Source organism: Phocoena sinus, chromosome 4 (genome assembly GCF_008692025.1).
Source record: "Phocoena sinus isolate mPhoSin1 chromosome 4, mPhoSin1.pri, whole genome shotgun sequence".
Lineage (NCBI taxonomy): Eukaryota > Metazoa > Chordata > Mammalia > Artiodactyla > Phocoenidae > Phocoena > Phocoena sinus.
Genome location: NC_045766.1, coordinates 77,099,219 through 77,387,576, shown reverse-complemented (window position 1 = coordinate 77,387,576; position 288,358 = coordinate 77,099,219). Strand labels below are relative to the sequence as shown.

Sequence of the window (288,358 nt, the reverse complement as noted above, 5' to 3'; positions counted from 1 at the left end):
GGGAGAGTTACAGAACTTAACAAAGATCCAAGGGAATTACCCAGAATACAACACAGGGAGATGAAGAGAGGGAGATAGACAAGAGAAATTAAGAGACATCAAGAACACAACTTATTAAAAATTTTGGATGCAGTGAAAGCAGTGTATAAGGAAAAGCAATGCATATATTAGAAAAGAAAAAAGACCTAAAATCAACAATTTAAGTGTCCACCTTAGGAAACTGGAAAAAGAAGAACAAATTAAATACAAAGTAAGCAGAAAAACTAAATAAGAATTGGAGCAAAAAAATCAATGGAGTTAAAAACAAGAAGCCTATAGAGAAAATCAAGGAAACCTAAAGCTGGTTCTTTGAAAAGATCAATAAAATAGATAAGCCTCTAGTCAGGCTAACAAAGAAAAAAAGAGAGAACATAAATTACTATAATATCAGAAATGAAAGAGGCTACATTACAACAGATTCCAAGGAAATTAAAAGGTAATAAAATAATACTATGAACAACTTTATGCCCATAAATTTGATGACCAAGATGAAATGGACCAGTTCCTTGAAAAGACACAACTGCCAAAACTTACACAAAAAGAAACAGATGACCTGAAAGGCCTATATCTACTAAAGAATTTGAATCAATAATTAATAATCTTCCGAAACAGGAAGCACCAGGCCCACATGGGTTCACTGGTGAATTCCACCAAATATTTAAGGAAGAAATTATACCAGTCCTCTGCACACTCTTTCAGATGATAAAAGCACAGGGAATACTTCACAACTGTTCTATAAGGTCAGCATTACTCTAATACCCAGACCAGACAAAGACATTACAATAAAAGAAAACTAGAGACCAGTATTTCTCATGAACACAGATTCAAAAATCCTCAACAACATGTTAACAAATCTAATCCAACAATGTATAAAAATAATTATCTACCATGACCAAGTGGGATTCATCCTAAGTACGCAATGCTGGTTCAACATTTGAAAATAAATTAGCATAATCCATCACATCAACAAGAAAAAAAGAAAAATCACATGATCATATCAATAGATGCAGAAAAAGCATTTGACAAAATCCAACACAATTCACAATAAAAATTCTCAGTAAACTAGAAATAGAGGGGAAATTTCTCAACTTGATAAAGACTACCCACAAAAACTCTACAGCTAGTATCATACTTAATGGTGATAAACTTAAAGCCTTCCCACTAAGATCAGGTACAAGGCAACTATGGCCTGTTTCATCACTCCTTTTCAACATTGTGCTTGAAGTCTTTGCTAATGCAATAATGCAAGAAAAGAAGTATGTAGACTAGAAAAGAAGATACACAACTGTCCTTGTTCACAGATGACATGACTGTCTATGTAGAAAATCCAAAAGAATTGACAAACTCTTGAAACTAATAAGCAATTATGGCAAGGTTGCAGGATACAAGGTTAATATACAACAGTCAATTGCTTTCCTATATACAAGCAACAAATAAGTGGATTTTGAAATTAAAAATACAATATCATTTACATTACTACCCCAACAAAGAAATGCTTAGGTATAAACTTAAAATATGTATAAGATCTATATGAGGAAAACTATGAAATTCTGATGAACAAAATCAAAGAAAACTAAGTAAATGGAGAGATATTCCATGTTCATAGATAGGAAGTCTCAATGTTGTCAAGATGTCAGTTCTTCCCAACTTGGTCCATAGACTCAGTGCAACCCCAATCAAAACCCTAGCAAGTTATTTTTTGGATCAACAGTTTCTAAAGTTTATATGAAGAAGCAAAATACCCAGAATAGCCAACACAATATTGAAGGAGAACAAAGTTAGAAGACTGACACTACCAGACTTTAAGACTTACTATGAAGCTAAAGTAATGAAGACAGTGTGGTAGAGGTGAAACACTAGATAAATAAATCAGTGGAACAGAACAGAGAGCCCAGAAATAGACCTCCATAATTATAGTTAACTGATGCTTGCCAAAGGAGCAAAGGTAACACGATGAAGAGAAGATAGTCTTTTCAACAAATGGTGCTGGAACAAGTGGACATCCACAGATTAAAAAAACAATGAATCTAGACACATGCATTACAAAAATTCTCTTTTCACAAAAATTCAATCAAAATGGATCATAGACCTAAATGTAAAATGCAAAACTATAAAACTCCTAGAAGATAATATAGGAGAAAACCTATATGACCTTAGGTATGGTGATGCCTTTTTAGATACAACACCAAAGACACAACACATGACAGAAATAATTGATAAGCTGGATTTCACTAAAATTTTAAAAACTTTTGCTCTGTGAAAGACAATGTTAAGCAAATGAGAAGACAAGCCTTACACTGGGAGAAAATCTTTGCAAAAGACACGTGTCATAAAGGACTGTTACCCTAAATATACAAAGAATTCTTAAAACTCAACAATAACAAAACAAGCAACCCAACTTTTTAAATAGGTCAAATATATTAATAGATGCCTTGCCAAAGAAGATATACAGATAGCAAATAAGCATATGAAAAGATGCTCTACATCATATATCATCAGGGAAATGCAAATTAAAACAATAATATAACACTACACACCAATTAGAATGGCCAAAATCCAGACTACTCACAACACCAAATGCTGGTGAGGATGTGGAGCAACAGGAACTGTCATACATTGTTGGTGGGAATGCAAAATGGTGCAGCCACTTTGAGTGACAGTTCGGCAGTTTCTTACAAAACTTAACATACTCTTACCATAGGATCCAGCAATTGCACTCCTTAGTGTTTACCCAAAGGAGCTGAAAATGTAGGTCCACACAAAAACCTGCACACAGATGTTTATAGCAGCTTTATTCATAATCGCCCAAACTTGGAAACAACCACTATGTTCTTCAGTAGGTGAGCGGATAAATAAACTGGGGTACATCAAGACAAAGGAATAATATTCAGCAAAAAAAAAAAAATGAGTTACCAAGCTATGAAAAGACATGGAGGAAACTTAAATGCATATTACTAAATGAAAGAAGCCAATCTGGAAAGGCTACATGGTATATGATTCCAACCACATAATATTCTGTAAAAGGCAAAACTAGAGACAAAAAATAATCAGTGGTTGCTGAGGGATGAGGGAGATGAATAGGCAGAGCAAGGAGGACTTTTAGGACACGGAAAATACCTTGTATGACAGTATAATGATGGATATATGTCAGTATACTTTTGTCCAAACCCATAGAAAGCACAACACCAAGAGCGGACCCTAAAGTAAACTATGGACTTTGGCTGACTTTGATGTGTTAGTATAGAATCATCCTTGGTAAGAAAAAAGAAAGAAAGGAAAAAAATATATACACACACACACACACCATTCTGGTCAGTGATGTTGATAATGGGGGAGGCTATGCATGTATGGGTGCAGGACTGTAACTTCCTCTCAATTTTGTCCTAAATCTAAAAAGTTCTGAAAACATAAAGTCTTTTTTAAAAGAGAGAGAGAGATGGAGAATTAAAAGTTCTAATATACATCTGAGTTCCAGAAGAAAGAATAAAAGAGAAGAGAGGAGAGACACTATCTAAAGAGAAAATGCCCAAGAACTTTTCATATTGAAAGTTAATTCTCAGGTTGAAGAGGAGCAATAAGTCTCATGTAGAATAATAAAAATAGATCAACACCTAGATATAGCCTGATGATATTTCAGGACATCAGAAACAAAAAGAAAAATTTTCATGAGACAAAACAAAAAGAGAGACAAGACATGTTATGTACAAAGGAATGATGATTAGACTAACCCAAGAGAAATGCCACAGATGATGGAATAGTATCTTCAACACGATGAAGGGAAAATAACAATGAAGAATGGAGCAAAATAAATTTTTTTTTCAGACAAAGCCTGGGAGTTCTCTCATAGACTCTCACGGAAAGAATTATCAAAGGATATACTCTAGCAAGAAGGAATAGAAGAAGTAAGGAGGAAACAATGAAATATTATAAACAATGATGAGCTAGTAAACTGGTAAATATGTTGGTCAATTTAAATAAGCCTTCACCTAGTGATAATAATGATTAATTTTTGTGGGGTTTAAAAACAAACACATGTAATCGATATACTAAACAACTGTTCAGTTGGTACAAAGACTGTAGAATGTAGAAGAAATGTAATTAAATTATTCTTCATTTCCTGTGTTACTCAGGAAGAAATAGTGATTAATTTAAAACTTAAGCCGCAGATGCACATTAAAACTTAGGAATAACTTCTTAAAATAAAGGAGTATAATATCCTATTTTTGATCCATTAGATCAAAATATGGGACTAAAGAAAACTTGACCAAGCTCATAGAAAGCAATATAGGAGAAAAAAAGAAGCAAGTACATGCTTGGATTTAAAAATAAAATAAAATAGCAGGGAACGGGGCCATGGAACTAAAGGGAGTCGATGATGGCTGTTGGAAGTTGAAGTCTGGGCAGTCAGGTTGCTAAGGCTGAAATGCAGGGTGCTTGCCTTTCTGAGATGTGTGTTTTTCCACTTCTCCTTTGTAATCAAAGCCAACAGCTGACTACAGAGAAAAGGAGAGAGAATTGATTAGAGTCAGAGATGAACATTTTCTCCCGCTCTCACTTACCCTTACACCTATAGCTCAGCCCAGGGGTTAGTTATAGGGGCTCAGAGCTGAGTATGGGGGTTCAATGTAGAAACAGACAGTACCCTGACAGGCTGGTGTAAAGGCAGTGTGCTACAAACCAATGACCATGGGCCCTGGACACAGATAGCTCTAGATCCAAACCCCAACCCCGCCTTTCCTATTTGTAGTTGTGTAACTTTAGGTATGTCCTTTAATATTACTAAGTCTCAGCCTCTTTTTTTAGTTTTGTTTTTCTTTTGGCCATACGGAGGCATGTGGGATCTTAGTTTCCTGACCAGGGATGGAACCCGTGCTCCCCTGCAGTGGAAGTGTAGAGTCTTAACCACTGGACTGCCAGGGAAGTCCCCCTTGGGCCCTTTAAATATGAAATGAAAATAGGTATACCTGCCTTATTAACCTCAACTGTAAAATGATTCCAACTTATTTGGGATATTGTGAGGACTAAATGGGGCAAGATACATAAAGTGTGGGCACTCAGCAAATTAGTGTTTTTCTTCCTAAGTCTCATGAAACTAAAATGAGATAATAGCTAGAAAACTGCCTTTTAAACTATAAAGCAGCACTGTGCACATGTAAGAGATATCATCCTATACTGACTGATTATACTGTGCCTATTCTCTTTCCTTACACAACAGTGGAAACCCAGAGATGTAGATTTTGGTGGGATGAGAGGCAACCAGGAGAATCTGGATCCTAGCTGCTTTGGAACTGGATATATTGGTAAATATCTAACCTAGCTATGTCCCCATATGGCTCAGTAATAGGTCCCTAAGCAAGTCTAGATTTTGCATTTTAAAAGTTATTAGTATGGGACTTCCCTGGTGGTGCAGTGGTTAAGAATCCGCCTGCCAACGCGGGGGACACAGGTTTGAGCCCTGGTCCGGGAAGATCCCACATGCTGCAGAGCAACTAAGCCCATGGGACACAACTACTGAGCCTGTGCTCTAGGGCCCAAGAACCACAACTACTGAGCCCTCGTGCCACAGCTACTGAAGCCCATGCGCCTAGAGCCCATGCTCTGCAACAAGAGAAGCCACTGCACGAGAAGGCCACGCACCACAACAAAGAGTAGGCCCCACTCACCACAACTAGAGAAAGCCTGTGGGCAGCAATGAAGACCCAATGCAGCCAAAAATAAATAAGTAAAATAAATAAATTTATTTTAAAAAAAGTTATTAGTATGTATTGTTTCTTGATTTACAAGACACACTGATTGTTAAGGTGATTCGGTTTGTGGCTGGTGAGGCAGGAATTGAAAGAAAGAACAGTGAAAGATTAGGCAAAGGCAGTAGGGGAGCCAAGAAGGAAGAGAAACTGCACCCTGATTAGAGACCATTACGTGCTCCATATTCCATTACTGCTTTTAAAAATTATCCTCTGTGCTTTTACTTTACCTTACAGTATGCCTTGAACTTTTCTGGGTTTTTTTACCCCTACAATTCAAATAACACTCTAACACTTAGCTTTAAGGATTCAGGCCTACTTATTAACAGCTGCAGGTTAAACAAACGAACAAACAAACAAAATCTCAGCTAGCTGTGAAGGAAATGTCCCCTCTGTGTGCTGCTGCAGGGCAGAGACACTACTCAGCCCCATAAAGAATGAGCTCAAAGAATCTGATCTACTAAGGTGTGAAAATGAGAACATGAATGAGTTATCAATCGTACTCTCTGGACCACTCTATCGTCTGTAATCATGCTGTCCTTTTTCTCTTTCTCTCTTTAAAACTATCACTACTTTTTTGTACAAAGGAGTCTTTAAAACACCTGGACTTCAAGGAGTTAGTACTAAGTCCTGTGAAAAGTAACCTTCACCTTCTAAAAACATTGTAACCTTAATTAGTTGTTTTACTTGATTATTTGCTACCATTGTAATAATATTTCAGCTGATACGTCTGTTTTCCTGAAAGGCATAAATATTTATAAGGCTTTCATATTAGACCAAAGGAGGAGCTTTGGAATTTCCTCTTCTCCCTTCATGCATACAGGTATGATAAAACAATGGCTTAACATAGCACAGGGAGATCAGCTCGGTGCTTTGTGACCACCTAGAGGGGTGGGATAGGGAGGGTGGGAGGGAGACGCAAGAGGGAGGGGATATGGGGATATATGGTATAGCTGATTCACTTTGTTATACAGCAGAAACTAACACACCACTGTAAAGCAATTATACCCCAATAAAGATGTTTAAAAAATAAACAAATAAATAAAATAAAATGCAGGGAGGAAAACAATAAAACAATGGCTTAGGGATTCCTTATTCAGAGTTTGGGAGTCTTTGTCTCTTTTAAATTAACACCTTCCAGGTCAGCATGTGGCCTCCAACAGCGGCACCAAAGAACTTGCTGAGGGAGGTGTGGGAGCCATCCTCATGATGGACCTTCCGTGAGGCCACTGCCCCATCTTTCCACAGGAGAAGCACAGACCTACATTCAAGGTGATTGTTGGTAAGTCCCACATGATCTGAGTTGGGTGGCACAGGGAGAGAGTTGTCACTTACCTTGTCTGCCCTGTCCTTCTCCACTCCGTATTTGCCCCCAAAGCCTCTGGCAGCATCAGTCTGGGAAGAGTGCTTCTCCACCTCAGCAACATACTCATGGCCCACAGCACTCTGAGAAAAATCAAGATCAGACTGAGTGAGAAGATAAAAATGACCATGAAAAAATAAAATGATCAGAGATAGGATGGGATGTAAGAATACAAGAAATTCCACTCTAGGTCACACTGATAATCTCTGACGGAGTGCCAAGGAACGTGTGATGGGAGAGCAAGATGACTTTTTCTGGAATCTTGCACATCCTGACTCTTCTTTAATACCACTAGGAACCCATCATTTAGGAAACTCCCATAGGATGGGTTGGGAACCAGAAAGATAGAGACTACATAGACAGGGAGGTGTTTAAAGCACTGCTTAAAGAGAGGGTGAAACACGGGCTTTGTGCATCAAAATAGAAATGAGGGTAGTTACTGGGGAGACACCTAAGGGGACTGACTAGATGCCATAGCCCGGACTGAATATTTAACACAGCCAGGTGCTTTTGTTCTGGATCTTTGTTCCTACACAACCATCAAAGTTCAGAAGTGCAGCCTGGGCCCTAATATTAACAGTGATTGACTCTTTATACCAAAGCGGGCTGGTAGACAACACCGTGAGTAGTCCAAGATGGCATATAATTTAACTGTTTTTTATTCCCCTCCACTTTTTTCTCCATCTACCATTTTCTACTTGGTTTTGAAAGGTATGTCTCTTTTAATATTTGGATATGGATGCTTTAATAATCTTGGAATTGAATAATACTTCAAACCAAATAGTGATACCTTGCAGAGTCTCAACTAAGAAGAAATTAGAAAGTTTCTTCTTCCTCCTGAATTTCCGATTCCATGCTGGGATAAATATTAATACAGAGATGGATGTGAAACACTGCCCTATATGAGCTCCTGGGAGCTCATTTTGCAGTGTTTTTGGGTCTGTGTAGGTCAACTTTGTTTGCTGAATTCAGGAATGAATGACTGCTTATCTATTTTACTCTTTCCTAGGAATTCTGTGGGAGAATACAATGCCTACTTTGCACTTTACACAATGACAGAAGGGTGAACTAACAGCTTTCATTAAATCGCTTTTTCTCCTTGGAGATTAACTCTTTTTTCTTATAGGAATATATCTCTATCTTTTTTTAAAATAAATTTATTTATTTTTTATTTATTTATTTTTGGCTGCATTGGGTCTTCGTTGCTGCATTCGGGCTTTCTCTAGTTGCGTCAAACGGGGGCTACTCTTTGTTGTGGTGTGCCGGCTTCTCATTGCAGTGGCTTCTCTTGTTGCAGAGCATGGGCTCTAGGTGCGCGGGCTTCAGTAGTTGTGGCACGTGAGCTCAGTAGTTGTGGCTCTTGGGCTCAAGAGCGCAGGCTCAGTAGTTGTGGCCCATGGGCTTAGTTGCTCCGCAGCATGTGGGATCTTCCCCGACCAGGATCGAACCCGTGTCCCCTGCATTGGCAGGCGGATTCTTAACCACTGCACCACTAGGGAAGTCCTATATCTTTATCTTTGAGGTTAGGAAAGTCAATGGAAAAATACAATTCAACATACAGGCTTTCTTTTTATCATACTTTCATAGTATCTAATGGATAAAGGAAAAATAATAATATATTTGAGGACATCTAATAGATAAATTCACATAAATATTTTTCACATCTATGTGCAAATCATATTAAGTGATGTATAAAATATGTACAAAAAGAACACTAAATATACAGTAAAGAAACCAGTAAGAGACACATCCATTTAAAAGCAGTAAGTGATTTTAAAACATATTTTCCCCTTCTCTATGTGTGTCTCCTTAGTCAAGGAGTTACAGTGTGGCTGGGTCTACATACACTAGGCCAGCCCTTCTAAATTCTTGGCTCCCATTTTCCGTCATCTATATTGTATGTGTTGAAATCAGGGGAAAAATAACACAAATAATATGTGGACATTCTCTTTTAAAACCCAAATGAATATTTTACTTTTGAATAAGTTTTAAACCATAAAACCAACAAATGAATCAATTCACTTATTTATTTATTTTTTTTTTTTTTTTCACTTATTTATTTTTTTAAAGCAAATATCCCCCTTTCAACTCACCTTGTCCATTCGGTCTCTTTCCACCCCAAACCGACCTCCGTAGCCGTGGGATGCTTTCGGCCCTGATTCCATCTCCTTCTTCTTGAGAACATCATGCTCCTCTGACACTTTGTTCCTCAGCTGGTGAATGCTGGAAGTAACCACATCACAGAGACTCGTCTAGCACAGAGATGTCAACGAACCCTCCTTCACAGAAAAACTGAAATCTTGCAGTGTGTTCTGTTCATTTTTAGCAATAGCCCCCAAAGTGTACCTGTGCTGGGTCTGGGAGTAGGAGGTTAGTGTGGTCTGCATATACAGCCTGATATAAACTCTCCATAAGCCAATAGTATTTCCTCTAGTCTGTTATTTTGCTCACTAAATAACCTTCTGATATTTAGTCTCAGGTTCCTAAATATTAGAGGACAGTGTTACTTATATTCTAGCAACTGAAAAGTTATTTTCCTCTCTGAATGGATTTGTTGTTTAACAGTTTGGTACTCTACCTCAAGAAGCACAAAGATATTCATGTACCCTTTACCCACACATTCTAGTCCTAGAAGTCTACCCCAAGGAAATAGTTTTAAATATGGCAAAGCTTAATGTCTAATGATATTCACTGAAACACTGTATTTAATAGCAAGAACCAAGAAACAATTTATATGGAAAAAATGGGGAATAGTTAAGTAAATTGCAATATTACTTTTCAATGGCACATGAGGAAGTCATTAAAAACGATGATTACGAAAAATGCAGCATTGGGAAATTTATCTATACATTAAGTATTCTGTGACTCTTCTTGTCAAAAATGAATGCCCTTCACACTGCCCATATATCTGCTAATTCCTGAGAGAACTAAAAACTAAAAAAGGCTCACTAATAAAATTCACTCTCATCACTAATTGTTGCAAAACTTTAAGGCTCAAATAACCTTGATTTGGAACACTTCTGTCCTTAAGAGAACATAACACCAAAAGGAGGCATTCTCTTTCTTACTTCACTTTCATCTCTACCATGTGGGTAGAGAATACCTCTCTGTATTTGTTTGGGCTGAGGATAAGAAGTGACAGCTCAGCACCAGCACCAATAAGTGACAATCAGAACTGATACTTGAACACATATAAGGACCACTGGGGATTCTTAGAAATATTTGGGCAAGAGAAGCCTAAATAAAAAATTTGACTTCCTGCAGCAAGAAATGGAGGTTTAAGGAACTGAGATATAGTGATGTTCCTGGGACTTCGCTAGCTCAGAAAAACCAGATATATTGCTTACAGGTAGAATGGCCATCTCACATCAGAAAGTCTCCTCTTTCGTGGAAGAATAGATCCATCTTGTGGCCTTGTAGTATAAGCCCAATAGAGGTCTTTTTTAAAAGCCTTCTCAGCTTTAGTCAAAGTTAATTTTAGAAAACTGGCTTTGAGCCAGATGAAATTAAGCTAACAGCTGGAAGAACCCTCTGTTCCTGTGCCTGCTCTAAACCCTCTGGCAGCAGTGAAGGCAGAGATCCTGTGTTGCTATTTCGACAGCATCAACACTTTAGAACTGTCAGTGTCAGAAAAGTTATTGGTTCCAAGAACAGGTAAATGACCAATATTTCCCAACCAAAGTGTTCAGATGAAGAATGAAGAAAATGGGACTAAACATTACTTTCAAATGGGAAAAATTAGCAAAGTTTTAATAAATCCAATTACTGTTACATGGATCATAACTGTATTATAGTTGAAACAAGTTTTTAAAAGGGATTAGAAAATGAGATTCAGGAATATCCACCTAATAGATGACAATGAGGTTAGTCAGAGAATCATGACAATAGATAATATAATTTGAATGAAAATGTTGGGGCCAACAAAGACCAACTTCTTACCAAATTCATCAGAATATAGCTAAGGCACTATAAATGTGTTAGTTATATTATTCCTTTATTAAATAAATATTAAACTTTTTTGAGTGTGAGGCACCATTAGGCTCTGATAATACAAAGATAATTAATGTATGAAAATAGTGATCAGGTGGAAATACAGAAAGGAAAAAAAAATTGTAATTCAATGTCCTAATTGGCATACCTAAGAAACTTTTAACACATTAACTCTCAGATCTCTATTTTAAGGCTTAAAATACCTTGGAATTGATGAAGCAATACAGTTTATAGAAACCAAGTGACACCCAGGACCTCAAAGATGAGCTAGGAGAAGGAACAGCTTTTTTTGTTTTTATTACAAAAGTAAAAACACAAAAGTGAGTGACAGACTGTAAGATTTTATTCACAAACAGTATGATCATAGTTGTAGAAAATCCTAAAGAATCTATATAAATGTGCTACTAGAACTATTAGGTACATTTAGAAAGGTCCCAGGAGACAAGATCACTATTAAAAGCAATTTTATTTCTATATACTAGTCACAGACATTTCTGAAAAAATTAAAGAAGACCTAAATAAATGGAGACATATCCCATGTTCATGGGTTGGAAAACTCAAGACTATTAAGATGTGAGTTCTCTCTAAAATGACCTATAGATTCAGTGCAATCCCATTAAAAACACCAACAGGCATTTTTGCAGGAATTGACTAGCTAATTCTAAAATGTATGTCATACAGAGTGAAGTAAGTCAGAAAGAGAAAGACAAATACCGTATGCTAACACATATATATGGAATTTAAGGAAAAAAATGTTATGAAGAACCTAGGGGTAAGACAGGAATAAAGACACAGACCTACTAGAGAATGGACTTGAAGATATGGGGAGGGGGAAGGGTAAGCTGTAACAAAGCGAGAGAGAAGCATGGACATAGATACACTACCAAACCGTAAGGTAGATAGCTAGTGGGAAGCAGCCGCATAGCACAGGGAGATCAGCTCGGTGCTTTGTGATTGCCTGGAGGGGTGGGATAGGGAGGGTGGGAGGGAGGGAGCCGCAAGAGGGAAGAGATATGGGAACATATGTATATGTATAACTGATTCACTTTGTTATAAAACAGAAACTAACACACCATTGTAAAGCAATTATACTCCAATAAAGATGTTAAAAATAAAATAAAATAAAATGTATGTGGAAATGTAAAGTCCTAGGATGGTAAAAAGTGGTTTTTTTTTCAAAGGAGAGCAAAGGAGAAGGACTACCTGATTTCATGACTGCAATAAAAAGTGCAGTACAATAAAGCTACAACAACCAGTGCAGTATAGTGTGGGTCAGAGAAGACATATAAATCAATAAAATAGTCTAGAAATAGACCCTCATGTATATGGTCAAAGATGCCAGGTAAGTCAGTGGGGAAAGATTAGTCTTTTAACGATGTTGGAATAATGAGATATCCTTATGGAAATAAAACGAACCTCAATCTTTGCCTCACACTGTACGCAAAAGCAAATTTGAAATAGATCATAGACTTAAATGTAAAAGCTAAAACTATAAATCTTTTAGAACAAAACATAGGAAAAATCTTCACAGTTTGAGGTAGACAAAAATTTCTTAGACACATAAAGCACTAACCATAAAAAATTTTGATAAATTAGACTTCATCAGAATTAATATTTTCTGGTCTTCAATAGAAGCCATTAATAAAATGAAAAGGCAAGTTACAGTCTGGAAGAAAATATTTGTAAAACACATATGTCACAAAAGACTTTTATCCAGAATATATAAAGAACTCTTAAAACTCAATACGAATACAAAGACCCCACTTTAAAAGTGAGGAAGAGATTTGAATAGACACTTCAAAATGAAGATAAATGAAGATATATTAATGGCACAAGAAAAGATGCTCAATAAAATTAGCAGAAAAATACAAATTGAAATCCCCACACACTTACAAAAATAGTTAAAATTAAAAATATTAACAATAACAAGTATAGACAAAGATGTGGAGCAACTGAAACCCATACATTATTTGTAGGAGTGAAAAAACGTTTCTTTCAGAAAACAGTTTACTGGTCTCTTAAAAAGTTAAAACACACTTTTTATATGATTCAGGAATTCTACAACTTTTAGGTGTTTCCCAAGAGAAGTAAAAATATATGTTAACAAAAAGACTTGGATCAAAATGTTCATGACAGCTTTATTTGTAATAGTCCCAAATTGTCAACAACCCAAATGTCCATCAACAGGCTAATAAACCAGACTCTGGTATATCTGTACAATGCAAAATTACTTGACATTAAAAAGACTGATATACACAAGACCATGAATAGATCTCAAAAATATTATGCTTAGTGAAAGAAGACAGACACAAAAGAATACCTTCTATATTATTCCACGTACATTAAATTCTAGGATAGGCAAAACTAATCTGTAGTGACAAGAAGCAGATCAGTGTTTACATCCAGCCAGGGGTGGGAAGGGGTATATTGACAGTAAAGAGGCACATGGGGGCTTTCCTGGTGGTGTAGGGGACATGGTTTCGTGCCCCGGTCCGGGAAGATCCCACATACTGCGGAGCGGCTAGGCCCGTGAGCCATGGCCACTGAGCCTGCGCATCTGGAGCCTGTGCTCCGCAACGGGAGAGGCCACAACAGTGAGAGGCCCGCTTACCCCAAAAAAAAAAAAAAAAAAAAAAAACAAGAGGCATATGGGCACAAGTGAGCAAAAGTGGGGAGAAGAAGATGGAGTAAATGCAAGAGCCCTTGAAAACCTGGCAGCTCCTGGAAACACTAGGCTGCTTGGAGCTGCCTGGCCCAGGACTTCTCTACACAATAGATGAAGGATGGATAGGATCATTTGAACTATTCACTAAATTACCAAACCATTCCCCAAACTAAATATATTTTAGGCAGACTTAAAAAAGAAAGATCATGGTGTAGGGGATGGTAGTGAGATTAATGAGAACCACAATCACTTCCTTTTCCTGCTTTGAGTCATCTGAGCTCTGCAGCTACTGTTCTCCTGTTCAACTTCCCCTCCTTTCCAAGGACTTTAGTGATTCCCATCTGACCTTAAAGGTTGTCCTAGCCCACACTAGCCAGAAAGAATCCCAGAGTATTGGAGGCTTACTATTGGAAGGTCCTCTAGAGGTCTTTTTGATCCCAATGGCAAGACTGGGAATCAGAGAGGGAAGTGACCTGTCCAGGATCACCTGGTTAGTTACTAGCAGAGACTGAACTTTTATACCTCAGTAGCCTGGGTAAACGGGAGGGGAGTGGGTTTTTGTGTAAATGTCTCCACCGCTTATTCTATCAGATATAGATTCAGTTAGGCTAATAAGGAAACACCCAGGGTCACCACATTTTACAACTCTAGGGGTCACCAGTCAGAGTAATATATATACTGGACTGTGTAACACAACAGTTCAGGTAAACGCCACTTAGGAAGAATGAAGATCGCCATCTGTTTACATGTTTATTTTTAGGTTTTTAGGAAGAAAATCTGATTCAACTAATCTATATTAACAGGAAAGAGAAATAACATTATTGAGCTGCTAAGTGGTGCTAAGTACTGCACTAGATTTTGCTATATGCTAGTTCATTGAATTCTAACCATACACCTGCCAGGTAGCTATTATTATCCTCATTTGATAAATAAATAAGCTGAGTTTCAGAGAGGCTATATGTCTAACTCACATTGCTATTAATGGTAAAGCTGTGAATTGAATCTGAATCTATCTGATATCCAAACTCCAGCTCTTTCCATAAGATCATGGCAGGGATTTAGGAGTCTTCTTTAAAATGTTCTACTCCTACTCTGCATAAGACAGGCACTGGGAGGGGAAAGGTACAAGGAGAGTTTGTATGCTTATCTTAACAGTTCTCAGGATACTAGGACTGAGCGGCCTTTTCTCAGAAAAGGAAAGACGTCTTACTTTGGGTAGGATTGATGAGCCTACAGAGGAGCATCAAAGAAGCTTCCTGCATGACCCAATTCCATGTTTTTGCTTTCCAACTGCTTCCAGAATTGCCTACCTTCTTTAAATATGATATTCATTACAGTTACTTGAACTAAATCATTTATGTCTGATTAAACAACACTGTGGAGTACTGAATATTATCAAACTGTATAAACACGTGCCAGGTTTTCATAGTGTGTTTCTTGTGCAATGTGATAATCCACTGACACTTTTTAAAATCTAGAAGAAAATGAGGTAAAAACACTGCTGTTTGTGGGGGAGGGGAGTTAAAATGGAGCTTAAAAAAGATTAATTTTGCCTATTTATTTAAATTTTGCTCCTGTTATACTGTTTATTGCGTCTATTGGACATTCTGACACTATCCAAAGCAAACAGCCCTGGTTAGATGATCCCGAATAATCCATGGATTATTAAAGAAGAGAGAATCTCTCAATCCTAATACACAACATATCCCACAGAAACCCCTGGATTTGTCTGTGAGTAACTTCTTTCTCTGTTATGGTATCAGAGTTTATTGTTTGTTTTGCTTTTTTTTTCTGGTAAAATATTGGGTTATAATCTTTAAGATCCCTATACATCAACAGGTTTTCCAAGTGTCATATTTCTTCATATTACCATTCATGGCTTCCTACTTCTATTAAGTAGCCAAACACAAATTTTTATTTTAAAAGGTAATTAGACCAGGTATGGGACCTGATATTGTCCTTGTTTTACAGCATATATTCTGAGTTCTTTACCTTGACATTTTACTGAATCCCCCTTGGCCCATCAGAAGTCACCCTACAATCCAGACACACATTTACATTTATGTGAATAGATAGATAGTAAATGATACAAGCTCAGCACTTCCCTCTCTGAATTCCTCATGCCTTACTGACGGAAGAGAAACAGTTATAATAATAGGCACAGTTGGGGAAATATCAGAGTGGTTAGAAATAAAAGACAGATAATAGGGTTGGGGGGATAAGAAGAGAGACATGAAACAAATACACAATGACACCCAAAGGGACACATGGGGACAGACTGAAAGAAAAGCAAAGACACACAGACAGGAATTTCCCTTTCCTTCCCCCCTCGCCTTCTCCTGAGTCTCCAAGATTTCCTTGGGTTCTTTCCATACCTCTTTCCCTCCTCCTAGGCCTTTTGGTACCTACTTGATGTGCTCTGTGCGTCCAGACCCCTCAATGGTCTTGGCTCCCCACCGTTGTTCCTTCTCAGAGATGTCATTCTACAAAAGACAACACTCAGCAATAAGTGATGGCAAGAAATGTGCCAGGCTGAGAGACGCCACACAGCTGACACACATAACCCCCACGTCCCCTGCATCAGCTGCTTCCGGCACTCAGGGACTTTACTCAGACTCCTCTCTGTGCTTATCCCACCCAGGCCCCCATGTTAAAATTAAGCTGGTGAGCTCTGAAACCTCCCTTTCTACTCTGCATCCCTCAAACTTTCTTCTTTAGGTCTCCTACAACTTCCGAATTCCCCCAAATTATACATGTTCAGCTCAAATCCTGGCTCACAGGCCAAAGGACACCCAGTTTACCTGTTCCCTCAGCATAGCCTGCCATAGCCTGTCAATCACAATGTCAAACTCCTCCGCACCTGTCTCCTTCCATCCTCAGCACAGGCTATCATGCAGGCCCCACTCATGACAGCAAACTGTCCTGCCAGGCAGTCCCACCATGAGGGCTATCCTAGTCTCAGACTTTTTCTAAGCCCCCTCAAGGGTTACAGAGTAGCCCACACGCCTGCCCACTGCCCTTCATTGTCCAAGGAAAGCTATTTCCACACTCACCACAAAGTCAGGGTCTGTGTCCCAATCATCACCCTGGGTCTCCACGGAAACAGATACATCATGACCTACTACAGACTTCCACATCTGAGGGTGACAGAAAATGGGAATGATTAGGTGAAAAAATCAAGAAGAGGGAAAACAAGAACGCTGAAGTCAATGATATAGCAGCCAAAGTTTCATGCTATTTTTTTCTTAGAAGAAAATAGAATCTGAGGCAAAGCAGATGGAAGTTTTAGGAAAGCACTTTTTCTCAGTTAGAGGAAGGGGGATGTGGATTTATTTAAGACAAACTAACGTGGCCTGGGCTCATTAGTCTGGACAGAAGTCATCATGAATGTAGGTAATACTAAATAACCTGGGTGTCAAAATGGCTGAGATCCTTCACTTGTGTCAAGAGGCCAGCCAGCTAGTGGCTTGAAGAGGTAATCAATGAGGATTGCTAGAACATCCCTGGAATTACAGCAACATTTCACTCAGGTATCTACATATAGCTTCTTTCATAGTTCTTGAGATATATATTTGTCCAGCTCTTGATAATGTGAACATCTACACTCCTCTCTACAACCTGCTAAACGCTGTTGAGAATTTTTCCAACCTCCACTCTAATACTGGCCACTGCACAGCTGTGTGTCAGTAGGGGCACTCAGCTGAAATTCCTCAACTGAACAATGCATGGGGAAGCATTATTTGCTGAGAATAATTCATTTATTGTTCAATTTTTAAAAACAGTTTAATTATACTTTGAAAGTAGATAACTGGTTCAAAAAAGAGCATGTAATAAGCCCCTTGTTTTGAACATTAAGAATTATTTGACTTTTATTAACTAAATAAATGTTAAAGAAATATTTAGAGAACACCGCTTTGAGGGGGTGCCAAATTGTTATTCCACTAGGGCATCCCCAGTGTTTCTGCTGGCCCTGCCAGTCCTGCATGAGGAGCTGCACAGGTGCTCTGCATCTGTGGGATCCTGGATCTTGGTGTGGAGAGGAAACAACAGACAATGCCCATCTGTTCTGGTGCTGAGAATTCTTGACCCTGGTACCACTTGCTGGCTGGCAACTCCCTGCCCACCCTTCCCTGCTCAGACTCCTTCCCCTCACTGTTTACTGTCTTTTAAACAAGCCCATCTTAAAACCACTCCTAAGACCCTCCAGTCTCTCCAGAGGTGCTCAGACTCTCCAATTCTCCTTTCCACTTGAAAACTCCATCCTTCTCCAGCTCTTTGAAAAACCCCTTGGAAACCAGTCCAAGGGAAATCTGGGGGTAGATTGGTTAACAAGATGCAAAGAGGACACTGGGGAAGTATGGACTGAGTCAGCTGGACTGTGGGATGAGTCACTGCCAAGAGCAGCTCTGCCTTCCCCTGTGGGGCAACAGTAATGCATGGTGGGGGGCACGTTGACAAGACCTATGGTCCTGGCTCCTGGGCTGCTCTGCAACAAAAGGAGTTCACACAGAAAACTGGAAAAGAAGTTTCTGAAATATTCATGAGCAATAAGGAAGCAATGAGGACCGACAGTCCTGTCCTCTTTCTTGCTGTTCCTCCCAGGTCTCAGCTTGACTCTCCCATAAGCCTGCCATCCTCATGTATTTTTGAAACAGAGGGAAGGGTTTCTGACACAGAGACAATTTAGTATGCTTGAGCTACTGGCCGGACATAGGGAAGCCAAGAGGTACTATCTAGAGGTGGGAGACCAGAGAATAAGTCGGTGAGGCCTGGTGGCCAGGATATCAGGCACAATCGAGGGCCTCTTCTTGAGGCTGCCTGAGTAAAGTACACGGACAGAGAGTCAGATCATCCAGCTCTGTGGGAATATGGGTTAGGGAGTCAAAGTAGAGAGGGTATGTACTTATTTGCCATGTACCAGGTTAGGCAATTTACAAATATTAACTTAAATAATTTGGTAAATCACTGAACTTCTCTGATACTGTTTTTCCCAAGGGAAAATAAATGGAGAGGTTAACCTCGCTAATTCATCAAGTCCCCTCCATTTCTGACATTCTGGGATCCTGTGACCCTACAATCAGAAAAACTAGCCCTAATCGAACCGCCACACCTTCATCTGGCACTTGGTTCTCAGCATGGGTGTACATTAGCTACCACTACTTCCTGATCTGTTGCAATGTCTCCTGTGGGTTTTGTCTCTCTGCTAGACCATAAACTCTCCAGGGGCAGAGACTGTCTCATCTCCAGTGGTCCTCCTCCCAACTCAGTGCCTAGGACCATCGGGCCTTAGAGAGGATTGTAGATTGTCGGCAGAAACCAGGGGTCCTGGATGGCTGCTGGATCGCGTTCCCTGGGCTCCAGCGTCTCCCTTCTGCTTCCATCCCCAGATGCTTGTTATCGACAAGACCTCACACCCAGGCCGGTCTTCTGGCCATGAAAGGTTAGCAGCTTACTAGCAGGGACTTCACGGCTCAGCAGGGACAAAAAGCCAGGCAGAGTCCTCTCACTTCAACTCTTGTCCTATGCTCCCCAACTTTCCCACTGCCCGGAGTACCCACCTTTAACCGCGCAAGCGTTTGCTCTAGGCTCTCGGCTCCTCAAGTAGACACTCGGCTCCTCTCTAGCTGCTGCCACTTCAGAGCAAGAAACTCTGAGCTGCTGCTTCAGTTCCGTATTCAGGTTTTCTGTCATTTCCTGCTACCCTGTCTTCACAGCTACTTCCTGAAGTTTGAGTCAGTTCCTTCTGCTGAGGCATTGAAATAAATAAGGATTAAATGCTCTGTGCTTACTCTTTTGCAAGGCTTTGAGGGTTCCAGAGGTCATAAAAAAGTTCTGCTCTTACTCTCAGAGTCCATAATCTGGTCAGGGGAGCAAAACATTCAACTAGAAAGCACATAGAAGAATGCTGTACAACACTATTTGTGTCCCAAATAGGTGGGCAATTGTATCTGTTTATATTGAAGAAATTTAGAGAATTTGGTATGGGCTGAAGGAATCAAGAAAGGTTTAATGGAAAAAATGATTTTTATGTGGTTTTGAAAGATAAGATTTAAAAAGAAAGTCACTTCCACATTAGGCACAGTACTAAAAACTGGGGTTTGCATACAGTAGATGTTCAAATAAACATTGATCAATCAAATGATGGAAGGGCATAACTCATAGAGGAAAGGCAAGACATGGAGGGAGGAAAGTTCAGAGATTGTTTAGGGGGCAGTGAGGAGCGTGAGCTAATTCAGAAAGATTTGGTCCCAGGTAGTAGGAAGAAGTCTGAAAAAACTAAGTGGTACCAGATGATGGAAGGTCTTTGTGGTATTCTGTATTACTGTTCTGTAAGATTTGCTGCCCCTCCCTTCCCTCTCGAAGTCAGACTTGCTCAGGTGACTTTGTTTTGACCAGTGAAATGTAAGAAGTGAAACATCAAATGAGACTTGAAGTGAGACTTCAAGACGAGCTCAAGCTTTGCTATGCTCCTGTGTCCACTGCTTACCAAGTGTGAATGAAAAAAATGTTGCCTATCATTATCAGTAAATAAAGGATGCTGCAGCTATCAAGCCACGGGTGATGCCTGAGGGGACTCAGGATGGGAAAGAACAGGACACTGGCCCTAGATAGCTAAGGTGCATATCAATGAGCCCAGACTCTTACCTCCTCCCATACACAGAAAATTAACTTGAGATATCTGTTTTTCTTTCATTAACAGTAATCTTTTGAAGTTCCGATATCTGGTCTTTGCAAAAACTCCTATATATCCTGGCTCCTCCCTTACCTCTTCAGAGCAGTTCCTCAGAGCATCTGAGAGGCTGCATCCTGGGTTTAAGTCCTCAGTTTTGTCTGCCAAATAAAACATAATTCTCAACTTTTAGGTTGTGCATTTTTTCGCAGTAGACACAAGGCAACCTGCAACTCTCCAGAGTGGCTCCTCTGGCAGCCTAGGTCCCTGAGTGGGAGGGTCCCCAACTAAGAATGACAGTACAAGTAGAGCTCCATCCATTGTGTGAGGGACTTGGAGTCTTTGACTAAAAAATAATCCTAAAAACTAATTACTGTTTTAGCTACTGAGAATTTGGGGGTGTTTGTTACTGTATCTGACCAAGCCTCTCCTAATCTTGATTGACATGGAGTCCTGACCTGATTTGCTCAGTTGTGGGCTCCCCAAATGGATTCAAACAGATAATGGATGAAATTTGTCCAAGATACAGAGGAGGGGATTTCTGCATTAGGAACGTAAGACTTTAGTCACTTCCAAATCTAAGGATTCTACGCCTAGCATGGAGATCAACTGATTATTTCTCCTACTTCATAACCTATTTATTATGGCAGCACCAAAATTATTTTAAGGAAGAGTAAATTTGTAGAAGGAAAAATAAATCTTTTAGAACATTTTGAGCCCTAATTTTGGGTCAAAAATAGAAATGATCAGACCAGATATTGTGACACACCATCCAGATACAGATGTTTAGAGAAATCATAGAATTTAATCATAGATGACAAGAAAGCCCATCTTGGATAACAAGACGTGGTACATACATACAATCGAATACTACTCAGCCATAAAAAAGAATGAAGTAATGCCATTTGCAGCAACATGGATGGACATAGAGATTATCATACTAAGTGAAGTAAGTGAGAAAGAGAAAGGCAAATACCATATGATATCACTTATATGTGGAATCTAAAATATGACACAAATGAACTTATCTACGAAATAGAGACAGACTCACAGACATAAAGGTCAGACTTGTGGCTGCCAAGGGGGTGGGGGGGGAGAGGGGAGTTTGGGATTAGAAGATACAAACTATTATATAAAGAATGGATAAACAAAAAGTTCCTACTGTATAGCAGAGAACTATATTCAATATCCCGTGATAAACCACAATGGAAAAGAATATGAAAAATATGTATAACTGAATCACTTAGCTGTACAGTAGAAATTAACACAACATTGTAAACCAACTACACTTCAATAAAATAAAATTAAAAAACAATCAAGGGCTTCCCTGGTGGCGCAGTGGTTGAGAGTCCACCTGCCAATGCAGGGGACACAAGTTCATGATCCGGTCCGGGAAGATCCCACATGCCGTGGAGCGGCTGGGTCCGTGAGCCATGGCCGCTGAGCCTGTGCATCTGGAGCCTGTGCTCCACAACGGGAGGGGCCACAACAGTGAGAGGCCCGTGTACCGCAAAAACAAACAAACAAACAATCAAGTGCACCTCTCCTTAGCAAATGTCCCAAGTTCACTCTTTTGTGGTTTTTTTTGGCCGCACCGTGTGGCATGTGGGATCGTAGTTCCCTGACCAGGGATCGAACCCGTGCCCCCTGCATTGGGTGCACAAGTCTTAACAGCTGGACTGCCAGGGAAGTCCCCCAAGTTCACTCTTGATGATAGGCAGTGAGACAATAGCAAGCATGGGCCTTAAAGCCAGATAGACGTGGTTCAATTTACTTATTGTACCTTGAGAAAGTGAGCTAGCATTTCTCAAGCAGTGACTTGATATAAACACATCATAATGCCCATCCTGCTTTTCCCCTATGAGACTTCCCTTCCCGCACTCCTACCCAGAGGGATCCCTAGGGACAAAATGTTTTCAATATGCACCAGACAGTTCTCCCAGGCCCAGGCAAAAACCTGCATGAATCTCATGCCCTAAGGCCCAGCTTGTTTGGTTCAGTATTAGGATGGAATTTCCTCACTCTGCTTCACCACCCTGGGGTCTAGCAGCTAAGGCTAGAAGGACGCAAGCAGCCAGACGCTGGCCAGTGAGAATGAAGCCTGGATATGCAGAGCTTTCTACTCCCATGGTAATTCCTGGCTACTCCATCCCTACTTCCTCTATGTACCTTCCTCTCCTCAGCATGCACACACATATATGTAAGCACCTGTGTATACATGCATTTACACGCCACCACAGTATTTCATTCTGAAAATAATTTTATTATTTTACAGTTGTTCAGGAAAGTTCCTGGGTTGCTGTGACCATGATTTGGCCACCACAGAACAAAGGATTAGAGCGGATCAGTCCGTCCACCAGTTTTCTCTCCTCTCTGGGTGGTGAGAGCAGGCAGGGAACATGTGCAAAATGAGAAAATAACCAACGGGTAAGGGCTGGAGAAAGGAGAGCTGGGGAATAGGCACAAATGGAATTCAAACCCGGCTGTCATTCTCAGGCTTGGATTTAAATATTTTGTCTTCTCTATAATCTCCCTCCATTTTCCTCAGCTCTCTGTTACCGCAGAAGGCAGGTGACGACACAATGAGAAACTGGAATAACTGTCACCAACAGCAAAGCAGCTTCGTACTTCAAGCGGCTAGGAGTGGTTGTCACAGCAGTTAGACCTCCCTGGCTGGGAGTCAGTGCCTCACCTAGGACTGGTTCCTAGTGTACTGTCTTAGGGTCCACATTCGAGGCTTATTCAGATAACACACAAATGACAAGAATTGAATCCCACTGTCCACAGCCAGTTCCTCTTGCCTTTCAGTGAAAGGAAAGGCACAGGCCACTTAATACCTTAGTACACATGTGATGAAGGGATAAGCAGTGGGATCCTCACCTTATAGTCCAGGACCATGACTCTCACTCCAATTATGCCTGAACAGCCAGGGAAAGTAACGCCATCCTCCCCTGTGATCCAACAGCTAAAACCCCTGGGGAGTTCTTCTATTCTGGCTCTCTTTTGCCAGAGACCTAATTAGATATCCTATGAGATAATGTTCCCCAGAACATTCCCCCTGCCATTGTTTATGGCAGGTTCACCTTCCCTCTGAAGCAGGAGAAAATATAAGGTACATGAGACAAAGAAAGTATCAATCAAAATGATATTGGACTTCTGATTATTAGGTTTATTGGAACTGTCCTCCTGGCTGAAAGACATTCCTCAGCATCTTTCATAGGACCATAAAAGATCAGGGCCCTGCAAAATCTGAACAAATATTGGGCTCAATAACCAACTGTGGGGCCTCCTCAGATTTTGCAGAAGTGTCAGGTCCTGGACAGTAGAAGAAAGCAGACTCATTGGTCCCTGCAGCTCTAACCTGTGCTCATATCCACCTCTTTTTGCAGGCACTTTCTGTGGAGAGTTGGAGAGAGGACCTGTAAGTGGGAAGATCATTCCATTGGAATTGATGGTTTTGATGCTAGAGGTGAGGGAATTCCAAGTTCTGAGGGGAGTGATCCAAAAGGTGAGAACTAGGTTTATAGATAGCCTGTGAAACATAGAACAAGTAGGACATGAACCATCAGAAAGTAGATGGCTGCCAGCAGTGGCACCCGTGTCCGGGAATGACAGAGCGAACGCAGGACCCGCTTCCATCCAGCACCACTCCGGGTCTGAAAAGAAAATTTGAAAGTCAGAGAGTTTTGCCCTATAGAGATCTGTCCCTTTCCCTTCTCCAACCACTGTAGAAAAGAGGTAACCTGAGAGAAAGCCCCTCGGGGCCAACGACTTGGCAGCTTCCACTAGTTTCTTCCAACCTTCCATACCCTTCCAGTCTCAGGCCCACATTCCTCCTCCTTGACCCTTTGCACTCAACACAGCCAGCCCTGTCTGAGAGTACAGTACCCTCTCTTTATCCTTCCCCCTTCTTACCCTTCGACAACTGTTGCTTGTAAGATCTATTAACAGTGCCTGCTCCTGGGAGCCACAGGAGCCAATGATAGGAGACCGGGCAGAGTCCCATTCGACATGCTCCAACCTGTGTTGAGAAAAAAAAGAGGCATTGGTCCACGGCATGAGAGGCTGATGGCCTTCTTGTCATGTGATGCAGGGTAAGGGACTTGCAGCAAGGACTGCTCCCACGGCCCCACCCCCATGCAAGGAGTGTAAGGGCAGACAGATTTCTTTCAGCAGCAGTAGAGATGGTAATAATTACCAGGAATTGACTGCCTACTGTGGATCAGATGCTGGATCGCGTGCTTTACATACATCTAATCCTCAGGTTTGAGGTTGGTGCTATTATCTTCAAAGTAAGGCTTAAGGAGGTAAAAGTACTTTTCCACGGTGGCACAGCTAGTGAGATGTAGAACTAGAACTCAAAACCCAGGTGTGTCTCTAAATCTCTGCTACACCACACCTGACTCAGAGAAGCTCATTAACTTTTTTTCCATTTATTAAAAGCTAATAGGCAAAAGCATCCAAGAAAGATTTTTGTGGGGTTCTTACAATTAAACTGAACTGGCAGCCTCTACTGCTTTCTGCTTCATTTTTTGCTGATTTGCTTATTTATTTAATACTGGAACTTCTCCATTTAGTGAAGAAGTTGCCTTTATCCACTCAATGGTTTCTCACAAAAATGAGAAATGTATCAAGGGGCTGTGAGTAAACATAGCGCACACTTGATCAAGCATTTGCCTAGAGAGATGCACTTTTTAATCGTGGTGGGGAGGATGGAACTCTACTCCTGATGTTTCCTCCATGTGAAGGTATGTCCATTAGCCTAAAACTCCTGGACTTTCTTGCCAGGGCCCACACTTTTCTCCAGGAGAGAAGGAACACTTTAATCTGATTTGTGAGCCTGGAAAGAGAAACTGAACATGCCCAGCCTAGCTCCATCCTGCCTGTTCTCCTCAGCAGAGCCAGGTGGGCTGCACAGGACCCTTTCTGTGTCTGTTCCTCCATAAGATAAGCTTTTCAGGGGCAGCCTTGATGCGGACAGAATGGTCTGGTACCGTGTAGGTCAGTCTGTCACCTTCTGCAGGCTAGGCTGAGGAAGGAGGAGATGTTTATAAGTATTGGTGAGCTGCTTTTAAATGGCAAGTCTGCCGAGTTCCACAAGCACTGCAGAGTGCGTATGAGATGCTAACATGACAACGGCAGCGCCAGGCCTGGGAGGCAGCGCTTGATTAGCTGCCTCAATTTCCATTCTGCATCAGGGCCAAAGAGGGAATTGCGGAGGGGCTGAGCTTGGATTAACGTGGCTTGCCTTGATCCTACCCTCACTACAGCACCCACCTCAGGATGAGAATTAGATCCTAATTATTCCCAAGTCTGGCCACTGAAATGCACATGAGTATGATCAGAAAGGGTCAGAAGTGAACAGAGGCTGTGTCCCTCAGCCCTTTACCGCCTGATCTGCTCCTCGGCCATGGAGAGGGCAGCCTCAGCAGCCACTTTTTGGTCTCGTTCTTCTTCCAGCAGCTTCCTCAATTCATTCACCTCCTGTTTAGTGTTGCACAGCTGCTGCTGGGCTTCAGAAAAGCTTCAGGACAAAAGGAGAACAACAGCATCACTAGATGCAGGACATAGTTGCTGACACAAGGGATCCGAAGTCTTCATAAGGTTATAAAGCATGAAAATTTATAGAAAACTGTACAAACACAAAGAATATTTTAAAAGCATACCTGTCAAGAGATGTAGGAAAATCTCTTAAAGCTGTAGGAAATGCTTTAAGAGATTTTAGGGACTGACTGAATAGCTTTCATTTGAACACCATAACATTAGTGAGGTGTGTGTGGGGCAGGGGGGGTTGCTGTATAAACTATTCACACACAATTTGTTATTAGAATTGTCACTTTTAATCCTCACATTAATTCTGTGAGGCCAGTAAGATAAGAAGGCATAGTAAATCCATACAATGGACTCCTGTTCTAACTCGATGACCACCCAATTTCTGCAGACATAACACACGCTCCGGGGTTGAGAACTCCTCCCCAACCTTAGCTGTGGCTCCCTCAGTTCTTCAGGATCACCCTTCCTGTGAGCTCCATTCTTTTCCTGGGGAGCTCCTGGAGCAACATCTATATTCAGTGGTCCCTAGAAGAAGAATAAGTTTAGTAATTCAGTGATGAAAGCAGTTAAGAAACTGTGCTTAGGCAAACTGAGAACTCACTTAGGCACTGGAGAGAAAGAGAAATGTGGAGAGGAATACCTCCGTTATCACTCTCTTTAAGTACAGGTTTAGAAGTGAGAATCTTTTGTTCTAATAGATTAATCTCCTACATAAAACTCTTTATTAGATTTTCCTTCAGATTCTCATTCTTGAATCTCTCCTCTTAAAAGTTTAAAGGCTTATCACTGAAATCTGCTTTCTTCTAGTGGAGGTTCATGTACATTCCAGAAGCTACTCTGCTCCTTCCCTTATTCAACAACTCCTCCCCAACCCTTCCTCTTCCTTCCATGTCCTATTCACCTCCACCCTAACTCTCAGTCTCCTCCAACTTCAACAACCTCTCCTCTCTACTGCTGTCAACAGCTCTGCTTATTTTGTTTCTCAGGTCCAAATCTTCCTACAGCTGTCTTATTACTTAAAGCAAAAAGCCTTCCAAAAGCCTCAGTCATCACTGTTTCCCACTCACTTTTTGATTTCTCTCTCACCACCTCTCTCATCTTTTTCCTTCTAATCCATTCACTCTTTTTAAAAACTAATTAATTAATTTATTTATTTATTTATTTTTGGCTGCGTTGGGTCTTTGTTGCTGCACGCGGGCTTTCTCCAGTTGTGGCGAGCAGGGGCTACTCTTCCTTGCAGTGCACGGGCTTCTCATTGTGGTGGCTGCCCTTGTTGCGGAGCACGGGGTCTAGGCGCGCAGGCTTCAGTGGTTGGGGCTTGCACGCTCCAGAGCACAGGCTCAGTAGCTGTGGTGCATGGGCTTAGGTGTTCCGCGGTATGTGGGATCTTCCCGGACCAGGGCTTGAACCCGTGTCCTCTGCATTGGTAGGTGCATTCTTAACCACTGCGCCACCAGGGAAGCCCCTACCGTTCACTCTTTAGTTTTTCCTGGACCTTATTCCTCCTCTCCTCTCCTCTCACTGTCTCCATCACACCTAATGAATCCTCAGCCTGAAGACATCAACCTCTTCGATGCTGTGCTTTACACTTTATCATCTGCACTCAATTTCCCAACACTCTTCCTGGCCTCTCACCTTCTCACTCACCGCTTGCAGCTCTTGAACCTGCTTCTCCAGAACCGCACAATGATTGAAAAGGTCGCTGTAGTGCTGCTGGTTCTCACGGAGACTCTGACTGGTGTCACAGAGCTGAATGGAAAGAGTATTTTTCTCTTCCAGCAGTTGAGAGAACTGAAATAGGAGAGAGGATGAGCACCAGCCCATAGGACTGTTTCACTAGTTTCACTACGAGCAGTGTGTAGGCAAACTGTCCTGAGTCTTAAGGATCAAATTTTTTTATGCAAGACCTTTCTTTCAATAATAGCAAAAATAGCACTGTGTTCCTCCAACATGAGAAAACTCAGAATTTTTCAACTGAGAAAGGAAAACAATTCTGGAAGAGTGGTAAAAACTTTATTTATGGTGCCTAGTACATTAACTGAATAACTAGGAGGCAGAAACCCAAAAGCAGTCTAACAGGATAGGCTAACCAAGGCCTGTAAAAGGAGAAAGGCAATAGCTTGGGTCCAAGTTGAGATTACTAATAAATGACTATAATCCTCAGAGCTCAATATGGCTGGAGACAGAGCTATCACCTAAAAATTCATACAATAATATTCCTGAGCAGATTCTTCAATGCTGTAGAGAGTTACAAGCTACCGAGAAAGTAAAAATGATGACAGGTGGTAAGAGGGAGAAACAGAATAAATCCTACTATGCCTATGTATGTAAGAAACTATATTGGGAGCATCAACTCTCACAGGGGGAAGCATTTCAGTCACTCAAGTCAGGGCTCTCCTCTACTGCATGAGTAACAGGTAGTAATTCTGTCTTCCCTTGAATGTGTCCAGCAGCCCAAGCCATTTTTTACATCAAAAACAGGTATTTTTCTTTTTCATATTGAATAAAAAATTTACCCATTGTAGCTTCCACCCAATGACTTGAATTCGGTTTTCCTGGAACTATAATTTTAATTCCTCACTTGCAGGCTGTCAAATTTTAAGCTTTAGTTATGATTAACATCCAGATACATTAACAACCACAGAGATGTCTCTCTGAAGTACCTTTTTGTTGGATAACGTACATTATGTGAAAGGAAATTGGTGTACCTGGCTGCACATTCAATCTTTTCTCAAGTATTCTCTTTTGTAAGTATTCTGGGTTAATGTTTGTGTAAAAAAGTTGAATCAACATTTACAGGAGAAAGGATAAACAGTTTTTTAGAGATACTCTGACTGGGAAGGACATTTAATGCATATGGAAAATTAGAACAAGAAATCCATGTGGTATAACAAAAATATTTGCATAGCCAGAATGAAAAACACAACAAATAACCTTACCTCTAAAGAGCAATTTTCAGTTTACAAAGCACTTTCAAAAGTATTATCTTATTTGAGAGAGTTAGAGGAAGAACTACTATCTTCACTTACAAATGACAAAAAAGAGATGAGTGGTGACTTGTCCAATGTTATGTGGCTAAAAGATGGCAGGCCAGGACTCAAGTATGGTTCTTGATTCCAAGTCTGGAGCTCTATCTGCTTTTTGATGGTGTCCCATCTGAGAATTCAGCAAGGGAACTTAAGTAGGTTGTAGGGTTTTTCAGGGGTGGGAACAGTTAATAAAGGAAAGAATATAAATGTTTAAGAAACAATACTAATTGGAAAACAAAGGTGGCTGGGTACAATGACAACTACTGGGTTCTGAGACAGGGAGTAATATGGTCCTCTCCTAATATAGAAGAAAGTCAACTTTCCTGGCCACAGTAAGCAGCCCAAACCATACCAAGGAAAACCAAACAAATAAATGAAAAAACAACCCCCCCCCTCCAAATCACTCAGTGTTGAAAAAATCCAACACATTTTTCTTGGAAGATCTAGAGGAGAAAGGGTAGACCAGTAAAACTCACTGGAAGCAAAAATTCCCATAACTTAAGAAGTCTAACTGCTTTTAAGCCACCCTCATACAAACCACCTTTTGTAATGTCTGCACTGTTCTGTCTAGGATAGACGTAGATCCCTGTAGTTTAGGAGTTGGCAAACTATGAGCCAGGGCCTACTGCTTTTTTTTTTTTTGGCTGTGTTGGGTCTTCATTGCTGCGCATGGGCTTTCACTAGTTATGACGAGTAGGAGCTACTCTTCGTTTCACTGCAAGGGCTTCTCATTGTGGTGGCTTCTCTTGTTGAGGAGCATGGGCTCTAGTGCACAGGCTTCCATAGTTGTGGAGCGTGGGCTTAGTAGTTGCGGCGTGAGGGCTCAGTAGGGTATGCAGGCTTCAGTAGTTGTGGCATTTGGGCTCAGTAGTTGTGGCTCGCAGGCTCTAGAGCACAGGCTCAGTAGTTGTGGTGCATGGGCTTAGTTGCGCTGCGGCATGTGGGATCTTCCCAGACCAGGGATCGAGCCCGTGTCCCCTGCACTGGCAGGCGGATTCTTAACCACTGCACCACCAGGGAAGTCCCTGCCTTTTCTTTGTAAATAAGGTTTTATTGGAACATAACCACCCCATTTGTTTACGTGTCATCTGTGGTTGCTTCTGTGCTACAACTGCAGAGCTGAGTAGTTGTAACAGAAATGGTATGGCCTACAAACCCAAAATATTTACCGAGTCTTTAAGAAAAAGTTTGCTGACCTCTGCTCTAACTCATAAGCTACTGTATTTCATCATATCTATACTTGTAAAAACAGAATAGGAGGGAATAGAGACTACAGGATACCAATAATCATTCCCCTCATGTTTTTAAGTTTGCATTACATACAAATATCCAACAATGCTGGCAGAGATACATATAAAATCTGAGCATCCATGGAAAGAATTAGGGCAGTGGCTTGGAGAGGAGACATTCTATGCTGACAGCCCATCTACTACCATCCCATGCTAGGACCTAAGAAGCAGTTCTCCTAGCTAGCTGGGACCCATTTAGAGTAAGGCTTTAATATCACCAATTAGCTCCATGAGGGGTCACTGTGTATCCTCAATATCTAATGTATGGCCAGGCTCATAGAAGGCAGATAACAGTTATTTGTTTTTGATGAATGATGAATAAGTGAACGACCAACCCTAGGGATGGAGTTGCCTCCTTACAGCTGATTTCTAAAGGAAGAACTCTTTCTCACCCAGAATGAAACTGATCTAATGCAGTGTTTCTCATACTTTAAGTGGTATGTAAAGTATATCTCAATAAAGCTGTTAAAGAAAACATAAGTTTGATAATGACCCAGAACACAGTATTTAAATATAAGTAACTGAAACTAAAGTTTCTCAAAACAAATTATATTCTTTATTATATATTACATAATATAGTTTCAATCTCTTTTACTTGTTTTATAAAAAAAAAACTATATGCACTATTTGTAATAGCTCAAAACTGAAAACCCCAAAAGTTCTTTAACAGCAGAATAGAGAAATTGTTATATGCCTACAATGTAATAAATACTACACAGCATGAGAACAGAAAAATCACAGTACACATAACAACATGGATGAATCTCACAAAATAAATGAAGCAAACAAAAGAGAAGATATGATCCATTTATACATAGTTCTAAGGTGGTGGTAGTGAATAGAAGACACAAGGGACTCCTGGGGTTCTGGTATGTTCTGATTTTTGATCTGGGTGCTGCTTATACAGGTGTCTTCACTTTCAGAAAATATACCATGATGCACTTGTGATTTGTGTGCTTTTCGGTGTTTTACTTCAGTAAAACATTTACATGAAAAATGTTTCAGTTGCTGTCCACGAAAATGACCTCATCATCTACTAATAGCCCTGAATTGCAGTTTAAAGTACTGTCCGGAAAAGACAAATGCCCAGAGTGATTCACAGTCTGATGTTCAGGAGGGCAAATATAACAAAGGTTGAGATGGGGTCTATTGAATAGTTTCTAGAAAGAGGAGGTGTTACAGAGCTATGAAGGGCAGAACTTTCTGGAAACAACTGACTAGGCTAGAAGAGGAACTGGGTAGGATCTGCTCTGGAGTCTCCCCACTGCCCCCCCTAAAAACTCCCAGACAACCTCCCCAAAAAGGGTCTGCAATTTTACCAATTCATTTTGATCAACAAACCTACTTAAAAAAATGCAAATTTCTCTGCCAAAATTAATAGTGTTATCAGTCTCTGATACTTCAGTGTCAATTAGTTGAATTTAACAACATTTAGTAAGTACCTTCTACATAAACCAGGCACTGTGCTTTTCCATGTACATTATCATATTTACCTCAGACTGACCTCCTCCTAACACATCAGGCAAATTACTTAATACCTCTGGGCCTTAGTTTCCTCATCTGATCTTTACTGATCTTTACCATTTTTGGATCACAGATCCCTTGGTGAATGCCTGAGTTCTTGTGATGAGAAATTTACACACACACACACACACACACACACACACACACACCATTTTGCATATATTTTTTGGATATTTATAGCCCTCCTCAAAGCTAATTTTTGGATTCCAGAGTCTCAATGATTACTTAAATCCCTTCCAGTGCTAACAGACACTACCTAGCTGGCTTCCTCTGAAGAAGGCAGAACTAGAGGAGGTGCCACTAGAGAATACTTTGACTAGTCAGAGAGCAACAGGAGTATAATAATTCATAAGAGGGTGGTGGAAGGGAAGCAGATGAAGGAAGAAGCGAAGCCAGAGAATGGATGAGGGGAGAAGACAGAGATGTGAAGGCACCAAGAATAATCTTTTTTTATCTTACCTTGGCTTTTGCTCTAGGAACCATATGGCAAAGCAGCTCTTCCCTATAGAAAGAGGTCCTCTACTTCAGCATGCTTCCCTAGACTGTCTAGAGTGGCAAGGCTGGGGTTTGGGAAAAAGCAAGCTGGCTTCTTTAATTCCAGAACATTAAATACACAATGAGGAAGCTTACAAATGGAGTGAAATGAAGAGCAGATCTCTCACCTCTGTCCCTGTTATCTAATCACACATGAAAATCCTCTTTCCTGAGACTTCCCTGTTACACACTATTGGGAAATACAGAGAAACTTGCTGGAGGATTTGTGGGGAGTTAACTCAATATTACTAACAAGTGATACAGATGGGGAGATGATGTTGGGGAGGAAGGCTCCCTTAAGGAGTTGGCTTTTTTATTCTTACTTAATGGGTTTCTCCAAATCGCTCCCAAGGACTCTCCAAGGGTGAGGAAAAGGAAATGGCCCTGTGTGCAGTGCTTTGGGGTAAGCAACCCAGGCTCTGAGAAAGGTAAAGCTTCTGTCCCCTAATATAGCTAGAGCCAGGCTTAACCAGATTCTACTTACCTTCTTGATTCTAGTCATGGAAACAAGAAATTGAACTCCAGCCTAGCAGGAAACACCTACCTTGCTGTTCAGTTGCTGAATTTTTAACTCCTTTTGATGAATTTCCTTTAAGCTGTCATTGAGCTGAGTCCTAAGACGTTCTGTCTCATAAACTAGGTTTTGTGATCCATCTAGGGAAGCTGGTGTCTCTGGGGATGCCTGCCAGGATACAAACACTGATGAAATTCTCTCTTAACATTGTTCATGCTTAAATCCTTCCTTCCAGAAACCCTGCCCACCTCATAGGAAGTCATCAGATGGTTTGCCTAATAGTGGCAGATGGGCACTTAGCTTGCAGGAAGCTGATGTTTCCTGGGTAGTGGTTACCTCTGAGTAGCAATCAGCACGGAAATCACTCACCTGTCTTTGATACTGCACTTTGTGGGTCTCAGTCGGGGAGGAAGAAGATCTCAGTTCCCTCATAAGATTCTGCAGATGGCTGAGCTGCTGATCTTTATCTGCAATAGCCATAAGGTACTGCTCCTTCATCCTCCTCTCATGAATTTCCCAGGAACTCTTCTCCATCCTAGAAAACACATGAAATAGTCACAGGCAAAAATATACTTGTGAGACAAAGATGAATAATTGCATAGTTAGAACAGTATTATGGGCTGTAGAGACGTAGTAAAGAAAATACATAACCAGAGAGAAATTTATGTTATAAACAGAACTATGCAGCAAGATGATGGAGCAGAACTTAAAAAAGAATTGCAACTGGCAGGATTGGGGAAGAAAAGCAGGCATTTGGTCTGAATCCTGAACAATGAGTCAGGCAGGTTTCCATAATGGGAAAAGCATTCCAGGTTCAGGGAGTAAACAGAACAAAAGGCACAAGAATGAATATATATAGTGAGTTTTGGAATTGTTGTAGTAGTGTGTAGAGTGGATAGGGCAGGAAATGAGGGTGGAGAGGAAAGAAGTCAGACCCTGTGGGGCATTGAACACCATGCTAAATAAAACTTACTCTAAGCAATGGGAAACCACTGTAATTCTTCAGAAAGGCGATGCCATAATGCAGTATACTATCAGGGTTATGAGAATGCAACTGTAGAGTCTGAAGGATCTGGGTTCAAATGCTGGCTCTATCATACACTAGGCATGAGACTCTGGGTAAAAGTAACAATCTCTCTGAGCCTCACTGGTAAAATGGAAATAAATGATCTATTCCTTAGGATTATTGTGAGGATTAAATGAGATACTTTATGTCATGTACCAAACACAGAGCCTGGCATATCACAATCACTCAACAAATATAAACTGCTGATATTTATTTATCCCCTGAATTTGACCAAGAGGGAAGCTTCTATTTGACCCCAGCTAATTTTCCATAGTTCTATCAAAAACTGCCTCTCTGCCATATTCTTTAGTTCTACTTCTTTCTACACTATGATTGAAAAAAACCATTAGGATTGTAATCAAATTTCTGCAGCATCTGTTTACTTTGAATAGTACCCATGTCTCTAATTTTTCCTAATAATATAAGATTTTATTTGAATTGCATCTGACTTTTTTCTCTCTAGAAGTAAGGTAAAATGGTCCTTTCTTTTCTAAAGGACATACACCAATTATGAAATAATCCTGCTATGTCAAGAGGTGACTTGGATTACAGTCAGATTTTTTTAAAAAGGCAGAGCTAAAACTTAGAAACTAAAATAAATTTTTATTACAAGGCCACTATATGGAAAAGGCACAGAAATTTTCTAAAACACTTTCTCTGATATTTGTCTGTGAAAAATGAGAGGGAATAAGAAAGGAGGAGTGTAAGACTGAGAATGTACAAGAAAGATCACAATTCTTCCATAAAGCTTTAAGCCGCCATTTTGTTTAGAAAGATGGACAAGTAGTTATGGTGTGGAGAGACCCTCGATGGAGAAGAGGCACTAAGGAACAAACCTGATTACTTAAGAGAACACAGCCATAAACGGGCTATACCTCACTTACCCCTTAAGTAAGAGAGCACAGGAACCAGAGCAGAATAAGCAAATCAGTAGCTACAAGTGGAAGAGAAATGTTACTGTATAAATCCAGGCTCTTCTCATAAGCCAAACCCAGTGCCATAGAAGCCTGAATGAGATGTTCCAGCTTTTTCATGTTTGAAAACCTCATTTCTCCCAAGTATTTCAAGAGCAAAAAACAGGGAGTCTTAAAGATATTTGGCTAAAGAAACTGGTCCTAGAGTCAGTGAATCAAATCTGTGTCCTCATTTTCTTCTTCTAAAAGTGATGTTAAATGTCTTCCTTTCCTTCTCATAATTTACTCACATCCACTTGATATACAATTTTTCTTTTCTTCAAAACTTCTCAAATGTGGAAGGTAAAGAGAGAAAGGCTAAGAGAAAGGTGGAAAGGGAGAAAATGAGGGAGGAAAAAAATCAATAGGCCAGAAATCATTTTCTTTCTCCCTCTTTTTCTCTTCCCTTAAGGGTCAACTTTATAAGGAAAGTATCCTTTCAGAATGCCCTGTGAGGAAGTTTAAAGAGGAACAAGTGGCTGCAGAAAATAACCCTTTAGAGCCTTGCAGCCCTTCTTCCATTTACACTAGCAACTGGACACAATATTTTTTTTAGTTCCAGGTGATCTGGAGATAATATGGGAGATGTCAAGGGGATGTTCCCATGTGCTCCCAATCACCTTTGGGGGGCCCTAAATTCAGTGGTCAACATTAATGTGCATCTGAGGGAAGATGATCTCTTGATGGTGAATTGAGATTCTAACAGAATAAGCTAGGGCAGCTATTCCCTGGCGGAAAAAAGGATGAAGTTAAAATGGAGCATCTTTCTTCTAGGGTTCAATTCCAGAAAGAAGAAACAGAAGCAATTTGTATTCCCAGAGAGCAAAAATTCAGTTTTTCTACCTTCTCTGCAATCATCCTTTGATTAAAAAAATGTGTTCTTGTATTATCTGGGGAAGTTGCCAACTCCATGGAATAAGTTTAATATATTTTCACTTATAAAAAAAGTCAGTAAAGATGTTGAATATGAAAATCTTTTGGATGTAATTTCACTCCATAAAATTTAAATGACCAAATTCTAAAAAGAATTTTGCTCTATAAACCTTGCTTAAGGTTTATTTTGAAATATCACGTTAGTAAACTGCATGGCGTCTAGGATCTGTGAAGGAACAAATCTCTTCTATCTACACATTAAGAGCTCTCTTAGGGATGTTACAATAATAATTTTACTATATTGATATCTGTCATCATGGTAGATAATGTAACCTGGATGGGACTCTAGATTCCACCTCATATTCTCTGTATTCACTTGCCTATGTTTGTCCTGTAGCAGCAGGTGAGACAAAGCAGGTGCTGCTTGATCAGCAGCACTTTCCAACATGGAGATTCCCCTTTTAGTATCAAACTCTGAAAGCTTTGGGTTTGATTTTACTAAGGTGGCATGTACCACCATCTTACACTAAACAGTAATAAAGTCCCAACAATGAGGCTGCAACAACAGGACCTGTTTTTATACACTGTTAAGCACTTATTCTTTACCTTTACTTTTCAGATCAAATCTGAAACAATGAATTAAAAAACCATCCAAAATTTGAGTTCCTATCATAATTTTTTTCCCTCTAGTAGAACATATAGCACTGTTAGTCATCTTTAAAGGAAAAGGGCTTGGATTTCTAGATCCAGACAAGATGGAGTAGATGCATTTTTCCTTATTCCACCCACTAAGTATAGACAAAAAAACCTTGGAAATTATATATAAAACCAAACATAAGACGACTGGAAAAGATGGAGAAGAAGGTAGAGAAGCTCAGGACTCTAGGACTTAAGGAATGACATGGTGGTGACTTCACTGGTTTTCCTTTTTGAATTCTACATATCCCAAACTGGGTGAGGGAGGATCCAACAACTTAGAACACGAATGAGTGCCAAGAAAAGTTTGCTGTCTTTTGCCAAAGGCCCAGGAAGGGGAGGACTAGCAAGACAGAAACATTAATGACAATAGCCACCCAACTGCAGCAGAACACCATGGAAAGACTACAGTATCTCCCTACCGCCATTAACAAACTCCTAGTGAACAGATTAGTGTCATTCTTGCCTGGAGGTAACTAGGTGCACCTCACCCTCCATGCTAGGTGGTGTCAGAAGAGGCCAAGTGGGGACTTCCCTGGTGGGCCAGTGGTTAAGACTCTGCGCTCCCAATGCAGGGGGCCTGGGTTCGATCCCTGGTCAGGGAACTAGATCCCACATGCTGCAACTAAGAGCTCGCATGCTACAACTAAAAGATCCCGCATGCTGCAACTAAGTATCCTGCATGCTGCAACTAAAGATTCCACGTGCGGCAATAAAGATCCCTCATGCTGCAACTAAGAGCCAGTGCAGCCAAATAAATAAATATTAAAAAAAAAAAGAAGAGGCCAAGTGTGTACACTGGGCTGTCCACCACTCTGGTAAAGAGGTGCCTCTCTCTAACCACCCTCACTCTCACCCTCGCTATGGTGTCATTGGAGACAACATGTGGAGCCTGGACATCCACCTCCACCCATAACAGACTAAAATGTTCCCCCCTGTTCCTCCAGAGGTAGTAACAGAAGAGGCCAGAGGGAAGTTTGAACTGTGGGCACTAACCAGTGGTAACAGGTGCCCCTCCTCAATCACCCTCCTGCAGTGTCAGTGGAGATTAAGTGGGGAGCCTGGACTTTCACCACTGCCCAGTGACAATGAAGTGCTGCCCTCCACACCCCTGAGTGGTATCAATGGAAGCCATGTGTGGAGCTTAGACTTCTACTCTCACCTAACAGTAATGAGGCAGGGAGTAATGCTCCCTGCTAACTGCAGTCTCAGTGGAGTACTAAGTGGGGAGCCTGGACTTCCTCTGGCAGTATCAGGGCACTGCCTCCCACTAGGGGTTATCAATGAAGGTTGAGTAAGGAGCCCACTGGACTTCACCCCCCTCTAGCAATAAAGTGGCAGTGTTCCCCTTCCCCTGCTGGCATGGTGTCAGTGGAAGCCTACCAAAGATTTAAGTAAGATTGGGTCTTAAAACTTATAGGACTCCAAAACGTCCAGGTTACAACTGAAAATCACTCATCATACTAAAAACCAGGGAAATCACAACTTGATTGAGAAAAGAAAATCAATAGACTACAACACCCGAGATGACAGAGATGTTGGAACTATATATATGGAATTATAGAAGTATTATAAAGTGGCCATCATAGAAATGCTTCAACAAGCAACTACTAACACACTGGAAATAAATGAAAACAGAGAAAGCCTCAGCAAGATATAAAGAAGACCTGAATGGAAATTTTAGAATGGAAAAATACAATAGCCAAAATAAAAAGCTAACTCAATGGACTCAATAGCAGATTGGAAGTGATGAAGGAAAAAGAAAAATTATCAGTGAACTTGAAGACAGACAATAAAAATTACTGAATTTGAATAAAGAGAAAAGTAATCAATAAATTGATTTCATCAAAATTAAAAAGACCTTCTCAATGGAAGGATGAAAAAAATAAACTGCAGACTGGAAGAAAATATTTGCAAGCCATGTATCTGACAAAAAAACCTGTGTCTGGGGACTTCTCTGGTGGTCCAGCAGTAACGAATCCACCTCCCAAAGCAGGAGGTGCGGGTTCGATCCCTGGTCAGGGAACTAAGATCCCACATGCCGTGGGGCAACTAAGCCTGCCCACCACAACCACTGAGCTTGCGCACCTCAACTAGAGAGCCTGTGTGCCTCAAACTACAGAGCCCACATGCCCTGGAGCCTGCACGCCACAACTAGAGAGAGAAAAAAAGCAAATGAAAAAAACAAAAACCCGTATCTGGAATACATAAAGAACTCTCAAAACTCAACAGTAAAAATTAACAACCCACTTAGAAAATAGACAAAACACATGATCAAATATTTCATCAAAAAGGACCTATAGATAAGTATGTAAAAAAATGTTCAACATTAGTAGCCATTATGCAAATTAAAACCACAGTGGAACAGCATTACATACCTGTAAAAAACTAAAATTTAGTTACAATATCAAATGCTGATAAGGATGTAGCATTTGATATTGAAACTGGACCACTCGTATATTGCTGGTAGGAGTATAAAATGATACAGTCATTCTGGAATACAGTTTTGCAGTTTCTTAAAAAACTAAACGCCACTTATTATATGACCTAGCATTTGCACTCCTGGGCAATTATCTCAGAGAAATTAAAACTTATTGTCCACATAAAAGCCAATACACAAATGTTTATAGCAGTTTTATTTATAATAGCTAAAAATTAGAAAAAACACATGTCCTTCAATGAGTGAATGGTTAAAGCAGTACATTCATACCATGAAATACTACTCATCAATAAAAAGAATGAAGTATTGATACACACAATGATGTTAATGGATGCCAAGGGCATTATGCATGAGTAAAGCTAATTTCAAAAGGTTGCATACTTTAAAAAATTCTCAGAATGAGACAAAATTATAGAAATGGAGAACAGATTAGTGGTTGCCAAAAGTTAGGGATATGGGGATGGGAGGGAGGGGAAAAGTGTGACTATAAACTAGTAGCACAAAGGACATATTTGTGATGATAGGGCAGCTGTATACTTTGTTGTAGTGGTAGTTACATGAGTCCACACATATTATAAAGTTGCATAGAACTATATACATACTTGAGTGAATGTCAAATTGGTGTGAAATCTGCATAAGATCTCTGAATTGTACCAATATCAATTTCCCAGTTTTGAAATTGTACTATAGTGATGGCAAACTGGATGAAGGGTACATGAAAGCTCTTTGTACTATTTTTGCAATTTCCCATAAATCTATAATTATTTCATTTAAAAAAAACTAAAAGAAAAGGGTTAAATAGTAGGGATTACCATACCTGAGCTGATGCAGCTCATGCTGCCAGGAGAGGTTTTCCTGCCTGAGCTCTTCTTGCATAATCTGAAATGTTTTTGTCTTATCTTGATACTCCTGAAGTTGAGCCTTCAGTGGACGTAACTCAGTGATTTCTTGGTTAATCTGTAAGTATTGCTGCTGCAGATTCTTCAATTCCTTCAGCTTTAACCAAAAGGAAAGTAAAAGGGTGATTCATCACATTTCACTCATTCAGCTGTAAGTCAGCAGCACCTCCCTGCTAAGTCAGTCAACATCACAACTGACTACCAGCACCTAACAGTCCACTGACATAATGGCAGCATGAATCCCTAAAATGGTGAAATACAAGCAGCCAGGCTGGTGGGAATCTCCTGATGGAGTGGCCATCAAGGCTGTAGGGCCTGACCACTACTGCAACTTCAACCCCAGCCCACTGGCCCTGAGGTTCTAAGTTGACACTAGATCTACAACTCAGAGATAGGACAGACTTAAAGGACTTAACAGTTTCTTGGTGGGTGGTAACTCCCTAGAACAAGAAGTGTAAAGATAGATTGGCTTTCTATTTAGCCATATGCCCTGGCTAGGCTTCTAAACTTTCTTACATGAATATCAATCTTAGTTCTAGCTTAGCTGATGTTGATTATAAAGAAGGCATTGATGCCCAGGCCAAGTGTTAAGAGCAGTTAGAATTTGGAGTCAGCTATCCTGCCCACATAGTGTGTGATGCTATGCATGTTCCACACACCTTCTAAGCCTTAATTTCCTTCACCTATAAAATGAATGTAATTATAGTACTCCTCATAAAGATTATGAGAATTCAACGAGAAAATTAATGCCCTCCACACATAAAAGTTAGTGGTGGTGATGATGATGATGAACTTGCCTTTAATTAGCAAAACTGCCTATCTACATTCCAGATATATCTTCTAACTCCTTATCCCCAATATTCTTTAAAAGCTTGGTAGTAAGAAATAATGTCAGGACATCTGGGCAAAGAGAGAGGCCTTGAACACACATCTCTTTCACCCTCTCTGGAAACATCACTAAAGCTACAATAAAGGCATCATTTTATAAGCATAAAAAACAAGAAGAACAAGAGAGGAGTCAGCAGCAACAAATTAATTTTAGAAGCTGAAAAGGAGATGCATAAATGGTAACTGGCTTAACAGATCTGGGAAAGGCAAGTCTTAAGCTGGCAGTAGGAAAAGCCAAGAACCAATAGAATTTACTCTGCAGACTCTTCAAAAGGCTCAGGAATTAACAGCACCAAGTACCTCTGGAAAAGATGGTGATGGGGGTAGGGAGGAGGAGGTGATAGCTGAAATAAGGAGGATTCGATGAAAACTGCTTGAGAACAACTATATCCCTAAATACTGTCCCAGTTCCACACTTTTTGTTACTCTGACAGACAACTAGAATTTTATTCTCTAGAAAAAGTTAAAAGAGTGTCTCTGGACTATGCAACACTAGGTACAGTAGAAGGTAAGGGTACTGCTCCAAAACAAGGGTGATCAAGTGAATGTATGCTTTCTGAATGCTTGAAGCCTTTCCCCTTCTTAGCTTGAAGAGTGCTGGCACACAGGCCTTTACCGTCCATAAGGGAAATTGAGAAGTCTTCTCTAGAAAATCTGACCAACCCAAGAGGAACTTAAAATATCAACATGGGGACTACCCTCAAAAATCTCAGCAAGATCACCATGGACTGAAACTCACAGCTGGTTAAGTCCCACCCACAAACATTTTAGACTCTGCCCACAAACATGAAGAATAAACCAAGGATTAACCTTCACCTGAAGAACAGCTAACATTAAGCAGGGATAAAAAGAAACTAGAAGAAAAGTAATTCAGAAGACATCAGCAGAAGAAAGAATGTCATGTACTCAAAGACTTAAGAGAATATTGGAAATTAGAAACATTATAGTAGAAATTTTTAAATTATAAAGAAAAACTTATTATGAAAAAATTTCAAAGAATAAAACTACCCCCAATCTTCTTGGAGAGATAAATTAAGAATATATATCCATGAGACAAAAAAAAAAAAATCTTTAGAAATCAGGAACATGATAGCAAAAATGAAAACTTCAATATAGGATTCATATGATGAACGTGAGAAAATCTTCCCAAAGTAAAGCAAAAAAAATAAAAAAGGTAAGAAAATTATACAGCCAATCCAGAAGGCCCTACACCTAAACAACAGGATTTCCAGGGAAAAATAGGCAATAGAGAAAAAAGATGGGGGAAAATGGTAAAATAGAATTCAAAAGAATTGCCCAAAATTGATGAGCATGACTTCTTAGATTCAAAGGACTAGACAGAATGATAAAAATAGACCCACACCAAAATACATTATCATGAAATGTCAGAACACACAAGACTAAAAGATTCTATTCACAGTTGACCCTTGAACAAGGAAGGAGTGGGGGTACCCACCCACCGTGAAGTCAAAAATCCATGTATACTATTGTTGGCCCTTCATATATGCAGTTCTTCTACTGAATATATCCGCTGTTCTGCATCCAGAGCCAACCACCCACTGATCCTGTAGTACTGTAGTATTTACTACTGAAAAAAAATCTACGTATAAGTGAACCCATGCATTTTAAAGCCATGTTGTTCAAGGTCCAGCTGTATTTCCAGAGAGAGAGAAAGAGATAAGAGATGAGGGAGAGAGGGAGAGAGACAGAGACAGAATTATCTCACATACAAAGGATCAAGGATCAGAATATCTTTAGACTCCTGAACCACAATGTAAGCTAAAAGGGAACAGACCAATGTCTTCACAATTTTGAAGGGAAATTATTTTCAGCCTAGAATTCTATACTCAGCCAAACTATCAATCAGGTGTAAGAGATAAGACATTTTCAATAAATTTACCTCCTCTGTATCTTTACTTAGAGAGCTGCTGAATGATTTATTCCAACAAAATCATGGCACAAAACCAAGATGAGGAAAACACGGAATACAAGAAACAGGAACTCTAACACAGGAGAGAAATGGAGGGAGATATTCTAAGCTGAAAATTGTGTCCTAGGAGTACAGGGCAACTGATTCATTTAAGAGCAAAAAAGAGATTCCAAGAGAATTTTCTTCCTGAAGACTAAATAGATAGGAATAAACATCTTGAAAAATGTGGATTAAATGGCAGTAAGTCTGGCGTTAATTACATTGATAAGAACAAAGAAAACTAAGTAAGCAACAACAACAAAAACACAGTTATTCACTCCAGGAGAAACAAAGGTTTTGAGGAAACTAACAGTAACACATGTCTCAGGTCTAATAGCATTTGTAGTCATAAAAATGTAGACATTGAATATTGATTTAATCAAAACTAAAATTAAATTACATCAGGACAATGGGGAAGGGGTTGTATATTGAAAATGTATGTCTATACTGTGAAAACAGAGGGAGTGGGTTTGCCTGGTGCGCAGTGGTTAAGAGTCTGCCTGCCGATGCAGGAGACACGGGTTCGTGCCCCGGTCCAGGAAGATCCCACATGCCGCGGAGCGGTTAGGCCCGTGAGCCAAGGCCGCTGAGCCTGCGCGTCCGGAGCATGTGCTCCGCAACAAGAGAGGCCGCGATAGTGAAGAGGCCTACGCACTGCGATGAAGAGTGGCCCCTGCTCGCCGCAACTAGAGAAAGCCCTCGCACAGAAACGAAGAGCCAACACAGCCAAAAAAATAAATAAATAAATAAATAAATAAATGATTACTATAAAAAAAAAAAAAAAAAAAAAAGAAAAGCCAAGATGCACTATAAACATGATATTTAGCTACTGAGGAAACACCAAAATAACAAATTAAAAGGGTTGAAAGCAGATTGCCTCAGAAGGAGAAACAGGGTTGGGAATGCTACTGTTTGTTTTTCTTATCAAACATTGTAGAATTTAGTGACTCATCAAATATATGTGTATAGCTTTATCTTTTAACCCAAAACTAAAATAAAAACATATTTTTGTTTTGTTTTAAAGCAAACATATATTCTTTATGCAATCCACTCACTCCTCTAGTCCAGATACTCTAAATGTTACCTTTGGAATAGAGCAGATCATCAGAAAGCTGTGTGTCTGGAACTGCATTTTAGCCACTTGCAGAGGTAACTTCAGTGAATTACTCAAAATTCTTTTGCTATGCACTTACATCAAGGGCCAGCTAAATAAAAACCCTATAAAACAATTATTATATTTACTGTAGAGAAGTAAAGAATGTTTCATAACTTCATAGTGACCTCCCTATGGAAACACAGAAGAAATTTCTTGCAGGCCTCAATACTTAAAGAATAACTATTCTTATCTGTTCCAAGTAGTTTTACTTTCTTCCTTTTCCCTAAAATATGGACACTGCAATTCATACACAAGGTTTTAAAATTCCGTACTTCTGATGGCTGCCAGACCTCAGAGCAAAATTAGTGGTCCATCTTTCTAATAGGATATTGTGATATCCCTTTGGGATAAGTTTACTCCTAAACTAAACTTACTTCTGGTTTAATCTTTTTCTCTCGGACCCTAATTTTCTTTTCCTTCCCAGTTCCTCACCTTATATTACCTTGAAAAACTGTTCATATCTTTATATGCTACCTCAAATCATTTTCAGACTGAAATAAGTATAGACAAACAAAAAGGGACCTCTAGAGATTTGCTCTACAGCTTTTAGGTAGGGAAAATCCTAAGGAAGTTTGAACACATATGAAAACTCCAGAATGTTTTCAGACTTGTTTGTCATGCCCTAGTAGGATCGTAGAATCCCCTGGGTTAACTCCTTGCCACTGAGACCCTCGGACTTTATTTGCGAAACTTCCCTTTGACTAATTACATAAAGAAAACCAAAGTCACCTAAGCTCCGTTCAGACCTAGCTCATCTCTTGGGTGGTCCTGAGGGAAAGGAAGCATAGTGTAGGCAGAGGTGACAAACCGCTGGCCTAGGCTAAATGTTTAAACTGATAGTGATTGAAATAAGTTATTGTACATGCAGCCAGTGGCTAAGAGACTAGAAACTTCAATGCTCATGAGACAGACTGAGAACAAGATATGTGGAAAAGAAGATTTGATGGACAATTAACAATACATTCAGTAAGTATGCAGAAGGGCCTCAGCGGCTATAGCAGAGCCTGTATGCAATATCATTGAGTCAGACTGTCAGGCCTTCATGTGATTTATAACCCTGCCTAGGCTTTATGACTTGTTCATGGCAGATATAAAAGCCTCAGTCTCAAAAGTTCCTATAAATTCCCTACACGACAGTTTCACAAAATAGAGAAAAGTGTTTTCAGTAACAACACATATAGAGAATATACATCAATTTTTGATTATCTACCATATGATTAAATACCCTTCTGCTAAAAACCATGGGAAATATGAACAAGTATAAGACATGACACATTTACCAAGAGTTTACAATTTAATTGGGGAAATAAAAAATAAGGGTATAGAAATTAAACACACACACACACATACACACACACCCATATATATCAAGGCAATATGGGACAAAGGAAAAGAAAGCACTAGGGAAGTACAGACAGAAGGTAACAGACAATCAAGCAATCTGGAAATGTACCCAGAGGATTTGAGCTCTGGGGCAACCTTTAAAGAGTAGGAAATATGTGCCCAAAAAAGGAAAATGGAGAGGACATTTTGGTTCAGAGGATAGTAACGTGGGTAAGTAGATCAGTTTGTGGGTGAGTAAATCAGTTTGGCTGAAATGAAGAGGATGAGTAGAGAAGCAGTAAAAGAGGATGCTGGAAAGAGAGGCAAAAACAAACTACAGGGTATTAAATCCAGGCTAAGAGGTTTGAATCGTCCTAGAATGCCCAGGTAATATGAATAAATTTTTTATCATTTTCTATAAAAATGAAAATCAATTTAAAGAAAGTTTCAAAAACTCTCAAAAGAAGATTGGAAAGAGAAACCTAGATACTCACTAGTCGGTCTCGATCATTTTGAAGTGATGACATAGCTTTTTTTAAACTCTGTACTTCATCTGGGCTGGTTGAAGGTGGGGCTGCAGACCTCTGCTTCCCTTCCTCTGACTTGCGGAATTTCTCCAGTTCACTCAACAGGCGATCTCTCTCATTCTGTAGACTGGCCATAGCCTTGGAAAAGGACTGCACTTGGTTGTAAGAGTCTTCTAGTTGTGAGGACAAGTGAAGCAGTTGGTCATCTTTGGATAGAATCTGTTGGTTAAGTTTCTCAAGGTGGGGCAAGCTGTTATCCTCAGTGGAGTTAACTGGAAATGCAGCTTTAGAAACAAGAACATCTCTCTCTTTGCTTAAGAGGCCCTGCTCTTCTCTCAGCTGTGCCAACTCCTTCAGACTGGCCTCATATTTCTTTTTCAGTTCCTCAACTTCCTCATTGGCATGATCTCTACTATCTTGTAGGGAACTCATTGACCTTCCAAAAGACTGGATTTGTGCTGTGAGACCTTTATTTTCTTTGGTGACCATGAGTAACTTCTGTTCCATCTCTACCAGATCTCTTGCTAGCTCCGCCACCCTCTCTTCTGCTGTTTCAGTTTCATTTCGCATTATCCCTGCATCATGATGAAGATGCTTTAATTCTTTCTTCAGTTTATCTTCAATTTCACCTACCTTTTTGGCAGCTTCCTTCTGAACACGAACCAATTCCTCTTCCAGTTCTGTAATTCTCTTCTGAGACAAAGAAAGGGTAGTATTTAACTTCTCTACCTCTCCTTCTTTTGCTTTTAATTGGGCCTGGAATATTCCTAAAGTACCTTCTTCTTGCAAGGCTGTCAATTGTTTATTTAGTTGGGATAGAGATACTTTTAAGTTCTCAATCTCTTTAGATAAACCTCGTTTCTCCTCCTGTAGGGCAAAAGAGAACCTCTGCAGCTCCTCCTTTGCTTCCTCAGACTCCTTGAGCTTTTCTTCTAATTTAGCACACTCACTTTTCACCTCCTTAGTCTGCTGAAGTTGAGCTTCAAGGAGCTGCTTTTGCTGACAGTCCTTCCTTGATATCACTTGGTTCAGGTCTTCTCTATATTGGATCAGTTCTGCATTGAGCTTGGCATTCTCAGAATTGAGATCATCCATATGACTTCTCAAGCATCGAATTTCTTCCTTCAGCTTATTATTCTCAGTAGCAGCATCCTGGATGAGTTGGTCTTTTTCCAAGATCACAGAGAGATGTCGCTCTTCCAGCTGTTGGTAGTCACCTACTATACGGTCTCGGTCATCCTGGAGAGAAGACATGGATTTAACAAAGGAATTCAACTGAGCCTTCTGTTGCATGTTCTCCTTTTTCATGTTTTTCAGTGTTTCCATAAGCTGATTGGTTTTGTCAACAGCTTTTTTGTTCTCTTCTTCTAAAACAGTATTCTCCTCTTCCTCCTGGGACAGCAGATTTTCCAATTCTTTAATTTCTTTGTCATGCTGCTGATGCAGTTCAGCAACTACTTGGACTGCCTGTTCCTTGGCAGAAAGCAGGCTTATAATCTTCTGCTCTTTCATGTTTATTTCTTCATGCAGCCTACTGGTCAGTTGTCTGGAGGCCTGAAGATCTGTCTCTAGCTGTTCATAACTGAACTTACAATTTTGGATATCAGCCTCTTGCTGCTTTATGATCCCTTCCAAATTTTCTTTATTTTCCTTATATTTTTCTAAAGAGTTATATAAATCAGTTGACTGGTCTCTGAGAATCTTCATTTCTGATTCCAACTTAGCTAATTCATCCTGAGAACTACGGTATAGATGTTGAGTCTCTTCTAGCTGGGAAAAAAGTTCTTTGTTTTCTCCCTGTAGAGTATCACAGATCTTCTGCTGAAGCTGGACTTCTGTCTGAGTTTTGGACTCCCAAATCTGCTTGTCATGTTCAAGCCTAGAAAAAGAGAGAAGGTCATTAATTACAGATTTCAAGGGAAAAGTACTTGATGCCTAAGGAACACATACTAAAACATGTACTCAGATCTACAAGTGAATAAATATTCATAATTGAAGGTGTTCATCTTTTTAATAAAGAGGTATTAGCTCTACTGAATGTTCTGTATTAAAGGTATATTACACCTAAGAATTCGTATAAAAATAAACTCCAAAGTATGTTGCTAATTTAGTGACATGACCTTGGACACTCTAAAAAGTGCCCCCAATTTTGTTCTTTGCTCTAGACAAGCTGTTGTCTGGCCCCTTAACGGAATAATCTTGGTATGAGAGGCAATGAGGAGACCTGTCTCAGAGCAGAAGGATCCTACTAAAAATGAGAGTACAAAGTGTGGGGGACACTGTTACTTCCTGAGCTTGAAAAGTGATATAAAATTGGAGTTTGAAGAAGGTAACTCTAGCAGGCATATGCAATATGAATTTATATGGAATATGAGGAAGAGAAAAGAGGAGATCGTTTCAGAGGCTAAGGCAGTAATTTGAGAGTACAATAATATGTACTATGGTAAAAATTCAGACAAGGATAATGGAAATGAGAAGAAAGGAAGAAATCTAAGAGCTCTCTCAATAGAAAGATGGGTAGAGAAGCAGACGTAAATTTTTCATGTTAATACAAATTGTGGCAGAAAGTCATTTGTAAGTCATTTGCAAGAGAGCGAGAGAGACAGAAGTGAGAGGGAATACATCTTCAGGGAGAATTTAAACCAAAATCAGTCCCATAATATTAAAGGGAATAGAAATAGTTTAAATAGAGACTTCCTTTGCCTTCAATTACCTTTGGAAGAGCAAAAAAAGTCATCATTCATTTACCTGGAAATGTTGATCTTCAATTCCTCCATGTGGATGGACATCTGCCTAAGCTGATCCTTTAGAACACTGAAATTCTCTTCTTTAAGTCTAATTTCTTCTTCTTTGGTTTGAATAGCAACACTGAACTTCCTCTCCCATTTCTTGGCTTCATCTATCACCCTGTCCCGATCATCCTGGAGGGAAGACATGCTCTTAGTGAAAGCTGCAAGCTGGGCCACAGTACTATCCAAGTTTTCCTGAAGTTGCTTAACTTCCTTGTCTTTCTTGTTCAAAGTAACCTGAATCTCTCCAAATGTCTCTTCTAAGTGGACTTTTTCTCTATGCAAAGCATCCAGTTTCTCTTGCATATTCTTCTTCTCTTTCAGGTGTTTCTCCTCTACCTGCTCCAGTCTTCGCTCAAGATCTTCATCCTTTTGTTTCATTTGGCTTTTAACTGATTCTTTATTTGACTGAAGCTCCTTTTTCAACTTGAAATTGTCTGCTAGGACCCTTGCTGCTTCACTTTGAGTGTCATCTAGCAGTACTTTGAAGCTGGCTAATTCTGTTTCTGCCTTCTTGCGATGTTCATTGGCTTGAGCCAGATTTTCTTTGGTTATTTCCAAATCTTTTTGGGACTCCGTCTGAACAAATTCTAAGGCCTTAACAGTTCTCTCCAGAGCACTGATTTTCTCTTGGTACCTAATGCAATCCTTCTGCAGCTGCTTTACTTCTTGCTGTTTTTCTTTTAACAGCTCCTGAAGTTCCTTTGCATGACTTTTATTGCCAGGCCCTTTCTGAGCACCTTGTATTTTCTCCATATATTCCTTTCGTATTTCTGATTCCACCTTAGTTTTCTCCTTGACTAACTGCTGCTTTTCTTCTTCCAATTCACTCACACACTTTTTAAGGTTCTGCATTTCAGATTCTAGTAGTTCATTTTTGATTTGGGCATCTGTTACATCCTGATAATAATTCCCAATGCTTCCATTAAGTTCTGCTAATTGATTCATAAGCCTCTCTTCCAAATCATCTTTCTCTTCTTCTGCTGTCTCCTTTAGCTTGGTAACTTTGGCAAGTTCTTCTTGGATTTGCTGATTTAATGAGTTTATTTTGGTTACTTCTTCCTGAAGCATTCTTAGTTCAGCATCCTTAGCTGATATTTGACTCAATAAAGCAGCTCTCTCATTTTCTAAAGTCTGGCTAAATTCCTTGTCTTTCTGCTTGTCCTCCTCTAATTCAGTGATTCTTTCTTTGAGCTGATCCATCTGCTGTAGGTAATTATTAATTTCATCATGTAAGCTGACATTCTCACTTATATCAGGCTTGGCACTGTTCTCTGAATGAATGGATTCTGAATTTTCAGACCTTGGGTTCATACTTGGCGAGCTTTGCTCATGGGCCTCACCTGGAGCAGACTGGGTTGCCTCTTCAGTGACAACCATCCGGTTATCATGTTTCTCAGTGGCCTCCAGGCTAGCTTGTTTGGATACATTACCTTCTATCTGATGCTTTAAATCCTGAACCTCTTCACTTAAGGAGTCCTTCTCCATCATTAAAGCCTCAAACTCCTTAGAAAGGGTTTTATACTCTGTTTGGACCCTTTCTAGTTCCTCCTTCATGTCGGAATTAGAAGAAAGAAGTGCTTCCATACTATCTTTAGATGTACCTCCTGCAGGGTGTACCTCTGCTCTAAGCCTCTCATTCTCTTCTTCCAACTCTAGGATTTTCTGCTGTTTAGATTTAGCAAACTTTCTCATCTTTTCTTTCATCTCCTCCATTTCCTGTTTAGCTTCCTGCAACTGCTTTTCTGTTTCTTTATTGTTTCCTTCTGTGCTTCTTAACTTGCCGTATAGTTCTTGCTTCTCTTGCCTCACAGTTTCTACCACATGCTGAATCCTTTCTGCCTCATTACTAACATTCTCATAGGACTGCAGAAGAATTTCATATTCCTTTTGTAACTCTTTGTGTTTCTCTTGCCACTCTGTGCTTTCTGCAATCTTAGAACATTTCAAAGATTCAATTTCTTTCACTAAGTTTTCCTTGTCTTCAGTAAGACCCTCCAGAGCTAATTTCAGACTTTCACAAGAACCATTGAGACTTTTATTTTCCATTAAAGATATGTCCATTTCTGCAATGAGTTTGTCTCTTTCTTCCTGAAAAAGAGCTAACTTGCCTAAGAATATATCTTTCTCTTTATTTTGAGCAGAAACTTGGTTTTCCACATCTGCCAGAGACTGGGTGAGATGTTCAATGTTATCTCTGGCCAAAGACAACTCCTCTTGGAGACGTTTGTTTTCTTTTAGTACTTCTTTTCGGGAAATAAGGGCAGCTTGCAGTTTCCTCTGTATTTGTTGCTTTGCTTTACTTTCTTCTCCAATCTCTTCTGGTTTCTGCTTCATTTCACAAAGCTCCACCTGTAACTGCTTTATCTTCTCATCATGTTCTTTGGCTTGCATTTCCAGTTCCGTATGCAGAGCCTTCACTAAATCCTCTTGTTCTGTTATCTCTGTCTGTACTTTAGTAAGGGCTGTTTCCTTCTCACTAAGCTGTCCAGAAAGGTATCTAACTTCTTCTTCTTTTTTGCTTATGAGTTTTTGCAGTTCATCTAGTTCAGGCTGTAATTCTCTTAAATGTTCTAATCCAGTGATTTCTAGTTGACTGCTTTCCAGTTGTTGCCTCAGGCTTTCTGTGTGGGCTTCAGCTTCATGGGACGCTGCTTTCAGACTTTGGATTTCTAAATTCTGTTTATTTATCTGCTCTTGTAACTGAAATACCTCTTCTGATTTTTTAGTCAGCTCACTTATTGTAGAGCTAACCTTCAACTCTAACTCTTCTTTCTCAGTCTCTATTTCTTTCAGCTGTGTCTTAATCTGGGCAATAGCAGTATTGCCCTGCAGACCATTTGTATCTCCAGGATGAGAAGGCCAGTCTGGGCACAAGTCAGACTCTGAAGCAGGTTGAGCAGGTTGCTGCTCTGTGGCTTTGAATAAAGGTTCTTCTAAACCTTGAGTGGGAGAACCTGGAACCTGCTGGCTACTGCCTGGGAGTTTTCTGTCCAAAGATTTCTTTACTTGAATCTGTAGTTGCCTTAGTTGGTCCCCAATGTTCTCATTTTCCTTGCTTTGCTCATCAAACTGTTCTTGCAAGCGATTATAGTCATCTTTCTGTTGCTTGAGCTCCTCCCGAAGATGTCTTTCTTTCTCCTGTGCCTTTTTTAGAATCACCTTGCGAGAGGTTAACACTTCCTGTAGCTTCTTTTGAAGTTGCTCCTTTTCTTTTTCAAGGTCCACTATTTTTTCTTCCAGTTCTGGTTTCCAGTGTTCTCCACTACCTGCACCAAGTGGACTGATGGCTGCTGCTACTTTTACAGGTGCTGCTGACTCTCCATCACCTGCATCCTTGTTACCTGTGGTTAACTTTTGGATAACTGTTTGGTTTTCAATGATTTCTGCTTGGAGCAGATCTATTTGGTTTGTCTTCTCTTGCAAATTCTGATTCATCTGTTTGACCACAGCCTGTAACTGTTCTTCAGCTGCTGCCTTTTCTTCCAAATCCTTCCTTATGTGCTCTAGTTCCACTTCCTTCTCAGATATTACCTGTTTTAAAGATATTACCATTTCTATTTCTTGGCACTTAGAAGTCATACATTTTTCTGAGTCTTTTTTGCTTTCTTTATCTTCCTCCATTTCCCTCCTCTCACTCTCACTGAGTGGGGTGTCTTTCCTGGGTTCATCTTTCACTTTGGCCAATTCCTCTTCTAATCTACTGACTCTCTGTAGAAGTTCCTTTCTGTTAATGAGAGCAGCCTGGAGCTTTCTTTTTCTCTGCTCACTTTCTTTCTTTACAAGGTCTAATTCATACTGAAGTTCTTCTTTACTTATTAGCCCTACTGGGTTCAGCTCATCATAATTCTGTTTAATGCCAGAAACAGTTTCTTTATCTTCTTCCACCTGCTCTTTTTTGGCCTCTTCAGCTCTGGATAATAAATTCAGCTGTTCTTTAAGAGTCTTAATTTCAACCCCAAGAGAAAACTTCTCTTCATTAAGCTGAACCATTTTCTCCATCATACTAAAGCTGATTTCTGTCACTTGCTGATCCTTCTCCTTGATGGTTTGTTGGAGGATTTCCACATCTTTCTTTTTCTCTAGTAAGAGTTGGTCCATTTTTGCTATTTCAAGTTCCTTCTGTGAAAGAGCCTGTAAAAGTTCTTCCACCTTATTTGAGATATCCCTCTCACGGTCTGCCCCCTCGAGCACTTCACTTTCCTTCTTCTGCAGCTGGCTCTGCAGGCTTTTGATCACTGTACTCTGCTCGGAAAACTGAACCTGCACATCATCAAGTTCGTTCTGTAAAACTTCAATCTTTACATCTTTAGTTTTGGCTTCTATGCTGACACTGTGGATCTGTTCAGTGAGCAAGTTGTGATGAGCAGTCTGGCTTTCATAGTCAAGTCTTTTTTGCCTTTCTGCTTCTGCAAGGTTCACTTCCAGTTGCTGTACCTGAGCCCTCAGTTCCGTTACCACACTAAGTTCCTTCACCTGAGAAAGAAGCTGGTCTCTTTCTTCAGACAAAGCAGTGAATGCACTATTGGTGTTTTCAGCATTTTTCTTAAACTCTTCAATCAGCTGGGTTAGGCTGCCTATTTCCTTAGCTTTCTCATCTAAATTTTTCTCATAGATCTCTTCTGCTTTATGAAGGTTTAGCTCAAGCTCCAAAATTTGACCTTTTAGCCTTTCCAATTCATCCTGGTGATACTGACAAATACCTGATACCACAGAAGGGGATTTATCATCATCATCCTGCTTTGCTGATTTTAATTCCATTCCAGTGTCACTTAAAGATATTTCCTCAGATGTTCTGTGTTGGTATTTAGCGCTCATCTGTTCTTCTTTCTCAGTTGTTGGAAGACCGCTCTCTTCATTTGGCATGGGGGGAAAATGTTGCCCTGTATCTTCAAGCAATACTGTCATTTTAACTGGAGGTATTCCTTCACTCTCTGTCTGTTTCATTTTTTTTTGGTCAGGGACCTCAGGGTCACTGTCTGCCCTTTTGCCTTGAAGCTGCAACTTAAGGAATGCAATCTCCTCTTGGGCTTCTTTCATTTCCAACAATAAAGTGGATAGTTCTTTATGCTTCTGAGAAAATGTGTTCTCCAGGACATCTTGTCCACTTTCCTCAGCAGAAAAGCTGCTCTTGTTGAGCCTGGCAATATCAACCATGCTCATCTGTTTTTAAAAAAAGAAAGAAAAAGCCTCAATCAAATGTTTTATAGAAAAGAGCCTAAGTAGGGACTTCCCTGGTGGTCCAGTGGTTAAGACTCCGCACTCCCAATGCAGGGGGCCCAGGTTCAATCCCTGGTCAGGGAACTAAGATCCCACATACCGCAACTAAGCCCTCACGCCACAACTACTGAGCCTGTGCACTCTAGAGCCTGTGCACTGCAACTAGAGAAGCCTGCGTGCTGCAACGAAGACCCAGTGCAGCCAAAATAAATAAATCTCCAATATAAATAAATAATAAATAAATTTATTAGAAAGAAAGAAAGGGAGGGAGGGAGGGAGGGAGGGAGGGAGAAAGGAGCCTAAGTAAAAACTGGTATTTTGTGCATTTTCCAAAACCTAAAACTTTTCTGTCCAAACCTTCCTAACATAACACTGCTAAATACTTTTAAAATCAGTTTTCCCAACTTGGACCTCTGAGGGCATCCTGTCAATGCTGCACTGAGGCCATGTCATATTCATAAGACTTAAGGAAACCTGAGACTCATTTTCTAAATATTCCTCACTTGGGAAACTTTTCCTTCAGATTAAAACTACTTATTTCTCCTAAGAACTGCTTAAAAATAAAAAGGGAAGCAGGAAATGAATTAAATTTTTGTTTCATCCCATGCCAAGGAGGAAGTTAGGGATTCCTTTTCCTAAACTATCTATTGAAATGGGAAGTATTAGATAAGACAGCCATTAACAGACAAATATCAAACAAGTTGATTGAGATAAATTGCCAGGATAAAATAATCAAAAAGGAGTTGGGGATTGGGAAGACATTATAGACCTGTTTTACAAAATATTAACCAAGTTACTATTACAAGGATTACTGTGTTAGACTGCTCAATCCACATAAATTATTCTATAATTGTTTTCTTGGGAAACAAAACCAGTGAATCTCATGGCAAATTTAGTATTTTATTAAATGAGTTTGGGGACATGGGTCCAATCCCTGGTCTGGGAAGATCCCATATGCCACAGAAAAACTAAGCCCGTGAGCCACAACTACTGAGCCTGCGCTCCAGAGCCCGCGAGCCTCAACTACTCAGCCCACGTGCTGCAACTACTGAAGCTTGTGCACCTAGAACCCATGCTCCACAATAAGCCACCGCAATGAGAAGCCCATGTACCGCAACGAAGAGTAGCCCCCACTCGCCACAACTAGAGAAAGCCCACGTGCAGCAACGAAGATGCAACACAGCCAAAAATAAATAAATAAATATTTTTTTTTAAAAAAAAGGAAGTTACATTATTCCCCAAAGCCATTTATGAGTCTATCACTGACTTGTTGATTGGAAGGACAATTAAACACAGTACAGCTAACAGTAATCTTAAATCAGCAGAATATTGAGCAACCATACATTTCTTATAGTAATTTTTAGGTTATAAAAAGCACCATTCCCTGACGATACCCTTTTTAATATAATCTTAAGTGAAACTGTGCCAACTGGGGAAGGGGATTTGGGGAGAGACTAGAGACTTTATCTAATCTCTTCACTGAGAAACTTATCTGAGATGGGCAAAGAAGCTGAAATAAATGATAACCTAGCATGAAAAATGGGTTATCAAATCCCAAGCAAGTGCTACTGTACCTGCGTTGGTTCTGAACAAACAAAAAAATTCCAAATATTTAGAAACAAGTGAGAGTAAAGATAAATAATAACCATTACAACTCTTAAACCTCACTTTCCAGGTAATGTAATCTCTATCAACATTAGAAACTGCAGAAAAGCTTAGGTTTGAAATTACCTCCCTTTGATTGAGCTCATATTCTGATTATTTTAAGAATGCATCGGTCTTCCCTGGTGGCGCAGTGGTTAAGAGTCCGCCTGCCAATGCAGGAGACATGGGTTCGAGCCCTGGTCTGGGAAGATTCCACATGTCACGAAGCAACTAAGCCGGTGCACTACAGCTACTGAGCCTGCGCCCTAGAGCCCACGAGCCACAACTACTGAGCCTGCACCCTAGAGCCCGCGAGCCACAACTACTATGCCTGGGCACCTAGAGCCTGTGCTCCACAACAAGACAAGCCACCCCAATGAGAAGCCCGCACACCACAACAAAGAGTAGCCCCCACTCACCGCAACTAGAGAAAGTCCACACACAGCTACGAAGACACAACACAGCCAAAATAAATAAAATAAATCATTAAAAAAAAAAGAATGCATCACTTACCTCACTGACTTCTCTATCTGCCTCTCCAGTTCTCTTCTGAGCCTCTAGGAGAGTAATCTGAGAGGACAGTTTTTCTGAAAGTCACAAAATAAATATCCTTAGAAGATAAATGTAGAGTGTTTGAAAAAAACAGAGATATGACTGTGTATGTGGCTATTTGAGATGCATGAAATAACCAAGAGGAAAGAACAGATACAATAGTTTGGGGGAGATAAAACGTTTATTTTATTAAAGAAGTTGCAAAAGAAGATGAGAAGATGAGATATAAGATAGAATGGTACTAGGTATTAATTATTAACCTGAGTGAAGTATAATAAATAGTGGAAGGCTTTAAAGGGAATAAAAATGCCAGAGCATATGACAAAAAGCAGCTATTTCTGTGGCATAATTTGGGACTTCTAGGGCAATAAATTTAACTTAATTTATCTATAACCCTCTGTATCCATATTATAATGTATTAATATAGCACTTATAATGTCTTCAACATTCTTTCACATATTTTCATAAGGACGTCAAATTTTAGCACTAGAAGGGAGCTATCCAATCTCCTCAATGACCATATGAGGAAACAAAGAAATGCCATGACCTACAGCTAGTTCATAGAGCTGGGATCAGAATTCAGTCTTCTGAGTTCCACCCCATGTTTACAAAGTGTGTATTTAAAAACAGTAGTAGTACCTTGGAGGATAAAAATATTGAGTATTAATAAGCCCCCAAGAAGTTTATACTCTTTCTGAGAAGTTAAGACAAATATACTAAAGAAACAAACAAAAGAAGCATATTTTTTACACTACATCCAAATGTCTTAACGTGACCTACGTGATTTGACCCCACTTATTCTACAAACTCCTCTGCTTGTACTACCCCTTTTTTGCTCCCTCTAATCCCAAGAACACTGTCTGCAAACATATCAAATTTATTCATACCTCAGGGTGTTTGCACTGCTCTTCTCTGCTTGGGATTCGATTTGCTCAGCCTCTTTTTGCATGGCTGTCCCCTTTTCATCATTCAGGTATCAAGTGCTCAGAGAGGCCCACCCTAACCACTCTGAGGCTACTTTCTTCTTCCCCCAGGCACATGTGCAGTAGCCTGTTCTATTTTTATCCTAATACTTATCACTCCCTGAAATTTTCTTATGTATATACATGTTTATAGCCTGTCTGGTCCTCTAATATGTTCACAGCAATATGCTTAGCAACTAAATTAGTGCCTGGTACATAGGAAAGGCACCATAGATATTTGCTGAATGAATGAATGAACATTTATGAAACAAATGAATTCAAGACTGTATATAATATGTTCAGACATTTCACAAGATTATTTGAGGAAGGAGCACAGTGGCAGAAATGGAAGCACAAAAGGTGAGTTTAATAGAACATGACTCATAAAGCAAAGGTAACCTATGAGACCAGACCCAAAAACTAATACAGAAAACAAGTCCAGTGACCCCTGCAGGAAAGAACAAAGAGAATGGAACTCACATAACCTCTAAACCACAGTGAGCTACATGAAAGTGACAGGGACTGCTTGCAAAACTACAAAATAAGCATCACGGATAAGATCTCAAAGAAGTATTTTCAGTGGGTTGAATAATGAACTGAATTTGTGGCATTCTTTCTTTATCAGCAAAGGTGGGACTAGTCTAATAAAGGTATATGATCCCTAGTTTATAGCTAAGTGGAACTGTAAGATGGTTAAGTTGGAAATATTGGCTATAGACCTTAGGAAATGGTACAAACTTTATTTGGTATTCATTCTCACTCTTAAAGATAAAGCATGGTAGTCAGTTACTCCAGGATAAAATAGATAAGTAAAACGTTATTGACTACAAGTTATTAAAACCATAAGGTCCTTATGAAGCAGGTGACAAATGGAAGGAGGTATTATCTTCATTCTTACTAACTCTTCACACACAGTCCAATAGAATAAAGTGCTAAATTTAGTTCAATCAAACAAAACTTTATTCAGCAGCCACTCATTTGCCAGGTACTATTCTAGTTCCTGGTAAAGCAAAAGACAAAAAAAAAAAAAAAAGGGCCCCTGCCTTTGAAGAGCTTATACTTTATCTCTAAAGAGCTTATAATATAAGACATAAAATTATAAATAGATGATCTTAATGCAATGTTAAAAGAATGCAATTTGGAAGCACAAAAATGCATTTAACCCAACTTTGGGAAATTAGGATCGACTTCCTGAAAAAGATAATGGCCTAGTTGAGGCCTGAAACATGAATAAGAATTAGCCAAGCTAAAGAAAAGGGATAAGGTTCTAAGCAGTATATACTATGAGCAAAAGCCAAAATGGTTTCTACCTCTGAACCTTTATTTATACTGATCTCTATTATCTCACCCCACAAATTTATTACTGGGAAAGTCTTTTCTCTCTTTATTTTGGCTATTTAAAAATTCATTGTCTTATTAAGGTCCTATTCAAGCCATACTTCTGAGAAGATTCCTTGGCCACTCCAAAATGAATATAGTACAGATCTCCTGCAGCATCTATAGCCCATACTGCAAAATGTTATACTTATGTAAACACTGGTATTGTGCTTAAATTGTTTCATGTGTATTAATCCTAACTTCAATAATTACCAGCCATGCTGTCTAAGATCTTTATTATCATAGAATCAGAGAATCTACATGTTATACATATATAGTGATAAAAGTAGAGGCACTTGTGGGTTAAGAAGTCAGAGAATTATGGTTTTCATTTATACGTACCATTCTCAGCTTTCAGCTCCTCCAGCTCTACAGAATTAAAGAGCAAGGCTCCCTTTTCATTCTCTAGTTCTACCACTCTCTTCTGCAAAAAGGCAATACTCTCCTCAGTGACTGCCTAAATTGTAGAAAGACAACAAATTAATGATTCTCCAGTACAAAACTCTCATACTAATGTCCAGACAGCCTCTGGCATTTTTGTCTTCTAAAAGTTCTCCAGCCATGAAAATACTTTTAAAATAGCATCTACTTATCTGCCTAGGTAACCTTTAAAGTAATACTTTTCATCTGAAGATAGAAAGAGAAAATCTTTCACACAAATTTGCAATTCATTGGCTTTTGAATTTAAGACTGAAGTCTGGATTACAAAGAGAGAAATTCCAAGTCTACTGCACACGAAAGAAAATTTTCAGAATCCAAAAAACTAAAAGTGCATTATGAGTTCTGGAAAAACTTCAAGTAATCTAATATATGTGTAATTGGAATCTCCAAAGGAAGGGAGAGGGTCAAAAAAAATATTTGACTAATTAACGGCAGAAATTTTTCCAAACTGATGAAAACTATAAACATAGAGATTCAAAGTCCAAGCAAAAGAAACATGAAGAAAACTATGCAAAGGCACATCATAACCCAAGTGCTCAAAACCAGTGATAAAATCCTAAAAGCAACCAGGAAAAAAAAAAAAAAGACAAGGATGACAGACTTCTTGTCAAAAACAAAATGCAAGAAAAAAGATAGTAGAGTAATAGCCTTAAAGTACTGAAAGAGAAAAAAAAAACCTATTGATGTAGGTTCTCTAGTCAGCTTTTAACAATATCTTTCAAAAACAATGGAGAGATAAAAATGTCTTCGAACATACAAGAGCTATAAGAACCCATCACCAGCAGACTTGTGTGCTCATGACAGTACACCCACATTAAAAGAAGTCCTTTAGGCAGAAGGAAAACAAAACCAGATGGAAATATGAAACTACACCAGAGTTTGGCAAAATTTGGAGCCTCCCACCTGTTTTTGTAAATAAAGTTTTATTTATGGCCTAAAAGCCTAAAATATTTACCATTTGACCCTTTATGGAAAAAGACAGCCAACTCTTGATCTATCCTAAAGAAAAGTACCAGAAATGGTAACTGCAATGGTAGTTAAGATTTATTTTCTTATTATTTGAATCTTCTAAAAGATAAATGACTAAACAAAAATAAAAATTTTTGTTTATAACATGTTATATTTTTGTACTTTTTGTTTATAATATATGCATAAGTAAAATAATAATAATATAAATCCCAAGAGTGAAGAAATAGAAGTATATAATTGTAAGGCTTTTATTCTATACTTGAAGAAGCACAATATTATATGTAGGTAACTGTGATAAAAATGCAGACTATAATCTCTAATGCAGTCACTATCATAAAATAAAGAATTATAGCTAATATGCTGAAAAGGGAGAAAAACAGAGTCATAAAAAATACTCAACCAATTTTTTAAAAGGAAGGAAAAGTAGAAGACAACAGTTGGAAAAATGGAAAACAAACAACAAGGTGAGAAACTTAAAACTATATCAACGACAACATTAATGGAAATGGTCTGAACACTCCAAGTAAAAGGCAGAGATTGACATATTGGATAAGAAGTAGGCTCAAACTCTATGCTGCATATAAGCTTTAAATATAAAGACAAAAATAAGTTAAAGAGTGAAAAAAGATACACCATGCTAACACTACTCAAAAGAAAAGTGGAATAGCTATATTAATATCAGAAAGAAGTACATCTCACAGCAAAGAATGTCACCAGGGATAAGGAAGGTCATTTCATAATATCAATGGGTCACTTAATCAAGAAGACATAAACATCCTAAATGTCTAAGCCCCCAATAACACAGCTTGAAAATACATGGTGCAAAAACTGATAGAACTGTAAATAAATCCACAACTATAATATGGGATTTCAATAATTGAGAGGCAGAAAAGCAGCAAGGACATAGTACACTTGAATAAGACTATCAATCAACTTTACATGATTGGCATTTATAGAACATTCCAGCAAACAACAGCAGACTACATATTATTTTCAAGTACATACAGAACATTTACCAAAACAGACAACATTCTGGGCCATAAAACAAGTCTCAATCAATTCTTAAAGAGCCAAGTCATATAAAGTATGTGCTCTGACCACAATGGAATTAAAATAAAAATCAATAACAGAAAGACCTCTAGACATATGACTCCCAAATATCTGGAAACTAAGTAACCCGGGGGCAAAGAAGAAATTAAAAGGGAAATTAGTATTGTGAACTGAATGAAAATGAAAATACAACAGAACTTGTGAGATACTGCTAAAGTAGATTTTTTGGGGAGAATTTATAATGCAAAATGTCTATATTAGAAATAAGAAAGTTCTCAAACTAATGGCCTCAGCTTTCACCTTAAGAAGCTAAGAAATGAGGATATCAAATCCAAAGTAAACAGAAGAAAGGAAATAATAAAGATCAAAGTAGAAATCAATAAAATAGAAAACAGAAAACAAGGCAAAATCAATGAACTCAAAGCTGGTTTTTAGATCAGTAAAGTTAATAAACCTCTGGACAGTCTAACCTGTGTAAGAAAGAAAACACAAATTACCAATATCAGAAATGGGAGAGGTAACATCACTACAGATTCTATACATATTAAAACAATAATTATAGACTATTATGAATAACTTTATAATTTGCCTATAAATTTGACACTTTATATGGACAAATCCCCTAAAAGATATAAAACACCAAAGCTCACTCAAGAAGAAATAGATAACCTAAACAGCCAAATAGTTATGAAACAAATAGAATTTTTAGCAAGTGAATTCAATAAAGTATAAGGATAATATATCACTACCAAGTGAGGTTTACCCCTGGAACTCTCATACACTTCTGCTGGGAATAGAAAATGGTAACACCACTTTGGAAAACTGCCAAGGTCTTAAAACCTCTCATATGATCCAGACACTTCACTTCTAGGTATTTACTGAGAGTAAAGAAAGCACAGGTCCAAACAAAGATTTGTAAAAGAATATTCATAGAAGCTTTATTTGTAATAGCCAAAAATTGTCAACAATCCAAGTTTGTCCATCAACAAGTAAATGGATAAACAAATTGTGGTAGGTACAATATCCTCAACAATACAAAGGAATGAATTCTTGCTGCATACAATAGGATGAATATCAAAATAAGTATGCTGAGTGAGAGAACCAGGAAAGAAAAAGAGCACATATAATTTATTAAAAATACAAACTAATCTATAATGACAGAAAGAAGACAAGTGGTTGCCTGGGTAGTGGGAGATGTGAGAGAAAAATTAAAAGGGGGCATAAGAAACTTTGGGGGGGTGATGAATATGTTCATTTTCTTGATAATGGTGATGGCTTCGTGCATGTCAAAACTTATCAAGTTGTACACTTTATAAGTATGCAGGGGGCTTCCCTGGTGGCGCAGTGGTTGAGAGTCCGCCTGCCGATGCAGAGGACACGTGTTCGTGCCCCAGTCCGGGAAGATCCCACATGCCATGGAGCGGCTAGGCCCGTGAGCCATGGCCGCTGAGCCTGTGTGTCCAGAGCCTGTGCTCCACAACGGGAGAGGCCACAATAGTGAGAGGCCCGCGTACTGCAAAAAAAAAAAAAAAAACAAGTATGCAGGATTTCCCTGGTGGTGCAGTGGTTGAGTCCGCCTGCCAATGCAGGGGACACGGGTTCGATCCCTGATCCGAGAAGATTCCACATGCCATGGAGCAACTAAGCCTGTGCGCCACAACTACTGAGACTGTGCTCTTGAGCCCGTGTGCCACAACTATTGAAGCTTGCATGCCTAGAGCCTGTACTCTGCAACAAGAGAAGCCACTGCAATGAGAAGCCTGGGCACCACAACAAAGTGTAGTCCCCACTTGCCACAACTAGAGAAAGCCTGAGCGGAGCAACGAAAACCCAACGCAGGCAAAAACAAATAAATAAATAAACAAATAAATAAACTCTTTAAAAAAAATCAGTCTAGTTTCAAGAGTTGGAAGGCAACCTGATGACTAAGATGAGATGTTAGGCTTCTGGTTTTAAAGATGGAAGAACAACCAGGAACCAAGGGTGTAAGTAATACAGCTCTAGTCACTGGAAAAAATGAGGAAATGAATTCTTCCCTAAAGCCTCCTTCCCTGCAGCTCAGCTGACATCACGACTTTTGGCCAGTGAAACCAATTTTGATTTCTGATCTCTAGAATTCGAGGAATCTCATAACTTTCTGTTTAGAAGAACAACTAAATCATCCCAATGAAGAAATAGCAATCAAAACACCAGCCAAGCCACAAGAGAAGGGCATGTGATTATGTCAGCAAACTCAAGTCATCCTTCTCCTGGCGCCAGAATTGAGTTGAAAAAGCCTCCAGATAATTCCAACTCTCAGCTTTCAAGTCAACTCCAGTCTTTGATTCTCCTACAGAAGGCTCCAGACTTCAGGGAGAAAAGAGCCATCCTCATCATTCATTCCTCTCCAAATCTCTGGAACACAGAATTGAAAAGAAAAGAAATCCAGAATTTTATGCCTCCCTCTTTGTTCTTTCTCAGGACTGCTTGGCTATTCCAGATCTTGCAAGGACTTCCATTATTATGTTGAATAGGAGTGATGAGAGTGGGCACCTTTGTCTAGTTCCTGATCTTAGAGGAAAAGCTTTCAGCCTTTCACCACTGAGTACGTTGTTAGCTGTGGGCTTGTTGTATATGGTCTTTATTACATTAAGCTACATTTGTCTATGTCTAATTTGTTAAGAACTTATTATTATGAATAGATATTAAATTTTGTCAAATGCTAAAAAAAATCAGTCAAGTTTCAACAACTAGACAAAAATCAGTCAAATATAATTTGAATAATACTATGATTTAAGTGATATTTATAAAATGTTACAGCCAGTAACTACAGAATATACATTTTTTACAAGTGCACAAGCTACATTCACCAAGACACCCCATATGCTATGTCATAAAACAAGTTTCTATAAATTTCAAAGCACTGAAATCATATAGAACATATTACCTGATCATAATGAAATTAATTAGAAATCAATAATAATATCTAGAAATAAAACCAAATATCTGGATATTAAATAACACACTTCTAAATAGTCCATGATCAAAGAAGAAATCATAAGGAGAATTAGAAAACTCTTCAAAAACTGAATGATAACAACACAACATACCAAACCATGTGCTTAAGAGGGAACTGTGTAACTTTAAATGTTTAAATGAGAAAAGAAGACCTGAAGTGTTTGATATAAAGTTACACCTTAAGAAGTTAGAAACAGAAGAGCAAAGTAAACCCAAATAAATAGAAAGAAATACCAAAGAACAAAAATCAATAAAAGTGAAAACAGGGCTTCCCTGGTTGGCGCAGCGGTTGAGAGTCCGCCTGCCGATGTAGGGGACTTGGGTTCGTGCCCCGGTCCGGGAAGATCCCACATGCCGTGGAGCGGCTGGGCCCCTGAGCCATGGCCGCTGAGCCTGCGCATCAGTCCAGAGCCTGCGCTCCGCAGCGGGAGAGGCCACAACAGTGAGAGGCCCGCGTACCGCAAAAAAAAAAAAAAGTGAAAACAGACCAGCATTAGAGAAAATTGACAAGGCCAAAAGTTGGTTCTTTGAAAAGATTTTTTTTAAAAGTCAAATAATTTCTAGTTTAAAGTCTCATCAAGAAAATGAAGCACAAAGTGGGGAGATGTCGGCCAAATAGTAGAAACTTGCAGATCGAAGATGAAAAAGTTCTGAAGATCTAACACCCAACATTGTGATTATAGTTAACAATAATGTATTATATAGTTCAAAGTTGCTAAGAGACTAGATCTTAAATGTTCTCACCACAAAATGAAATTATAATTATGTGTCATGATGGAGGTGTTAGCTAATGTTATGGTGGTAACCCTATTGCAATATATACATGTATCAAATCAACAAGTTGTACACCTTAAACTTACACAATGTTATATGTCAATTATATCTTAATTAAAAAAAACAATAGGGATTGGGGGAGGGATGGGTATCACTACAGAGCGTACAAGCATTAAAAGGATAAAAAAGGGAACACTATAACCAACGTTATAACAAAAATTTGACATCTTCAATGAAACGGACAGAACAAAACAAAACTAAAATCCAACTGGCACAAGATGAAAAAGAAAATCTTATTAGTCTTATATCTGTAAAAGAAATTTAATTCATTGTCAACTCCAGACCCAGATAGTTTCACTGGTGAATTCTTTCAAATTCTTGAGAAATAATACCAATTTTACACAAACTCTTAAATAAAAGGGAACACTCCCCAACTCATTTTTTTAATGCCATAATAACCCTAATACCAAAATCTGACAAAGTACTACAAAACAAAGGAAAATCTTCATGACCAAAACAAAGACCAATATCCTTCATAAGTACAGATATAAAAATGCTTCCCAAAATAGTAGTAAATCAAATTCAGTAATATATATAAAGGATAATACTTTATGACTAAGTTGGGTTTATCCTAACAAAACAAGGTTGGTTTAATAGTCAAAAATTAAAGTAATGTACCATATGAACAGAAGAAAACCCATATGATCATTTCAATAAATGCAGATAAGGCATTTGGCAAAATTTAATACGAATTCTTACCAAATTAAGAATAGAAGGTAAAGTCCTCAATCTGATAAAAAAGATTAATGAAAACTTGAAACTAGTAACACAGCTAATGGTAAAATATGAAATACTCTCCCCTAAGATCAGGCAAAATGCAAGAAGGCCCAGTCTTACCACTTCTATTAAAGTGTTATGAAGGTCCTAGCCATTGCATGAAAAAGAAATAAAGGCATAAAGATTAGCAAGGAGTAAGTAAAACTTGCCTTTATTTGCAGATGACATGATTGTTTATGTAGAAAATCCTAAAGAATCTACAGAATGAGACTAGAATTAATAAAATAAATATCAAGTTCACATAAGCAAAATTCAATTATATACTTACATAAAAGTGCAAACAGTTGGAAAGGTGAAATTAGAATAAATTCCACCTACAACAGCATTAAAAAATATGAACTATTTCAGAATAAATTTTAAAATGTGCACAACTCCTCCAACCAAAACTACAAACCATTGCTGAAAGAAATTAAAGAGCTTAATAAGTGAAGAGAGATACTATACTCATGGATTGAAAAGTTCAGTAGTATTAAGATGTCAATTCTCCCTAAAGTGATCTATAGATTCAACACAATGCCAATTCAAAATCCCATCCAGCTTCTTCTTTTCTTCAAATAGAATTTGAGATCGTTGATTGTATAATTTCTATGGAAATGCAAAGAACCTAGAATAATCAAGGCAATCTTGAAAAGAACAACAAAGTCAGAGGACTTATACTACCTGACTTCAAGACTAACTACAAACTACAGTAATGAAAACAATGTGATACAGGCAGGAGCAGCAAACAAAGGAACTTATCACTTGTTCTCACTCCGCCCTGCTGTAGCAGGGGCCCCAATAAAGCCTTGCCTGAATTTCTTGTCTGGCCTCTAATCAATTTCTATTGATTGGGGAAGGCCAAGAACCCTGGTCAGTATCAGATTTACAGTGCTCAATGTGGGGCAGTTGTCCTCTTCCAGGGAGAGGATCTGGGCACCTCTAGGACCACTGAATGCAGCTTCCCTGGGGTGACAAGTAGCCACCTGAACCTCTTGTTTCAGTGTCACCACGTTTGGGGGCTCCCTCTCCTGAGATGGCCATGCTGGACGACTGAGCGGGCCTGGGGATTCTGGTGGCTCCCCGCAATGAGACATCTATCTCCATCAAGGAGGCCCGGGTGGTCCTTGACATAGCAGGTAAGAAAATCAATTTTTTAAGTGATAATGGAGCCACTTACTCTGTCCTGATCTCTCACACTGGGCCTCCTTCCTCCAAAAGCTGTACTGTGACTGGTGTTGATGGAAAGCCTCACACCCGTTACTTCACTGGGCCTCTCACTTGCCTATTTGAACAGTGTTTGATCTCATGTGCCTTTTAAGTTGGGCCTGAGTGTCCTATCCCATTACTGGGGAGAGACGTTCTGGGCTCCCTTGGAGCCATATTACAGTTAGGAGGCCCGAAGCAGCCCCTTATCTTGATTCTAAGACAAATCAACTGGAAGAACAAGGGCCTATTCCCAGCCATATTCTACACACAGTAAACCCTGCAGTTTGGGACAAAGGAATCCCTGGGAAGGCTATAAATGTTCAACCTGTAAAAATTAGCCTTAAGCCAGAAGTCGCTTATTCTAACAAGAGACAGTACCCCATAAAGTTGGAAGCAAAAAAAGGTTTGCAACCCCTCATCCATAAATTTTTAAGACGTGGCCTCTTAGTGCTCTGTCAGTCTCCATACAGTACCCCTATTCTGCCAGTTGTTAAGCCAAATAGGGAATATCGAATAGTACAAGACCTTAGAGGAGTAAATGATGCAGTGGTCCCTATACATCCCTTTGTGGCCAATCCTTATATTAGTCCAGATTCCTGGAGTGCTTGACCTCAGGGATGCCTTCTTTTGCATCCCAGTTCATTTCTCATCTCAGTATCTGTTTGCCTTTTAGTAGACTAACCCCCACTCAGGTCAAATGCAATAATATACCTGGACAGTATTGCTTCAGGGGTTTCAGGACAGCCCACACTTGTTCACCCAGGCCCTAAGAAAAGAACTAAGGGAGGGACCTTCCTGGTGGCACAGTGGTTAAGAATCTGCCTGTCAATGCACAGGACACGGGTTCAAGGCCTGGTCAGGGAAGACGCCACATGCCATGGAGCAACTAAGCCTGTGCGCCACAACTACTAAGCCTGTACTCTAGGGCCCACAAGCCACAACTACTGAGCCCATGTGCCACAACTACTGAAGCCTGTGCACCCCGTGCTCCACAACAAGAGAAGCCACCACAGTAAGAAGCCCGCGCACTGCAACAAAGAGTCACTCCAGCTCGCCACAACTAGAGAAAGCATGCGCACAGCAACGAAGACCCAACGCAGCCAAAAATATAAATAAATAAATTTATTTAAAAAAAAAAAAAACTAAGGAAAATACATCTAAAAGAAGGGGCCAGTCTACAGTATGTAGATGACATATTAATATGTAGTTCCCACCACGGAGGCCTCAGATCAGAATACCATTTAAGTCCTTAATTTCCTTGAGACCCAGGGTTACAGGATCTTTCAGAAAAAAGCACAAATCTCAAAGTAACAAGTTAAATATCTGAGATATATTATAAACCCTGGAAGCAGACAGCTATCTCTAGATAGAAAAGAAGCTATATTAGAACTAAGCGCCCCAAAGACCAAAAAAAAAATCCTCGTACTTTCTTAGGCATGACAGGATTTTGCGGAATTTGGATTCCAGGATTCAGACTAATGGCTAAGCCTCTATATGAAGCCACTAAAGGCCCAGATACAGAGCTACTACTTTGGACTGGGGAACAAGAAAGGGCTCTTAATAAGATCAAACAGACCCTCACCAAAGCTTTTGCTCTGGGTCTCCCCAATTTTAAAAAGCCATTTATCTTGTACATAGCTGATAAACAGGGGACAGCTATGGGAGTCCTTGTACAAAAGCTAGAAGCTCCTCAACCTATAGGCTATTTTTCCAAAGAACTAGATTCCATGGCCCAAGGTTGACATGGCTGCTTCTGGGCGGTAGCTGCCACTGCTTTATTAGTGGAAGAAGTTAACAAGCTTACCTTTGGACAGCCGCTGGAAGTCCAGACCCCTCACCAAGTACAAAAGATTCTGGAAATTAAAGGCCACCATTAGCTAACTGGAGGCTGCCTTACTAAGTAGCAGGCTTTACTCCTTGACTCCCCAGAACTAACCCTCAAAACTTGCCACACCTTCAATCTGGCTACTCTAATCCTGGCTGAAGGCCCAGAACTAACACATTTCTGCCTTGAAACCCCTGACTAGGTTTATGCCTGTAGGCCTGATCTAACAGACCAGGCCATAGAAAACCCTGAGGAAGAATGGTTTACTGATGGCAGTAGTTTCATTAAAGATGGAGTCAGGAGGGCAGGGTATGCTACTGTGAGCACTTATAGTGTTATATAAGCAAAACCTTTGCCACCTAACACTTCAGCCCAGAGGGCTGAGCTAATAGCCCTAACCTGAGTCTTAACATTGGGGGAAGGAAAATTATAAATATATATACAGACTCAAAATATGCCTTCCGGGCTTCCCTGGTGGCACAGTGGTTAAGAATCCGCCTGCCAACGAATGGATAAAGAAGATGTGGCACATATACACAATGGAATATTACTCAGCCTTAAAAAGAAATGAAATTGAGTTATTTGTAATGAGATGGATAGACCTAGAGTCTGTCATACAGAGTGAAGTAAGTCAGAAAGAAAAAGACAAATACCGTATGCTAACACATATATATGGAATTTAAGGAAAAAAATGTCATGAAGAACCTAGGGATAAGACAGGAATAGAGGCACAGACCTACTGGAGAACGGACTTGAGGATATGGGGAGGGGGAAGGGTGAGTTTTGACAGGGCGAGAGAGAGTCATGGACATATACACACTAACAAACGTAGTAAGGTAGATAGCTAGGGGGAAGCAGCCGCAAGGCACAGGGATATTAGCTCGGGGCTTTGGGACAGCCTGGAGGGGTGGGATGGGGAGAGTGGGAGGGAGGGAGACGCAAGAGGGAAGACACATGGGAGCATATGTATATATATAGCTGATTCACTTTGTTATAAAGCAGAAACTAACACACAGCAATTATACCCCAATAAAGATGTTAAAAAAAAAAAAAAAAAAGAATCCGCCTGCCAGTGCAGGGGACATGGGTTCAAGCCCTGGTCCAGGAAGATCCCACATGCCGCGAAGCAACTAAGCCCGTGCACCACAACTACTGAACTTGTGCTCTAGATCCCGCGAGCCACAACTACTGAGCCCACACGCCACAACTACTGAAGCCCGCGCGCCTAGAGCCCGTGCTCCGCAACAAGAGAAGCCACCACAATGAGAAGCCCGCGCACTGTAACGAAGAGTAGTTCCCGCTCACCGCAACTAGAGAAAGCCTGTGAGCAGCAATGAAGACCCAATGCAGCCAAAAATAAATAAATAAAATGAATAAATTTTAAATATATATATATATATATATATATATATATATATATATATGCCTTCCTTGTTTTACATGCCCATGCAGCTAATCTGGAAAGAAAGAGGACTTTTAAATGCAAAAAATTCCACTGTAACATATGGGGCTGAGATATTACAACTCATAGAAGTGCTCAAAAATCAACACTAGTCGAAGTTATTGACTGCTGTGGGCACCAAAAGGAAAATTCTCAAATTACCTAAGGGAACAGGGCACATCGGGAGGCAAAGAAAACAGCCCTGATGCCCGTACCGGGTAGAAACCAACATTGAGAATATCTGACAACAAACCACCTGGTTTCAGCAGACAATTAACCACCAATCCTCACTATTCAATATGGGCAGGGAAACTGAAAACTGGTTCTCCAGTTTGTTCTCCTGGATACCACAAGGTATAAAAAGCTTTCTGGGGCTTCCCTGGTGGCGCAGTGGTTGAGAGTCTGCCTGCCAATGCAGGGGACACGGGTTCGTGCCCTGGTCTGGGAAGATCCACATGCTGCGGAGCGGCTGGGCCCATGAGCCATGGCCTCTGAGCCTGCGCGTCCGGAGCCTGTGCTCCGCCACGGGAGAGGCCACAACAGTGAGAGGCCCGCGTACCGCAAAAAAAATAAAAAGCTTTCTGGCAGGAGGTTTTTGTTTTCTCATAACCCTTTTCTTTTCAGTCATACTGATTTAGACTATATTTTGTCTAGTACTCTGTTGTCTTCCCTATTGTTGTAAACCTGTGACTAAGACTTTTCGGTCCAAAAAGGAGAGCTGGGACCAACGCAGACCTTCCATTCTAAAAGTAGAGAAACGTTGAACTTTAACCCCGAGATTAACAAAAATATATACCCAAACAGAATGGCTTCTTGGCAGGGGTGACATTGCCTCTCCTGTCAGGTCAACAGTTAAGGAAGCCCTCCCAAAGTAACCTGGTTCCTTCCCTTCCTAGGCCCTTTAATGGCTATTGTTGTTTTTCTCCTTTACAGCCCTTGTTTGTTTAAGCTTTTGACTGAGTTTGTGTCTTCTGGGCTCTGACAATTTGAAGTAAGGCTCATGATGGCTCAAGGAATTCAGCCCATTCCAGCAGAAAGTGGCCCAGGTCCTTGGGACAGTCAGCAAGAAACTTCTACACCTCTAGGGGCTAGGGTCTGTGGCCCCTGTCCCCTTATACAGGAAGAAGTTTCAGAAGAAGAGACCTTCGTTCCCTTACCCCTTAAGAATAAGGGTGTAGAGTCTCTCAGCAGGGGATGAGATAGGCTGGGACCTAGGACCCTTTGCTGCAGTGCTTGCACCTCGACAAACATCTCCTCCAGCAACAAAATACAAAGAAACTATATGGGACTAAAAATAACTGCGTGCATGTGCAGTTGGAGCAAATTCTGGACCCAAAAGATACAAAGAGACCAAAAACACCCAACTGCCACTTTTGAAGAGCTTGGAGCAAAAACAGGGTATTGGGAGCAAAAGCAGGGTACTGAGCATATGCTACAACACCACCTTAGGGGTGGGCAAACCACCTAAGCCACCCCTCCAGCAAGACCCCTGGACACACCCCTACCCTCACCCCATATAAGGAACAAGCTTGCCTCCCCTCAGGGAGCCAGCCAGCAAGGGACTCTGTTACTTGTTCTCACTTCCCCCTGTTGCCCCAATAAAGCCTTGCCCGAAAAAAAATATGATACAGGCCTAAGAATTGGCTACACTAGACTGGAAAGCTCATAGACTAGAAAGCTCATAAATAGACCTATTAATCATTTGTTTTCAACAAAGGTACCAAAGCAATCCAATGAGGAAAGTAAAGTCTTTTCAAGAAATGGTGCAGAGACAATTGGATATCCATATAGGGAAAAAAATAAAACTTGACCCTTATCTTACACCACACACAAAAATTTATTGAGGTTCAGAGACTTAACTGTGAAAGCTAAAACTATATAGCTTGTGGAAGAAAACATAAGAGAATATCTTCATGACTTGGGGTTAAGCAAAGGTTTCACACACAGGACAAAGAAAATTATAACCAGAAAAAAGATGATAAATATGATAAATAATAGACTTTATCAAAATTTTAAATGTCTGCTAATTAAAGAACATCATGAAGAAAATGGATAAGAAGCAAGCCACTGGGACTTCCCTTGTGCTGCAGTGGATAAGACTCCACGCTCCCAATGCAGGGGGTCCAGGTTCGATCCCTGGTCAGGGAACTAGATCCCAAATGAATGCTGCAAATAAGAGTTCGCATGCCACAACTAGGGAGCCGGTGAGCTGCAACTAAGGAGCCCACCTGCTGCAACTAAGACCCGGTGGAACCAAATAAATATTAAAAAAGAAATTCTACTTTTAATAAAAAAAATTCAATATGTGATTTTCAATTTAAAAAAATTAAAAAAGAAAAAGAAGCAAGACACAGCATGGGAGAAAATATTTACCAAACATGCCTGATAATAAATTGGCATTCAGGATATATAAAGAATTACTACAACTTGATAAATAGGCAAAAAACTCAATTTTTAAAATGAGGAAATGACATGAACAGATACTTCACCAAAAGAAGATATACAAATGTCCAAGAATCTCAAGTAAACATGTTCAACGTCATTTGTCATTGGGGAGATGCAAATTGAAACCACACTGACTTACCACTACACACCCATTAAAATGGCTAAAATTTTAAAAATTGATAATACCAAATCTTAGAGAAGATGCAGAGCAACTAGAACTCTCATATATTTTAGGTGAGAGTATAAACAATATAATCACTTTGGAAGAAGATCCAGCATTTCCCTATAAAGCTAAATATATTCTTACTCTATGGCCCAGAAATTCCTCAACTAGCATTTAATGAAGACAAATGAAAACATATGTCCACACAAATACTTGTACAAGAATGTCCATAGCAGCTTAATTCATAATACCCAAAGCATAAAAAGACCAGTTATCCATCAAAAGGAAATTATAGCACAGTCATGCAAAAGGAAAATACAGTATATTCATAAAATGGAATACTTCTCAGCAATATAAAAGAATAAATTATGATACATACGATAATATAAATGAATCTCAAAATATGCTGAGTGAAAGAAGTTTTCTACAAAATAACACAAATGTACGATTACATTTATAGGATATAAAACATGCAAAATTAATCTACGGTAAAAATATAGAACACTGGTTCATCTCTGGAGGGGAGTAATGCGGTTGACTGAAAAAGGGTACTTTGTAGGGTGATATATCTTGATAGGGATTTGGGTAACGCATTTGACAACACTCAATGAATGGTACACTTAATACCTGAACATTTCATGTTTTGTAAATCTCACTTCAAAAGAAAAAGAATTATAAACAAATATTAAAATCTAGTCAATGATATGCATGCTGAAATATTTAGAGAAAAATTACTGATGTCTACAACTTACTGTGAAATGTACAAAAAATTAAGATGAATTGGTAGATGGATAAATGGATAGATATATGATAAAGCAAATATAGTAAATATTAATAGAATCTAAATGGTGAGTATGCAGGTGTTCACCATGAAATTCTTTGAATTTTTGTTTTTATTTTTATTTATTTTTTGTTTTTTTTGACATCTTTATTGGAGTATAATTGCTTTACAATAGTGTGTTAGTTTCTGCTTTTTAACAAAGTGAATCAACTATACATATACATATATGCCCATATCTCCTCCCTCTTGCGTCTCCCCCCAACCCTCCCCATCCCACCCTTCTAGGTGGTCACAAAGCACCGAGATGATCTCCCTGTGCTATGAGGCTGCTTCCCACTAGCTATCTATTTTACATTTGGTAGTGTATATATGTCCATGCCACTCTCTCACTTCTTCCCAGCTTACCCTTCTCCCTTCCCATGTCCTCAAGTCTATTCTCTTCTTGTCCTGCCCTTACATTCTTCAGAACCACTTTTTTTTTTAGGAGCTGGAGGAGTCAGGCTCCCGGACTTCAGACTATACTACAAAGCTACAGTAATCAAGACAGTATGGTCCTGGCACAAAAACAGAAAGATAGATCAATGGAACAGGATAGAAAGCCTAGAGATAAACCCACGCACATATGGTCACCTAATTTTTGATAAAGGAGGCAAGAATATACAATGGAGAAAAGACAGCCTCTTCAATAAGTGGTGCTGGTAAAACTGGACAGCTGCATGTAAAAGAATGAAATTAGAACACTCCCTAACACCATACACATAAATAAACTCAAAATGGATTAAACACATAAATGTAAGGCCAGACACTATAAAACTCTTAGAGGAAAACATAGGTCCAACACCCCATGACATAAATCACAGCAAGATCTTTTTTGACCCACCTCCTAGAGAAATGGAAATAAAAATAAACAAATGGGACCTAATGAAACTTAAAAGCACAGCAAAGGAAACCATAAAGATGGAAAGCCAACCCTCAGAATGGGAGAAAATATTTGCAAATGAAGCAACTGACAAAGGATTAATCTCCAAATTTTACAAGCAGCTCATGCAGCTCAATATCAAAAAAACAAACAACCCAATCCAAAAATGGGCAGAAGACCTAAATAGACATTTCTCCAAAGAAGATATACAGATTGCCAACAAACACATGAAAGGATGCTCAACATCACTGATCATCAGAGAAATGCAAATCAAAACTACAATGAGGTATCACCTCACACTGGTCAGAATGGCCATCATCAAAAAAATCTACAAACAATAAATGTTGGAGAGGGTGTGGAGAAAAGGGAACCCTCTTGCACTGCTGGTGGGAATGTAAATTGATACAGCCACTATGGAGAACAGTATGGAGGTTCCTTAAAAAACTAAAAATAGAACTACCATACGACCCAGCAATCTCACTACTGGGCATATACCCTGAGAAAACCATAATTCAAAAAGAGTCATGTACCACAATGTTCATTGCAGCTCTACTTACAATAGCCAGGACATGGAAGCAACCTAAGTGCCCACCGACAGATGAATGGATAAAGAAGATGTGGCACATATATACAATGGAATATTATTCAGCCATAAAAAGAAACAAAATTGAATTATTTGTAGTGAGGTGGATGGACCTAGAGTCTGTCATACAGAATGAAGTAAGTCAGAAAGAGAAAAATTCTGTATGCTAAAACATATATATGGAATCTGAATTTTTTAGAGTTGCTGAAAAATGTCTTAACAAAACACGGGAGGAAAAAGTTGAGAATGGGAGAATAGAAGAGATTGGAAAGCCTAGATGCCAAAAACCAGGAAGGAAAAATTTTTGTCAGTGCACAGTACTGCCCAAGAACTATGGGACTCTGCTGACCCCTATATCTGTCAGTTTGGAAGGGTATAATCTTATAATGGAGATGAATTAATCCAGTTATCCCAGCTTGACACTAGTTAATTAAGATCATCAAACTAACTCTCCTTGTTCTGATATTCAAGCTCAATAAGCAGCTTTCTGGTGATTAAAATCTAGCTCCCCGGAGACTTTTATAGAAGGCAGAGAGAATATACTGGCCAATCAACAGGAAATTAAACTTTTTACTGTTAACTGATTAATGTGGGCATTATGATTTCTACAATAGACTTTTAAGTTTGGTTAGACTGAATTGTATACTTTAAACCTGATCAAATCTCAGTCTACCAAAACCAAAATTGATTTCTCAACTGGGAAAGCTGATTATAAGATTAAAATTAATGACTCATCTCCAATACAGAAAGGTTGTAGAGGTTAGAAAGGCTCTTGAGGTTATGCTGCTCATTGTCTACTTTTTTCTCATTATTCATTGTTGGGACACTACTGCCTTTCATGTTTCCTTTCAAATAGAATTGGCTCCAAAAAAGCATTGTATAGGCTTATACTGCTTTCTGGAATAAATTCTATTAGAACACCCAAGTATAGATACAGCAAAGACAAATAGATCATATTCATAAGAAGTACACATTTAATTACCTGTGTGCCCTCGTTAGAAACATCTGGTAAAGAAGTCTGAGATGCTATTTCATGTTTTAGCAACGTTGCTTTATTTAGAAATTGGTTGATTTCTTCGGATTTTTCCTGGAGTTGATCTAAGGAAAAGAAAATAAAATTGAAATGATCTTTGCCTCAAGCCTGAAACTTAGTGAGTTATCTTCTAGGGATACACCATATGCTGTTTATTCTAGTTCCGTTATCTTAATTAAAATTACGATGCCAATATCATCATTTTTATAAATTGTTTAAATGCTCTCAAGGACCAAAGGACATCTCAGTAAACCTCCTTTAAAGGTAAAATAAAACAGGTCTAGGTATTTTTTTTTAAAGTCATTTTTCCTTTCCCCCTTGAAAATGCCCTTAGCGTTTTTTATTTTATTTTCTTCACTCTCCACGTAAGCATTATAAATCCTACTGAGATGTTTTAAACATGAACATGGTTCAATTAAGAGAACAGCATGCTCATGTAACACACTGTTCCCATGTAATGTCCCTTAAGGCTTTCTGATTAATGTTCAGCTCTCTTCAATACAGATGTTCAATTTAATGCTTTCTAAAATCTTTCCTGTATGCCAATCTTTTAGAATTAAACTAAATCAGAGGCATGTATTACTTTAATAATAACACATTTTTTAAAAAGTTTTCTTTAAAAAGAAATTTTCACCTATAAGAAAAGCATTCAGATCCATCTTTAGAAGTAAAGATGACTCCACGCAATTCAGTCTCCCTACCTTTGCAGCTAGATCTGGCCTGAGCTTTCCGCAAATTAATTCAAATCCTACTCATTTCAGTCAGTGAACCCTTCAGACCACAGTTATGTTTCACATAGGGTTCTTTTTAGTGTCTGACACATTACTATCAATAGTTTTTAGTACTATAATAATAATTTTATTAAGCCAGATTATAACTTCAGTCAGAGATGGGAGAAATGCAACAAAGAGTTCAGAAGAGACACCTTTCTTAATCATTCCATTCATTCAATTGGTTTAAGCAAATGATGCCACTAAGAGATCCCTGAAATTTTAAAGGGATGCTAGACAAATGGGCTAGACAAATGGGCTTCAAACGCAATCAATTACTGACCTTCCAGCTGCTGAATGACCTGAGCTGAATGAGCTGCCTGTTCACTCTTATCTTGGAGAAGCTTTGAATTTTGATCCTTTAGGGCATCACAGGCAGAGTGCAGCTCTTGTTCAGTCTTTTGAAGACTCAAAATGTGAGAGGTCTTCTCTGCCATTTCTGTTTTGTGCTTCTGCTCCAAAGCACTGTACCGGGACTGCAGTTCAGCCTGGGCTTGACCTGCCTGTTCAAGCTGTTCTAGAAGATGATGCATTTCTTCCTGCAGGTTATGGAAAGATAGCTTTCTCTCTGCCACTTCAAGTTCCATCTTTTCCATCATAATCTTGGACTCCTGTCTTTCTGTTTCTATAGTGTTCCTTAAAGTACTCTGCTCAGCTTCTATCTGCTGTAACTGCTGGGAGAAAATCTAAGAAAAAAAGACAAAGCCTCATGAACCATAAATTCATTCTTTCATTTCAATAAGCATAGTGAAGAGCCTCTTCTAGGTGAAGCCCAGGCCTAGACACTCAGGACCAAACCTACAATTCCATAAGACCCTCTGTTTTTGCTTCTTGATACTTTTGACAGTTTCTATTCATATATATATTTATTTGTGTCATTAGCTTTTCACTTATGTGTCTCCCAATACAAAATTAGTTCAATAAGGAAAGGGACTGTGTCTGTTTTATCATCACTGTTCTCCAGCATCTAGCATAATATATGGCATACTGAGTATGTGGTACTCAATAAATGCTGAATAAATGGATCCAGTCCCTGCCCTCAAGGAACTCAGAGTTTAGTGAGAGAGTCACACTTAAACAGATCATTATAATACAAAATATTAGAGGCCATGAGAGAGAGACTTATAAGGTACTAAAAGGAGCAGAGAATGGAAACTTACCATAAAGTCACACATATGTAAATATCTCCACAGTACCTATCTAGTAAGTAGCACAACTGGGATTTGAATCTGACTATCCAATGACAGCCAGAAAGGGGACTCAGGGTCAGGGTATGGGTTCTGTTAGAACTGGAGATATGGGACCATGTTTCTATGCAAGAAAGACAGTCGTTCTCAAGGAGAGTTGAAAATTAAGAAGAAAGGATATGACTTTCTCCAGCAGCATGCGGGACCCAGATGAACAAGCAGAGAATGTGGACCATAGCACCGATTCCACATTAGGATTTGGCTCCCTGGATGCGAAGGGGCAGGGACACAGGGAATCCAAGGGCTGGTAAAGGAGTAGTCCAAATCGCAGTCGCAGATCTATACCAGATAAGGAAAGGAGCGAGGCCAAGAAAGAACCAACGTACCAGAGCAACACATGAAAGGATCATGGAATCTTAATGAGAATGAAAGTCAGGACAGCCTAAGAAAGGGAATGACAGGATGGGCTACAGTCAGGGAATAGGATACCTGAGTTTAAGATTTTAGAACATCAGCATCCTTAATCACCTTTAAATTTAAGGGAATATTGCATGGTGGGATTATTTCAAACCAACATAAAGTTAAACAACAAAACAAACAAAGAAGGGACAGTACATAAAGCACAAGAACCATTGAAGACAGAGAAGGGGTAAACTGACAGAAAAGAAACTCCTTAGATGAAAATATGACATTCTAAAGAAACTAGGACCCTAGACCTAAAATCACAAAGGAAAAGAGCAACAATAAAAGATGTGAAATGTAAGCCTCATGAGGGAAGGAACTGTATATATTTTGCTCATCATAGTATCACCACCACTTAAGCACAGGGAATTTGTTGAAAGAATGAATAAATGGCATCAATTCTCTGAAGGCTTCTAACAGGATTTTATACCTGCTGCCTGGCAAACTAAAGTGGAAATGAATACTCCCAAGGCAGGTAGTAGAGAAGGCAGTACCTGGTTTCTCTGTTCAGCAGCAGTCAGCTCCTGTTGCAGCAGGTCCACAACCTGAGCACGGCCCAACAAGGCTTCTTCATGCTCCTCAAGCTTCCTCTGCAGCACCCTCAATTTCTGAGAAGAAAACGTTTAGACATAATGTGCTAACACATGAGCATCATTATCTGCTTACCTTTCAAAATGTCAGGTAGACTTGTGTACTTAAGGTTTTTAGATGTTGAGGATGACAGATTAAAGGGTCGGACACCAGCATGCCATGCTTCCTATCCAGCGGCAACAAAGAATCTCCAAAAATGTCTTCTTCAGAGCATGAACAACAACCAACTGACACAAGGAAGTCCCTGAATTAGGGAACCTTTTTAATAATTAGATATTTATTACACATATCCACTTTTAAAATTATATAGTCATGTCCTGTACCTAAATAACATAGGTACACGTATATCCCACTCACCAAAGAGAATATTCTCTATAGGCAAGAACCATTTCTCTTCCAGTTTCATGCATGGGACAGTCACTTGGTAAACATTTGTTGAATGAATAAGTCAACAATACATGTATATATTAATATACTACTTTAAAAAGTGCTATATAAATTAACTTTATTTAGTGGTATATTCTGAAGGATTGCCTAGAATTTGGAAGAAGCTCAAAAACAGTTAAATGAATCAGCTATGAAATATCACTGGAGGGCCTTTGGGTACCACACTGCACTACATACTAAACAGAAACAGATACTTTTGAGTTAGTCGATGATAAACTTAAAAACAATGAAGCCAATTTTCAAAAATTACTCAATGAATTAAAAATAATGAATGAGTTAATAAAAGACCTTATGGCTTCAAAATCACTGCTTTTTATCTTTAAATTTTCTAAAGTGTAAAACTGACTTCATTGTTTTTGAAGCTTTGGATCAGGTTTTCAATGCACAAAGGTAGCTACAATCAGCAAACTGAAGAGAAACCAATTTCTGCCTACCACATACATTTGCCAATTAAACTCAGCTTTTGAGTAGTGACAACCTGATTAGAGGGGTAAGAGGCAAGGTAAGGGAAAATAAATAAGCAATATGCAACAGAAGAGAAGAACACCGAAAAGAAGGCAATTAATGAGCAAACCCAGACCAAGTGAAGAGCAGTGGGTAAGGGTGGAAAAGTGGCTGTGATAACTTAATTAAATGTTAACCAAAACTACAATCATTCTACTAGGTTTTAGCAACACACCTGTTGCATCTCTGTTTCCACATCTGCCTGGGTTACTAACTGAAGAAGCTCATCTTCATGAAGACGAACTTGTGTCTCAAAGCGGGCATCTTTCTCTCGGACCACCTGCTGCATGGAACTCAACTGAAGACACACACCAGAGAAACTATACAAGTTACACTCCCAGAATATCGCACAAACAAAACTCACAGACTATTCTCCAAACACAGACACTGAGAATTGATAGACAATAAGGTTTTCAGATTAAATTTTGAATGCCAAGGATGAGAATTTTGGAAGAGAGATAGGCTTTGATGCTAATTTCGGAATGAGAGAGAAAGCCTACCATCAAATTCAGAAGTCAGCCTAAACATACATTTTGAATAAAAACTGTATTTGCATGGTTAATAGAAGTGTTTAAATATACAAGAGGTATATTTTTAAAAGATCTAAGGAGATTAGAATATTAAAGATACAAAGCTAGATTCCTGTTAAGCCCTAGACAATTCTTTGAATATCACACTCACGCTCAAAAACTCTCAGTTTATAAATATAAGCTTCAAACTAATGTATCTTTTACTCAAGATTCTCTGCAACTGGAAATACAAATCTTTCTTTCAGATCTCATTTTCAAAGAATTGCTTCTACCAAAGAACTCGGTATATTTCCATCCAAATCCACACCACCTCCCCAGACAGCTATTTTCAACTGTCACTACTTTCAGGCTTCTAGATCACCCTCATTTGTAACTGGCTCTTAACAAAATGAAATGGAAATAAATTGACTGGTTGTGAGTTGCTTGGTAGCAGTGTTTTTGTTTTGTTCATAGGTTTTGTGTGTGTGTGTGTGTGTGTGTGTGTGTGTATGTGCGCGTGCACACCTGCTTATTCATTTCCTTAAGATCTGTGGTTAAGCATGCCAAACAGCTCTTCACGTGTCCATTTTGCACAGGTCCTTCAACTATTGTTGATTTTTCAATTTGTGACACCTTGAACCAACCTTGGCTCTCCTTCTAGGTAGGAGAAAAAAAAATCTTCATAATATCTTTGATTATCTGAATTCTGAAATCACTATGAATTTGAAATCCTATGTTTCAAATGTATACGCATTGGAGTCCTTCATGAGCCAAACACATCTACACATCCTTTCCCATAAATGTACCATATTCTTTTTCCTGAGACTTTGCTTACAGCATTCCCTACAATTGGAATACCTTTCCCCACCTTGTTGAAACAATATTATCTATCCATCATAGTTTTACCTAAATCCTGAGTTTTCCATGTAACCTTCCTTGGTTGTCACATGCAAGTAACCCCTTTCACCTCTCAAAATACTTTCAGTTTGTATTGTTGCTTGCGATGCACATTCTGAATGGCTTGTATTCTGATGGATTTGTTAATTCACATAAATGTATTAACGGATCCATCATAGTGTGTGTGTGTGTGGGTGTGTGTGTGCATGTGTGTGTGTATGTGTATCTTGGCTTGCCATGTTTTAAGCCACTCGGTAAAAATATTTTGTATTTCTCCATCCTACATTGTATAAAGTGTACAAAAAAGGACACAATAAAAGCTAATAGGTAAAACTAAGGATTTTAGGATATCCAGTTTTAAATGTATACACAGCAGTAGGTTATCCATAGACAGAGAGCACCACTAATACTACAAGTTATCAATAAAGTAAACACCAAACACCCAATGGATAAGATTAGCTATTATACAAAGGCACTTGAGGGAAAAAAGAAAAAAAATGTTTCTTAAGTCAAAAGCATTCCCAAAGGAAAGATATGAGTGGGTGGTCAAACTGGAAATTTAGAAAAATAGAGAGAAAAAGTTGAGGATGCCAGTCCAAACGGTCTGGTCCTGGTAAGCAGAAATAACTATGAAGAAGAAAGGCACATACTGGTGCCTTTTAACATTGAATCAGATAACCTATACCACTTTCTCATTACATAATCACTAAGTAATCTTCTGACTATAACTTATCATTAAGATTTTACTATAAAGAAATAACGGACCTAATCACTTGTATTTCTTTTGGTTTATCTAACAGTCTCTTTTGAACTTAGCATAAGCTCATTCCTTCCTAAAAGACAGAATCTCTGTGTGCTATTAAAACCAAGTTTCTGGGCCTGTAGAACTAAGAAACAGCCATAAATTAAGCTATGGTGTATTCATCAAGGTAAATAACACTTCTAATTTCTTCTACTATCACACCCTTCTAATTTCTATTGTAATATTCTAGCTACTATACTTTCATCTACTAACGTTTTAAAAATAGACTGTCTGAAGTGACTTGTCATGTAATAATCTTAAACTTTCATGATTCTTTATTCTAATGATTCTGAGGTACCTTCCACCCTACCTGAGCAGCTTGCTCTGCCTGTGTCTGGCTGAGCTGGGTTTGCAAAGTGCTAATGAGTTCCTCCTTCTCTTGGAGCTGTTTCTTCATCATTAAAAATTCTTCCATCTCTGTTGAACTCTTAGCAAACTGAAGACATAGAAGAAAAAAATATTTAAGCAAAAGAATTGGCACTCTTAATTCTTGGACCTCCCTTTCTCATTTGCCCTAAATACCTACCAATATCCTTCTAATTTCTGCTTAACACTGAAGGGAATTGATGTACTGTGTTTTTTTTTTTTTTAATTATCAAAATTATTTGTCAGAGGAAAACAGGAACAATAGCAGCAGTTGTTCAATTTCTCTGAATCCTCACATAGAACCAGACAGTACAACTAGATAAAAAAATCAAAAACCCATGGACGGGCTTCCCTGGTGGCGCAGTGGTTGAGAGTCCGCCTGCCAATGCAGGGGACACAGGTCCGTGCCCCGGTCCAGGAAGATCCCACGTGCCCCGGAGCGGCTGGGCCCGTGAGCCATGGCCGCTGAGCCTGCGTGTCCGTAGCCTGTGCTCCGCAACGGGAGAGGCCACAACAGTGAGAGACCTGCGTATCGCCACAAAAAAAAAAAAAAAAAAAAAAACCCATGGACAATATTTACAATAAATTAGGAAGGTAGTACTACCAACCCCAAAATACAAGTAGGCAGAGATAAGCCACCAAAAGACTCTGGCATTAGAGTCTATACAACAGGAAGAAGGCAGCGACAGAGCAACATCTGATGGCCTTGAGAACAGGAAAACCTCCAAATAGCCAGTAAATTCTTATTGAAAAGCACAGTTGGCCAATCTTAGAACAACAGCTTAAATTGGCAGGGCTTTCCCATTCTCCAATACTGGCTGAATGCAAGGGGTCCACAGAAAAAAGGACAAAAGTGCTAGAACAATCTGGCCCAGCTGAAGTCTCAAAACTAACTCATCAGGGCTGCCTTCCAAGACACCGACTGCACCAAGAAAAGACTTCTAGGTGTGAAATAGAAATTAAACAGAATAGGGATAACAGAAATAGAAGACAAAGGGCTATACACGTGCTATAATATTCATTATCAACTATGATATATTCATATATCAATTCATGTGGCTATCAAGGGCTTGAAATATGCTTAATGTAAATGAGAAATTTATTAATATTAGTTAATTTTAATTAACTTAAGTATAAATTATTTTTCCATTAAATACAATTGTGTTTTGGTATGATTATATTTCACTTTACTTGTTGCATCACATAATATACTGCTGAATTGTTGTGCAAGTAATAGGTGTGCATGTTGCTCCTAGTGTTAACAGTAAACATACCAGCTATCTAGCCAGTGGCAATGGATTGATTCCATTTAAATAATTTTTTTCCTACACACCTATGTGATGTGTTTATTAGAATACTTTATGCAGAGAGCATGAATAACAGTTGATACCTATGTAAATCATAATTGGTAATTAAAATATAAATACTTATTTTTATTGAATTATTTTTCTAGTTCAAAAATAAGTATAGACACACTTAAGTTTAAAATAAAGGTGTACTACCGATGCATAGTTCATTCCTTTTTATTTCTAAGTAGTATTCCATTGTGTGTTTAAATATTCTCCTGTTGATAGACATGTTGTTTCTAGTTTTTGGTTTCACAAGTAAAGCTGCTATGAACATGCATATACAAGTCTTTATGTGGACATGTGCTTTCATTTCTCACAGATGTAGCTTTAAAGCTAATATGTTTTTCAAAGTCAAATTAACGATTCTAAATAATTAACCAGTTTCTAAACGTGGATGCAAATATTAAAGGAAAATGATGTTTCAGCACTCAGTTCAGTTATTAGAAAGTTTCTATATATGTATGGAACAACTTGAGTATATGAATCTATTTTCTCAACTGGAAATTTTATGAAATCTAAACACAGATGAAGTATTTCCAATGAAAATTTAGCATCCAAATTGATATATAATATAAAATACACACCAAATTTCAGACTTAGTGCAGAAAAAAGATTATAAATTTACACAAAAATAATTTTATATTAATGTTAAAAGTATATTTTTAATAAATTGAACTAAATGAAATATATTGTTAAAATTAAGTTTACCTGTTTCTTCTTTACCTTTTGTAATGTAGCTGCTAAAAAATTTAAAATTATACACATGACCCATATTATATTACTACTGAGCCAATTTGGTATAGACCAGAATGAAGGACAGGAAGAAGAAAGCCAGGAAATCTCAGAAATCCACCTGCCTTATCTTTGAACACAACACAAAAACAACAAAAGAAAAAAGTCTGTTAAATAAAAAAAGTTTTCCTGAATGAAGCCTCCTTCTAAAAGTTTAGGAAAATTAATTTCACACAAAAATAAGAAACATAAAATGATCAAGGTCAAATCCCATCCAAAGTTATTATTATAAAAAAGAAAACTAAGGAGCAGGTGAGAAAAGCATACGATAGGCATGCTCAAAAAACAAATCGAGTATGGATACCAAAGGGGGAAGTGGGGATGGGATGGATTGTGAGATTGGGATTGACATATATACACTACTATGTATAAAATAGCTAACTAATGAGAACCGACTGTATAGCGTAGGGAACTCTACTCAGTGCTCTGTGGTGACCCAAATGGGAAGGAAATCCAAAAAAGAGGGGATGTAAGTATACATATAGCTTATTCACTTTGCTGTAGAAACTAACACTACATTGTAAAGCAACTATACTCCAATAAAAGTAATTAATTTTTAAAAAATCAAAATTGCAATTTATTTCAACAGGTGTTAAAAAAATTAAGAAAATTATACAAGACATGAAGGAATAAAATTAAAAAATGAGAATCAGAAAAACTCAGAAATGAGGTGACAGAATTCAGGAAAACTTTGATTCTTCTGAATCAAAATGAATTCTGAAAATTCATTTCAGAAAAGAACACAAAACAAGAAGGAACACAAAAGTAAATAAACATAGAATGCCTTAAATAAGAAAAAAAAAGAAGAAACTTTTGAAAATGAAGAGGTAAAAAGGAACCAAAAGTGACAAAATGGAAGATAATCAAAGATAGAACATATGGATAATAGAAGTCCCCAAAGAAGAAAACAGACTAGATACTACAGCTATATAATTCAAGAAAACTCTTGTGAAATAAAAATGTGCAAAACCAAATATTGAAAAAGCATACTGGGTATCTACAAATACCAACCATGGATGACAAACACCAATGCACAGTCTAGACTTAGTGGGGAAGGAAGGAAGGGAGGGAAGAGAAGGAAAAGGAAGAAGGAAGGAAGGAAATTGATAGATTCATAGACAAATATTATAGAACTAATGTTATTAGTCATATAACAATCCATTGGGCTTTAGTGATTTGTTAACTTAATGATTATGAGGTGACTTATACCCCTACCTGAGTAGTTTGCTCTGCCTGTGCCTGGCTAAGCTGGGCTTGCAAACTGCTAATTAGTTCCTCCTTCTCCTGGAGTTCATGTTTTATCTTTTCTACTTCCATCCCTTCTTCTGTAGAACTCTTGTCATGCTGAAAACACAGGAGATAAAGTCATTTAAATAAAAGAATCTAATTTGCCCTATACAGCCATTTGATTATAGTGTTATCCAACTGATGGGAGCAAAAAATAACACCTGACCTAACAACAAGGAAGGAATCTTAGAGTTTTCCAGTTTCAGTATGGCCAAGTAGTTCCTATTAAAACCACCCTCCCTCAGATAACCACTATAAACTGGACAATATAGAAAAACAGCTATCTGAAAATGCTGGAGAGCAACCAAAAGCAGGAAGATACCAGAGGGGAGTCAATACTTGGAAGAAATGGCACCATGTTTCCCATTTTTATAGTTTTTAGTCTGAGGACAAAACCAGTCAGTGACATACAGGACTAAAACATAACAGAAAACTCAGTCTCACTGCCTTGAAGAACAAGAGGACAGAATTCAGGAAAACACAGCTGCTAAGTGAGGGGCAAAGCATCATAAGAGAGACAGTGGCAGGAAGGGGGGAGGAATTCAAATATTTCAATAATCTATTTTTTCCCAAAATCTCTTCCTTCGACTGAACCAGATTCTACCTCCCATCTGAAGTCACCACCAGCCCCTAGCCCCCAAAATGAACCTAGCCTGCTTATTGGAACCACACAGAATAATTTTACACTTTCTTCCACATAATAGTCAAGTATCTGAGGATTGCCATCATTTCTTCAACTATGCTTTCCAGAGACTATCAAGCTCTGTCATGGGTATACAATAGTTAAAGAGCTGCTGTGACTGATTGCTGGAACTTAGAAATCATTTAATCCAACCCTTTTATTTAAAACAGAGGAAGGAAATGAAGCTACAAGATGATAATTTGTTTAAGGTCTCAGAGCTTTAAAAAAAAAAAAAAAAGAAGGCAGAGTATAAAATGGATGATTTAAAAATCTAACAACATAGCAGAGGGAAAAGTTAAAAGAAACAAAGCCACATGGGGAGAGACAGGTTGGTGCTACCACAGCCAGGGGCAAGAAAGAATAATGAGAGGAAAAAAACAAAAAGTAAGAAAAGAAGAATCAAAATGAATACATTAGTTGAGAAGAGTAAGAGAAGCTTCTAAAATAAGCTTTGAGAAGTTAAATAAGGCTATCAATTAAGGAAAAGTAATATCTTCTGAGCATTACACCCAGGAAGGAAAGACGAACCATAGTACTAGTGAGCTAACTAGTGACCCCAAAGGTTGTGCCTAGAGAATTGATTAAAATCTCATTTCCCAAGAACTAAAATCATTGTGAATAAGAATACTAGTGGGTCAAAAACGAAAACAGGATGAAATCTAAGAAAAAATTAAAAGGTTTCTTATGTAGAGTTACATCTAAGCCAATTGGTAATGTGTACTGTGATGTGCTGGCCTCTCTGTATTCTATACCAAACTCTCCAAACAACTGAAGTTTCTTGTTCTCTAACTAGCTGGCTGAATGTGAATATTTGGGGTTTAACCATAGAGGAAAGGTAATAATAACGAGTATTAGGACAACGCTCTATTACTCAAAAGGCATAGGCACTTTCCTCACTCCTCTCTCCATCCCCAACCTTGAACGTTTTTGTTGGTGGCAGGCATAAACCTACAAAGCATCACTTAGAGGAGCCCAAAGTAATCTAGCTGATTAAGCCCACAATGCATGAAACTTTAATATACTATTATGTGGCCATAAAGACAAAGAATATTCTGTATCAAGTCACTGAACTAAAGAATTTCAGAGGTGGGAGAAACCTTAGAGTTCACCTAGTTTAATCTTCTAACTAAAGATAAAACTCCTCCAAAAGCTATGTGCCTCTCCTACTTAAATGCCTCAATTTAATTTTTTTTTCTTCCTGTTAGCCTTTTTAACTCCCTGAAAGTCTAGGTCACAACTAATATTTAATTTCCATATGTTCTGTTGGCCTTTTATTCTGTGTTTGGCCCACAGCCCAGCTAGACTGCAAGCTCAAAAAGAAAGGACAGTATTGGGGACTTCCCTGGTGGTCCAGTGGCTAAGACACTGAGCTCACAATGGAGGGGGCCTGGGTTCGATCCCTGGTCAGGGAAATAGATCCCACATGTCACAACTAAGAGTTTGCATGCCACAACTAAAGATCCTGCATGCCACAAATAAAAGATCCCACATGCCACAACGAAGATCCCATGTGCTGCAACTAAGACCCAGCACAGCCAAATAAATAAATAAATAATTTTTTTTTAAAAAAGGACTGCACTGGGCTTCCCTGGTGGCGCAGTGGTTGAGAGTCCGCCTGCCGATGCAGGGGACACAGGTTCGTGCCCTGGTCTGGGAAGATCCCACATGCCGTGGAGCGGCTAGGCCCGTGAGCCATGGCTGCTGAGTCTGCGCATCTGGAGCCTGTGCTCCGCAATGGGAGAGGCCACAACAGTGAGAGGCCCGCGTACCGCAAGAAAAAAAAAAAAAAGGACTGCATTTAGTGCTGTATTACTTTAGCTTCATAAATTTTTGTGATTAGTGAAGATCTGCTATAATGAGAGCCTTTTTCTACTCAGAAAATGTGTATTATACCCAGTCACCATACCTTGGAGAGTTGCTCCTCTGACTGAGGTTCTGGGGACAGAACAGTCCCTCCTTGTGCCTTCATCTCTTCTATGTGTTTATTCAAAGAAGTTAATTTGGCCTTAGCATGAAGTTTTAGTTTTTTAATTTTGTTATCAGCAGCTTTTCTTTCTTCCTGTCAGAGAACAATGATGGTAAATACACAAATGCTTATTCATCACTTATCCAGCATATAACAAGTTATTCTCAGTAGGCATCATCTTGGACTAGTAGGGAAATCAGATTCTCTAATAATCTAAGTGAAGAAAAAAATCAAAGTGACTGTTATGTCTTTTATCAAGTGCTTGGCAAGAAAGGACAATGGTACCTGTAGAATTTCATCCTTCTGCTGTAGTTGAGCATCCTTCTGTCCAATGATTTCTTTTAGTTCCTGCACCAACTGCTCTGCATAAGCCAGGCGCTCCAGAACATCCTCTTGTGTTCTATCATTAAATTCCATGTCAGATTCTTGGGGTAATTCCTGGTATTTAGACAAAAAGTTGCCAATTTACAAGGGAAAAGGTATCAGCTTCCAAACAGGAGGTCCTTCATTCTAACTTTATCTTATGTCTTGTCCAACTCATATCCTTACTTAAGAAATCTTTCCGAGGAGATGAGAACCCAGGGGCAGGGTATGGGTTGGAGCAAAGGAGGAGCCTTAGTTGTCAAGAATGGGTCTTGGCTTATGTAAATCTTGTAGCCTAGTGGTAAAATTCCCGGGGACTGAATGCCTTGGGCTGTGGAAGTCCTCCAGAGATGTTGGTTGGATATTATTATAAGAGTTGTTTGGAGGGGCTGAGAGTTGTGGAAAAGGAGGGCGTGTGGAGGATGGTGGAGGGTGGAGGAGGGGGAATGGGTAGGGAGGGGGAGCAAAGTGAGCATGTGTGTACACTGTAAGGCGTCTAAGGCTGTGCAGGGATGAACAAGGACACGCTCATACTTACCTGGCAGAGGAAATAAAAATTAAAAAATTTTTAAATTTTAAAAAGAAATCTTTCCAATAATAACTATCCAATATTAGTTACTACCCAATATTATTATTAACCAATAATTATTATCATAGCCATTGCAATATATATTAAGTATTTTGTAAATGTTAACTATTTTACAAACATTATCTCATTTACAGTCTTATCATACTAATTTTACCGAAGAGAAAAATAAAGGGAAGCAAAGATCACAAAACATTTAGTGGAAGAGCTCAAAATTTAAAATTAAGAGAGTAGTTGAATAAAATTCTCTTAAATCACCAGGGAATACTGCTTGTCTTTCAAGAAAGTGAAAGGACTTTTTTTGAGTCCTATGTGACCTTCAAAAAATACAATACAGACTATAAGAGAAGTGATAGATGAATTTACAATAGCAAACAGATGGTCTGAAACCCAAAAGGTGCTCCAGTTCCACCATTTGTTGTTTCAAACCTTTCCTATGAAATAGGAATACATATCCGAGGAGTTAAAATAATCTAGCACTAAGTAAGCCCCAGGGGGACAAATGAGGACAATCTTTCTAATCTCATCCAGGAATTGATTCCCATCACTGTGTCTCACAGGCTACAAACTTACAGGAAAAGGATAATTTACAAAGTCTCAATATTTTTCTTAATCTTCTCTTCCACCTAGCACAATGAAGGCTGCTCACACCCTTCTACCTTAAATTCTTGTCCTCAGAAGAACACAGAACATATTTCTCATTAGTTTAATTCAGAACAGAGCTACTCACAGGTTCTAAGGAAGCCCTCATATTCTCATCAGTTTCATCTCCTGATAATTCATGCAAAACAACATTTGCTAATCCTGACAATCGGCTCAGCATTTCTGCAAAAAAAGAAAACATAAGAATCAGTCAGATACATGCTTCTCCTATGATGGTAACTATCATTTATAAGTTAAATAAGAAAACTGTGCATGTGATATATATTAGACACAGACTACATCAGGATGATGTCTTTAAAAAGGCATTTCAGTATGTACACTGTAGTCAAACATTGTTCTTTTCAGTGACAACTACACAGAGATTTTAATCACCATCACTAATGTTTTAAAAATGAAATACAAATACATAATTGTTTAGTGGAAAATAATACACCTTACAGGTTATCTTTAATGCCTTTTCTTTCATCATAATTTCATTGGCAAACATGGAGTTCTAACTATTCCTTCCCCTGCCAGACTATTATTCACTTCTAATCTGTCATATACACCCCATAGTTCAACAAAATTTTTCTTTTTTTTTTTTTTGCGGTACGCGGGCCTCTCACTGTTGTGGCCTCTCTCGTTGCGGAGCACAGGCTCCGGACACGCAGCCTCAGCGGCCATGGCTCATGGACCCAGCCGCAGGGCATGCGGGATCTTCCCAGGCCGGGGCACGAACCCATGTCCCCTGCATCGGCAGGTGGACTCTCAACCACTGCGCCACCAGGGAAGCCCAAAAGTTTTCTTTTTTATGTGCCTCATGAACCTGTTCTTTCAGGAAGCTTTCTCAGTAAACCATGTGGTTTCACTAAAATTTAAATATAACCCTTGTTCAAAACATATAGCATTAAATGCATACATTAGAAAAAAAGGAAGAATGACTAAAATCAGTAACCTATGCTTCTTCTGTAGGAAATTTGAAAAAGAAGAGCAAATTAAAACAAATTTAAGCAGAAAAAAGAAAATTAATATCAGAGCAGAAATTAATAAAATTGAAAATAGAAAAATAAAGAAAATCAGCAAAACTAAAAGTTGATTCTTTGAGAACATGAATAAAATACATAAAGCTCGGTCAGACTGACAAACAAAAAGAGAGAAGACACAAATTGTCAATATCAGATATGAAACAGGAGAGAGACATCACTACTGACCTACCATACATTAAAAAGTAATAAAGGAACACTACAAATAACTCTATACCCATAAATTCATCAACACAGATGAAATAGGCCAATTCCTTGAAAGATAACAAGCCACCAAAACTCACTCAACTCACCTGAATACACACACACACACACACACACACACACACACACACTCACACACATGCAAGCGCACATACCATTTCTCTCTCTCTTCCTTTTTCCTTATTTAATCATTCATTCAGATCAGTGTCACTTGCTAGTCCATAAACTCCTTAAAAGTGAGAAAATTAATGTTTTGATAGGAAAAATCAAAATAAACTGGACTATCATAGCATTATTATAAGCAATTATGCTGAGTGACAAAATATTATTCGGCTTTTAAAATCCTCAGCAGGAAGAAATGTAAAAGCTATTGCACAAAATAAGCACTTGAATAAAACTAGTTTCTGCTATAGTTTTCTTCCACTCAGTAACAGTGTTTAGGGCAGCCATGGTCATTGATTAAGAAATGGCAAGACCTTTGTTTCTATAACAGGTTACTTAGATAAGCAGCATATAGCATTTGGAAAAGACATGTGAAACAGGAAAGGAAGAGAGAACCACTAGGAGGGCAACATAGGACCATATATAATTACATATATAATTACTGAAAGGGAAACACAAAGTCATATATAAGTGCATAGCGACATAATAATCAGTCACTCATCAGGTTATGAGACTCACAACTACAGTCAGCTAAAAAACAAACAAAACTCACCAGGACACAGACTCTAAACTTTCTTTTTAGCTCTAGACATTCAATTTTCTATAGTAATCATTAAAGAAGGAAATGAACACTATAACTAAAGAGTCTTTTTTAGGCACAGAAATGTGTACTAATCAAATAGTCATAATAGAACCTAACATATCCAGCAGAAGCACTTTATCTTCAAAATTTTCAGACCCTGTTGGGAATAAGCAAAAGGAAAGAAAAAAAAAAAAAACAACTGATAGGACTCTGAGAAGATGGTAATAGCAGATAGCATAGCTTTTGGATCTTCCTAAATTCCCACATAAAAACAGACAAAGCAATTAGATAACAAAATTAAAAACCCATGGACAGCCTTTACCAAAACGAACAAGCAAACAAATAAAATGAGGCAAAGTTTCCCACAAACTCCAAAATAAACATGGATATAGAAAAAACACCAAAAGCCACAAGATCTGTGTATCACTGTTGTCCATGCAGGAGGAATAAAGGGAAGCAAAGGGTAGCAGAATGTGCCACTCACTCCAAAATATGTCACTTGGCAGAAGGACTATTTTGGGCTAAAGCACGTGAAAAACAGCAGGTACAAGTAGCGTGTGCTGATCTCCCATTTTTCTCCCTGAAAGGAAGAGATAAAACACCCATATGGAAGATGTTGTCTATCTACCAGGAAGAGAAGTAATATTGTTGTCTCCAGGGATGGGAGCTGAAGCCAAAAGAAATCTGTAAAAACAAACCTTGTAAACTAACACTTACCTCCCAAGTCACTGCTCTATGATTAATGACCTCTTTCTGTTGTCTCATTTTCACAATTTACTACTGTTTGACCAACTCATTGTACAGATGTTAGATTCTAACTGCTTCTTTGGGTCTTCATTTCCTTATAAGGGCTCCCATGCCACATAAAGCTGATATTAAATAAATTTGTATGCTTTTCTCCTGTTAATCTTTCCTATATCAATTTAATTCTCAGACCTAGCCAAAAACCCTTAGAGGACAGAGGAAAATTTTTATCTCCCCTATAGAAACTGTAAGAGCACAACAGACCTAATACCAAGAGAACCACAAAAAATCCAGTGGGTATTCACTGGAAAATGTGTCCAGCCAATTCAAGAACAGTAACTGGAAAAGGGAAATGCATCCCCACTCCAACAACAGGTAAGTACAAGAAACCTTCAAGGTCTGAAGTGGCTAAGGCAGCGCAGGCCACATTAATTCTCCAACCGATGAGCCAGGGATCTTTTTCAGAATAGGGCCTCCACTGAGGAGAATTTTCTGAGAAAAATTTGAAAATTAAGTCCTTACCTTTCAATAATTACTTTAAAAGTAAATGGATTAAATTTTCCAATCAAAAGACATCGTGGCTGAATGGATTAAAAAAAACAAGATCCAACTATATGCTGTTCACAAGAGACTCACTTGATCTCTAAGGATAACACACAGGCTGAAAGTGAAGGGATAGAAAAAGATATGCCATGAAAATAGTAACCAAAAGAAAGCAGGGGTAGCTGTACTTACAACAGACAAAAAAGACTTCAAGTAAAAAACTGACCAAGAGACAGAGAAGGTGTTTATATAATGACAGGGGAGATCAATTATTACATAACAGGATATGAACTTGTAAGTCTATAACAGGATATAACACTTGTGAATATATATGCACCCAAAATTAAAGCACCTAATTATATTTAGCAAATTTTAACAGAATTGAAGGGAGAAACAGGTAGCAATACAATAACAGTAGGAGACTTCAATATCCCACTTTCAACAATGAATAGATCATCCAGACACAAAAGCAATAAGGAAACACTGGACTTGAACAACACGTTATACAGAAAAGACCTAACAAACATATATAGAGCATTCCATCCAACAGCAGTAGAACATGCACTTTTTTTGAGTGCATATGTAACATTCTTTAGGATAGATCATATGTTGGACCACAAAACAAGTCTTAACAATCTTAAGAAGACTGAAATCACATTGAGTATCATTTCTTAACACAATGGCATGAAACTAGAAATCAATAACAAGAGGAAAAATGGAAAATTCACAAACGTGAAAATTAACACACTCCGAAAAAACAACAGGTCAAAGAAGAAATCAAAAAGGAAATCAAAAACTATCTTGAGACAGATGAAAATGAAAACATGACATATCAAAACTTATGGGATGTAGGTCTAAGAGGGAAGTTTTTTTGTTTTTTTATTATTATTATTATTTTAACATCTTTACTGGAGTATAATTGCTTTACAATGGTGTCATATTTTCTGCTTTAAAACAAAGTGAATCAGCTATACATATACATATAACACCATATCTCTTCCCTCTTGCGTCTCCCTCCCATCCTCCCCATCCCACCGCTCTAGGTGGTCACAAAGCCCCAAGCTGATCTCCCTGTGCTATGTGGCTGCTTTCCACTAGCTATCTATTTTACGTTTGGTAGTGTATGTATGTCCATGCCACTCTCTCACTTCATCCCAGCTTACCCTACCCCCTCCCCGTGTCCTCAACTCCGTTTTCTATGGCTGCGTCTTTATTCCTGTCCTGCCCCTAGGTTCTTCAGAACCCTTTTTTTTTTTTTTTTTTAGATTCCATATATATGTGTTAGCATACAGAATTTGTTTTTCTCTTTCTGACTTACTTCATTCTGTATGACAGACTCTAGGTCCATCCATCTCACTACAAATAACTCAATTTCATTTCTTTTTATGGCTGAGTATTATCCCATTGTATATATGTGCCACATCTTCTTTATCCATTCATCTGTCAATGGACACTTAGGTTGCTTCCATGTCTTGGCTCTTGTAAACAGAGCTGCAATGAACATTTTGGTACATGACTCCTTTTGAATTTTGGTTTTCTCAGGGTATATGCCCAGGAGTGGGATTGCTGGGTCATATGGTAGTTCTATTTGTAGTTTTTTAAGGAACCTCCATACTGTTCTCCATAGTGGCTGTACCAATTCACATTCCCACCAGCAGTGCAAGAGTGTTCCCTTTTATCCACACCCTCTCCAGCATTTATTGTTTCTAGATTTTTTGATGATGGCCATTCTGACTGGTGTGAGATGATATCTCATTGTAGTTTTGATTTGCATTTCTCTAATGATTAATGATGTTGAGCATTCTTTCATGTGTTTGTTGGCAGTCTGTATATCTTCTTTGGAGAAATGTCTATTTAGGTCTTCTGCCCATTTTTGGATTGGGTTGTTTGTTTTTTTGTTATTGAGCTGCATGAGCTGCTTGTAAATTTTGGAGATTAATCCTTTGTCAGTTGCTTCATTTGCAAATATTTTCTCCCATTCTGAGGGTTGTCTTTTGGTCTTGTTTATGGTTTCCTTTGCTGTGCAAAAGCTTTGAAGTTTCATTAGGTCCCATTTGTTTATTTTTGTTTTTATTTCCATTTCTCTAGGAGGTGGGTCAGAAAGGATCTTGCTGTGATTTATGTCATAGAGTGTTCTGCCTATGTTTTCCTCTAAGAGTTTGATAGTTTCTGGCCTTACATTTAGGTCTTTAATCCATTTTGAGCCTATTTTTGTGTATGGTGTTAGGGAGTGATCTAATCTCATATTTTTACATGTACCTGTCCAGTTTTCCCCGCACCACTTATTGAAGGAACCTGTCCTTTGTCCACTGGACATTCCTGCCACCTTTATCAAAGATAAGGTGTCCATATGTGCATGAGTTTATCTCTGGGCTTTCTATCCTGTTCCATTGATCTATCTTTCTGTTTTTGTGTCAGTGCCATACTGTCTTGATTACTGTAGCTTTGTAGTATAGTCTGAAGTCAGGGAGCCTGATTCCTCCAGCTCTGTTTTTCGTTTTGATTGCTTTGGCTATTCAGGGTCTTTTGTGTTTCCATTCAAATTGTGAAATTTTTTGTTCTAGTTCTGTGAAAAATGCCAGTGGTAGTTTGAAAGGGATTGCATTGAATCTATAGATTGCTTTGGGTAGTAGAGTCATTTTCACAATGTTGATTCTTCCAATCCAAGAACATGGTATATCTCTCCATCTATTTGTATCATCTTTAATTTCTTTCATCAGTGTCCTATAATTTTCTGCATACAGGTCTTTTGTCTCCTTAGGTAGGTTTATTCCTAGATATTTTATTCTTTTCATTGCAATGGTAAATGGGAGTGTTTTCTTGATTTCACTTTCAGATTTTTCACCATTAGTATATAGGAATGCCAGAGATTTCTGTGCATTAATTTTGTATCCTGCTACTTTACCAAATTCATTGATTAGCTCTAGTAGTTTTCTGGTAGCATCTTTAGGATTCTCTATGTATAGTATCATGTCATCTGCAAACAATGACAGCTTTACTTCTTTTCCAATTTGGATTCCTTTTATCTCTTTTTCTTCTCTGATTGCTGTGGCTAAAACTTCCAAAATTATGTTGAATAATAGTCGTGAGAGTGGACAACCTTGTCTTGTTTCTGATCTTAGAGGAAATGGCTTCAGTTTTTCACCACTGAGAATGATGTTGGCTGTGGGTTTGTCATATATGGCATTTATTATGTTTAGGTAAGTTCCCTAAGAGGGAATTTTATAGCAACAAATGCCAACCTTTAAAAAAAGAAATATCTCGAATAAACAACGTAACTTTACACCTTAAGGAACTAGAAAAAGAAGAACAAACTAAGCTGAAAGTTAGCAGAAGGAAGGAAATAACCAAGATCAGAGCAGAAATAAATGAACTGAAGGGTATAAAAATAATAGAAAAGATTGATGAAACTAAGTGATTTTCTATAAAGATAAAATTGACAAAATGTTAGGTATATCAACTAAGAAAGAAAGGAGAAAATTCAAATAAAAGTATATGTGAAAGAAAAGACAGGGGCTCTCCTGGTGGCACAGTGGTTAAGAATCCACCTGCCAATGCAGGAAGAACCCACATGCCGTGAAGCAACTAAGCCCATGTGCCACAACTACTGAAGCCTGAGCACCTAGAGCCCATGCTCCACAACAAGAGAAACCACCACAATGAGAAGCCCGTGCACCACAATGAAGAGTAGCCCCCACTTGCCGCAACTAGAGAAAGTCCGCACACAGCAACAAAGACCCAACACAGCCAAAAATAAATAAAAGAAAAGACAGTAAGATGGATATCACAGAAATACAAAGGATCATAAGAGACTACAATATACAATTATATGCCAAAAAATTGGATAACCTTGAAGAAATGGATAAATTTCTAGAAACACACAACCTACCAAGACTCATTCATGAAGAAACAGAAAATCTGAAGAGACCAATAACAGTAAGAAACGGTAATCAAAAACCTCTTAACTAAGAAATGTCCAGGACCTGGTGGCTTCACTGGTGAATTCTACCAAATGTTTAAAGAAGAATTAATGCCAATCCTTTTCAAACTCTTCCCAAAAATCAAAGAGGAGGGAACACTTTCAAATTCATCTTACAAGACTAGCGTTACCTGATAATGAATCCATACAAGGACACTACAGGAAGAGAAAATTACAGCCCTATGTCCCTGATGAACATAGATGCAAAAATTCTCAACAAAATACTAACAGATCAAATTCAGCTTCACACTAGCAGGACCATACACCGTGATCACGTAGAATTTATTCCTTGGATACAAGGATGGTTCAACATCCACAAATCAATTAATGTGATACACCACATCAACAAAATGATGGATAAATATCATAAAATCATCTGAATAGATGCAGGAAAAGCATTTGACAAAATCCAACACTCTTTCATGATAAAAACTGAACAAATTAGATACAGATGGGATGTACCTCAACATAATAAGTTTATATACGACAAGACCACAGCTAACATCATACTCAATGGTGAAAAGCTGAAAGCTTTTCCTCTAAGATCAGAAACAAGACAAGGATGCCTATTCTCACCACTTCTACTCTGTACAGTACTGGAATTCCTAGGGAGAGTAATTAGGCAATAAAAATAAATAAAAGCCATCCAAATCAGAATGAAAGAAGTAAAATTGTCTCTGCAGAAGACATGATCTTACAAAGAGAAAACTCTAAAGAATCCACGAAAAGGCTGTTAAAACTAATAAATGAACTCAGTAAAGTCAAAGGATACAAAATCAGTATACAAAAGTTATTGTTTTTATACACTAACAATGAGCTAGCCAAAAAAATAATAAATTAAGAAAACAACCCCATGTTTAATAGCACCAAAAATAATAATAAAGTACTTAGGAATAAATTTAACGAAGGAGGTGAAAGATCTGTGCACTGAAAACTATAAAACATTGGTGAAAGAGATTAAAGCCACAAATAAATGCAAAGATATACTGTGTTCATGGATGAGAAGAGTTAATATTGTTAAAATGTACCTACCACTCAAAGCAATGTACAGAGTCAGCACAATCCTTATCAAAACTCCACTGGCTTTTTTCACAGAAATAGAAAAAAAAATCCTAAAATCATATAGAACCACAAAAGACCCTGAAAGGCCAAAGCAAGGAAGATCAATTCATCATCAAAGAAGGTGCCAAGTATAGACAATGAGTAAAGGACAGTCTATTCAATAAATGGTATTGGGAAAACTGGATATCCACATGCAGAAGAATAAAATTGGACCCTTATCTGACACCACATACAAAAATTAACTCCAACTTGGTTAAAAACTTGAACATAAGACCTGAACTGTAAAACTAGTAGAAGAAACACAGAAAAAAGGCTTCTCGACATTCGTGTGGGCAATTATTTCTTGGCTATGCTCCCAAAAGTGCAGACAACAAAAGCAAAAATAGAAAAATGAGATTCCATCAAACTAAAAAGCTTCTGCATAGCAAAGGAAACAATGAAGAGAATGAAGAGACAAACTATGGAATGGAAGAAAATATTTGGAAACCACACACCTGATAAAGGATTAATATCCAAAATATATAAGTAACTCTAACAACTTAATAGCAAGAAAACAAATAACCCAATTTTTTAAATGGGCAAAGGATTTAGATAGACACTTCTCAAAAGAAGACATACAAATGGTCAACAGGTATATGATAAATGCTCAACATCACTAATCATCAAGAGAATGCAAATCAAAATCACAACATCACCTCACACCTGTTAGAAAGGCTATTATCAAAAAGACGAAAGATAAGAAGTGTTGGCCAGAATGTGGAGAAAAAGGCATGCTTGAACTCTGTTGGTGGGAAGGTAAATTGGCATGGCCATTATGAAAAACATATGGAGGTTCTACAAAAAACTAAAAATAGAACTACCATCTGATCCAGCAATTCCACTTCTGGGTATATACCTAAAGGAAATGAAATTAGTATCTTGAGGAGATATCTGCACTCCCATGTTCACTGCAGCATTATTCACAACAGCTAAATTACAGAATCAACCTAAGTGTCCACTGACAGATGAACGGATAAAGAAAATGTATACAGTATATACACACAATGGAATATTATTCAGTCCTAAAAAAATAAGGAAATCCTGCCATTTGTGAAAACATAGATGAACCTAGAGGACATTACGCGGAGTGAAATAAGCCAGGTACAGAAAGACAAGTACTGCATGATCTCATCTATATATGGAATCTAAAAAAGTCAAACTCAAGGAAGCAGAGAGTAGAATAGTGATTGCCAGGTAGTAGAGGGTAGGGGAAATGGGGAGATATTTGTTAAAGGGTACAAAATTTCAATTATGCCAGATGAATAATGTCTGGGAATCTAATGTACAGCATGGTGACTACAGGCAGTTTGCTAAGAGAGTAGATTTTAAATATTCTCACCTCCAAAAAAAAATAAAAAGGTAACTACATAAGATGATAAATATATTAATTAGCTTGACTGTGGTAATCATTTAACAATGTATACATATATCAATACATCACTAACACCTTAAATGTATACATTTTTGTCAATTACACCTCAAAGAAGCTTAAAAAAATGACTAATATCTACTTCCAATATTGACACCTACTTAACAAAAATTAACGGGTAAGTATTAATTGCTAAATGAATGTAGAGCACCTAACAGTACAGCAGAGCACCAACAGTAGGTATATGACAGAAATGTGTATCATATTTACTTTTACAAAAGAAAAATTAAACTTTGATATTCTTACCATTTTCTATGATGCAAACTTTGGTGAACACACACACACAGGTATATATGTGATTTCTTCATATGAATTAAAACAAATAAATTTATCAATTATCCCCCAACAAAAATAGAAAAACCCAGAAATGAAGCAGAAACACAAGAAATAATTTAAAATTAAAAAAATATTTTGGAAATAAAGATGAAACTAAAGGGAATAAGTATATGAATAATCACAACAAAGTTGCCTTAAAAAAAAAGAAAGTTGAAATGAAGGATAATTTTAAAAATCAAAAAGAAATTCGCCATAAATTAAACATGTAACTACTTTGTGACCCAGTAATTTTACTCCTAGGCATTTATCTCAGAGCAATGAAAACTTAAATTCACCCATAAACCTATACATGAATGTTTTTAGCAGCTTTAGTTTTAAGCACCCCAAACTGGAATCAGCAAGGATGTCCTTCAACAAGTAAACGGTTAAATAAACTATGGTACAGGCATAGCTCGTTTTATTGAGCTTTGCTTTATTGTACTTTGCAGATATTGATTGCATTTTTTACAAATTGAAGGTTTGTGGCAACTCTGTGTTGAGCCAGTCTACTGGTACCATTTTTCCTATAGCACTTGCTCACTTCATATCTCTCTGTGTCACATTTTGTTAACTCTCGCACTATTTCAAGCCTTTTCACTATTCTTATATTTATGGTGGTCTGTGATCTTTGATGTTACTATTGTAATTGTTGTGGGGCACCATGAACCACACCCTTATCAGGTGGTGAACTTAATCAATAAATGCTCTATGTGTCCTAACTGCTCCACCCACCAGCCGTTCCTGCCTCTCCCTCTCCTTGGGCTTCCCTATTCCCCGAGACACAACAGTATGGAAATTAGGCCAATTAATAATCCTACAATGGCCTCTAAGTGTTCAAGTGAAAGGAGGAGTCACACGTCTCTCACTTTCAATCAAAAGCTAGGAGTGATTAAGCTTAGTGAGGAAGGGAGGTCAAAAGCCGAGAGAGGACGAAAGGCCTCTTGCACTAAACAGCCATGTTGTCATTGCAAAGGAAAATTTCTTGAAGGAAATTAAAAGTGCTACTCCAGCGAACTCACAATGATAATAAAGCAAAAGAGCCTTATTGCTGATGTGGAGAAAGTTTCAGTGGTCTAGATAGAAGATCAAATCAGCTACAACATTCCCTTAAGCCAAACCCTAACCCAGAGCAAGGCCCTAACTCCCTTCAATTCTGTGAAGGCTGAGAGAGGTGAGGAATCTGCAGAAGAAAAGTTTGAAGTTAGCAGAGGTTGGTTCATGAGGTTGAAACAAGGTGAAACAGCAAGTGCTGATGTAGAAGCTGTAGCAAGTTATCTAGAAGATCTAGCTAAGATAATTAGTGAAGGTGGCTACACTAAACAACAGATTCTCAGCGTAGACAAAACAGCCTCCTATTGGAAGAAGATGCCATCTAGGATTTTCATAGCTAGCGAGAAGTTAAGGCCTGGCTTCAAAGCTCAAAGGACAGTCTGACTCTCTTGTTAGGGGTTAATGCAGCTGGAGACTAAGTTGAAGCCAATACTCATTTACCATCCCCAAAATCCTAGGGCTCTTAAGAATGATGTTAAATCTACTCTGCCTGTGCTCTATAAATGGAAAAACAAAGCCTGGATAACAGCACGTCTGTTTACAACATGGTTTACTGAATATTTAAGCCCACTGTTGAGACCTACTGCTCAGAAAAAAAGATTCCTTTCAAATTATTGCTGCTCATTAACAATGCACCTGGTTATCCAAGAGCTCTCATGGAAATGTATAATGAGATTAATGTTGTTTTCATGCCTGCTAACAAAACATCCATTCTGCAACCCAAATTCTTTTTGAAATTACCCAGGAGTAATTTCAACTCTCAAGTCTTATTATTTAAGAAATACATTCCCTAAGGCTATAGCTGTCATAGATTCCTCTGATGGATTTGGGCAAAGTAAACTGAAAACCTTCTGGAAAGGACTGACCATTCTAGATTCTGCTAAGAACATTCATGCTTCACTAAAAAAAAGGTAAAAATATTAACATTAACAGGAGTTTGGGAGAAGTCAAGCCCAACCCTCACTGATTACCTCTGAGAAGTTCAAGACTTTGGTGGAAGAAGTAACTGCAGATGTGGTGGAAACAGCAAGAGAACTAGAATTAAAAGTAGAGGCTGAAGATGTGACTGAATTGCTGCAATCTAAGGATAAATCTTTAAAGGATGAGGAGTTACTCCTTCTAGATGAACAAAGAAAGTGGTTTCTTGAAATGGAATCTACTCCTGGTGAAGATGCTACAAAGACTGTTGAAATGACAGCAAAGCATTTAGAATATTACATAAACTTACTTAACAGAGTAGCAGCAGGTTTGAGAGGATCAACTCCAATTTTCAAAGAAATTCTACTGTGGTAAAATGCTATCAAACAGCACTGCATGTTACAGAGAATTTGTTCATGAAAGGAAGAGTTAATCGATGCAGCAAACTTCAATGTTGTCTTATTTTTAAAAACTGCCACAACCATTCCAACTTTCAGCAACTACCACCCTGATCAGTCAGCAGCCATGAACATCAAGGCAAGATCCTGTATCTACCAGCAAAAAGATTACAACTTGCTGAAGGCTCAGATGGTAGCATTTTTCATGATAAAGCACTTTTTAATTAAGGTATGTATATTTTTTAGACATAATGCTATTTCACACTTAAAAGACTACAATATAGTGTAAATGTAATTTTTATATGCACTGGGAAACCAAAAAATTTGTGTGACTCACTTTATTGTGATATTAGCTTTATTGCAGTGGTCTGGAACTGAACCCACAATATCTCCAAGGTATGCCTGTACATACATACCATGGCATACTACACAGCAATAAACAAGAACAAGCTACTGATATACCTAACAATTTAGATGAATGAATCTCCAGGAAATTATGCTGAATGAAAAAGAAAAAGCCAGTTCCAAAAGGTTACATGCTATATAATTCCACATTTACAGAATATTTTGAAATGACAAAATTTTAGAAATGGAAGACAGATGAATGGTTACCAGTGCTTAGGGAGAAGCTGAAGGTGAGAGGGTAGGAGGTGGTTATAATTATAAAACGGCAACACAAGGTATCCTTGTGGTGTTAGAACTGTTCATTATCTTAATTATGGTGGTGGATACAGGAACCTACACATAGGTGATAAAATTTTATAGAACTTAACATACATGTATACAAATAAAATTGGGGAATGTATTATCAGCATCCTGGTTGTGACATTATACAATAGTTTTCTAAAATGTTACCACTGAAGGAAACTGAACAACGCATACAAGGTTTCTCTCTGTATTATTTATTAGAATTGCATGTGAATCCACAGTTATCTCAATTTAAAAAATAAAAAGATTAAACTAAATGTGATATCTTATGATAATACCGTGGAACAGAAAAAGGACATCAATGGAGAAATGAGTAAAATCCAAAGTATGGAGTTTAGTTAACAGTAATGCATCAGTGTTGATTTCTTAGTTTTGACAAATGCACTTTTCTACTGTAACATGCTAACATTAGAGAATACTGGGTGAGAGATATACTGAATTCTGAACTATCTTTGCATATTTTCTATAGTAAATTTAATATTGTTCCTAATGCTTTGTTTCTCTTAAAAAATTCAAAGAAATAAATAGTAAAGAAGGAATCAAGAGAAAGTGATAAATATTGCAGATAAGCAATGAGGATAATAGGATCCCCGAAAAAGAAAACCAAAGCAAAGGTACAGAACAAACGCAAAAAACAAAAGCCAAGAGCACTTATCTGAAATTTTAAAAGATCTGAAGTTACATATTGAAAGAGGCCACCAGATACCTGAGAATATCAACCCAGAATGACCAACAAGACATTCTAGTAAAATTAATGGACTTAAAAGAATTCTTTGAGGTTTAGGCTGAAATGTGACTTACAAGCAAAAAAAAAAAGACTATGGTCAGACTTTTCAACAGCAATGTTTTTGCCAGAAAAAAAAATGGAGTTACAGACTTGAGATATTTAAGGAAAGAAAATGTGAGCTAAGGATTTTATTTTCAGAAAATATGACCTTCAGATATAAAGAGCACAGACAGAATGTTACAAACTTGCAAGAAAATTAATGAAAAATTTTCCCAGGAGCCTTTCCTAAGGCATCTATTAGAGAAAAAGCTTGAGATAACCAAAATGAGTAAAGAAACATCATCATAAGGACTGGTGTGAGCACTAAATATGTTACTCATAGTAAGACTGGGATGGGGAGACAGCATAGAATTTAATCATTATATGCTCTGACAACATATAGGGCTCCAATTTTTAAAAAATGGGGAAAATGTAAATAGCATATACAAAAAAAAACTTATAAAAATTTTAACAACCAAAATTGGCAGTGTTCATTATCAGTATTATTATTCCTTGACTATTGTATGTGCCCTGTGGAATTAAATGAGTAATTAAGGGCATAGTAATTCTATCATACAGTCATTATGAAAAAAGGAGATAGACATATAACACAAAAGAAATTAAGAACCCCAAAATAAAAACTAATCTTGAATTTGAATCAAAAGTACCAGTATGAACCTATAAGGTATTTTACCTTAGTATATATATTTTCCTAGCTCTGTGCATTGAAAAAAACTATGACAAACTGAGAAGCAATAAGTATTTCTAGTCTTGAAATACTATTCCCCGTTAAAAAAAATTTTTTTTTAATAGGAGGGCTTCTTAGAGAAATGGCTGATTTCAATTCTGAAGCAGGAAATGGTACAAAATGAGCCTGAAACATTTTTTCATACAAAATAGCAAGGAAGCTATCAAAGACTAACATAGAGTCGTGTCAAAAGAATCCAGGAGACAAACTGAAGAAGTTCCCACAGGCCAAAGGAACAACTGAATTTCTAATAAGATTATGAATTAAATTGCAACAGATATTTAAATCCACCAAAAATGTTTAAATTCACAAGTTCATAATAATAAACTGGTCATCATCTGAACTAAGTATCATGAAAACTAGGTAAGTACAAGGATTTATGTTGTCTTTTCTATTTGGACTTTGCCTTATGACTCCATGACGCAAGAGTGATTTCTATAGCTGTTGACATTAAAGGAATAACATGGAAGTGTAAAAGGATGGGCACCTCAGGCACAGTTAGGGTCTTTAGGTAGCTCAGAGGTTGGGAACCTGAGGGCAAGAGAGCCACTAAGTAGCCATGCTTAAGCTAAACGAAGAAAGATGGATCTCTGCCTCTGAAAGGCTCACTGTAGGATAGAAATGGGCAAATGCACATATAAAAATTAGTAAAGGGGAAAACATATAGTAATAAATTAATGTAAGGAATATCTGTGACTACTGGACAAGCAATGCTCTTGCTGTTGTTTTATAAAGCACCAGAATCATGAATAGCAATTTGGGAAAAGAATAAAATAAAGAGCTTCATGCCAAGGCCAGGGTTCAATAAAACATTCAGGCAAATAAAACAATCCCTCAGAGTCAATGCTGGCCACACCTTCTATAAATTCTGCCACAGGATCTCAACACGTCTGTGTTGAGGTGGCATTTAGAATTCCATGAGTCTTATTTTCTCAGTATTCACTGCTAATTATTTTCAAAATATCTACTTGGTGTGGAGCATTATGCTAAGAACCACAAAAATATAAAAAGAAATATAAGGCATGCCCCAACCACAGGGAACCTAGTACAAAATGCATGGGAAAATAAAGTAACTGAAGACAGTGAGCACATGCCTATGACTACATGCATACGCACCACTTGCTTTGGAATTTAAATCACATTTTCCCACAGAAACAACAACACAGAAAATGGTTGTATTTCCATATCAGTCTTCAAACTCACTCAATGCATGTTTAGCTGAGCCTCAGTAGTTTTCCTTAATTCTAAGTGATCCTCAACCAGTTTGAGAAGCTGATAGGAAATGGTGCTATATAGCTGGGAAAAGCATATGCAATACTATGATATAATTTTACAATTAGAAAATGGAAAACTAGTTTTCATAACACAAAAAAACTTGTTTTTATTAAACAAATTTAGCAGTAAACGGTAGCTATAACTTATATACACAGTACTATGTACTAAATACTACTCCAATTGCTTTACATATAATAACTTATTTATCCTCATCATTTTACTCATTTTATTTTTAAAACAACTCCAAGGAGGAGTTCTATCAATATCCCTAGTATTAAAGTGTGTAAGGCATAGGGAAGTTAAGTAATCTTCCCAGTCACAGAGCTCGACAAAGCTTCTTTACTGGTAGAGATTCAGAAGATAACCTATTTTCTGAGCAACCTCATCACCCAACATTCTTCACTGGGGCTGAAAATAGTGCTGGAGGCATGAGGGCACTCGTATACTTGTATATACTTACAGTTATATAACCACTAGACTAAAATGAAATGACTCACAGTAGTAGGGCTCAGAATTTCGTATTGTTTATACCATACATAGGCTCATTCAAGGGAACAAAGGATATTTGCACATGGATATTCACTACAGCAGTGGTTTTTGTTTGTTTGTTTTTAAGAGAGTTTATTTTTACTTTAAAAAATTTTTGGCCTTGCAGTATGCAGGATCTTAGCTCCTGGACCAGGGATCAAACCCGTGCCCCCTGCAGTCGAAGCACAGAGTCTTAACCACTGGACTGCCGGGGAAGTCCCTACAACAGTGTTTGTGATGACTAATGACTGAAAACAATATCAATGTCCATCAGTAGGGGACAGGCTAAATACATTTTGATATTTCTACAGGGGAATGCTGTACAGCCTTTTAAAAGAATGGGATAGTTTATACTTATGGATATGGAAAAAATACTTTAAGTATAAAGTGGAAAAAAAAAGGTGTAGAATAGCAGGTATATTATGATTCAACTTGTGTGAGAGAGAAAAGGAAAGGGATATATATTATACATGTGCTTGAATATGGTCAGAAATTTTCTTAAGAATAAACAAATTATTTACAGTGCTTACTTCTGGGAAATAGGGAATGGGGAAAAGGATCAGTACATAGAGGAGAAAGAGATTTTTGTTTTTATATTATATCCTTTTGTATTGAATTTACTTTTACCAAAAGCACATACTGCTGATTTTAAATTAGCTTAATTAAAAATGGAGTATTGTAGAGCTTAACATCCTTTCATATAGGGGTTCCTAACAATATACTAGTAGGTAATGATCAGTGATGAGATGTGTCCCAAATAATTTATTTCTAATAGCAGTTAAGCTAGAGAAGTTTATGAATGATTTTTTATAAACAAGAATAAAATCAACATTCTTTTAATTAATCCACTAATGTAACGGGGAAAAAAAGAGAGACTTTAATATTCAAGCAGAGGGAAAAGAGAGTTATATCCTAAAGATGATTATTTTTAGAAGAGGCTGCATCTCAGAGGAATGGAGGTCCTCAATAATAATAATAATAATAAATTAAAATAAAAAGGATTCCCCCAATCTGGAAGTCCTCAGAGATGCAAACACCTTTCTTAAAAAATAAAGAAACATCTTTATGTGATCTCCAGACTGGGGTGGGAGTGTCCCAGAAAACGGGCAAGAATTTGTTTTCATCCTTTTAAATATGTATGTTTTTGTATATTTTATAAGTAATATATTTACAGTGTTATTCATAATTTATAATTAAATATACAGTATTTAGAGGATGGTTGCTCAAAAAAAAGTTTTATTGATAGGGCAAGCAATTAAAACTGTTTGGAAACTACTGATGAAGTCCAACAAATTTAATGCAGTGAAAAGGAAAGCATTAAATGGCCATTCCATGGTCAAAGGATGAAAAGTAAAAGCTGTGAAACAGTCAGTGTACAACGTCTGCAATTTTTTGACCATTCACAATTATTCTGACCATCCAAATTTAATTACTTCATTCTTCTGAAAAGGCCTCCAGCCTTTCTGCGGAGAGTTCTCCACTGCCATCTTGCACAGAACTGTGAGAGTCTTTAAAAGCTCAGAAAGCTTCCAACTACTTCCAAAAGTGAAAGTACTTATCCAGTGATTTTTAAATATCTCTGCCCCACTCTTAAACTGTCCTCTCCGCACCGACCAACTTGAACTCTTTGAGTAAGTCAGACAAATATATTCCTCATTTGTCGAGGGGCTCATCCTCTGCTTCACACTCCTACGCACCACTCCTGTTACGCAGAATAAACATCCTCCACACCACCAAATCAAGTTCTTTTTCCTCCAGAACTCTATTAAGGGTTCCCTTTCCTCTAACTGCCTGACCACCTCTGATTCCTGGGACTTTAGTGTTGATGGGATCGCAAGGATCTTCCCTCTCTCCGAATCTCTCCAGCAACTCATTAGCAGGATCATTCGTCAGGCCCTCGTTTGAGTTACTGTCGCCAATGTTTCTGCGATCTCTGCCCTCAAGACTTTTGGTTTGTCTGGGTCCCGCCTCCCCTTCCCGACACTAAGTTTGTTTAGGGTCTGAGCGCAGGGGCCTGGCAGGTTCTCTCCGACGTCAGCTGTTGCGTACACAGGTTAGCCTGAGCAGGCCGCTCAGGGAACAAGGCCGTCCTGACAGGACCGACCGGAGCGCCTTTCTCCGTCGCTCCCGGAGGAGAAACGTCCTGGGGATGGGGTAAAGAGTGCATATGTGCCTAGAGGCCGCACAGGGCGACCCCGAAGCCATCCGGCGGGGCCAGCTGGCGGGTGGACGATTAGAACTAGGCCTGGTAGGTGAAGGGAGGCGGACTGAACAGCCGGATCCGGGACTGAATCAGGACGGGGAGGGAATCCGAGTGTGGCTGCTTTGGCAGCCCCGCGGGTCCTGTGGCGGGGGTGACCGTTACAAGGCTCAAGGAGGCGAAGAGTTGGGGAGCGTCCCCCACTCACCTGGAAGAGGCTGTCGCCGGAGGCTCCAACTGCCCCCCTCCCAAATTTAAGCCACGTCAGCTCGGGAATCCCGTACGCGACACCTACCGCTGCAGCGCCCCGCCAAGGGACTCTACCACTGGCAGTTGGGACAGAAAAGGGGATTAGGCTATGGACCAATCAGGACTTAGCAGCCGGGCGTTACCAGGGAGACCAGGCACGCCTTGTTTGTAACTAACCCATCAACAATGACAGAGACCAATCAACGTCGGGATGTGCTCCGCTTCCTCAAAGAAACAGCCAATGGACTCTGAAGAGTGGGGGAGGGGCGGAGTCAGACGGGAGCAAGGGTTCCGGAAGAAAATCTAGGGAAGAGCCGGAAATGCCGGGAGGGCGGGCGTTCTGGTAAGGTCAGGTGTTGATGGAACGGCCGATTTCTTCTAATTCTTCCGCGGGACTGGCGGTGCCTGACCCAGCTTAGGGCTTGGGCTTTTTGCTGAGACACTGCACCCCGGGAAACCAGCTGCCGTTAGGATTGTTGAATGAGCTGTGAAGGGAGTGGGGATGTGGGTTTTGCTCGTAGAGACATAAAATATTAGAGCCAGAAGGTAGGTGGTCTAATATGACTTTTTCATTTTACTGATGAAAAATGAGAACCAGTTTAAAGTGACTTGCCCAAAGACAAACAGCAACTTACTGATGGAACTCGGACAAGAACGTGGCGTTTGTATGAAAGGATCAGAGATGTTTCTAAGGACGTGAATGAGAGAGAGAATAGTGAACACTAGGAAATGCGTTTTAGGAAGTGGAGCTTGAACTGGCCCTTAAACAGAGGTTGAGGGTTGAGGGCTTGGGTCCTGGAATGGGAGTCAGTGACTAAGGAAAGGGGGGAAAGTAGCTTACTGTGTACCAGGCACTCAGCCCACTATATGCATCCTCACCCTAGTGCTTACATAACCCATTGAGGTTCGAACATCAGTAAGGCCTTTGCTGGCTACCCATCTAAAACTGTAGTCCCCTGTAATCACCGTGTACTGTTCTTAGACCTGGAGATATAGCTGAGACCAAGAAACAAAAGTTCCTGCCCTTTTGAAAATAATAATTTAGTGAGGAGAGAGAAAATAAACACTTGGCCCTTGAACCACACAAGTGTGAATTGCACGGGTCCACTTATACACTGATTTTTTTTTCAGTAATAAATACTACACTATCTGGCCTGGTTGAACCCGTGAACAGAACCACCTGTAAGGAAGAAACAGGTATAGGGAGAACCAACTCCCTAATTTATTCTGGGGTTTACGACTACAGAGGGTCAGTGCTCCTAATTCCCATGTTGTTCAAGGGTCAACTGTAATATAGTAGATGGCAAAACGCTTAGGAAAGATGCAAGCAGAGATGGAGTATAGTGGGTGCAGGGGACTGCAATTTTAGAAAAACTGAGACCAGGCATGCTGGCTTTTGCTTCATTCTCTTGTACTTCTTAAAACTTGGAATGTAAAGGGCAGCCCTTCCAGGGCCCAACATGAGCCAGGGCTTGCAGGGCTTATTCTGCAGGCTCTCCAAGAGATTTTATTTGCGGTCAGTGAGCAAGGGACTGTTGCTGTATATCAACTGCAGCTGTTTAGGGTTGAGGCACCCAGCTGACTGCATCAACAGCTGAAATTGCTCCCTGATGATGTGCAGACCTTTCATGTAGCTGGTCTCTGTGAGTTATATTTAAATACAGTCATTAAATAAAATCCTCACTAATCAGGATTCCCTAGTGGTAAAGAAGTCTAAATTATGAGATCTGGATTTTGTATGAAAGTATCTGTGTGTACTTGTCCACAGAGGTCTGGGTCTTTATCTATATTCCCCTAGGTCAGCAAAAATCCCAGAAGGATCCAGAGTGTACCAAATATCCAATACTCAAAGCCTAAGAAAAGACTGTTCTGAAATCCCTAGCCCTCATAAGTAGTAAGTCATGGGTCTCTCCTCTGGAAGTGCAGAGATGCCTGTGCATACTTTGGTGCCCATTTCTTGACTAGGGCCTGCCTACAGAATGCAGCCACAGTAGACGGGACTGGTGTCCCACCTACATTGAGGACAGAGGGACTGCCGCTGTGTGAATTGTTTGGGCTTTGTTCTGGTGTCCCAAGGAGGCCAATATGACATGGGGTAGATTTCAGGCCATTTGTCTCCATGTCTCAGTTGGTAGTCATCCTTCATACCAATTAACTCCTAGAAACAGATGCCAGAGGAAGCTCTCTACAGGAATTGGGACTTTTGTTCTCCTGACTTTCCTCCTGGGAATGTCAGCACTCCTGATTAAGCACTAGACCCATGGAGAGACTGAGCTGACTTTAGGAAAACTGAGACCAGGCCTGATGACTTCCAGCTTCCTGCACTCCTTAAAACTTGAAATGTACAGCAGCCCTTGATGTGTTTTTTTCCAGCCCAGCTCCAGTTTTTGCTCTCCATGGGTCCCTGTAGATAGTCTATCTTTGACGATGGAAGAGATTAGGATTTGGGGGCTCTTCTGTCTGTGGAGCTGCAGGTGTCTCCTCGCCTCCTGCTGGATGAACTTTGGGATGGGGACCAAGGATGGCAGGTTGTTTCTTGAGAAGGCTATAAGTGTGGAATGAGTAGATGTCCTGATTCAGCTTCTCAGAGGCATCAGAGATGCCTGAGGGATACAGAAACTTGCTGATTTATGCTCTTATCTTGATATTAAGGCCCTGGTACCTGTCTTTCAGCTCTTGCTGGGCATCCTCAAGCAGCAGCGGTTTTGCCCAAAGGTGGGCAGGGCTAAGCAGGAACCCTGGCACATGGGAGAACAGGAGAGCTGAAGAGGCCAGGCATTCTTGCCTGGAAGATGGCAAGAGTTGTCTCCCAGCTCTTGCTAGGATCTACTCCTCTGACAGCTGAAGAAGAAACCACTGTTAAAACTCCCCCTGTGTCTTCAGGGGCTAGAGATGCTATAACTGTTTGACTCAAAGGCCTGGCATAATCCAGGCTCCAGGAGAATTGATTGAGCCCTCTTCTAACTTCAAGAGTCTTCCCCCACAGAATCAGCAGGCTCTAGATACTTCATGGAACATGTGGAGCCAGGCAGAAAATCTTGGCAGCCCTGGTGGGCAAAGGGTGGGAATGGCTGAAACAAGTGGGATTATTCTCTATAGGGGATGAAGCCACAGTAGTTTGTAGAGGAGAAGCAACATTTATGCCACAAGAACTCAGTTACTATTTCTATATGAATTGTTACTGAGCATTTACAATATATGAGGAAGTCATATGGGGAGCAGTGGTGACTTTCTCATCCTGAGGCACCTAGAGCCAAGGGCATGAGGAACCTGAAATCAAAGAGAAGAAAATTCCTAGGAGATGTAGCCATACAGCTCTTATTCAGCATTGATTCAACAAATACTTACTAAGCACAGACCATGTGTCAGGCACTTAATTTGGCTTATTTTTTATCTGGGATCTAAGAATAAATCTCGGGCCTTTTAAGCAGGCTTTGTGATGGAGACTTGTCTAGCCCATCAATTTGAAGAATGTTCTTATCATGTATCTTAGGGGATGTGGTAGGCCCCTTTTTTGGAGAACTCCCAAGTACTATAAAAGTCCCTCAGGATACAACTATATTTAATGATTAATATATTAGCACAAAGAGGTCACTAGGACTCAAGTTACATATCAAATTGGCATCTCTGATATGCTTCATAGGTACTTTCAAGGACTGTATCACTAAAGCCTACCCTCATCAATATTCCTAGTTTAGAATACCAAAAAGATTAACAAAGTTACCCCACTACTGCTGGTATAACTAATAAATTTGCATGTAGAGCAGATATTGTGAGAAAGTCTGTAGACCTCCTAAACATCTCTAAATTGTCCTAGGTGTGTCCTGCTCAATGAACTCGCCTTGATCTTTATTAGAAGATTTCTTTAACAATTAAGAGATTTTCTGCATTTATTACTTTAGAGTTCTGCACATGCTGTTTAGGAAGGTGTATTCAACCTAAAGTCAAAACTAAGATATTAATAGGTTTTGTATAACCAGCAGTTAACAGTCTCTCTTCTGATCTCTGAAGGAAGTGCAGCCCTAGCCTTTTTCTCCTGCTTCATTCCTCTCAGCCCTCAAGATTACCAACCTTCTAATTTCCTTGGCTTACACACATTTTAATTAGGCTGACAGGCACAAGAAATACAGGCTGATTAATATGAGTGAAAGATTTGGCTGCATAATATATAGACCCAGTAATAAGACACCTTTTAGGACTCCTGTAGGGACACAGGTGTTGAGTCTCTGCTCCCTTGGAGACTCTTTTCCATTAAGATACATGACTTCTTTATGCCTGTGTAGTGCTGAGGGTTGCACATTCTAGAGACAGCCATCTAGGACCTTGCCTCAACTCGCTCTCTCTTTTTTCTGTAATATTTATTTATTTGGCTACGCCAGGTCTTAGTTGCAGCACACAGGATCTTCGCTGTGGTGTGCGAGATCTTTAGTTGCAGCATGCAGGATCTTTTACTTGTGGCATGAGGGATCTAGTTCCCTGACCAGGAATTGAGCCCGGGCCCCCTGCAATGGAAGGATGGTGTCTTAACCACTGGATCACCAAGAAAGTCCCTCAACTCTCTTGTCTTCTCTATGTCATATGGGCATCCTATGAAGCCAATTTATTCATTCCATATTTATTACTTTAACTTGATCTATTTTTTAATCTTTCTATTCTGCCTATTAGATATTTTTTGAGTGTATTACATGAGAATTCAAAGCACTTAAAATTGCTTGGGTCTCTTAATGGGAAGGCAAGACTGCTTTTCCATGTGTGCTAGCCAAATATTCACGCAACAAATAGTTACCAAGTGCCTTCTTCATAATACATTGGTTGAATAGATATGCTGTTTTTTCATTCCCTCTTCATGGAACACTCCCCTTCTACTCCTTGAGCTGCCCAATTCATTCTTTTTTTAAATCATAAAATTCTATCCACTTTATGTTTTATTTCCTATATTTAAAATTTTTTTAATTTTATATTGGAGTATAGCCAATTAACAATATTGTGATAGTTTCAGGTACACAGTGAAGCAACTCAGCCATACATATACATGTATACATTCTCCCCCAAACTCCCCTCCCATCCAGGCTGCCACATAACATTGAGCAGAGTTCCCTGTGCTATACAGTAGGTCCTTGTTGGTTATCCATTTTAAATATAGCAGTGTGTACATGTCGATCCCAAACTCCCTAACTATCCCTTCCCCCCACCCTTCCCCCCAGTAACTGTAAGTTGTTCTATAGGTCGGTGAGTCTGTGTCTATTTTCCAAATAAGTTCACTTGTATCATACCTTTTTAGGTTCCACATATAAGGGATATCATATGATATTTCTCTTTCTCTATCTGACTTACTTCACACAGTATGACAGTCTCTAGTTCCATCCATGTTGCTGCAGATGGCATTATTTCATTCTTTTTAATGGCTGATAATATTCCATTGTATATATGTACCACATCCTCTTTATCCATTCCTCTGTCAGTGGACATTTAGGTTGCTTCCATGTCTTGGCTATTGTAAACAGTGCTGCAATGAACATTGGGGTGCATGTATCCTTTTGGACCATGTTTTTCTCTGGATATGTGCCCAGGAGTGGGATTGCAGGGTCATATGGTAGCTCTGTTTCTAGTTTTTTTTTTTTTTTTTTTTTTTTTTTTTTTTTTTTTTTTCGGTATGCGGGCCTCTCACTGTTGTGGCCTCTCCCGTCGTGGAGCACAGGCTCCGCGGCCATGGCCAACGGGCCCAACCGCTCCGCGGCATGTGGGATCTTTCCGGACCGGGGCACGAACCCACGTCCCCTGCATCGGCAGGCGGACTCTCAACCACTGCGCCACCAGGGAAGCCCTGTTTCTAGTTTTTTAATGAACTGTTCATACTGTTCTCCAAAGCGGCTGTACCAAGTTACATTCCCACCAGCAGTGTAGGAGGCGTCCCTTCTCTCCAAACCCTCTCCAGCATTTACTGTTTGTGGATTTTTTGATGATAGCCATTTTGACTGGTGTGAGGTGATATTTCATAGTTATTGCATTTCTCTAATAATTAGTGATGTTGAACATCTTTTCATGTGCCTCTTGGCAATCTGTATGTCTTCTTTGGAGAAATGTCTATTTAGGTCTTCTGTCCATTTTTTGATTGGGTTGTTTGTTTTGAGGATATTAAGCCTCATGAACTCTTTGTAAATTTTGGAGTCTAATCCCTTGGCAGTCACATCATTTGCAAGTATTTTCTCCCACTCTGTGGGTTGTCTTGTCGTTTTGTTTATGGTTTCCTTTGCTGTGCAAAAGCTTTTGAGTTTAATTATGTCCCATTTATTTATTTTTGTTTTTATTTCCATTATTCTGGGGGACAAATTGAAGAAAATATTGCTGCGATTTATGTCAGAGAGTGTTCTGCCTATGTTTTCCTCTAGGAGTTTTATAGTGTCTGGTCTCAAATTTAGGTCTTTAATCCATTTTGAGATTATTTTTGTGCATAGTGTTAAAGAATTATCTAATTTCATTTTTTTAGTGTAGCTGTCCAGTTTTCCCAGCTCCATTTGTTGAAGAGACTGTCTTTCCACCATTGTGTAGTCTTGCCTCCATTGTCATAGATTAATTGACCATAGATGTGTGGGTTTATTTCTGGGCTTTCTATCCTGTTCCATTGATCTATGTTTCTATTTTTGTGCCAGTACCATACTGTTTTGACGACTATAGCTTTGTAGTATAGTCTGAGGCCAGGGAGTCTGGTTCCTCCAGCTCTGTTTTTCTCTCTCAAGGTTGCTTTGGCTATTCAGGGTCTTTTGTGTCTCCATACAAATTTTATGATTTTTTGTTCTACTTCTGTGAAAAATGCCATTGGTAATTTGATAGGAATTGCATTGAATCTGTAGATTGCCTTGGGTAGTATACTCATTTTGATAATATTGATTCTTCCAATCCAAGAACGTGGTATATTTTTCCATCTGTTTGTGTCTTCTTTGATTTCTTTCATCAGTGTCTTATAGTTTTCAGAGTACAGGTCTTTTGTCTCTGTAGGTAGGTTTATTCCTACGTATTTTACTCTTTTCAATGCGATGCTAAATGGGATTGTTTCTTGAATTTCTCTTTCTGATCTTTCATTGTTAGTGTATAGAAATGCAACAGATTTCTGTTTATTAATTTTGTAACCTGCAATGTTACCAAATTCATTGATGAGCTCTAGTAGTTTTCTGGTAGCATCTTTAGGATTTTCTATGTATAGTATCATGTCATCTGCAAACAGTGACAGTTTAACATCCTTTTCCAGTTTGGATTCCTTTTATTTATTTTTCTTCTCTGATTGCCATAGCTAGGACTTCCAAAACTATGTTGAATAAAAGTGGCAATTGGGCTTCCCTGGTGGCGCAGTGGTTGAGAGTCCACCTGCCAATGCAGGGGACACGGATTGGTGCCCTGGTCCGGGAAGATCCCACATGCCACGGAGTAGCTGGGCCCGTGAGCCATGGCCGCTGGGCCTGTGTGTCCGGAGCCTGTGCTCCGCAATGGGAGAGGCCACAACAGTGAGAGGCCTGCATACCACACACAAAAAAAAAAAAAGTGGCAAGAATGGGCATTCTTGTCTTCTTCCTGATCTTAGAGGAAATGCTTTCAGCTTTTCACCATTGAGTATGATGTTAGCTGTAGGTTTGTTGTATATGACCTTTATTATGTTTAGGTATATTCCCCTCTATGTCCACTTACTGGAGAGTTTTTATCATAAATTGGTGCTGGATTTTGTCAAAAGCTTTTCTGCATCTGTTGAGATGATCATATGGTTTTTATTCTTCAATTTGTTGATGTGGGGTATCACACTGATTGATTTGTGGATATTGAAAAATCCTTTGATCCCTGGGATAAATCCCACTTGATCATAGTGTATGATTCTTATAATGTATTGTTGGATTCGGTTTGCTAGTATTTTGTTGAGAATTTTTGTGTCTGTGTTCATCAGTGGTATTGGCCTGTAATTTTCTTTTTTTGTGGTATCTTTGTCTGGTTTTGGTTTCAGGGTGATGGTGGCCTCATAGAATGAGTTTGGGAGTGTTTCTCCCTCTGCTATATTTTGGAGGAGTGTGAGAAGGATAGGTGTTAGCTCTTCTCTAAATGTTTGATAGAATTTGCCTCTGAAGCCATCAGGTCCTGGACTTTTGTTTGTTGGGGGTATTTTAATCACAGTTTCAATTTCAGTGCTTGTGATTAGTCTGTTCATATTTTCTATTTTTTCCAGCTTCAGTCTTGGGAGACTGTACATTTCTAAGAATTTGTCCATTTCTTCCAGGTTGTCATTTTATTGGCATATAGTTGCTTGTAGTAGTCTTTTATGATCCTTTGTATTTCTGTGGTGTCAGTTGTAACTTCTCCTTTTTCATTTCTAATTTTATTGATTTGAGTCCTTGCCCTTTTTTCTTGATGATTCTGGCTAAATGTTTATCAATTTTGTTTTTCTTTTCAAAGAACCAGCTTTTAGTTTCATTGATCTTTGCTATTGTTTTCTTTGTCTCTATTTCATTTATTTCTGCTCTGATCTTTATGATTTCTTTCCTTCTACTAACTTTGGAGTTTGTTCTTCTTTCCCTAGTTTCTTTAGGTGTAAGCTTAGGTTGTTTATTTGAGATTTTTCTTGTTTCCTGAGGTAAGATTTTATTGCTATAAACGTCCATCTTAGAACTGCTTTTGCTGCATCCCATAAGTTTTGGATCATTGTGCTTTCATTTTCATTTGTCTCTAGGTATTTTTTAATTTCTTCAGTGATCCATTGGTTGTTTAGTAGCATATTGTTTAGCCTCCATGTGTTTGTGTTTTTTATGGGTTTTTTTCTTGTAGTTTATTTGTAATCTCATAGTGTTGTGATCGGAAGAAATGCTTGATATGATTTCAGCCTTCTTAAATTTAAGGTTTGTCTTGTGGCCCGGCATATGGTCAATCCTGGAGAATGTTCCATGTGCACTTAAGAAGAATATGTATTCTGCTGCTTTGGGATGGAATGTTCTATCAATTAAGTCCGTCTGGTCTAATGTGTCACCTAAGGCCTGTGTTTCCTTATTGATTTTCTGTCTGGATGATCTTTCCATTGATAAAAATGGCTTCTTAAAGTGCCCCACTATTATTGTGTTACTGTCAATTTCTCCCTTTATGGCTGTTAGTATCTGCCTTATGTATTGAGGTGCTCCTATGTTGGGTGCATATATATTTATAATTGTTATGTCTTCTTCTTGGATTGATCACTTGATCATTATGTAGTGTCCTTCTTTGTTTTTTATAACAGTCTTTATTTTAAAGTCTATTTTGTCTTATATGAGTATTGCTACTCCAGCTTTCTTTTGATTTCCATTTGTGTGGAATACCTTCTTCCATCCCCTCACTTTCAGCCTGTATGTGTTCCTAGATCTGAGGTGGGTCTGTGTTAGACAGCATATACACGGGTCTTGCTTTCGTATCCACTCAGCCAGTCTGTGTCTTTTGGTTGGTGCATTTAATCCATTTACATTTAAGGTAATTATCGATATATGTATTCCTATGGCCATTTTCTTAATTGTTTTGTGTTTGTTTTTGTAGGTCTTTTTTCTTCCCTTCCTCTTTTGTTCTCTTCTCTTGTAGTCTGATGAACATATGTAGTGTTGTGTTTGGGTTGCCTTGTCTTTTTCATGTGTGTATCTGTTGTAGTTTTTGGGCTTACTGTTCCCATGAGGTTTTGCTATAACAGTGTATATATGTACAAGGTGTTTTTTTAGTTGCTAGTCTCTTTCCCACCTAGAGGAGTTCCTTTAGCATTTGTTGCAAAGCTGGTCTGGTGGTGCTGAATTCTCTTAGCTTTTGCTTGTCTGTAAAGCTTTTGATTTCTCCATCATATCTGAATGAGAGACTTGCTGGGTAGAGTATTCTTGGTTGTAGGTTCTTCTGTTTCATCACTTTAAATATTTCCTTGCCACTCCCTTCTGGCTTGCAGAGTTTCTGCTGAGAAATCAGCTGATAATCTTATGGGGATTCCCTTGTATGTTATTTGTCATATTTCCCTTGTTGCTTTTAATATTTTTTTGTCTTCAATTTTTGTCAATTTTTTTACTATGTGTCTCAGTGTGTTCCTCCTTGGGTTTATCCTGCCTGGGACTCTCTGCCCTTCCTGAACTTGGTTGACTGTTTCCTTTCCCATGCTAGGGAAGTTTTCAGCTATTATCTCTTCAAATATTTTCTCAAGTCCTTTCTCTCTCTCTTCTCCTTCTGGGACCCCTATAATGTGAATGTTGGTTTATTTAATGTTGTCCCAGAGGTCTCTTAGGCTGTCTTCATTTCTTTTCATTCTTTTTTCTTTATTCTATTCCACGGCAGTGATTTCCACTATTCTGTCTTCCAGGTCACATATCCATTTTTCTGCCTTATTTATTCTGCTGTTGATTCCTTATAGTGTATTTTTCATTTCAGTGATTGTATTGTTAATCTCTTTTGTTCGTTAGTTCTTCTAGATCTTTGTTAAACATTTCTTGCATCTTCTCAGTCTTTGCCTCCATTCTTTTTCTGAGACCCTGGATCATCTTCACTATCATTATTCTGAACTCTTTTTCTGGACGGTTGCCTATCTCCACTTCATTTAGTTGTTTTTCTGGGGTTTTATCTTGTTCCTTCATCTGGGACATAATCCTCTGCCATTTCATTTCATCTAACTTTCTGTAATTCACTCAGTTCATTCTTTTTTTTTTTTTTTTTTTTTTTTTAAATGTACTGGATTATATTCTTTTTTTTTTTTTTTTTTTTTTTTTTTTTAATATCTTTATTGGGGTATAATTGCTTTACAATGGTGTGTTAGTTTCTGCTTTACAACAAAGTGAATCAGCTATACATATACATATGTTCCCATATGTCTTCCCTCTTGCGTCTCCCTCCCTCCCACTCTCCCCATCCCACCCTTCCAGGCTGTCACAAAGCACCGAGCTAATATCCCTGTGCCTTGCGGCTGCTTCCCCCCAGCTATCTACCTTACTACGTTTGTTAGTGTGTATATGTCCATGACTCTCTCTCGCCCTGTCAAAACTCACCCTTCCCCCTCCCCATATCCTTAAGTCCGTTCTCCAGTAGGTCTGCGTCTTTATTCCTATCTTACCCCAAGGTTTTTCATGACATTTTTTTCCCTTAAATTCCATATATATGTGTTAGCATACGGTATTTGTCTTTTTCTTTCTGACTTACTTCACTCTGTATGACAGATTCTAGGTCTATCCATCTCATTACAAATAGCTCAATTTCATTTCTTTTTAAGGCTGAGTAATATTCCATTGTGTATATGTGCCACATCTTCTTTATCCATTCATCCGATGATGGGCGCTTAGGTTGTTTCCATGTCCTGGCTATTGTAAATAGAGCTGCAATGAACATTTTGGTACATGACTCTCTTTGAATTTTGGTTTTCTCAGGGTATATGCCAAGTAGTGGGATTGCTGGGTCATATGGTAATTCTATTTGTAGTTTTTTAAGGAACCTCCATACTGTTCTCCACAGTGGCTGAACCAATTCACATTCCCACCAGCAGTGCAAGAGTGTCCCCTTTTCTCCACACCCTCTCCAGCATTTATTGTTTCTAGATTTTTTGATGATGGCCATTCTGACTGGTGTGAGATGATATCTCATTGTAGTTTTGATTTGCATTTCTCTAATGATTAATGATGTTGAGCATTCTTTCATGTGTTTGTTGGCATTCTGTATATCTCCTTTGGAGAAATGTCTATTTAGGTCTTCTGCCCATTTTTGGATGGGGTTGTTTGTTTTTTTGTTATTGAGCTGCATGAGCTGCTTGTAAATTTTGGAGATTAATCCTTTGTCAGTTGCTTCATTTGCAAATGTTTTCTCCCATTCTGAGGGTTGTCTTTTGGTCTTGGTTATGGTTTCCTTTGCTGTGCAAAAGCTTTGAAGTTTCATTAGGTCCCATTTGTTTATTTTTGTTTTTATTTCCATTACTCTAGGAGGTGGGTCAGAAAGGATCTTGCTGTGATTTATGTCATAGAGTGTTCTTCCTATGTTTTCTTCTAAGAGTTTGATAGTTTCTGGCCTTACATTTAGGTCTTTAATCCATTTTGAGCTTATTTTTGTGTATGGTGTTAGGGAGTGATCTAATCTCATACTTTTACATGTACCTGTCCAGTTTTCCCAGCACCATTTATTGAAGAGGCTGTCCTTTCTCCACTGTACATTCCTGCCTCCTTTATCAAAGATAAGGTGTCCATATGTGCGTGGGTTTATCTCTGGGCTTTCTATCCTGTTCCACTGATCTATCTTTCTGTTTTTGTGCCAGTACCATACTGTCTTGATTACTGTTGCTTTGTAATATAGTCTGAAGTCAGGGAGCCTTATTCCTCCAGCTCCTTTTTTCGTTCTCAAGATTGCTTTGGCTATTCGGGGTCTTTTGTGTTTCCATACAAATTGCGAAATTTTTTGTTCTAGTTCTGTGAAAAATGCCAGTGGTAGTTTGATAGGGATTGCATTGAATCTGTAGATTGCTTTGGGGAGTAGAGTCATTTTCACAATGTTGATTCTTCCCATCCAAGAACATGGTATATCTCTCCATCTATTTGTATCATCTTTAATTTCTTTCATCAGTGTCTTATAATTTTCTGCATACAGGTCTTTCGTATCCTTAGGTAGGTTTATTCCTAGATATTTTATTCTTTTTGTTGCAATGGTAAATGGGAGTGTTTTCTTGATTTCACTTTCAGATTTTTCATCATTAGTATATAGGAATGCCAGAGATTTCTGTGCATTAATTTTGTATCCTGCTACTTTACCAAATTCATTGATTAGCTCTAGTAGTTTTCTGGTAGCATCTTTAGGATTCTCTATGTATAGTATCATGTCATCTGCAAACAGTGACAGCTTTACTTCTTCTTTTCCGATTTGGATTCCTTTTATTTCCTTTTCTTCTCTGATTGCTGTGGCTAAAACTTCCAAAACTATGTTGAATAAGAGTGGTGAGAGTGGGCAACCTTGTCTTGTTCCTGATCTTAGTGGAAATGCTTTCAGTTTTTCACCATTGAGGATGATGTTTGCTGTGGGCTTGTCATATATGGCTTTTATTATGTTTAGGAAAGTTCCCTCTATGCCTACTTTCTGGAGGGTTTTTATCATAAATGGGTGTTGAATTTTGTCGAAAGCTTTCTCTGCATCTATTGAGATGATCATATGGTTTTTCTCCTTCAATTTGTTAATATAGTTTATCACATTGATAGATTTGCGTATATTGAAGAATCCTTGCATTCCTGGAATAAACCCCACTTGATCATGGTGTATGATCCTTTTAATGTGCTGTTGGATTCTGTTTGCTAGTATTTTGTTGAGGATTTTTGCATCTATGTTCATCAGTGATATTGGCCTGTAGTTTTCTTTCTTTGTGATATCCTTGTCTGGTTTTGGTATCAAGGTGATGGTGGCTTCGTAGAAGGAATTTGGGAGTGTTCCTCCCTCTGCTATATTTTGGAAGAGTTTGAGAAGGATAGGTGTTAGCTCTTCTCTAAACGTTTGATAGAATTCACCTGTGAAGCCATCTGGTCCTGGGCTTTTGTTTGTTGGAAGGTTTTTAATCACAGTTTCAATTTCAGTGCTTGTGATTGGTCTGTTCATATTTTCTATTTCTTCCTGATTCAGTCTTGGCAGGTTGTGCATTTCTAAGAATTTGTCCATTTCTTCCAGATTGTCCATTTTATTGGCATAGAGTTGCTTGTAGTAATCGCTCATGATTTTTTTTATTTCTGCAGTGTCAGTTGTTACTTCTCCTTTTTCATTTCTAATTCTATTGATTTGAGTCTTCTCCCTTTTTTTCTTGATGAGTCTGGCTAGTGGTTTATCTATTTTGTTTATCTTCTCAAAGAACCAGCTCTTAGTTTTATTGATCTTTGCTATTGTTTCCTTCATTTCTTTTTCATTTATTTCTGATCTGAGTTTTATGATTTCTTTCCTTCTGCTAGCTTTGGGGTTTTTTTGTTCTTCTTTCTCTAATTGCTTGAGGTGCAAGGTTAGGTTGTTTATTCGAGATGTTTCCTGCTTCTTAAGGTGGGCTTGTATTGCTATAAACTTCCCCCTTAGAACTGCTTTTGCTGCATCCCATAGGTTTTGGGTCGTTGTGTCTCCATTGTCATTTGTTTCTAGGTATTTTTTTATTTCCTCTTTGATTTCTTCAGTGATCACTTCATTATTAAGTAGTGTATTGTTTAGCCTCCATGTGTTTGTATTTTTTACAGATCTTTTCCTGTAATTGATATCTAGTCTCATGGCGTTGTGGTCGGAAAAGATACTTGATACAATTTCAGTTTTCTTAAATTTACCAAGGCTTGATTTGTGACCCAAGATATGATCTATCCTGGAGAATGTTCCATGAGCACTTGAGAAAAATGTGTATTCTGTTGTTTTTGGATGGAGTGTCCTATAAATATCAATTAAGTCCATCTTGTTTAATGTATCATTTAAAGCTTGTGTTTCCTTATTTATTTTCATTTTGGATGATCTGTCCATGGGTGAAAGTGGGGTGTTAAAGTCCCCTACTATGAATGTGTTACTGTTGATCTCCCCTTTTATGGTTGTTAGTATTTGCCTTATGTATTGAGGTGCTCCTATGTTGGGTGCATAAATATTTACAATTGTTATATCTTCTTCTTGGATCGATCCCTTGATCATTATGTAGTGTCCTTCTTTGTCCCTTTTAATAGTCCTTATTTTAAAGTCTATTTTGTCTGATATGAGAATTGCTACTCCAGCTTTCTTTTGGTTTCCATTTGCATGGAATATCTTTTTCCATCCCCTTACTTTCAGTCTGTATGTGTCTCTAGTTCTGAAGTGGGTCTCTTGTAGACAGCATATATAAGGGTCTTGTTTTTGTATCCATTCAGCCAATCTGTGTCTTTTGGTGGGAGCATTTAGTCCATTTACATTTAAGGTAATTATTGATATGTATGTTCCTATTTCCATTTTATATATTGCTTTGGGTTCGCTACTATAGGTCGTTTCCTTCTCTTGTGTTTCGTGTCTAGAGAAGTTCCTTTAGCATTTGTTGTAAAGCTGGTTTGGTGGTGCTGAACTCTCTCAGCTTTTGCTTGTCTGTAAAGGTTTTAATTTCTCCATCAAATGTGAATGAGATCCTTGCTGGGTAGAGTAGTCTTGGTTTCAGGCTATTCTCCTTCATCACTTTCAGTATGTCCTGCCACTCCCTTCTGGCTTGTAGGGTTTCTGCTGAGAGATCAGCTGTTAACCTTATGGGGATTCCCTTGTGTGTTATTTGTTGTTTTTCCCTTGCTGCTTTTAATATGCTTTCTTTGTATTTAATTTTTGACAGTTTGATTAATATGTGTCTTGGCGTGTTTCTCCTTGTATTTATCCTGTATGGGACCCTCTGTGCTTCCTGGACTTGATTAACTATTTCCTTTCCCATATTAGGGAAGTTTTCAACTATAATCTCTTCAAATATTTTCTCAGTCCCTTTCTTTCTTTCTTCTTCTTCTGGAACCCCTATAATTCGAATGTTGGTGCGTTTCATGTTGTCCCAGAGGTCTCTGAGACTGTCCTCAGTTCTTTTCATTCTTTTTCTTTATTCTGCTCTGCAGTAGTTATTTCCACTACTTTATCTTCCAGGTCACTTATCCGTTCTTCTGCCTCAGTTATTCTGCTATTGATCCTATCTAGAGTGATTTTAATTTCATTTATTGCATTGTTCATCGTTGCTTGTTTCATCTTTAGTTCTTGTAGGTCCTTGTTAACTGTTTCTTGCATTTTGTCCATTCTACTTCCAAGATTTCGGATCATCCTTACTATCATTATTCTGAATTCTTTTTCAGGTAGATTGCCTATTTCCTCTTCATTTGTTAGGTCTGGTGGGTTTTTATCTTGCTCCTTCATCTGCTGTGTGTTTTTCTGTCTTCTCATTTTGCTTATCTTACTGTGTTTGGGGTCTCCTTTTTGCAGGCTGCAGGTTCGTAGTTCCCTTTGTTTTTGATGTCTGTCTCCAGTGGCTAAGGTTGTTTCAGTGGGTTGTGTAGGCTTCCTGGTGGAGGGGACTAGTGCCTGTGTTGTGCTGGATGAGGCTGGATCTTGTCTCTCTAGTGGGCAGGTTCACGTCTGGTGGTGTGTTTTGGGGTGTCTGTGGCCTTATTATGATTTTAGGCAGCCTCTCTGCTAATGGGTGGGGTTGTGTTCCTGTTTTGCTAGTTGTTTGGCATAGGTTGTCCAGCACTGTGGCTTGCTGGTCGTTGAGTGAAGCTGGGTGCTGGTGTTAAGATGGAGGTCTCTGGGAGATTTCCGCTGTTTAATATTATGTGGAGCTGGGAGGTCTCTTGTTGACCAGTGACCTGAAGTTGGCTCTCCTACCTCAGAGGCAGAGCCCTGACTCCTGGCTGGAGCACCAAGAGCCTTTCATCCACACGGCTCAGAATAAAAGGGAGAAAAAGTAGAGAGAATTAGTAGAAGTATGAGGAAAGAAAGAAGGAAAGGAGGAAAGGAAGGAAGGAAGAAAGAAGCAAAGAAGGAAAGAAAGGAGGGAGGGAGGGAGGGAGGGAGGAAGGAAGGAAGGAGTGAAAGAAGGAAAAAAAGACAGAAAGAAAGATGATACAGTAAAAATATAATAAAGTATAATATAGTTATTGAATTAAAAAATATTTAGAAAAAAAAAAAAAAGGGACGGATAGAACCTTAGGACAAATGTTGGAAGCAAAGCTATACAGAGAAAATCTTACACAGAAGCATACACATACACCTTCACAAAAAGAGGTAAAGGGGGAAAAATCATAAATCCTGCTCCCTGAGACCACCTCCTCAATTTGGGGTGATTCGTTGTCTAAAGGAGGGAGGGAAGGAAGGAAAGAAAGAAAGAACGAAGGTAAAGTATAATAAAGTTATTACAATTAAACTTAATTATTAAGAAAAAGAATTTTTAAAAAAAGTCATGGACGGATAGAGCCATAGGACAAATGGTGGAAGCTAGAGTATACAGACTAGATGTCACACAGGAGCATACACGTACACCTTCACAAAAAGAGGAAAAGGGAAAAAAATCATAGATTTCGCTCCTAAATTCCACCTCTTCAATTTGGGGTCATTCCTTGTCTATTCAGGTATTCCACAGATGCAGGGTATATCAAGTTGATTGTGGAGCTTTTTTTTTTTTTTTTTTTTGTGGTACGCGGGCCTCTCACTGTTGTGGCCTCTCCCGTTGCGGAGCACAGGCTCCGGACGCGCAGGCTCAGCAGCCATGGCTCACGGGCCCAGCCGCTCCGCGGCATGTGGGATCTTCCCGGACCGGGGCACGAACCCGTGTCCCCTGCATTGGCAGGCGGACTCTCAACCACTGCGCCACCAGGGAAGCCCGATTGTGGAGCTTTAATCCGCTGCTTCTGTGGCTGCTGGGAGAGATTTCCCTTTCTCTTCTTTGTTCTCACAGCTCACAGGAGCTCAGCTTTGGATTTGGCCCTGCCTCTGCGTGTAGGTCGCTGGAGGGCGTCTGTTTTTTCGCTCAGACAGGACGGGGTTAAAGGAGCCGCTGATTCGGGGCCTCCGGCTCACTCAGGCCGGGGGTTGGGGGATGGGGGTAGGAGGGGCACTGCTTGCGGGGCGGGCCTGCGGCGGCAGAGGCAGCGTGACGTTGCGGCAGAGGCCGGCGTGACGTTGCACCAGCCTGAGGCCCGCCGTGCGCTGTCCCGGGGAAGTTGTCCCTGGATCCCGGGAACCTGGCAGTGGCGGGCTGCACAGGCTCCGCGGAAGAGGGGTGTGGGGAGTGACCTGTGCTCGCACACAGGCCCCCCGGTGGCGGCAGCAGCAGCCCTAGCGTCTCCCGCCCGTCTCTGGGGTCCGCGGTTTTAGCCGCGGCTCGCGCCCGTCTCTGGGGTTTGCGCTTTCAGCCGCGGCTCGCGCCCGTCTCGGGGGCTCGCGCCCTCAGCCGCGGCTCGCGCCCGTCTCTGGGGTTTGCGCTTTCAGCCGCGGCTCGCGCCCGTCCCGGGGGCTCGCGCCCTCAGCCGCGGCTCGCGCCTGTCTCTGGGGTTCGCGCTTTTAGCCGCGGCTCGCGCCCGTCTCTGGAGTTCCTTTAAGCAGCGCTCTTAAACCCCTCTCCTCGCGCACCAGGAGACAAAGAGGGAAGAAAAAGTCTCTTGCCTCTTCGGCCGGTGCAGGCTTTTCCCCGAACTCCCTCCCGGCTAGTCGTGGTGCACTAACCCCTTCAGGCTATGTTCAAGCCGCCAACCCCAGTCCTCTCCCTGAGCTCCGTCCAAAACCAAAACCCGAGCCTCAGCTCGCAGCCCCGCCCGCCCCGGTGGGTGAGCAGCAAGCCTCTCGGGTTGGTGAGTGCCGGTCGGCACCGATCGTCTGTGCAGGAATCTCCCCGCTTTGCCCTCCGCATCCGTCGCTGTGCACTACTCCGCGGTCCCGAAACTCCCCCCTCTGCCTCCCGCAGTCTCCGCCCGCGGAGGGGCTTCCTAGTGTGTGGAAACTTTTCCTCCTTCACAGCTCCCTCCCACTGGTGCAGGTGCCGTCCTTATTCTTTTGTCTCTGTTTTTTCTTTTGCCCTACCCAGTTACGTGGGGAGTTTCTTGCCTTTTGGGAGGTCTGAGGTCTTCTGCCAGCCTTCAGTAGGAGTTCTGTAGGAGTTGTTCCACGTGTGGATGTATTTCTGGTGTATCCGTGGGGAGGAAGGCGATCTCCGCGTCTTACTCTTCCGCCATCTTCAAGGTCCCCTCTCCAGTTCATTCTTTAGTTCATTTCTTTGAGGGGCTTCTTCTGGTCATCTCCCAGACTAAGTTAATGACTCTCATATACACATCATTTCCTGCAAAATAATAGTCATCACAGTTTAAATCATTTACTTGTTTAATGTTTATCTCTTCTATTGGAACATAAGCTTCATTAGCAGAGACTGTATGTGCCTTCTGCATCTAGCACAGCATCTTTTACATCATAGATGCTTATAGGTATTCATTGAATGAATAGTATCTTAGAGTTTAAAATCTCTGATGTAATAGACACTTTGTCAAACACTGAGAACTCAGTCTTCAACAATTATTATTTGAGCACCTCAAAGTGCATAAATAATAGTTGAGGGACTAAAAAAAATTATAGGGCACCATCCCAGCCCTCAAGAGATGTTCCATAAAGCAGATGGGCCGTTTTCACGCAACGAATTAAATACCTACATAAATCTCAAGTACAAAAAGAGTGAGTGAATGAATAGATGATTAATTGAAATGAATAAGTAGTTCATTTTAGAGTTGTATAGACCTGGATTTAAACTTGGGCAAGTTAGTCAATGTCTCACAGCTTCAGTTTTCACATCTATAGAATGAAAATTATAAATGTTCCTATCTTGTAGGGTTCTTGTAAGAAATAAATGAAATAATGATCATAAAATACTTAGTAGAGTCAGGCACTTATCACACAATAAATGTCAGCTATTTATTGCAATAGTTGCAGTTAAACGCAACAGCAGCAGTTGTAGGAGAAAGAGTAGGAGTAGGATTAGGAGTAGGAGTAGTATAGTTAGGTTCCTGAAAAGAGGCAAGGTGGGATGATTTGATGAAGGGTCTATGAATAGCATATCCTTACATTCTCAGATAGACTAGGTAAGGAACAAACTGTTAAAGACTAACGCTGCAAGATTATCTTAGATCAGGAGTTCTTAAACTTTTGGGTTTCAGGACCACCTAATATACTTAAATTAATGATGACTCTGTATTAGCATTCTCTGGAAAAAACAGAACGAATACATCTTTTTATAGATATATAGTTATATATAAGAAGAGATTTAGTATAGAAATTGGCTCACTGGTTAAGGCAGATAAGTCCCACAATCTGCCTTCTGCAAACTGGAGAACCAGGAAAGCCAGTGGTATAATTTAGTCCCAGTCCAAAGGCCTGAATACTAGGGGAGTCAGTGGTGTAACTCCCAGTCTCAGGCCAAAGGCTTGAGAACGGGGGGACTGCTGGTATAAGTCCCAGAGTCTGAAGGGCCTGAAAACCAGAAGCTACTATATCTGACATCCTAGCTCAGAAAGAGACAATAAGAATTCACTCTTCTTTCACCATTTTTGTTCTATTTGGGCCCTCAACAGATTGGATGATGCATGCCCCCATTGGTGAGGGCAGATTTTCTTTACTCAGTCTATTGATTCAAATGCTAATCTCTTCCAGAAACACAGACACACCCAGAAATAATGTTTTACCATCTGTCTTGGCATCCCTTAGCCTAGTCAAGTTGACACATAAAATTAACCATCACAGATCCCACTGAACTTTTGTTTAGGTAGATTATATCCAGTGATGTGCTGGTAAATGTTTAACAACTGGGGTAAATGTTTCTTCAAGGGCAAAATTTTAGACATGTACCATTTACTGATTTCTGTGGTATAGGCACACCCACCATGTCTGACTTCAAACTACTAATATATCATCACTGAATGTGCAGAAATGTTGAGAAACACACACACACACACACACGGTATTTCCCATATAGGGATACAGTAGATATAATACTTTCAAATATGATTTATTGAACTGTCAGTTTATGTAATTTTATTATTTTATTTTTTTGTAATTTTATTTTTAATAATACCTTTTAACTAAGTAATATTGGTATGTATTCAAATGTGAGTTCATATTAATATATAAAGTTGAAGTTTAATAAAATTAATTTTTACTCCTTTATCAAGAACATTCTTAAGTGAAGGTCATCTTTTGTTTTCAATACTGTGAATGCCTGGCTATGAAGAATGCAATGGTTACTGCTAACAGTCGGGTGCCTCTGCCTTGATTTGTGCCAGCAGTTTCACCACCATTGCTTTTGTACTATCATTGCAAATATTGACACAGTGTAAAAGGCAAATAACATCTTAGTATTCTGATGAAAATAGTTTTGACTCGTCAGTAAGTGAAGGGGTCTCAGGACAACCCCCTACAGGGATCCATAAGCACACATTGAAAATCATTGTTTTATACTGTAGACTCCTTAAGGGAAAAGGTTGACTTTAATTTTTAAAAAATTATATTGCTTATGTTATATAATTTGAAACTCATTAACCCAACTACAACATGCAGATGTACAACTCTCCAAACATGTTTTAGTCTTACAGACATTAGGTATTTATCAGTTAACGTTTGCCTACAGAACACAAGCTCTTCAGTTCCTCTATTTGCTGACCAAGAAACTGTAGAACCTCTCTTCAAAAAACCCATTGAAGAAGTAAAGTAGAATGTTTAAAATTTTATTGAGAAATAGGGAATATGTTTTTTTGGAAGTATAACTTTTAAGCCCTTTAATTCATATGAGTGTGTTAGAGTGGCTATGTAGATATAGTTTTGTTACCATGAATGTTCTCGACACTTTGGCAAAGAAGAAGTAGGCCTTTGAGAACATCATATTTTCCTCATTTCTTTGAGACATGGACAAACTCAAGTAAATACATTCAAAGTCAGAAATAGACATTTAAAAACAAACTGGCCTAATATTTCCATATGGTTGCTTTTATTTTAAATGTAGATGTGACCTATGAGAGTGAGTCCTATAAATGCTTTTTTTCCCCCAGATCTTATTTTAAATGTAGAGCTTTTCTGTCATCCTTTGAGACTTTACATATCCCCATTACTTATATGAATTATTTCACAACAGTCCTAAATAGGAAATGATTAAGAGTCTATGGAAAAACCACAGCCATGAATCCATGGTATGTTCACTGAATCATCCAAATGGTAGGGTTTCTATTTTCTCAGATGCTGTTGTCTTCAATCAGATGCCTGCCATCACCCAGATTCCTTAATCGAGATATTTATTTCTTCATACCAGCTTTGACTGTCTAATAACCTTTCATTGCACCCTGCAGGACTCTTAAAACATTTCTTGCCAGGCAGGTGTAGTGATAATCAACTTCCTCAGCTTTTGTTAATCCGTGAATGTCTTAATTTCTCTCACACTCTTGAAGCACAGGCTCCGGACGCGCAGGCTCAGCAGCCATGGCTCACGTGCCCAGCCACTCCGCGGCATGTGGGATCTTCCTGGACCGGGACACGAACCCATGTCCCCTGCATCGGCAGGCGGACTCTCAACCACTGCGCCACCAGGGAACCCTGGGATTCTTGTTTGACAGGTTTTTTCTCTTAGCACATTGAATATATTGGCCCACTGCTTTCTGGCCTCCAACGTTTCTGATAACAAATCTGATATTTTATTGAGGATCCCTTGTATGTGACAAGTCACTTCTCTTTTGCTGCTTTTGAGATTCTCTTTGACAGTAAATTAACTTCTAAATTGATTAAAAATAAGAAAAAATCTTTTATATTTACTTAGTTTTTACAATTTCCCTCACTTCTTTTCTTTGTGTAGATCTAATTTCTATCTTGTATCCTGTTCCTTCTTTTAAAAAATCTTAGTTTTTCCTTTATGATCAGCTTTGTCTTAATCTTTATTTTGCCTTACTTTTATGAAAGATATTATTGCTGTATATGGAATTCTGGGTTGATAGTTTTTTCTATTAGCATTCTAAAGATGTCATTTCCATTGTCTTCAGGCTTGTATAGTTTCTGATGAGAAGTCTATTGAAACTCATATTTGGTCCTTGGTATAAAATTTTCCTTTTTCTCTGCTCTCATGATTTTCTATTTATCTTTGATTTGAAGCAATGTGACTATGATGTATTTAGGTGTGTTTTTACATTTGTAACATAATTTTTTTAATCCTGCTTGAGGTTCTCTGGGATTCTTGAATCTGTTTCATTAATTTTTCAAAAATCCTTGGCCATTTTTACTTCATCTATTTCTACCTCATTTCTCTTTCTTCTACTTCTGGGACTTCAATTACTTGCATGTCATATTGTTTGATATTGTGTCCTAGCTCTTGGAGGCTCTATTCTCCTTACTTCCCCTCCCCTCATCTTTTTCTTTTCTCTTGGTGTTTCTGTTTGGAAAATTTCTATTGATGTATTGGCAAAGTTACCTATTCTTTATTCAATTCTAGTCTGCTAATGAGCCTGTCAAAGAACTGCTAATAAACTTAACCTCTGATATTGTGCTTTTGCTAGCATTTCCACTAATCTATTTTAAAAGCTTCCACCTCTGTGAAATTCCCCATTTGTTTTTGCACGTTGTTTACTTTTACATTTTGTCTTTTATTAATCACAGTTATTAAGGTATTTTTTTGTGAGTTCCAATATCTGAGTCATCTCTGAATCTGGGTTTATCTCTTGACAAAAGTTTTTTTTTCCCAGCTTTTTAGTGTGTCTCAATTTTTGACTAAATGTCATACATGTATAGAACAGAAAAGACTAAGGTAGATACTGCTTATGCCCAGATATGGGTACATCTCTCTTTATATCAGACAGTTAATGTGGGGTTGTTGTACAGTAAGAATTTGTTCTTTGCCTCGAGTTCCTGGGATGGGGCTTCTAAACCCTTGGAATTTCCTGAGTGATAGGAGTGTCTTTAATCTTTGTGGTGGGCTCAAAGGGATTAGAGTTTTGAGGCTTTGAGCCACATGATATCAGCCTGACCTTCTGACCACTGGAGAGGTGTCAGGGGCTGGAGATTGCTTTCTGTCACATGGCCAGTGGTACAATTAATCATACCTATGTAATGAAACTCCAGTAAAAACTCTGAACGTTAAGGGTCATTTGAACTTCCTGGTTGGTGAGCACATCAGTGTGCCAAGACGGTGATGCATCCTGATTCCATGGGGAGAAGGCATGGAAGCTCCATGTTTGGGATCCTCCAAGACCTTGCCCTAAGTGTTCTTTACTTGGCTAAACCTTATTTGTATCATTACAGCAAAACTAGTCATAAGTATAATGTTTCCTGAGTTCTCTGGTTTATCCTAGAGAATTATCAAACCTGATAGGTTTGCGGGAACCCCCAAATTTGTGGTAAGTTGGTCAGAAGTGTGGGCAGTCTGGGTATATCTAAATTTATGAGGGAATTTTGTTGGGGACTATGACCTCAACTTTGGAGTTTGCATTAACTCCAGTGGATAATATTATATCACACACAGCCAAAAAGTACATGAAAAGGTACTCAGCATCACTAATCATCGGGGAAATGCAAATCAAAACCACTATGAGATATCACCTCACACCTGTTAAGATGTCTTTTATTAAAAAAAAAAACAAGATATAACAAGTGTTGGCAAGAATTGGAGAAAAGGAAACCCTTGTACACTCTTGGTTGGAGTGTAAATTGGTACAGCCATGATGGAAGAGTATAGAGGTTCCTAAAAAAAAAAAAAAAAAAAAACCAAAAATAGAACTACCATGTAATCCAGCAAGCCCCCTTCAGGGTAATGCAGGAAATGAAATCAGTATCTCAGAGACATCATTGCAGCATTATTCACAATCTCCAACATATGAAAACAATCTAAGTGTTAATGGATGAATAGATACAGAAGATGTCAGAAAATGTAAACATATAATACGATTTGGTCATGAGAAGAAAGGAAATCCTGCATTTGTGACAAGGATGAGCCTGGAGGATATTGTGCTAAGTGAAATAAGCCAGACAGAGAAAAACTATATGACATCACTTGTTATGTGGAATCTTAAAAAAAAAAAAAAAAAAAAAGTCAAACTCAGAAACATAAGGTAGAATGGTAGTTCCCAGGGGCTAGGTGGGGGAAATGGGGAGATGCTGGTTAAAGGGTACAAACTTTGTTATAAGATGAATAAAGTCTTCAATATTTAATCATTAAAGTTCAGTAGCAATCATTAGCATTAGCAGACATCTGCTTTGTATTGGTGTAGGATTTCGGGGCCCAAAATCATTTCCTGCCTCCCTCCCAGGAGAGAGGGTTTTTATTTCTATCCTGCCCTCAGCAACACTGGATCTCTACTTGTATCTGGGGCTAGACTGTTCGCTACCCCACACGCCCCCCCCCCGCCCCCACACAGACAGCTAGGTTTTGTTTCTGTTCCTTCCTTAAGCGCAATGGAATTTTCTCTGAGCCTTGGAGGTAAGAGGGCTTGCTGCCCCTGCTCTAGCAGCTTAAGACTTTTAAGAGAAGGGTTTGGGAAAGCAGGTGAGTCTTTGGGCATGTCACCCAATAGCCGCCTATCACTTCATGTTTGCCTGTGCCACTAAAGGCATCTCTGCAGGTCTCCTGCCCTGCTCCCAAACTTTCTTGTTTGTGTTTGGTAAAGGTCTAACTTCTCCTTTGGAAGTCCCTAGATATTCTAAACTGACATGCTACCCACACTTGGCCTTTAAGAATGTTTTTTTGTTTTGCTTTTAAAACATGTATTTATTTGGTTGCACCAGGTCTTAGTTGCGGCAGGCGGGCTCCTTAGTTCTGGCTAGCCAGCTCCTTAGTTGCAGCACGTGGGCTCCTTAGTTGTGGCATGCAAGCTCTTAGTTGCGGCATGCACGTGGGATAAAGTTCCCTGACCAGGGATCGAACCCAGGCCCCCTGCACTGGAATTGCAGCCTTATCCACTGCACCACCTAGGACTCCTAAGAATTTGTTAACATTTTAGTTGATTTCTTCCTATCCAGCCATCTTTGACTCTTGTGCTCTACTAAAGATGAAATGGGGGACTTCCCTGGTGGTGCAGTGGTTAACAATCCGCCTGCCAATGAAAGGGACATGGGTTCGAGCCCTGGTACTGGAAGATCCCACATACGGTGGAGCAACAAAGCCCCTGTGCCACAACTGCTGAGCCCGCATGCCACAACTACTGAAGCCTGCGTGCCTAGAGCCCATGCTCGGCAACAAGAGAAGCCACTGAAATAAGAAGCCCATGCACCGCAACTAACAGTAGCCCCCGCTCGCCGCAACTAGAGAAAGCCCACGTGGAGCAATGAAGACCCAATGCAGTCAAAAAAAAAAAAAAAAAAAAAAGATGAAATGGTTTATTTCACAGATACTGAGTCCCATCAATTTACTTGGTTATCTTGAGGCCTCAACTATCTGATAGGCTCAAGAAAAATGATTTTTATAGATTACCTGGCATTTTTTTTGTTAAGATGGAAGAAACATTCTCATGGAGATTTTTACATTCTAAGTGAAATCAGAACTCTCATCTCCTTATTCTTACAAATGAATTTTATTCATTTTCAATTATGAATAACAATTACATTAGAATCTTGACTAGAATTTTACTAAACTAACTTTGGTGGGATGAACAACATTATAGTATTTGGTCTTCTTATCCAGAAATACTGGTTTTTCTACTCATTTATAGAAAAAGCACACTCCAGGTTCCTTATGATATAGAGTCAATGATTTAATTGATTTTAACTTAAATTCCATATTAGCACAAACATAGAGGTGGCTTCTGTTATTAAAACACAGTTAAAGATAAACAGGAAAATCAGAAATTATTAGATTGGAACCAAATAATCATGTAGGTATTGAGAATCGTAACAGAAAGTAAGCATTGTTTTAGCTCTGAGATTCCTAAGAGACAAATCAAAATGCAAATAGTGTGTTATATAGTTCTCTTAGTTTAATACAAAGAATGCAATTTTATCAGGAGAAATTTTTCTTGCACTGAATCCTAGGAGGACTTTTTAATGCAGTTCCTTTTAGAAATAACAAGATACAAATTGAGTTCAAACACTGTTTGGTCGAAAATAGTCAAATGTCTTTCAAATGACCACTTCTTTTCCTCACCATAATAAATGCCAAGAGCACATTTCCTATATTAATAGAAAAATCAATAAGTGTGAAAAGCTGAAGTAACCCTGACAAGTTTTTCAGAACAGTTGTTGAAAATATTTAGAAAACACCTTTAGTTGGAAAACAGCAGAAACAAAAATAGAAATATCACATTTCATATATGCAATAGAATACAATGCTGAGTTTAGTTCCATAATAAAAGTCATACCAATTTTTATGTGTGGCCAAGGATGGAAGTATGGATAAAGAAAAAGAACTGAAATCAAGGTAAAGATAACTCTGCTTACTGCCTTCAAGTCTTGTTTGGAGAGGAACCTCTGGAAAACCATGAGTTAGGATAATGCTAGTCTACTAGCATGTCAGAGGCAGAACCCTTATAATCTCTAGAAATATAATTTGTCATTCCTCCAGGTAACTCCCTTAAGGGGGTTTGGTTCCACCAATGAATAAAGTTCCTAATTCTATACTAAGTTCATCCTTTGGGACATCAATCTCATCTCTTGCCTCTTCCCCAAGCTTCTTCCACCAGGGTGCTTGTATATGCTTCAGGGTGGTAAGATGGGCCTGCTTGGCCTTGGCTGCCACAGGCCTGGATCTGCTTAGGAAGAGCTCAGGTTCTTTTCCTTCTGCCTCCTTCAGACTTGGTGCTTCTGTAGTAAACAGAAAATAAAAAGGTGAGTGGGAGAGTTCTGTACCAAACAAACAGGAACTTGGAAACTACAGTGTTGGAACTCTGCAATAGCAGGCAAAAACAAGGTTCCAACTCTGAGTCTATTATTATTGTCAGCTGTAGATGGCATGTGACTATTCACAAGTTGTAGCCCATGCTTCTGTGTTTAAAGGGAAAGAATAAAAGAAAGAGGTAGATTTTTTTAGATGGTTTATTTAAAAGAGCAGGAACTTTTAATATAATAGCAGAATCCTTACTGTAGGGATTCTGTACAGAGGCTCAGTTCCAGCCACCTATCCATTCAAAAACACAAAATTTGCAAGTAATGGCACTAAAGAGAGGACCCTGGCCCTTTTTGCTCCACAAATACTAAAAGTGTTTCAGAGGCCATTTGAGACACTGGCTTCATGGATGGGATCTTTCATTAAATGCACCAGTGGTTGTGAGAAGCAGATGAATTAATTTTTGTGAAAACACTTCATTAAAGTGCCACCATAACCACTCTCATCATCTACTTTTAAAATATGTTCAAAAAGCTTTTCATACTATATAACAGAATCTGGCTAGTAGGGCTCAGCATCTTTATAATTAATAACTTTTCTGAGTTGACACATATCAATGATCACAAGGCTGAGGGAAGCAGTCAAGAAGGTTATGGGGTCTGCATCATTTGAAATCATTGTGTGGTGATATGATCTAGAAGGAGAAATTTCTGAGGATAGGAGATGGGTTAATAGACCACTAAATGGTGTTTTCCTTCTGAAGATCTAGATGTCACAAAATCTTACATAGGCTGTTCCTTTTAGGAAGCAAAAATGGAATGAGCACATACTCATCAACTGTTCGATGTTGGTGCTGATCCGAGCCATCAGTGCCTCCCTGTGCTGTTGGGCTCTCTCTTCTAGAGCCCTGCCCATGAAGTAGTGTTGCAGTCGTTCTTGTGCTTGGGAATGGAGCTCCCTGCTGATCACATCTGATACCTCAGAGCCCTGGGAACAAAGGACAAAAAAAGTGTCACATGAAGGACACATATATCAAAGTATGTTTCACTTAACCACTTAGTAGAGGTTCTAGAATGCTTAGCTGTCTCTCATCAATTGAATGTTATGGTTGATATCTACCTTGTACTCTTGAACAAGCATTAAATAGCCTCTTAAAAGCAGCTTTAAATGAAAATGCAGGTGGGCCAGATTCTTTTTGGTATGCTCCTATACCTCACTTCCTCACATAGTATGGTATTCTGGGAGAAGAGATAAGATTGAGAAATCATAGTGAAAATTACAAATGGTTTGGTAAAGATACTGGCCTGGAAGAGGAGTAACAAGACCAATCCTTTTGTTCTAGCCCCACCTGGTAAGACTACCTAACTTCTTGTCCTATCCCCACTCCCAAACTTATCTAAGCCATAATGTTATAATGGCTTCTAATTTCACAGAACAAGGGACAAAATCATTCAAAGGACCATATTCTTTTGGCTAGTCAGCTACTTTAAAAGGAACTTACCTAATTAGTTTGGACAAGGATGAAATAATCTCAACATTGAAGCTGACAGAGCTTCTGACACCCCAGCTTTCTCAAATATTCCAGTTCATGGATCTTGGATACAGCCCTGTTCCAGCTAACACCTTACTTTTCAGCCACAGAGTATCAGGTGTACTAGAGTATGGCTAAAGCAGCACTTCTTTTTTTAACAGGAGAATGCATCACAATCACACACAGTGCATTAAAAAAAAATAGAGATCAAAGACCTAAACATAAGGACTAAAACTATAAAACCCTTAGAAGAAAAGACAGAGGAAAAGCTTCATGATATTAGATTTGGCAATGATTTCTTAAATATGACACTGAAGGCACAGACAACAAAAAACCAGACAAACTGTACTTCATCAAAATGAAAAAGTTTTGTGTATCAAAGGACACTATCAACAGTAAAAAGGCAGCCCACAGAATGGAAAAAAATGTTTGTAAATCATACATCTGATAAGGGATTAATATCCAGAATATACAGAGAACTTCTAAAACTCAACAACACAAAAACAAACGACCTGATTAAAAAATGAGCAAAGGACTTGAATTGAAATTTCTCCAAAAGAGATATACAAATAGCCAATAAACATATGAAAAGATGTTCAAAATCACTAATTATTAGAGAATGCAAATCCAAATCACAATACCATTTCACATTCATTAGGATGTGAAAATAATAAATGTTGGTGAGGATGTGAAGAAGTCTTGCTGATGCAGTACGGAAAACCACTAATTTGAAGTGAAGTCTCCTTTACTATTGACTTTACTTATATGGTCCACGTAATTATAAGAAGACGCCAAATCCATTGACTACGGTAAAGCAACTGCATTACCTTATGCCAAAAATAAATGTACATATACAGCTGAGACACTTATTTGTTGGTGAATATCACCCACTGCAATAATGTAACACTAGTACCATGGCACAAAAGCCTACATACTGGATGTCTTCTGATATAGTCATCCACTTGTTGCTTCAGTTCAACTCTGCGTGCATCAGTGAGTTCTCTGAGTTCTTGCCAAGGAGCAAATAGTTTCTTTTTCTTACGGCACTTTGCTAGGAATTTAAGAGTCTGGGACGAAAAAAAAAGATTTGTGATTTTTTTTCTTCCCTAACAGAATTATTTCCTTCCTACAAAAACATATGATAGTGACAACAGCTGTTAACCCTCTTATGTATGGGGAGAAAGATAGGATTGTGACTGGGGTGACAGAGGACAATAACTTTATCGTTATATTCTTCTGTAGTGTTTTAATATTTTACAAGGATATATTCATGTATTATTTGTACAGAAGGCAATAAAGAAAAAAAAAGGGAAATCAGCTTTGGGTTCTAGTCTTAATTCTAGTCCCTTATAAAACTGTTTGATTTGGGGCAAGTCATTCAATCTCTATAGGATAGGTTCTATGTCTACAGAAAACAGGGATCCCAATTGTACTTAGCCAAAGGATTGTAAAGATCAAGGAGAAGGTATACAAGAAAAAGCTTGGTAAATGAATGTGCTTTCTCCTGTCCTTCAGAATGAATTCCTGGTAAGAAATCTTTTAACAGGCAAGATGTGGAGACACATCTGAAATTATTCTGCCCAATTTTTTTTCACTCTTCTCCCTTCTTTGTAGTTTTTATTTTCATCAAAGTTATATGTTCACATTGCTTAAGGCAATGGTTGGCAAATTATGGCCCACAGGTCAATCCAGCCTGCTGCCTGTTTTTGAACAGCTGAAAAATGGTTTTTTACATTTTATATGATTACAAAGTTCAAAAGGAAAAGAATTAATTCATGACATGTGAAAATTATGTGAAATTCAAAATTCAGTGTCTACAAATGTTTATTGAAACAAGAGTCATGCTCATTTGTTTACATACTATCCACAGCTTCCTTTGGGCTACAACTGTAGAGTCGAATAGTTCCAAGAAACTGTATGACCTGCAAAACCTAAAATATTTTACTGTTTGATGCTTTCCAAAAAGTTTGTTGATATAACTATTGTTTAAAGTGTCAGTTTTAGAAGAATTGTTAAAAACCTCTCCCCCAAAGACAGCAACTTTAGTTCTTTCAGGTTTTTCTTCTGATGTTTATCTCCATCTACATTTTTGTGATTTTTTTCAGTGATAGGTATTATCTATTGACTTTCTTGTATGAAAGATAAGGACTTAGCTCTCTTTCACACATACTTTCTATATCTCCAAATATCCAATATTATTAAATCATAATTTTAGTTAATGTTCAGTGTTACATTATTATGACTACATAAAGGCTATTCATTTTTCAACCATGTAGTGATGATTACTTTTTCTTCCTTGCATATTTTTATTTTCACTGGAATTAATAACTATTATTTTCCTGTGCTTATTTTTCTATATATTTATCACTGATTATCACAATTTCTGCCCTAACTGTTCATACATTAAAACACATCAGGCAATCTATCAAATTAATTTCCTTAGATACACATATTCTGGAGCTTTCTGACTTGTTCCAATCTGGATAGATTATTCCCTATGCTTGGTGCATAGCTGCCATCCCGAGATCTCCCATTCCCCATCATCTTGGTGACTCTTTTCATCTTTCCTTTGTGTTTCCTGGATTCCATGTTGTCCTTTCTTGGGTTATTCCTTTGTTTCAGAGACTTTGTGATGCATAAAAATGTCTTTAGTTATCTTTACCTTTAACTGGTGGTTTAGTTGGATGTAGAATTCTAATTGGAAATCATTTTCCCTCAAACATTTGACAGCCTTACTCCAATATCTTTTAGCTTCCAATAATGCTGTTGAGGAGTACTTTTCACCCCCATGTATTTCACAATAATGTGAAATAGATGTGAGTGTATTTTTGTCATTGTATTGGACATTCAGTCTTTTTAATCTAAACCACATGATATTCAATTCTGAGAAATCTTAAATTATTTGATTTCTTCTCCTCCAGTCTTTTTTTTTTCTTTGTTTCAAATGTTTGACCTCCTAGACTGGTTCTGGTTTCTTTTTGCCCTGCTCTCTAGATTTCCCAAACCTTTTTTTCTAGCCCTTTTATTATGTCTTTTTTTTTTTTTCTATCAAATTTTATTCCATTTGTTCCCTGTTATCCAGCATCTTGGTTTTTGTTTCATGTATTATTTTCTTTTAGCTCTCGGAGAAAATAATACATTTTAAAAGTTTTCTTATCCCTGCAATATCTCTATTTCCACCAAGTAGTTTTATTCTATTTGTTTTGGCCTTAGCTTCCCGCAGACGTCCAGTGATACTTTCAGCTGATATTTAAGAGTGGGCACTAAAAAGCTGTTTAGAAATGCTGAGCAGATGGGTAGGGTTTATCTATTCTGTACTTCTTTATAGGGCTACTGAACTGGGCTGTTTCATTGGAGTACCTCATTGTGAGTACATGTATAACTATTCCCTTGGGCTGTTCAGATTTCCTAAAGAAAATGTTTTCAACCTACTGTTTACAGGATACAAGCCTGGCTGACAGCACTGAGACCTGAGAAGAAAAAAGGGCTTGGAGGTTTTCACATTCAGTATAAAGATTTCCTTAATACCCTTGTTTTTACTATAGTACTTAAGCCTTCAACTGCGCTTACATTCTCCTATTGAGAGATTTTCTCCTTTTCTTCTATTCTTCCCTTTTCTTGATTTTTCTTCCTTGCTTCTCCTTCTATCTTTCCTCTACTTCCTGCTTTTAGTATGAAGCCAGGCTTATGATGCTACTCTGGAAACTCAGAGTAAAGTTTCCAGAACAGAGGAATTTTTGCCCTTAGATCAGAAAAGTCCACCTTGACATCTCTGTCTCTTTTCCTCATTCTTTGTCATTTTAGAACTCTCTGAAATTGTATTTATCTCCCAATGTTTATTTTTTCAACTGGTTTGTTTCAGTAAGTGCTTTTGTTGTTGGTCTTTAATAGATATGTATATTTGATACTGTTTTGCTATAATCAAGTAGCAAGAATTAGCTATCATCCTGGCTCTAGAGAGCAGATGCCAGCAAACATCACCTTCTTTCTGAGCTGCTGCTGCTGCTTTTTTTTTTTTTTTTAAGAAGGAACAATTAGGTTTATTTGCTTGTGCCAGGAAATATCTCACATACATTGCTATAAAAACCATGTTTATCACTTTAGTGTGGAATTCTTTAGAAGCATTGGCAAAGTCAGCTTTGGAAACTGGATGCACTGAACTGGTGGATGCCACAAATGGAAAATTCTAGAAGGCAGCCAGACCTGCCCTTGTGCTTGTCACTAGTTTCCAGTCTTTGATTTCCAGGTTTTGGCTCTTTCAAAGCCATTTTTCACATTTCTGAAATCAAGAATGGCCTGAGAAATCTCTTCATTTGTGTGCATCAAAAATGAACCTAGAGTAAAAAGAGACATTCAGAAAGTTCTGGGTGACGAGAATATTTTCTTCTACCACTAAAATGGTGCATATTTCTGTAGTTCTTAATTTGAAACAAACTCAGGCATATCTGAATAGCAAACGGTTATTCTCCCAGCATCAGATCCTCGAGGATGGTAAAACAGGTTTTTAGGATTGTGTATGATTATAAAGACCAAACTTCAGATAAGCATATGCAATTAGACCTCACTCATCCATTGCAGGCTGTCATCAGCAATGGCAATCTCTTTATTAAAAACATTCTTAGGTTTGGTTCTATCGTGACCATTTTTGTAGTTTTAGTTCTTTTTACCTTCTTTATTTTTTTTAATTGAGGTATAATTGACATACAATATTATATTAGTTTCAGGTGTCCAACATAATGATTCGATATTTGTATATATTGGGAAATGATTGTCACAAAAAGTCTAGTTAACATCTGTTACCATACGTAGTTAGAGAATTTTTTTTTTTCTTGTGATGAGAACTTTAAGGATTTACTGGGGCTTCCCTGGTGGCGCAGTGGTTGAGAGTCTGCCTGCTGATGCAGGGGACACAGGTTCATGCCCCGGTCTGGGAGGATCCCAAATGCCGTGGAGCGGCTGGGACCTTGAGCCATGGCCGCTGAGCCTGCGCGTCCCACAACGGGAGAGGCCACAACAGTGAGAGGCCCATGTACCGCCAAAAAAAAAAAAAAAAAAAAAAAAAAAAGATTTACTGTAGTTGTCAGTTAAATAGCATTGGCTGATGTCAAGAACTGAACTGATCTGATAAAAAAAAATTGGCAAATCTTGTCATAGTTTTGGTGTCTCTGCAGTATATGAGGCTGTGTCCTTACATGAGGGGTCTAAGTCATTTTTGAAAACTAGTAGCACCTCATTGACAATAACAAAAGATTACAAAAATTTCAAGTCAAGAAAGAATCACATTTTGGATTCTTTAGGGGTCAGCACACTTCTCCATGTTGAACTGTTTCTCTCTCTCTTTTAAAATTTATTTATTTAATTAATTTATTTTTGGTTGCGCTGGGTCTTCTTCATTGCTGTGCATGGGCTTTCTCTAGTTGTGCACAGGCTTCTCATTGCAGTGGCTTCTCTTGTTGCAAAGCACGGGCTCTAGACACGTGGGCTTCAGGAGTTGTGGCTCACAGGCTCTACAGCACAGGCTCAGTAGCTGTGGCACAAGGGCTTTGTTGCTGCACGGCATGTGGGATCTTCCCGGACCAGGGATCGAACCCATGTCCCCTGCCTTGGCAGGTGGATTCTTAACCACTCGCTACCAGGGGAGTCCCAACAACTGGTTCTCTTTCTTTCTTTTTCATTTTTTTTTTTTTTTGCGGAACGCAGGCCTCTCACTGTTGTGGCCTCTCCCCTTGCAGAGCAACAGGCTCCAGACGCGCAGGCTCAGCGGCCATGGCTCATGGGTGCAGCCGCTCCACGGCATGTGGGATCTTCCCAGACCAGGGCACGAACCCATGTCCCCTCCATCGGCAGGCAGACTCTCAACCACTGCACCACCAGGGAAGCCCAGCAACTGGTTCTCTTAATGGCTTAATTCCCAGGAATTAGGACAAAGTGGCTTCTCTCAGGATCCTTGTTCTCCACATGGACACTGTCACCTTCCCCCAGCACAGCTGTGTGATGAGGTTCTATCTTTTGTTGAGTGTTAGGTCCAATATGCACGTTTCCAGATATGGTATAAATGAAGCTTGATCACCCTTTAGGAATAGGCTGGGAATGCTTTGCTCCTTGGTCCAATCTTAAGTCCAAATATAAAGTTGGTGTGTAAGTGTAAATCTTGGACTTGATTCCCAGGGCTTCTCCAGAAATGACAGCAACAGTAACACCATCCTTACGGGTTTAGGGATTTTGCTGCTTTTTACTTCCTGGTACCAAGGCTCCACCATCTTCTGTGAGCTCCTCAAATTAACCCACAGCTGTAGGCCATGGACTGACTCCTCCGAGCAAGGCATCTCTGCACAATGCCCCAGCCCATGGTCATCCACTGCAGGTCTCCTGTGTTCAACTGACCAGCATGTCCACAGAAGTCTTCGCTGGCCATGATAACCCCCTTCCAGGAGGTAATACACTGTTTCAAAACCTCAGTGTGGGTGATCAGGAAATCCACCCGGTCTACCGCCTTTAAATTCATCAAACAGTAAAAATGGATCCAGATTTTTAAACTAAGGTCAGCCAATGCTTCTGCGGACCCATGCTCCAACCCCTTCTGACTGCTCCCAGCTAAGCACTGAGGGTAACCTTGCAGGATGCCATATAAAGGCTAAAATGCGAGCACGCTGAGGCTTAGCAGATTGCAGTGCTCTGCAGAAAGAAAAGTCATTTGCCACTTGCACCAAACTGCAGAGGACCATTTAAGCATCCCTGGCCATCTCCCTTGGAGACTCCCCTGGGAGTCTAAAGCTGGCCGGGGAGGGTGGGGTCCTGCTAACTGATTGAAGGCACCGGCCCCGCCTGGCCCCATGGGTACCCGGTACTCCAGTGTGCTTGGGGGCCCCTTCTGAGCTTAAGAGATGAAAAAGCAAGAAAAGAAAATCCTGGAACATTAAAAAGGAAAAGACAGCTAATTCTTCAAATTTAATTCTAATACTATACCACTACATAGAACTCCAACTTGTTTACGTAAGGATGTGTAATTTGAAATTAGCAGGTGTACATAAGGTTTTCTTGATTTTTATCTATCTGAAAAACAATGCCTCTCTTTTACGCAAAGTGAGGGACAGAAGGTAAACAACAGTTCTGGCCTTTGTCTGCCAAGGACACTAATAACCAGTTCCTCCTGAGGGATAAGTTCAATGAAATGATATTCCAACTTCCTTCTGTGAAATTGATAATTATTTCCTTTTCTTTGTTATCAAGGTCATCTGCAGTGCTAATAGAAATATAAAGTGAGTCAAATATGTAATTTTTAATTTTCTGGGAGGCAGAATAAAAAGGTAAAAACAGGTGAAATTAATATTTTGCATGTACTGAGTTACATAAGCATAACTCAATATATGTAAAATATTAGCATTTCCAAATGTAATTAAGACTCCGTGCTTCCACTGCACCACTGCAGGGGACACAGATTCCATTCCTGGTGGGGGAACTAAGATCCTGCATGCTGCCATGGAGCCCAGCCAAAAAAAAAAAAGTCGGTAGCCACGAGGTAAAGGTATTAGAAAGGACCCAAGGCACTGATATCCATGGGTCCATGGGTTAATCCTTAGATGGCACTGCTTAGCAGAGGGTAAACAGCAGATGTGGGTGTGATTCAGAGATGGTGCAGGACTGTTTGTTGCACACATGGCCTAAAATCCCCAAAAGAGCCTGAGAAAGATGGAGGCAGCAGACATCTCTTCCTATTTCCCTAGTATTTACTCTGTTTTTTAAGTGGTTTAAAAAAATCTTTGTAAAAGCTTAATCAGAAAAATCAATAAGGAGACTGTTCAAAATCTATCACTGTGAAAAACTGAAATTGACCTAAAGTTTAACAATAAGGGATTTAACAATAGGGATTAACAAACAAACAAAGTTTAACAAAAAGGGATTTAGGTCAATAAATTGACCTAAAGTTTAACAATAACAATAAACAATAAATAAGTTTAACAATAACAATAACAATAAAACTAAATGCTACATGATCTGAAATCCTAATATGAACGTTAACTATGTATAATAACTAGATATTAGGAAAACTGGTCATTAAGTGAAATAGACAGCCTTGTACTATGCTTTTCCAAGGCAATAAAATATTACTATGCTCCAGATAAATCCCAGGAAGATCATCATTTAAGAACACCATTCTATAATTCAAGAATTATAATGATCTAATTATACCTAATGTATTATCTGTGCATTAAAAAACATCTAATATGATAAGCTGCTCCTACGCAGGACTTTACAATTGACAAAATACTTTCCCATAAATTAGGTCATCTGATCCACATAACAACTGAGTGAAAAAGATAGGGTAGACATTCATTCATATGTCAAGCACATGCAGGAAGCTGACAATAAATAAGACTTCGTTCCTTACCCTTGAGATTCTCATTGCTCAAGTAAGAAAGAAAAAAATTAACAAATAACACTGCATTTTGGTAAATGATGTACAAGGGTCTATGGAAATACTAAGGACTGAATGTCTAAATCATTTTGGCCAGTGATAAGGATGTTCTCATCTTAAGAAACTAAGGCTCAGAAAAGCTAAGTGACTTGACCAAGACTTTACAGCAGATAAACAGGAAAGTCAGATTTGAACCCATGTCTTTGCCTCCTAATCCAGTACTCTTTTTACTAACTCAGACTCACTGCTCTTTGAAGTGTGACAGCTGCTTTATACTCCACAAGAGATGGCCTCTGTTGGCGAAAATTCTTCCTTTCCCTGTACCCTCTCCAATGTTTCTGGATAATCAATGCTGATTTCTCTTCTATTTCCCGATTATGTTTTTCCACCTGACCTAAAAAGATAACAAACACTATTACAACATACTCACTTCTATGCTTTCTCAAGTTTTAGAATCAGGACAATGAAAGTACCAACAATCTTGCAGTCCTTTTATTTTTTTCAATATTGATTTTCCCAATTCTATTATTTTACAATGGTTATAAGATTTTAGAAACAAAGCGCTCCAAAAGCTTTCTCAGATTATGCATCTTCTTTGGAAAAGACTCATCGTTTTTTTTGTCTCAGAGGAATGAGAAAAGGGCTAAAAATCCAAGATAGCAAGAACATTTAGAATAAAATCCAAGATAGCAAGAACATTTAGAAAAAAGAATCACAAGTAAATAGTTAGAAAGTCATTCAGTACTACCAAAAGGGAAAAGCACATTGTGTATATATGTTACCTACTCTGCGTGGTTCTAAATTTCTCTTTAGTCACTCAGTTCTACAGATGACTTTCTTTTTACTTTCTGGGAGTTAGGCAGCATACAGTCTAGGGTTCACAGTAGCTAAGTGACAGAATAAGGTGGAAGGTAAAAATAAAAAGCGATATATTTGAGAGACAGTACCAAAAATTTATAGGATTTAGTGGTGAATTAGATGTGGAGGGGGGAAAAAATTCTAGGATGTCTCATAGATGGGACACTGAGTAGACTGTTGGTGCAATTACCTGAGAGATGAGGAATACAGGAAGAGGAAATCAGTGAGGGAAGATAATGACTAGTTTTGAGGATGCTTGTGGATATCTAAGTAAAGCTAACCAATAGGCAGCTGGCTACAGGGCCAATGTAGTAGGCACTAGCCACAACTGGTTACATAAATTTAAAGAAAGTAAAATAAAATTTTAGATCCTCAAGTGCACTAGCCACATTTCAAGTCAACAGCTACCTCTAGCCATTGGTACTGTGAAGATATAGAACACTTCATTTTGTAGAAAGTTCTACTGGGCAGGGCTGGTCTAGAGCTTAGGAGAGAGGGTGAGGATGCAGACAAGATTCCAGAGTGCTAAGCACTCAGTTGGTAGTTGAAGCTGCAGTTATGGATGGGATACCTCAGGAAGAGCAACATGAAAATAATGGGGTAAGGATGGAACCCTGGGAAACATCTGTATTTAAGGGAAAGAAAGAGAAATATGAGGCTAGTGAAGGATACTGGGAATGAGTAGTAGAAGGGGGAAGGAGTAGAACTAAAAAGGAATCTTGAAATGACTCAGATCTCCCAGAGTACACTTTAATATTAATTTCAGCTTAGTGTGTCGAAAGTGGCAAGAGGTGTCACAAGGTTTGTACTGAGTTCTGAGGGCAGAATGTAGCAATATTCTAACACCTTACTTAAGTTCAAGGGGGTTCTTTCTTTATGTCAAGGACAGATATCTTTAAGCATAAAATTTTGTTTCACTAATTTATCTGAAAGAAAAGAAAAATTACTGGAGAGATTGCTCATCATAAACTAATAGGCCTTAATCAAAAAAAAATAGTCACTTTTTTTGACTCAAGAGATTTAATAAGATTTATCTGAAAAAGGAGAAACAGGGAAAAGGTCCACATTAAAAAAAATAAATCATCAGGTAGCTGGGAAATTTGGTTTATTAAAAGATATCCTAATCAGTCTTAATTACACTTATAAAATTGATACTGCCACACACCTGGATGAACTATTTCAAGCATACTCAGCCGTAATTCTCGGGAAAGTCTCATGGCTCTCTGCCTTTGAAGTTGCAGTTGTAATCTGCAGTCCTCTTCTTCCTTCTGTCTACTTAGCTTCAGTAACATCTTTGTTCGCTTAGATCTGTGATGGAAACATTAAGTACACACAATTTTCATAATTATATGTCCACCCAAGAAGTATTTATGAAAAACGGCTTAACCTCACTAGTAATCATATAAATACAGACAGCAAAAAAAATTTCAAAGATAATTCCTAGTGTAGTTAGAGTATGATGAAATAAGTTTTCATGTGCTGCTCTACAACCTTTCTGAAGAAATATTTTGGATACATGCATCAAAATATTTCTGAAGAAATACTTAAAATATGTATCAAAAGCCTTAAAAATGTTAACCAATTAATTCCATTTCTAATTATTTTCATAAGGAAAAATCCAATACGTATGTAAAGACTTATGTTAAAGGATGTTCTCCATAGCATTACAACAGTAACAAGTTGAAAACAAACCATATGTCCTACAATAGTGAGTTATATAAATAAATATTGGTTCATTCACTGGACAGAATTCTATAAACTATGAAAAAATAAAAATTTCAAAGAAGCAATCACTGTCCCTAAGGCAGACAAAGAAGAGACAGAGTTATGCCCTTAAGCTCGGTTTCAAGGGGGAAGTTGAAGGGTAGTGGAATATGCCACTCTGGCATAAAGATCGTTTTGAGGTGGAGGCAAATGAGAATCAGGAAACACAGAAAGAAGCCTTCCCAGAGGATCTCTTAACTGACTAAAAGCAGAAACAGCTGAGAAATGAGGACTGCCATAAATTTCCCCTCCCAAGGAAGTTTTATGGCCATAGAGATGGAACTGCACAAATAACCCATATCTTCCATAAGTTCCCCAATATATTTACCTTCCCCAATATACTTACCTTCCCACAGTTTGTTGCCCTCAGAAGCCTAAAATTCTTTTCTTTTCACCTGTCACTTCTCTATAAATTATTCTTTGTTAACATCTATATAGGCCCCAATTTTTTTTAAGGTAAGAAGTGGATTTATTTAGAGAAATACATGTTCCATAGACAAAATGTGGTCTGGCTCAAAAGGCGAGAACGGCCCTGGGAGAAACCCACTCCACAGAGTGTGGGCCATCTCAGAGGGCGAGAGCTATATAAGACCAAATTCTAACTACCCCTTTGAGTTATGCATCATGTCAGGTTTCTTCCATGTGACGTGTGCTACACATGTTAAGAAACTGTTTTTCTCTTGTTAATCTGTTTTTGTTTTTGTCAGTATAATTTTCAGGGCCCCAACCAACGAACCTAAAATGTGTAGAGGTAAAAACTGTTTTCTTCCCCTACAAAGTCAAACAAATAAAATTAAAATACCTAAGTATCAGCACCATGATAGAGGAAGGTAAATTGTGAGCTTTCCTGCTTGTGAGGCAGCTGTTAGCTGCTTCAGTAAACCTTGCTGAGGAAAAGGGTACTTAACAGAAAACAAAGTTTCTGACCATGAAAAGTGATTAAATAAAGAAGAAACCCCCAAGAAAGTGCTTTAGCAAGGGTGTGACTATAAAAGAGTACCTCTTGTTGAATCCGAAGCTCTGATGAATCTAGGTCCATAACTGTGAGTGGTGGGCAGTCCCTCCCCCCAAAAAACATGGGAGGGAAACTACTCTGAGATAATAACCTGACCACAAAGAGACAGAAATAACCTTGGCAGAAAGCCCAGCTACAAAGGAAGTAAAAGAAATTTGTATAAACTGTTGCTGCAACTAATAGAAGAGGAAAGGTGCTGAAGCCTGGAGCAAACTGGAGATTAAAAAACTAAAAACTCATTATAATGTGAGATTTAAATAATTTTGGCTTCATGGCTGATGTCTTATAATGGATATATTTATAACTGGTCTGGTGTTGTTACATAAAGCAATGGAATTTCTATTTTACAATAGTGGAATCTTAATTAGATTCCACAGATACCCCTCTAAGTGGACAAAATCTTTAATCCTAGGATGCTTTTAAGTAAAGATTTTAATATTGCAAAGAAAAGTAAACTGGCAAATTTGGCAACTACTGTAAGACTAAACATTAAAGGTCTGAATCCATGGCATAGGGGCACCTTTAAATGTAAGATACATAGCTGAGAATGGTAGCAGGAAGATCCGTAAGGGATAACTACTCTGAGTTCACTACAAAGGTAAGGCTATACCAAGAACATCTCAGACTCTTGAATAGAAGAATATACAGTGTGACTCTCAAAATATTCATCATTTCCCAAACTTATTTAACCAAAGAAATAACTTTTTAAATATTTTTAAAGAAATAGCTAGTAGGATAGACAAACTCTGAGCAATGCTGGAATGGATTATACTTGCTTCTCATGAGTACTATTTACTTAACAGATCTGCCTGTCTAACTAGATTTATAAATTTTCAAGGGCAAAAAGTGTGCCATGTGCATTTTCCTCTAAGTGCCCAGTAACATGCTAAAAAAACCTTTCTATTATTTTAACCTTGTGAGGTACACAGACAATTATCCCCATCTTATAGATGGGAAATTTGAGGCGAGAGAGGTGGGGCAACTTGTCCAAGATCATTCAGCCCATAAGTTGCTGAGGAGGGATACAAACTCAAGTCTGTTTAACTCTCCCAATACCTAGCACAGCCTCTGGCATATATTAGGCACTTGAAGCACGCTTAAAAAATTAACGATTTTTTGGTTACCAACAAAACTCATGCCCAATGATATTCATAACTTATCTTTTAAGTCTTCTCTGAAGGAAACTTTTATCAATGAAAAGTATGTCCACTAAGGGACACAGCCAGAGTGGCTTCAATACCTTCCACTAACCCATCCAGATTCTTAGAGGCAATGGAAAGAAAACACACAGACACAAATGACTTAGCTCCTAAGGTCATTTATGATAAAGTGGAGCCATCTCGGAGGTGATTTCTCATGCAGCCTAACTTAAAGCTAAATTTTAGTTCACTATTTTAAAACACATTTGTAACTGAGAAACACAGCTGCAGTTATTAAAAGAATAGTTTCAGTTTTCTTTAAAAAAACATTGACTTCTGGAATATGCAAGTTACACTTTAGTGAACTAAAATTTAGCTTTAAATTAGGTTACATGAAATCACCTTTGAGATGGCTCTGATTTATCAACAATGACCTAAGAGCTAACTCATTTGTGTGTGGTGTGTGTGTGCTCTTTTCGTCACCTCTAAGAATCTGGATGGATTAGTCATGTAAAAACTGGGCCGTCTTCAGTATTTCATTTTTAGTTTACTTGAAATAGCAACAAATGACAAACTATGTCATATCTCAATGACCATATGTATCCATGCCATATTTACTGAGGAAAATCAGGTTAACATACTTAAACCTTTTTGTACTCATACACATTTTTACCATAATTACATATGAACAATTATGGCAACTTTTAGTTTTAAGGGTTTAATGAGATAATTGACCATTACTGGCTCCCTCTGTAGGCCTGGCCCACAAGAAAGTCTCATTAAGTGAACAGGATTGTGTATTTGTTACATCACATTCCTGTCTTACATTATGTCTTTTGCTTTTGAAAGTACATCTGGTTAATGAAGTGCTGGTACTCAGAAATGTATGAAGCAAGAATGAAAGAAACGGATTAGAATATTGAAAAAGAAAAAAAAACAACACCCCAAACTCTAAGTTTTCATTCAGCTATACTCTAATAAGATATATCTAGCCCTCTCAGATCATAATTCCTTTCACCCAAATTTTTTACCTGAAACTCCTCTGCAAAGTAATCACAGCAGATGGAAGCTTCTTTAATCTCTTTCTAGTCTGGAAACCCTTCCAATAAGCTTGAATCAAGCAAGCTGCTTGATGTAGTTTCTGAAATTAAAGGCCAGAATTAATTTAGAGACATCTCTAGGAAAGTCTTTTTTAGAAGTTTACTTCTTAAAATATCAGGCCTGGGCAAGTATTAATCTCCATTTTTAATAAGCTGAGCAGGAGGCAACATCTGCATAGGCCCAGGACAGGGAAGGCCTAAGAATATTAAACCTGATCTCCCAAAGGAAGCTCAGTTAGGCATTATCTAGAATGTATTCAAGATACAGTCTAGTTAGCTTCAAATTCTCCCTGATTAATCTCACTTCCATTCCCATTACAAGGATTTCATAGTTTTGCTTATTTAATGTTTTAACTTCTTTGCTTCACTTCCTATGCCTGGCTTCATTTATTCAAAGATTCAAGGGTATGAGGGACTCTTTGTATAGGTTTAAAAAAAAAAAGGCTCTGGTGTTAAAAATTTAGACCATAAACAACTCCTTCTCCCATCAAACTATGGCTGCTCTGGATGTTAGGGGAAAATAAGTAAAGGAAGGGGGAGAGAGAGCAAATAAAAGATTCAAGAGACTACCACTATCCAATATTTTGAAACTAAAATGTTTACTGAAATGTTAGTAAATATCATGCAAATTATTTTTATAATTTAATACCTGCTCTTCTACTTCCTGATAGACCTTAGGGCTTAAAAGACCAATAAGCTGTCTAAGTTCTTGACTAAACTCTGTCCCAGGCTCTTGTTTATTTAGTAGACTTCTGAGTCCTGAAATGCAATAACAAAGGCACAACTATTAATAATAAAATATGATTTTGTTATCTAATCAGAATTAATTTGAGGTTAAAAAGTCTAGTTTAGAAACAAATGAAAACAATAACAAGATTAATCACATGATTTTTCTTTTTCCTTTTCTCAAAAACTTCTAGATTGAGGTCTTTAGGATTTTCCACTGTCCTGGAGTTCTTATGTGCTTACTCGTGAGATCTGATGCAAAATCTGTCTAGTCAACCTCTTTAATTAAAAAAAAAAGGGAGAATGGAATCACTGCGATAAGTCAAAGGGTAGAGACATATAGTTGTGTTTTTGTTTTGAACATAAATACCTTAAACAAAAACATTTAAAAAAAGATAATGAATACAGACTGAGTAAATGCCTATCCTGTGGAAGCACTTAAGCAGGTTATTAGTTACTACTAATTAAATGGAGTTATTATTACATAAAAATATACAGTAATGTATGTAATTTGGGGTAAATCAATAGGTTCCTGAGCATTTATTATAGGAGAAGTGCTATAATATTAAAATACTGCACTTTCATCCCAAATTAAAACTGAGTAGTAATATAAGTTACAAAGTAAGTACTATTTCCAGCGTAAGGAGGAATGATGTATTATAATGTATGTACACAAGATACATCAGCAAGGGAAAATGGCCTTGCAGTGTACAAGTGGGGAAGCCACTAGATAGGTCTTTCCATGTCATACTTTCTTCAAGACTCAAGTTCTCAGCAGTATTAATAATTGTAAAATATCTTGAGGAAACTGAATAAGTTCTATTGTTGAGAAAAGAAAGGGAGACAGCTTAAGATAAAATTCCTTTAGAATGAACTGTTGGACATTCACATTTCTATAGAAGAAATCTAATTACAGAAATAAAAAATGTGTATCTGGCACAATATCATCTAGACAGTTTTATTACTGACACTTCTCTCCCTATTTCTATAATACATAAAATAATTACAATGTTCACAGTAATGACTCATGCAAGATAAGTCACTAAAGTGCCTTCCAAATCATCAAGAATGATTAAAGGCCATTGTAATAGTTTTGGTATTAAATGCATCACATTATATTCTAATTCTTGAAATTTTATATATAATATAACCCTGTATTAGTAAGTACATTTAATCAATTAGAAACCTACTTCTTGACCATACCAAATAAGAAAATATATTGTAATGGATTCATGGCTCTGGCTAGCAAAGAAATAAAACAAAGCTAACATATAACTTTGATTAACAGTTGAAAAAAAAAAAAAAACTACCTGAGTAATTCTGGGTAAACACCTACATTTTTTCCATGCCTCTGTTTACACTGCTATATAATGAGGATAAGAGTAAACATCTCACAGGATTGTTATGAAGATTAAATATTTTAATACACATAAAGTATGAGGAATAGTCATCTGACACATAGTAAATGCTCAATTAAATGAAAGATTATTCCATGGTAATGGTAAAACACTGAGTCCTTTCCTTCTCAAGTTTTCTGACATTTTATTCACATATATGTTTGATTTTGGAGGTGAGGGAAATTTTTTGTTTGTCTTTGAGGAAAGGCAGTATAGGAGTTGAAGAGTGATTATTAATTGATGTAAAGATCAAAAGGGCTGTCAATCTCTGAAGCACAGCTCTATTTTCTCAGTAAAGTTAGGTAAGATCACTGATCTTTTTTTGGTCATTATTTTACTACACTATATGGTATAATCAATACACAGCCTTTTTGTCAGAGAGGGAGCAAATATTCATTGTAACCTTGTCAATAAGGTATCATATGCCACCTGTTGAGACATGAAGATGGCTGGATTACATAAAGGTTTTTTCCCTGAACTGTTATCTGCTGTGACAGAGTTTATCTGCACATTTCCATTACTGACTTTTTAAAAACACAGGTATTTTGTTTTCCATAAACCATCAATAAAAATGTTCTTTTTGAGACTTTCAAGAACAGAAAGAATATATGTACTACCTTTGTAGCAGGCACTTAGTCTCAGTAAAATCAAAATTTCCTGATGGGATTTAGCCATCAACAGTAGGAGCCTTGTAGCAGTACTTCTTATGACTGGACTAGGAGTTGATAAAAGTTTGAAAACAACTTCATCTAAAATTGAATGCAGGGTTTTCACTTCTATTCTGAGTAAATCACCACTAATAGAACAAAATAAAAAAAAAAAAGTACTGTTACTAAACGACATATAAGTATCACAAAAAATTAAACATTACAGGTGCAGCAAGTTAATGCCTATGGCCTGATCCATGAAGATAACCAATAGTTTAAACAGATAGCTTAGTTCCAAAAATACATCACATTAAATCAATTAATTGAATTCTTACTGTAAGGCACCATGCTAGGTAAAGTAAGGAATACAAAGTTGACAAAGAAACTTGCAATCAAATACTGGAGGAAAGATAAATGTGCAAAATAGTAAATAGATGGTTCAAAAGCTTCAAGGCAATAATAAGAGGAAGATCACAGGACATTAAGTACATGGTTCACTGCTTAATGATGTACGAAGACAAACATGTTATAGGAATTCAATTATCATGTACTTAATATAGAAGGAACTTTTTCTTTTAGTATTCCTTTATTACACTAACAACCTCATGTTGCATTACTGATGTCATGAAAAATTACCTGAAACATCAAAATAGTCAAAAGGGATTACTGGGTGTTCTTTTACTCACCCCACCAAGGAGTATGTGATTTTCTAGGGGTGTGTACCTTTGATTATCCATTTACTACTGATTAGGATATTTTGCAATTCTGTAAAAGTAGATGTTGGCTTGTAGAAAGCAAATAATGGCAATGATTATTATCTGAGAACAATGCAAAGAGATTCTTACTCAACAACAATATAAATGACTTTTATCCAGTAGAAAAAGTAACCGTAAAGGTTATGCCTGATATTCTCTACCATTCAGCTTCTGTGATAAAATGTTCTTCTGATCCTCTTCCATCCTCTACTTACAGATTTTTGACCATTCTTTCTCAGTCTTCTTTGTGGGCTCCCCTTCCCCTATATACCCCTTAAAGGTTACTCCCCAGGATTCCATTTTCAGCCCATTTCTTTTCTCAGTCTATTCATATTTTCCACTGAGCTCATCTTCTCTCATGTTTTTAACTATCATTTTTAGGCTAACTCATAAGTCCACAGTTCTAGTCCAGATCTCTTCCAGAAGTCACATTCACTTGTCAGTGGACATTTAAATTGTCTTGTCTTTGGGTGTTACAGATAAAGCTGCTATAAACATTGGTGTACAAGTCTTTGCATGGACTCTTATTTTTCTGTCTGCTGAAAATATCTACCTATGTTGGACATAACCAATATTGAATTTGTTTTGGCTATACCACTGTCTATTATCCATTATAGAAAACTTGGTGTCACACCTGAATGCATCCTTTATTTTACTCCGTAACAAAATGCTCATGAAGACCTGATGATTTTTTATTTTGACCAGCTTCATTAAAGTATAATTGATATACAACAAACTGCACACATTTAAATGTACAATTTGGTAAGTTCTGACATTTCCTCATCACAATCAAGATAATGAACATACCCATCACCCATCAAAGCTTCCTTTTGTTTCACTGTAATCCCTCCCTTCTTACCTTCCCTGGCACCTTATACCCAGGCAACCACTGATCTGCTTTCTGTCACTATAAATTAATTTACATTTCCTAGAATTTTATACATAGTTATGATTGTAGATCCTATCTGAACATCATCAGTTTGCAGAAATTATTACTTTGTATTACTAAAGGAAGAAGGGAAAAAAAAAGCAAAGCAGAGATTCTATCATGGCACAAGTTTGATTTTCTCATCCTTTTAAAGTCAAATCAAAGTATGACCATTTCTGCTAAACTTCCTGCCTTTGTATTACTTTACAAATAAAGAAAATTTTAAGATGTAGGCAGTTTCAATAACCAGATGTGGTTAAGTTGCTTGGAAACAATTTGATCCTTTCAGATCTTGCTTTCATTTTGTTTGGATGATCCAGAATGGTGCTCAGTCTAGTGCTATTATCCCTCACTACTAGGATGAAACCATCCTGAGTACTCTCAGTGCTCCATTTTTCACGTAGTTTTCCAGTTTGGCTGCCGGAATCAGTCAGTATTCTTGGCTCCGCGTTTCTGGTACTGCTCCTTTTAATCCTTCTGGATTACTGTTTTCCACGACATTGGATAGTTTCCTCAAACGCATATGCTGATCAGTACTCTACTGAAAACTTGTAGGGAACTCTGCAGATCTCTGGGGTTCTCTCTTTGTGTAGCTCTCTATGGTATCCTGTCTTATAAACTCTAGCCTACTTTTCACCCTCTGCATGTTGTTTCTTACCTGTGTGCACTTGCTTATATTGTTACCTCTGCCTAGAAATACTGTTTTCTCTTCTTCCTCCCTGGTTAATTTCTTATCCGTAAAGTTTCATCTCAGGTGTTAACCTTCTCCAGGAAGTAGCCCCCCCTCAGTTTGGTTTAGGAGCTCCTCTAATACTTGTGTACCCTTAAACATGGTAACTTATTACACTGTAATATAATTGTCCTTATGTGTTAGTCTCTTCCACTATACTGTAAGCTATTTGAAGACAAGGTTCATATCTTAATCAATTTTGTAAATCCAATGACAGACAAATACTTGGCATGTATAGTAGATGCTTAACAAATCCATATTGAACTGAAAGAATCAATGATTTCAACAGTGTTTACTCTGCCTTTCTATTTTAACCTGGGAAAATTGCCTATTACTTCTTTTATGCCCTTCTATAGCACCTGGCAAATACTACGCTTGCAGTTTGCTAAATAAATATATGATTAAATATTTTTTATTGTGATCCCAATATTTTCCTTCAGATATCACAGTAATTTTTCTTCTCTAAGCCTGCGATTTGGATTAAAATCTTCTTAAGCTCTAAGATAAGATACAAATTTGATAACAAATTTCCAGTCTTTTACAGTATTTTACATCCATTTTTTTCTGAAATACAATAGTAATAATAGAGCTTTTTAAATGCCATGTACAAGTCATATGCAATCGAAGATTTTAGGAAAATTGGAATAAAATTGGTAATGCTTCTGATCACAAATAAAAAAATTCTACATATTTTGTAAGGCCAAGTTACCTGTTGATCTGTAGTATGTTCTGTAGCATGGTCATGACCGTAGATCCTACCTGAACATTGTCAGTTTGTAGTAAGTGCAAGAAATGATCACTTCGCAGTACTAAAGGAAGAGAAAATAAGATTAAGATTCTATGATGATACAATTAGTATTTACTTGCCCTTTCAAAACCAAGCCAAAGCATAATCATTTGTTAAACTTCCTGCCTTTATATACTTTGCAGTAAAGATTTTCTAGAATAGTTTCAATAACTATAATAGATAGCTATCCCATTTTTATGGACAGTTACAAATAAAGAAATACTAAGCTAAGATGGGACTTCCCTGGTGGCGCAGTGGTTAAGAATGTGCCTGCCAATGTAAGGGACATAGGTTCCATCACTGGTCTGGGAAGATCCCACATGCCACAGAGCAACTAAGCCCATGAGCCACAACTACTGAGCCTGCACTCTAGAGCCCACGAGCCACAACTACTGAGCTCGCGTGCCACAAATACTGAAGCCTATGCACCTAGAGCCCGTGCTCCGCAACAAGAAAGCCACCGCAATGAGAAGCCCATGCACTGCAACGAAGAGTAGTAGCCCCCGCTAGCTGCAATTAGAGAAAGCATGAAGACCCAATGCAGCCAAAAATAAATTAAAAGAAAAATAAAGAAATACTAAGCTAAGAATCTACTGTTATCTCCCCTTAAATTAAAAGTAAAATATAAAATCCTAAAACTGAATCTCCTTTTCTAGCAGTGAGTTCAGTGAAGAAAACCAAATTTTCTGTGAAAAAAAGAGAATGTGAAGGAATAGCAATGGCACAGATGACCGTAATCAGTGGCTCATGTCCTTAAAAATTTAATTGTTATATAATGTATCATGTTTGCTAATATCTTACCTTAAATAATAATAAATCATTAATTACCCAGAAGAGTATTTGTTTGTATTGGTTTATAATTTTTAGGTTCTGAGCAGCCAGTTATGAAGACTTGGCACTGGATGCTTACGCAAGTCGCTTAACCTCTCAGAACATCTATTTCTGCCTCTATAAAGCTAAAAATAACAGCTCTTTCACAGACTACTGTAAAATGTCCTAGAACAGTGTAGGTTCCAAGTAAATGTCAGTTTATAGTCCTTTCTTCACTGATCAGAATTTTTTAAAAAAATAAATTTATTTATTTTTGGCTGTGTTGGGTCTTTGTTGCTGTGCACGGGCTTTCTCTAGTTGCGGTGAGCGGGGGCTACTCTTCATTGCGGTGTTCAGGCTTCTCATTGCAGTGGCTTCTCTTGTTGTGGAGCATGGGCTCTAGGTGTGCAGGCTTCAGTAGTTGTGGCGCACGGGCTGTAGAGCGCAGGCTCAGTAGTTGTGGCACACAGGTTTAGTTGCTCCGTGGCACGTGGGATATTCTCGGAACAGGGATTGAACCCGTGTCCCCTGCATTGGCAGGCGGATTCTTAACCACTGCGCCACCAGGGAAGCCCCTCAGAATTTTAATTAAAGTGGGATCAGGTATGTTGGCAAGGCAGCTCTGTGAACACTACCCTAGCTTCTACAAAACAACTTTCCTCTTTTCCTCTTTCAGTTTCCTGAGGGAACATATTTGATTTCTTTCACATACTAACTACTGTTCTTCATTTCTATTTATATAATCCAGTATTTCACCAGATACCATTCTTTTTTAATGTTTAACAACTTCAAAACACAATACCACTACTATTAAATATTTTTATGGCTTCTAATTTTCTATTCTTTAATAGCAAAATAATTCTCCTCTGTAGCTGAGATAAGTGTATTTTTCCATTTTTGTCTACTTAAAGATGTTTCATTAACAACTCTTTAATTAACTTTGAATTCACTGAAATCATATGGTATCTAGTGTGTATATACCTTTTTTCTATATTGGAAAAATTATGATAATTTATTAAAGTTATTCTACTTTATTTTTTATACTATTTGTCTTATATTATTATATAACTTATTTTTGGAGCCTCTATTATGTTTTTCAAGTGCAGTCAGATAACTATTTGGTCCCCCAAACTAAAACTGATACTTCTGCCCATTTCTTTCTTTAATTAACTTTTTACAATTAAAGTTTCAAACATATGTAAGAGTAGAGAGAACAGTATAATGACCCTGCATGTACCAGTCACTCAACTTTAACAGTGATCAACTCACCAACAATCTTGTTTCACCTATCCCATCTACTTCCTGCCTCCCATTTTATTTGAAAGCAAATCTAAGACATCAAATCATTTTATCCACAAGTATTTCAACACATATTCCCCAAACATATGAATTATTAAAAAATAAAACATAGCCATTATCTAACCTAAATAATCACGATTCCCTGATTTTATCAAATATCCAGTCAGTCCTCCCATTTCCACTTTTTGTGTGAATTTTTTTTTTTTTTGCCGTATGCGGGCCTCTCACTGTTGTGGCCTCTCCTGTTGCGGAGCACAGGCTCCGGACACGCAGGCTCAGTGGCCATGGTTCACAGGCCCAGCCGCTCCGTGGTATGTGGGATCTTCCCAGACCGGGGCACGAACCCATGTCCCCTGCATCGGCAGGCGGACTCTCAACCACTGCGCCACCAGGGAAGCCCTTTGTGTGAATTTTTAAAAGTTTATTTGAATCAAGATCCAATTAAGAGTCACACATTGGAACTGGTTATCTTTCAAATTTCTTTTAACCTATGGGTTTCTACTTTACCTTTTTTCCCCCTTGCAATTTATTTATTGACGAAACTATGTCAATTGTCCTATGAGTTTCCCACAGTCTAGCTTTGCTAACTGCATTCCTGGGGTATAATTTAATGTTTCTCTGACCTTCTACAAATTGGTAGTTGGAGCTCCAGGATCAAAATGATTCATGTTTGAATTTCTGGCATATCCATGTCATATGTGAGGTTATGATGAGGCACTTATTATCTGGTTGTCTCTCCTTTTGAGGTGTTGACAGTGATGGATAATTCACTAAAGGTTGCAAAATGGCACTATTCTATCATACCCTTTTCACTTATTAGTTGGGATATGTTTATAAAGAAAAGTTTCTCCTCATCAATATGTAAGAAAAGGCAGTATAAATGCCGGACTCTCCATTTACCAGTTTTCAAAATGAACTGGTCCCCTAGCAGACTTTAATGGTAACTTTTATTAATAATGGTATGGGAATATATAAAAGAAAGATTAGCAAAATGTTGATAATTGTTGAGGCTCAGTGATGAGTACATAGGGGTTCATTATACTATTCTACTTTCCATAATAAAAGGTTAAAGTTAATAATCTCACTATATTTGACGAGTTTTAATCCACTGTAGTTATTACCATTATTACTGTTCAAATTTCCCATTTTTAGCTAGTAGAAGCCTCCTTATGTTGGCTCCTGAGTCCTTTTCACAGAATCCTAACAGACTTTGATTGCCTCCTTCTTATCTAGTTATTCAAGATACTTCTGGCTTATCTTGCATATTTTCTAACTCATACCTATATATAGTCAGCCATTTCTCCAAGGAGGTGGTTCTTTTGAGAGAAAAGGTTACTGGACATCCTAATTTTGTATCCAATTGTTTAACTTAGTTTTAATACCTACTTTATTGGTGTTTTAAATCTACAGATTGATCTGAGGAGTACTGTCACTTTTGTTATAATTTTTGAAAAGGAATATGGCATATTTAAAAATTTTTCAAGTATTCTCTCTCTCACTGTCTCTCATTAACTAGGTCTTTAATATCTCACTATAGTGTGGCTAAGTACTTTATATTTTTGATAAAATAGTTCTTTAAGTTGGGAAGTTTATACTAATATTTGTTCTATAATGGGAAATGAATAGATAATGCTTATTTTTAAAAGAAGTATTCAAGCATGTTACTTAGCTCTACGTGGATATAACTACCAAAAGTATTAGTTATACTAATCAAAAGTAGTTGCCTTTAGAAAATGGGAACTGGAGTGAGGTGTGAGGGCCAGGGATTGTGTGTATTTTTTAAACAATTCTTACGGAACCATCCGACTCTTTAAATTATGCACATACATAATTCTGAGAGTAAAAAATAAAATATTAATATTCAGTTCAACTTTAATGTTCTTACATTATTCCTATATAATTACATTTTTCTTAGATTCAATCTTTCAAGAAGGTAAGAATGTTGTCATGATTATTATTAGTTTACTTTCTTAGTCTTAAGGAAACATAATATAAAACTAACATGTATTTGTATTGCTCAATATAAGTACAGAAATCCTATATAGTAACTTTCAAGTTTAGTAAAATATCACTATATAAAAGCTTACTCTTACATTAATAGTTAGGCTGTGAGTTAAATTATATCTATACTCTGTACATAGGGATGTCTATCATACTAAGTCTAAAATATAACTGTAATCTTTGGGGGAAAAAAAAAGATTTTCCCTAGACTAAACTGTTAAGATCATTAATCCTTATCTTAGATTTGCTAAATAGAAAAAACTAAGGAGAAAGTTATATTTTAGCAATTTTCCACTTAATGTAATATCCACATTGTTGATGTTGTCTATTTAAAGCTGGAACATCCAAATGTGCTTTTACTTTTTGTGTGTGGGGTTATTTCAGTGTGGTTTCATTTAACTGTGGTTATCTGTAGTTAATGAGGTATTTATTTTTAGAAAAAAAACAATCAGACTGTTAGCAGGTGACTCTACAATGACTATCAATTAAAAAATCTTTTTTCTTACCATTCTGGATGAGTTGAACATGTCCTCCCAATAGCCAGAAGAGAGAATCAGTCACAATTTCAAAAAAGTGTAGTAATGCATCTTTTTCTTCACCCTTAACACACACACAAAAAACCAATTGACTTTTCTGTAATTGTTTTAATTAATAAAAGAATAGACTTCTCTCTGAAGAGTCACAGGACCTGGTTTCTGCATCTATCTCAGCTATTTATGAGGTACATGATCTTGTAGCTTTTAGTTTCTTAATTTATAAAACTGTGGTAACAGGCTAGTAATACCTACTCTACTTAACAGAAATGGTTGCTATCCAGAGGTCAAATGGGACAATATACGTAGTATAAGAACTACAAGTTGATACACTAGGATTTTTCCATACCAGCTATACATAAGAATCATCTGTGGAGTTTTAAAAAATATCCCTGTGCACAGGCTTTAGTCCAAACATACTGAAATCTGAATCTCCAAAGTTAAAGGCTGGACCTCTGACTCTTTACAAGGTTAGGTGTGTGATTTGTTTATATAGCCAGGGTTGAAAATCACTGCAATATGCAAATGTAGGTGTCAACATAAAAAGCATTATTATTAGTGCATTTCAGTTGCAGCTTCTACTCTATGACTCCATGAAGGCAGAGACCATGTTATTTAGCTCTCCACTATACACCCAGTGTCTAAAACAGTTCTGACACACAGTGAATGTTCAATCAATATTTATCCAATAAATAAATGACAATTTTTTCTGCTTCTTTCCTTCTGGAAAGTACGGTGAGAAATTATTCTACATTAGAGTATGTGTCACAATGGGAAATAAGAAACAGATTACATTCACAATTCTGTCTTACTGGCCACATAATTTTAGTGGAAAGTTGTATAAAGGCCATTTATCTTATCCATGTCATGAATGTACTGTGGCCTAAAAGTAATGACAACAGCAAAAACATGGCTGCTACGGTTACTCTTCATAAAAATGAAAGTATTTTCTTCCTCAGGGTTAGATAGGTGCTTAAATAGATGTATACTAACAAATATACCAACAATCAAAAAAGAAAGAAGTGTCACATTAGATCAAGAATCCCTTTAGTCCAATAAACTGCCTTAGCCAGTTTCACTGAAATAAAGGGCACAGTAATCTTCATTGCTGCCAAACTCGAGGTATAGTGCTGGGCTCCTATACTTACTACTTTCCTTTAAAAACCCATTAGATAATGTCACCCACAAATTCATGGCCTCTGAGACTGGTTAACAAAATTTACCCTTAAGTCACTACAAAATTCTGGCAGTTATTTTCCTATTCTTACATATAAAATACATATATTGGGTTGGCCAAAAAGTTCATTCGGGTTTTTCTGTAACATGTTATGAAAAACCCAAATGAACTTTCTGGCCAACCTAATATATATGCGTGTGTGTGTGTGTTTGTGTGTGTGTGTGTATGATGCACGTATATATGTATATGTGTATGCATATTTTAACGAGTTTGCAGTTTAGGCCATAATACCCTGTGTATGTCCCACCATGTGCTCTACTACCTACCTGCTAACTAATTAAAAAATATATATATAATTGGGAAACAACTAGGTAGATAGAACTAATAGATAAATGGACATATATACACTACCAAATGTAAAACAGATAGCTAGTGGGAAACAGCTGCATAGCACAGGGAGATCAGCTAGGTGGTTTGTGACCACCTAGAGCAGTGGGATAGGGAGGGTGGGAGGGAGGGAGACACAAGAGGGAAGAGATATGGGAACATATGTATATGTGTAACTGATTCACTTTGTTATAAAGCAGAAACTAACACACCATTGTAAAGCAATTATACTCCAATAAAGATGTTAAAAATAATAATAATTCTGAAAAAAAATTCAGTTTTCTTTTTCTTTTTTTAACAGTAGAAACAGAATTTTAATTAATTTTAAACCAAAGTCCAAATTGTTCCATTTTAGTCTGTGCTGATAATTAACTTTTTCTGTGCTTCCCACTGCCATGATAACCCATCAACAAACAAGTGCAGGGACCTTCAAGATAGTGGAGGAGTAAGACGGGGAGATCACCTTCCTCCCCACAAATACATCAAAAATACATCTACATGTGGAACAATGACTACAGAACACCTACTGAACGCTGGCAGAAGACCTCAGACCTCCCAAAAGGCAAGAAAATCCCCACGTACCTGGGTAGGGCAAAAGAAAAAAGAAAAAACAGAGACAAAAGAATAGGGACAGGACCTGCACCTCTGGGAGGGAGATGTGAAGGAGGAAAAGTTTCCACACACTAGGAAGCCCCTTCACTGTCAGGGACAGGGGGTGACCAGGGGGGAAGCTTCAGAGCCACGAAGGAGAGTGCAGCGACAGGGGTGCGGAGGGCAAAGCGGAGAGATTCCTGCACAGAGGATCGGTGCCAACCAGCACTTACCAGCCTGAGAGGCTTGTCTGCTCACCCGCCAAGGCGGGTGGGGGCTGCAAGGTAAGGCTCAGGCTTCGGAGGTCAGATGCCAGGGAGAGGACTGGGGTTGGCTGCGTGAAGTCAGCCTGAAGGGGGCTAGTGCCCCATAGCTAGCCAGGAGGGAGTCTGGGAAAGAGTCTGAACCTGCCTAAGAGGCAAGAGACCATTGTTTCGGGGTGCGCAAGGAGAGGGGATTCCTGCTCCGTGTGCCCAGAGACAGCAGAGCACTGCCTAAGCGAGCTCCAGAGATGGGCATGAGCCACGACTGTCAGCTTGGACCCCAGAGATGGGCATGTACCGCTAACACTGCCGCTGCTGTCACCAAGAATCCTACGTGCAAGGGCAGGTCACTACTCACACCCTCCCTGGGAGGCTGTGTAGCATGCCACTGCCAGGGTCCCATGATCCAGGGAAAACTTCCCTGGGAGAACACACAGCACACCTGAGGCTGTTGCAATGTCACACTGGCCTCTCCCGCATTCCAATTATGACTACTGTACCCCTCCCTCTCCCTGGCCTGAGTGAGCAAGAAAGCCCTAATCAGCTGCTGCTTTAACCCCCTCCTGTCTGGGCGGGGAACAGATGCTTGAGAGGCACTTACACACAGAGGTGGGGCCAAAACCAAAGCTGAACCCCAGGAGCTGTACAAACAAAGAAGAGAAAGGGAAATTTCTCTGTGCAGCCTCAGAAGCAGTGGATTAAATCCCCACAATCAACATGATAAACCTGCATGTTTGGAATACAGGAATAGACAATGAATGTTCCCAAAATTGAGGCGGTGGACTTCGGAGCAACTGTAGACATGGGGTTTGCTTTCTGCGTCTGATTTGTTTTTGGGTTTAGGTTTATCTTAGTTTTTAGTGCTTGTTATCATTGGTGGATTTGTTTATTAGTTTGGTTACTCTCTTCCTTTTTATTTTATTTTTATTTAAAAAAATTTTTTTTCCTTTTTTCTCTTTTTGTGAGTGTGTGTATATATGTTACTTTCTGTGATTATTGTCAGTTTAGGTTTGCTTTTACCATTTGTCCAAGGGTTCTGTCTGTTCGTTTTTGTTGTTGTTTGTTTTTGTTTGTTTTCTTTTTATCAGTGTGTGTGTGTGTTTCTTTTTGTGATTTTGTCTGTATAGTTTTGCTTTTACCATTTGATTTGGGGTTCTATCTGTTCATTTTTTTCTGTTGTTTTTTATCCTTCCTTTTCTTCTGAGCCATGCGGCTGGCAGGGTCTTGGTGCTCTGGCCAGGTGTTAGGCCTGAGCCTCCGAGGTGGGAGAGCCAAGTCCAGGACACTGGACCACCAGAGACGTCCAGGCTCCACATGACACCAATCAGTAAGAGCTCTCAGAGATCTCCATCTCAACACTAAGACCCAGCTCCATACAACAGCCAGCAAGCTCCAGTGCTGGATGCCCCATGCCAAACAACTAGCAAGACAGGAACACAACCCCACTCATTAGCAGAGAGGCTGTCTAAAGTCATAATAAGTTCACAGACACCCCAAAAACACCACTAGACATGGCCCTGCCCACCAGAAGGACAAGATCCAGCCTCACCCAGCAGAACAGGCACCAGTCCCCTCCACCAGGGAGCCTACACAGCCACTGAACCAACCTCACCCACTGGGGGCAGACACCATAAATAACGGGAACTACGAACCTGCAGCCTGTGAAAAGGAGACCACAAACACCATAAGTTAAACAAAATGAGAAGACAGAGAAATATGTAGCAGATGAAGGAGCAAGGTAAAACCCCACCAGACCAAACAAATTAAGAGGAAATAGGCAGTCTACCTGATAAAGAATTCAGAGTAATGACAGTAAAGATGATCCAAAATCTCAGAAATAGAATGGAGAAAACAGAAGAAACGTTCAATAAGGACATAGAAGAACTAAAGAGCAAACAAACAAGGATGAACAACACAATAAATGAAATTAAAAATACTCTAGAAGGAATCAATAACAGAATAACTGAGGCAGAAGAACAGATAAGTGACCTGGAAGATAGAATAGTGGAAATAACTGCCGCAGAGCAGAATAAAGAAAAAAGAATGAAAAGAACTCAGGAGAGTCTCAGAGAACTCTGGGACAACATTAAACACACCAACATTTGAATTATAGGGGTCCCAGAAGAAGAAGAGAAAAAGAAAGGGTCTGAGAAAATATTTGAAGAGATTATAGTTGAAAACTTCCATAACATGGAAAAGGAAATAGTCAATCAAGTCCAGGAAGCACAGAGTCCCATACAGGATAAATCAAAGGAAAAACATGCCAAGACACATATTAATCAAACTACCAAAAATTAAATACAAAGAAAAAATATTAAAAGCAGCAAGGGAAAAGCAACAAAAAACATACAAGGGAATCCCCATAAGGTTAACAGCTGATCTTTCAGCAGAAACTCTGCAAGCCAGAAGGGAAAGACAAGACATATTTAAAGTGATGATAAGGAAAAACATACAACCAAGATTACTCTACCCAGCAAGGATCTCATTCAGATTTGATGAAGAAGTTAAAAACTTTGCAGACAAGCAAAAGTTAAGAGAATTCAGCACCACCAAACCAGCTTTACAACAAATGCTAAAGGAATTTCTCTAGGCAGGAAACACAAGAGAAGGAAAAGACTTACAAAAAACACATGCAAAACAATTAAGAAAATGGTAATAGGAACATACATGTCGATAATTACCTTAAAAGTAAATGGATTAAATGCTCCAACCAAAAGACACAGACTGGCTCAATGGATACAAAAACAAAACCCGTATATATTCTGCCTACAAGAGACTCACTTCAGACCTAGGGACACATACAGACTGAAAGTTAGGGGATGGAAAAAGATGTTCCATGCAAATGGAAATCAAAAGAAAGCTGGAATAGCAATACTCATATCAGACAAAACAGACTTTAAAATAAAGACTATTACAAGAGACAAAGAAGGACACTACATAATGATCAAGGAAACAATCCAGGAAAAAGATATAACAATTGTAAATATTTATGCACCCAACATAGGAGCACCTCAACACATAAGGCAAATGCTAACAGCCATAAAAGGGGAAATCAACAGTAAAACAATAATAGTAGGGGACTTTAACACCCCACTTTCACCAATGGACAGATCATCCAAAATGAAATAAATAAGGAAACACAAGCTTTAAATGACATATTAGACCAGATGGACTTAATTGATATTTATAGGACATTCCATCCAGAAACAACAGAATACACTTTCTTCTCAAGTGCACATGGAACATTCTCCAGGACAGATCATACCTCAGGTCGCAAATCAAGACTCAGTAAATTTAAGAAAATTGAAATCATATCAAGTATCTTTTCCGACCACAATGCTATGAGACTAGATATCAATTACAGTAAAAAAAAATTGTAAAAAATACAAACACATGGAGGCTAAACAATATGCTACTAAATAACCAAGAGATCACTGAAGAAATCAAAGAGGAAATCAAAAAAATACCTAGAAACAAATGACAATGAAAAGACGATGACCCAAAACCTATGGGACGCAGCAAAAGCAGTTCTAAGAAAGAAGTTTATAGCAACACAATCATACCTCAAGAAACAAGAAAAATCTCAAACAACCTAACCTTTCTGCATCTCAATAGATGCAGAAAAAGCTTTCGAAAAAATTCAACACCGATTTATGATAAAAACTCTCCAGAAAGTGGGCATAGAGGGAACCTACCTCAACGTAATAAAGGCCATATATGACAAATCCACAGCCAACATCATTCTCAATGGTGAAAAACTGAAACCATTTCCTCTAAGATCAGGAAAAAGACAAGGTTGCCCACTCTCACTACTATTATTCAACATAGTTTCAGAAGTTTTAGCCACAGCAATCAAAGAAAAAGAAATAAAGGAATCCAAATAGTAAAAGAAGAAGTAAAGCTGTCACTGTTTGCAGATGACATGATACTACACATAGAGAATCCTAAAGATGCTACCAGAAAACTACTAGAGCTAATCAATGAATTTGGTAAAGTAGCAGGATACAAAATTAATGCACAGAAATCTCTTGCATTCCTATACACTAATGATGAAAAATCTGAAAGAGAAATTATGGAAACACTCCCATTTACAACTGCAACAAAAAAAATAAAATATCTAGGAATAAACCTACCTAAGGAGACAAAAGAACTGTATGCAGAAAACTATAAGACATTGATGAAAGCAATCAAAGATGACACAATCAGATGGAGAGATAGACCATGTTCTTGAATTGGAAGAATCAATATTGTGAAAATGACTATACTACCAAAGCAATCTACAGACTCAATGCAGTCCCTATCAAACTACCAATGTCATTTTTCACAGAACTAGAACAAAAAATTTTACAATTGTGTGGAAACACAAAAGACCCTGAATAGCCAAAGCAATCTTGAGAAAGGAAAAAGGAGCTGGAGGAATCAGGTTCCCTGACTTCAGGCTATAGCACAAAGCTACAGTAATCAAGACAGTATGGTATTGGCACAAAAACAGAAATATAGATCAATGGAACAGGAATAGAAAGCCCAGAGATAAGCCCACACATATATGGCCAATTTATCTTTGAAAAAGGAGGCAAGAATATACAATGGAGAAAAGACAGCCTCTTCAATAAGTGGTGCTGGGAAAACTGAACAGCTACATGTAAAAGAATGAAACTAGAACACTTCCTGACACCATACACAGAAATAAACTCTAAATGGATTAAAAACTTCAATGTAAGGCCAAACTCTTTGAGGAAAATATAGGCAGAACACTCTATGACATAAATCACAGCAAGATCCTTTCTGACCCACCTCCTAGAGTAATGGAAATAAAAACAAAAATAAACAAATGGGACCTAATGAAACTTAAAAGTTTTTGCACAGCAAAGGAATCCATAAACAAGTCAAAAGACAACCCTCAGAATGGGAGAAAATATTTGCAAATGAAGCAACTGACAAAGGATTAATCTCCAAATTTTACAAGCAGCTCATGCAGCTCAATATCAAAAAAAGAAACAACCCAATCCAAAAATGAGTAGAAGACCTAAATAGGCATTTCTCCAAAGAAGATATACAGATTGCCAACAAACATATGAAAGGATGCTCAACATCACTAATCATTAGAGAAATGCAAATCAAAACCACAATGAGGTATCACCTCATATCGGTCAGAATGGCCATCATCAAAAAATCTACAAACAGTAAATGCTGGAGAGGGTGTGGAGAAGAGGGAGCCCTCTTGCTTGTTGGTGGGACTGTAAACTGATACAGCCACTGTGAAGAACAGTATGGAGGTTCCTTAAAAAACTAAAAATAGAATAACCATATGATCCAGCAATCCCACTACTGGGCATATACCCTGAGAAAACCATAATTCAAAAAGAGACATGTATCACAATGTTCATTGCAGCACTATTTACAATACCCAGGACGTGGAAGCAACCTAAGTGTCATCGACAGATGAATGGATAAAGAAGATGTGGCACATATATACAATGGAATGTTACTCAGCCATAAAAAGAAATGAAACTGAGTTATTTGTACTGAAGTGGATGGACCTAGAGTCTGTCATACAGAGTGAAGTCAGAAAGAAAAATAAATACCGTATGCTAACACATATATGGAATGTAAAAAAAATGGTTTTGATGAACCTAGGGATACGACAGGAGTAAAGGCACAGATGTAGAGAATGGACTTGAGGACACAGGGAGGGGAAGGGTAAGCTGGGACGAAGTGAGAGAGTAGCACTGACATATATACACAACCAAATGTAAAATAGATAGCTAGTGGGAAGCAGCTGCATGGCACAGGGAGATCAGCTTGGTACTTTGTGACCACCTAGAGAGGTGGGATAGGGAGGGTGGGAGGGAGATGCAAGAGGGAGGGGATATGGGGATATATGTATACATATAGCTGATTCAGTTTTTTATACAGCAGAAACTAACACAGCATTGTAAAGCAATTATACTCCAATAAAGATGTTAAAAAAAACTAGTGTGACAGGAAGAACTGGATGGGCTCAGTGGCAGAGGCTGGGCTTTCAGACCAAGGAGAGCTGGTCCTCCTGCCCTACCAGCCTGTCTACCATACCAGTACCTGCTCCACTGGAACCTGAGTCATGGACTCAGACAGCAACTTCCTGCCTGGATTCTGGACACTTCTGTGTCCTCCTGGCCCTGTGCACTGAATCCTGTCTCTCGTCATTTTCTTTTTATTCACCATTTTAATTTGTTCTGTGGTCAAGTGGCCCTCTTTTTTTTGTAGCTGATTTACTCCCTTTGATGTATATACTAATTGTTTTTTATCTCTATACAAATACCATGACTAAGAATAAGAAAGTATTATGAAAAGTATTGAAGGACTGTATAAATGAAAAGAATATAATTATTATTGCTTTTAAGTGGGGAATATTAAATAAAAGTGCTTTGAAGAAAACATAAAGCTTTCATAATGGTCTGAGCTATTCATGAGATGGAAATTCATTTTACAAAGGAGGAAGTTGAGGTGGAGTGAAATCAAGTGATTTGTCCAAGAACCGAGAGTTAGTTTGTGGCACAGCCAGAAAAGAAATCAAGTTCAACACAATTTCTATAGTTCATGTTCCTTTAACTGAACTGAATTATATCTAGCAAATATGCAAAGATTTATTTACTGCTAGCATCCCTCAAAATGTCAATGGAGATGGTAGAAGTGGCATCTGTGCCCCATATACTCTACCACTAAGTTAAATTCTCTGCCAACAATACTTCTCATACTCAAACCACTTTTTTGTCCACTGTTGTATATCTTGCTCAATTTCACTCTTAAACTTTTTAAACTTATTTTTTTGAAATAAAAATATACCTGTCTTATGTTTTCTATAAGAAATACCTAGAGGTTTTATCTACTTTATTAGCCTGAGAGTTGTTTAAAGGCAAAACTATGTGTATTCCTTATATACCCAAAGCATCTCAAATCGAACTTAACATCCTATAGTGACTTACATTATTTCCCTTCATAATTCACAAAAGTTTTGAATCTGCTCTATCTCTGATGTGGCAGTAGGCCCAAATGTACATATAGCCAAGAACTCTTCCAACGTGGAATTTCAGCCTTGTGGACTTATCACTCCTTATATATTCTATATCCAAACTGATCTAATTGACATTTACAGAACATTACACACTACAACTGAGGAGTTCACATTCAGGTATACAGGGAGTCTTTGCTTTTGCATGGTACCATGTTAAATGAAATCTGTATATATCAAAAGCTTTACATGTCCCTGATATCCATGAATTTCAGTTAAGACAGCACTGTGCAAAGCAAGGACAGCTTGTGATGGAACATTCACCACTATAAAACATATGGAGTGCCACAAAACAAGTCTGAAAATACTTCAAAGGACTGAAATGACACAGAGTATGTTATCTGACATGACAGAATTAAATTAGAAACTGATAACAATAAAACAGCAAGAAAACCCTCAAATATTTCGAAACTAAGCAACAAACTTCTAAATGATCCATAGGTTAAAAAAAAAAAAAAAAAAGTACATATAGCATCCAGCATAATTCACCCAAGAAATACTTGTTGGATTGAAATGAACCCAAATGTTGAGGTTGAAACATTTTGACTAGAGAGGATCTGAAGGAGCATATAGAAAGTGCACCTTTATTCTTCTTCACCATTGGAGCTACTGAGAAAAGCCTTGGGCCTAAAGAACAATACTTTCTTCCACTACTGATTAAAGTAGAAAGTATGTTTTAGGAAAATGTTATGGAAATAAATGTCTATGGGTGATGCTCAAAACTGAGTAGTAAAACAGATCCTTCAAAAAGCATATTGCCATACAATATGCTTCAGTCGGCACTTTAAAATTTTCAAATGTAGAGATTTTCTTTTTTTTGGTCGTAGCTTTCAAAATGTTTGAATCCATTACTCTAATTGTACTTTCAGCCAAATATTGCACACTTGAAAAAACAATGTGGAACATCGTCTCAAGAATTAACTTGTTTTGGCTACAAAACAAAAAAACCTAAATAAATACATATACCTTAGCTGCGTTGATGAAACATGTTTGCAATTGCCTCCCCAAAACCAGAAAATTTTCTACAGCTGATGGAAGTAATTCATTGTAAAATTCCTCTGCATCTTCTCCTGGTTCCAAGCCCACACAGCAATGGCTGAAATAAGAGCACAAGTTTGTGATTCAGTTTGTGCTAATTATAAATTTTAGATGAATGCTAAAGCTTCTATAGACACCATGCCTTAATGAGAATTTTTAGTATCTTTCTTTTGTTGCCAAGCCAATAAAGAACTTTTACAGGAAAATTGGTGTAACAACTTTCTTAACAAGTAACAAGTAAACAGTGGTGTGGATTTTGCCTGTACTTAGAGCTAGGCCTTACCTGTCCTAAAAACTTACTTGTCAATCCTTCAGGAAACAAAATACACTTGGCTCACAATAAAGAGAAAGAGGCAAGTTTTCAGTGAAGGGGCTACACACACTCTAAAAGCAATAGAATACCATTCAAGAGTAACATATGTGTTAACTGATACATTTTACACATCAGATAGCTGAAAAACAGCTAGGGTAGCATTAGTCTACAAGGGACAGATTATCAATTTTTTCCAACAGATCTACTTTCCTAAAATCTGAAAAATATCTGACTGCACATTCCCTACATCAGAAGAGGAGACAGCAAAAAGTCTAGTAGGAACAGTTTACAATATACATTGAAAGAGAGAAGGTTATTTAGAGAAATGGGTCCTCTTGAAACCACACATAAAGTCACCCCCTGGATACGAAACGAGTATATTCAAAAGCCTCAACGGTAAGAATTATTTGTGCAGACTAATACCAAAAAAAGTCCCCAATCCAAGAATGGTCTCTTTGTGTGTACTCTAATATGTAAGTATCGATGTTAGAGGCTTGTGCAGACACTGATAAGCAACAGTGACTACATACTGAGTACACTAAAAACTGACTAATGCTCAGTGTCTTTTTTTTTTTTTTGCATATCAGTTCCTAAGGTCAATAGACTTACACTCACATGTACCAGTTTCTCTTTTCCCTTTGGTTTCTAAAGTTAATTAAGAGTACTATTTTCACTGAAAATGTTAATAAATGAAATACATTTTTTGTACGTTCACAAACATGGGGATTTCTTAAGACTTGGAGTCCACTTCTGAGAGCCTAGCTCCATCAATATTTCCATGAGCTAACATATCTAACAACACAAAGACATAAGGCTTTATTTACTTAAGGAAATAATTAATCTTGAAAATTAAGGTATTAAAAAAATATTACATGTGTTAACTGTTTTTCCTAACTGTATACCTTGAATCTGGCCTTTATCTATCTATGTTTAATTATAGGCAGTTTCAAAAGCTAAGATCCAACTAGTACTGCACATTTTCAGTTACTTAATTAGGAAGTGGCTTAGACACTGAGAACACCTGATTTATTTTATTGCCTCCTATATGAAAAAAGATTTTGATCTTTTCTCATAATTTCTAGCATGGCTGACCTAGCATCTACTGATCAGTAAATGCTGCTTCTAAATTTATTGACATGATTTGGGTTACTTAATGAAATATACAGTTGAGACAGCTATACCAATACACTGTGAAATGAAGTTTCTGTATCTTTTCTTCTGCAGTCTTTTGCTTATGCCTTTCATTTCAGCACCTATTTCATTCTGCCTTGTATGATAAATCCACATGACTGTCATCCCATGTCTACTGTAAGTTTTTCCAGTATAAAGCCAGTGCCTTAATCTCTTTATTTCTTCAATATTCTTTAGTCTTTAGTCTATTAGGCCCTTGGGATTCAGTGGTGAGCACAAGATCACCATCTTCGTAGAGCTTATGGAGTGAAATTGACAGTGAAATATTCACAAATACAGTTAGGAATAATAATATATAGTATGAAGGAAAAGTACATCCATAACATACCATGGGAGGTTGCCAATGCTTGTTAGCCAGATGAAGAAAAGAAAGCAAATGTTGAAATTAAGAATCTACTTGGGCTTCCCTGGTGGCGCAGTGGTTGAGAGTCTGTCTGCCGAAGCAGGCGACACGGGTTCATGCCCCGGTCCGGGAAGATCCCACATGCCACGGAGCAGCTGGGCCCGTGAGCCATGGCCGCTAAGCCTGCGCGTCCAGAGCCTGTGCTCCGCAATGGGAGAGGCCACAACAGTGAGAGGCCCGCGTACCGCAAAAAAAAAAAAAAAAAAAAGAATCTACTACTATATCCCTCAACAAGAAGCTGATTTATTGTTCATTTTACCTTAATATCTGTGTAAGCTGGGAAATTGTAGTCCAACCACCCTGGATTCGAGAACAATCTTGACTGAGGACCAAGAGGCAATACTGAATGAGATCATAACAATATATATCTTGTTTGACTTTCTTCAACTCTGAGCTTCCAAAAGGTGTGTTGTTTATTATTTCTAAGGCAAAAGGAAATAAGATATACTTATTTTTGCTCAATAAATCCAAGAGTTATCCATATTTTTATAGGTTGAATAATGACTAAAAATACATTAAAAAGGAAAAAGAAATCACTGCTTTATCACAGTGTTAAGATTTCACTGAACAAATTAAAAACAAATGCTAAAATTGTACCCATGATGGAATTTGTTTTGTTAAAGTGTCAGCCGATCACAAAAAGATTTTCTTACCTTTTAACTTCAACAGTATAACAGGGACATTCTGCTCAGGACTTACTGCAACTTCAGCAGCTAGAGATAAGATCCTTGGGTCTCTACCCATTGGCTTCATTTCTCATACCACCTATATTTGACAGAATCAGAAAAATAAAGGTCAACAGCCTAAAACATTCACCCCCTAAATAATGTTTGAAATATAAATGACAACAGCTTTGCTTGGTTCAAGAAGTGAAGGGTAGATTTTTCTCATTTCTTCCTTATAGGGAGAAATTGGTTTTTCCAACTAGTGTACCTCTAAAAGAGCTAAAGACCCTTATAACATACTATAACAGCTACACTAGGTACTGTTTATTGTGTACTCTCTGAGAGTCAGAAACTGTGCTGGGTGCTTCACATTCACTCTCCCTAATCTGCACAACAACCCTAGGTTAGGAGTTAATTTTCTTTCATCATAAAAGAGAAACTGAGTGTGCAGAAATGAGCTAATACAGGCCTAAGACTGATATCTTTTTTAAAGGTCTCCTTACAAGGTTGGCCCTTGCCTGATGTCTAGGAACTTGGATTTCAGGAGGGTTTCCACCAATTTCCTAGTACGACTGGCTCACTGGGCCTAAACTGTTTGTAAAAACAATGTGGTTTATGTTGAACACCTGCTTTCCTTCCTGAAGTCTGGAATTCTGATATGTGGTAGCAGAGGATGCCTACATGACCATCTCCAATAAAGACTCTTGTCACTGAGTCTCTAGTGAGCATCCCTGGTAAACAACACTTCAACATGTTACTATAACTCACTGAAGGAGGAATTGAGCATGTCCTATGTGACTCCGATGGGAGAGGACTCTTGGAAGTTTGCACCTGTTCTCCTCTGAATTTCACCTCATCTGCCTTCTCCCTTTGACGATTTTCCTTTGTATCCTTTTAGTGTAATAAATCATAGCTATGATTATGATTATATCCTGAGAACTATGAGCCCTCCTAGCAAATTACTAAACCTGGAGTTGGTCCTGGGGATTCCCAACACACAATTCAGAAATGTTATTATAAGATAACCAAAGCTTGTTTATAAATAGCGTAGTGAATAAATCAATTATCTTAAAAAAAAATCCACATCCCAATTCAATTTGTTGCTAAAACTTTTCTTTAAAAAATTTAAAGAAAATTAAATTCTTTTAATTAAGGCATTCAAAGCTCAAAGATACCATTTTAAAAAAAGTATAATCTTAACTTATTTATAATAAATACTAACATATATTAAGTGCTTACTATGAATTAAGCACTGTGCTAAGTGCTTTCATATGCATTATCTCATTTAATCCTCACAACAGGACTATGAGGTAGAGCCTTTAATCACCTACATTTTACAGATTAAAAAAAAGTAAAGTTTGAAGAAGTTAAGAAACTTGTCATGGTTCCACAAGCATGTGGTGGAGTCAGTATTCAAATCCAGATCAGTATGAATCCAATTTCCATTACAATGTTCATTATATTCCTTCCCACATAAAAGAGTAAAGAAACACAAAACATATTCCCAAATAACCTACTTCTCACTTTTTAAGTTATTATTCTTCATAACTGGCACCACAGTTCACCCTTTAAAGAGTTGGGGACTTCCCTGGTGGTCCAGTGGTAAAGAATCCACCTTCCAATGCAGGGCATGCAGGTTCGATCCCTGGTTGGGGAACTAAGATCCCACAAGCCGTGGGGCAACTAAGCCCACACACCACAACTACTGAGCCCACACGCCTCAACTAGACAGCCCGCGTGCCGCAAACTACAGAGGCCACATGCTCTGCAGCCCACGCCACAACGAGAGAGAAAATGTGCAGGCCATGACTAGAGAGAAGCCCGCATGCCGGCACGAAGAGCTTCCGTACCGCAACGAAAGATCCCACATGTTGCAACTAAGACTCGATGCAGCCAAAAATAAGGTAAATAAAATATTAAAAAAGAGTTGGCCATAATACAGGATCCAAAAATCATTCCTTTTTAGGTAAAATACAGATCATTAAAAAACAAGTTTTCTGGAAACATTTTTAAAGAAAGCCCAGCACAACTCTTGGCACATAAACTTTCTAGGAGAGTGGATATAGTTATCTCATTCTTTCCAATGGCTACAATATGCTATGTTTCCTTTGTAAGAGAGTATCAAAATATATTTAAACATCTCCTCTACTGGAAGTCATTCAGAGTGTATGCTAGTACAAGCAATGCTGCAATGAATATCGAAGTATATGTCTTAGGTACTCATGATAGTACTCTGTGGGATGAATTTTTCCCTTGCAGTCAGATGGCTGGGTGGCAGGACACATATTTTAAAATTTTTGATTAGATACCAAATTTTTCTCCAAAATGGGTGTTCCAATTTATACTTCCACCAACAATGTATGAGGGTGCTCACTTTACTATGCCTTCAATAGTACCTAATGTTATATTTTACATTTTTGTCAATCCGCTAGGTGAAAAATGGTATCATCTTGTTCTGGTTTTTTTGTTTTTTATTTTGCGGTACGCAGGCCTCTCACTGTCATGGCCTCTCTCGTTGCGGAGCACAGGCTCCGGACGCGCGGGCTCAGCGGCCATGGCTCACAGGCCCAGCCGCTCCGCGGCATGTGGGATCTTCCTGGACTGGGGCACAAACCCGCGTCCCCTGCACCAGCAGGCGGACCCTCAACCACTGCGCCACCAGGGAAGCCCAATCATCTTGTTTTAATTTCTATTTCTTTGATTATTAGGGAGGTTCAGCACATTGCATGTTCACTGGCCATTTATTCTTTTATATATTTTCTCTTCACATCCCTCAACAATTTTTCTATTGGCTTATCTTATTCTTTTGTAGAAGCTTTAAGTTTTTCATACATGGATATACACCCTTTATCTTTTATATTGGCTATAAACACTTTATCCTCACCTGTTGTTTATTTATTAAAGCTTGATTATGGTTTTACCGTAGTTTTACAATTTTTATGTAGTCAAGTATAACAATCTTCCCTCTATGACTTTGCCTTTGGTGTCATGCTTAGAAAGGTCCTCCCTACCCTAAGAGCTAAAATATAATCTCCTAATTTTTTCTACTGTTTTTATTATTTTGTTTTACTTATATCTTCATAAACATACTTTATTTATATCTTCAATACAAATGTAAGTTATTTTTGTGAGTGGTTTAAGATAGGAAGCTATAACGTCAGATGAGGTTACAGATTGGTGTAAAAAGAACAAATGCACACAGCTATCATAAATTTCGGAGATAATTTATCATGAATGGATACAAGAGAAGCAATCTGAAATGTCACTTGGGTATATTTTTAGATTTTATTTAGTCCATTAGTCTATTTGTTTCTTCCTGGGCTAGTACAACATATTTCATTTAGATGTATGTTTAGAGAAAATTCACATTAGAAGGTAAGCTTCACAAGAGCAAAACTCATACCATTCTTGGTGGCTGCCTTCTTACCTCTTTGGTTCACTGTTATATTCCCAGAGGCTAAACTAGCACTTGGCACGTGGTAGGTACTTAGTATTTATATATGTTGAAACAATGAATAAATGCACAAACTTTGGGTATTCCAAAACCTCAATTTCTTGATGCTCTGCTTTTCTCCTGGTTATAAATGGAAACCTCAGACTTCCGGTTGAAATACTTTTTAAAGTAAAATAGATTCACAACACTGTTCTTCCCCTCTGGCTAATATAATAAAACATCACTAAAACATCATCACCACCACCAAACATGCGTAGGGCTCTATGATAGACCCAAGGTTCACAAAGATTTTATATAGGACAGATTTCCTGCTCACCTTCTGGTTAGGAAAGAAAAGTATACACACAGACCTATATACACACATATGTAAAATAAAATAATTATGTAAAATACATTACAGGCCAAATAGGTGACACAGATGATAAGAATAAAGACCACAGAGTCAGAGGACAGGGTATACATGAACAAGCTTTCTTACCTGTAAACAAAATAATAATTCCTACCTCCTAGAGTAATTCAAGGTTTAGAAAAGAAGGCAACCACCAAAGATGGCCCTAAAATGTTGCATGACAGTAAAGTCTCAAAAATAATAACCATTCAGAGAGCTTTTACTTTATCCCATGAATTGTTTTCAATGCTTTCTTGTACTAATTTAATCCTCTCAACAACTGTAAGGTATAATAAGTACTATTATTTTTTCCTCCCATTTTAATGATCAGCATCCTTAACTTTGGTTTGCACAAAGTCATACTGTACAGAGTATGAAGCTGGGGTTCAAACCCAAAGATTCTGGCTTTAGAACCCGAGCGCTTAACTACCACAGGGACCAGTCTTAGTCCGCCTTAAAAGAGTAGAATTTGGACAAGCAGATAGGCTGCAAGAGACACATTCATCTACCTGCCTGGAACAATAAATTACAAACCTGGCGAAGGTAGCAGTTAAGTAAGAAAGTTTTCGGATTACGTAATTACACTGAAAAACCACCACTGTTATGGCAACCATTTGTGAACCTTCTCTTGGATGCTTCTCTTCTAATACAGCACTTCTCTCATCTTTACCCTTAAACTCACGAACTTCTGACAGAAAAAATGAAAAGAAAGACAATGATTTTTCAATTATTAATGCTATTACCCTGCTGCCAGAGCACAAGGTCTGGCCTTGATCTTTTGGGAATTCGGTCTTCAGGGCCGTGCCGTTACCGCCGCCACAGATCACTGTGAAGAAGATAAAGAAGGTAACCCAATGGATTCCAGCTGCAAGTAATCCTAAATGTCTGCAGTTCCAAACTCTGAAACTTTTTTACCCGCCCCACTTCACCCTCCTCCCTCTATCCCAGTCCTTATACCACCAGGAACTTCCTCTGGAACATAAGGTCAAAAAACGATTGCTGAGGCAACGGTGTCGCCTTCAGTCAGGTCCACCGACCGCGTCTCTGAGGCCACGGGCGTCTCTACTCCGGATTCTAGAGCCGGCTTTCGTGCTATCTGGCCTTGGACAAGACATCAGGCCTAGTGCCCAGGCTCCGCCCCTCCCCCGCCTCAGTTTCCACACCAGATCTCCACAGAAAAGGCGTGGAGCAGGCCGATTCTCCCTTTAAGAGCTCCTACAAGACGGGTCGCTTGGTCCAGAAGCCTGCGGTCCGGGCCTCCCGGTATGCCGGGGCGCCCTCCTTCCCCAGCCGCCCAGTCAGGTCGGCTACCTCAGTCCTGCTTCGCGCTGCTCCGCCGAATAACCCCGCCCCCACCGCGGGGTTTGCGTGCGTCGCAACGTGGGAAATGGAGCCTGGCTGCAGGACCAGGAGCCTCGGGGCCAAGGGGCGGGGCGCCAATCTCCAGGAGGCCAATCAGCACGCGAGAGGCCCGGTGGGACCGCGCTTGTCGGCCGCGGGGCGGAGGCTATAGTGGCTACGCCCGCGGCGGCCGAGCGCCTGTTCTTCAGGCTGAGTTGGCAGAGGGTAGCGAGCGTCGGTGGCCGAGGCAGAGTTGGAGCCGGAGGAGAATGATGAATGGAATCGCGGGAACTTCGCATATTGACAGTCGCGAGCGGGTTCTCAAGTTAGGGGAGAGTTTTGAGAAGCAGCCGCGCTGCGCCTTCCACACTGTGCGCTGTGAGTGAGGACGACCCCCGGGGAAACCGGGGGGAGCTCTGGGTATGGGGGTGCGGAAGCACAACTCTCTCCAAGTCGTGTTCGAACAGAGGCCCCCACCCCTTATTCTATGGGAGAATGCGGTGCCCAGCGCGACCCGCTGCCCTGTCCGGAGTGCTAGGGGGCCGATGGAAGCAGCCTGGTCGAGCAGGTGTGGGTAATTCTGAGCAGAGAGATTTAGGTAAGACCAGCAGGTAGAAAGGGACGCTTTGTGGAGGAGGTCTACAGGGGTGACTATGGGTGGAGGCAGACGTGACTGGCGGATCATGCAGAGGTGGTAAGGAAAGTATACAGTTGACCCTTGAACAACGCAGGGGTTAGGGACGTCGACCCCGCACAGTGGAAAATCCACGGACTGCTATCTCTGCCTCAAAAACGAAGGAATCGATACATGACTCACCCAAGATCCCGAAGCTGAAGCCGTTTGGGTAGAATCAGGACTCAAACTCTGTAGTTTTTTTCATTACACGTATTGTGCTCTCTAATGGAACACAGACTTTTCCCCACACTTCGTTAATTTAAAGATCTGTAAGATGAAAATACAGTTACTCTATTTATTGGAAAAAATCTTCATGTAAGTGGACCCGTGCGGTGCAGACCCGTGCGTGTTATTCAAGGAACAGCTGTAATAAGGTGACAAATGGAAGGGGGCAAAGGGAAATGGGAAGGGAAAATGCCTTTAGGTTGGTAGGGAAACATTCTCTCCCTTTTTAACTTTTGGTGTCTGGCTGATGAAAATGCCTTTAGGCTGGTAGGAAAACATTCTCTCCTTTCTTCACTTTTGGTGTCTGACTGATGAGGGTTCTTATTTACTGTGTTCCTGGAGAAATATTCTGGACGATTCTAATAATCTGTATCTCTTTTGAACCCCTGATTTCATTCAGTCACTTATCAAATACTGATTATCACTGTACTGAAGAGTGTGTTATGAATTTATTAGAAAGATATTTACCCCCTGTGATTTCTCCTTTTGGTTTCCCTTTGTTCTCTGGAACTAGTTTTGATACATTTTTCTCTTTTATGTTATTGAGGCTACCTCAGTCCTGCTTCAATAGTTGGATGCTTTAATAGTTGGATGGTGTAGATTCCAGGAAGGAAAATATAGTATATTATGATTTAGTATGTAAAACATTCATTTTTTGCATAATAGCCCTCATAGAATTATAGAGTGGGAAGGAAACTTTGAGATCATTGAATCATAACCTCTTATTTTTCTGTGGCCAAATTGTAAAGTAGGTATTTTTTCACTTCCTCTTTCTAGCCCTGCCCTTCCTTAGTGTCTCATCATTCCACCCTTCTCAGTCATTCTGTCCTTAGACTGACTGTTCAGAGATCTTTATGGTTTTTACTCTGAAGTGTTCCACGTTTCAATTAAAACTCACATTCTCCAAAAGTTTACTTAAGTTGTACACAATCTAATTACAGTAACTCAGAGTAAAGGTATGAAGAACCAATAAGTTTAACTCTCCAAGGATATATTTACATTTTATGAAAGGATTTTATTAAGCAAAATTAATATCCGGTTGATAGAATAAATGGGGGCGATATTTGCAAACAGATCTTCAACACTGTCCCTTCTTTACCATACTTTGTGGTCCAAGACCTTGAAACAGCTAGTGCTGGCTGTGCAGTTTCTCTCCTTCTTCAGCCCCATTTTCCAGAAGTATGATATAGTTCTTACCTGGTTTCTCCATGCCTTTCTCTCAAGTAATAACTTCCCTCTCCTTTCCTCTTCTTTCTCAGGTATGCAGTAATCTTAGTATCAGTTTTTTTAATGATAAGGTTTGAGATTACACAAATTTGCTCAAGAATCTATTTTCGTGTAATTTGGGTATATAGTCTCTTTTTAAGGTCATAAGCCTCAAATTAAGTGAATAAGAAGTAGCCTTCGAAAAGCACTTTGCAGGTGCTTCAAAGCCTTTTATTTATAAAAGTTCTCAAAATGCTGGAATCATGTCTTCAGAATCAGAGTATTGGGTGGTCCTGTTACAAGAATGAAAATAAACAAAACAACAATAATAATAACCACAAAAAACCCAAATGTTTGAATACACCTTTAGTCCTGTAGAAGACATCAGAAAGGTTTTCAGCCCTTAGTTTTATTCTTGTTGAAGCAGACAGAACCTTTCTAGATTTATTAAAAGAAAACCAATCATTATCCTTGAGGATAGGTTCATTTCCCATATGATTCTCATCCTTAAGGACTCAGAGTGAGGGATGGAAACTATAGACTTTCATACAGGCAGGTGGATATGATTTATTTATTTTTTTAAAAAATTGCACATTTTTCTTTCTGAAAACCAAAAATGTTTAGTATTTTTAATTATCACTACTACATGTAAAGATATGTTTTTTCCTCGGGGAACTGAAGAAGAACTTTGTTTCTATTTTCAGAAAAATATACTCATGTTTAAGCTCTGTAATAAAGTAGAACAGAAATACACACAGATAATACATTAATTTCAACTTTTTATTAACTATGTAAAATAGACAATTCACTTTAAGTTGCTGAGCTCATCTTATCTATAGAATGAAGCAATAAATTCAGCCATTCTATCATTTTTTATTAAAATTATGAACTGCCCTTAAATTGATAGATATGTGAAAAATACAATATTTTCAATATGTTTTACATAATGCTTGAAGCTTTCGTTCATTCACTAAATGTAAATATCTTTCTAAATCTAAGTTTTTTTTAACAGGTAAGGCTGTAAAGATATATATTGAAAGTATCATGATAATTTGTAAGGATGGTTCAAATGTATTTTAGCATGACATTTATTTATTAAAAATTTTTTTTATTGAAACATAGTTGGCATACAATATTATGTGAGTTTCAGGTTTCCTACATAATGATTTGACATTTGCATACATTATGAAATGATCACCAAGATAAGTCTAGTAACCATCTGTCCCCATACAAAGTTATTACAATATTATTGACCATGTTCCTTATGCTGTATATTATATCCCCATGACTTGTTTCTTATGTAACTGGAGGCTTGTACTTCTTAATCCCCTTCAGGGTGGACCTAATTTATAACAAATCAATGTTACCTGGGAGAAAGTAGTATTCTATCTTTATGTACTTGGGTAATGATGCCTGTTCAATACACTGAGGTTTTGGAAAAACCTGGATGTGAATTCTGACCTCCACCACCTATATATGTAATTTAACTTTGGTAATATTCTCGAAGCTTTCAGTCACAGTTTTCTTAAATGTAAAATGGAAATTGTAATATCTACATTTCAGAGTTTCAGGATTAAGTAAGATAGTATAAACAACTTAGCACAGTTTTTGGTGCATGGTAGAGAATAAATAGTAGTCACCATTATTATTGAAAGGTTATATTCATGTGTGTATGCAGAGTGCCAATAAATGTACTTTACCTAGACTTTCAAAAAGTATTTATCGGGCTTCCCTGGTGGTGCAGTGGTTGAGAGTCCGCCTGCCGATGCAGGGGACGCGGGTTCGTGCCCCGGTCTGGGAAGATCCCACATGCCGCGGAGCGGCTGGGCCCGTGCGTCCGGAGCGTGTGCTCCGCAACAGGAGAGGCCACAACAGTGAGAGGCCCGCGTACTGCAAAAAAAAAAAAAAAAGAAAAAGAAAAAAAAAAAAGCATTTATCAGGGCTTGGCAGTAAAACCTATCAAAAACAGTCTGGCATGTGGTAGGGAAGACATGGGATGTTCTGTAAATGATAAACTTAATGCTTAACAGCAGATGCTTCACTGGGTAGAAGAGTTTGAGCAATAGGACCCATTAGAATAAATTTTGGATTTGAGCTAGTACTAGTTTTACAATTTATAACCAGATAAGGGAATAAAGATTGAAATTCCTAAGTTTGTAAATGACACCATTTTTTCCTGTCATGAAATGATGAGCTCATGGACAGTGACTACAGGAATATTGTCTGAGGCACCAAGTAGAGCCACTCCCAAAAAACTGCTTGTTAAGCTTTGGTATGGGCACACATTAGAAAGTACACTAATGAAAAATAGGATTGAAATTACATTTACAATTAATGTTCTCTGATTAGTGTGGTATACTGGAAAGGGTATGGGTTTTGGAGTTAGCTGAATTAGTTCAGATCCCAGGAAATAAATTTATGTTACTAATTGTGGACTCTTTTGTGAAGATATTGACATTGTGTGATGCTACAGCCAAAATAGTCAGAGAAGTGATCAACAATGATAGGAAAAGTGTTGAGAATAAGGCAGGAAATATTTTTCCACTCTTTATGTAATATAACTAATTGTATTGTAAATCTGAAGAAAATAACATAAATGAAGGAAATCCAGAGAAAATAAACGATAAAATTAGTGGTGAGGCTTCCAAACCAAGAAGAACCAAAAGAAATAAACTATTTAGTCTGGAATCATTCCAACTTAGAAGAGAATACATTTGACATTAGAAAACATATGGAAAGCATGAACATCAGATTATTCAACAAATTCTGTAGTTCTAGAGCTATATTTAACCCCTTGAATCTCAAAATTTGTATACTTAAAAAGAAATTTCTTGTGTGAAGGTAAATAAAAGACAACATTACTTAATATAACAAGTAATAAAATGTGGAATTTATTCTAACAATAATAATTAGAAATATAAATAGGTTCAGAATAGTTTTGATGGACTTACTGGTTATAAATTCCAGCTCATTAAGCAAACCTACAGATATTTTGAGTACATTTCTGTCTGTTATTGGTATCACATATACTATAGGCATTTATGCATAGGCTTCAAGGGCTTGTGAATCCTTTGAAATTATATAGTATTTGATATGTATGTTCATATATGCATATTTTAAGCATGTATTACTTTTTAAAAAGTTAATTAATTTTTTTATTTTTGGCTGCATTGGGTCTTTGTTGCTGCATGCGGGCTTTTCTCTAGTTGCATCGAGTGGGGGCTACTCTTCATTGCAGTGCGCGGGCTTCTCATTGCGGTGGCTTCACTTCCCTTGTTGTGGAGTATGGGCTCTAGGTGCACGGGCTTCAGTAGTTGTGCACACGGGCTCAATAGTTGTGGCTCGTGGGCTGTAGAGTGCAGGCTCAGTAGTTGTGGCGCATGGGCTTAGTTGCTCTGCGGCATGTGGAATCTTCCTGGACCAGGGCTCGAACCCGTGTCCCCTGCATTAGGCAGGCGGATTCTTAACCACTGTGCCACCAGGGAAGTCCCCATATATGCATTTTTATGCAGAGAGGATCTGTAGCTGGTCTATAATTTTCATCAGATTCCGATAGGGACTTATGACTATCCCTCATCTCCTAACACCACCCCTCCAGACACATGCATATACACAGAAGTTTGGAACTGTGGATCTAAGGCAAAGAGGCTATATAATATGGGCTGGGTAGAGTGTGTGGCTTGAGTTGCTCGCTTATCTTTTACTGGCTTCATTACTTTAGAGGAGTTCACCATCAGTAAAATATGGGTGAGAATATTCAAGTCAGAGAGTTGTGAAGATCAAAAGTAATGATATAAAGAAAAAAATCTGTTTTTAAACACTAAAACAGAGGTTATAGATTTATAGCCTATCAGCTGATTTTGACTTTAGAGATGCTTTTTTTGACCCACACAGTTGTTGTTTTAACCTGATTTGGTTGTAAATACCTAAAAATCAAGATCTTTTATACAAAAATCTGGATTACCAGCCTCTATTTAAAAGAAACCAGAAGATAACCTGGCAACAGCAAAGAAACCAGAAGATAACCTGGCAACAGCAAAGGAATTCTGTATCAGAATTATTTTCAGTCATTGATGTATATATATATATATATTTTGAATTTTATTTTATTTATTTATTTATTTATTTATTTTTTATTTTTTAAAACATCTTTATTGGGGTATAATTGCTTTACAATGGTGTGTTAGTTTCTGATTTATAACAAAGTGAATCAGCTATACATATACATGTGCTCCCATGTGTCTTCCCTCTTGCGTCTCCCTCCCTCCCACTCTCCCCCTCCCACCCCTCCAGGCTGTCCCAAAGCCCCGAGCTAATATCCCTGTGCCTTGCGGCTGCTTCCCCCTAGCTATCTACCTTACTACGTTTGTTAGTGTGTATATGTCCATGACTCTCTCTCGCCCTGTCAAAACTCACCCTTCCCCCTCCCCATATCCTCAAGTCCGTTCTCCAGTAGGTCTGCGGCTCTATTCCTGTCTTACCCCTAGGTTCTTCATGACATTTTTTTCCCTTAAATTCCATATATATGTGTTAGCATACGGCATTTGTCTTTGTCTTTCTGACTTACTTCACTCTGTATGACAGACTCTAGGTCTATCCATCTCATTACAAATAACTCAATTTCATTTCTTTTTAAGGCTGAGTAATATTCCATTGTGTATATGTGCCACATCTTCTTTATCCATTCGTCCGATGATGGGCGCTTAGGTTCTTTCCATCTCCGGGCTATTGTAAATAGAGCTGCAATGAACATTTTGGTACATGACTCTTTTTGAATTTTGGTTTTCTCAGGGTATATGCCCAGTAGTGGGATTGCTGGGTCATATGGTAATTCTATTTGTAGTTTTTTAAGGAACCTCCATACTGTTCTCCATAGGGGCTGAACCAATTCACATTCCCACCAGCAGTGCAAGAGTGTCCCCTTTTCTCCACACCCTCTCCAGCATTTATTGTTTCTAGATTTTTTGATGATGGCCATTCTGACTGGTGTGAGATGATATCTCATTGTAGTTTTGATTTGCATTTCTCTAATGATTAATGATGTTGAGCATTCTTTCATGTGTTTGTTGGCATTCTGTATATCTTCTTTGGAGAAATGTCTATTTAGGTCTTCTGCCCATTTTTGGATTGGGTTGTTTGTTTTTTTGTTATTGAGCTGCATGAGCTGCTTGTAAATTTTGGAGATTAATCCTTTGTCAGTTGCTTCATTTGCAAATGTTTTCTCCCATTCTGAGGGTTGTCTTTTGGTCTTGGTTATGGTTTCCTTTGCTGTGCAAAAGCTTTGAAGTTTCATTAGGTCCCATTTGTTTATTTTTGTTTTTATTTCCATTACTCTAGGAGGTGGGTCAGAAATGATCTTGCTGTGATTTATGTCATAGAATGTTCTTCCTATGTTTTCCTCTAAGAGTTTGATAGTTTCTGGCCTTACATTTAGGTCTTTAATCCATTTTGAGCTTATTTTTGTGTATGGTGTTAGGGAGTGATCTAATCTCATACTTTTACATGTACCTGTCCAGTTTTCCCAGCACCATTTATTGAAGAGGCTGTCCTTTCTCCACTGTACATTCCTGCCACCTTTATCAAAGATAAGGTGTCCATATGTGCGTGGGTTTATCCCTGGGCTTTCTATCCTGTTCCACTGATCTATCTTTCTGTTTTTGTGCCAGTACCATACTGTCTTGATTACTGTTGCTTTGTAATATAGTCTGAAGTCAGGGAGCGTGATTCCTCCAGCTCCCTTTTTCGTTCTCAAGATTGCTTTGGCTATTCGGGGTCTTTTGTATTTCCATACAAATTGCGAAATTTTTTGTTCTAGTTCTGTGAAAAATGCCAGTGGTAGTTTGATAGGGATTGCATTGAATCTGTAGATTGCTTTGGGTAGTAGAGTCATTTTCACAATGTTGATTCTTCCCATCCAAGAACATGGTATATCTCTCCATCTATTTGTATCATCTTTAATTTCTTTCATCAGTGTCTTATAATTTTCTGCATACAGGTCTTTCGTCTCCTTAGGTAGGTTTATTCCTAGATATTTTATTCTTTTTGTTGCAGTGGTAAATGGGAGTGCTTTCTTGATTTCACTTTCAGATTTTTCATCATTAGTACATAGGAATGCCAGAGATTTCTGTGCATTAATTTTGTATCCTGCTACTTTACCAAATTCATTGATTAGCTCTAGTAGTTTTCTGGTAGCATCTTTAGGATTCTCTATGTATAGTATCATGTCATCTGCAAACAGTGACAGCTTTACTTCTTCTTTTCTGATTTGGATTCCTTTTATTTCCTTTTCTTCTCTGATTGCTGTGGCTAAAACCTCCAAAACTATGTTGAATAAGAGTGGTGAGAGTGGGCAACCTTGTCTTGTTCCTGATCTTAGTGGAAATGCTTTCAGTTTTTCACCATTGAGGATGATGTTTGCTGTGGGCTTCTCATATATGGCCCTTATTATGTTGAGGAAAGTTCCCTCTATGCCTACTTTCTGGAGGGTTTTTATCATAAATGGGTGTTGAACTTTGTCGAAAACTTTCTCTGCATCTATTCAGATGATCATATGGTTTTTCTCCTTCAATTTGTTAATATGGTTTATCACATTGATAGATTTGCGTATACTGAAGAATCCTTGCATTCCTGGAATAAACCCCACTTGATCATGGTGTATGATCCTTTTAATGTGCTGTTGGATTCTGTTTGCTAGTATTTTGTTGAGGATTTTTGCATCTATGTTCATCAGTGATATTGGCCTGTAGTTTTCTTTCTTTGTGATATCCTTGTCTGGTTTTGGTATCAAGGTGATGGTGGCCTCCTAGAAGGAATTTGGGAGTGTTCCTCCCTCTGCTATATTTTGGAAGAGTTCGAGAAGGATAGGTGTTAGCTCTTCTCTAAACGTTTGATAGAATTCACCTGTGAAGCCATCTGGTCCTGGGCTTTTGTTTGTTGGAAGGTTTTTAATCACAGTTTCAATTTCAGTGCTTGTGATTGGTCTGTTCATATTTTCTATTTCTTCCTGATTCAGTCTTGGCAGGTTGTGCATTTCTAAGAATTTGTCCATTTCTTCCAGATTGTCCATTTTATTGGCATAGAGTTGCTTGTAGTAATCTCTCATGATTTTTTTTATTTCTGCAGTGTCAGTTGTTACTTCTCCTTTTTCATTTCTAAGTCTATTGATTTGAGTCTTCTCCCTTTTTTTCTTCATGAGTCTGGCTAGTGGTTTATCTATTTTGTTTATCTTCTCAAAGAACCAGCTTTTAGTTTTATTGATCTTTGCTATTGTTTCCTTCATTTCTTTTTCATTTATTTCTGATCTGATTTTTATGATTTCTTTCCTTCTGCTAGCTTTGGGGTTTTTTTGTTCTTCTTTCTCTAATTGCTTGAGGTGCACGGTTAGGTTGTTTATTCGAGATGTTTCCTGTTTCTTAAGGTGGGCTTGTATTGCTATAAACTTCCCCCTTAGAACTGCTTTTGCTGCATCCCATAGGTTTTGGGTCGTTGTGTCTCCATTGTCATTTGTTTCTAGGTATTTTTTTATTTCCTCTTTGATTTCTTCAGTGATCACTTCATTATTAAGTAGTGTATTGTTTAGCCTCCATGTGTTTGTATTTTTTACAGATCTTTTCCTGTAATTGATATCTAGTCTCGTGGCGTTGTGGTCAGAAAAGATACTTGATACAATTTCAGTTTTCTTAAATTTACCAAGGCTTGATTTGTGACCCAAGATATGATCTATCCTGGAGACTGTTCCATGAGCACTTGAGAAAAATGTGTATTCTGTTGTTTTTGGATGGAGTGTCCTATAAATATCAATTAAGTCCATCTTGTTTAATGTATCATTTAAAGCTTGTGTTTCCTTATTTATTTTCATTTTGGATCTGTCCATGGGTGAAAGTGGGGTGTTAAAGTCCCCTACTATGAATGTGTTACTGTCGATTTCCCCTTTATGGCTGTTAGTATTTGCCTTATGTATTGAGGTGCTCCTATGTTGGGTGCATAAATATTTACAATTGTTTTATCTTCTTCTTGGATCGATCCCTTGATCATTATGTAGTGTCCTTCTTTGTCCCTTTTAATAGTCCTTATTTTAAAGTCTATTTTGTTTGATATGAGAATTGCTACTCCAGCTTTCTTTTGGTTTCCATTTGCATGGAATATCTTTTTCCATCCCCTTACTTTCAGTCTGTATGTGTCTCTAGGTCTGAAGTGGGTCTCTTGTAGACAGCATATATAAGGGTCTTGTTTTTGTATCCATTCAGCCAATCTGTGTCTTTTGGTGGGAGCATTTAGTCCATTTACATTTAAGGTAATTATCGATATGTATGTTCCTATTCCCATTTTCTACATTGTTTTGGGTTCGTTACTATAGGTCGTTTCCTTCTCTTGTGTTTCTTGTCTAGAGAAGTTCCTTTAGCATTTGTTGTAAAGCTGGTTCGGTGGTGCTGAACTCTCTCAGCTTTTGCTTGTCTGTACAGGTTTTAATTTCTCCATCAAATCTGAATGAGATCCTTGCTGGGTAGAGTAGTCTTGGTTGCAGGTTTTTCTCCTTCATCACTTTCAGTATGTCCTGCCACTCCCTTCTGGCTTGTAGGGTTTCTGCTGAGAGATCAGCTGTTAACCTTATAGGGATTCCCTTGTGTGTTATTTGTTGTTTTTCCCTTGCTGCTTTTAATATGCTTTCTTTGTATTTAATTTTTGACAGTTTGATTAATATGTGTCTTGGTGTATTTCTCCTTGGATTTATCCTGTATGGGACTCTCTGTGCTTCCTGGACTTGATTAACTATTTCCTTTCCCATATTAGGGAAGTTTTCAACTATAATCTCTTCAAATATTTTCTCAGTCCCTTTCTTTCTTTCTTCTTCTTCTGGAACCCCTATAATTCGAATGTTGGTGCGTTTAATGTTGTCCCAGAGGTCTCTGAGACTGTCCTCAGTTCTTTTCATTCTTTTTTCTTTATTCTGCTCTGCAGTAGTTATTTCCACTACTTTATCTTCCAGGTCACTTATCCGTTCTTCTGCCTCAGTTATTCTGCTATTGATCCTATCTAGAGTACTTTTAATTTCATTTATTGCGTTGTTCATCGTTGCTTGTTTCATCTTTAGTTCTTGTAGGTCCTTGTTAACTGTTTCTTGCATTTTGTCCATTCTACTTCCAAGATTTCGGATCATCCTTACTATCATTATTCTGAATTCTTTTTCAGGTAGATTGCCTATTTCCTCTTCATTTGTTAGGTCTGGTGGGTTTTTATCTTGCTCCTTCATCTGCTGTGTGTTTTTCTGTCTTCTCATTTTGCTTATCTTACTGTGTTTGGGGTCTCCTTTTTGCAGGCTGCACGTTCGTAGTTCCCGTTGTTTTTGTTGTGTGTCTCCAGTGGCTAAGGTTGTTTCAGTGGGTTGTGTAGGCTTCCTGGTGGAGGGTACTAGTGCCTGTGTTGTGCTGGATGAGGCTAGATCTTGTCTCTCTAGTGGGCAGGTTCACGTCTGGTGGTGTGTTTTGGGGTGTCTGTGGCCTTATTATGATTTTAGGCAGCCTCTCTTCTAATGGGTGGGGTTGTCTTCCTGTCTTGCTAGTTGTTTGGCATAGGTTGTCCAGCACTGTGGCTTGCTGGTCGTTGAGTGAAGCTGGGTGCTGGTGTTAAGATGGAGGTCTCTGGGAAATTTCCACCGTTTAATATTATGTGGAGCTGGGAGGTCTCTTGTTGACCAGTGTCCTGAAGTTGGCTCTCCTACCTCAGAGGCAGAGCCCTGACTCCTGGCTGGAGCACCAAGAGCCTTTCATCCACACGGCTCAGAATAAAAGGGAGAAAAAGTAGAGAGAATTGGTAGAAGTATGAGGAAAGAAAGAGGGAAAGGAGGAAAGGAAGGAAGGAAGAAAGAAGCAAAGAAGGAAAGAAAGGAGGGAGGGAGGGAGGAAGGAAGGAAGGAGGGAAAGAAGGAAAAAAGACTGAAAGAAAGAAGATACAGTAAAAATAAAATAAAGTATAATATAGTTATTGAATTAAAAAAATATTTAGAAAAAAAAATGGGACGGATAGAACCTTAGGACAAATGTTGGAAGCAAAGCTATACAGACAAAATCTTACACAGAAGCATACACATACACCTTCACAAAAAGAGGTAAAGGGGGAAAAATCATAAATCTTGCTCTCAGAGACCACCTCCTCAATTTGGGGTGATTCGTTGTCTAAATGAGGGAAGGAAGGAAGGAAAGAAAGAAAGAATGAAGGTAAAGTATAATAAATTTATTACAGTTAAAATTAATTATTAAGAAAAAAAATTTTTTAAAAAAACCATGGACGGATAGAGCCCTAGGACAAATGGTGGAAGCAAGAGTATACAGACAAGATCTCACACAGAAACATACACGTACACATTCACAAAAAGAGGAAAAGGGAAAATAATCATAGATCTTGCTCCTAAATTCCCCCTCTTCAATTTGGGATCATTCCTTGTCTATTCAGGTATTCCACAGATGCAGGGTATATCAAGTTGATTGTGGAGCTTTAATCCGCTGCTTCTGTGGCTGCTGGGAGAGATTTCCCTTTCTCTTCTTTGTTCTCACAGCTCACAGGAGCTCAGCTTTGGATTTGGCCCTGCCTCTGCGTGTAGGTCGCTGGAGGGCGTCTGTTTTTTGCTCAGACAGGACGGGGTTAAAGGAGCCGCTGATTCGGGGGCTCCGGCTCACTCAGGCCGGGGGTTGGGGGATGGGGGAAGGAGGGGCACTGCGTGCGGGGCGGGCCTGCGGCGGCAAAGGCGGCATGACGTTGCGGCAGAGGCCGGCGTGACGCTGCACCAGCCTGAGGCCCGCCGTGCGTTGTCCCGGGGAAGTTGTCCCTGGATCCCGGGAACCTGGCAGTGGCGGGCTGCACAGGCTCCGCGGAAGAGGGGTGTGGAGAGTGACCTGTGCTCGCACACAGGCCCCTTGGTGGCGGCAGCAGCAGCCTTAGCGTCTCCCGCCCGTCTCTGGGGTCCGCGGTTTTAGCCGCGGCTTGCGCCAGTCTCTGGGGTTTGCGCTTTCAGCCGCGGCTCGCGCCCGTCTCTGGGGTTCGCGCTTTTAGCCGCGGCTCGCGCCCGTCTCTGGGGTTCGCGCTTTTAGCCGCGGCTCGCGCCCGTCTCTGGAGATCCTTTAAGCAGCGCTCTTAAACCCCTCTCCTCGCGCACCAGGAAACAAAGAGGGAAGAAAAAGTCTCTTGCCTCTTCGGCAGGTGCAGGCTTTTCCCCGAACTCCCTCCCGGCTAGTCGTGGTGCACTAACCCCTTCAGGCTATGTTCAAGCCGCCAACCCCAGTCCTCTCCCTGAGCTCCGTCCAAAACCGAAACCCGAGCCTCAGCTCGCAGCCCCGCCAGCCCCGGCGGGTGAGCAGACAAGCCTCTCGGCTTGGTGAGTGCCGGTCGGCACCTATCGTCTGTGCAGGAATCTCCCCGCTTTGCCCTCCGCACCGGTCGCTGTGCACTACTCCGCGGTCCCGAAACTCCCCCCTCTGCCTCCCACAGTCTCCGCCCGCGGAGGGGCTTCCTAGTGTGTGGGAACTTTTCCTCCCTCACAGCTCCCTCCGACTGGTGCAGGTGCCGTCCTTATTCTTTTGTCTCTGTTTTTTCTTTTTTTCTTTTGCCCTACCCAGGTACGTGGGGAGTTTCTTGCCTTTTGGGAGGTCTGAGGTCTTCTGCCAGCCTTCAGTAGGTGTTCTGTAGGAGCTGTTCCACGTGTAGATGTATTTCTGGTGTATCCATGGGGAGGAAGGCGATCTCCGCGTCTTACTCTTCCGCCATATTCAAGGTCCCCCCTCTATTTTATTTATTTTTTATACAGCAGGTTCTTATTAGTCATTGATGTATATTGATGTGAATTATTTTTAAGTGACTTTCATATCTTAGAGGTTTTTAAGCTTGCTCAGTATGTGAAATATCTTAGCACCCTGTGTTCCCTCTAGGTGATATATTTTAATGACATCAGTTGAATTATGATCTAATTCAAAATGAAAACTTATTTTAATTTCTTCTGAAGTGGCAGATTTGGTTAAATTTACACATCTTTTAGTGGTGTATGTATCCATGAAAAACTCAGGCTGTTAAACTGAATAAGTTTTCTTTAAATTTTCCCCATGAATGTGTGTTTGCTGTGTTTTCATTCATTTTGTATTCTGCTAGGACAGCAGACAAGTGGTAGTAGGAGCCCAAGGTGGTTTAAGAAAAATTTAGGGGAGAAAAAAACCTGAAAATTGAAGATGTTCTACTGATATTGGTTTTTAGAAAATTGTCAAGATACTGACATTATTTCATTTTTAGCAGTGGAACATCGTAGTCTAGTTCATCTTGATCTAAACAGGATCCCAAGGGATCATGAAGTGAGGAATACTGTTTTAGAGTGTAGCTATTTCTTTTTTTCTCAGAATTATACATACACAAATAATCTGGATTGTATTTTGTTTGTTTGCAATATTAAGACTCTTCTAAGCCTTTTTAATTACTGGCTATTGAAAAATGATTTATCACTCTGAAACATGCTCATATTTTTGATACCCAGGTATTCAGGTATTCTTCCATCTTATAAAAACCAGTATCTATATCTATTTTTAGATGACTTCAAACCTGCTTCTATTGACACTTCTTGTGAAGGAGAGCTTGAAGTCGGCAAAGGTGAACAGGTGACAATTACTCTACCAAATATAGAAGTGAGTATTTCCATATATTTAAACTAAATAGATGTTTTTACAGGATTTCCACTAAATTTAAATGAAAATAATTGTACAATTCATGTAGTGGTAGTCAGTTAAAGATTAATAAATATAGCAAAGCAAAAAAATCATATTTTAAACTATCAAGTAAAACAATCTTAAACTCTTAAAATTTACTTTGTAAGTTTCAAGAACTATCATATTAAATGATTTGAAACAATTGGAGGTCTAAACAGATATTTATTAAATCACTATTATGAGCCAGATTTTGTTCTCCAAACTAGGAATAATAACATATGCCCTGCCATGTAGTCCTAATCTGTTACAGCAGACAGACATATAAACATCTATCTAGTGCTATAGATTAGAACAGAGACAAAATTCTGTTTAAGCACATAAATGGAATCAGATACTCTGCTTGGTGGAATCTTTTTTTTTTTTTTTTTCCCCTTCGACACGCGGGCCTCTTACTGCCGCGGCCCTTCCCGCCGCGGAGCACAGGCCCCGGATGCGCAGGCTCAGCGGCCACGGCTCATGGGCCCAGCCGCTCCGCGGCACCTGGGATCCTCGCGGACCGGGGCACGAACCCGCGTTCCCTGCATCAGCAGGCGGACTCCCAACCACTGTGCCACCAGGGAAGCCCTGCCTGGTGGAATCTTGAAAGGCTTCATAAAGCATATGCTATGTGGGCTGAGACTTAAAGGACAAGTGGAATTTCATCCGTTATAAGAGGAGTAGAATATTCTAGGCAAAAGGAACAGTATGTGAAAGGCTCCAAATGGAGAAAGGACAAGTGGAATAAATGAATGAATGTAGTAAATTACAGAATAATGAAAAATGATTGATAGGAGTAGAGACTGGAAAGGTAGGTTGGGACCAGATTATAAAGAATCTTTTATGTTGTAATGTAGAATTTTGAGATTATGTCATAGGTATTAGAGAACCATTAGAGGTTTTTAAGCAGAGAGCTAACATGATTAAATTTGTGCTTTGGGAGTGATTTTAACAATGACTTAGGGAATGGACTGGAAAAGAAAGAGACTAGGTCAGGTAGGCCTTTACCAAAATTTTGCCCATTTCAAAAATTTTCAGATATATCAAAGTAATGCTAATGTTTACATAAATATGCAAGTTCTTTGTTGTATGCTCTAGTTTTCTCAGTCCTTGAGTTAGAAATTTCTTAGCATTCAACCTAAGTTTCTTTTTCCTTTTATACTGACTTGATCTATTCTCAAAGAAAACCAAGACTAACTTTATACTTTAACATAGAAAACACTGGACTTTCTGAGATTTTTTTACATTGTTTTAACTTTTGTAATAGGAATGGTTTTGTGCTAGTTCATCCACATTCTCTTGTATACATTTATGAGATGGCTTGTCATGTTTAGAGGTATAGCAAGCAAGCTCTCTATCCTCTATCTAGCCTTCCATCTGTTTCCTTTTGTCTGTCAACACTATATATTGAGACCCCACCTATATGTCAGACTGTATGAGTTGCTGCCTCTGAAGGTTTCCCTAATGTTAATGAAATTTGTGGGTGCATTTTATTGTATATTTCTCATTTGCTCCCTTAGAAATTGAAGAAAATGAAAAATCAACTCAGTCTGAGACATTGTAGATTAGTAAGCCTTTGTATTACTGTTATTAAAAAGTGTTCAGATTCTGGTGTCTCTAAAGTAGTTTGGATATTAAGTACCCAATAATCTAAGGCTCTTTTTGCTTTATGAGGTTTATTAAAGAAAAGCCCAAATCATTCACTTAATCTTAAAAGTTATTGAAAAGCCTCAGGTGGATAACAGGCACCACCTGTTATCCTGGTCTCAGATTATAGGATTATTGATCAGTGATGATTGGTTTGCAGAACTTTAGATGAGTTCTTCTTTGCCACGTAGCATATTATTTTCTCAAATTGCAATTCTCCCATCCTCATCCCTTGCATTGTCTTTCTACTCCAAGCAGATGGGGATTCTTACATTTATTAATAAACCTTTTTCATTCACACACAATCCTGCTTTAATCAAGAGTTACCATCTACCATGTGTTCGATTTTGGTCTCAATTGAAAATACTTCTTGAAGGAATGACAACTATAGGAGGAAAATTTCAAGCTTCAAATTGTAAATTTATGAAATAGCAGAGAAATCATTTGGGAAAAAGTAGTTCCCTCCCCACCTCAGCCCACCAGAGATATGTCCAAAATGACTATGCCTCAATATTTTTGTGTGTATATGTGTGCATGAGAAAGGGAGACGGTTGGACAGACAGTCCATATATGCATATACTTTCTGTGTGGTAAGTCCTTTGCTAGGTAGCTGTTAAGAATACAGAGGTAGGGACTTCCCTGGCGGTCCAGTGGTTAAGACACCACACTTCCACTGCAGGGGACACGGGTTCGATCCCTGTTGGGGGAACTAAGATCCAGCATGCCATGTGGCATGACCAAAAATAAAAATAAGAAAAGAAGACAGAGGTAGACTGGATGTGGTAGGTGTCCTAAAAAATATTATCATTTAATGAGGAAGATAAGAGATAATTGATTAAAATTTAGTAATGTAAGGACTATTATAAAGGTATACACAGAATATTGTGGGAGTACAGAAGAGCGGCGATTCAGCCTGGGGAGGGAGAGGAGACATCAGGATATGCTGTCTTGAAGATGAGTTGAAATTACCCAGGTGAAGGAAAGAGGGAAGGACCTCTTAGAGAAAAGAAAGATGTGGGCTAAGACAAAGCAACAAAAGAGTCTATTACATTTGAAGAACTATATATAAGCCACTATGGCTAGGTAAGAAAGGGTGCATATGGGGACACAGTTGGAGATGGTATTTAGGAATCAGATAAAGAAGGGCCTAATGTGTAATGCAAAAGAATTTGAATTTTATCCTGTGAATCTTTCAGATAGCTGGAATGCAAGAGAATTGTTAAAATTACCACTTGCTAAGAGCAAATTTTTTTTCTGCTGGGCCTACAATCCTTGAACAATTGTGAATAAGAATAGAAATTATATTCTCAAATTTTCTGCAGTTTTCCCCCTTCATTAAAGAACTTCTTCAAATAAGTAGGAGGTTTACATTTCTTCACAGTTCTTAATTTTGTGGAAATGTAATGATTATTAGTTTGAGGCATTTATATTCTCCTATTTTCTTTATCAACTGCTTTCATCGTCTTGGTGAAAATGCCTAGAAGCTTGGAGGCATTCCATAAAATAGAATTTTTATTATTATACTTTTAAGAGTACCTTCAGGTTCTGGTGGTTCTTCGATAGGGTAGATTTTCTAATTCTCATTCCTCTAGATTTTCTTTGGTAGTATCAAATAGAAGAAACGAATAAAAATGAAGACTGTTAAGGGGGTTAATATTGGGCATTTACAAATCTCTCTTTTTTGTAAACAATTCTCTATGGTTGACTGCTATAAAATTTCAAAATGTTGAATATTGAAAGGAAAAGATTTACTTGACTGTTATGATTTGTTGTTGGTGTTGTCCAGTTTGGCATATTTTTAGTGCTATCTTGTGAGGTACTTTTGTGGGCTTTGATGAAATAGCCCACAGGAAACTTCCTGCTACACTTCCTATTATGCAATGAGTGCATCTCTAGTGGTTGCTCAACAACTTTTGCCCACAAACCCTGGACTTGTGAGAGTTCCATATGTCTGATGGCTACTATGCCACCCTAGATGACCCTGTTGGTCAAAGTCCCTTCCAAGATGAGCCTAGTCTGATTCTTTCCATTGAGTTTACTTTACTAAGCTTACATGGGAAAATAGCCTACCACGTTCTTGGGACTTCAGCTTATTTTAGGACTTGACTCCTATTTTAACGTCCTATTACAGTTATACTTCTAAATGAATTATATTTTTATCATTGTATAATAAACATTTTTTACCCTGTTTCTGTGACTTGAAGGTTAAATACCACCTTGTTTAATATTAATATTGCCACCTTTGCTTTCTTTTTGTTTGCATGTTCATGGAATCTAAGTGTCTCTTACTTTTATTTAGTTTACATTTTAAGTATATCTTTTGTTAACAGACTATTCTGTTTCATTTTTAAACCCATTTTGACACTTTCTATTTTTATTAGAATTCTATCCACATTTAGTTCAAAGTTTTTATACTTGATTTTTATTTCTATCATCTTATAGTATGTGTATTGGTTATTTTAATTTGTTTTCTTTTTTCTGTTCTTTATTTTGTCAAGCGTCTCTTCTTTCTTTTCTTTTTCTTTGTTTTCCCTCATGTTACTTTGGGAGTACTATTGTACTCTTCCATTCCATTACTGATTACTTTCCTTTCCTGGTATTCATAATCAGGCATGATCAGATTTGCCTGTTAGCAGATGGGAAATAAAACTAGAAGGAGAGTAGGGAGGAGGATAACAGTAATCTAGGTGACCTGATGATTGGGTTCTGAAGTTGGGTTATAGCAGTAAACATGGAGGTGGTAGGATGTGTTCCATAGTTATTCAGAGGCAAAGAGAGTTCATATGCTTTGGAGTTTCCTGGTACCTTAATAGTTTAATACCCCTTTCTTGGAATATGAAATAAGAGGGCAGAAATTGAAATTTAAAATAAGAATGGTGCTCAATTTAATGAGGAAAAAAGTTTAATTTAAAAAAACTTGTTCAAAGTATAGAAGGCAGGTACAGGGATTGTGAAAGGCTTACTTAACTTGTTATTTATGGTAAAAATGTTCATATTGTTCACATTCAACATTCATTGAGTACCTGTGAAGAGCTTGGTACTTCAGGTGCTAGGAGCAATAAAAAATTTCTAATCCAGTCCTCCTCCTTCAGAAACTCAGAGTACAATAATGTATTTTAAAATGTTTTCTAAGTAAGAATACAAGTATTTTTTAAGAAGAATATATTACATGACTCTCTTAAATGTAATTTGGAGCCCTTGGGTTGCTATTCTGGGGTATCTTACTCACTTGTTTTTAGTCAAGACGTTTGAAAAATATACTTATCAGCCAAGTAGGCCCAACTTAGTTTTGTTATGATCATGCTTCTGGCTCTCTACCTTACAGGGCTTCAGCTAAGTGCTCTGCATCTCACTCTTCTAGGGCCACTCCAGATATGTCCTTATCTATGTGCTATGCATGCTTGACTTCCTGTAGATCATTTTTGTTTTAGAAAAACTTGTTCCTTACTTTTGGTTTCATAATTTTCTCTCCCAGCCTCTCAGAGGTCTCTAACCTACCCCTTTTTTATGGCATCCTCAATTGCCAAATTTATCTCATACTCCTCTGGTAATGTGTTAAGCCTCTAATGATTGTTAACTTTTAAAATATGATATCCCCTGGGACTTTCCCGGTGGTCCAATGGTTAAGACTCTGTGCTGCCGATGTAGGGGGCCTGGGTTCGATCCCTGGTCAGGGAACTAGATCCCGCATGCCACAACTAACAGCCTGCATGCCTCAACTAAAAGATCCCGCATGCCGCAAAGAAGATCCCACATGTGGCAACGAAGATCCCACGTGCCACAACTAAGACCCGGTGCAGCTAAATAAATAAATATTTTTTAAAAAAATGATAGGCCCTTTAGTCTTTTTTAGAAGTCATCTTTTTCTAACATGATCTAACATTACTGTTGTATTTGGCAAAATTGTTATAATCAGTGCTTTAAAAATTTAATGTACTTTTATAAAGTTCAAAACCAAGCAATTATAACAATATATTATTTAGGGGTACATATATGTGGGATAAAATAAGAGAATGAGAAACATAAAATTCCTTCAGGGTTGAGGGAGGCAGGGACAAAGGATAGAAGAGGAGCATAGGTAGATGTAGGTTATTAGTAATGACCAGGATTCTTTAACCTTCTATTATGGAAAATAGAATAGTATAATGAACTCCTATGTACTTACTGAGCTTCAACAATTATCAACAGGCTCCGGACGTGCAGGCTTAGCGGCCATGGCTCATGGGCCCAGCCGCTCCGCGGCATGTGGGATCCTCCCGGACCGGGGCACGAACCCATGTCCCCTGCATCGGCAGGCGGACTCTCAACCACTGCGCCACCCGCTAATCTTTTTTTAATAGAGCTTCCTACTTTTTTCCTGGCATATTTTAAAGCAATCGCAGACATTCACAAATGCTATGTATGCATCTCTAACTGATAAGGATATTTTAATTTTCACCTAAGTACCATGGTAACCCTGCTATTATCACACATAGTAGAATTAAGTGTAATACTTGGTCCATATTCATGTTTTCATGATGGTTTCAAAAATGTCTTTTTTCAGTTTTTCTCCCTAGAAATCCATATAAAATCCCTATATTGTATTTTTATTTATTTATTTTTACTGAGGTTAATTTACAGTTCTGTTAGTTTCAAGTGTATAGCAAAGTGATTCAGTTATACATATATATTCTTTTTCAGATTCTTTTCCATTATAGATTATTATAAGATATTGAGTATAGTTCCCTGTGCTATATAGTAGTTCCTTGTTGTTTACCCATTTTATATTCCTATATTGTATTCTGATGTTTCTTATCTCTTTTATTCTGTAAAAGTCCCTCCCCCCTTTTATGCCACTGGTTTGTTGGAGAAACCAGGTTAATTGTCCTAGAGAATATACCCACATTCTGGATTTCAAATTACTTCTGTCTGGGATTATGTAACTTGTTTCTCCTTCCTCATATTTCCTATAAACTGGTAGTTATTTCTAAAGCCTTGGTGACAGTTAGATTCTTTGTGGGTTTTTTTTCAGGCAAGAACACTTTATAGGTGATGCATACTTTCTTTTATATCACATCATGAAGCACATAATGTCTGGTTGTCCCACTTTTAAGAACGCTAAAATTGATCAGTGAGTTTAATGTAACATATGTTCCCTGATACATTCATTTTCCTTAATCTGCATAGGGAAGCCCCCCTTTAATAAAATGCCAGATTTGAAAAATTAAATTTAGGAAGGAAGAAGAGGAAGAGTAGGAAATATAATTCAGGACTTTTGTTCCCTTATTGTAAAGTATATTGGTTGTATTAGAATTGAATCCCAATTTCCTATTGTAGACCACGTCTACAAAGATTTGTGAAACAAATCTTTACTGGCTCAGGGCAGCTGCTTCCTCTGTTCCCTTTCCTCAAGACAACAATTTTGAGATCTCAGCCTCTCTTCATCTGTCTTTTTTACTATACTCCTTATTGCCAGAGTAGTAAATTTAGGCAGTTAGGTGACTTGAAGTACAGTATATCAATAGATTGAGAAAGAAGATCTCAAAGGCCCTCTCAACTGAATTTCTATGATAAATTTCAAGTAATAATAATTAATTTTTTAAACAGGGTTCAACTACACCAGTAACTGTTTTCAAAGGTTCAAAGAAACCTTACTTAAAAGAATGCATTTTGATTATTAACCATGATACTGGGGAATGTCGACTAGAAAAACTCAGCAGCAACATCACTGTAAAAAGGACAAGGTATGTGGTTAATGAAATAAATTATTTAATCAACACATAAATTGCTAAGAGAATGTCAGTGAAAAAAGTTATTGGATTAAGTCACACTATTACGTAAGGGTTATTTCTGTCTGGTACCAAAAAAATTTTTTTTTCTTTTTGCGTTAAATGGGCCTCTCACTGTTGTGGCCTCTCCCGTTGGGGAGCACAGGCTCCGGACGCGCAGGCTCAGCGGCCATGGCTCACGGGCCCAGCTGCTCCGCAGCATGTGGGATCTTCCCGGACCGGGGCATGAACCCATGTCCCCTGCATTGGCAGGCAGACTCTCAACCACTGCGCCACCAGGGAAGCCCTACAAAAATGTTTTGATCTTTTTCCAAGTTTAAATTTGGTGAAGATCCTTTAGCCAGAAGCTTTTACCATTTCTCCCTATGATATTTAAAAGCTTGTTTTGTTTCTATATGTTTTCTTACATGTAGGTACGTCTTTTATTCTACTGTAGATACTTTTGTAGAACTGGACTAAAAGGAGCCATTACACATTCTCCAAAATAATTTCATTATCAGTAGTAAAATTTTATCAAGCACTTAGAAAATGTGAGGCAAGAAAAAGGAGAACTTCCTATACAAATACTAACCTCAGAACTTCCACATTTTAATTGGATTAGCAGATAATTCTATTTAGAATGTCAATAAGAGAACATAGCCATCTCAAATTGTTTTTTGGGGGGAATAGGCAGTGCATTAATTAACATGTTTTTTGGGGGGAAATAGGCAGTGCATTAACAAGCCATACAAATAGTATAGATAAAAATTGTTCTAGGAATTAAAGGAAGGAAGACATGGTTCATCGGAGCATTCAGGGAGCCCTTACTGATGTACCTTAAGAGGAGGTTAAGATTTAGGGCTTTTTTTTCCCCCCAAACATATTTCATGATAAGGATTGCCTTTGGGTGCTTGTTAAACAAATGAGTTCCCAAATTCAACTACAGATCAGGGAAGGAGCCCAGGAAACTTTTTTTTGTTTTTTAATTATCCCCTCTTCCCAGGTGATTTTTTATTTGTAGGAAAGTTTGGAAAATACTGATTTAATTGATCAGAGAGAACATGAGGATGTAAACAAGACAGGAATATATCTGACTTATTTGGAACCTATGAATAAGACTTGCTTGAATAGAGCAGAGATTTGTTTCTTTCCCTGTATACAAGTATAGAAAGTGGGGTATGAGGTTGAAAGTAGACTAGAGGTAAGATTATAAAGGTAGGTTCAATATTAACTATGAAATTAGGACATTGTCTTATTGACGGTGGTTGCATATTAAAGTTTTTTTAACCAGGGATCGACATGCTTACATTCTTGTTTTGAAATGTAAATTCACCAAACAAATTGATTTAAACGAAACAATGTGGGAAAGAGAAAAAAGGAAACCACGATGTTTTAGAGTAGGAATGAAGAGAAAAGTGAAGTTCTAAATACTTTGTGAAGGAAGGACTAACAGGATTTGGTGACTGGAAATGGGAGAGGCAAAGTCAAGCATAGTTGTGTTATATACTTTTTTTTTTTAAGTATTGAAGGGAAAATATACGAACCTACTTTAATAACATGTCTTAACCTTATGAATGAGAAATGTGGGAGTGATTTAATTTTAACAGAAATGGTAATTTCAGAATTTAGGGAATATAATGTGTCTGCTATACTCATGTATAATTTCATTTTATTTTAGTCATTTGTGTATGTCTTATCTCTTCAGTTTTGAGCAGTGGCTTTTTTTAAATTCACATTTGTATCCCTCAGTGGATCTGTGTGTATGCCATGCCTATAGCAGGGCTCAATAAAGGTTTGTTAAATAATGAATTAAATTAATGCTTTAATCCTTGAACATCGTTTTAAAGATCTCTAGGAAAAAGTATAAGTGGTCAATTTTAGTAGCTTTGTAAGTTGAAATTGTTGTTATATTGCAATCACCATACCTGTTTTGACCTTTTGATGTTCTTAATTGCAGAGTTGAAGGAAGCAGTAAAATTCAGTATCGTATAGAGCAGCAGCAGCAACAAATGCGGAATTCAACTAGGACTCCCAATCTTGTAAAACATTCTCCATCAGAAGACAAGATGTCCCCAGCATCTCCAATGGATGATATTGAAAGAGGTAAAATCTATGAGTATGTAATGGCCCTTTAAAATAAATTATTAATAAATGTTAAGTGAAATTTTTCATTTTAATTGACAAGGGAACTAACTGTAAAATTCTAAAAACAATGTTTTTTGTTATGGTTCTAGGGGAGAAGTGTAGTTTATGATTTAGAGTATTATGTACATAAGCCTGTGTCTATATAACAGAATTTATATTTTTTATTATTCAGGGGAAAAAGTAACTGTTTAGATATGTGTAACTGGAGTTTTCTTCTTTTTGACAGTTGTGATGATTCCAATTTAGTCCTTCACAGCGTCTTCTTGTTGAAGTTTTTTTATGTGTAGCCAGACTATAGATGTCTAAGATGTAGCCAAACCAGTAGTGGAGTGAGGAGATGTAGTAAGCCAAAGCAGCAGGCAAGTTCTTCTGAACTGCTGCTCACTTCTCAGCAGGAAGGTGCTTCTAGAGAGGCACAGTCTTTTTGAAAGTAAGGAAACTTAAATCTCCATTTTTTTTCTAGCTGCAGTTTGGGTGTTTATGTTATAGTAATTGTGGTAGGAGTAAGACCCTGGTCACCAAAGTTTATTTGTTTCTACGCTTTGCCTTCATAACTTGCATATAGCTCTCCGTTTCCACTTGCCCCCTTCTAGGCCCGGTATAGTATTAGTTCCCTAATATATTAGTGTTCCCTTTTCAAACAATAAGGAAAATATAAGCTCAGAACCCTTGTTGCTACAAGGGATCTTGAATTTTATTTTATTGTTATATCTGCTTCCAAAATGGATTTGAATCATTACATCATTTTATATATGTGTACAATAAAAATCTGGAACAGAAAATTAAGATATTGGAGGGAAGAGGAAGCAAATTTGCTAATTATTAAGACATTAAATTTGTATCTGAGCTTCCTATCCACTAATACAAAACTGAAAACTTTAGTATATTTTGTATTATCTAAGAGGTTCCAAAGATTTGGACTCTTCCCTGCTACTAAATTCTAAAAGGAATTCATCGTATGGAATCTGTTCTTTGGAGAATTAAACTATATAGTATCTTCAACTATAATTTTACAATACAAAAAGAAGTTCCTCTATGTGGCAGGTTTTTAGCAGAGACCTTAGTAAAAACATTGTATTGTAGAATATAAGTTAAGGTAATCCAAGCATAAGATCTAACTTTGTATAAGAATTTACGGTTTGCAGAGCATGTTCCTTAGACTATCTTCTTTTAAATATTTTCTTAATATTTGACCCTACTATGGCAATGCCTACTGCTATGGTTGAAACACTTTTTTTAAGTTTATGATTAGATGTCTGTCAGCTTTACTAGTGTTTCTCTGGTTTAATTTTTACATGTACCTGTTTGGGCTATCTGGAATTCTAGTCTAAGAAATAAGAATCTAAACTTCCTTCCTCCCCAACAGTGTAATTACATAGATATTGATAGAGAATCAACAAATATAGTATTGAAAAAGAGTATCAATATCCATTTTTTGAATAAGCCAGTATTTCTTCTGCTGATATGAAAAGCCATTTTTTAAATTCAGTTTTTATTTTATATTGGAGTGTAGTTGCTTTACAATGTTGTGTTAGTTTCAGGTGTACAGAAAAGTGATTCAGTCATACATATACATGTACCTATGCTTTTTCAAATTCTTTTCCCATTTAGGTTATTACAGAGTATTGAGCATAGTTCCCTGTACTATGCAGTAGGTCCTTGTTGACTATCTATTTTATATATAGTAGTGTATATGTGTTAATCCCAAACTCCTAATTTATCCCTCCCACCTTTCCCCTTTGGTGACCATAAGTTTGTTTTCAAAGTCTGTGAGTCTGTTTTGTTTTGTAAATAAGTTCATTTGTATCATCTTTTTATATTTCACATATAAGTGATATCATATGATATCTGTCTTTCTGTGTCTGACTTATTTCACTTAGTATGATAATCTCTAGGTCCATCCATGTTGCTGTAAATGGCATTATATCATTCTTTTTTACTGCTGAGTAATATTCCATTGTGTATATATACCACAACTTCTTTATCCATTCATCTGTCGTTGGACATTTAGGTTGATTCCATGTCTTGGCTATTGTAAATAATGCTGCATTGAACATTGGGGTGCACGTGTCTTTTCAAATTATGGTTTTTCTCCGTATATGCCCAGGAGTGGGATTGCTGGATCATGTGGTAGCTCTATTATTACTCTTTTAAGGAGCCTCCTTACCTTTCTCCATAGTGGTTGTACCAATTTACATTCCCACCAACAGTGTAGGAGGGTTCCCTTTTCTCCACACCCTCGCCAGCATTTATTGTTTGTAGACTTTTTGATGATGGCCATCCTGACTGGTGTGAGATGATACCTCACTGTAGTTTTGACTTACATTTCTCTAATGATTAGCGATGTGGAACATTTTCTCTTGTGCCTTTTGGCCATCTGTATGTCTTCTTTGGAGAAATGTCTGTTTAGATCTTCTGCCCACTTTTTGATTGGGTTGTTTATTTTTTTTTGATATAGAGCTGCATGAGCTGTTTGTCTGTTTTAGAGATTAGTCCCTTGTCGGTCGCTTCATTTGCAAATGTTTTTTTCCATTCTGTGGGTTGTGTTTTTGTTTTGTTTATGGTTTCTCTTTGTACTGCAAAAGCTTTTAAGTTTATTTTTAGGTCCCATTTTATTTTAAGGTCTCATTTGTTTATTTTTTATTTTATTTTCATTACTCTAGGAGGTGGATCCAAAAAGATATTGCTGCAATTTATGTCAGAGTGTTCTGCCTATGTTTTCCTCTAAGAGTTTTATAGTAGCTGGTCATACATTTAGGTCTTTAATCCATTTTGAGTTTATTTTTGTGTATGGTGTTAGAGAATGTTCTAATTTCATTCTTTTACATGTAGCTGTCCAGTTTTCCCAGCACCACTTATTGAAGAGACTGTCTTTTCTCCATTGAATATTCTTGCTTCTGTCATAGATTACTTGACCATACGTGTGTAAGTTTATTTCTGAGCTTTCTATCCTGTTCCATTGAGCTATATTTCTGTCTTTGTGCCCGTACCATTCTGTTTTGATTACTGTAGCTTGGTAGTATAGTTTGAAGTAAGGGAGCCTGATTCCTCCAGCTCCATCTTTCCTTTCAGGATTGCTTTGGCTATTTAGAGTCTTTTGTGTTTCCATACAAGTTCTGAAATTTTTTGTTCTAGTTCTGTGAAGAATGCCATTGGTAATTTGATAGGGATTGCATTGAATCTGTAGATTGCCTTGGGTAGTATATTCATTTTGACAACATTGATTCTTTCAATCCAAGAACATGGTCTGTCTTTCCATCTGTTTGTGTCATCTTTGATTTCCTTCATCAGTGTCTTACAGTTTTCAGAGTACAGGTCTTTTGCCTCCTTAGGTAGGTTTTTTTCCTCGGTATTTTATTCTTTTTGATGTGATGGTAAATGGGATTGTTTCCTTAATTTCTCTTTCAGATTTTCATTGTTAGTGTATAGAAATGCAAGATATTTCTGTGTATTAATTTTTTATCTTGCAACCTTACTGAGTTCCTTGATAAGCTCTAGTAGTTTTCTGGTAGCATCTTTAGGATTTTCTATGTATAGTATCATGTCATCTGCAAAAAGTGACAGTTTTACTTCTTCTTTTCCAATTTGGATTCCTTTCATTTCTTCTGCTTCTCTGATTCCTATGGCTAGGACTTCCAAAACTATGTTGAATAAAAGTGGCGAGAGTGGACATTCTTGTCTTCTTCCTGATCTTGGAGGAAATGCTTTCAGCTTTTCACCACTGAGTATGATGTTAGCTGTGTGTTTGTCATATAAGGCCTTTATTATGTTGAGGTATGTTCCCTCCATGCCCACTTTCTAGAGAGTTTTTATCATAAATGGGTGGTGCTGGATTTTGTCAAAAGCTTTTTCTGCATCTATTGAGATGATCATATGGTTTTTACTCTTCAGTTTGTTAATGTGGTGTATCACACTGATTGATTTGTGGATACTGAATAATCCCGGCATCCCTGGGATAAATCCCACTTGATCATGGTGTATGATCCTTTTAATGTATTGTTAAATTCGATTTGCTAGTATTTTGTTGAGGATTTTTGCATCTATGTTCATCAGTGATTCTGACTTTTAATTTTCTTTTTTTGTCTGATTTTGGTATCAGGGTGATGGTGGCCTCATAGCATGAGTCTGGGAGTGTCACTTCCTTTGCAATTTTTTGGAATAGTTTCAGATGTATAGGTGTTAACTGGTCTCTAAATGTTTGATAGAATTCACCTGCCATGCCATCTGGCCTGGGCTTTTGTTTGTTGCAAGTTTTTAAATCACAGTTTCAATTTCAGTACTTGTGATTAGTCTGTTCATATTTTTTGCTTCTTCCTGGTTCAGTCTTAGAAGTTATACCTTTCTAAGAATTTGTTTATTTCTTTTAGATTGTCCATTTTCTTGGCATATAACTGCTTATAGCAGCCTCTTGTGATCTTTTATATATCTATGTTGTCAGTTGTAACTTCTCCTTTTTCATTTCTAATTTTATTGATTTGAGCCCTTTCCTTTTTTTCTTAATGAGTCTCGCTAACGGTTTATCAATTTTGTTTATCTTTTCAAAGAACCAGCTTTTCGTTTCATTGATCTTTTCTACTGTTTTCTTCATCTCTATTTCATTTATTTCTTTTGTGATCTTTATGATTTCTTTCCTTCTACTAACTTTGGGGTTTGTTCTTCTTTCTCTAGTTTCTTTAGTTATAAGGTTAGGTTTTTTATTTGAGATTTTTTCTGTTTCGCAAGGTAAGATTGTATTGCTATAAACTTCCCTCTTAGAACTGCTTAAGGTAATTATTGATATGTATTTCTGCTTGTCATTTTGTTCATTGTTTAGGATTTGTTTTTGTAGGTGTTCTTTCTTCCCTTCCTCTTTTGTTCTTTTCTCTTTGGATTTGATGACTGTCTTTAGTGTTGTTTGGATTGTATTTTCTTTTTTTCTCTGTATCTATTGTAGATTTTTGGTTTGCAGTTACCATGATGTTTTGATATAGCAGCATATATATATATATATATATATATATAGTTGTTTTAACACATTTTTTACCAGAGACGTATTACAGCCACAGGTGTTAGTTTCTGCAAAAAACCCCCGGTCAATAATGTGTTAAGTTGCTGTTCTCTTAATTTCAAATGTATTTCCAATATCCTGCATTTGTACTCTCCTCTTCTCACGATTGCTGGTTTTGATATATTTGTGTATGGATGATATCCTAGCTTTACTGTATGTTTCTCTTTACCTGTTAGCTTCTCTTGTTTCTAGTTACAGGCTTTTCTTTTCCACTTAGAGGAGTTTCTTTAGCATTTGTTGTAAAGCTGCTTTGGTGGTGCTGAATTCTCTTAACTTTTTCGTGTCTGTAAAGTTTTTGATTTCTCTGTTGTATCTGAATGAGAACCTTGCTGGGTAGGCTATTCTTAGTTGTAGGTTTTTCCCTTTCATCACTTTAAATATATTGTTCCACTCCTTTCTGGTCCACAGAGTTTCTGCTGAAAAATCAGCTGATAAACTTATGGGAATCCCCTTGTATGTTATTTGTTGATTTTCTCTTGTTGCTTTTACTATCTTCTCTTTGTCTTTAATTTTTGTCAATTTGAATAATATGTGTCTCAGCATGTTCCTCCTTGGGTTTGTCCTGTATGTGACTTTATGCACTTCCTGAACTTGAGTGAGTGTTTCCTTTCTCATGTTAGGGAAGTTTTCAGCTATTGTCTCTTCAAATATTTTCTCAGGCCCTTTCTCTCTCTCTCTTCTCCTTCTGGGACCCCTATAATACAAATGTTGGTCAGTTTCATGTTGTTCCAGAGACGTCTTAAACTGTCCTCATTTCTTTTCATTCTTTTTTCTTTATTCTATTCTGCAGCAGTGATTTCCACCATTCTGTCTTCCAGCTAACTTATTTGTTCTTCTGCCTCTCATTTATTCTGCTATTGATTCTTTCTAGTGTATTTTTCATTTCAGTTATTGTATTTTTCATCTGTTTGTTCCTTAAATCTTCTAGCTCCGAAAAGCCATTTTTGTCACATGCAGAATTTCTTTCTGGACTTAAGTCTATCTCACAACATAAGATGTACAGTGGCCAATACATGTATGAAAAGTGGATCAGATTCACTAATGCTTTCAAAGTTCAAATTTTAAGATTAAAAGATATTTTTTTCTAAAATTTAATAGTTTTATTCTTGCAATGTCTGACACTGTGCAGGGGTTACAAGAGTATGCCTAGAAATGAATAAGCTAAAAGTTTAACATAATTTCAGGGAAAAATGGATAGATTCACTTCATAGTGGGAGATTTTTAGTATATCCCCTCTCAGTAATTGATAGATTCAGGCAAACCCCAGATTAATAAGATTTGCAAAACACCATTAAGAAACTTGAACTAAGTAGACATACATAGCACTTCCACTGTTTGAGATATACAGGTTTTTCAAGTCTGTGTGAAATTAAAAAACAAAACAAAAGAAAACTGACCATGTGCTACATAGCAAAGCATCTCAACAAAAAAAGACATTTTGGGACTTCCCTGGTGGCACAGTGGTTGAGAATCTGCCTGCCAATGCAAGGGACACAGGTTTGATCCCTGGTCTGGGAAGATCCCACATGCCGTGGAGCAAGTAAGCCCGTGCATCACAGCTACTGAGACTGCACTCTAGAGCCCTTGAGCGACAACTACTGAGCCCGTGCACCACAATTACTGAAGTCCAAGTACCTAGAGCCCATGCTCCACAACAAGAGAAGCCACCACAATGAGAAGCCCACACACCGCAAGAAAGAATAGACCCCGCTCGCCACAACTAGAGAAAGCCTGCACATAGCAACAAAGACCCAACGCAGCCAAAAAAAGATATTTTTCTTTTTTAATTGAAGTATAGTTGATTTACAATATTATTTTAGTTTCAGGTGTAAAACATAGTGATTCAATATTTTTATAGATTATAATCCACTTAAAGTTATTATAAAATAATGGCTATATTTCCCTGTACTGTACAATATATCCTTTTTAAATTTTATTTTATACATATTAGTTTGTATCTTTTAATCCCATACCCCTATCTTACCCCCACTCTCTCCATGGGTAACCACTAGTTTGTTCTCTGTATATGTGAGTCTGTTTCTGTTTTGTTATACACATGTTTTGTTTTATCTTTTAGATTTTATATTACACATATAAGGGATAAGATACAGTATTTGTCTTACTCTCTCTGACTTATTTCACTAAGCATAATACCCTCTAGGTCCATCCATGTTGTTGCAAATGGCAAAATTTTGTTCTTTTTATGGCTGAGTAATATTTCATTGTGTATATATATATATGTGTGTGTGTGTGTATAAATACCACATCTTCTTTATTCATTTATCTGTTGATGGACACTTAGGTTACTTCCATATCTTGGCTATTGTAAATAATGCTGCTTTGAACTTTGGGGTGCATGCATCTTTTCAATTTAGTGTTTTTGTTCTCTTTGGGTATATACCCTGGAATGGGATTGCTGGATCATATGGTAATTCTATTTTTAGTTTTTTTAAGGAAGCTTGGCTGCACCAATCCACATTCCCACAAACAGTGTACTATGGTTCCCTTTTCTCCACATCCTTGCCAACATTTGTTATTTGTAGACTTTTTGATGATAGCCATTTTGACAGGTGTGAGGTGATATTTCATTGTGGTTTTGATTTGCATTTCTCTGATGATTAACGATGTTAAACATTTTTTCATGTACCAGTTGGCCATCTGTATATCTTCTTTGGCAAGGGTCTATTCCAGTCCTCTGCCCATTTTTAACCAGGTTATTTAGGTATTTTTGGATATTGAGTTTTATGAGCTGTTTATATAGTTTGAATATTAACCCCTTATTAGTCATATCGTTTGCAAATATTTTCTCCCAATCAGGAGGTTGTCTTTTCATTTTGTCGTTAGTTTCCTTTGCTGTGCAAAACTTTTAATTAGGTCCCATTTATTTTTGCTTTTGCTTCTTTTTTCTTAGGAGACAGATCCAAAAAATATTACTACAATTTATGTCAAAGAGTGTTCTGCCTATGATCTCCTCTTGGAGTTTTATGGTTTCAGGTCTTACATTTCTGTCTTTAATCCATTTCGGGTTTATTTTTGTATGTGGTATTAGGAAATGTTCTAATCTCATTCATTTACATGTAGCTGTCCAGTTTTCCCAGCCCCACTTATCGAAGAGTCTATCTTTTCTCTATTATGTATTCTTGCCTCCTTTGTCATAATTGACCATAAGTGCATGGGTTTATTTCTGTCTCTTTATTCTTTTCTACTGATCTATGTGCCTGTTTTTGTGCCAGTATCATGGTGTTTTGTTTTTATAAATTTATTTTATTTATTTATTTTTGGCTGTGCTGGGTCTCTGCCGCTGCACGCGGGCTCTCTGGCTGCAGCGAGTGGGGGCCACTCTTTGCTGTGGTGCGTGGGCTTCTCATTGCGGTGGCTTCTCTTTGTTGCGGAGCATGGGCTCCAGGCATGCGGGCTTCAGTAGCTGTGGCGCGTGGGCTCTAGAGCGCAGGCTCAGCAGTTGTGGCACACACGGGCCCAGTTGCTCCACGGCATGTGGGATCCTCCCATTCCAGGGCTCAAACCCGCATCCCTGCACTGGCAGGCAGACTCCCAACCACTGCGCCACCAGGGAAGCCCTATCATGGTGTTTTGATTACTGTACCTTTGTAGCATAATCTGAAGTCAGGGAATGTGAAACCTCCAGCTTTGTTCTCTTTTCTCAAGACTACTTTGGCAATTTCGGGTCTTTGTGGTTCCATGTGAATTTGAGGGTTATTTGTTCTAGTTCTGTGAAAAATGTCATGAGTATTTTGATAGGGAAAGAGATATTTTTTCATTTATCTGCTTGGTAGTAGCTAAAATAATTGTCAACATCCAGTACTGGTGAGGATATAAAGGGAAACAAATGTGTGCATACATTTTTGAAGAAACATAAATTGACATATGTTTTTGTAGAGGAATTTTTCCTGCAAAACACTTAGAACAGGGTCTAGCACAAAGAAACTACTATATAAGGTTTTGCTCTCATTATCATCCTTATTTGCTAATGACTGTTAAATTAAAAGTGTGCCTATTCCTTACCTAGAAAGTCTAGAAATTTCTCTTATTGTGAAACTTGTACAGATAGATACATAATTACATAGGTATACCTATATCAGTCACATAAGACTGCTCAATGTGGCGTTTTTTATACTAAGGAAAAAACGGAAAAATCCTAGGTGCACATAAAGAAGGGATTACAATACTACACATCCCTATTAAAAAAGAGCTAGTGCACATTTTAGTAACAAAGAATGATATCCAAATATATTATTAAGTAAAAATGTTTTTACTTATTATACAATGTGTGTGAGTGTGTATGAACCATTTCTGAAAACAAAATGTATATAGTTGCAGATGCATAGACGAACTTGGAAGAATTATACTAAAATGTAAGCATTATCTTTGGGAGTTTGGATTATAGGAACCTTTCACTTTCTGTGGTGCAAATTGTTATTTGAATTTTTACAATGAATTTGTTATTTTTCAGATAATGATTATTTATTGAGAAGACAATATAATGTAAAAACAATGTTAATATGAAACCACTCATAATCTCACCACCCTAATGCAACTATGTTAATTTCTGCGTATATTATATATATTTTTAATATTTATGTATCTATTTAGTTACACTGGGTCTTAGTTGTGGCAGGCAGGCTCCTTAGTTGCGGCTCACCAGCTCCTTAGTTGCAGCACATGGGCTCCTTAGTTGTGACAGGAGGGCTCCTTAGTTGTGGCTCCAGGTCTCCTTACTTGCAACTTGCTGGCTCCTTAGTTGTGGTACATGGGCTCCTTAGTTGCAGCAGGTGGGCTCCTTAATTGTAGCTTACCACTTTGGTTTCAGTTCTTTAAAAAATTACAGACATTTCTTTCCTTTCCAACACATTCTCTTCCTTTTCCTGTCTATCTATGCACATGTCTGAATGTACTCTAGAGGACTTATATACTTTGCTATTCCTTGAAACAGTTTGTATGTGGTAGATTTTTCTAAATTTCTTTAATAACGATAGGTTTGTTCAGTTTCTATTTCGTCATTCAGTTTTGGTAATTCATATTTGTCTTTTTCTTCATTCAGTTTTGGTAATTCATATTTGTCTTGAAAATTATTAGTTTAATTCACATTTTCAAAATACTAGCATAATTTGTCCATATAAATCTCTACAATGTCTGTAGTTATGGCACATTTTTATTCCTAACACTGATTATTCATGCCCTTTCTCTCTTTTTCTTAACCAATATTTCTAGAATTTGATACATTTCATTAGGCTTCAGTGAACCAGCTTTTGGTCTTGGTGAGACATAATAAATGTGGTGACTAAGAATGACATCTTCAGAGTCAGACTACTCTCATTCAAATCCCAGCTCCATCACTTATCAGCTGGGTGGCCTAGGGAAATTTACTTAACCTCTTATTCTCTCTGTGTATGTTTTCTCATTTTTAAAATAGAGATAATAATTAGGATTATTGAGAGGATTAAATGCAATAAATATATATAAAGTACCTAAAGCAATTCCTGACACTAGGAAGTATTCAAATATTAGCTATTATTTTAATTTTTATTGTTATTTTCTTTTTCCTTTTTTTACTCTTTCATTAATGTATGCTCTTTAAAAAAATATTTCCTTCTTTGACTTGCTTTGAGTTTGCTGTGTTGTTCTTATAATTGGATGCTTAGTTCATCTATATCGAATTTATCTTTTGTATGCATTTAAGAGTATAAATAGCTTTCTAGGTATCACTGCATCTAGTAAATGACTAACACTTCCATGGTAGTTAAATTCTAAAAATTTTTGTAATTTCAGTTCTTAGACAATAAATCATTTATAAGAATGTTTTGTGCGTTTTCGGTCGGAGCGCAGGGAGAGGACTGGGGTTGGCAGCTTGAACATAGCCTGAAGGGGTTAGTGAACCACGGCTAGCCGGGAGGGAGTCTGGGGAAAAGTCTGCACCTGCCGTAGAGGCAAGAGACTTTTTCTTGCCTCTTTGTTTCCTGGTGCGCGAGGAGAGGGGTTTAAGAGCGCTGCTTAAAGGAACTCCAGAGACGGGCGCAAGCCGCAGCTAAAAGCGTGAACCCCAGAGACGGGCGTGACCGCGGCTAAAAGCGCGGACCCCAGAGACGGGCGCGAGCCGCGGCTAAAACCACGGACCCCAGGGACGGCGGGGAGACGCTAAGGCTGCTGCTGCCGCCGCCAAGGGCCCTGTGTGCGAGCACAGGTCACTATCTACACCCCTCTTCCGCGAAGCCTGTGCAGCCCGCCGCTGGCAGGTTCCTGGGATCCAGGGACAACTCCCCCGGAAGAACGCAGGGCGCGCCTCAGGCTGGTGCAACGTCACGTCAGCCTCTGCCGCTGCAGGCCTGCCCCGCACGCAGTCCCCCTCCCTCCCCGCCGGCCTGAGTGTGCCAGAGCCCCCGAATCAGCGGCTCCTTTAACCCCGTCCTGTCTGAGCAAAAAACAGACGCCCTCCAGCGACCTACATGCAGAGGCAGGGCCATATCCAAAGCTGAGCCCCTGTGAGCTGTGAGAACAAAGAAGAGAAAGGGAAATCTCTCCCAGCAGCCTCAGAAACAGCGGATTAAAGCTCCACAATCAACTTGATGTACCATGCATCTGTGGAATACATGAATAGAAAACGAGTCATCCCCAATTGAGGAGGTGGGCTTCGAGAGCAAGATCTATGATTTTTTCCCCTTTTCCTCTTTTTGTGAATGTGTATGTGTATGCTTCTGTGTGAGATCTTGTCTGTATAGTTTTGCTTACACCATTTGTCCTAGGGTTCTATCCGTCCATGGTTTTTTTAAAAAATTTTTTTCTTAATAATTAATTTTAATAACTTTATTAAACTTTACCTTCTTTCTTTCTTTCTTTCTTTCTTTCTTTCCTTCCTTCCTTCCTTCCTTCCTTCCTTCCTTCTTTCCCTCCTTTAGACAACGAATCATTCCAAATTGAGGACGTGGTCTCTGAGAGCAAGATTTATGATTTTTTCCCCTTTACCTCTTTTTGTGAGGGTGTATGTATATGCTTCTGTGTAAGATTTTATCTGTATAGCTTTGCTTCCAACATTTGTCCTAAGGTTCTATCCGTCCTTTTTTTTTTTCTTTTTCTAAATAAGTATTTTTTAATTCAATAACTTTATCATACTTTATTTTATTTTACTGTATCTTCTTTCTGTCTTTTTTCCTTCTTTCCCTCCTTCCTTCCTCTTGCCTTCTTTCCTTCTTTGCTTCTTTCTTTCTTTCTTCCTTCCTTCCTTCCTTCCCTCCTTTCTTTCTTTCTTTCTTTCTTCATACTTCTACTAATTCTCTCTACTTTTTCTCCCTTTTATTCTGAGCCTGTGGATGAAAGGCTCTTGGTGCTCCAGCCAAGAGTCAGGGCTCTGCCTCTGAGGTAGGAGAGCCAACTTCAGGACACTGGTCAACAAGAGACCTCCCAGCTCCACATAATATCAAATGGTGAAAATCTCCCAGAGACCTCCATCTTAACACCAGCACCCAGCTTCACTCAACGACCAGCAACCTACAGTGCTGGATAACCTATGCCAAACAACTAGCAAAACAGGAACACAAACCCACCTATTAGCAGAGAGGCTGCCTAAAAGCATAATAAGGCCACAGACACCCCACAACACACCACCAGACGTGAACCTGCCCACTAGAGAGACAAGATCCAGCCTCATCCACCACAACACAGGCACTAGTCCCCTCCACAAGGAAGCCTACACAACCCACTGAACCAACCTTAGTCACTGGAGACAGACATCAAAAACAGCGGGAACTACGAACCTGCAGCCTGCAAAAAGGAGACCCCAAACACAGTAAGATAAGCAAAATGAGAAGACAGAAAAACACACAGCAGATAAAGGAGCAAGATAAAAATGCACCAGACCTAACAAATGAAGAGGAAATAGGCAGTCTACCTGAAAAAGAATTCAGAATAATGATAGTAAGGATGATCCGAAATCTTGGAAGTAGAATGGACAAAATGCAAGAAACAGTTAACAAGGACCTAGAAGAAATAAAGATGAAACAAGCAACGATGAACAACACAATAAATGAAATTAAAAGTACTCTAGATGGGATCAATAGCAGAATAACTGAGGCAGAAGACGGATAAGTGACCTGGAAGATAAAATAGTGGAAATAACTACTGCAGAGCAGAATAAAGAAAAAAGAATGAAAAGAACTGAGGACAGTCTCAGAGACCTCTGGGACAACATTAAACGCACCAACATTCGAATTATAGGGGTTCCAGGAGAAGAAGAGAAAAAGAAAGGGACTGAGAAAATATTTGAAGAGATTATAGTTGAAAACTTCCCTAATATGGGAAAGGAAATAGTTAATCAAGTCCAGGAAGCACAGAGAGTCCCATACAGGATAAATCCAAGGAGAAATACGCCAAGACACATATTAATCAAACTGTCAAAAATTAAATACAAAGAAAGCATATTAAAAGCAGCAAGGGAAAAACAACAAATAACACACAAGGGAATCCCTATAAGGTTAACAGCTGATCTCTCAGCAGAAACCCTACAAGCCAGAAGGGAGTGGCAGGACATACTGAAAGTGATGAAGGAGAAAAACCTGCAACCAAGACTACTCTACCCAGCAAGGATCTCATTCAGATTTGATGGAGAAATTAAAACCTGTACAGACAAGCAAAAGCTGAGAGAGTTCAGCACCACCGAACCAGCTTTACAACAAATGCTAAAGGAACTTCTCTAGACAAGAAACACAAGAGAAGGAAACGACCTATAGTAACGAACCCAAAACAATGTAGAAAATGGGAATAGGAACATACATATCGATAATTACCTTAAATGTAAATGGACTAAATGCTCCCACCAAAAGACACAGATTGGCTGAATGGATACAAAAACAAGACCCTTATATATGCTGTCTACAAGAGACCACTTCAGACCTAGAGACACATACAGACTGAAAGTAATGGGATGGAAAAAGATATTCCATGCAAATGGAAATCAAAAGAAAGCTGGAGTAGCAATTCTCATATCAGACAAAATAGACTTTAAATAAGGACTATTAGAAGAGACAAAGAAGGACACTACATAATGATCAAGGGATCGATCCAAGAGGAAGATATAACAATTGTACATATTTATGCACCCAACATAGGAGTACCTCAATACATAAGGCAAATACTAACAGCCATAAAAGGGGAAATCGACAGTAACACATTCATAGTAGGGGACTTTAACACCCCACTTTCACCCATGGACAGATCATCCAAAATGAAAATAAATAAGGAAACACAAGCTTTAAATGATACATTAAACAAGATGGACTTAATTGATATTTATAGGACACTCCATTCAAAAACAACAGAATACACATTTTTCTCAAGTGCTCATGGAACATTCTCCAGGATAGATCATATCTTGGGTCACAAATCAAGCCTTGGTAAATTTAAGAAAATTGAAATTGTATCAAGTATCTTTTCCGACCACAACGCCATGAGACTAGATATCAATTACAGGAAAAGATCTGTAAAAAATACAAACACATGGAGGCTAAACAATACACTACTTAATAATGAAGTGACCACTGAAGAAATCAAAGAGGAAATCAAAAAATACCTAGAAACAAATGACAATGGAGACACAATGACCCAAAACCTATGGGATGCAGCAGTTCTAAGGGGGAAGTTTATAGCAATACAAGCCCAACTTAAGAAACAGGAAACATCTCGAATAAACAACCTAACCTTGCACCTCAAGCAATTAGAGAAAGAAGAACAAAAAAACCCAAAAGCTAGCAGAAGGAAAGAAATCATAAAAATCAGATCAGAAATAAATGAAAAAGAAATGAAGGAAACAATAGCAAAGATCAATAAAATTAAAAGCTGGTTCTTTGAGAAGATAAACAAAATAGATAAACCGCTAGCCAGACTCATCAAGAAAAAAGGGAGAAGACTCAAATCAATAGAATTAGAAACGAAAAAGGAGAATTGAAACTGTGATTAAAAATCTTCCAACAAACAAAAGCCCAGGACCAGATGGCTTCACAGGCGAATTCTATCAAACATTTAGAGAAGAGCTAACACCTATCCTTCTCAAACTCTTCCAAAGTATAGCAGAGGGAGGAACACTCCCAAATTCCTTCTACGAGGCCACCATCACCTTGATACCAAAACCAGACAATGATGTCACAAAGAAAGAAAAGAAAACTACAGGCCAATATCACTGATGAACGTAGATGCAAAATACTAGCAAACAGAATCCAACAGCACATTAAAAGGATCATACACCATGTTCAAGTGGGGTTTATTCCAGGAATGCAAGGATTCTTCAATATATGCAAATCTATCAATATGATAAACCATATTAACAAATTGAAGGAGAAAAACCATATGATCATCTCAATAGATGCAGAGAAAGCTTTTGACAAAATTCAACACCCATTTATGATAAAAACCCTCCAGAAAGTAGGCATAATAAAGGCCATATATGACAAGCCCACAGCAAACATCATCCTCAATGGTGAAAAACTGAAAGCATTTCCACTAAGATCAGGAATAAGACAAGGTTGCCCACTCTCACCACTCTTATTCAACATAGTTTTGGAAGTTTTAGCCACAGCAATCAGAGAAGAAAAGGAAATAAAAGGAATCCAAATCGGAAAAGAAGAAGTAAAGCTGTCACTGTTTACAGATGACATGATACTATACACAGAGGATCCTAAAGATGCTACCAGAAAACTACTAGAGCTAATCAATGAATTTGGTAAAGTAGCAGGATACAAAATTAATGCACAGAAATCTCTGGCATTCCTATATACTAATGATGAAAAATCTGAAATGGAAATCAAGAAAACACTCCCATTTACCATTGCAACAAAAAGAATAAAATATCTAGGAATAAACCTACCTAAGGAGACGAAAGACCTGTATGCAGAAAATTATAAGACACTGATGAAAGAAATTAAAGATGATACAAATAGATGAAGAGATATACCATGTTCTTGGATGGGAAGAATCAACATTGTGAAAATGACTCTACTACCCAAAGCAATCTACAGATTCAATGCAATCCCCATCACACTACCACTGGCATTTTTCACAGAACTAGAACAAAAAATTTCGCAATTTGTATGGAAACACAAAAGACCCCGAATAGCCAAAGCAATCTTGAGAACGAAAAAGGGAGCTGGAGGAATCAGGCTTCCTGACTTCAGACTATACTACAAAGCTACAGTAATCAAGACAGTATGGTACTGGCACAAAAACAGAAAGAAAGATCAATGGAACAGGATAGAAAGCCCAGAGATAAACCCATGCACATATGGTCACCTTATCTTTGATAAAGGTGGCAGGAATGTACAGTGGAGAAAGGACAGCCTCTTTGATAAGTGGTGCTGGGAAAACTGGACAGATACATGTAAAAGTATGAGATTAGATCACTCCCTAACACCATACACAAAAATAAGCTCAAAATGGATTAAAGACCTAAATGTAAGGCCAGAAACTATCAAATTCTTAGAGGAAAACATAGGCAGAACACTCTATGACATAAATCACAGCAAGGTCCTTTCTGACCCACCTCCTAGAGTAATGGAAATAAAAACAAAAATAAACAAATGGGACCTAATGAAACTTCAAAGCTTTTGCACAGCAAAGGAAACCATAAACAAGACCAAAAGACAACCCTCAGAATGGGAGAAAATATTTGCAAACGAAGCAACTGACAAAGGATTAGTCTCCAGAATTTACAAGCAGCTCATGCAGCTCAATAACAAAAAAACAAACAACCCAATCCAAAAATGGGCAGAAGACCTAAATAGACATTTCTCCAAAGAAGATATACAGACTGCCAACGAACACATGAAAGAATGCTCAACATCATTAATCATTAGAGAAATGCAAATCAAAACTACAATGAGATATCATCTCACACCAGTCAGAATGGCCATCATCAGAAAATCTAGAAACAATAAATGCTGGAGAGGGTGTGGAGAAAAGGGAACACTCTTGCACTGCTGGTGGGAATGTGAATTGGTTCAGCCACTATGGAGAACAGTATGGAGGTTCCTTATAAAACTACAAATAGAACTACCATATGACCCAGCAATCCCACTACTGGGCATATACCCTGAGAAAACCAAAATCCAAAAAGAGTCATGTACCAAAATGTTCATTGCAGCTCTATTTACAATAGCCTGGAGATGGAAACAACCTAAGTGCCCATCATCGGATGAATGGTTAAAGAAGACGTGGCACATATATACAATGGAATATTACTCAGTCATAAAAAGAAACAAAATTGAGCTATTTGTAATGAGGTGGATAGACCTAGAGTCTGTCATACAGAGTGAAGTAAGTCAAAAAGAAAAAGACAAATACCATATGCTAACACATATATATGGAATTTAAGAAGAAAAAGAAAATGTCATGAAGAACCCTTATAAAGGGAATAGACAGGAATAAAGACACAGACCTACTGGAGAACGGACTTGAGGATATGGGGAGGGGTAAGGGTGAGGTATGACAGGGCGAGAGAGAGTCATGGACATATACACAGTAACAAACGTAAGGTAGATAGCTAGTGGGAAGCAGCCGCATGGCACAGGGATATCGGCTCAGTGCTTTGTGACCGCGTGGAGGGGTGGGATAGGGATGGTGGGAGGGAGGAAGACGCAAGAGGGAAGAGATATGGGAACATATGTATATGTATAACTGATTCACTTTGTTATAAAGCAGAAACTAACACACCATTGTAAAGCAATTATACCCCAATAAAGATGTTTAAAATATATATATATAAAAAAACAAAAAACGGAAGACTTGTCTTTAGCTTATTTTCCCTGCTTGCTTGCACTTTAATAAGTTGATAAATGACATTTAAACTCAATAATTATGATTAATTCTGTCCCACAATTTTTAACAGCACTGGTGATTGTGTGTGCCTGCATGTGTGCACCTTTACAACCAGTAAAATAAAGTTCTTGATCAAAAAAAAAAAAAAGAATGTTTTGTGGTTTCCAAATATTTGGAATTTAAGGAAAATCTTGGGCAGGCTTAAAACAATGACAACATATTTTCTGCTCATAAATCTCCAATTTGTGTAGGGCTCAGTAGGGATAGTTCATAGCTGTTCTAGGAACAGCTGGTGTCAGCTGGACTGACGTGGGGTCTAGCAGCTGGAATCATTTGAAGACTCACTTATTCACACCTGCCAGTTGTTGCTGGCTTTGGGCTGAGACTTCGGGGGTTGTCAGCTGGAAAAGCTACACATTTCCTTTCCAGGTGGCCTGGGCTTCCTCACAACATAGTGGCTGGGTTCCAAGAATAAGTGTCGAGAAAGGGAGAGTGGAAGGGAGAAAGGATACAGAGGAGTGAGGTCAAAACTTTATCTTTTTAATTACACAGGCTCAGAAATCATGTAGGATCACTTGTGCGGGTGTGTTTCTATGTGTATGTGACACTAAATTTTCATGTGTTTAAAGTAAAGTTTGCTAGGTTTTGACGTATGTGTACATCCTAAAATTACAACCACAACCACAATCAGGGTAATGAACATATTTATCACTCTAAAAAGTTTCCTCCTCCTCCTTTGTAATCCCTCTCTCCCACTCCTTCCCACCCTATCCATTCCCAGGTAACTACTGATCTGCTTTATGTCATTATCATTAGTTTGCTTTTTCTAGAAATTTGTATCAGTGGAATCATATAGTATGTCCTCTTTTTTGCATAGATTTTTGCACTAAACATAATTATTGTGAGAATCATCTATTATTGAAGGTTGTATCAATAGCTCATTCCTTTTTATTGCTGAGCAGTAATCTACTTTATGGATATACAGGAATTTGTTTATCTGCTCAACCTGAAGATGGACATTTGGGTTGTTTCCAGTTTTTGGCTTTTACAAATAAAGCTGCTATGAACATAACATACAAGTCTTTGAAAAGACAAATGTTTTCTTTTCTCCATAGTAAATATGTAGGAGTGAAATAGCTGGATTGTATGATAGGTATGTATTTAACTTTTTAAGCAACTGCCAAAATGTTTTCCAAAGTGGTTGTACTATTTTACATTCCTACCAGCAGTGTACATCTATATCAATGCTTGTATCAGTTTTAATGGGGTGTATAGTGGTATCTTATTGTGGCTTAATTTTTTTTAAAAAATAAATTTTTAAAAATTTATTCTATTGAAGTATAGTTGATTTACAATGTTGTTTTAGTTTCTGGTATACAGCAAAGCGATTCAGCAGAAAAACCTGAGTGAACTTTTTGGCCAACCCAATGTGTATACTAGTTTGCATCTGGTAATCCCGAACTCCCAACCCATCCCTCTCCACCACCTCTCCCCCTTGGCAACCACAAGTCTGTTCTCTGTGTATATGAGTCTGTTTTTGTTTCATAGATAAGTTCATTTGTGTCATGTTTTAGATTCCACATATAAGTAATACCATATGGTATTTGTCTTTCTCTTTCTGACTTACCTTACTTACTATGATAATCTCTAGGTCCATCCATGTTGCTGCAAATGGCATTATTTCATTCTTTTTCATAGCTGAGTAGTATTCCATTGTGTGTATATGTGTGTGTGTGTGTTTGTGTGTGTGTGTATACACACCACATCTTTTTTACCCATTCATCTATCAATAGACATATAGGTGTTTCCATGCCTTGGCTATTGTAAATAGTGCTGCTGTGAACATAGGGGTGCTCATATCTTTTTGAATTATGGTTTTGTCCAGATATATGCCCAGGAGTGGGATTGTTGGATCATATTCATTGTCACTTTAGTTTGCATTTCCTTAATGACTAATGATGTTGAGTATCTTTTCATGTCCTTATTTGCCATCATTATATTTTCTTCAGGTACAATGTCATTAAAATCTTTTTACCCATTTAAAAAATTGGATTATTTATTTTCTTATTAGACTTTTAGGAATTCTTTATATATTTTGAATACAAGTTCTTCATCATATACATGCCTTGCAAATATTTTCTCCCAGTCTGTGGATTGTATTTTTTCATTCTCTTAACAATGTAATTTGAAGAGCCAAAGATTTTAATTTTGAATACATGCATTTTATCCATTTTTTTCTGGATTCTCCTTTTGGTGTCATATTGAAATTTTTTGCCTAAACCAAGATCATAGTAACAAAGGTTTTCTTTCATATTTTCTTTTAGAAGTTTTATAGTTTTACATTTAGGCCCATGCTTCATTTTGAGTCAATTTTTGTATATGGTACATGGTATGTATCAAAGGTTTTTTTTTTTGCATGTGGATATTGAATTATTCCAGCACGATTTGTTGAAAAGACTGTCTTTCCTCATATATTTGCACCTTTGTAAAAAAAAAAAAATCAGTTGTCCATATTGTGTGTGTCTATTTCTGGACTCTTTATTCTGATATGTTGATCTATTTGTTTATCTTTATGGCAACACCATATTGTCTTGATAATTGTAGCTTTATCATAAGTCTTGAAACCAGGAAATTTTAGTCCTACAACTTTGTTCTTCTCTTACAAAGTTGTTTTGCATATTCTAGGACTCTTCCATTTTCACGTGAATTTTAGAATTAGCTTCTCAATTTCTGTAATTATTATTGGGATTGCACTGAATCCATAGATCAATTTGGGTAAAATTGGCATCTTAACAATATTGAGTCTTCTCAATATTGAGACCCGTGAACACAGTATCTCTCTCCATTTATTTAGATCTTTAATTTCTCTCAGAAATGCTTTATGGTTTTCAACATACAGGTCCTTCAAATATTTTGTCAGAATTATCTATAATTATTTAATTTTTTAATAATTATTTAATTTTCAGAAGCTATTATAAATGCTCTTGTTTATATGATTTTAACTTTTAATTGCTCATTGCTAGTACATAGAAATAAAACCGATTTTTGTATATTGTCCCTGTGTATTTAACCTTGCTAAACTCACTATTCTAGAGCTTTTTTGTAGATACCATCAGCTTTTCTACATAGACAATCACGTTATCTGTAAATAATGACAATTTCACCTCTTCCTTTCCAATCTGGATGGCTTTTATTTCTTTTTCATGACTTACTGCACCAATTAGAACCTTCAATACAACATTGACTAGAGGTGGTCAAAGTGGAAAACCTCTTGTTTCTGATGCTGGAGGGAAAATATTCAGTCCCTTACAATTATATATGATTTCAGCTGTAAGCTTTTCCTAGATGTCCTTCATAAGGTTAACTTATATTTCTATTTTGCTGAGTTTTTATCAAGAATCACTGCTGAAATTTCTGCTGTTTTGAGATGGCTTTTATTTTTCAGTTTTTAATATAGTGAATTATATGGATTGATTTTTGAAAGTTTGTATTCCTTGGAAAACCCCACTTAATCATGATGTATTGTCCTTTTAATATAGGACATTTCTTAACCTCAGCAATAGTGGCACTTGGAGTTGGATGGTTCTTTGTCAGGGGCTGTCTTATGCATTGTAGGATGTTTAGCAGCATCTCTAGCTTCTACCCACTAGATGCTAGTATCACCATTCCCCAACAGTTGTGGCAACCAAAAATGTCTCCAGATTGCCAGATGTCTCCCTGGGTGACAAAATCATAGCTGGTTGAAAACCACTGTTATATATTATTAAATTTGATTTGGTAAAATTTTCTTTAGAAATTTTGTGTCTGTTCATAAGGGATATTTTTTTTTTCTGGTAATGTCTTTGTTGGATTTTGTATCAGTAATTCTGGCCCGAAGGAATGAATTGGAAAGTATTTCTTCCTTTTTAATTATACAGAAGCATTTGTATCAAACTGACATTATTTCTTCCTTAAATAACTGGTAGAATTCACTAGTGAAGTCATCTGTCACTAGAGATCTGTGTGTAGGGTGTGGGGAGGGTTTTAACTACAACTCAGTTTTTTTTTAGAAGATTTATGGATATTCTGGTTATCTGTTTCTTCTTGAGTGAAATTTAGTAGTTTGTGCCTTTCAAGGAATTGATCCATTTCATCTAATTTATTGAGTTTGTGGACATAAAGTAGTTCACAGTGTTCCTTTCTATTCATTTAGTGCTGTAAGGTCTGTAGTGCTGTCACCTCTTTCACTCTGGATATTAGTAATTTATATCTAGTATCTTTTTTTCTTGATAAACCTGGTTGAGTTTGATCAACATTATTTATCTCAAGCAGTCAATTTATGTTTCATTTATTTTCACTTTTTTTCTGTTGTCTTTCTTGTTTTGTGCTTTTGCTATTTTTTTCCTTCTGCTTACTTTAGTTTTAATTTGCTCTTCTTTCTCTAACTTCTTAAGGTACAGCTTAGTTCATTTAATTGAGACCTCCTTTTTCCCCCCAGTATAATCATTTAATGTTTCAAATTTCTCTCCAAGCTGTGCTTTAGTTGTATTCCACAGATTTTGATAAGTTGTGTTTTTATTTTCATTCAATTAGACGTATTTTCTGAAATCTTTTTGATTTCGTATTTGACCCATGGGTTTCTTAGAAGTGTGTTTAGTTCTCAACTACTTGAATATTATCTAGGTTCCATTTATAAATTTTAAATTATTTTTTTTTGATAGAGAACATATTCTGTGTAAGATCAGTCTCTTAAAATGTATTGTGGAACAAAACAAGATGACATAGACTTATCTATTTCTGCTTCTCCCCACTAAGTAAAACTATAAACCCTGGAAATAATGCAAAAGACAATCAAAGGAGAAATCTGAAAGATGGAAAGAGGAAGGTAATCTGGTTAGGGGCCCAAGGAAGCACTAGAAGAACAGCATATTCAGGGCATCTTGTAACCTCCTCCTTCAGAAGATGACAATTCAGGCCCAGCATGTCCTGACTCCAGCTTAGTTACAGAAGGCGTCTCAGATAGCTTATTCTTCTCCCAGATTGAAAGGGCTATCCAACAACAGCAGGCTAGTCAAGACAAGTGTTTCTCCCACAGTACACAAACACACACACACAAAATGGCAACTATGTGAGATTATGTGTTAATTAACTTGATTATGGTAATCATTTCACAATGTATATGTATATCAAAGCATCATGTTGTACACTTTTTATATGTGCAAGTTTTTTGCCAATTATACCTCAGTAAAGCTGAAAAAATTCACCTCTATGTATTGTGTTGCATTACATGTATTGGGGGAATAAGAAAAGAATTGGAGGACGGTTTCTAACAAAACAGATTTCCATTTTTACAATTTAAAACGTTCACATTCTTTTTTGTATTTTATTTGAGTTACATGGGTAATTAAGTATAGTGGCATAAGTAAATATAGTATTTAAGTTTAGATATTGCCTATGTCTTTTACTTTTCATAATCCCAACATTGAATATAGCTCACCTTGATAGCAGAGGAGCTTTTTATTTTACTTTTTGGGGTGTCTGAGAACTATGTGTATATGTTGTCCAGACATAGGACAGGGAGAAAGAAAGACTACCAGAGAAGAGCTGGGAAAGAAAGGTTTGGGTTCAGGGATGCAATTTTTGCTAGAAAAGTTGACTTTTAAAAAAGATTAATTAATTAATTTATTTATTTTGGCTGCATTGGGTCTTTGCTGCTCCACACAGGCTTTCTCTAGTTGGGGCGGGCAGGGGCTACTCTTCATTGCAGTGCACAGGCTGCTCATTGCGGTGACTTCTCTTGTTGTGGTGCACAGACTTCAGTAGTTGTGGCACGCGGGCTCAGTAGTTGACTTGCAGCATCTAGAGAGCAGGCTTAGTAGTTGGGGCGCACGGGCTTAGTTGCTCCACGGCATGTGGGTTCTTCCTGGACCAGGGCTTGAACCCGTGTCCCCTGCATTGGCAGGCGGATTCTAACCATTGCACCACCAGGGAAGACCTGACATTTTTTTTTAAACTCTTGGTTGGTTAGTAACAAAGACCACACTCGAGCTCTAACAGTAAGTGAGTTGGTGTCAAAATCTAAAATGCCAGTTTCCAAGCAGAATTTTAAAACATATTTGGTCACAAGAAAGTGTTAGGAGTGATTTTTCCTGGAGAGTAGGATTAAAGGAACTTGAAGAGGGGGTAAGAAGAGGGATTTTACTTTTCATTTTCTACTAGTAGAGGAGCTTTTTAAATAAAATGCTTTAAATCTGTAAATGTACGTTTAGTCTTATTTATTCCCCATCAAGTTTGTTAGAAACTGATACATTCAAATTTTATTATATTTATTTAATATTTATAGTTAATATTTATTTACACTATTAACTTCTGTTTTATTTTCAGAACTGAAGGCAGAAGCTAGTCTAATGGACCAGATGAGTAGTTGTGATAGTTCATCAGATTCCAAAAGTTCATCATCTTCAAGCAGTAAGGATAGTTCTAGTGATTCAGAAGATGAAGAGTGCAGATCCTCTCCTTCTGATCCAGGGAATTATGTCTCAGAACATCCTACCATGTCTACCATGCCACAGTGCAGGATTCCTGAGATAGTGGCTGGTCATAATAAACATCATGACAGCAATGGCCTCCTGATGAATACTTTAAGTAAGTATACATAAGCATGCGTAATTGGAAAAGTAAGAATTTACAGTGGAGCCATACTGATTATGGTCTAAAATTTGCATACAGAGAAAGACTTCTTTTTTATTCATTTGACAGTATTACCCATTACCTTCTTTTTTTAATTTAATTTTTATACAGTAGGTTCTTATTACTTATCTGTTTTTTACATATCTGTATATATGTCAATCCCAATCTCCCAATTCATCCCACCAGCACCACCCCACCCCACTTCCTCCCCTCGGTGTCCATGTTTGTTCTCTAAATCTGTGTCTATTTCTGCCTTGCAAACCGGTTCATCTGTACCATTTTTCTAGATTCCACATATATGCATTAATATACGATATTTGTTTTTCTCTTTCTGACTTACTGCACTCTGTATGACAATCTCTAGTTCCATCCACATCTCTACAAATGACCCAATTTCGTTCCTTTTTATGGCTAATATTCTATTGTATATATGTACCACATCTTCTTTATCCATTCATCTGTCAGTGGGCATTTAGGTTGCTTCCATGACCTGGCTATTGTAAATAGTACTGCAATGAACATTGGGGTACATACGTCTTTTTGAATTATGGTTTTCTCTGGGTATATGCCCAGTAGTGGGATTGCTGGATCATATGGTTATTCTATTTTTAGTTTTTTAAGGAACCTCCATACTGTTCTCCGTAGTGGCTGTATCAATTTACATTCCCACCAACAGTGCAAGAGGGTTCCCTTTTCTCCACACCCTCTCCAGCATTTGCTGTTTGTAGATTTTCTGATGATGCCCATTCTAACCGGTGTGAGGTGATATCTCATTGTAGTTTTGATTTGCATTTCTCTGATAGTTAGTGATGTTGAGCAGCTTTTCATGTGCCTCTTGGCCATCTGTATGTCTTCTTTGGAGAAATGTCTATTTAGGTCTTCTGCACATTTTTTTTATTGGATTGTTTGTTTTTTTAATATTGAGCTGCATGAGCTGTTTATGTATTTTGGAGATTAATCCTTTGTCCGTTGATTCGTTTGCAAATATTTTCTCCCATTCTGAGGGTTGTCTTTTCGTTTTGTTTATAGTTTCCTTTGCTGTGCAAAAGCTTTTAAGTTTCATTAGGTCCCATTTGTTTATTTTTCTTTTTATTTCCATTACTCTAGGAGGTGGGTCAAAAAAGGTCTTGCTGTGATTTATATCAAAGAGTGTTCTGCCTGTGTTTTCCTCTAAGAGTTTTAGAGGGTCCAGTCTTACATTTAGGTCTTTAATCCATTTTGAGTTTATTTTTGTGTATAGTATTAGGGAGTGTTCTAATTTCATTCTTTTACATGCAGTTGCCCAGTTTTCTCAGCACCACTTATTGAAGAGACTGTCTTTTCTCTATTGTATATCCTTGCCTCCTTTGTCATAGATTAGTTGACCATAGGTGCATGGGTTTATCTCTGGGCTTTCTATCCTGTTCCATTGATCTATATTCCTGTTTTTGTGCCAGTACCATGTTGTCTTGATTACTGTAGTATAGTCTGAAGTCAGGGAGTCTGATTCCTCCAGCTCTGTTTTTTTCCCTCAAGACTGCTTTGGCTATTTGGGGTCTTTTGTGTCTCCATACAGATTTTAAGATTTTTTGTTCTAGTTCTGTAAAGAATGCCACTGGTAATTTGATAGGGATTGCACTGAATCTGTAGATTGCTTTGGGTAGTATAGTCATTTTCATAATATTGATTCTTCTAATCCAAGAATATGGTATATCTCTCCATCTGCTTGTGTCATCTTTGATTGCTTTCATCAGTGTCTTATAGTTTTCTGCGTACAGGTCTTTTACCCCCTTAGGTAGGTTTATTCCTATGTATTTTATTCTTTTTGATGCAGTGGTAAATGGGAGTGTTTCCTTAATTTCTCTTTCAGCTTTTTCATCATTAGTGTATAGGAATGCCAGAGATTTCTGTGCATTAATTTTGTATCCTGCAACTTTACCAAATTCATTGATTAGTTCTGGTAGTTTTCTGGTGGCATCTTTAAGATTCTCTATGTATAGTATCATGTCATCTGTAAACAGTGACAGTTTTACTTCTTCTTTTCCAGTTTGTGTTCCTTTTATTTCTTTTTCTTCTCTGATTGCAGTGGGTAGGACTTCCAAAACTATGTTGAATAATAGTGGTGAGAGTGAACATCCTTGTCTTGTTCCTATCTGAGAGGAAATGCTTTCAGTTTTTTCACCATTGAGAATGATGTTTGCTGTGGGTTTGTTGTCTGTGGCCTTTATTATGTTGAGGTACGTTCCCTCTATGCCCACTTTCTGGAGAGTTTTTATCATAAATGGGTGTTGAATTTTGTCAAAAGCTTTTTCTGCATCTACTGAGATGATCATATGGTTTTTATTCTTCAATTTGTTAATATGGTGTATCACATTGATTGATTTGCATATATTGAAGAATCCTTGCATCCCTGGGATAAACCACACTCGATCATGGTGTATGATCCTTTTAATGTGTTGTTGGATTCTGTTTGCTAGTATTTTGTTGAGGATTATTGCGTCTATATTCATCAGTGATATTGGTCTGTAATTTTCTTTTTCTGTAGTATCTTTGCCTGTTTTTGGTGTCAGGGTGATGGTGGCCTCGTAGAATGAATTTGGGAGTGTTCCTTCCTCTGCAATTTTTTGGAAGTTTGAGAAGGATGGGTGTTAGCTCTTCTCTAAATGTTTGATAGAATTCACCTGTGAAGCCATCTGGTCCTGGACTTTCGTCTGTTGGAAGATTTTTAATCACAGTTTCAATTTCGTTACTTGTGATTGGTCTGTTCATAGTTTCTGTTTCTTCCTAGTTCAGTCTAGGAAGGTTATACCTTTCTAGGAATTTGTCCATTTCTTCCAGGTTGTCCATTTTATTGGCATAGAGTTGCTTGTAGTAGTCTCTTATGATGCTTTGTATTTCTGTGGTGTCCATTGTAACTTCTCCTTTTTTATTTCTAATTATATTGATTTGAGTCCTCTCCCTCTTTTTCTTGATGAGTCTGGCTAAAGGTTTATCAGTTTTGTTTATCTTTTCAAAAACCAGCTTTTAGTTTCATTGATCTTTGCTGTTGTTTTCTTTGTTTCTATTTCATTTATTTCTGCTCTGATCTTTATGATTTCTTTCCTTCTACTAACTTTGGGTTTTGTTTGTTCTTCTTTCTCTAGTTCCTTTAAGTGTAAGGTTAGATTGTTTATTTGAGGTTTTTCTTGTTTCTTGAGGTAGGATTGTATTGCTATAAACTTCCCTCTTAGAACTGCTTTTGCTGCATCCCATAGGTTTTGGATCATCGTGTTTTCATTGTTATTTGTCTCTAGATATGTTTTGATCTCCTCTTTTTTTTCTTTTTTGCGGGATGCGGGCCTCTCACTGCTGTGGCCTCCTCCGCCACAGAGCACAGGCTCCGGATGTGCAGGCCCAGTGGCCTTGGCCCACGGGCCCAGCCGCCCCACAGCATGCGGGGTCCTCCCGGACCGGGGCACGAACCCGCGTCCCCCGCATCAGCAGGCGGACTCTCAACCATTGCGCCACCAGGGAAGCCCTCCTCTTTGATTTCTTCAGTGATCTGTTGGTTATTTAGTAACGTATTGTTTAGCCTCCATGAGTTTGTGTTTTTTACATTTTTTTCCCTGTGATTGATTTCTAATCTCATAGCATTGTGGTCAGAAAAGGTGCTTTGTTATAATTTCAATTTTCTTAAATTTACTGAGGCTTGACTTTTGACCCAAGATGTGATCTATCCTGGAGAATGTTCCATGTGCACTTGAGAAGAAAGTATAATCTGCTGTTTTTGGATGGAATGTCCTATAAATATCAATTAAATCTATCTTGTCTATTGTGTCATAAAGCTTGTGTTTCCTTATTAATTTTCTGTCTGGAGGATCTGTCCATTGGTGTAAGTGAGGTGTTAAAGTCTCCCACTATTATTGTGTTATTGTCGATTTCCTCTTTTATAGCCGTTAGCAGTTGCCATATGTATTGAGGTGCTCCTATGTTGGGTGTATATATATTTATAATTGTTATATCTTCTTCTTGGATTAATCCCTTGATCATTATGTAGTGTCCTTCCTTGTCTCTTGTAACATTGTTTATTTTAAAGTCTATTTTATCTGATATGAGTATTGCTACTACACCTTTCTTTTGATTTCCATTTGCGTGGAATATCTTTTTCCGTCCCCTCACTTTCAGTCTGTATGTGTCCCTAGGTCTGAAGTGTGTCTCTTGTAGACAGTATATATACAGGTCTTGTTTTCATATCCATTCAGCAAGCCTGTGTCTTTTGGTTGGAGCATTTAATCCATTCACGTTAAAGGTAATTATAGATATGTATGTTCCTATTACCATTTTCTTCATGGTTATGGGCTTGTTTTTGTACATCCTTTTCTTGTGTTTCCCACTTAGAAAAATTCCTTTAGCATTTGTTGTAGAGCTGGTTTGGTGGTGCTGAATTCTGTTAGTGTTTGCTTGTCTATAAACCTTTTGATTTCTGTGGCGAATCTGAATGAGATCCTTGCCTGGTAAAGTAATCTTGGTTGTAGGTTCTTTCCTTTCATCACTTTAAATATATCATGCCACTCCCTTCTAGCTAGTAGAGTTTCTGCTGAGAAGTCACTTGTTAACCTTATGGGAGTTCCCTTGTATGTTATTGTAGTTTTTCCCTTGTTGCTTTCAATAATTTTTCTTTGTCTTTAATTTTTGTCATTTTTATTACTCTGTGTCTCGGTGTGTTTCTCCTTGGATTTATCCTGCCTGGGACTCTCTGCACTTCCTGGACTTGGGTTGCTATTTCCTTTCCCATGTTAGGGAATTTTTCAACTATAATCTCTTCAGATATTTTCTTGAGTTCCTTCTCTCTCTTGTCTCCTTCTGGGACCCCTATAATGTGAATGTTGTTGCATTTAATGTTGTCCCAGAAGTCTCTTAGGCTGTATTCATTTCTTTTCATTCTTTTTTCTTTATTTTGTTCCACAGCTGTGAATTCCACCATTTTGTCTTCCAGGTCACTTATCCATTCTTCTGCCTCAGTTATTCTGCTATTGATTCCTTCTAGTGGATTTTTCATTTCAGTTATAGTATTGTTCATCTCTGTTTATTTGTTCTTTAATTTTTCTAGGTGCTTGTTCTTTAATTCTTTTAGGTCTTTGTTAAACATTTCTTGCATCTTCTTGATCTTTGCCTCCATTCTTTTTCCAAGATTCTAGATCATCTTCAGTATCATTATTCTGAATTCTTTTTCTGGAAGGTTACCTATCTCCATTTCATTTAGTTGTTTTTCTGGGGTTTTATCTTGTTCCTTTATCTGGTACATAGTCCTCTTCGTTTTCATTTTGTCTATCTTTCTGTGAATGTGGTTTTCGTTCCACAGGCTGCAGAATTGTAGTTCTTCTTGCTTCTCCTCTCTGCCATCTCAACCATTACCTTCTTATTGAATTATTCATTTCCTTTTGACTCTGTAACATAATGTCCTATTGGCTTTTCTCCTACCTTTGTAGATACTTTTCTGACTCTTCTTTGCTAGTTTATAATCTTTTACTCAGTCATTAGGGCTGGGGTTCTGCAAGGCTGAATTCTAGGTCCTTTTTTTGTTTTATTCTATATTCTTTCCACAGATAATCTCCATATTTCTGTTGCAGTCAATACTTATATATAGATAACTTGTAAATTTGCATCTCTGACCCACACCTCTGAGCTCTAGACACATAAGTCCAACACATCTCGTATTAAAAGGCATTTCAAATTCACCTTGTCCAAAACCAATTTATAATCTTTCACTATGTTTCTTCCTAGTGAAAGGCAGGAGTCATCTAATTATGCAAACCAGAAGTGATTGTATTCCAGGGTTGAGTTTCTCTCCCTCTTTACAGTATAGTCAATCCTTCACCTTCACCAAGTCCTGTTTATATTACCTCCTTAATCTCAAATTCATCTACTTTTCTGCATCTCCACCACTGTCACTCTAGTTAAACTTACCATTATTTCTTGCTTTAACAATGCAATGACTTCCTAACTGGTTCACCACTTATCTACTCAAACCCATTTTTGATCTACTAAGTACATTGCGGCCATATTGATCTTTTCATAATTCAAGTATTATTTGTCTCTCCTACTTTAACTTTACAATAGCTTATAATTTCTTTTAGGATAGAGACAAAACATTTTAACATAAGAGTCTTGCCCTTTCTGTTCTAGCAACATTTTCCTTCTTTTTGTCACCATACTCAAATACTTTTGCCTACCTCAGGGACTCTACCCATACTGTCCATTCAGTTAGAAATAGTTCTTTCTTTTCATGTAGTTAACTTTTTCTCCTTTAGATGGTAGTTTTATATATACTTTATCAAGAAAGCCTTTCTTGACCTTTCTGAAAAGATCAAATCCCCCTTGTTATAGACCTTCAGAGCAATATCTTCTTTATATCAATTATCATTTATAAATTTATATTTCTTTCATTTGTTCTCTTCTAAAGTATAAGCTCCAGGAGAGCAGTGATCTTGCTTATTTTGCTTATCACTGAATACTAGCACCTGACACGGTTCCTGATACATAGTAGATGCTCAGTAAATTCTTTTTAATAAAGGCACGCAGGTTGATACCCTCTGGGGGAGAATGGGACTTTCTGTATATTTAAAACTAATCTCACTGTATTAATTTTAATGGTAAAGTAAATATCTAGGAAAGACCGACTTGCTCTAACTTAAAAACAGAAGTAAATAAGGGAGGAGCCAAGCATGGGTGGTAGAGTAAAACTGTGGTTATGGTTATGATAGTGTAAAACTATGTGTTAATTAGGGACTAGGAAAGGTCTTTTGAACTTCCAGTTATTTATATATTTAGTGCTATTATTTATAACTTGAGAGGTGAAATTATAGCATCTGATTTCTTGAATGGCCAAATAATGACAAATACTAGGAGGATAAACAGTAATGAATTTGTATGCCCATAATAATATACCTTCATAATGTATGTAACTACATATTAAAAAATGTAGTTACATATGTGTATTTGTGTATATAAAACAAAAATTGACAGAAGCAGGGGAAATTGACAAGTCTATTGTAATGGTAGATTTAATGTATCTGTACTCAAGGATACAGAATTTAGTAAGGGTATAAAATCTTTGAACAACACAATTAACATTTTTTAAATATAATAAATTCTTTTTTAAATATAATAAATTCTATCTTTTTTTTTTGGTCCACAGCACCGTGTCATTTATGTAAATTAAAATTGGTCATAGGAAGCAGTTTATTTTTTGCAAGAGCGCAAACAAATGGAAGGAACCACACTGTGATATTTTTCTTGGGATGCTAAGAAATATCACAAACTAGGTGATTTAAAACAACAGAAATGTATTCTCTCACAGTTCTGGAGTCCAGGAGTTAAAATGAAAGTGTCAGCAGGGTTGATTTCTTCTGGAGGATCTGAAAAAGAATCTGTTTTGTGACTCTCCTAGCTTCTGGTGGTTGCTGGCAATCCTTGGTTTTCCTTGGCTTGTAAACACAGTGCTCCAAACTTGGCCTCTGTCTTCCTTCTCTGTGTGTCTGTGTCCATATTTATTTTTTCTTTTTTATACCTTTTATAAATTTATTTTTATTGCAGTATAGTTGAATTACAATGTGTTAATTACTGCTATGCAGCAAAGTGACTCAGTTATATATATATATTTATTTATATTTATATACATTCTTTTTCATATTCTTTTCCATTATCACAGGACATTGAATATAGTTCCCTGTCCCATACAGTAGGACCTTGTTGGTTACCCATTCTATATATACCAGTTTCCATCTGCTAATCCCAAACTCCCAATCCAACCCTCTTCTACCACCCTCCCCCTTGGCAGCCACCAGTATATCTCTGTACATGATTCTGTTTCTGTTTCATAGATAGGTTCATTTGTGTCATCTTTTAGATTCCACATATAAGTGATATCATATGGTATTTGTCTTTCTCTTTCTGACTTACTTCACTTAGTATGATAATCTCTAGTTGCTTCCATGTTGCCGCAAATGGCCTTATTTCATTCTTTTCTATGGCTGAGTAGTATTCCATTGTATATATGTATATATGTACCACATCTTCTTTATCCATTCATCTGTAGATGGGCATTTAGGTTGTTTCCATGTCTTGGCTATTGTGACTAGTGCTGCTATGAACATAAGGGTGCATGCATCTTTTTGAATTATAGTTTTGTCTGGGCATATGCCCAGGAGTGGGGTTGCTGGATCATATGGTAATTATATTTTTAGTTTTCTGAGGAACTTCCATACTGTTTTCCACAGTAGCTATACCAACTTACATTCCCACCAACAGTATAGAAGGGTTCCCTTTTCTCCATACCCTCTCCAGCAATTTTTTTTGCGGTACGCGGGCCTCTCACTGTTGTGGCCTCTCCCGTCGTGGAGCACAGGCTCCAGACGCACAGGCTCAGCGGCCATGGCTTACGGGCCCAGCCGCTCTGCGGCATGTGGGATCTTCCCGGACCGGGGCACGAACCCGTGTCCCCTGCATCGGCAGGCGGACTCTCAACCACTGCGCCACCAGGGAAGCCCCGCTCCCATTTGTTTTTGTTTTTATTTCTATTGCCTTGGGAGGCTGAACATGCCCATTCTAACAGTAAATACGTAGAATCTTACAATCTAAAAATGAGAAGCAGGCATTCTTTTAATAATATAAACCATTTATGGAAATTACTTTCTACTAGGACAAATGAAATAACACATTTAAAAGAATTCATATTTTATTGATCATATCACATGGCTATAAAACAATGAGAATATAAATAAATAACAAAAATAGTTTAAAATACATGCTTAGAAACTTTGGAGCACATACCTAGTGACTTACACGTTAAAAGGAGATTACAGAGCTTCCCTGGTGGCGCAGTGGTTGAGAGTCCGCCTGCTGATGCAGGGGACACGGGTTCGTGCCCCAGTCCGGGAAGATCCCACATGCCGCGGAGTGGCTGGGCCCGTGAGCCATGGCTGCTGAACCTGCGCGTCCGGAGCCTGTGCTCCACAACGGGAGAGGCCACAGCAGTGAGAGGCCCACGTACCACACACACACAAAAAAAAATGGAAATTACACTGAAATTATAAAATATTTATAATTAAGCAATATCAGAAATATCTCAACAGTTTTGGGGTGCAACCAAAATGATAGAGGGAAATTTGTAGCCTCAAAATGTTCTTTTTTAAAAAAAATTGAAAATAAATGCGTGAAAGTTTCACCTTTAGGAACTAGAGGAACAATAAGACCTTAAAACAGGGAAAGAAAGTATTATAGATTAGAATTGACATTAGTATAATAGATAGCAAAGAAACATTAGAGGATCAACAAGACTAAAAGTTATTTCTTTGAAAACTTATAAGAAGACCAACCTGTAACTAGGGCTGATGAAGAAAAAAAGAGTAAAACACAGTGTTAGGAATGAAAAAGTGGTTAAAATTATAGTATGTTTTTATTTTTTTCATTATGAAAACTTTACAAATATTTTATCCCAGTATATTTGGCATAAAAATGGATGATTTTCTAGGAAAAAAGTATTTACCAAATCTGACTCAAAAAGAAGTGGAAAGTCTGAAGAAACCATTAACAATTAACGTCTCTTCTTCCTTCATCCTATCTCCATATCCCCAAGATGCTAGAAAATTGAAGATAATTTTACAGATGAATTTTAGCAGATCTTCAAGGAACAAACAATTCTTATCTTCTACAAACTGTTTCAGAGAATAGAAGAGTAGGGGAAGCGACCCAATTCGTTTATAATTCTAGGGTAATCTCAATATCAAAACTGAACAGGAACAAGACAAAAAGCATTATAGACCAATTTCACTTAAGAACATGGATGTAAAATTACCAAATAAGATATTAGCAAATTGAATAACCATGGTACTTAAAACAAGCAAGCTAAATCATGACCAAGTAAAGCTCATCACAGAAGTGTAGGAAATGTTCAATATCTGGAATTATATCAATATAATTTACCACATTAACAGATTATAGGAATAAAGCCATATGATCATTTCAACAAATTTGAATTTGACAACAGTCAGTATTTATTAATTTTAAAACTTTTACTGAAGATTGAATATAAGGGAATTTCCTTACATTATAAAAATTAATCACGAAGAACAAAACTACTGCCAACATTATACTAATAGAGACTCCAGAAGCATTTCCGTTAAAGTCAGGAAGAAGACAAGGAGGACTAATATCATGATTTCTATTCAACATTGTACTGAAGGTTCTAGAAAATGTGGTTAAACAAGTAAAAGAAATGAAAATAAGAATTGGAAACAGGAAATAAAATGATCCTTATTTGTAGGCAATGTAATTGTCTACATAGAAAATCCAAAGGAATCCACAAACTATAGAAATAGTAAAAGAATTTAGAAATATTTTGGATGCAACAATGATATGGAAAAATCAGCAGCAATCTTGTTATACAAGTAGTAACCACTTGGAATTTCTTTTAAAAAAATAGTGAATTTCTTTGCTTGATATATTTTATCCAAACTTTAAGTTTCCTAAGAGGAAATAAACCCTTTTTTATTGTTACTGCAGTCATCCCATTTTCAACCTTAGCAAACTCAACACCCTCTTTTATAACATATATTTAAGTCCCCTTTACTATTCTGAAATGAATTTCATAGCTTAATATCATCTAGGCACATATATCTTTGAAAATAATTAATGTAATATTAAGACAAAATAAAAATAGTTTATAGTAAAGTAATAGATATTCTACTTTGTAAATGTTCAGGCCTGGTGAGATAACATAACAAAGTGCCATATGCTTGCACTTACTTTTAATGAATATATTTGGAATTAAGGGAAGCAAGGCAATATTCAACTCATATGTCAATATTTTTTCTTTTTATTTATCTTGTTAAAATAAGGACTGGAAAGGTATATACATACATATTCATAGAATTGCGTACACAGATAAGTTTTGAGGTGCTGTATTGCTGACCCAAAGCCAATGAGCAACATAGATATCACTGTGTTTTCAGAAACAATTTTAAAAAGTCTTTGTAAAGGTCTCAGAAGAAAAGTAAAGTCTTCTTTCAGTTTACATGATAGTTGCATCCTTGTAAATTTCAGAGAATTTTATGTCTGTGCAAAAGGATACTTTTAGTTTATAAAAATGCAATTAGTTCTGGCCTTAAAATTATAAACAGACCTCTCAAGTACATGAGTATCCCACTGGACTTTCAAAAGTTTTACAGAATGTAGAAGGGTTCTTTATTGTTCACGATTGGTCCTTGCATTACAAGACATTTAAGATTCCTAAGTTCCCTGTTCACTAAATGCCACTAGCAATCTTCAAATCACTGGGACAAGAGACCCCTCACGTACTTTTCTGTAACATCTCCTAGAGGGCAGTATTGCTCTCATTGAGAAACATTGGTTTAGGTATCTGAATGCATTTGCTATGGGTATACTCTTTTTTCCAAGTCATAATTACCATTTTGATTGAAAACATATTTCCTTTACTAAGCATCTCATATTCAAAGGCTAATCTCATATCTTCAAAACTGAACATTTCAACCAACAGCACGGTAATGCTGTGCTTATAACCTCCGTAGTATGAAGTCTATTAAGAAAAACGGAACTCAGGACATTTGGGTTTGTGTCACTTGAGAAACTCATTTTATAGGCATCACATCAGGATAAACATTCTTATGCCATAATAAGTAGAAACTGAAGCCTTGAAAATAAGAAAATGGTCATGTGAACCAGATGCACAAATGAAGCTTTAGCAGGTTTCTTTATCAAGTGATGTAATTAGTTCTGGAGTTCATGCAGTGGACTGAGGTATCTTACAACAGTTTATATATGGCCTAAAAAGTACTCACCTTAAATTGGATATTAACTTCAAAATATGCCAGCTTTTGTTGATTGTGGAGTAGTTTAAAAATACAAGAGTTTGTTAACCGTTGTAATTTACCACCCAAAAGATTTATCCAATCCTATAGCTTCAAATAAACCCCCTGTAATCAATGACTCCCAAATCTTTTGCAGCTGTAGCCTCTACCCTGAGCTTCAGACTTGTATATTCAATTGCCTATACCATATATACTTGAATCTTTACTAGGTATTTCAAATGTACCTTGTTAAAAATTGAACTTGTGATTTTTTTTTTACACAATCTTGTTCCTCTGGTTTTTCTCGTCTCAGTAAATGATACAACCATTTATCCAGTTGTTTAGACCAGAAATCTTGGGGGTCATCCTTCACTTTTCTCTTTCTCTCATGTACTAAGTCTAGTACTGTTGATAGTCCTGTAAGCTCCATCTTCAAAGCAAATTATAAATCTGACCACTTAGCACCACCTTCACCTGAACCACCTGAGTCTAAGCCAGTATTACTTCTTTTTTCCCCAGTTTTATTGAGATATAATTAACATACAGCACTGTATAATCTTAAAGTGTACAACTGTTAACTACATACATCCTGAAATGATTACCACTATAGATTTACCGACTATCCATCATCTCATATACATAAAACATTAAAGAAATAGGAAAAAAAAATTTTCCCTGAAACAAGAACTCTTAGGATTTACTCTCTTAACAACTTCCATATATAACATACAGCAGTGTTAATTATTTTTATCATGTTATACATTACATCCCTAGTATTTATCTTATAGCTGGAAGTTTGTACCTTTTGACTGCCTTTTATCTAATTTCCCCTCCCCCCAACCCCCCACTCATGGTAGCCACAGATCTGATCTTTTTCTCTGAGTTTGTTTGTTTTTGAAGTATAATTGACCTACAACACTATGTTAGTTCTTGGTACACAGCATAGTGATTTGATATTTCTGTACATTTCAAAGCAATTACCATAGTCTAGTTGCCATCTGTCACCATACAAAGGTACTACATAGTTACTGACTATACTCCCCATGATGTACATTTCATACTTATCACTGTTTTATAACTGAAAGTTTGTACCTCACCTATTTCTCTCCTCACCCTACCCACCTCCCCTCTGGCACCTGTTTGTTCCCTGTATTTGTCACTCTGTTCCTTTTTATATGTTCATTTGTTTTGTTTTTTAGATTCCACATATAAGTGAAGTCATACAGTATTTGTCTTTCTTAAAGCTGATATTATATCTTACATGAGAAACTGCATAGACTCATAACTGTTTTCCCTGATTCCATGTTTCCTCCACACCATTATAGTCTATTCACTGATATACAATAGTGTTCAAGTCAGTTGCCTGTTTAAAATTTTCCAGTGAATTAAATTCCCATTACATTTCAAACAAAATCTAAAGTTTTTTCCATGATCTATACACCGTGGTCTTCTGGATATCTTTCTGACCTATTTCCCTGCATTCTCTTCCTCATTCATTCCACTCCAGCCACAGGGGTGTTCTTGCTGTCAGAGAACATAAGAAGCATGCTTCTGCCTTGGGGTATTTGTATTTGCTTTTACCTGAGCCTGGACATTTTCCCCCACCTCTGTATTTTCATTACTCTCTCTCTACATTTGGATCTCTGTTCTAATGTTCCACCTTGAGGAGGCATTCCTAACTACCCTATTTAAAATAGCATCTCTCACCACTCTCCCCAGACCCATCTAAATAGTGTAATATTTATCCCTACTTAGGATAAATATTACATTATATATTTGTTTATTGTCTGTCTCCCCCACTGGAATGTAAGTTCCGTGACTGTAAGAACATGGATGAATTACAAAAGAATCAATGATGAGGTACTCTTAACATACACTACTTAATGACTTTGACTGAGTTTGTAGTAAAAAATTATACGTTTTTTCACTCTTCAAAATAGTCTGATCTTCTGAACCACATTTTCTCATTTCCTGATGTAATTAAATCAGTGGTATAAAAGAAGGGTGAAGTCAGAATGGCCATCATCAAAAAATCTAGAAACAATAAATGCTGGAGAGGGTGTGGAGAAAAGGGGACACTCTTGCACTGCTGGTGGGAATGTGAATTGGTTCAGCCACTGTGGAGAACAGTATGGAGGTTCCTTAAAAAACTACAAATAGAATTACCATATGACCCAGCAATCCCACTACTTGGCATATACCCTGAGAAAACCAAAATTCAAAAAGAGTCATGTACCAAAATGTTCATTGCAGCTCTATTTACAATAGCCAGGACATGGAAACAACCTAAGCGCCCATCATCGGATGAATGGATAAAGAAGATGTGGCACATATACACAATGGAATATTACTCAGCCTTAAAAAGAAATGAAATTGAGCTATTTGTAATGAGATGGATAGACCTAGAGTCTGTCATACAGAGTGAAGTAAGTCAGAAAGAAAAAGACAAATACCGTATGCTAACACATATATATGGAATTTAAGGGAAAAAAATGTCATGAAGAACCTAGGGGTAAGATAGGAATAAAGACGCAGACCTACTGGAGAACGGACTTGAGGGTATGGGGAGGGGGAGGGGTGAGTTTTGACAGGGCGAGAGAGAGTCATGGACATATACACACTAACAAACGTAGTAAGGTAGATAGCTGGGGGGAAGCAGCCGCAAGGCACAGGGATATTAGCTCGGTGCTTTGTGACAGCCTGGAAGGGTGGGATGGGGAGAGTGGGAGGGAGGGAGACGCAAGAGGGAAGACATATGGGAACATATGTATATGTATAGCTGATTCACTTTGTTATAAAGCAGAAACTAACACACCATTGTAAAGCAATTATACCCCAATAAAGATGTTTAAAAAAAAAAAAAAAAAAAAAAAAGAAGGGTGATGTTGGTATGTGAAAGAAGACTAAAATATCCATAGATGCCAAGTGATACTAAAACTATGCTGAAGATTGGTGGTTTATTTTTTCTTTACAGGTAATATTAATTCTTTGAGTTGCTACTGATGTGACTAATAATCAGATTGCTTATCCTATAATTTAAAGACATAATGTTGGCTAAACAGGATCACCTTGGGGTTATATTTTGTAAAACATCTATGTTATCCAAAAATATTAAATATTCAATTACTACAGTTTTCCTTTTTTTATTTTAGGAAATGATTTGCAGCTGAGTGAATCAGGAAGTGACAGTGATGACTGAAGAAATATTCAGCTATAAGTATAAAGTTTATAAGACATGTGATAATTTATTTTATATTAAGAATAAAAATTCCTAAGGCTGAGGAAAATGTATCTTAACTTTGATGATAAGAGAAATTTAATCTGATTCAGAATTTTCAGTTGATGTTACATTTTTTACCTTTTATGGGTACTGGTATTTTCATGTATTTTCATTTAATCTTAACAAAACTCCTAGGAAGTTTTACAGATGAGAAAACAAACTTCAGGGGTTAGGTTACTTGCCCACATATTGTTAACAAGTGGCAGATCAGGTGTTCTGAAGTTCAGGTTCAGTGTTCTGTTTTACCACACTGCTGTTTTCAATTGTGAATGGCAAAACTGTTGATTTATAATAAATGTCCAGGTTTTAATTACATCTCTGAGTCTTTCTATCTGATATTCCTTAAATTTTGGTTGAAAATTAAGCTAAAGTTTAGGGTAAAGGTGAAGCTAAGTAATTGTTTTAATGAAACAATTGTCCTCTTATCTCTCACACATTTTATCATGTTCTCTTATCTCTTTGATACTTTTAAATCATTTTCTTATTTTGCTTTTGAGAGTAAAAATAAGCATTTATGTTAATGAGATAAATAATTAATATTTATACCTATAACATTTTTGAATTGGGGGAAAATGATAAATATCATAGTTGAGAGTCACTAACCAGCAGCAAGTTCTTTTTTTTTAATTAATAAACTTTATTTTTAAGAGCAGTTTTAGTTTCACAGCAAAATTGAGCAGAAAGTACAGAGAATTCTCATATACTCCTTGTTCCCACACATGCACAACCTCCCCAAGTATGAACATCCTGCCCTAGAGTGGTACCTTTTTTTTTTTTTGTATAATTGATGAACCTACATTCACACACCATCACCCAAAGTCCATAGTTTACATTAGAGTTCACTCTTTGTGTTGTACGTTCTATGGGTATTAACAAATGTACGATGACATTTATCCACCACTGTAGTATCATACAGGATGGTTTCACTGCCTTAAAAATCCTGTGCTCTGCCAATTCATTCCTCCACACCCCAACCCCTGGTAATCAGTGATCTTTTTACTGTCTGCTTAGTTTTGCCTTTTCCAGAATATCTTATAATTGAAATCATACATTATGCATCCTTTTCAGATTGGCTTCTTTCACCTAGTAATATGCACTTGTTTCCTCCATGTCTTTTGCATGCCTTAATAGTTCATTTCTTTTTAGCACTGAATAATATTATTACATTGTTTGGATGTACCATAGTTTATTTATCCACTAACTGATGATAATATAAGCATGAAAGTAAGTTGGCTACAAAGGAACAAAAATCAGTGGGCTTTGAACTATTCCGTAACACTACACTAAAACTCTAAAGTTAGTAAAGCTGTGTCAGCACAAGGTATAAGTGTGACCTATGAATTATGTATTCATCAAATATCATCTACAGTTTGGCAAGAAGGCATTCTTAGACATGTCAGAATTCAGGAACTGTATCATTCACATATCATTCATGTAATAATTACTTTAGTAATTTCCAATTTATTAAGAGATGAATCAAAATTACCAACTCAAGAATGGGAAAAATATTATAAAAATATGTTCTAAAAAGGTTGAAACCTTCTTCAAAGGGACTGACTCAATTCGTAGGAGTAGTATAATATATAATATATATTATTATGTTGGGTTGGCTAAAAAATTCATTTGGGTTTTTCCATAAGATGGTATGGAAAAACCTGAATGAACTTTTTGGCCAACCCAATATTTATTATAAATAAATATTTATTACAAATATATATAATCTTACCTGGGTGGTGGTTGTGTGAGTTACACATATGTAAAAAATAGTGGAGTTTTATACTTAAGATTTGTGCCTTTTAAGTTACGTTTAATTTTAAAAGTCCACAAACAAAATCAGTAGATCTTACAAACTTACAAGAAGGGGACAAACAACTCAATAGAAAAAAGGGAATGAATCTTCAGTTTTGAAAATTATAAAAACATTTTTGTCACAGTAATCTCACTTCTAGAAATTCATTCTACAGATACATTTGACTTATTTGCAAGGTTATTATTACAGTATTATTTATAATTGCAAAAAACTTTAAAAATCTGAATGTGAACCTTTTTTTATTGATTTTTGAAGTGATTTATATACTCTGGACACAAATCCTTTGACAATACATGTAATATGAGTATTTTCTCCCACTTTGTGAGTTGTCTTTTTGCTCTTAATGGTATCTTTTGGTGAACAAAAAAGTTATTGATTTTTTTTTTTTTTTTTTGGTACGCGGGCCTCTCACTGTTGTGGCCTCTCCCGTTGCCGAGCACAGGCTCCGGACGCGCGGGCTCAGCGGCCATGGCTCACGGGCCCAGCCGCTCTGCGGCATGTGGGATCTTCCCGGACCGGGGGACGAACCCGTGTCGCCTGCATCGGCAGGCGGACTCTCAACCACTATGCCACCAGGGAAGCCCAAAAAAGTTATTGATTTTAATACTGTCCCGTATATCAATTCTTTTTCTTTTATGGTTACCATATTTTATGTCTTATTTAAGAAATCTTGGCTTATCCACAGCCATAAAGATGCTCTCTTACGTTTTCCTCTAAAAGCTTTAATTTTTTAAACTTTGACAGTTAGATCTGTAATCTATATTGAATTGGTTTTTATGCATGGTGTAAGATATATTTACACCATGCATAAAAACATGGGTAAACATATTTTTTTCCATATGAGTATCTAGATGGTGTGTTTTTTATTTTATTTTGTTTTTTTGTTTGTTTGTTTTCTTGCGGTACACGGGCCTCTCACTGTTGTGGCCTCTCCCGTTGCGGAGCACAGGCTCAGCGGCCATGGCTCACGGGCCCAGCCGCCCCGCGGCATGTGGGATCTTCCCGGACCGGGGCACGAACCCGTGTCGCCTGCATCGGCAGGCGGACTCTCAACCACTGCACCACCAGGGAAGCCCTAGATGGTGTTTTTTAGTTAAAAACACCGTCATTTCCCCCACTGCACTGCAGTGTCACGTTTGTCATAACTGATGCCTCAGTATATGTGTGGGTCTTTTTCTGCACTCTATTCTGTTGCATTGGTTGCCTTATCTATCTTTGTGTCTGTTCCACTCTGTTATAATTACTATAGCTTTATAATAGGTCTCCTACTGGTTAGTGCAAATCCTCCACTATTGTTCTTCAAGATTGCCTTTGCTATTCTTCACTTTTTGTATCTCTATATGAATTTTAAAAATCAACTTGTCATTTTCTACACTCACAAAACCTGTTGGATTTTGTGTTGCAATTATAGATTGATTTGGGGATTACTGACATTTTTGCTGAGGCTTCCAAATCATGAGCATGGTATGTCTCTCCATTTATTTAGATCTTTAATTTCTTTCAATAATGTTTTAAGAGTGGTTAGTGTTGATGTCTTAGACATCTTTCAATAGATTTATTCCTAGGTATTTTTTATGCTTTTAGAGCTGGTATAATGTTTTAAATTCCCTTTTCTATTTGTTTTTGCTGATATTTAAATACAATTTGTTTCTATGTGATTATTTTGTATTCATAAACCTTGCTAAACACATGTTCTCTTTTAATTTCATATTTGCCTCTTCTCTCTGACTATATTAGTATCTGTCATTTTCAGCCTCCTTTTTGTACATGATTGTAAAATGTCACTCTCTTCTGTCATAATCATTGAGGTCACAAATATTTTTTACTCTTATCACTGATATTTTAGATTCTTTCACTCTGTTATTTTTTTTTTATCTTTCAAGAGTTTGTACTCATTTCTATTCAGGAATTGCTTTTCTCTTTGATCTTTTCCCTTTTATCCTTCTATCTGATTTCAACTTAGCAAAAATGATGGTGTACAAGAGGCATCTTGATAAGATAGAAAAGGCTCTAGAATAGGTCTTGGAGGCTGGGAGGCTCTTCTGTAATATTCTTCAGGCTAGACTAGGAAAGGGATTAAAAACCAGTGTTCACCAAATCCCTATTATAAGAATTACCAGAGATGCTTATTAAAAATACAAGTTCTTAGATACCTACTTAGATCTATTCAATAAGACTTTTCAAAGCAAAGGCCTGTAAATTGTGTGTGGTGTGTGTGTGAATTGCTGTGAAAATTTGTAGTTATAAGTATATATACAAATATAAATATATATGTAAATATATATATCCCTAAGTGATTTTTAGCATCAGGGAAGTTTAGTTTATGTAGGACAAGATTAAGATTCCTTCCATCTCTGATACTATTCGATTTTATAAATGCTAGCATGGTATTGCCATAATCAAAAGAAGAATTTCACCTAAACAAACGAGTATCAGAGAACCAATGCCAGTACTCTAAAGTCTGGTATTTAGGGCACCTATAAGCACAAATGAATTGGTGCCTTGCCTACCGGTGCTATTCCATCTGCTCTGAGAGATCAAATGCTATTCCAGAGGTACAAGGCCAGAGCAGGGGGAGCCGGTGATATAATTAGATCTTAAAAGCATCTGTGCCTCTAGTGGTTAATTTGACTAGTAAGTTTTGACTGTTCATTTGTTTTGTATCCAGAGTCATTAAACAAACTAGGTCAGAAAGTGCAGTAGTTCCTGAAAGAATAACTGTAGCTTAATCATTAATGTCACAAACAGAAATGAAGTGGACCCTTCTTTGGGTAAAGGTTGATGGGAGAGAAGCAGGAGGAGGAGTGAGTAGGAGCTGGGGAAACATGGTCAAAGTCTAAGATGGAGTTTAGGGAGGAAAGGGTAGAGTTTCTCCTGGTCTTACTTGTCAATAACTCAAATAGGTAATGTAAGAATTTTATGAGGGAGAGAGTCATAGGTTATCATATTCTAAATAAAATAATTCATTCTCCTGTTTCCTGACTTCTTTTTTGGTTTAGTCCTCATTTTTCTTATTGCTCTCTAGCCATTCTTTTCCTTTTTCTTTTGATTGACATCTAGATGGGCACCGTACTCTCTTGTTCTTTTACCTCTTTGACTTAGCAAAAATAATACTGTCTAAAATGTATCTATCATTGTCATCTCTGTTCTTGTTCCTCCTCTGATAAGAACTAAATATTATATTCTGGAGTCATTTGGGAGTCCATTCACTGAAAATTAAGAAATATGATGTTTATAATGGTTCCTAGAAAATAACTGGCTTATAATTTTTACACAAACTAAATTTTATTTACTAATTAAATGATGGATTCATCTTGAAGTGAGAAAATGAAAACACAGGGAATGAATTTAGCAAAGGAGAAGAATGATTCCTAAATGTACATCACCAACCCTTTCCTTTTGTTTTCTTCAGCTCCACCTCTTTAATTGCTTATAAGACATTTCTAGTTGAACTTTATTATGCTGAAAACCAAAAATCAACATTTTTTGTATCTCTCCAAATTCTGTTTGGAGATAACTTTCCCTCTTCGATGCATTTCATTTCCCCTACATTGCTATGTTTTTATTTCCATAGTTTCCATTCCTAAGTAATGACCACAGGCATTACTGATACTAATCTGTAGTGGCATAGTGAAAATTCCAGATCTGCCACTTACTGGCCACATGACTTTGGACAAATTACATAACCTCTTAGGACATTAGTTCCTATAAAATGGGGATAGTAGTAAGAATTAGAACATGTAGATATATATGTGTGTGTGTGTGTGTGTGTGTGTGTGTGTATAAACCTTCCCCACAATAGGTGTGCAATAAATGGTAGCTATTATTACCCTGAAATCGATTTCAAAATCTGCTCTAAGCTATGTTCCAGACATTGTGTTCTTAACTAATTTTCACTCATTTGAAATTTTCCAGCATTATACTGTCTCATCCCATGATGTGTTATTCTCACTTCCCTGTGACATAAATGTTCTTTTGAACTAGTCTCTGAGACCCAATCCTTCCTTTCTCTATAGCTTTCTGCTTTGCAGGCGGCTGCTGACGCCTGACACCCACAGGGTTAAACCTAGTTGCTGAAGCCACCCCCTCTTCCCCTCCCAGTCCCCCTTTTCACAGTAGCCTGGCAGCTGTCCCAACTGCCTACCGAAGCCAAATGCTTGAAGAGAGAGAGAGTAAGGAGCCAGCCATGAATCTCTTCCAGAAAAATGAGTTCAAGGAAACTCCTTTTTTACCTGTCTCCCCTGAAGAGGTACCACCTCGACCCCCCAGCTTTCCAAAGAAGCCATCTCCGGTGAGTCTTCAGATTCAGTTCTGTCTCTGGTAGGAACAGACTTACTCCTTTGGTTCTCCTCCTTGGCCCCTGGAGCTTCACGCTGAGTTGTGTTAGAGTATTAAAAACTATTCTCTCTTGGAGTTAGAATTAACCTGTAAACCAAACCTAAACAGAAGTTTCCTTTAACTTAGGAGAGGAAGCAGCAGAAAGAGGTAGAGTTCTTCAGTTGGTATCCAGGACTTGGCTATATTTCATTGTATATTCTGAGTTTCTCTGGGGTGGAAAAAAAGCAATTTGAATGTCCAGGGAAACTTGGCAAGTACTCCTTTCTGGAGAACTGTGTGTGATTGTTCTTTCTTCACCAAAAAAAAATCTCAGCCCTTAGTTTCCCCTGTGCACAGAATCTATGCTGACCACCAAGAGAAGTTTTAGAATAGATCTAGTTTCTGTTACTGTGTTCCAGTTTACAGTGGGAGAAAGGACAGAGAAACAAGGAAGTAATAATAATGTTTTACTTTATACACTTGTTAAAGCACTTGCCAATTCTTATTCAATCCTCATATCAAAATCCTGTAAATGGAGAGGATACAGACATACTAGCCAGTATTTACTGAATTCTTACTACAGACAAAGAGGTAACTGTAGTAGTATTCTAGAGGTGGTAGTTTCTTTGGAATAACAAAACTGAAGTATAAAGCCAAGTATAGTGACATGGCCTGGATCAGTATGTTAACACAGCCAGTGACAGTGTTACATAGCTAGTAGAAATGTGTTAACTAAACTTCAGGTTGCATGATTCTCGAACTGTGAGCTGGGAAGGTAATAAGACTAATTCATATTGTCTTCCAAGCAAGTTTTTATCATACGTTAATGTATATTAATATTTTGGAGGGTTGTTTTTATATATCCATGTGGATAAAAGAATGAATACATTAATTTATTTAGTTATACATTTTCTGGTCCCAAAGAATTTGAGGCTGCTTACAAAGATGTATGTACATCTTATGAATAAGAAAAGGCAATAAAAATCTCATGATAAGATTCGATTGAACCAAGACACATATCTCCATCCCCCTCTCATATTGACTGGGCTATCATAATGGGTAAGGATTTGAAATAATACATGATGTTCCTTTTATTCTGACTGATACAGTGCATGAAATAGCGTAGTCCTTTTAATGCCCAAAAGGATTAGCATGAAAATGTTATAGAATCTCTCTTTCATAGAAAGAATGGCCATTTAATTTGACAAGATTTAAGAACTCTCTGCCCAAGGTCAAGGTGATCAGTCATTTTACCTTTAGCAATCTGTACTAGGCTCTGTGCCTGGCTTCAGTAGCCACTGAATGGGAAACCTTCATGTTGCTAGGATTTTTCCCAGCACAGTGAATGGGGCAAGTGGAAACAGAAAGGTTAATCCGCACAGTGGAGCTAAGCAGGATACTGACATGTGAGTGTGACTGCCTGGACATCAAGTGCTCCATAGGCCAACTCTTTGTTCTGTTCCTGAAAATAAGTATGATTATTCTCCTCCTCAGAGCCCCAGGCTTTTCATTTAGTACTTGTGGGAAGATGAACAGGTCCTGGTGTCTAGTATCAAGGAATGCCTGAGCAGTTTCATGTTAAATGAATTGAGGAACAAAGTAATATTCAGAATAGCTTCTCACTGCTAAATCAGCGATGCAAGCACTTTTAGTGTGATACTGGCTGTTTCATGAAGAGCAGGGGCCATTGTTTCACATGACCTATCATGGCAACTTAAAATAAATGATTTTTTTCTGTTGTGGAGCAATCTAATGGTTTAAACAGGGAAATACAGTTCATGCTTGAACCATTGCCTTTTTGTTTCTTAGAAAATCTGTGGCTCCAACTATCCACTGAGTATTGTCTTCATTGTGGTGAATGAATTCTGTGAGCGCTTTTCCTATTATGGCATGAAAGGTAATTTTGTGTCCCTGAGTCCTACTCTTCTCCACTCACTCTCACCCCATGTTTGTAACAACCTATCTCATATGCACTTATTTCCCTTATCTACTCTTTCTGCCTTCATCCAATTGGTCCTTTCCTTTGGTGAAGACTTCCAAAAAATGCCTCACAGGATTTCACCTACTAACTCATACAGGCCAAGAACAGAAAGACCAAGTGGAAATCAGAACACAGCCTATGAAAATATAAGTGGAAAAACTCTCATCATCGACATTCCATTCTTCATTTCTGTTCCTCGGGTCTATGGGTTATATCATTGCTGGGAAGGAGAAGGAAGGGATATTAGAAGCCCCATGTTATCTTTTGGATTGGCCTAAATGATGCTATGTACTCCTCATAGGGAGGAGTATTGCATTTGTATACTAAGCATAGCCCCATTTACTCCCACAACTCCAAGGGGCCCTGCTTCTACTGCCCAGCAATCACCCCTCATCACTTCACTGACAGGAGTGTTGAAGGTCAAGATCAACTTCAAAGACCATATCAAATGTTCTTCTGCTCCATAAATCATTTTAATGCATCTATTTTGTTTTGTCTCTCTTTTTTTGCTTCAGCTGTGCTGACCCTGTATTTCCTGTATTTCCTGCACTGGAGTGAAGACACTTCCACATCTGTATACCATGCCTTCAGCAGCCTCTGTTATTTCACTCCCATCCTGGGAGCAGCCATTGCTGACTCATGGTTGGGAAAATTCAAGTAAGGATGATGGGAGGTCACAGTCCAAGAAGCTGCGCATATTAATTGTGCAGAGACTATCACTTCTAGCCTCTTGCTTCCAAGCAAGAACATGCTTATGTCATCCATGACAAATAAGAATCTCTCTCAGACTGACAATACAGAAAGGTTTTGTCTCTTCATTATCAGTTTTTCCAATATTTCTATACCCTTTTCTGTCAGCAGGGTTTTTTTCTTTTATCTAATTTTAATCTTCCATTCTGTAATTTAAGACTAGTTCTTGTTCTGATCTCAGGTGATAGAGATTGCTACCCACAAGAAAATTTATAATTCAATGTAGTTATTTAATATACTATCCATCTCTTCTCTAGATTGAGTCATCCCAACACTTTTACTATCTTCTTATGAATCCCTCTTTTTAGCTCTTTTACCATCTCTGTTTCTCTTCTCTAACCTTCTGTAGTTTATTTCTTAATAAATATCTTCATGAATTAGACTAATGGTCTATTCAGTTCAGTATCTTTTAAGTCCCTGAAAATAGCACCAAGAGATATGTTTGGAATAGTGTTATTTTTGTCCCCTATAACATCATTCTCATGGGCTAGAGATGGCTCTTAGATATCCATCACTCAAGTATTTTCTGTGGACTTGTCATCTATGGAATTGTCTAAATTAGCATTTCTCAAACTGCATTCTGTTGAAAATTGGTTGTATAGGATCTAATGAATGTTATATGGGAACATAAAGCTCTCATAGTCAAATAAGTTTGGAAAATGCTAGGCTGAATAAAGCTAAAAAGGTATCTTTACTGCATGACTTCTTACAGCCTTTAACTTGTGAACTCATACTATAAAATATCCAAGAGGAGGTTATGGTATGTAGTATTTTCCAAACTTATTTAACCGTGGAATATTTTTTCAGGATTTCTTGTGGACCTAGTGTTCACAAGGAATCCTTGGTTTCTATCTCACTTTGGCCTAGATATATTCATTCTTCTAAAGTTTTTAATCAGCACCCAATATAGCACTACAACCACAACTTAGTACTAAACACAGTTTCTTGCCTTGGGAAAGATATGGCAGGTGGCTGAGATCTATATTTGCTCCTTATGTAGTAGTAGTTACCGAGTCCATCCAGATAGAGGGTTGGCACTATGTGCAGAAAGAAAGTATAAACCATGGTATATAGTCTTCATTCAGTTATAGAATAAAAGACTCACATATATCACGTAGTAATTTTATTTATTTTTAAAACGACTTCCTTTAAGATTGAAAAAGTATAGATCTGAGATTTGGTAAGTAATAGCTTCCTGACTATTTCAGAGGAAATTTAGCAACCTCCACTTGTGCCCTCAATCTCAATCCTTTATGAGGTACTTTTAATTTTTTTTGAATTTATTTTTATTGAGGTATAACTTACATAAAGTACACAAATCCAAAAGCCTTAAATGTACAGCTGGATGAATTTTTACAAATGTATCACCGTCACCTAGATCACTCTCCTTGGTGTCTTTGTACCCTCAATACCTCCATCTCTTTCCTTCAAATTCTTCCTCAGAGACACTCTTGTCCTGTACCTAAAAGCAAGGGCAAATATGAGACCTTTAAACAAACAAAATTATTGTTAACCTTTCTTTTTCTATCTTCTTTGTCTTATTACCACTACCTTCAGATTTTTAAAAGAATCACTTATTATTTGTTGCCTTCCTTTCTCACTCTTCATTATCACTCCTTAGGGTAGAGTAATGTAATGCAGTGCAGTAGAATCCAATTAGATTCAACTTAAGCTGATCGGGTTTAATTCAGTAAATGTTTATTGAGCAACTTCTATTTGTCCAAAGAACCATGAGGGATAAAAAGATGAATAAGACATAATACCTGCTTCATGGTGTTCATATTCAACTAGCTTTAATACAAAGCAGATTACGGTAAGTGAAATAATATATAGTATGTCATCTTTTTATCCTATTGAAATTCTTCTCTCTTAGATCACTGGTAATGATCTCTTTGTTATCAAACCCAGTGGTCTTTTCTAAATTCTTCTTCACTTTGAACATGTTTTAACATTTTAGTCTGTTATCACTCCTAAATTCTTGAAACTTCCTGGGCTTCTCTAACACTGTATTTTCTGGTTCTTTTACTTTTTTGGATTCTTCCTTATTTGGCTTTTCTTTTGCTTTTTGTTTACTTTACTCTTTCCTGAATGTAGGCATTTCCCCAGTGTATACCTTTTACCCTCTTCCCTTTCTCCAGATTCTCCCTTAGCAGGCTCTGCGGTGTCAGTTTTACCTATATGCTAATGGCTCCTCAAACTCTGTAATCTTAACCTGTCACTCAAGCGCCCTTATGCATTATAACTGCATGTTAGCATTCATCTCCTGGATATTCCACCTTATCCTCTCTCCTAGCTTTCCTATACTCCCACATCCAATCAGTTTTCAAATTCTGCCAATTCTATTTCTATAATCTCTCTCACATTCTCCCTCCTCAACACTGAATCCCATGGCCATCAATCACCACTACTCTAGTTTTGGTTTTCATTAGCCTCTAAATTGGGCTATTGAAATGGACATGTATGATGTTTTCATTGCTTCCCATATCTTTTGTTCACAATTGAGTCTATGCACTACTGTCAAATTAATCTTCCTAAAAGAAATCTCTGTTCATATTACTACTCTGCTCAAAAATTTCTGCTAACACACTGTCTACTAATCTCATCCAACTTACCTTTCTGCTCTTATTATCATACTCCCTTTCAAAAATGTACACTAGAGAAAAACAAAATACTAATACTTACCTAATGATAAACAGGGACATTTCTTTTCCATGTCTGTTTGCATAGTTTCTACTTCATGGAATCTCCTTCCTCCCCAGCCTTCTATGTCCAAACCCTTTAAGGCTCAGTTCAAATTCCACCTATGCAGTGGAGTATTCTCTGCCCCTCACCTTTCACCACTAGCCAGAAGTAATCTAAAGTTCTCTGAACTCCTTATTTTTTACCCTCATGTGACATTTACCAAACTCTGTCTTATCATAACTATTGTATATGAATTTAATACCTTCTTCAGACACTTAGAAAACAAAGTCTCATTTATATTTTTATCCACAGCACCTAGAACAGTGCCTGGTACATAACAGGCCCACAGCACAGCAAGTGTTTCAATTAATAAATTTAGTCACCCTCAGATACTCAAATGTAGGCACAAGACTGAGGTAGGTGTGGGCAGGTGTGAAGATGACTTATTTTGTTGTGGGTATTGTGATTGCTTTTTTTTTTTTTTAATCTCTACTTCAGCTACTTTTTTAAAATAAATTTATTTATTTATTTTTGGCTTAAAACCAGATTCATTTATTATATCACAATTCTGTAAGTGAGAAGTTGGAGCCAGTCAGTTGGCTCACAGGTCTGGGTGTCTCCTAGGTTGGACTCTGGGTAATAATCTACCACCAGCCTCATTCGTTGTTGGCTGAATTCATTTCCTTGTCATTGTAGGTGCTTATTTTCTTGCCATCATTCAGGTGGAGGTGTCTTCTTTCCTTGACACATGGTTCTTTCCATATTCAGGCTATCAGTATGGTATATCAAACCCTTCTCGAACTTTGAATCTCTTCCCCTTCTGTTACCAGAGAAAAGTCTCTGCTTTTAAGGGCTCATATGATTAGATCAGGCTCATCTAGTTAATCTCACTATCTTACTGTCAATTGTGTCATATAATATAACATAATTAAAGAAGTGACATCTCATTATAGTCATAGGTTCCAGGGATTAGGGTGAGACATCACTGGCACCATGGCATATGACAATAAGGGGTAGTGACAAAGAGCATTCTTATGTCAACATCTGCTTTGTGCCTCAAGAGTAATAGCCTTGATTACCTTTGACACTTGATAATAATAAAAGAAATATTTTAGGTCTTCCCTGGTGGTGCAGTGGTTGAGAGTCCGCCTGCCGATGCAGGGGACACGGGTTCGTGCCCCGGTCCGGGAGGGTCCCACATGCCGCGGAGCGGCTGGGCCCGTGAGGCATGGCCACTGAGCCTGTGCTCCGCAACGGGAGAGTCCACAACAGTGAGAGGCCCGCGTACCACAAAAAAAAAAAAAAAAAAAAAAAAAATTAAATAATATGGGCATTTTTATTTGATGACAACATTTTAAATTAATTCCTGAAATAGAAGAACACCAACATTTGTGAAAATATGAGAAAAGTTCTGTCCATTTATAGTAAAGAAAATATTTCCTCTTTTTGAACAAAGATGATTTTTTGAAGCTGTGTAAAAAAAGAAATAGGATTATAAAAATATCTAAGTCCCAAGGTTCCAATGATTCTGCTAGGTGTGTGACTTTCTGGATAGTTTCCTTTTTCCTAAGGAAGGAGCTATTTGAGCATCGTGTAACTTTCCACCATTAATTCTCTTGGAGCACGAAATTATCACCTCTGTGTATCCTCTGCACTGCATCCACGGCAACCACACTCACATATTAAGGTAGCAGGCCCAGCATTTATCTATAAATTTAGAGCCTTTCTTACTGTGAAAACATTATGGACTAATAAAAAACATCTAGGAATTGTTATGAGTTGCCTGAGATACTTTCCCCATAAATTTTTAAATTATTACTTAATTTTGATATTTCTTTCTTTGGAAATAGATTCTCTGTTGATTTTACAAGAAACCATAAATTCTTAAGGAGTGATCAGTCAACTGTTTGCTTTGCACTATTTCAAGCAAACGACAATATTACATGACAATAAAGCAGTGAACTTCTTAAATTAGACATGTGCATTAAAACAAACCCTTCCTGGTTGGAAACCCAAGTGACTGTCATTAGCCACTTTAGTATCACAGCAGGTTACACAAATTATTATTACATTTAATTAGCATTCTGACAAATTGAGGAATTCTTTACCTGCATTCAGATTACATACAGAAAATGATTTGAAAGCATTTCCTGCTGTGAAAACACTAAAGCAAATCAAAGAAATCAGCTCCAATCTTATCTTTATCTTGACTGTGTTGGGTCTTCGTTGCTGTGTGCGGGCTTTCTCTAGTTGCGGCGAGCGGGCTTCTCATTGCGGTGGCTCTCTTGTTGCAGAGCATGGGCTCTAGGTGCATGGGCTTCAGTAGTTGTGGCACACGGGCTCAGTAGTTGTGGTGCACAGGCTTAGTTGCTCCGTGACATGTGGGATCTTCCCGGACCAGGGCTCGAACCTGTGTCCCCTGCACTGGCAGGCGGATTCTTAACCATTTTGCCACCAGGGAAGCCCTGTGGTTGCTTTTTAAATAACAAAACTCTTTGGGGATGAATTGGTATCTCTTTCTGAGAGAAAGTGAGTTGGAGAAAACATGAGTAACTTGTTCTATCGGAGTGTGTGTGAGCTCACATGTACAAAAACAATGATGACAGCAACATAAGAATATAAGTATTTAAAACTCCTCTCCTTTTCTTCAGATGTTATCTTCAGGATGAAAAACATCCTATAACATTAGAAACATCTGAATTTAGTAAACAACTTCTATTAAAAGTGCTTCCTCTGTTTGCAGTCACAGAATCATAGCTTTGTTAAGAGAAAATGGGTACCCAGGGTCCCTGACTCTTGTATAAGGAACTCGCTATGTCAGGAAAGAGGTGAACCTTCCTTCAGGGCTACACACAGGAAAGAGTAGCCAGTGGATATACAATGGAAAAGAAAATTTTTAAGCATGGACACTGGATTTTCATTATTTCTATAAACATCTACTGAGAGGGTTAATTACATGCTCAGATGCAATTTTTTTTTTTTTTTTGCGGTACGCGGGCCTCTCACTGTTGTGGCCTCTCCCATTGCGGAGCACAGGCTCCGGACGCGCAGGCTCAGCGGCCATGGCTCACGGGCCCAGTTGCTCCGCGGCATGTGGGATCTTCCCGAACCGGGGCACAAACCCGTGTCCCCTGCATCGGCAGGCGGACTTTCAACCACTGCGCCACCAGGGAAGCCCCAGATGCAATTTTTGATGCTTAGTTGCTTTTAAGAGAGAATAACATTTTTAGTCATAGTCCCTAGTGTTGGTTTTTACCTTGTGACCTGTGCCTATTACTCTGGACTCCTGATCATGGCAATCACTAAAAGCCACTCTCTTAAATGTGTTTATTGCCAAATATGCTTTTGGATGTCTTCTCTACAATTTCTAGGGTTTTTTTGAGTGTGTCTATAGCATGTCCTTCCCCCACTATTTTTTTTTTTTTGTCTCATCAGAGCTGACCCTCTTAATGCTAGGTCTCTTCCTCTGCCATCAGAGGAAGTATGTATAATAATATATGCCTACTGCACATACTCCTTCTCAGTTCCTAAGCTTTAATTAATGTCTCTGGCTTTTGATATTCTTACAGTTAAATAAAATTTAAAACTTCTTTCTCTTCCCTTTCCTTTTTCCACATTAACTTGTTCATGATAAAATTGAAGGAATGCTGGGCTGTAAGAAAGTGGAAGTTCTAGACCTAGTCCTAATACTAATTAGAATGTCACCTTAAAAATATCCTTTGACTTCTCTGGATTTCACTTTCCTCATTTGCAAATGGAAGATTGGTCAAGTCTATCTAAAACAGATCTGTGTCCTGTGGTTGGGATTGTAATGACCCCAGTGACTCCATTTCAAATGCAGAATTTCCAAGTCTCTCTTGACTTCTCTCTCCTTCTGTTAAAGTTCTCTGCCATTAGCTTCCTGTCTTATATTCTTCACATTCTAGACTAATTCCCTGAATCTTTCACCTAGAAGGTTGCCTGTTTTCCTTTTAAGGCACTTACACTTCTCTCATTCATTTAGTCCAACAACCTGATATTGCCCTGTTCTCCCAACGCAGACTATCACTCCAGCTCAGACTCCTTTTGTTTTTTCTCTGTGATGATTTAGCATAGATCATCTATTTTGTGTTCATAATTTTTGGCCTTTTTTTCAGTCCCTTTTTATTCCCTTTCTTTCTATTCATTCTTTTTATTCCAATGAAGGAAACTTTTCTCCAGAAGACACTACAAGGCCTTTTGGAAAAGGCTGCCCCTTCCCCTAATATTAATTAGCCCTGGTTTAGTCACTCAGCTTTCTTATCCCCTGCTTCCCATTATAAACCCTCTAAGATCCCTTCCCTGGAGAGCCAACCTAGGAAGATTAGGCATTTAGAATGAGAAACCCACATTCTGAGATTTCTGACATCTCCAGCCTCTCTCTGCTACCTTCATTCCATTCTTTATATTCCACATTAGCATATAACACTTCAAAGTCACAGAAGTAAGCTATATAATTTCCAAGGTTCCTTCTAGTATTAATATTCTACTTATATAGAGAGAGAATACTGGTGTCCTAATACAAATAATACACATTGTATATTTGGTAGTATGCCGTGTTTCAGTGTGTATATCTCTACATATGTTCTTACTGGAATTCCTCACTCTTCTACTTCCTGTTTGTCATTCAGATTTTTTGGAAAAAACAGCATAACAACAAGTCCCTATCAACTGCATAAGCTATATCACTGGAAAGTCTGTTCAAAGACCCTGGTTCCTTTCTTACCCTTGGGAAATTGTCCATGAGGAAACTGTGGTGGGGATTACAATTAATCCAAGTGTTCAGACTGAACCTGAGAGCCCTTTACCTCTCTATATATCCCAGTGATTGTGTTTAGAGAAAGTTCTTTGTGTTAACCATCCCTTTTTTCCTGTTTGTGTGACATTCTTTCTTGACCCTTATGGATTTCTAGAGCCAAAGACATTCCTTGGAAGAAACCTCAGGTCAAAGTATCCTGTTCTTCTGGTTCTCCTTACTTAAAACATTATCGCTGGCTACAAATCCAACCTGGTCATGACATATCTACACAAGATCAGGGGTACTCGGTGTTTGTGTGGGGTTAGTGAGGGAAAAGAGAGAGCAGGTATGAGAAAGGAATGTCCATTATCTCTAACACTACAGGGTAAATAGTTACTGTCTCTTTTTCTAGACTGTTTGTTTCATTCACCATTATTATTTCTATTTGCATATCTCAGGTAATTCTTTCCTCCTCCACCCCCTCCTCCTGCCGCTCCATTTATCCTGGCACTGAGAACAGTATGAACTCTGAGTCTGTAATTACTCAAATCTCTGAATTCTGTTTGTAGACTGACTGATTTAACTCTCTCAACAGGACAATCATCTATCTCTCCTTGGTGTATGTGCTTGGCCATGTGATCAAGTCCATGGGTGCCTTACCAATACTGGGGGGACAAATGTTACACACGTGAGTAAAATCATGGAATAAACTAAACCACTTTTCCTCCATTGGGCAAGTAAATGTCTCACACATTCATTACAGATGTTTTTCTGTCTTCTTACCAATGATGTCCCTTTATTTTCCAATCTGTTTTAATACCAAATTGGTTAAGGAAAAAACTTTGACCAGTTGAACTCTCCTGCTTTATGTGAGCTCATTTGTTTTTATTAAATATCTGGGGACTAGTAGAATGCCCAGTTAGTATCCTTTTGATAAAAACTCTTCATGTGCTTGAAGACATTAAAACCTTCATGCCCTCCATATTCCCTCACCTATTCACCCATCCACACATTGTACCTTTACCAGAGTTAAAAAAAACTGTCTGTGATATTTCCTTATAATACATTGTAGAATTCATTTTCAAAGCTTGGATTATTTCCATTTATGTGTAGTTCCATATATTCCAGTTTCTCTCTCCCTCTTTATTAAGCTCTTGATGTTTATGATGCCAGAGACTCTGGATAGATTCTGATGTCTCTTGGTTCAGTCAGTAGAGAAGATTAGAGTTGTTCAAGAAGCAGGTCGTACATATTCATGTTTATACTGTGCCTATTTGTGTATTTTCCAATGAGTTAAGAATTTTGTTTGAAATTTAATAAATATTAGATACTTCCTTATTTTTGTCCCCTCAGAAATCAGTGACACTACTCCTTTTAGTTATGACTAGTTTAACATTTTATTTTGTGGTTACTAAGGATATGTGGGATAAGGGTTCACAAGGTCATTCTATTGAAGTGTCCCTTTGACTAAGACAAGATTGAGAACCAGTGCTTTAACTTTGGAGTTCCTTCAGTATCTGCTTCTATCTGTTGTGCACAAGGGGTAAATGAAACTATCAGGGACAAATCTCACCATGTAATGTATACTTTCTGGCAGAAACTCAAGGATTATAAGTGTACCTGAGTCTCCCCTAGGACTGAAGGCATATGGAAAATGCCCACAGTGTAGAAATGTGAAGGAGGTCTTTGCCCTTGTACACATTTTTTTTCTCTTGTAGCTCTATATTTTATTTCTACAGTTGTGTTTAGTATCAATATGGTTAGTACTCTCACCTCTCCATTTCAGAGTCCTATCAATGGTCGGATTGAGTCTAATAGCTTTGGGGACAGGAGGTATCAAACCCTGTGTGGCAGCTTTTGGTGGAGACCAGTTTGAAGAAAAACATGTAAGAGTCCTGTAATTTCTGTGTTTTTCAAGAATGTAGAGCAGGCATCAAACGGCAGGTAACCATTTGCCAAGATTGAAGTGATCCACTAGTCAGATCATATCTGAGGAGCTGTGTTCAGTGCTGGGTACTGGTCATTAATAGAGGGGAAAACTGCAACATTTCAAAGGAAAGTGACCAGGGTGGTAGATGGACTAAAAGATGCTCTTATGAAGAAAGGTTGAGGGAAATGGTGATATTTATAGCCTGGATAAGATAAGAATTAAAGAGAATATCTTAGCTGTCTATAGATATTTGAAGGATATCAGTAATTAAACCAAAGATCAATGGCTGAAAGCTATAGGAAGCTAGCTTCTGGTTTGATGGAAAGAAAAACTTCAAATAGTTGGAAGTAGCGAGTTTACTCTCACTTGAGGTACTTAAGAAGATACGTGGTAATTACTTTGGGAATGGGAGGTGATGAGTAGTACTGAGATGATTTAAGCATCTCTAGCTTTGAGATTCTATGAAAGGGGAAAAGGACCATTTGGAATAAAACAGAATGAGTTTCTCTAGATGAACCTGTCTGGATGATCATTCCTTCTTTTCCTAAATACTTGCCACTGTCAGTGGGAGGGGAAAACAGTATGAATAAAGGTAAAAATGGGCCTGTATAAGGAAGCAGTGACAACTAGGCAAGGGAAGTAGTCTATTCTTAGATCAGCCAACATTTCTAGCTTCCTCTTTTTTCCTCTCAGTTTTCTTTTTTGGCTGTCTTCATGTATTATTCCCTCTTCTGTAGCTGGTTACCATGTTTCTGGGTTTTCACTCTGTTCTTTCTCTGTGTCCTGTCTTCCTTCATGTCTCTAACCCTTCAGACCATTTGAGTTATTTTATATTCTTTATCTGCCTGAGGGTCCATAGATCATAATTGCTTGCTGACGTTGGAGAAATAACCAACCTCTGGCAAGTGGGATTCTATGCACAATGAACTATACCCATAGATTGGTGTAATGAGTTTAAATGGGGACCAGAAGAGGAAGCAAAACACACCATAAATAGAAAATGAGGATTGTGCTGATGTGTCAGGAAAAGATCTGGGTGTCAGAATGAAGCACAGAAGTGCACAATGAATAAAGCATCAGCAACTGTATTTGAAAATTGCTTCATTTTGTAACTGCTCCACAAAGATATTTCAATAATAGTACAAACCCACCTCCAGGTTTCCACCAGCCATTTCCAAGCCCACAGACATCCTTTTATACTCTTTGGCAGACTTCCCATAAACATTAGGTAAATTATCCTGTTTGACGGACAATTTACTCCACTGTCCCATGTTCTAGTCCTATTCCTACCACACATTCCACAAAATCAATTACTTAGTTTAATCACTCAATCACTTAATAAATTCAGTTAATAAACATTTATTGTCTGTAGTATAACAGGTACTATGCTAGTGGGGATTACAGAAAATAATAAGATACAATTTCTGCCCTAAAGGAACTCAACCTACAGAAAGAAACAGACATTTAATGCAAAGAAACTAATATTAGAATAGATATGTATAGGACACAGTACATAGGCATAGTGTACAAGATGATCATTTTTGCCAAGATAAAGGGGTAAAAAAATGTTAAAGATGCTTGTACTAGGGTTTGAAAGATAGGGAAATGTTTGTCTGGGGTCAGCGAGATATGTGTTAAAATATCTGATATGATATTCACATACACATTCTCAGAGGCAGTGCCTGAATCTGTCTCTGTGTATGTACCTCTCGCTTAGTCTGAACGTGAGGTAGGGCGTGGAGCTAGAAGGCATATTGCACTGATGATTTGGCCTTTTTTTTTTCAGGCAGAGGAACGGACTAGGTACTTCTCAGTCTTCTACCTCTCCATCAATGCAGGGAGCTTGATTTCTACATTTGTCACACCCATGCTGAGAGGTTGGTATCTTTTCTGAGGGACTCTGTATAAGCTTTACTCAGGCCAGCCAGAAATCTGTTCAAGGCTTCCTCCTGTCCATCTTCTCCTTTTATAAGGGTTTGAAAATCTGAGAGAATTTCTTTTAACCTTGCTTTGTCTGGCCCAAAAGAAGGATTGTGGATTAGGTGATGGGAAGAAAGAGGATGGCTATGTCTATGACCTCAAAAACCTGAGCTTACAGAATAGAACATCAAAGACTTAAGATTCCGAATTAATTTGTTTTGTTTTGTTTTGTTTTCCTGTAGGAGATGTGCAATGTTTTGGGAAAGACTGCTATGCATTGGCTTTTGGAGTTCCAGGATTGCTTATGGTGATAGCTCTTGGTAAGTGCAGTGGGGCAAAGGAAACTAATAGCCACTGATGCCTTCCACATGTAAAGGGTGATGTAAGCACTTTACACAAACTATTTCATTCAGTCCTCACACTAACCTATTAGGTAAGTGTTATTATAGGGGTTTTCCCTAGACGTTGGAGATAAATTAACTGAATAAAGTCAGAAACCTCAAAAAAAAAGTGCCCAAGGTTACATAACTAATAAGAAGTTTCCTAGAGAGCTTTAAGAAAGTGATCCCTGGACCCTATGTAGGACTAATTAAATCAGGATCTCTGTGGGATAAGGCCTTGGCATCTGTAATTTTTTAAGTATCTAGGTGATTCTAATGTGTAGTCAAGGTTGAGATGTACTGATCTACACTACAGTATATAATGAAGCAAGGAAAATAATTAATCCTTCCTTTTGAACTAGCTTATTTCATCTGATGATTATTTATCTGGTAATTGAAAGACTTTTAAAATTCGTTGGGCCTTTTAAAGTAGCTTCTAGGTTTAGCCGTTTCTGCCCTGCTCTGCAATGCTCCCAAGAAGTTTGCTCTTAAGCAAAGAGAATAAGAGGAGTTGGATAAGTAGGGGGAAACTGATGCAACTTAGATCAAGTGGCATTCTCTTTACCACAGGGAACCCAGCAATGGAAGTGGAAGGGGGATGTGTGTGTTGCTTAGTTTACACAGCCTAAGGGGAAACTTGGACATGATTGTTTCTAATCATTGACCTGGAAACCTGTTCTCACACTGAGCCTTTGGGTGACACCCCCCACTGGAAGATATCCAGTCCAAACACATAAAGAGCTCAATAGAGGATAAAGAGCCCAGAGACTCAATGTTCCATCTGATTATTTTCTACCGGGGGTTGGGGGGGGCGGCTAATATTATTATATCAGATTGCAATTCCAATTCCAAGGAAATTTATACGTAATTCCTGGAGCCCTGTGATAATACATTCTCTGCTTCCTTCTCCCTTTGAAGCCAAATATTTTCCTGGTTTTCCTCTGATTAGTACTATGTCTTTTTCTCTGGATCATTGCACAATAATATTATTTACATATCAGAGTAATTATGAAGATCAAAAGAGATGCTGTAATGGAAATGTTTAATAAATTATGAAATGTTAAATAAGTGTTAGCTGTCATCATTAGTCAGCTGCTTCAATTTTCTGGGTACTAATAAGTCAGTTCTCTGACTTTTCACTATAGTTTAATTTATTCATTTGATTTTTTTCACTCATTAATTTGATAGACATTGACTTAATGAGCCGTTTATGTGTCAGATTCTGTGCTAGGTTTTGGGGTCACACTGGTGAATTAGATAGCTACAGAATTCATGCTTTCAAAGAATTTATTTGGTCCAGCAGGAGGAGGGAGACAGATAAGAAAACAGGAAATTTCAATATAGTATGATCACTGTCACAGCTGGTGAAATACAGAGAAAGCTATAGGAACACATAAGAGGGATATCTGACTAAGACTTCCAGGGTCAGGAAAGAAATGATGTGTAAGGTAAGACCTAAAGGATTAGCAGCAATTAATTCAAAGATTAATCAAAGAAAAGATTGAAAGTGAAACAGAAATAGGACACGGTATCTGTAAGACAAGGAGATGAGAAATAGTAGGACATATTTGAAGGCCTTAAAGGAATTCAAATTGCCTGGAGCATAAATGGAAAGATAGAGAGGAGAAATTGACAGAAACTAGATAATGAAGGGCCTTTTAACCTACTAAGGAATTAGAACTTTATCAGGAGACTAGTAGGGAGCTTCAAAAGGATTTTGAATAGAGGAATGATGGTTAGATTTTTATTTTTCAGTGGTATTTCTGACTGTAATGTGGAGAAAAAATGGGTTAAGGGTGAGACAAGGATACCCTTTGTCTTGATTACTGAATTTTGGTACTCCCTTAAATTTTGTGCTCAAAGGTGAGTGCCTCACTTAGCTCACCCTCCTTGGCCCTGACAGAATTGACAAACTTGATATGATAAGATGTGTGAAAGTAAGGGTGAAGAAAAGCCAAGATTGAATGTAGGGCTCTGGCTTGAGCAAATGGTGGATAGTAGGGTCATTAACTGATAATAAGGAAGAAGAGGTTTGGGGCAATACTAATGAATTTAGTTTTGGACATGTTACATTTTAGATGTCCTTGGAACATTTAATTGGGAGTATCAAACATTTATTTGGAAATACAGGTTTAAAGTTCAGAAGAAATGTTTCAGCTATAAAGATCTGGAGCTATTAATATATGTATAGCAATTAATTCATGAAAATGGATGGAATAACTAAGAGATAATAAGAGTACGGTAAAAAGACAGCAAGGATAGAACCGTGAGGAACACTGGTATTTAAAAGACAGTCAAATGATCTAAGCACCAGGAATTAGAGATAAACAAGTTATGGTACCTATTTGCAAGGAATTTTATTTTCCTGGTAAAGATACAGATAAGTGAACAATGAAGTTCTGTTCACTGTGATAAGTGCAGAAATAATGATATCTACAAGGAAGTGCAGCAAAGGCATGAGTAACTAGGTTGCACTGAAGTTATTCAAATAAAGATTCACAAAAGAAAAGTTGGGGAATGGCTCTCCAGGTAGGAAAAAAACAGTGCAAATGGAGAGGCAAAAATTGTATTTTGAGAACCAGGGTGATTTCATTAATGCCAGAATCAAATTAAGGGGCAATCTCTATGGCATAAACCTTTAGAATAATGTTTCAAATTTGTATGGGAATGAGTCTTAATGTAACGAAAACTTAATAATGATTATTTTCTCCAATATATAGATTGTCAATTCTTTGTTATGTATTTATATTATTAAATGAGATTATTCAGTGTTGAGCATACCTTTATACAAGCCAGCATTTACTTGTAAGTTCTTGTATTTCCTTTACGATAAAAATGTGTTAAGGGTCAAATTTTGTATTTGAATTAGGTAAAGGGTTCAACAGTTAACAACAAAAAAAGACAGGCAAAGAGGGGAAACCCACAAATGAGACTAAGAAGGAATGGCCAAAGTGATAGTTGTTCTATCTTGGCTACCAAGAGGATTTCAAGAAGGGACTCATTCAGAGTAACAAATGTTACTGACTGGGAAAGCAAGATAAGGGTGGAAAATGTCCATTAAATATAGTGAAAAGAGGGTCATTGATTTGATGATATCATCTATGGTAGATTGGTGGAGATTCGAGACTAATTAGAGTAAATTGGGAAGTGAATAAGAGGGATGAAAGGGAAGACAGTATTTATAGCTGAAAGGCGACATGGAGTCAAGAGAGGATGTTGAGCATGCTTGAATGTCATTAGGAAGACTCCAGTAAAGAAACATGTTGAAGATGTAAGATAAAACAGTATAATCACTATGAAAGCACACATGGCACAATTGCCTTTATACAGGAGGAGGAACATCAATCACCCTCACCTAAATGGAGAGAGGAGAGGATGGGTGTGGATACAGAAGTTAATAGATTTGGTGGCAAGAAGTTGAGGGGGTTTTCATTTGAAGCTTTCTATCTTCTTTGTGAAGTAAGAGGCAACATCTACTAGTGGGAGGAGATGGTAGAGAAACTCAAGGTCCCTACTCAGCTTCTTTAGTTAAGTGGTCTTGAAATTTAAGTGTGAACTTGTCAAGGTCTTCCTTTTATCACTTCACTGTCACTTTTTAGACCAGAATTCCTGAGAATTTCAGCCTCTTTCTAGGATCATTCTTAGTTTCAAGAGCAGTCTATTTCCTGTCCAAAATCTTCCACTTATCTAGATACCTCTTTATCTGCCCACTGGTCTCCCAGGATTAGCATTCTTTTCTCTGAACTATTTTTTCTATCAACAGTAAGAAGGCTGTGGTAGGTAAAGGGTGCTATTTGGAGAAGCTTTGGGAAAACTGGAAGGATAAATAAAGAAAAAGTGGTAGAGTGAATCTGACTGAGAGGAATGGAGAAATTAGAAAGTTAAGATAGAGAAAAGTAAGGTGATTCAGGCATTCTAGATGTAAGGATATTGGAAATTGCTACTGGTCACTGAGAAAAGCATCTTGGGTAGAAGATCTACTAGAGGGGCATCTGGCTAGAGCTGGGAAGTCCATTCAGGAGGAAAGTACATCTGGGAGGGTACCAAGATGGAGGTTTCTCACGGATTTTAGTTAAATTTAATAAACTTGAAAAAAATTTACTTTTTTATAATTATAAAACTAATATCTCATTGCTGGTAAAATAAAGGAGAAAATAAGAAAATTAAATTCACCTATAGATAACTGTGGAGATGTGGTTAAAGGATAAAGATGGGCGTTGAGGGAAAGAGAATGAGCTCAAGAACAGAAATAGAACAGAAAATAATTTTTCATAGGAATGATAAATAGTGGTTAGAGGATAAGGTGCCAAATGGAGAATAATGAAAGGTAAAGTGGAAAGTGGTAGGTTGAGGGGGAGCTCCATTGCAGACAGGGGCCACCTCTTTTTTATCTTTATTACCAGTAGTATCTAGCAGAGTGTGTAATGCAAGAATGAATGAATGAGGTGCTTTATGGTGGTTAAGAGTATAGATTCTTGAGTCAGGCCTCAGGTCAAAAATGCAGTTTCTGGCACTTTCTTATACAGATTGCTTAATTTCTTTAATCCTTGATTTCTTCATGTGTAAAATAGAGTATTACATATTTTGTCAGGTTAAATCAGTACTGAATGTAAAATGCCTAACACTTTACATATAATAATAAATCTTCAAGAGATCATTAATGATAATAATAACCACCAGGATAATAATGAATTTGGGAAAGCCTTCCATGCCAGGAGTTTGGGCTTGTTAGGTAGGTCCTGGAAAAAGGATTTTAATTTGGCATCAGATAAAAGAAGAAGAGAACAGGACTGAGAAACTAGTTGGTGGCCATTTTGATAATGCAGGGTAGAAGTTATGAGGTCCTACACAAGAGTCACAGCAGTGGTGATGCAAAAGAGGGGGCAGGCAGGAAATGCACTGAAGACAGAGGGTCAGTGAAAGTTGCTAATATGTCAGATGTAGAGATGAAGAAAGAAGAGTGAGAATTCAAAGGTGACTTTCATTTCTGTGATAACAGGAAAGTCTCAACACTGACCATTTTGGCTCCCATAGTTTTTCTAACTCCAAAGTCAGATAGCGTCAGTCATTTCCCTCCCTTTATGAGATGTGCCAGTTACTCCTATATTTCAGCATTCTGTCCTTAGTGTTTACATACTGAATGTGCTAAATGAGAAGCTAAGAACTTTGTCTATCAACTGCAGTTGTGTTTGCAATGGGAAGCAAAATATACAGAAAACCACCTCCTGAAGGAAACATAGTGACTCAAGTTGTCAGATGTATCTGGGTAAGTCCATGAATTATTTACCTACCTTTTTCAGTCAAAGGGAAAGAGATGCTGTGCTGAGCATATAGGCCTTCAAACATGGCTTCTCTCAATGACCTCTGCTCTACTTCTGTGCCTTTTGGCAAACTGAGATTAATCAGTCTTCCCTCTGTGCCTCTACTTAACCATTAAGTTAAAAATAATGTAATCGTTTTTAAAAATGGGCAAAAGTCTTCTGAAATGTAGTTATGTATGTTACCAACAGAAAATAAGGATAGGTAAAATTAGATTTGAAATATTCTGAAATTCAATGCCTGATGAAATCAAAAGGTTGGAGTAAGTCACTTAAGAGTTATGTGTGTTTGAGGGAAGAGATAATGAATTGGAAAAAGCAGGGGATGTTTTTTTGGTCTCTCCTCTGATATCTACGCTCTGCCCTAGTTTGCCATTTCCAACCGTTTCAAGAACCGTTCTGCGGACATTCCGAAGCGAGAGCACTGGCTGGACTGGGCAGCTGAGAAATACCCAGTAAGGTGGAACTGCAGAAACATCTGATGCCTCCATGTAGTCTTTCCTAATGTCCAAACTGATTCCCTCCTGCTGTATTTGACCTCTTCTCTTACTGTTCTGGGCCACTTCTACTGTAAGCAAGAAAACCCTATCTGGCAATTCAGCCTGTTCCTTCTCACCCCTTCTTGCAGAGGCAGCTCATTATGGATGTGAAGGCACTGACCAGGGTACTATTTCTTTATATCCCATTGCCCATGTTCTGGGCTCTTTTGGATCAGCAGGTAAGAATGGAGACACGAGGGAGGGGACATGGGAATATATGTATACGTATAGCTGATTCACTTTGTTATACGGCAGAAACTAACACACCATTGTAAAACAATTATACTCTAATAAAGATGTTAAAAAAAAAAAAAAAGAAGAGTTCTTTTGAAAGCTACCCCTTCCTCCAGCCCCTTCCCTCTCAGAGAAAAGGATTTCTTTTAATAGCATCTGTTTGCCCTAGGGCTCACGATGGACCTTGCAAGCCACCAGGATGAATGGGAATTTGGTGAGTAGCAGAGATTTTTCCAGAGAAGTCTATCATTTTCTTTATAATCCATATTAAGGAGAAATTTCTTTGTGTTTTTGCCTGAAAACTGACATAAGATCATAATAGATGTGCCTTTAGCATGAAGATACTGAGTAGGCAAAATAAAGAAAGCAAATCTAGAAATAAAAAGCAGAATCTTATCTTTAAAAATCAGAAATGTAAGGATGGAAAGGTTTAAATGTATACAAAGAAGCATTGAGAGGATAGCAAATGAAGTGATAGAGCCTGGGGAAGTGGATGTTTTCTTCCATCTAAGCCTGGCCAGGGAACAGCAGGTTTGATTGCTGTTACAACACAATTGACACCATCTCTTAGGCAGGGCTAACAGCAGAGGACCCAGGGGTGGGGTATTTTGTACATGGATACAGAAATAACGGGAAAATTGTAAACATTATTTCCTCTTTTTCCAATTTCCATTCATTGGCAAAAACGCTTCTCTCATTTGTTCCCACTTCCTAGATTATTGTATTGTTTTTCTATCATCTCAGTTGTGAAGAGGGCAGGGTGGAATGATGCCAGGGTTTTATGATGCCAGTCTGTTTGGAGCCTGCTTAATATAATTTCACCTTTTTCCTTCCCCTGGCTGTCCAGGATTTACCATGTTTGTCCTCTTTTTGACCTCCTGGAGAACAACTTCAGAAACACTGTGTGTCAGTGGGAGTCTTCACCCTAACCATGATGTCTTGTCCGTCATATTATTACCACCTACGACTGCAGTTACTGAGATTAATAAAAAACACACTGACTTTATTCTCTTTCAAGTTAAAGAAATCATAGTGAACAGAAAATAAGATTCTCCCTTAAGCCCATCTGCCTTCAGGAGACATAGCCTAAAGCCATTTCCAGTCTCTTTCCCCCCCCACCCCCCCCCACCCACCCCTGGCATACCCTTACAAGGATAATAGTGATCCTGAACCAAAGACCTGATGGATTTTACCTTAAGCTTCTCACCTGCTAATTAGCAAGATGGTTGATCTAGGCTTTTTTTTTTGTCTTTAGGCCACCATCTTAATGTGATTTGTTATCACGTTTCAGGGTTTTTTTGTGCTTCAGCCTGACCAGATGCAGGTAGGAGACTTCTCTATAGTCCCGGGTACTTATTTCTTTCCTCATCTACACCATTACCTGTAGTAGTAGGATTACCAACCATAATTTGATGCTTTTTTCCTTGTATGCTGAGGAGAGCTAAACATAGGAATGAAAATATTCTCTTTAAGCCCCACACTTCTCTTTCACATCCTCTGTTAAGTAAGTAGCTCCTGATCAACTCCAGGGAGACTGAGTTTTGAGCTCACAGGGAAAGTATAAGCACTGGATTTTTTTCCATGTCAAGTATCATGGAAATATTGTCAAAGAAAGTATAAGGCTTTGTTGTGTGAGCAACAAAATCAGAATCTCTGTTTATTGGTGACTCCCAGGTATCTTTTTAAACTCTTGTTCAACAATCCCCAATTCTTCCTTCTCTCATTCCTTTCTCCTGGCCATGACATTTTTCCCTTGGCTGTGGTGCTGAAGAAGATAAGTGAAAATGGGAGGGGAAAGCTCCCAGTTGATTGACAGAAAAACAGGTTCAGAGTGAAACTGGTTCCTTGGGATATTTGGAAGATAATGTGCTATGCAGGGGAAATAGAGTCTTGGGTGTAAAGAGACTGAAGGATGTGGAATCATTCTGTACATAGTATGATGAAAGTGTGTTTGGATGTGAGAGAGAGTGCACACATGCAAATGAGAGCACATGCTCATACTCATGATAGAAGAACATTATAACTAATCCCTTTTACCATGGTGTTACAGGTACTAAATCCCTTTTTGGTTCTTATCTTCATCCCATTGTTTGACCTTGTCATTTATCCTCTGGTCTCCAAGTGTGGCATTAACTTCACGTAAGTGCTCACTATGCCTATGTTGCTCCAAACTGACTCAACATTTGCCCAGTATGATAAAGAGTCAATATCTTTTCTACTTAGTGATGATTTGTTTTGATTTATCATTTTTCTGCTTCTGTTTATCCATGTTAGATTAAACGCCTGTTAATACTGAAGGACGGGAATTAGATCTAATTAATTCTTATGATAGAGAGTCCAAGCCATTACTGCAGACTTACGTATGTGATGTTGAAGAGTTAGGACTATACTTCATGGGAAGTCAAAAAGTGTGTGAGATTAGGCTCCTAAACCAACTTGTTGCTTTGTTCTTGAAAGTTGCCTCTTCAAAGAAGTCCAGAGCCTTTGAGGATAACTAATCCCTTTAAATCTTCCACTGTCCCTATGAAACAAATGGGGGACCTCATAAGAGTGGGGATAGAATTGTCCCTAATTACTGCTTTCCCCCCCTTCTAAATAGAAGTGTTATTTTTTGTAAAGTTTGACAGAGGAGGGTGTTAAGTTTTCTCTAATTTCTGATATAATAGCAATTTCCTTTTGGTAACCACTTACCATATTCAGATGACCTTTTGTCATTTACTCATTCATTGAGCAGTTTATTGAGTTCAGCACCAAGTGCTATGCAAATGTAAAAGCACAAATCTTGCTCTTAAGGAGTTTACTCTTTAGTAAGGAAGCTAGAAAATATGCAAGGTTAATTATTGCAACAAGGTGAAATATGTTAAGTGCCCTAAGAAGGAAAGCAAAGTGCCAGGGAAATGCAGAGATGGAAGAGAGAGGCCAGGGTCAAGAAAGACTTCTGAAGGAGAGGAAAAGGAGGTAATAATATATAGTGACTGGTATATGGTAAATGTTCAGTAAATCTGGCTATATTACTATTATTTTTGTTATTATGACATAATGGATAAAAAAATCATAAGCAAAGACAGAGGGAAAAATTTGGTGCATTACAGAGAACAATTCAGTATGACTCACGTAAAAGTAGAAAGAAGGTTATATGAAGGGGAGGCAATACTTTGAAAAGTAATTGGGACCAAATTAGCTAAGCTTAGGGGGTTTCGATTTTATTCTTTAGAGTCTAGAGTTTAGCTATAATTGTCTCTTTCTTTCCCCTATAGATCACTTAGGAAAATGGCTGTTGGTATGATCCTAGCATGCCTGGCCTTTGCAGTTGCTGCTACTGTAGAGATAAAAATTAATGTGAGTACAATAAATCTTAAGCCATGAGGGCAGGACCATACCTATTTTGTTCACTTTTCTGACTTGTTCAATCTTGATTTTCTGGGCCCTAAGCACAGTACCTGTTTTAAAGAAGGTGCATAATAAGTGTTTGTGGTCAATGAGTAGATACAGGGGTAAAGCAGCAGTGCAAAATGAAGCCCACCTCCCACCTGAGTGATTCAGAGTATATTGTCAAGGAATTTCCAAACACCAGTATCCAAGATATATAACCATCTCTTAGATAGCTTACCAGACACTCAAACAAATAACTTTTGGCAGATTGAATAGCCACTATTAGGGAATGATGTATGAGGCCACAGCTGAGTCAAAAGGCATGGAGTTTGTTACCTGGCATCAGTGCTTGCTATATTGAGCTGGTGTTTTCCCCCTCCAAACTGCCTTCAGAGTTTTCTAAGCCAAATGCTCTTTAGAGGTAGGAAACTGTGTCCTCCTGACAGCTAGGCTGTCGAGAAAGGACTGAGGTATGTGTTTTCATGGTATCTGAAGGGTTATTTGTTGGTAATTCTAACATGTGTTCTCTGTCCTAAGGAAATGGCCCCACCCCAACCAGATTCCCAAGAGATTTTCCTACAAGTCTTGAATCTGGCAGATAATGAGGTGAAGGTTACAGTGCTGGGAGATGAAAACAACTCTCTGTTGGCAGAGTCTGTCAAATCCTTTCAGGTGACGTATGGACTTGAATGAATCAGAAACACATTCAGATTATGTGCCAAGGCAGCAGCATAATACAGTGGTGAAGAGCATGCACTTGGGGAGTCAAACTGCCCCAGTCCAGTTCCTGGTTCTGCCATTCCCTAGCTATAAGACCCTGAACAAGTTATTTGATCTCTAAGCCTCAGTTTTAGCATCTGTAAAATGGCAATAATTTTTATGTCATAAGCTGTTGTAAGGATAAATATTATATGTAAAGTGCTTAGCATAATGTCTCTCAATAGGTTGTAATTTGTGTTATTATTTCAAACTGCCTTGTAACACACACCCTGTGGAAGAGTTTGGCTTGCATATTTTCACTACTATATTATACATATTCAGAAATATTCATTTAAAAATATTTTTTAAACAATAAAAGTAATACACATTTATTGTAGAAAATTGGGGAGTATGTCAAAAGATATAAAAACCACCTATAAATCCATCACATGGAGATAATCATAGTTAGCATTTTTGTATAAATGAATAAACAAATTTTGAAAAAGTGTTGAAACACTATATGCTGTATTGACCTTGATTTTTTGTTAACATTAACCATCATAAGCATTTTCCCATGCCCTTAGGTAAACTTTGAGAATATGATTTTAATGGATACATAATATTCTATTCTGTGGATATAACATGGCTTAGTAAAATATTTCCTTATAGGTATTTAATTTTTTTGTTATTATACATAATTCTATAATGAACATCCGTACTCATAAATCTTTATTCAAGTCTCTAATTACTCCTGTGGTATATTTCTAGAAATGGAATTACTAGGTTAAAGGGTAATGTTGAAAGTATCTAATGAGGTCACCTGCCCTGGGTTACTATGAGATTGTGATGTCCAAGATGGGGTAGAAGGTGAGTGTGACAGGATCTTCATTCTATAGAAAATGCCACACTATTCCAAACTCCACCTGAAGACAAAAAGCCAGAATTTCCACTTCCAACTGAAATATCACAATTTATCTGTCTACACTGAGCATTCTGTGGAGGAGAAAAAATGGTACACTCTGATCATTCGAGAAGATGGGAAAAGTATTTCTAGCATGATGGTAAGTTGAGGAATGGCCTAGTTTCCAAATTATCTTAGAGTACAATGACTGGGCTCATCAATATCTTACCAAGGATATGAATGATGATCAAAGTTTCTGATTATCAGTTCCCTCTTGTCAGCTGTAACTGATGTTTACTTCCCTCTATTGTAGGTAAAGGATGAAGAAAACAAAACAACCAATGGGATGACAGCCATGAGGTTTGGATGCCAAGGAGACCCAGGCCTCTCTGTTCTCTTGAATCTTGGGTCTCTTCTGATCTGTGGGGCTTCACATGAAGAGACTTCACATTCTACTTGTCTTGTACAGGGATTCTCTTCCTAGAATGTCAAGATAATTAGTGTCAGAAGGCATTTCCCAGGGCAGTGAGAAGCATAGATTCAAAACCAAGTCTTTTGGCTTGCTTTCTCATGTGGTATTCAAAGAAGACCCTGTATTTATGTACGCCCCCTGTGCTCTGCAACATAAATCTCTTCTGCTGAATTTTATCCACTTATCTTGCTCTTAGGAAAATAACTGAATTCTTTCCTCTCTGTGATCACCAGAGAGAAATTTAGAAGTAAGCAAATAATCCTCCCTTCGTTATTGGTAGTTGAATATCTTTTATAGTTACTGTGTTTTTTAAGTAAAATTTAAAATAAACCTATAGGGGCCTCATGGTTTAGTAAAGGCAACACACTTGAAGTCAAAAGACTTGGTTTTGAATCTAGATAAGGCTGAAGGTCTTGTTAGACAGCCTGGGACATTTACAGAAATGGAACCTTGAAGGGGTCACCTGCTCACTGGGGCAGGAATCTGACATGAAATAGACAGATGCACGTGCCTGTGGCCATCAAGATTAGATGGTTGCTGTTGAGAATAGCATTTTAGAGGAGAGCTTTCAATAAAAAGTTTGAATTTCACTGAAGGGTGGAACAGTCATAATAATCTGCTTTTGCATATGCAGCTTCAGAAAAAGTAAACAGATCAAAAATAAGTAAGACAACAATGAGGATAGGACTTCCCTGGGTCAGAGAGCAATGGGAACCTCCAGGAAGGATGAAAGGGAGCAATTTCTAGGTTAGTGCAGGATGATTGAATGTTCAGAAATCAATATCAAGGATTTTAGAGGGAACTGCCCTTCTAATCCCATGGGCCAGGGACCAATGCAAATGCTACCAGAAACCCAAACTGAGGGAGCAATTTAGCGGCCCGGGTTCAAAAGACTAGAAAGATGGTTCTGGAAGAGTCCAGGGTTATCTGCAGACCCAAAACAATGATAGCTCAACCTACTGTGGGCTGGGAGTCTGAGTTTTGCATAAGTCAAATCAGACTTCATTTGTAAGAGGATAAAGTATCAGTTTTATATAAATACTGGTACGTATTTATACATATACATATATATATATACACACATACACGCACACATAATTATTTTTCTTAGTGGAGTCTCAGTTGATGAATTACACCATTAGAAGACGGAAAGAAATTAGGTGCACCTAAGGTAGGTTAGTAAGGAGACTCGGACTGCCATGGGTGATCACAATAGTGTCATCCCAGCTGAAATCAGGTGAGAGTGTGGCAGATAAAAAGCTAATACCTGAGGAAAGAAAAAGTTAGGGACAGCTAAGACTACTGATTGCTTCTTACATGTGAGCTCATTTATTCACACAGTTAACAATATACATCATGTGCCTTTTATGTGCCAGCCACTATTCTAGGCACTAGGCATATAGCAGTAAACAAAACAGAAAAGGCCCCTGCCCTTTTATCAGGTGGGAGAGTCTGTCTGATCTGTAACAATGTCTCTACCCTTAGGTTTGTTAACACTTTGCATGAAGAGATCAACATCTCCCTGGGTACAGATACCTCCCTCGGTGTTGAAGCAGACTATGGTGTGTCTGCTTACAGAACTGTGCAAAGAGGAGAGTAAGAGCATTACCCTTGTAATTTTACTTTTATCAACAACTGTTTTTTAAATGCTTTCTTTGCATATAGGTGGGAGGATTAGGTATATCTCAGCTAATTTTAAATATACACAGATTCCTGCTCTCTTTCAACCTTTGCCTCCTTCCCTCAGTCTCACCTTTTTCTGCATAGATATATTGAGACCATGCTTGTTGTAAAGGCCATACTGTATAGTCAACAAGGCCATCTCTGGGAGGTTTGCCAGTTTATTACTGGCTCCCACTCCTACCCTTTGGTAACTCCTATTAACACCTCGTTCAAGCTTATGCTTTCAGGTTCACTGTTTTATGCTGTTCCACTAATTCATAAAACTTAGAAGAGAAAAATTCTTAAAATTTAGATGAGAAGACTTAGAGACTGAAGTTCACAAAAGAAGACAATTTGTGCCTTCTGCATTCAGGTTTAAGGTTTAAAAAAAAATTAGCCAACAGACAATGAAAAGCTCAGATCAGGGGTAGAAAAAACCTGGCATGAAAATAATTCACTCTGAGACTTCTCTCCTCAAAGAGAAATGGTAGCTTTGCTGATTGATTCACCATCAGTAGAGAGATGAAATCTCTCTTTCCTCCAGAGATGGGAATGCTTTTCTAAACTGTAATGTCGATTCTAACCTAAAATTGTCCTGTTCCAGATATTCTGCAGTGCCTTGTAGAACAAAAAATGAGGACTTTTCACTGAATTTGGGTCTACTAGACTTTGGTGCAGCTTATCTGTTTGTTATTACTAATGTAAGTAGCTCATGGCCACCCTTACTCTCTCCTTCCATATATCTGTATCTATATTTATGTCTGTATAACTATATCATATCTATATATATAAATCTATATCTATATGAATCTGTATCTGTCATGGGACACAAATAAGACTCTGTGGCAAGACAGCATCACATACTTATTTCTAGTGAACGGTGATAGTTTCTATAGTGACTTTAGAAAACCTACTAAGGTCTCCATGAGGACTTAAAAGAGATAACATTGGCAACAGGCACAGGGTCTTGGGGAATGGTAGACATAATTTATCTTGAGTCATTGCTATGAGGTGACATGGTTTGCTGCAGTCTCATTATGGCCCCAAGAAAACAAAAATTGTTTAGGTCTTCTTGACTGACTCCACATGTGGGTCTCCTAGCTCCTTGGAAACTGATCTGCTAGCATATCACAGTCTGAAATACCAAGACTGGTAACAAATGTCAGTCTCTACACAAAGTTTGGGGGCTGAATTAACTGTGCTCCATCAAAAGCAATTGTCTCAGCACTCAGGACATGACACCTCTGAATTTTAATTCTGATGTGAATCTTGCTTCTAATTTTATTTCAATACTTTTTTTTTTTTTTGCGGTACACGGGCCTCTCACTGCTGTGGCCTCTCCCGTTGTGGAGCACACACTCCAGACACACAGGCTCAGTGACCATGGCTTATGGGCCCAGCCACTCCGCAGTATGTGGGATCTTCCCGGACCGGGGCATGAACCCATGTCTCCTGCATCGGCAGGTGGACTCTTAACCATTGTGCCACCAGGGAAGCCCTATTTCATTACTTTTGACATTGTATTAAATATAAAAAGAAGACAGTGAATAAGGAAAAGATGGAAAATTTCTAGAAGTGTGATGAGAATAATCTGTAAAGTTTTTTTAATTTTAATTAATTAGCATGATATCTTTAGTATGCCATTTTTTATTATAGCTTTATTAAGATATAAGTCATATACCATACAGTTCACCCACTTAAAGTGTATAATGGTTTTCAATGCATTAACATATTCAATATATATTGTATATTCAATACATATATAGAATATATTTTCAATAATATATGTTCAATGGTTTTTAATAAATTCACAGAGTTGTGTAATTTTAGAACATTTTCATTATTCCAAAAAGAAGCCCCATATTCATTAGCAGTTACTCACTATTCCCTCCCATACCCTCTAGCCCTAGCAACCACTTGTTTACTTTCAGTCTCTATAAATTTGCCTATTTCGTATAAATGGAATGATATAACATGTGGCCTTTTGTATCTGGATTGTTTCATTTAGCATATTTTTTAAGGTTCATTCATGTAGCATACATCAGTACTTCATTTCTTTTTATTGCCCAATAATATTCCATTGTATAGGTATAACACATTTTATTCATATATTCATCAGTTGATGAACATTTGGTTGTTTTCACCTTCTGACTAACATAAATAACGTTGTTACGAACATTCATGTACAAGTTTTTGTGTGGACATATATTTTCACTTCTCTTGGGTGGAGTTGTTGGGTCACATGGTAACTCTATGTTTAACCATTTGAGGAACTGCTAGACTTTTCCAAAGTGAACGTACATTTAACATTCCCACCAATAGAAGGTGGCAATTTTTCTACATCTTTGCCAACACTTGTTTTTCTATCTTCTTAATTATAGCCATCCTAGTAGGTATGAAATGGTATTTCATTGTGGTTTTTATTTATATTTTCCTGATGACTAATGATGTTGAGCACCTTTTTATGTACTTTTTGGCCATTTGTAATCTGCTTTGGAGAAATGTCTATTCAAATTCTTTGCCCAATTTCTAATTGGGTTGTGTTGAGTTGTAAGCATTCCTTATATATTTTAAACATAAGTCCATTATCAGATATATGATTTGCAAATATTTCCTCCCATTCAATAGGTTGTCTTTTTAACTTCCTTAATGGTGTCCACTGAAGTACAAACATTTTTAATCTTTATGATGTTCAGTTTATCAATTTTTTTCTTTGGTTGCTTGTGCTTTTGGTGTTACATCTAAGAAACCATTGCCAAATCCAGTGTCATGAAGATTTATGCTCATTATTTTCCTTTAAGAGTTTTATAGTTTTACCTCTTATATTTAGGTCTTTAATCCATTTTGAGTTCATTTTTGTATATGATGTGAGCTTGGGGCTTAACTGCATTCTTTTGTATGTGAATATCCAGTTGTCCCAGCACAATTTGTTGAAGACTCATCTTTTCCCGTTAAATGGTCTTGACATTCTTGTCAAAAGTCAATTGACCAGAAATGTGAGGGCTTATTTCTGGATTCTCAGTTCTATTCTATTGATCTATATATTTATTCTTGTGCCAGTACAATAATCTCTTCATTACTGTTATTTTGTAGTAAATTTCAAAATCAAGAAGTATGAGTTTTTCAACTTAGTTCTTCCCTTTAAAGATTGATTTGGCTATTATGGGTTCCATGAATTTTCATATGAATTTTAGGATCAGCTTAGGATCAGAAGCCAGCTGGGATTTTTGAGAGGGATTGCACTGAATCTGTAGGTGATTTTGAGGAGTTTTGCTATCTTAACAATATTGTCTCCTGGTCAGTGAACATGAGATGTTTTTCCATTTATTTAGGTCTTCTTTAAGACCTAAATTTTTCAACAATATTTTGTAGTTTTTAGAGTATAGGTTTTACATTTGTTAAATTTGTTCCTAAGTATTTTATTCTTTATTTTGCTGTTGCTAATGTAATCATTTTCCTAATTTCATTTTTAGATTGTTCATTGCAAATATGTAGAAATACAATTGATATTGATCTTGTGTCTTGCAACCTTACTGAACTCATTTGATAGTTTTAATAGTTTTTTAGTGGATCCCTTAGGACTTTCTACATACAAGATCCTGTCATCTGCATAAAGAAGCTTTACTTCTTTCTTTTCAGTGTGGATGACTTTTATTTCTTTTTCTTGACTAATTGCTCTTGCTTGAACCTCCAATACAGTATTGAATAGAAGTGGTGAGAGTAGACATACTCTTAGGGGGAAAGCATTCATTCTTTAATCACTAAGTATGTTAGCTGTGGGGTTTTCATAGGTATTTATCAGGTATCAGGTTAAGTTCCCTTCTATTCCTAGTTTGTTGTGGGTTTTGTTTGTTTTTTACTATGAAGGGGGGAGGTTGAATTTTGTCAAATGCTTTTTCTGTGTCTATTAAGATAATCATATGGTTTTCTATTGATATGGTGTATTATATTAATTGATTTTCTGATGTTAAACCGACCTAGCTGTATTAGTTTTCTAGGGCTGCTGTAACAAAGTACCACAAGCTGAATGGCTTTATCAACAGAAATTTATTTCCTTATAGTCATAAAGGCTAGAAGTACAAGATCAAGGTGTTGGTAGAGCTGGTTCCTTCTGAGAGCTGTGAGAAAGAATCTGTTTCGGGGCTTCCCAGGTGGCACAGTGGTTGAGAGTCTGCCTGCCAATGCAGGGGACGCGGGTTCGTGCTCCAGTCCAGGAGGATCCCACATGCCGCGGAGCGGCTGGGCCCGTGGGCCGTGGCCGTTGGGCCTGCGCGTCCAGAGCCTGTGCTCCGCAACGGGAGAGGCCGCAACAGTGAGAGGCCCGTGTACCAAAAAAAAAAAAAAAAAAAAAGAATCTGTTTCATTTAGCTTCCTTTAGCTTCTAGTGGTTTTCTGGCAGTATTTGGTGTTTCTTGTTATGTAAAAGAATCACTCCAGTCTCTGCCTTCATCTTCTCATGGAGTTCTCCCTGTATGTTTGTCTATGTTCAAATTTCTCCTATGAGGACACCAGTCACATTAGATTAGAGCCCACCCTAGTGACCTCATTTTAACTTGACTACTATCTGTAACAACCCTATTTCTAAATAAGGTCACATTCTCAGGTACTAGGGGTTAGGACTTCAACATATGAGTTTTAGAGGGACACAACTCAACCCATAACACTTGCATTCCTGGTGTTTTCCTTCTGTCTCTCATATACTGCTCAAGATAGAGGCTATATATTTTGTTTCTGAATGCCAGGATAATAAGCATCTAGAGTACGGATCATATATTAGAGGCCTAAGGGCCCAGTTCCTCACGTAGTCCTGTTTTGTTTGGTCTGTACAGTCTTGACAAAAATAAAAATAATTATTATTAATTGACAATATTTAAAATTCAAGTGATTTTACCTAAGAAACTGTATTCCTTATATTTCTTAAAAACAAAATCAGAAGATTCTATAACAGGTATTACCATGTCAGTTGGCTGGTGCTATAGTGGCTGTACACTTTAGATGGGGTTGGGCTGTCCAGTTCACCATAGTCCCTATCATTCCCATTCAGCCTGCTTTGTTTAGTTAATTACCTGCCTGTGGGTATTTGAGAATGTGACCTTGATTTACAAGCTTAGGTCACAGTCTTCTCTTAGGCTAAGAAAACCCAAATATATGCCCAGGTATTGTTCACATTACCAACTAAAACAACATTTGCCTTACTACACTTCGAACGCAATGGCTTTTGACTCAGAGAATCAAGGGCATGTGGACATCAAAGACTTTTGATTTTAGGGACTTCTGACCTATATGTTTTAGCTCTGCTATTTTTATCTCATGATATATCCAGATATTACACTGGCTCTTTAAAAACACTTACTACCTAATAACTGGGTTTTACTCCAACAAAAATACATAATTCCAAAAATTTAATTCAATTATTGTAAGAAATATTAGTAAATATAATCTATTTAAAATAAAACCAACTACAGCTAAAAACCTGCATGTAATAAAAGTAATTTTAGACGAAAAAAGAATTGTAGAATCGTGTATATTGGTAACATTAATAACAAAAATTTGACCCTGAAAAGATTTCTTTTTGACCAAAATTTCACAGAAAAATTGCATCTTTTTGACAAAATTTGAATGTGTAAGATTTGAGTTCAAAAATAATGGCTAATAAATAGAATTCAACATAGCAAGTGGTATTTGATACGGATTTTAAAACATTGATCAAGAAAATCTTCAATGTAAGGGTTACCAAGAAAATAACTCATTTTGATAAAAGTAATTTTAGTAAAATAGATATTTAAATGGAAAATGTTAGAAATAGTTTAACTGTATTTACATAGAAAATTTAACAAGGAGTTAAACTTTTCTTAAGTACATGCTCTTCTGAAAATTCATTGTGTTTGTATAATTCAGATGCCATTTTACATTTAAAATGTTGGCCAGGATCAAAATACCCAGTAGGTCAAAATGGTGGGAATCTAAAGTACAGTATCAAAATAGTCTACCATTTAAGGGCTCTGCAGTAATGGTATTTGATTGACTGAAGTCAGGCAAGTGAGTTCAGTGTTACTGAAAGGAATTTCAAAAAACTGAAATTGTGTAGAAATTGCTTGGTAGCACAAGGATGAAAATACAATGAGGGGATGGATATAAGACCATAAAATGTTTTAGGCCAGGAATATTTACTTGAGACTCCTGACAAGCCCATTTCTTCTTTCCCTCACTAAGAGCACCGGTCAGGGTCCTCAGGCCTGGAAGATGGAATATATCCCAGCCAACAAAATGTCCATCGCATGGCAGCTACCACAATATGTCCTTGTTACAGCTGGGGAGGTCATGTTCTCTGTCACAGGACTTGAGTTTTCTTATTCTCAGGTAGGTTTTTGCAAGTGGAAAGTGGAGGTGGAGCTGTTGCTCAGAGGGTGGAGTTTTAATCCTGGCACTGCCTTAATTAGGTATGTGACCCTGGCCAAGGTCTCCATATTTTTTGGCCTTAGATTCCTTATGGTCCTGAACAGAGTATCAACTTGACTCCTAGGGTAATGGCAGGCTGCATCCCTATGCTGTTTGGAATCCAGAAAAGGATACTTAAATACTAAGAATAAGGGCTATGGAATCAAACTGCCCACATTCAGATTTTGGCTGCACACCTAATGTGTAACCTTGAGCAAGTGTATCTCTCTAGTGCTATTTTTCTTTATGTATAAAATAATAGTAATAGAACTTATCCCTTAGGGTTGTAATGAAGATTATGATATAATGAATTAAAATATTCAGTTAAGAGCTCCATCTTATTGTTACTCTGAACATTATTACCATCCCCTGAATCAATGTGATAGCTGAACTTAGTAGGGGAAGTTTTTGTGGGAGAAGTTTTCTGGTTAGATGCATGGGGCATGAGGGTGGTGTAGGGAGTTTGTTTACTAACAAATTTGTGTCCTCTGTAGGCTCCCTCTAGCATGAAGTCTGTACTCCAGGCAGCCTGGTTGTTGACAGTTGCAGTTGGGAACATCATCGTGCTTATTGTGGCACAGTTCAGCAGCCTGGTACAGGTATGGACCTAAGGGAAGCAGGAGCACGTGTCTATCCAACTTCCTCTGCTCTCTCTTCCCCCTCCCCTCTGTCTCCCACATTCCCCACTCAGCCCTCTGACTTGAGATGGATTAGATACCCACAGACTTTGCCAGAAAAATAGACATGTAAGTGGCAATAATGACTACCATAGGCCCATGCAAGGAAAGGCCAGTGAGCCCTGTCTTCTGCCAAAGCTCTTCCTAAACAGGTGACCCTGGGTAAATCTGCTCCCCAGTCCTCATCCTATAAAGATCCCTTTAGTTTCAGGTTCTCCATATTCTTCTCTTATATGTATTTCTTCCTGCAGTGGGCCGAATTCATTTTGTTTTCCTGCCTCCTGCTGGTGGTCTGCCTGATCTTCTCCATCATGGGCCACTACTATGTTCCTATAAAGCTAGAGGATATTCAGGGGTCAGCAGATAAGCAGATTCCCCAAATCCAAGGAAACATGATCAACCTGGAGACCAAGAAGACAAAGCTCTAATGACTCCCTGGACTCTGCCCAGACCCCAATTCCTGACTCTGATCTTGGCCATCACCATCTTTAAGCATTTCTTACTCCTACTTGGTTAGAAGAGAGTAGTGGTGTCATATCTGAGCTAATCTCCTCTATTTTTCTCCCATGATAGAGGCAGTTCTAGGACTGGGTTTTTCAGTACATTATAGCAAGTCCCCTGAGACTCTATGTCTTCCCATCTCTCAGTGAACTCGGTAAACCTTGTGTAGTGTTGCTGAAGCTGGCCTGCTACCTCCAAATGGCCATGAAAAACACAAATTTAAAATTGAGGTTAGTCTCTGTGGTTATCAAAGTTATGTAGGAATTGTTTTACCTGCCATTTAGAACTGATGACCCCACTTTTTGAAGTGCTGATTTAGAGGCAAAATTGCAGAATAACAGAGAAATGGTATTTCAGGTTTCTTCATTAGCAGTGTAATTGTACTGTGTATAAGGACCTCAAGAATTGGTATGTCTGGTGTGATCTGGTCCAGGGCCTGGCTTCTCAGGTATCCAGATTTGATAAGACCGTAGTTAATTTTTCAGTACAGATAGTAGGAAACAAAATGACATTTTATTAACACATAGGAGAAGATATATCTTTCTGATAATTACAGTATTTTATCCACTAACCCAAATCCCCTTTCTCAGTACTGATAGATATTTGGAAACCAAATTAAAGATAGTAAACATGGCTCTGGAAAAGAGAACAAGTATAAATTGCAGAAGTCCTGATGAGCCATTTCTTCTACAGTGTACATTCTTCTTAGGGACTACAATGTTTAAGCCCTAGAGTACGCCCTCCTGTGGACAGCTGTGTAGACACTAATAATTTTCCACCCCTGCCTTTTCAATGTTGTTGGGCCAGCTTTGTCTTATTATTACATCATCTTGCTTATTGCAACAAGTATTTAATAACAACAGTATTTTTATGAATATAATTTCCTTTTTTATTAGTACTTCCTTTGGCCTCAAAGTAGTGGATCTGTTTTGATAATTTTTCCTGTTTTACTTTTCCCAAAAATTTTAAATGCCATTTCTTCATTTAGGCCTAGATTTTCCTGTTTATTAAAAAAAAAAAAGTTATATTAATACTCTAGGTTTGAGCTTCTAAAATGGTAGTGCTCCATGGGGGACATGGTCCCATATCAGGATTCTAACAAAATGTGGGGGTTGAGGGAAGGAGTGGTAGAACATGACAGGTTTTTGTTTGTTGCTGTGTTGGCGAAAGAAGTTGAGAAATATTACCTTGCACACAATAAATGAATCAGTGGACAGACACGGGAATATCATGACTCTACAGTGTATTGCTGGGGAAAAGTTCAGAACAGTTGTCCTAGAGAGCCTCATTTCCATTGGTTTTGCTCCATTATTCTCATCTAGAACTGTGTTGAGTCAGTCTCACGTTGTAAATGTAACAAGGAAAGTTGCTTAAGTTTCCCAAGCTTTAATACTCTAGTCTTAGTTACCAAGTTTTCCGAAGTACCGAAGTGACAGCAACACCACCCAGTTTCCACAGATATCTTAATGTGAACCTGACTGTGCTTCTTCAGAAGATTCTCTGTTCATTTTTGAGCAGCTTTAACTCAATCTGTTCTATGAACTATTGTTTCAAGAGATAGTAACAGTGCTCTGTGAATAAAAGTTTTTATGGATAAATAACTTTTGGAAATGAAGCATAAATATCTTCTTCTTAACATTTGCATATTAAGGATTCTGAGATATCCTTCAGTAAAGACACAAGACACTTTGTTTAGTTTCACATGGTATATAGTGTTCTGCAGAACACTGACTTGGGGAAAGCTGGCAGGAAATTCTTCCTTGTGTTGAACTGAAAGCTTTCTCTTTGGAACCTCCTACCATTGGTTCTTTCCTTTATGGCTAACAAGAATAAGCATAAACCTCTCTTTTATGCAGCAGAATTTCTGCTATTTGGAGAGAATTTTCATGTCGACTCCCCAGTCATCAAGTAAGTATTCATCAAGCTAAAGATTCTCAGTTTTTTTTCATGGCTCTTCACAGGGCGTAGTCCAGTCCTTTCACAACTGTTTTTCCACTTCTGAAAAATATCCTTTCCCTGAAATGTAACAGTGGGTCAGAATCCCTCTTAATATGTGATATCTGAAGCCAAATATGTATGACATTCCAGAATTGGTTGGACCAGAAGAACTACAACCTGCTTTTCTCCAAACAATACACTTCTGTTAAGGTAGCCTTAGGTAACATTAGATGTTTTTGGCAACTGCATCACAATGTAGGCTTACATTTTAATCACATGGTTGGTTAAAACCTCAAAAATT

General features: G+C 38.0%; 5 protein-coding genes, 1 non-coding gene and 1 pseudogene across 24 annotated transcripts in view; 3 read left to right on the top strand and 4 right to left on the bottom strand.

The window, feature by feature from the left end:
• Positions 1-19,497, bottom strand: part of HCLS1 (hematopoietic cell-specific Lyn substrate 1) — a 28,705-nt gene extending 9,208 nt beyond the window's left edge. Inside the window, exons 1-6 of the mRNA XM_032629506.1 lie at positions 19,360-19,497; positions 16,855-16,938; positions 16,211-16,284; positions 9,240-9,369; positions 7,119-7,229; positions 4,478-4,532 (exon numbers count right to left, since the gene is read on the bottom strand). Coding sequence (XP_032485397.1) covers positions 4,478-4,532; positions 7,119-7,229; positions 9,240-9,369; positions 16,211-16,284; positions 16,855-16,938 — 454 coding nt within the window. The 5' untranslated portion in view covers positions 19,360-19,497. The remainder of the gene's footprint in view (positions 1-4,477; positions 4,533-7,118; positions 7,230-9,239; positions 9,370-16,210; positions 16,285-16,854; positions 16,939-19,359) is intronic.
• A 3,216-nt stretch (positions 19,498-22,713) lies between these two features.
• Positions 22,714-108,927, bottom strand: GOLGB1 (golgin B1). Of its 11 annotated transcripts, none has more exons than XM_032629678.1 (22): positions 108,796-108,920; positions 89,982-90,076; positions 88,588-88,740; positions 88,243-88,395; positions 85,583-85,711; positions 82,171-82,296; positions 79,828-79,950; positions 78,605-78,718; positions 76,745-77,147; positions 75,641-75,756; positions 58,591-58,705; positions 55,871-55,944; positions 48,453-53,656; positions 45,672-47,583; positions 39,760-39,938; positions 33,284-33,449; positions 32,945-33,082; positions 27,660-27,815; positions 26,452-26,549; positions 25,861-25,995; positions 24,387-24,492; positions 22,714-24,127 (listed from the first exon to the last, which is right to left on the bottom strand). In XM_032629678.1, the coding sequence occupies exons 2-22, from the start codon at positions 90,072-90,074 to the stop codon at positions 23,993-23,995; spliced, it is 9,828 nt and encodes a 3,275-aa protein (XP_032485569.1). In that variant the 5' UTR covers positions 90,075-90,076; positions 108,796-108,920; the 3' UTR covers positions 22,714-23,992. The 11 variants fall into 11 exon arrangements, 10 of the variants coding, with proteins under 10 accessions (XP_032485569.1, XP_032485570.1, XP_032485576.1 ...); XM_032629679.1 differs by having other exon boundaries at positions 27,672-27,815; XM_032629685.1 differs by lacking the exon at positions 27,660-27,815.
• On the top strand, positions 53,725-53,797 carry TRNAG-CCC. Its single transcript has one exon. It is a non-coding gene; the product is annotated as a tRNA-Gly (tRNA).
• A 26,071-nt stretch (positions 108,928-134,998) lies between the features above and the next one.
• Positions 134,999-182,252, bottom strand: IQCB1 (IQ motif containing B1). 8 transcript variants are annotated; one of them, XM_032631336.1, is made up of 15 exons: positions 182,238-182,252; positions 180,187-180,269; positions 175,590-175,701; positions 175,196-175,358; positions 172,958-173,087; positions 162,496-162,589; positions 157,802-157,901; positions 154,650-154,828; positions 152,559-152,668; positions 151,841-151,950; positions 148,057-148,199; positions 146,279-146,427; positions 138,553-138,684; positions 136,917-137,073; positions 134,999-136,064 (listed from the first exon to the last, which is right to left on the bottom strand). In XM_032631336.1, exons 3-15 carry the CDS (start codon positions 175,687-175,689, stop codon positions 135,835-135,837), a joined length of 1,797 nt encoding a protein of 598 aa, XP_032487227.1. In that variant the 5' UTR covers positions 175,690-175,701; positions 180,187-180,269; positions 182,238-182,252; the 3' UTR covers positions 134,999-135,834. The 8 variants fall into 8 exon arrangements, with proteins under 8 accessions (XP_032487227.1, XP_032487221.1, XP_032487223.1 ...); XM_032631330.1 differs by lacking the exon at positions 182,238-182,252 and adding an exon at positions 180,755-180,818; XM_032631332.1 differs by lacking the exon at positions 182,238-182,252 and adding an exon at positions 180,607-180,785.
• Positions 138,692-145,502, bottom strand: LOC116753512 (annotated as a pseudogene).
• EAF2 (ELL associated factor 2) lies at positions 180,963-245,093 on the top strand. Of its 2 annotated transcripts, XM_032631347.1 has the most exons (6): positions 180,963-181,162; positions 195,456-195,550; positions 202,841-202,977; positions 204,959-205,104; positions 229,370-229,630; positions 244,653-245,093. In XM_032631347.1, exons 1-6 carry the CDS (start codon positions 181,054-181,056, stop codon positions 244,697-244,699), a joined length of 795 nt encoding a protein of 264 aa, XP_032487238.1. In that variant the 5' UTR covers positions 180,963-181,053; the 3' UTR covers positions 244,700-245,093. The 2 variants fall into 2 exon arrangements, with proteins under 2 accessions (XP_032487238.1, XP_032487239.1); XM_032631348.1 differs by lacking the exon at positions 202,841-202,977 and having other exon boundaries at positions 180,983-181,162.
• Positions 229,558-287,720, top strand: SLC15A2 (solute carrier family 15 member 2). The gene is made up of 24 exons (XM_032631329.1): positions 229,558-229,630; positions 244,653-244,717; positions 250,707-250,881; positions 252,717-252,804; positions 253,404-253,545; positions 261,672-261,764; positions 262,863-262,962; positions 264,793-264,883; positions 265,169-265,246; positions 270,490-270,572; positions 270,993-271,079; positions 271,253-271,342; positions 271,567-271,611; positions 272,689-272,721; positions 273,448-273,536; positions 274,655-274,736; positions 275,307-275,441; positions 276,365-276,529; positions 276,683-276,729; positions 278,327-278,437; positions 279,108-279,204; positions 284,717-284,863; positions 285,436-285,540; positions 285,870-287,720. Exons 2-24 carry the CDS (start codon positions 244,692-244,694, stop codon positions 286,044-286,046), a joined length of 2,286 nt encoding a protein of 761 aa, XP_032487220.1. The 5' UTR covers positions 229,558-229,630; positions 244,653-244,691; the 3' UTR covers positions 286,047-287,720.
• The last annotated feature ends 638 nt before the right edge of the window (positions 287,721-288,358 follow it).

What these genes read in the sequence shown, in the direction of transcription:
- IQCB1 (XM_032631336.1), bottom strand. Translation starts at nt 175,689, where the DNA reads ATGAAGCCAATGGGTAGAGACCCAAGGATCTTATCTCTAGCTGCTGAA. An exon ending in TATACTGTTGAAGTTAAAAG is followed by an intron (nt 175,359 to 175,589) that starts GTAAGAAAATCT and finishes CTTTTGCCTTAG; the next exon opens with AAATAATAAACAACACACCT. An exon ending in CTGTCACACTTCAAAGAGCA is followed by an intron (nt 138,685 to 146,278) that starts GTGAGTCTGAGT and finishes TTTTCGTCCCAG; the next exon opens with ACTCTTAAATTCCTAGCAAA.
- GOLGB1 (XM_032629678.1), bottom strand. Translation starts at nt 90,074, where the DNA reads ATGCTGAGCCGATTGTCAGGATTAGCAAATGTTGTTTTGCATGAATTA. An exon ending in AAGTGCAGTATCAAAGACAG is followed by an intron (nt 33,083 to 33,283) that starts GTGAGTGATTTC and finishes GTATCCTGGCAG; the next exon opens with GCATCCCCAGAGACACCAGC. An exon ending in CTGAGGGAGCCACAGCTAAG is followed by an intron (nt 25,996 to 26,451) that starts GTTGGGGAGGAG and finishes TTTGTCCTGAAG; the next exon opens with CTTTTCTGAAGCCCAGCAGC.
- SLC15A2 (XM_032631329.1), top strand. Translation starts at nt 244,692, where the DNA reads ATGACTGAAGAAATATTCAGCTATAA. An exon ending in AGTCTGTCAAATCCTTTCAG is followed by an intron (nt 275,442 to 276,364) that starts GTGACGTATGGA and finishes TTCATTCTATAG; the next exon opens with AAAATGCCACACTATTCCAA. An exon ending in AATGGGATGACAGCCATGAG is followed by an intron (nt 276,730 to 278,326) that starts GTTTGGATGCCA and finishes CTCTACCCTTAG; the next exon opens with GTTTGTTAACACTTTGCATG.
- EAF2 (XM_032631347.1), top strand. Translation starts at nt 181,054, where the DNA reads ATGATGAATGGAATCGCGGGAACTTCGCATATTGACAGTCGCGAGCGG. An exon ending in ATCACTGTAAAAAGGACAAG is followed by an intron (nt 202,978 to 204,958) that starts GTATGTGGTTAA and finishes TCTTAATTGCAG; the next exon opens with AGTTGAAGGAAGCAGTAAAA. An exon ending in CCTCCTGATGAATACTTTAA is followed by an intron (nt 229,631 to 244,652) that starts GTAAGTATACAT and finishes TTTTTATTTTAG; the next exon opens with GAAATGATTTGCAGCTGAGT.